Consider the following 256,926-nt stretch of genomic DNA (forward strand, 5'->3'; position numbering starts at 1 on the left):
CTCAGTTTGTCATTAGTTATCGTAAAGAGCTGCAGAGGAAGTGGAGTAATGGGGGAATTCTATGTTTCTGCTACTTTTTGCAAATAATCGTGGTAACTGACCCTCAAAATGCGGATGTTCTGAGCTGTTTTATTGTTTGTTTAAATTTTGCGCAAAGCTACTCGAGGGCTATTTGCACTAGCCGTCCCTAATTTAACACTGTAAGACTAGAGGGAAGGCAGCTAGTCATCACCACCCACCGCCAACTCTTGGGCTACTCTTTTACCAACGGATTGAACGTCACTTATAACGCCCCCACGGCTGAAGGGGCGAGCATGTTTGGTGCGACCGGGATTCGAACCTGTGACCTCAGATTACGAGCCGAACGCCTTAACCCACCTGGCTACGCCGGGCTTGAGCAGTTTTATAAAGAACAAGCCTGAAATGATGTAACCTCAATTAACATTTCCGTTTGTTTTTTATGTAGAACACAAACAAAATAAGCCAATTAATAATTAACAGTAACTTATATTTTTGAATGGTTTGACAAGAACTCAGAATTTTAAAATAGTTTTCATCCTAGCTAAAATTTATAGAGGAGCCACCCCCAATAACACAGCCGTATTTCTGTGGACTTATAACGCCAGAAACCATTCTCAATTACCTCTGAAGAAGAAAGGTCTACCTTTAAAAAGCGCTCTGATTATAGTGTTTTCATTAATTTCTATCAAGACTTCTTGAACCTACGTGTTGTTCTGACATTATGAAGAAACTGGGTTTCAATACCAATGATGGGCAGAGTGCAAATAGCCTTTCGTGTAGCTTTGTGCTTCACCACAAACAAAACAAAAACTAATATATATATATACAATTAATTAGTCCGAGCTTTCCTTAAATCCTCGTTTTACCATGAACATAAAAATACGTACTTATGCTCTTATGCTAATAGGTCAAGTACTTAAATACACTATTTAACTATTATGAATTCACTGAAAGTAAATCTTTACTGAATGACTAACATTATACCAACTGAAATGAAAGCGAAACTGAATCAATGCCTCATGGTTTTATATTTACAATTAATCTACTCTTGTCTCTCGATTCTTCCTGAATTTACTTGATTCTTGACGTCAAATTTAGAACATATTAGTTTTACTTTGATAAAATTTTCAATCTTAACATAATGCAACCTCTAGATAATATTTATTTAAATATAAAAAAAAAAATCTTACACTACTAATGTTATTTCTAATGCTACCAGTGTACCTAAGAATACCACAAGAATTGTTGCTAACATCTTCTCTTGTACAAAAGAAAAGAAAAAGAAATAATTAAAAGTCTAGCCATATCATATATGGTATGAGCTTTTATTTTTACTTTTCTCTTCAAAGATGATGTAGATTTTAAGAAATGCATCTTCCCATCAGTGAGGCTCTTAGGTTCCGATACAAATATGACATTTTGCCTACCTTCAGTCTCCTAGTGATAAACCGGTAAGTCTATAGACTTGCACCGTTAGAAACCAGATTTCGATACCCGTAGTGAAAAGAGCACAGATAGTCTTGCTAGTAGCTTTGTGATTAACAACGACTTACCTTCAATTGGCATATTAAAATTATTTTGTTACGATAAGAACATAACATAACCTAATATTCCCTTATATAACATTTTTTGTTGTAGATCACTGGATTCTTTGTTTATTATTAAAAGTTTATAGATTTTTAATTCTTTGATAGCTATTGGGCTATGCCCATGAGGATAAGTCACTAAAAGTTAATGTTTTTCTGTCAGTAAAGCTTTAAAAAATATATACTTTTGCATCATAAGCTATGTTATTAGTAATTAAACTCAATTATATAATGTATCTTAAATGTTAATATTTTTTTAAATATCGCTTAAGGTCTGCCATATTTATTATTATTAGACAATTAATATTTCTGTAAATTCACGATATTGTCGCTTACGAAATATGTTTTACTCTTACACAGTTGAGTCGTAATTAAATGGTGGTTTCAACGTCTAGTGGCACTGTCAGTGTGTTATTCAGTTAAATCTGTTGTTTTTGCTGTATAAGTCTTGCAAAATCACAAATAATTAAAAGGTTAGTGTGGAGATTTGTCTAAATTGTATATATATATATAGTGTAATATTTAGGTATTAACACTTAATTATAAGTTAATGTTATCGGTCCATTGTACAGTGGTAGTGTTATAGTTTTATAGACTAAAGTATAGTGATTAATAATAATTAGTACTAGCAATAACGTTACAGATATAACATTAAATTAAGTAATGATTAACAAGTTATACTTATGGTACAATGTATAGACCCAATAATCTGGGGATGTTTCAGTGACTGATAGTAATTACTGGTTTTGGGACAGTGATACTTTAGTACTTGTACAACTACTACTTCTAGTAATCGTATCGTAGTGATGTGTTGAAACGTTCAAAGTGAAGTTTGTTGTACTTAAAGAGTTAAACAGAAGTCGTAACTGAGGTCGATCTTGAATCTTGAGATATAAATAAATCTCACACTTTCACTCATAAATTCTTATTAATAACTCGTAAGTATTAGCCATATAAGTCATAATTTTTAAAATTCATTTTAAGTAATTTACAGGTTACAAAGTATAACGTAATGTTTCTTTTACGAAATATGATGTTTTGTCTAGGCGTAATTGTGGTTAGTAATGTTAAGCCTAACTTGTAAAAAAAAAACATGAGAATAAGATTTGTATTTCCAGAATAATGGAAATGAAAAACATAAGACCGATTATTTATGAATGTAGTTCTAGTGTTACTATGACTCCTAATAATATTATCATGAATGTTGATTGTAATTCGTACAGTGCCAAAACACTTTATTAAGCTTATTATGAGCTACATTTTATAAGTGTTGCCAACTTTTATTAAGTTCAGAAATCTGAAGATTCGAAAATTTTATTATGCAAAAAAAGTACTCTCCCATAATAGTTCTTGTTTAGGGAAGCAAAATGATGCATTCTCTTATGTGCCCTGGATCATTTTGGTGTACAATTTGACCTGGATTCAGTTAGGTAACAGTTACATTATACAAAGCTGCTAATGGAGTGTACATATAGTCTACATATCTTCAATAATTTCTGCCATAACTAGGACAAAAGCAGAAAAACTGTATGTTTGTAAGTGATAAAACATTAATGCTGTAGTTAGATTTAGTTTTCAAATCAGTCATTTGAAGGATTTCTTTTTTGCACATTGTGTATACTTCCAAGATGTACTTTTAATGTTTATTACCACTGACATATTGTGGAGAAAAAAACAAAACTTTCCAGTTTAGTGTCATTATCTCTATATACCATTTGTTTATCTATTTGTGGAACTTAAATATAACTGCAAATTTACAGCTGGTTTTGTAATTATTAAGAGTAAAATCTTTGATAGAATTGTGTAGGAAAGCTTTATGTGCATGACTGTCTAGTCAAGTAAACATTGTGTACTTCCTTACTGCATAGTATTTTGGTGTGTATTGGTATTTATTCTTCAGTTTAAAGGGCCCGCTCACTGCATGGTTGTATTCATTATAAATAGCTCAGACATTAAAGTTGCTAATGCTTTAATAATAATTAAAAACACATTTACATAAATAATTGTAATTTAGTAATTATGTTTTGTAATGTTGTATTGGATTTATTTTTTTCTTGTATACTGTGATCATATTGAAATATAATGGTAGTGAATACAAGTTAGTTAACTTGGATTATCTTTTCCAAAATATGCTCTTCTTCCCCCCCCTCCTTATAAAAAAGTGGGTGCCCCACAATAGTACATGCTACTGTTAGGCCTGGATAGCTTAGATATTTTATACAAGTTTGTAACAAGTATTAAAAGACTGAGATTGTATATTAAATTTGCACAAAATTACCCCAAGTATATTGCACTACAAAGTATCTACATGTACATTACATATAAAGATCTTGATATAAAGCCATTGGGATTGATTCAATATTTGTTTGTATGGAAAGAAAATATACATTTGACCTTTATTTCCCAGTGAAATATATCACAAAGCTTAGTTATCAACCTCTATCCAAACATCTTAAATATGTTACATTGCTTTGTGTTCTCAAATATTGTTTGATATGAATTCCTCAAACACTTGCAATCTGATATTATAGGCCTATTAAAGTAAGAAAATTATTCCTTGATATGCATGTCATGTTATTATTATACACATTTTTTAAGAGCTTGAAAAGAATGAGTGTGATTTATTCTTCTAATGTTTGAAAAGTATATTAAGTTGTTAATATGAGCAAATCTCTTAAAAAATCCAGAGAGATGTTTGTATAAAGAGGTAAAATGCAGTTTTGTTTTTATTATCTTCTTGCAGGCTATTTATACCTGTACTATAATTTGTTTTTAGTTTTTGTACTTCCATCTTTTTTTTTAAAAAAAAAAAGATGAGTGATATTTTTCATATTTATTAAAAATAAGTAAAATATAACCATCAACATGTAGTTTGCATAAATCATGAACATGATAAATATATAAGATAACAGATATTGGCTTTATTTAATCCATATAAATCCCACTTTGAAATCTTATGCAGTATACAAGTTTATTTATTGTGTGTTATACTGATTTTTGCAAACATTAGACTTCATTATTAACCCTTTTACAATGGTCTCAGTTTTAGATAAGTGAGTTTGTATATACATTTGCACGTTAAGTATTTATACTGTAATGTTTAATACTGTAAGTGTATCTTCACAAAATTTTATAGACTTTTGTGCATAAAAATTCAGATTTTTTAAACAAGTATTTATACTAAAGACTTGTTTGTAGAAATATTACGTCTGTTTTATTTTCATGTCATGATTTAAAAACATATTTTTCTTCCCCAAAATCCAAAATATTATTTGTGTAATCTCTGAAATCTTCTAAAATATATTTCTAATGTTTGTTTTCAGTAAAACTTTGTAATTTGTCTGTTATTTTTTTAACCTAACCATACAGGGTCTATCAGTTTGACTGACCTCATAACCACCATCAAAATTAGGAAATAAATAGTTTTTGTTTGTTTTTTTATTCTCGAATGATTACAAATTATAACATGAAAACACAAATTCTCAGTATAAAATGCTTAAATCTCATAATATTATATGTTTATATATGTTTGTTATTTTTATTATATTGACCTTCTAGTTGTGCCTGGCTAACATTACATAAGTTACAATGAAGCAGTGCACATGTATTTGTTACTATATCCAACAATATAAAGCTGCCCTTTAGTCTTTACAAAGTGACCTGTCTAAGCTGTGCTTTAGTGGACTACTATTTTGTAAAATAAGAGTCACATTTCAATTATACATAATGTATGTATATAGATTATTACTATTTACAAACAAATTCTTAAACTCATTTTTCTTAAAGCATAGAACACTAAACGAAGAAGTAAAGAAAACAATTATCTTTCTCTTTTTAGCACTTTTGTACTCAGTTGCTGCTGCTTGTAACTTGCTAAGCCTTAAGAAATCTCATATGTGGAGGATGTGAAACAAAAGAATTTTTTGTATTATATTCACAGTTGAATAAGCAAATAGTCATAAATTACTATATCAATACCATAGAAATACATTATACTTTATGAAGTTTAGTAACTTAGCTGTATTTGGGTCTAAAAAATATGGAATCTCAAGCACAGTAAAGAAAATCTACCTCCTTGAAACCTTGTTTCAAAAGAACAAGATGGTTTCCTAATACATGAAAATGGCTGAAAAAGCCACAATGAAGACATTTTAAGTTGACGATTGGTTATTCATGTCATATAGATGAGTAAGTGTATATAAGGAACCATTTCCAAAAGTGATAGAGATGAGCAGGGCCACTGTGTTTGGTTCAGTATATGAATGATATCTCAGCAAGTAGAAAAGACAGGAGGTTCTTATCTTATATTCTAGCATGAGGTCCTAATTTGTATGAAACCATAGAGTTTGTATTTTGACATCATAAATATCTAATGTGAATCAGTGCTACATTACACATACTATGTGACACAAAAATTAACATGCGTTTTCTAATTTATTTTTAAATTAAGAAATTGAATAATGTATGATACTAAAATTTGAATTATAATATAGTTTCGTTCCAATGTTATTGACATAAATTCATAAAATAGTAATTCAATAAAATTTAGGTTTGATACTGTAAGTTGTCACTAGAGGGACTGAATTCTGTATTGTTTTCCTAAATCTATGTTGTGATTTTTTTAATCTTTAGTAAATTGTAATTTATATAGTAATATGCATATGTCATTGTTATGTTTGTAAGTTCTTTCATTTGAAAATTGATCAATATATAGCTTCATTATTTTTATTTATAAAGGTCATTGAGAAACAGGCTTATGTCTTCCTGAACACCATGCCACAACAAGTGAATGACAGTTACCTTTCGCAGCTTCTTAAAAAGGTAGTGAAGCTGGTATCAGTTGATTACTATCTAAATCTGTATGAGATGAAAAACAAATTTTGCCCATAAAATAGAACTTGTAATTCATAGTGCTGTAAAATGCCTGATGAATATGAACTTTCAAATAAATAAATTACATTTAGTATTTAAACTTTAACAAAAAGAAACTAACTTGCTATTTGTGAATTCAAAAAATTAACATCTTTTTATGTTTTCAGCAGGCTGAAATATATTTTATTAACCACTTTGAATAATTTTGTAAAGTAATTAAAGAGAAACTGATTTATATAGTTTTAAATTTACAAACAAAAAATCTGGTGTGGTTTACTAGTAATGTTTTAAGCAACTGAAAAAGCTTTTTGTAGTTGTTTAAGAAATAAAGAAAATTGCTCAGTAACAGTATTTAGAAATCTTTAAAAATTTATAGTAACTAAAATGTAAAGTATTGTATTAATCAATGTAAAGAACATTTCAATTTTGTCAAATGTGAAGTTAATTTTAAGGCCCAATTTTTTAAGTGCTGAAGTATGCTATGTGCATGCCATATCTTCTCATCAGATACGACATTAAATTAAATGGTGTGGTTTCTTTCGTTCACTGTCACTTAATACAAGGATGATTTTTTGTTTTGCTGTAACTAGGTAGCTTGCTCTAATTGGAAGTTAATATCAATGAATATCATATCAAAAGAACTGGATTAATTTGTCTCCTTTATTATATCTGAAATGAGTATGCAGTTTATACTGTTGTGAACTAACACGAGTTACTTGTTTAGATTGCTATGGGAGTATACGTTTAAAGTACTCATGTTCAACCTTAGAACAGTAATATGATCATTGAATCATGTTATTGATTACCAGTTTAGTATTGTGCAAATATATGGATAGCTACAGGTTATAAATTAGTATTTTCAGTACACTTGGTTCTGCTACTAACATGTGGTAAGTCAACTTTTGTTTTGTTTTCATTCTAGAAACCTAAATCCTGTCTCTTTCGCTCTCTGTGTGTGTGTGTATCTATATGTATACACACTCACACTCACCCACACATACATACTTACATACATATGAGAATAATCATATTTCCATCAAAAGTTCCTTCTGACACACTTGCTTCATAGACCTCAATTAAGTCATATTACTCACATTAACATAATTCAGGTAATGAATTTATAAAGTAATTAGTTTTGTTGAGATTAAATGATGTATTTGGTGAATTTAAGAGTATTGTTACATCATTCAACTTTGTCAGGTATATACATCTTGTGAATTGACTTTAACTTAAAATTTGATGCATTTCAAAGAGAAAGGAAATCTACTTGCTTGGAATTTCAGGTTGAGTGAACTCAGTGTAATAAAATAGAAGAGGCTTAACTACTTCTATCCTCTTTTTCTGATTTCTCTACTATATTAATAGAGTTAGTGTTTGTAAGCTTCATTATTGCTTTATTTTCTTTTGTTTTCTTAACATATACAGTTTCTTATTAGCTGTTGGAAAAGAATGTCAAACATACAATTTTATAATTATTTTAAAATATCATTTGATGGTATATATAATTTATTTAAAATAATGCTTCTAGCTGTCCATACATGAACATATCTTGAGTTGTGAATGCAGTCTTAGCCTTATAATTAGCCTCAATTTTACAATATCTATATGCTTTCTATCTGGTTAGGCAGTGCATGTGTTTTGATTTGTTTTCCCTACTTGTTGGACTCATTTGTACAGATAAATCTAACCTATTTGCATGGATTTTTCCTTACTAAAATAATATTCTATTTCTGAATTTTATAGAAATTATTTGAAAAGAAAGCAAAGCCTTTTGTTTGGCATATTCATTTATTGAGCTTATGTAACTACATTTTTAAGCTTCATATAGTTGTAAACTTATAATTTTACAGAATGTTCATTGAGGTTCCTTAGAGCTTCAGTAATTGTTTTGATTTTGAAATATGATAAATTTTATTTAGATTTATGTTATCTACATGTAATATTTTTGTCATTAAAATATTGAGTACAGCAGGTGTTTTAATTTTTGTGTCAGTAGTGACTAACACAATGAACATCTGGTTTTGTTATAATTGTATTTATTGCTGTTTGTCCTATCACCCCATTGCTAGTTATACATGATTGACTGACTCCTGATCATCTGTTAGTATAAATGTAAACTGACTAGTGGAAGTGAATGTGGTTTTATATGTTGCTTTATTTGGAGTTTTCACCAGTTTTGTGAAGATATTTCAATTGAATTGAATATGTGTTCCTTTTAATACTTTTTTTGAAATACACAAGTTTCTTGACATATCTTTGGAACATTGTTTTTTCTTGTTTTAGGAATTCTTAGTTACTTCTTTCTTGTGTTAAAGGAGCATATTTTTGCAGTTGTTCCTTATTTATTCATGAGGTCTTACAGTTTCAGCTGTATATTTTACCATATTCTGCAGATACTAATAAATTTTCTATTTTTTTTTTTATCCCTAAGTCCTATGGTGATATTTTTTAGATCATTACTTATTAGGTTGATGACTTTTACTATGTCAGTAATCTATTTGACTTTAAACCTCATATTCTGGAATAGGATTCAGTGTACCTGTTGTTGGATTCATTATTTTTGGAGCTAGCCATTTTCAAGGTTTAGCTCATGTTCAAAGATTATACTTGAATGTATAGGACACTGACAACCTGCTCATGAATAATTCATTCTTATATGCTAATGCTTTTCTCCAGTTCAAAGTGTTTTGTAACATATCCATTTCCAGTTCTTTGTGATCAGGTTTCTTGTAACTGTCATTTCAAGTTAGAATTTTTTGAATAAATAGTTATCATAATTTGGGCACTATTGACTTTGGATATATGCACAGTAGTGTTTTCATTCACACACCATTCAAACTTGTGTGAAGTGACAGCTGAGTTTTACATCTCATTACTCATAAAATAATTTTAGACTAGGTCACTGTTAATGTGCTTCCAGGTTTATTAGCTAACTGTTAACTGGCATTTGTTGCAGAATGCTTTAGTCCCATGATTTGATGCTTCTCTATGACAGTATTTGCTATTTTGGGAAAAGAACATGAAAGGTTTCTTTTGGATTCAATTTAATAAGATAATACTTTTCATTTTTCTGTATCACATTCTATTCATTGAATCTAGATAGGCTTGTAACTAATTCTAGACCTTTATGATACACTGCCCAAACCATATTGTTTCATGATATACATCAGTGTTTCTTCATACTACAAGACAATTACCCTGTCACCTGCCTCTTATGGATTATTTGCAGATTCCTTTTATTTATTGAGGGGGGTTTAAGTTATGATATTTTTTGTTGATCTCTTTTATATGGAAAATGTATTTTGGTATTTAAGGTTTTTTGTGATTTGCAGTTTGTAATGTATGGAGATATGTAAAGTAAAAAATATAAGGAAATAAATATGAGTTGTGTTTTTTCATTCTAGAATGACTACAGATTATAACACAAAAATACAAATGTTTAGTCTAAATAACTTGAATTTCATAACATTACATTTATATATATGTTACATTGACCTTTCAGCAGTACCTGGCTCACATTATAGAATGACACGTGCTCATGGATTCATGTTACATCAACCTCAAATTATAAAACTGGCATTTACGAAGTGACCTATCTGCTTTGTTTAATGGTTTAGAATTTTGTAAAGTACATTCATGTTTCAGTTCTAATATATGTGTACACACACACTATAACTGTTTAAAATAATTCTTCAGTTTAGTTGTTTTTCTTTTCAGTTATAAAATAATAAATAAAAAACTATAGAAAATAATTATATTTTCTAGTTACAGACTTTGAACTCGTATGCTTTTTAGGCTTTATATGTACATTTTGAAATAACCAACAGTTATAAATTAATATGTCAATATTATAAAATTTGGCAATAATTCATCAAGCTTAGTAAATATGCTCTATTTGGGTCTAAAAATATGAAATTTCTAGCTTACTAAAAATTTACCTTTATCTTTTGAAATCCATCATGAAAAGGATGAGTTTGCCATATAAATATTTTGCAAAAACTCTGAGAACCATGTGGGGGCTATCTGAGCTTTATTTTGGTTATTCATGCATCATAGACCGAATTAGGTGTACATAGGCAAGTGTCTTCAAATAATGGAAAGAAGTTAGTTTCTAATTCATAAGACACTGTAGACTTTGTACTTGGACATTATAAACATCTAATTTGAACCAATGCTGCATTCAACATACATGTAACACACAAAAAATCAATATTTTGGACTTCTTTTTTTAAATATTTACTTTTAAATTAAGAAATTAACTAATAAATCATACTAAAATTTGTATTATCTACAATTTAATACTAAATTTCTAAAAATAATATATTTTGAATGCAAGTCAACAAATGCAATACAACATGACTTTTGACTCATGTTGATAGGGTTAAGTTATTATACAAGTAGCTAAGGAAGGTGTTATGGTTATGTAAAATATGTTTTAAACTAGTCTACATATAATCATTATTCTCTGTTACACTATGGGGTATCCAAAGGAACTTAATGTTTCCAACTAGAGCTTTGTGATTAGAGGAGTTTGCTGACCAGTTATTGTCAAATAAAAGAGGTGCTGTGATCAGTATTGGCACAATTTCTGTCCTCTGTATTATGATTATTTGACCACAGTATGTTAGATTGTACAGACTACTGAAATAATGTTTTGGAAAACATTAATTGAAATTAATCACAAAATGAAAGGAAAGAAAATCTTGACACAAATATTAAGAATAGTATTTCTGATTTTCACTGTTTCCTATCGTATAATTGTTGTCATGAGGTATTGTTGCCAGGTGTTTAATTTGTAGCAAATTACTCTAATGTTTAGTTAAACTAGAACAATTTCTCAAAGGAAGTTTGTTGATTTTTTCCATTTGACACATCTTAGTAACAATTTCATTCCATACGTTAATGCATGTACATTTTTTGAGCAAGTGTACTTTTGAACATTTTTTGTTTACAGAGAAATGTTGTAGAGTTCATAAAATATTGTTAGGAAATGATGTAAGGGAAGTGGAAGGACAACTTAGAAAGTATTATTTAACCATAGGTTTTAATTTATGAAATGTGGACATTAGTTTTGTTCCAAACCATGATATTTAATTTCTCACTTACCAGTATAAATGAAACACATTTTTTTTGGTTTTACATTTTCAAGAAAGAGTAAACTTACAAGAACATTTATTTTGTTGCTCATTTTTTATGGTCATAATTTAATTTTCTTAAGTTTTGTGTTTTTGAAATGATATATGTATAGCTTTCATTTGTGTAAACTCGAACTGGATCATTAACTTGAGAAAATGAAATAATAAATTACTTGTAAACATTAACTATATTGAATAATGTCAGGTAAAATGCTCAATTAATCAAAAGTCTGATTTATTAAATCTGTTAATGTCATGGAGATAATCAAATATTTTTAATTATTCTAGCTATGCTGTAAATTAAAGTATTTAAATAGATTAATGTAATTAAAATAATAAATTAAAATTAATGTTTATGATAATTATTCTTAAGATTATTACAATCATTCAGTAATCAAAATTACAATTATTGAATTAATTAATGTCAAAGAAGTCATGAAAATTAATATTTTCAATTATTAATCTTCTCAATTATTCCAACCATCCAAGTAAATGAAATATTGTCATTATGTTTGGTTGTCATTAAGCACAAAGCTACACCATAGGCTGCCTGTTCTCTGCCCAGAACTTGATTTATAACATTATAAGTTTTATTTTTTGGTCATTTCATGTGAGAATAATCTGTTCTTTTTAGTAGACATCTAATGGGAACAATAAATTATTTTGATGTAATTGGTTGGTTAGCCCATTGATTAATGGCTTAGGAAATTTCAGTAATTACCTAGCTCTTGTGTAATGTAAGAGAAACTGTTTAGAAATTAGAAATTTATGATTTGCTTCAATTTAAGAAATGTACTTTTGTGATTTATACAAAATTCATTTGTTTCTGAAATTTTCCATTTTTTTTAATAGTATCATCATCAAGATTCAACAAAAAGAGATATTCAGAATGCTATACATCATTATAAAAATTTGATACCGAAGTTAGACAGATTTGGTAAGTACTACATATAATACAATATAATAATAAAAAAAGACATTGTTTGTACTTGCTTATTCTTTTTACCAGTCAGTGAAAGTAATTAACACAATAGATAAGTTATAAAAGTAACTGAATGAGTGTATCGTGGATATGAGAATGGTACAGAATTCCCTGCTATGTTATTCTCTGTACTGATGAAACATATTTTAGTAATTGATATGCATACATAAATATTTTTGAAGTCTGTTTATCTTGTGCATTAATGAACATTTTGAAGCAATCAATTTCATCAAATTTATTTTCAGGTATATGTACATTTCTCAGGTATGAAGGGTATATATAAAACTATAGCAGACAAATGATTCATTTGAAATGAATGCATTATTTGAGCACAGGTGTACTTTCTAAAAAGTAGCACTGACTAGGAGAAGTCTTCCAAGTTATTTCAGTGGTTAGATTTTAACATAACATTTAGGGACAACAAAGGATCTGTTTGTGCATCTTAGTTATCACATCTTCTAAGCCAAACTAAAGCTATTATAAAAATTTAAAGCCAGCCCTAATCATTCATATATAAGTCAAGTGTTCTTTTAAACTTGCTTAAATTTACTGCCTCCACAACATCTAAAGACAACCCATTTCATAGGCCGGTCACTCTATTTGAAAATAAAATACTTAGCTGAAGATGGCTTCTACCTTGCCTAAATCTACACTTGTCTTGTAGTTCTATAATTCTCATTGTTAAGTATGAAAAATAATGATGCATCAACATTTTAAATTCATCTTACAATTTTAAACTCTTCTTCTTTTAAGAGAAAACAATTTCAGAGATTTTAACTTCTCCATTCTAATAGCTTTCCTCTAAACCTTCTCCAACAGTTCAATGTCTTTCCAAAGGTAAGGAGCCGAAAATGGGACACAGTACTCCATATGTGGCCTAATTGATAAAATTATAACCTCTTTAGACTTGTATTCAGTATATACAACCCAAACTCTTATTTGCCATACCACTAGCAACAGTACACTGCTTGGATGGCTTAAAAGACTAATCAGTCATTACACCAGGATCCTTTTCTTTCATTACACTGTTAAGGTTAGTACCATCCAAATTATACTTGTAATTTACGTTATGATAACTTACATGCAATATCTTACATTTGCCATAATTAAAACATAGCTGCCATTTATTTGCCCAACTCACTAAGTGTTCTAAATCCCTTTCTAAAGTATAAATACTTGTCAAGGATATGCATCATATAAAACAGATCTATGTGACAATTGTGCATGTGTTAAAACAGCCTGTGGTTGGCTTCTGTTTCAAATTTAAAATGAATTAATTTCAATTACATAAGCTCAAATATTTTTTACTGCAGTGTGGAAAAAGATGTAATTGTTTTAAAACAAAAACTTAACTTTCTGTTGAATCAGCTCTGATACTTCTACATTCTAACATTTCTGTTGACTGTATGTTATGCTTTTCTTTGTCAACTGGTTCACTTTGAATAAAACTTTTACTTCTGCCCTGTGTATCAACTTATCATTATGACAGATTGGTAGCAAAGTGAATTACTGACACTTTTTTTCTGCCTTTTTGGAACACTATGGAGAAGGGTCTAATTAATTGAGCTTCAGATATATTTTAATCAGGTTATTAAATTTCTGTCTGCTACTTATCTCTACTTGCAGTGCTCTAAACACTTGTAGTTCAGTTAACAGGTTGTTCTGAACCAGCAGAATTTCATTTCTTTCTTTAAGTTTCTTTTTACATACTTTTTTGGGTACAGTGTTGTGTTTTACCTGTTTCAGTTCAGGGTTTTGATATGCCTTTGTAATATAATTAGAATATTTCATTTGATACATGTTATGGAAACTATGTCATGGCTTCAAGTAAGTCTTTCAGGAGGTTTTGGACTATTGACATCACACAGATTTTTCTGTGTAGGTTACTCAACAATATGAAAATATTTTGAGGTTTTGCTTTAAACATCAAACCTCTCTAGTTTGGTATGTCTGTATAGTTGTAACTGACAATTTTTATAGTATTCCTCACTTGAAACAATCTCTGAAGCTATCTTGATTTTTTTATTGCCTCTTAGATAATAGTTTCTGCTTAATAATTTGTTTTGAACTTCTGCTTATTTAGCCTGGAATTGTCATCTAACCTATGGACTTCCTGCTCAATTTTATGCTTGAACTTTTTATTTATTTATAATTTAACTAATTCTCAGTTCCTAGTATGTACTGGTGAAGAAATACATCATGCCTTTTAAGGATCTCATGCCATGGAATATTAAAGGAGGACATGTTAACTTCTTAGTCTCAAGGTCATGACGTTGCATCCCTACAGTTGAATTACCACTTGATGGTGAGAAATACACTTGAAATAATAATGTACCTCAGAACGGTTGGTATGGGTATTAACACTTCTATTGATAAGGAGAGAACAACGTTTTGACCTTTCTAAGTCATCCTCAGGTTAAGATGAATTAGGAAGGTTGAAACGTTGTTCTTTCCTTATCAATAAATGTGTTAATATCCATACCAGCCATTATGAGATGCAGTTGAACTACTTTGCAGGCTTTGAATTTATCATTGACACCCACCAGTCCAATTTGAAGAGAGAGTATTAATTTAAAGATTTGGTTAATTATATATAGTATTGATTACTGAAACATTGTGTAATAATTTTTGTTCTAATATGGTACTTACCCCTGCTCTTAATATCAACTATTCTCATTTAGTGCTGTCTTTTTTTGTGTAAACTTTTTTCTTTACAACGTCACAAGTCTTGTACCCTGCTGTCATGAGTCATCCTTTAACCATTAATAGCATAGCATACTCTTGTGGCATGTGGGTCTTCCTTTTCACACTTCTACTGAACCTTAACTTCTCATTTGGCAGTTTTTGTGTTTGGAAGTGCTTTTGTATATATTTATTCCTGTGTACTAGACTATGTTCTACTCAAAAGTGGTACATTTTAAACTTCCTTTGATTTGTTCAAACAAATTTTTTCATATTTATCTGTTCATTTGTGTCAGTTTGTTTCTGTGCTTGAGTTTTCAGACACTTTTCTATGCAATGCATCATGAAGTTCACTTGCCACTGTGGAGAGTACAACAGCCACTAGAGTTTTTAGCTTGCCTCGGGTGTGGGTGACCCGAAGATGGATTTATCTGCTATTGTGCATCAGGAGATTGAATGTTACAGTTTAACATTTCTCCCCAGCCTTTGCTGGCTGCTGATAATTTTTCTTTTTGTATTTCTCCACTTCTTGAGTTTGCCAATAATAACTTGTCATGTCTCCTGAGGACCTCTGATCAGTTTGCCCTTTCTTACTATTGGGCTAACTATAGGATTCCCACAGATATTTGTGCCATCACCCTTTGCTTTCTCTTTTCCACTTTAGCCTGTACTTCATCCACCAATCTGACATTACATAAATGGTTTATTCCTTTGTTCAATGGCAATCTACCCTCATAAGCCACATATTCCAACTCTTCCCCATTTCTTCAATTTCAGGTACATCTCTTATTGATTTCCTTGATGAAATACCTTCCATTACCAATCATCACTGGTACTGGTTGCTACCCTGATGGTTCAGGTCCTGTGGGAGCTTGACTGTTTGTTTCTTCCTCGCTGGCTTTCCTTCATCATTGATCGAAAGGTGTTAGCAGTTCTTTTGGTAGGGTTAATTCTCTGGTTACTTACCCTTTCTGTCTATCATTCCCCATTTCCTTCTCATTGAGATTCCCTGACATGCCTGCATCTGTCATAGGCAACTCAGGAATTGCTTTACATTGAGCTATTCTCAACAGCTTACCATCCATCCAAGGGTTTTTGCTTCATGCTTTTTTGTTGTCCACAAAACAACTGGGGATTGACAGCCAGTCATTGATTTCTCACCTCATCAGCTTCATCACACTCTCAAAGTTCACCATGGAGTCTTTTTTTTTTTCACCCTAAGAGGGGGACTTTCACCTGGTAATGTGTACCAATAATGGATGTTTCCATTGACTACCTCCACATCAGGTTAAAGCTTCAGTTTCAACCTTCTTTTCATTTTGTCCATTTCTGGGTTGTTTACCTATTTTAGGCATTTTCTTTGGACTTGCCTATACTCCATAGGTATTTTGTTGCATTGTATGAGCTGTTTCTCATAATTTTTAGGCACTGTGATTGTGATTCCATTATTACATGGATGTGTGGCTCATTTTAGCTCATTCTGAATAGGAGTCAACCATTCACATTCACTTCCTTTCTGTATTGGCTCTGAGGACTGGTTGTTTTCAGTAGAGAGGTCCTTACTTCAACCTACCCAATGTTTGTGCACATGGGAGTCTTTTTTTTTTTTTTTGTCACCAATATCAGTCACACTCTACCTTTTCCTTTATATCTACTTTCCATGGATCTTTTTGGTCACTTACTGCTTACATTGGAATTTTATACAGGTTCCTCTTTCACCACGATTTACCTTCCTCCTTCCCTTAGAGATGATCTGCAGTGGTGGTTGGACTAGTAAGTCTACAAGTTGGCTAGTTTACCATATCGTCTTGTCCCCCGTATCTGGTTACACATCTGCTGATGGACACTTCCCTCTTCGGGTTGGAGGGCTCAAATCAATCACCATGAAGCTTCAGGCTTTTTGTCTGCAGGCAAGACTCATTTATCTGTTGATTTTATTGACTTTCTTGCAGTTCATTGGATATTACCTTATTTTCTTTCTCTTGCCCATCAACATCTAGTGGCAGGTTTTTCCAACAGGTCTATGGAGGTGATTTTGATCAACCACAAGGGAAGGCACCTGGCTCAGAGTTCTCTATTTTTGGAACTTGGATCTTCTGTACTGGGTCCAGGCACATCATATTCATCATATCATGTGCTGGGTGCTTTCAATCCAATATCAGTTTTTTTTTTGAGCCTGGGTGAAATCTCTCCCACAGAGTAGTAATTTAATCCACTCATGGCTTCATTGGGTAATTTCTCTAGTACTACCCACTCCTTGTCAGAACCTTCAGATTGCACTCTATTGGCCAATACAACTTTGGTTTCCAAGGCTTCAGTGTCTGCTCCTCTTACCACCTGTCCCTTGATCTCTATTTGCTTCCCTTCTGCATAAACCTTGATTCCCCGATGTACATCTCAATCTTCCTGTTCTGCATCTTCATGCCTGTTTTTTTTGTCTGGTCCTTGACAAGATCTGGCTTCACATGTGGAGTTACCTCCTTCCCTTTGTCCATCTTACATGGTAGAGTACCAGTACAGGTGAAAAGTCTTTTACCGTTGGTCAGGTGGCAGGGGATTTACTCCCAACTAACCTTCTGTGGCTCGGGTGGCAAAAATTTCTCAGCTGGATCTTTAGTCTCCTTTCTTTATGGTTTACAGGCATTTCTCTCATATACCTTCTTTTTCTCTACTCCCCTTAATCCTATTCTGCTCATATATTCCCTCCAGTTTCAGAGACCTTATAAATATCCTTGTTTTCAAATTGGGTCATTACTGTGATTCTCTGTGCAATGACTTTGCCTCCATTTAAACCTCTTTCCTCATGCTCCTTGTTTCATTTCTCCCTTAAGAAATATTTTCCTTCTTCATTTACAGATGTTGCCAGTATGATTTGTTTACTGTTGACATTTTATATGATTTGTTTACTGTTGACATTTCACCTACTCATTATCACCCTACCTATTTTATCCTTTCTCCTCAGTGAATCAGAAGAGTTCTTCCTCCTTATCTCCTATTTTCTTCCTCCTTATCTCCCATATTTACCCTTGTTTAGACCCTGATAGACTTTGTGTTGTCAGGGGTTTCAGTTGTGATATTTCACGTACTGCTACCCTCTGGAGTACATACAACCATCTTCTTATTCCCTCCTTTCTGTGTAATATTTCCCCTTCTCCCTTAAAATTGCATCCTCTTTATGATCCGTTTGTCCTACTTCACTCTTCTTTCTTCATCTTGTGCCTTATTCCAGGTTTACTCCCATCTTTCATTTCCTCTCAGTGGGCTTAGCAGATGTGGCTTTACTATAAGAAAATGCACACATACTCCCATCTACCCCGTTTTCTCACATTTTACCTTACTTCTCATCTTCATTGTCCAGTGGTGGAGATTCTCCATGCTAACATGTGGACTACACCCATTATTTTCGTCTCCCATTATCTTTATCTTATTGAGCTTTTGCAACTAGGCAGGACTTTTACTGGTAAATTTTTTCCTTTCCTCTCTGTTGGGGCCTTTCTTTCTTCCTTTTTAGCTGTGTGGCAAGTGGTGCCTGACCAGGTATTCTTTAACTTTACCTACTGTAAGCCACGCAAGCTTGCACTTTACCATCCATGGCTCTGCACGCTCAACATAGAGATGAGATATTCCACAAGATTGCTATAAAGTTATCTACTTCACAATAATTGCTTCATAAACATGTCTGTTCTGGACCATACCACCCATTAATACCATTGGTAAAGCAGAAGGATACAGCTATACATCCCTGCCATGCCTTGAGTGAATAACTCAGTATGGTCTACTTTTCAAAATAGGGTTTCGTGGTCACCCTTTGTACTGTCTCCAGTGGTGACGTTCCTCAGGACTGTTCAATACATTCTCACCCTCCTTCTTCAAGAAGAATATGAGAGCTCTTACCACCTCCTTGTTGCAATCACTGGGGTGATTCACCATGGATGCACCTTCCTGAATAGATTCTACAACAAAGTTGGCTATAATCATTCAATTGAGAGTAAGGCAGTGGTATTTTGCTGGTGTATATGCAGTGTGGCCTCCACAAGAGTTGATCCATCCCATATCTGGTGGACATGACCTCCTGAAGCTATTTGCATAGTCACAGGAGTTGATCTGTCACTTTATACTATTTACATATGCAATAATATCCACAACCACTGGAGTTGATACATCACCTTACTTGTTGATGTGACCCCCTGTTACACATTTCCTACCAACTAGAGCTGATCTGTTGCAAATGCAGTTCACCCCTTATGATTGGAAGGCTTTATCCAATCTTCCAGTGAATGCGGGTTTCCAGCATTGAGGTGTAGGATACAAGTGAGCCAATCAACACAATTCTTCTCATCAGTTAAATTCATCCTCTTGATGGCAGATGGCCAGCCCCAGATTGCTGTAGGGTGTTGATCCTTGTTTAGTATTCAATACTTGGAGCAGGTCTTTTCAATTACTGGGTCAGAAGTAAACATAATATGATCATCATCCTACTTTTTTGGGATATTCTGGTATCCCATTGAGGAGGTTTTGGGTGTAATTGACTTGCTGAGTACAGTTTGACAGACCCTAGCAACTCTACACCTTATGATTCCTGCCCTTGTGTTTTACAAATTATGCACAGGGGCTAAGAGTATACCTGACTTGGAAGTAGTGCAGTTCCCCTTCTCTAATCTCTGAATCTCTTTCTCATAATTACGAGTATCCTTCAGATGCTTTCAGAGCTGCTTCTATTACTCTATTGCACCAGCCCTCCTCCTCCTCAATGTGAGATTCTAGGTAATCTTGTGAGAGGAGGTAAGTAATGCACTGGCAGTTGTAATTTTCTTATACTGAAAATGTATTTGTGATAGGTACTTACCCACTATTCCAGTGCTTACACTTTTGCCAAACTTTGAAGTGAAGTGTTGGTAGAGAAGTGCAGAGGGAATCATGTTTCAAGTAAGCATTCTATGCTACTATTAGTTAAAGGTTGACACACAATAATTTGCATGACAGACATAAGAGAGTATACAAATTTCAACAAGGAGGAATGCAAGGCTTGTAGCATGTCTGAAAGAAACATTTGCATATAGAGGGCAGCATTGAACAAGAGTAGCTAATCTTGTGAGGGTAGGTAAATACCTACTGGAAATATGTATTCAGTATAGGAAAATTATAACTTTCACTATTTTAATTTAATAGTTAAAAACTGTGTGAAATTTAATATAAAATTTGAACAAAAGAGTTTGAAGGTTTAATGAAATTGTACTGCATCTTTTATATGAGTTTTAATTTGCATAAAGGAAATATTGATTTTACATCAAAACGTAATTGTTGAATTATTAATGAATTGTTAATTTAATTTCCAGTGTTTAATGATGGAACAGCTAAAGACTTGATGTGTTTGGCAGGAACAATACCTGTGCCATTCAAAGGTGAGTTGTGTTCATTGTAAGACTTTTTACAAATATAACAGAAGTTTTCTATAATATTGGTAAAATACTGGTATAATACTAGGTATTTTAATATTCTTTTTTTGTTTTTTTACATAGTATTGGTGGTGGTGTTAATTAGTAGTAACTTAGAAATGTCAATCTATTATTTAGGAACAATTCTGGTAATTGCTTAACCCTGTCACAATGAGTAATGGATCAAAGGCCATGTCATCTTGTTTGTTGATTTTAATTCAAACTTTTATTGAACTACTATTTTATGAATTTATATTATGATTTTGTAGATTATAATTGAAATTTTAGTCTTCTATGTTAGTTAAATTCTTAATTTAAAAATAAACGAAAAAAACACGCACCTAAATATCAATTTTTGTGAGTCATATTTTCCTGTGTTAGGATGGCATCTTGTTCTTTTGAAACAAGATTTCAAATAGGTGGTTTGTGTCTTTAATCTGCCCAGAAGTTTACATTTTTTTATTTTTTAGACCCAAATACAGCTTAATTACCAAACTTGATAAATTATAGTAGAATTCTGTGGTGCCAATATGGTAGTTTTGAGTTTTTGGTTATTCAACTGCGTGTGTGTTGTGTCTATGTCTGTGTGTGTGTAACCTTAAAAATAATTTATTTAATCTTATAATTTGTAGTCATTCTAGAACTAAAAAAGCATAATTTATATTTATTTCCTTCCCCCCTTTTTTATGGTAGTCATGAAGTTTGTCAATATGACAGACTTCATATAGTTAGGGTAGAGAAAATAACATACAAAATATACAATCTTAAACATCTAAGATATATTTTTGGATGTTCTAAAGATTACACAAATGAAATTTGAGATTTTGGGATGATGAATATATTTTTAATTATAACGTAAAAATCACTTTGCACTTAGACTAGTAACAAAACAGACTCTGTTTTCACAAATAAAGCTTTAGTAAAAATACTTCATTAAAAATTTACTAAATTTTTTGAAGATACACATACTGCATCAAAAGATATAGTATAAATACTTAACATGTGCAGATGTGTATATGAATACATGTATGTTATACCAAGCCGCTGCAAAAGGGTAAACAGATAGCACAGGAGAAAAATTTATGACTTTGCCCCTGTTCACACCTGGAGCTCCTTAAAATTTGACTCTTTAGACAGTTGTTTGTGTACTTCACTAGGAGTTAAATTGTCTGTAAATTAAGTATTTTTGATTTATCAGAAAATATTGTAATAAATATAATTAATATTAAAAGTTTGTTGTAAAATTCTTGAAAGATAGATGAGAATTATTAAAGTAATTCCCGGTATACTTTGTTCACATTAACAGAAAAGACCTATGTCAAATATAGGTGTGTGTGTGTGTACCCACACATATAGGGTATATAAGCAACTACCTTAATTTCTTTCCAGCTTAAAACTTTGTTTTAACTGATTTAAAGTGCATAATAATTTCAATTATTTTTATTCTCACCACAAAAAACAACAGACAATTTAACGTAGAAATGTAATTTATAATTCAGATCTATATCTTTATCTAGTATTAAGTCTAAAACAAGAATACTTGTAGATTTCAGTGTCTGTTATTAAAATTCTTTTGTAATGTTTTAGAAATCCTGTATTTAACTTCTTTAAAAGAAGTAATATTATGATAAAGATGCTAATTTGACTGCAAATATTTTGTGAGTCTTTCAAGTACATTTCTATTTAATTGAAACTTTGTTTATCATCTTAATGTATTTTTGTTTTTTGTTTTTTCTAGGAAACACGTATAATATACCTATAAAGATTTGGTTACTTGACACTCACCCTGTTAATTCACCCATGTGCTATGTTACACCCACTTCGGATATGAAGATTAAGGTGTCAAGGAATGTTGACCAAAATGGCCGTGTATACCTGCCTTACTTGCATGAGTGGAATCCAGTGAGTTTTTATTTTCCTTTTTTATTTAAAACATTTAATGATTAACCCTTTCCAAATTAGCGAGAACCTCTTGGGAATCAAACACGTGCTTCTACATAATTTCAAAAATTTTAATAAAAGTAATAATTCTGACTTATTTCAACAATTTTTTTTTAGTCAGAACTATTTTATAATTAATATTTTGATAATTTGTAACATATCGTGTAGAGAAAAGTGAAAAATATTCAAACTTACTTTCCTGCAAAGCTTCTGGAAGTCTCACTTGTAAACAACGAAGTTTTATTTTTTCAAATTGTTGTGACCATCCAAAAGCATAATTTTATAATTGGTAAGAAATTATCATACATTGAAAATAGAATTATGCATATTTTGTTTCGTGTATTGCGTAACTTTTCTTTCTGTTCTTTTAGGGCACAGATAGCCTAGTTGCTTTGTGCCATAAAATGCCAAATCAACCAATCAGCTGTTCTTTTAGTACTACATGTTGGCCCAGCATGGTCAGGTAAATACGGCATTCGACTCGTAATCTGAGGATCACAGGTTCAAATCCCCATTGCATCAAACTTGCTTGCCCTTTCAGCCATTTGGGGGAGGGGGGATAACATGATAGTCAATCCCCCTATTCATCAATAAAAGAGTAGCCTAAAAGTTGATAGTGAGTGGTGATGATTAGCTAGCCGCCTTTCATCTAGTCTTGCACTGCTAAATTAAGGATGGTTAGTGCAGATAGCACTCGAGTAGCTTTGCACGAAACTAAAAACAAATAAACAAATGTTTCCATTTACATCTGTTTAGCCCCCCGCTAGTACAGCGGTAAGTCTACGTATTTACAACGCTAAAATCAGGGGTTCGATTCCCCTCGGTGGGCTCAGCAGATAGCCTGTTGTGGCTTTGCTAAAATAAAAAAACATCTGTTTATGATCTCGTAACATATTATATGAATAATAAAGTTCACCTTTGAGAATAGCCGTGGGCAAAGGTTAAATAATATTACATAAAGTAGATTATGAACAATTCAATTGACATCAGTAAAAAATAAATATACAGGGTGTTCAGAAAGTCACTGTGCACTTATATATTTGTGAACAGACAAAACTGCACAGTGACTTTCCGAACACCCTGTAGTAGTGTGAGGTGATATTTACAGTTTTGTGAGAAAGTGATAACTAGTAGCTTCTGAAAAGAACAATGAAATCTAATGGGAATTTTAGAAAACTTGAGAACAAACCACAAACCTGGGAATGTTTCTGTAGTCTCTTTAGGTCTTAATTTACATTCTTAAAATATGTTTGACAGCTGTGAAAAAATACTTGGTAAAATCAGGTAAAGATTATTAAGTTTTAAGAATACAGTAGTTGATGGCAAACTATTTACAGTGAGTTAAATTCTTATTAATTGAATATTATTGTTAAGTTTATAATAATCAAACAATAAATATCAGTGAAATAATTTATTGAAAATAAAGTAATATTGTTAGCAAAGATTTTTTTTTTTGAGATATTGGCCCAGAACTGTGACTACCAATATGAAAATAAATATGTAAATGAAACAGGAAAAAAAGAATTCTGAGATACATTAAGTCTACAGAAAACAAAATCAAGTTGTGTGTTTGTTTAATTTTTAGCGAAAACTAGATACTATTCAGTACATTTACTCTGGGAAGGAAAAACAAGTTATGATATATCAATGATGCATTTCCAGTCTAGAAGGGGTTACTGATATAAAGAGAGTTTTTTTAAAAGGTTGCATGATTTTGTCTTGGTCTTGCAGAAGTTATTTATACCTGACATATAACATTACAGATAATCTTGTTATTAATGCCTATAATTAGTTAATCTGTATGTACATTGTCTTAACAGGCATTTTAACTGAAGTAATATAAATTCTGACCTGTTTTTCTTTTTTATTGACTTTCTACACATTCCACTGTAACCAAACTGTATTTACCCAAAAACTTTTTAAATGGTTTGAATACCCATGAATTTTAGACCTCAGTTTGACTACAGACCAGTTTAAGCTGATGTTAATGCATTTCTCTCTGTAAACTCAACTTCTTGTTTGAAGCATAAAAATATAATTACTGTAGATATGTATTGAAGACTTTTTTTTATTTTTTTGCTCATGTTTGTAAATAACTTGTCCTGATATTAACATTATTACAGATATCCACTTATCAATTACTGACTGCCCCTTCATATCCACAAGGTTGTGGTCCATTTCTTTTTGTTGTTAGTTGTATGTAAAATGGACCTTGTGTTTCCATTTCAAAGACTTGTGTTGTATACATTGTTTTGATTGATATCCAAAAGGAATATATATACTTTTTAAATGTTAAATCCAGGGCTGAAATCGTTATGGAAAAATTCTGAATGGTTTTAAAAAAGCTGAAATTTATACAATGAGCTGATTCAAAAATTTAGTGCATTACTACAATTAGTATAAAAGTTAAAAAGTAATATTAACTGTCATTGACATTTTGTTAATTTTATATTGGTATTTTAACATTATATTCTATATGTAAATTATTATAAGTATTAAGTAATGCTGTTAATTTTTAAAATTTGATTGAATTTATTACATAATATTTATCACAAGATTTATACTGATATTTTTGTGTTGTTTATTCTTTAGATATTATTAACATGTCTTTGTAATTTTCCATTACTATTTTTATATGTGAAGTTTATTTCAGCATAATTCCTTGCTACAAACAAATATATATAGGCCTAACATGAACAAAATTTTTATAGTGAAACTACCTACAGATTATAGTCTGCAGCACTGTATATTCTATACATTGTTAGGCCTTGCATTGTTTTAGAAATATTTTGTCCATTGCAGATCTTAATACAGCAATATAGACACAGTTAAGTGGATGAATATAGTTATTAGTTATCAACACAAATAGTGTTGATATTTCAGTCATTCTATATGTCATAAAAATATTTATTATACTGTGTTTTTAGCTTTCTTCTTTGTGTAATAGTTGGTTTTATTGTGAAATATATGTCATTTTTGTTCTATTGTTTTGATTCTGTTAGAACTCTTCAGATTTGATTGGTTTAATCCAAGTAATGATCATTGTCTTTGGAGAAACACCTCCAGTCTATTCTAAACCCAAAGTTCCAGAAACTTCAACAGGCTATCCACCGTATCCTCTTGCTTCTTCAGGTTAGATAGAAATTAGAAAAGTTGAAAAAGGTTGATGACTAAAGAATGTCACAGATATTTTGATATAGAGTTACGTGCTTGAAAAACCTTTAATGCATGGTGTCAAAGAAGAAAAAACCTGTTTAACCATTACTAGTCTTAGTTAACATAGTATGAGACCATTTTTCAGAGCACTTAATTTTTAAAAGTAATTGTGAGTGTAAATTTACCTGTAATCAAATTAAAAGTAAATATTTAATGACAGTTTTAATATTTGTTTATAAATACTTAAATATAGAAATTAGCATAAAATATTATTTTTAATAATTGTAATAGTAATACTTTATCTACTTTTTTTTTTTTTTACAAATATCATATGTACTTGGTATATTGTTAAACAAACAAGCACATCAATAAATGAACAGTTGTTATTGTACTTTAATTGTATAGATAAACATCTATACAATATATTTAAAACCCTTTAAAATATCATGAAACTCTTTTTTTTTTTTGTGTGCTTGGAACAGTTGCTTGCAATCACCGTTAAGCATGATTCTTTGGTTAAACCTTTTTTTTTTTTTTGTATAACATTTCCCAAGTTTATTTGATCTAATTACAGATTGAATAGGAAATGAAGATATCCATAAACTGGTTTAAAACAATAAATTTAAACATTATTATTTAAAATTAATCTTTGTTTCACCAATTAAAGATATCATTAGGAATTAAATATCATAGTCAGGCAATATTATAACTATAACACCACCATATAGTAAGTACCATGTTTCTCCGAAAATAAGACAGGGCTTATATTAATTTTCACTCCAAAATATGACACTAGGGCTTATTTTCGGGGGATGTCTTATTTTGATATATTAAAAAAATGAAGTTACAAAGTAAAACTGTTAAACTAACCATTTAAAATAAACTATTATTAAACTATGAAACTAACTGATTAATACTTAAACAAACTAATTAACTAACTATTAAACTAATTAATAAATTAATTTTTTTTATTTCTTTCCTCTTCCTGCCACTCTTAACTAGGGCTTATTTTAAGGGTAGGGCTTATATTAAAACTATTCCCAAAAATCACACTAGGTCTTATTTTATGGGTAGGTCTTATTATCGGAGAAACACGGTAGTAACTGTTTATGTAGGTCTCCTGTAAAAATAAAAACTTAATGATTTGATTTTAACCCATAACTGTGTACTGGTCAATTAGTTGGTTAGTTTTAGATGAATCAGTTTTTTTACATCGTTAGGTTATTAAATAAAGAATCTTGCAACACTTGAATTATAAAAATAATGTAAGGCTTAAATTACCATCAGTTTTTTTGGGAACTCTTTAATTACTTTTTTTACTGCAGAAAAGATAAGGGTGTAAGTAAAGTTCAACAGTCCAAACTGTATTACAGTAGAAGCAGTAGTTTTATTCATATATTCATTGGTTCAAGCTGGTTAAGCTTAATATCATAGAGCTTTCATAAATATTCCAGGTTAGTCCTGTTTTCATCACACAGATGGTCATGCATAATTAAGTTTGTGTAATTGCTGTTAACATCTTAGTGTTCATTTTTCTTGCTAATTTAAAAGCCATCCCTATCAGAATACTGCATAAAGTGATAACAAACATATTACAGATTTTATGAAACTTTTAATTTTGGGGAAGATGTCATCATGACTTCTGAATGACCAGTGTATTTTGTTATGAATAATGAATGCAGATAAACAAGAAGTAAGGTTATCAAAAGTACATTTATAATTGGCTACACTGGGAATATTTTGTAATTTTAAAGGGATTATTTTTAAAAGTTTTCTCTAACTGCAATAAGTAATATTTACATTCCATAATAAATAATTTTGCATTATTCCTCCAGTATTTCAGCACTTGTAGGCCCATAAGGTTCAAAGTATAATAGAAGTTGTTTGGACACTGTGTATTTGATCCAGTGGAATTAGTTTGCAAAATTTAAGCTAATGTGAGGTTTGTTATGTTAATTATGATATTTTAAACTGAACAAAGGAAAAATTTATATATGCCATTGGAGAGTTCCTACACTTTGTTTTAATTGCAAGATTTTTATATGTCACCTAACAGCTAATGAACTAGGGGCATTAAAGTCAGTAATAGAAAGTGGCTTCATAATCATATGTCGATCAGGAATTAATTTACTGATAGTCATTTGTGGTTATATAGACCCTATCTCATTAGTTAGTGAACAACCTTATTTTATAGCATGTTGATATTCAGAATACAGTGATAGTTCTAATAGATTTCATAATTAGTAAACACTTTTTAAAGTGTGACTAAAGTCTGAAGTAAATGGCCACAGAAAAGTTAAAGGTTGATCTCTCTTGTTTTACAATCTTACGTGCCATATTTGGAATCAATAGCTGTGACTCAGGTGTGTGCCACATTTCATGGAAATCCTTGTAAGTGGTCATTTTGAAACCTCTGCTTCTATATTGTGACTGTTTCTTGGCTTTCTTCGTCTTTGTTTTGTAATTCTCAGGTTTCTTTAGCATGATTAAATGTTATAATTGTTAAAGGCATGATATTCATAGTATTATATTTTTGAATAATACATGCTACTTGTCTGGAAATGTTTTAAAGAAAGAATTTTTTAATTCCTGACAAAATTGACGAGATACATAAAACTCTAACAGTCATGCAGTATTTTTAAGTAAAATAAAAAGTTTCAGTTTTATTGATTTTTATCTCGTATAATGTTTTCTGTACTTTATTTTTGGTCTTGAAGTTTTTTCTGTAGTAATTGTTACATTAAAGTAGAATTTCATTAAATAAGATAAGGTGTTGTTTATTCTTATAATGTAGGTAAATGTAGATATTGAATTATGCACAGACTTTTCTCTGTTATTATACTTTTATTTGTGAAATTTCAGTTCTTATCAGAGTCTTCATCAGGCAACAATGTACTAGCCAATAAAAATTCATTAAACTGTGGAAGACTGCAATAAAATTGGTATCTAAACAACATTCATGATGATAACTGACATCTACAGGGTGTTTTGGAAAGTCACTGTGCAGTTTTGTAATCATATGTCTATTCAATCTATTTCAAGCCAGCAACTGGACAGCAGTGTTTAGAAACAAAATAGGAAGGATTCAAGCCTGTATTGATGCCAACAGGGATCACATTCAACATTGTTTATAATTGTCATTCATATTTACCTCCTGTATTCTATATTGAAACATGTTTGTTAATAAATACATAAGTGTACAGTGACTTTCCAAACACTCTGTAGTATTAAAGTTATTAAACATATAAAATTATGGTGAATTTAGAATATAAATAAGTTGTTTTGATATAATAAATTTGAGGAAAATACAATTACAGGTATTATCCAGAGAAATAAACTTAAAGGTTAGCAACATTTCTGACCAAATAATAGTCAGACAATCTTAACTAAATTTTACTGTTTTAATTTTACAATGTGTTATTTGAAGTTGAAAAATTCCTTTTTTTATTTCTCTATGTAATATCTTTAGTTGTATTTTCCTCATATATTTATATCAAAGCAATTGATTCATATTCTATATTCATTATAATGCTATATGTTTAATAACTTTAGTATTAAATGTCAGTTATTGTCATGACTATTACATTATTGCCTGAAAAAAGTTTAGGCAAGAGGGCTGAATGATTTCATATGAAAATATTTTAAAAAATAGAAGAGAGAACAGATGCCTAAAGAAAACCATGTGAAGTATAATGAAGTGTCTTAAATAAAAGGCAGAGTTAGGAGCAAGAATAGAGTTGTGGGCTTTTTTACAACACATTAGATACTTTTAATGCTCATTTCATTATAATTGTCTTTCATAATTTTAAAAATTGAGAATAATATATTTTTTCAATTTATAGCCTGATGGTAGTTTAAAATTTCAAGACAATAACTCACCTCTGCATACAGTTCATCTGTTTTCACTGTGCATCTACTTACGAGATTTATATGTTAACCTTGAGACAACTACCACCTTATTTTACACGTGTTAATGTGAACTGCAACTGTGCGAGTTGATGTGTGACAAAAGTCCCAGAAGTAGGATGGCACCACAACCTCCATGCACAGTAACTTCCCTTATACACATGCAATTATGATAACTTTTCTTCTCTTTGGCATTTCATTGACCAGTTGTATTTAAATTTCTCATCTGAGTTTAATCTATTGATATTTGCATTAAAATTTTATTTTAATTTCCTTTGGCTTTAATTTCGAACACTTCAACTTTTATCGTGAATTCTCAAATAACTGACTTATTTGTAGTCCTGTATGGGTGATATTGTTCATACACAGGCTTTATTTCTACTGTAGATTGCTTCTGGAATCATTACAGCCATTGTTTAACATATTGTGGATTATCATATAGTTACTGGGTCTCCTGACCTTATCCCATTAACCAATTTTCTTTCTCCTTAATGGGAAACAATCTTTTATTTTAGCTGTGCCTTACCATTTGAGAGGTGACCATGACCTTTCAGTACTTTTTTGGGTTTCATTCTTTGGTATGTTCTTTTTTTTTATCTTTTGCTTGTTCTCTTTATTATTTCTCATTTTTATCCCCATGATTATTGGGGGTTCACCTCGTTTTGTCTTCTTATTTGTAGTTAGATTATATGCTGCTTCCTTTCTCTAATAACTCCTCTCACACACTTGAATGTATTGTTCCCCTCATGTTTTTGACTTTGTCCAAACTTGCAGACTTTCTTCCTTTGTTTTTTTTCATTTCCTTGTATTTGATATCTATTTGGCCAGCTTGGGGGATCAAGACCCTTATCTTCTATTCCACTTTCTGGTTCCTTATTTTTCTCTGTTGTTCTCTATTCTTGCTCCTAACTCTGCCTTTTATTTAAGACACTTCATTATACTTCACATGGTTTTCTCTAGGCATCTGTTCTCTCTTCTTTTCTGTCTTATCCTGTTCCACTTCTTGTTGGGTCAAGTTATGTTCCTCTTTGCTGTAACTTCTGACACCATGAAAATTCTTCAAGGAGAGGTTCCATTCAATTAGTTCCATAGTATTTTCTTCTACTAATCATATGAGAGACACCCATTCTAAGTTGATTTTTCTCAACCAGGCCTTTTCTAATCTCCTTCTATATGCATGTTTCTTTATTTGCCTTCTCCCTTGGGTCATCAACTGTACATACACTCTTTGTTGGGTCATATTTTGTTACTTCTTTGACTAGTCATCCTTGGTCCACTTGACATTTAGACCCCCTTCTCTTCCCAATATGGGCCCGGCATGGTCAAGTGTGTTAAGGCGTGCGACTCGTAATCTGAGGGTCGCGGGTTAGCATCCCCATCGCACCAAACATGCTTGCCCTTTCAGCCGTAGGGGCATTATAATGTGACTGTCAATCCCATTATTCATTGGTAAAAGAGTAGTCCAAGAGTTGACGGTGGGTGGTGATGACTAGCTGCCTTCCCTCTAGTCTTACACTACAAAATTAGGGACAGCTAGCACAGATAGCCCTCGAGTAGCTTTGTGCAAAATTCAAAAACAAACAAACAATCTTCCCAATATATTCCCTCTCTTTTGTCACCCTCATATGTTACCTCCTTCCTCATGTGTGTTATTTGTCTTACCTATCCTCAGTTGGGCAAGATCTTCTACTTGTGAGGCATTCTTCATTTTGTGCTGTTTATCAATGACTGTGGTTGCTTTTTTGTCATTGGTCTTTCTACTTGTTATTCATACTGTGAATTACATTTCTACCTGGTTATTTATGCATGGTTTGTTGGTCTCTATCCTAATTAGTTATTCAGAGGTTCTTTTCCATGACATTTCACATTACCTGGTACTATAATGTACTTCATCCCCTTCTATTTCCACTTTATTTCATTGCTACCGATTGAACTGCTTCTAGTAAGAGATCTTCCTGGCTGGAGGTCTGATGGGGATCTAGGTATCCCCAGTGTGGACCTTTGTTTAGTGAAACATAGGAGATCCTTGCCACTCACCAGTTCGTAGCTACTGGTGTGGTGGTCCAAAGAGAATCTTTACTGGATAGGCATAGCATAGTGCAATGAGAAATGGGGCAGTGGTGATGCTGTCAGGGTGGTGCAAGACACTTCTATAAGTCATAATATTTGTGCTTTCCTCCTTTAACTAGTGTCTTTACAGTGGTGTAAATTTGAGGACATGTTATACAGCATCATACTGCAGAGCTAAAGTGCCTTTCTCATACAGATAAGAGTCTCTTCTGAAGAGTTAATATAAGCACACAAGTTATTATTTGAACATGTCCCAATTGGATAGTCATGTTTTCATTCCATCCATCTGTGTGACACATAGGGCTCTTTTGCATTTTCCCTCTTTACATTCCATGTGAAAAACATACCCAAGTCAGTGCTTTCTGAAAGGATTTCCTCTTGGATATATTTTCTACTAATCTTTCTCTTCACCAATTCAATGCAGAATTATAGCCGAACTGTGTGGAAAGGTGAGCTATTGTCTTGCAAATTAACATTTTCCTATTCCAAAAATTTATTTCCAATAGATACTTACCTCCTCACATATTTCCACTGGTTCTCTCCACTTCTGTTTCATCTCATTTTATCATAACAAGAAAGTACTGTAAGTGCAAATGCATAGGGACAATTACTGTGTATGAAGGTTGTGTAACCCTCCTATTGGTCCACCTCAGTTCATGTTAAAACATGTGAAATTAGGTGAGAGTTGCCTCAAGCTAATGGAATGTTATACCTTAAGGAGACACATGAGGAAAATAACTGAACTGTGTGGGGAGTTAAATACCAATCAGAATTACACTTTCAGATAAAAAAAATGTTAAGAGCTGTATATTCCAGTGATCTACAATGTTTAATATTGCCTGTATGTAAAAAAATATATCTAGGAATACTGCTTTCTTATTTGAAAATGTGTATTTTAATGTTTTTAACTATTTTAAATTGCTGAATGATTATTGTATAGTAGCTTTCTGCATTTCACTTTTCTACTATTTAGTCAGTATGTTTTAATTTCTTGAATTTTAGAAGTCTGGTTTTATGTAGTTTCTGATGGGAGTTTTATTTTTATAAGTATATAATTGTCTAATGTGAAAAGAGATTGTGTTTTACCTAATATTTGCCAATAAGATGGCCAGTTTGGTTACTTACCTTCTTTGAAATATTTCTTTTAAAAGAAGTATGATACATTTACGATATTTCTTGGTGTATTTTTGCAACAAAACAAAGCTGTGATAGGACAGAGCAATTTTATATGTTCATCATTAAAGTATGTTTACCTCAGGCTTCAAAGTGTTTATGCCACAATTTTTATTATGGTCATAATTATGTTAATACTTTTTATAATAATTGTGCTGTTGTTTTTATAATTAGATAGTTTTAAATTTAGAGTGTTTGAACAGGGGATATTTAATTGGTTATTGTACTCATTACTTCAGGTGTTAGATCCAAGCTAATCTAAAAATGTTGTAGTGATACTTAAAGAGTAGTTAATGTAGTAGATGAAAATAAGACAGTTGAAAATCAATAGATTTGTTAATATGTATATAACAGTGTATTTCTTTTATACATTATTCTTATACATACATTTTTGTATGTATAAGCTTTATGACATTTTCTGGTCAAGATGAATGTCAGTTAACATTGATGTAATTACTTATGTTCTTGTTTTCTTAAGAACTTGAAACATAAAAATGTCAACAGTTTTGTTATTGTTCATTAAACTGGTCAGTTCAGCTTTATTTAATGATCTGCATGTGTGTTTAGATTTACATAGATTAATTAGTACATTTAGACTGTGTTGTAAACTAAAGAAACTTTGCAAAGCATGTCAACTGAGTGGAGTCTTATTATGCAGGTTACATGCCTATGCCAGGTGTTGTGAGCAACCCATCTTATCCTCCTTATCCAACTGCAGCCAATGCAGGTCCTCAGCCATCATTTCCTATGCCTCTTACTTCTGAACCGTCACAATACAGACCACAGGCTACTGGTTACCCATCTTATCCAGGTAGAACTGATTTATTTTTCAGGGTAGAAGTTTTAGATCTCTAACAAAGTTATAGCAGGATTTGTGAATAGGTTAATAAAGATTAGATTCATTTTCAGCCAGTTCTGACTGGCAATTAGCAATGATGAAAATTGTTTCAATGTTAATTTTAATTGTATATTGTGATTTAAATCTCATGCAAGAAGAAATGGAAGATTTGGTAACCTTATTATCTGTGTGCTTTTAAATATTTATAATAATTCTAAACTTTTGAGAGGTTAAAGCATTTTTAAGTTTATTTCATGTTTTTATTGTAAACAGTCATGACGGGAAAACAAACAGCATACCATTTAATGTACAGTAACAACTGACTTGACACTATTATTTAAAACTGTGTATCTGTGTTAGAAAAGTTTCATTGCATTAAAGGGCTGACAAATGTAGTTTCTTAGTTTTCCCCCTAATATTATTTCAAGACATGCCAGTTTTTTGGGTGTGTTTTTTTCATCTAATTCTTCCATTATGTCAGCTTGATTCACATTAAATGTACGTTTTAGTTATTGAAATTAAATGGCAAATTAAAACTCTAATTGTTCACATTTTTATTCATAATTAGTTTTGGTCTTTAAGGTCAACATTTGTCTAAAACTTGCTTTTAACACTGTATATGTACTTTCTAACATTTTTTTAGCCTACCCACCAGCAAGTAATTATCCTGTGTATTCTACACCTTCAACAGTAGGATATTCTTCTTATCCTCCAGTAGGTAGTCAATCCTCAATGGGTTATCCTTCATATCCCCCATCTACTGTTTCAGCAGTAACTCAGCAGAATGCACCAGGTCAGGCTAATACTGGGACAATTTCAGAAGAACACATCCGTGCATCTCTTCTCTCAGCTGTTGAAGACAAACTAAAGAAAAGGTTGAGAGAAGTGATAGCTCAGATGCAGGTATTAAATTAAGTTTGAGGTATTTAGAAACATTATCCCATTACTTAAGAGAATATAACTAAGAATGTAACAAAAATAAATTTTAAATTTCTTTTATGTTTGTATGTTACAAAGGTATTAAAGTGTATCATAAATAGCAATAGTTAAGTGACTAAACTGTGTGCTAAACTTTTCAGGCTGAAATTCAGGTCCTTAAGAAAACTCAAGATGATCTAAATATTGGAAAAAGTAAATTGGATGACATTATAAGCAAGTTAGAACAGGAAAAGGTGTGTTATTTCTTTCTGCAAATTATATGAAGATAAGCCTAACATACTTTCCAATTAAACTGGAATACTTTGTTTATGATTTTCTCAAGTAGAACATGAAATCTCAAAATTTTGGCTCTTTGTAACTTGTTAGCTTGGACTTGAGCTAATATTTTATATTGTGTTACATGATGAAATTCAACTTTGATACTTGATTTAATAGATGTGTGGTAGAGATAATTTTCAGATATTTGGTTATTATTATTACATCATTGATTGAAAGTACTATTTTTATATTTATTTATTTATGTTGTTTGATGAGTTGAACTTTAACCTGATATTGGTGTGTTATGTAAGCACATTAATTGATAATAATAAATTTAAATTCAGCCTAATATTTGTTTATTAGTTATTACATGGTAAGTTTGACATCATTTTATATTTCTATTAATTGATACATGATAGTTTTTAACACCAGTCTAACATCTGTGCATTGTATTATTATATAGTTGATTAAATTTCAACCTGTTATTATTAGGAAGAATAGTAACTTAAGATATTTGTGCTTGTTATTGTTTGTTGGTTGAATTATTGTTGGTTGATTTATTGTTAATTGCATAATTGCTATGTTTAACAGTTATTTACAGTTTGTATACAAATTGCATCTTTCTAGATCATAATTACTTCATACCTTGCTCTACCAATCTTTACAACAAGTACCTACATGTTGAGCTATTAGTTTTGGAATATGGATAACTTCCCTTAAAATGTTTCACATCCATCTCTTTAAAAAACAAAAATCCTAATTTTTATATGTAAATTAGATTTAAATCATGTACTACCTGATGGAGATGCCAACCATTACGATTTGAGTGTAATCGTTACGATTTTGGTGTATACATTACGACTATACACTCATACAGACAAATATTATGACTTGTTGCAACTCCCAAATTATTATGTATTATATACGCCTATACAATAAAGTGATAAATTGTGCCCCAGGGCTTGAAAGGGGTGAAAAGAAAATTTGTAGTGAGATACAAATAAATTTTGATAATAAATAAAAGACATAGTCCAAATGGCTACTTGTGATAATCATGTTTGTGCTTGAAATAGTAAAAAAAATATTTGTATCTCCAACGTCTACCAATAGTTTGAGTGCAGTGCTTCTCCACACTGCGTATGTGGTGGAATCCATAGTTACGTCACCAGTGCTTGTCAACCAATCGGTGCTTGCGTAGATGGGTATTTCTCGTTTTCCAAGCGGCATAAAAACACCAATGCGATCGTTCACAAGATGGAAAAAAAGAGGCCTTGTTCACCAGATTGTCTTGTTTCTAGCAAATCTAAAAAGATTAAAACTGTGAATCAAAAATTTTAGGAAAGAGTATAGTGCAAAATATCTGGTCATTGCATCAAAAGTCAGTGACAGTCATGCATTTTGTACAGTTTGTCACATCGATTTTTCTGTGGCGCATCGCGGGATAATTGATTGTTCCAGACATACAAAATCGGCATCTCGCCAACAAAAGGCTGAGGCAAAGACAAAAAACGATGCAGATAATGACATTTATGAGTAAGAATTCAGAAAATGAAACCATAAATGCAGAAGTGATGTTCATGCAGTTTGTCATTGCTCATAATTTACCCCTAGCTGTAGCTGATCATGCAGGACATCTATTCATAAAAATGTTCTCTGACTCTGATATAGTGAAAAAATATGGCTGTGCTAGAACCAAAACTACAGCCATTGTACAAATGTTGGGTTGTGAAGATGACAAAATGATTTCAAGCATACTTTCTAACAGTGTTTACAGTTTAGCCACAGATGTATCCACAGACATGGATGACACAGAACTGTATCCAGTGTTTATACGATATCTGTACGGGCTCTGTCTACAATCATTACACTCAGTCATTTGAAATAGTTGGTATCTCTACCTGATGAGACCAGTGAAGAAGGAATATTTTAAATATTACTTATGATATGAATAATATATAATGTAATTGAAAATACAGGGTGATTATAAAATTTGCAGTTAAGTGTGCTATATCTCATGAATGGTATGGTATAGAAAAGTGCAATTTGCATAATTGTTGATAAGGGTATTCAGAAGATCCAAATGCAACAAGTATCTTATGTTCCATTGGGGACATCACTATGATTTCTGTCATCTATTTATCATGAGTTTAAATGGGTTTGTTGATCAGATTGCAGCAAATTCAGTTAATGTGAAACATAAGTGGGCCCCTTGGTGTGGATTTCTTTATGTAGTGAATGGACTTCCAAGGGAATGTTCTGTTCTTTTAGTTTACCTCCTCTGGGATCTAAACATTCTCCCACATATTGCTGTGCTTAGTGACTCATGAAGAGAAGGAGAGGATCCTGGTGGTTGGGGGTCTAACTCTTACACACCACTTTGGCTAGGATCAACCAAGTACTAGTGTTGGATGTTCTCAACAGGTGTTGTGGACATTGTATCTGATGCTGATGGTTTGGTATAGTGCTTATGAAACTCTGGTGTTGCTGCATGTCCTTGTTTGGCATTGTAGTACGTTCACTCATAGGACTCTGTGGTGGGTGGAGTCAGTGGGCACTGGAATGTAGCTTCTTTATTATGGATACCCCTCTTTCTAACAAAATAAATAAAAATGAAAAAATTGAAAAAAGATCAGTGGAAACAGAACACACATGGACAACTCTGTTTTACAGTCAATATTACAGCCAGATTTTACACCTTAACTTCTGATTATCCATTTCTTATCTGAATAATCCTTGGGGCAGATGTCTCCATTTTCATTCAGAAAGTCAGTAAAGAAGTTTTGCTATGGAGACATTTTGGTGGAAACATCTTCACCATAACATACCAAACTCCTCGTGATATCAAAAGCCATTGCAGATATATCCATTGAGGTTAGTCCTCATGCAACATTGAATTCTTCCAGAGGAGTTTATAGTTGAGAGGGATTTAAAGAACATTCCCAAGTCTGAAATTCTCACTGGTTTCTCCAGCCAAGGCATTCCTGCAGTGTGCTAAATCCTCATTTGTAAAGATGGAATTATGGACCCTACCAATGTCCTGATATTGACATTTACATTACCATGTCCTCCTACCACAGTCAAAGCAGGTTATCTGAACTGCAAGGTACAGCCTTACATTCCTAACCTCATTGTGCTCATTGTGGTTGTAAAGGCCACGATGTTTATGAGTGCAACCTGGAACCACACTCTGTTAACTGTAGTGACCCACACCCCTCTTACTCTATTTCTTGCCCTAAATGGATAGAAGAGAAAGAGGTGCAATGCTTAAAGACTGTTAATAATATCACCTACCCAGAGACATATGCTGCTGTACTCCATTCCATTACCACAGTGGGAGCTTAGACAGATCTTTCCATACCTCCAACTGAGTCGTTTGCAAAGCATCTTAATCTTGCACTCTCCACAGTTAAAAACATTAACGCATCTATGTCGACTTCAATCTCTGTCCCTACCACTCCTTCCAGTGACTGCCCAGTTTCACTCCCTTCAGGTTCGAGTGTTTTCTTGGGTCCATCCTCTTCTGTAGCTCCGAGAAGTAAATTGACCATTCGTTCAGACCCTCAGTCATTGGAATCTTTGTCCACAAACACAGACCTGCCAATATGACCTAGGGCAGGATCCATGGAGATTGATAGATCTTTGTCCAATAAAGGAAAAAAAACATGGTTGCAAACAGAAGATCTACCTGCCACATTCTCCTCCACAAAAATAACAATGGCCACTCTGATCCAGTGGAACTATCAAAGCTTTTGATAAAATTTAGATGATATTAAGGATTTGATTGATTCTTAGTATCCGTTGAGCCTATCCTTACAGAAAACATTTCTGAAACCTGCCGATACAGTCACCCTTCAGCAATTTTCCTTCTATATAAATGATAGGTCATGATGGATGAGTGCATGGTGGGGTGGCATTGCTGGCTGATCAGCATGTGCCCACCCTGTTCTTGTCACTTGATACACCCTTGGAGGCTGTAGCCATCTGTATTTCCTTGGGTTGTACCATCACTATTTGTTCTTTCTACCTGCCTCCTGAAGAAATTTATAATTAGTCAGATCTTGAAGCCCTCATTGAGCAGATACCATCCCCATTTTTTACTATTGGGAGATTTTAATGGACATAATCCCCTCTGAGTGGTGCTAGTATTGATGGGGGGGGTTGTGCTATAGAGCATATGCTCTTGGACCACAACTTGTCTCTCTTAAATACTGGTTCTTATGCTTATTTTCATTCATCTAGTCAGTTCTTTACATGTTATAGATCATTCTATCTGCTCCCCTTTACTTTGCACTTAGTTTTCTTGGAGAGTCAACAGTAATCCATGGGGCAATGATCATTCTCCTATCATTTTGAGAGAGATTGGCCGTGGTTGATGCCCTCCAACCCCGCATTCTTCGATGGAATTTGGACCAGGCTAATTGGCCTTATTTCATCAATCTCTCAGAACTTGATTCTGCCATTGTATGTAAGCCATCAATAGATGACTGCATAGCAGCAGTAACTGACTGTATTGTTCAATCATCTGCTCGGTGGATTCCTGAAACCTCAACACGTTTCCCACAGTATCCTCATCCTTGGTGGAATCCTGCCTGTCACATGACAAGAAAAGCTCAAGAAAGGGCTTGGGATACCTTTTGTAGGTATCCCACATTTTTAAACCGTCTTGCATTTCAGCAGGCTCATACACATGCTCAGCAGGTCAGATGTCAAAGTCATAGTGAATCTTGGATAAAATACACTTCTAGCATTTCTTTTACCACCAGTTCCAAAGTCATGTGGGACAAAATTTGAAAGGTTAGTGGTCAGTATACTTCTGCTCCCTTTTAATCCTGTTATCTGATGGCCAGGAAATTGCTGATACCTAGAACATCAAACTTTTGGCAAAAGCTTTTCTCATGCATCTTGTACTTCTGCTTCATCCCCCACCTTTTTAGCCATCAAGACATGGGCAGAGTGATCACCTCTTTCCTTTTGGACTGATCGTCTCTATGACTTTATATAATCACCCCCTTACACAAGTGGAACTTGAACTTGCTCTTCATCGGTCTGGCAGTATATCAGTCGACTCTGATGATATTCATTACAAGATGTTGCACCATCTCTCTCCTGCCTCTCTTGCTATTCTTCTGATTGTTTTTAACTGGATCTAGCAGGAGAATGTTTTACCCTGATGCTTGGCACCATGCTATTGTATTCTTTTCTTAAACCTGGGAAGGATCCAAAGATTCCTTTGAACTACCATACAATTGCTTTGACGAGATCTCTGTAAGGTCTCATAGAGAATAGTTAATGCTTGTCTTGTTTGCTTCCTCAAATCAAACAACCTCCTCTCACCCACTCAGTGTAGGTTCTGAAGACAGCACTACACCATGGACCACTTGATTTGACTTGAAACACCAATCAGGAAAGCCTTCCTCAAGTGACAACATACTTTCTCTGTATTTTTTTACCTTGAGAAAGCTTATGATACAACATGGAGGTATGGCGTCTTGTGAAACCTCCACTCTTATGGGTTGCAAGACAATTTACCAATTTCTATTAAACATTTTTTAATGAATCAGTAATTCCAGGTCCACGTGAATTCAACACTTTCCCATTCTTTCTCACAGGAACTTGGAGTTCCTCAGGGCTGTGTTTTGAGTGTCACATTTTTCATTATAAAGATTAATGGCATCAGTAGACAACTACCCTCTACAGTTACAAATGGTCTCTTTGTCGATAACTTCCACATCTGGTGTCAGTTGTCAGATATGAGGTATACTGAGCGACAGCTACAGACTGCCCTCAGTCATTTACTAAAGTGGACCACAGCAAACAATTTCAATCTTTCTCTCTCCAAAACTGATTGCATGCACTTTTATTATCAACAGGGTATTCACCCTGAACCTGAACTCTGCATTGGTGAAGTTGTGCTTCCTGTGATTCCTGAGGCAAAGTTCTTGGGGCTTATGTTTGACTGCAAGCTGACATTTATTTCACACATCAAGAAGCTATGTGTCAAGTGTATTGAACATCCTCTATGTCCTCTCTTCCACCTCTTGGGGGACAGATTGATGTTCCATGCTAAAAATCTATCATTCCCGTGTTTGATCAAAACTAGACTATGGGTCTCTGGTCTGTGGCTTTGCCAGGATTTTAGATTTGAAAATGTTGTACCCTGTTCACCTTTACGGGCCTTCCACACTTGTCCAGTTCAGAGTTTGTACACAGTCCCATGAACCCCCTCTATACCTTCGTAGTTTGCAACTGTCTTTTTAATGTATGCTTCAAAATTTCTTCCTCAGTAGGCCACACTTTTTCATAATAGGTGGTCTGCCATTGTTCCTATTAGCCTTCATTTCCAGGTTGCAGTTGGATGAATTAGGTCTATCATTGGATTACATAGTGGTATCCACAGATCAGCCCATCCCACCATTGCCAATTACCATCCCAAAATGTAACCTTTCTTTCATCTGAAGAAGGAAGATACTCCTGATTGGAAGTATCAGCTTCTATTTGCTGTACATCTTTCAAATCATTCTTCCATTCCCATTTATACAGATTGTTCGAAATCAGATGACTGTGTGGGCTCTGCCATTGTTTGCCATGATTCATTTGTTGCACACAGAATCCTCTCTATAATTTCTGTGTTCACTGCCAAATTGTATGCAGTATCTCTTGCCCTGGATCACATAGAAACTATGCAGTACATGAACTGTACTATTTATACCAATTCACTTAGCGCTCTGTTAGACCTGGAATTGCTTCACATCAGTACTCTATTCTCACTGATATTCAAAACCAATGGCCCATTTTTTTTAATATCTACTCCTATCCAGTTCTTCTGGATACCAGGCCATGTTGGTATTTGCAGAAATGAGCTCACTGACACTGCAACTAAGTCTGTCTGCCCTGGTGCTATCACTGTTGTGCCTGTTTCATACATTGACTATGGCCCTGTATTCAAGGCTCGGCTCCGTGCTAGTTGGCAATCAACTTGGAGTGAGCAACGTGAAAACAAGCTTTTCTAAATAAAACCCTCTATTGGACTTTGGCCATCTTGTTTCAGTAAGAATCAGAAAGAGGAAATTGTCGTAACTAGACTAAGTATTGGTCATAGTTTTTTAACTCATCATTTTCTTTTATCTGGGACTGATGCACCAATGTGTTGTCTGTGTGACACTCAGATCACAATAAGCCATGTTTTACTGTCTTGCCATTGTTATGACTCTCAGCACTGACACCATTTTAGACATGTTTTGTCCCAAGGTTTACACATAATGTTGGACAGTGTCACTATCATGATAACACTGTCCACCTTACATATGTTTATAGTTTTTTAAAGGCCTTTGACCTTTTTAACACTAAGTTTTTAATTCATAAATAAGACCTTTTTTTTTATTCCTTTTTGAAGTACAACTAGTTTGATATGAAATTATAAAATGGCTGTAATGTCAAATAACTCAAAACCATGAGTGGAAAGGCCAACTTCAGGTGACTAATGCTGATGTTTGAACTTACCTGTTAGTCATCCTGGCAAGTTATGATTATTAAAATTATGCTACAGAAAGTCCTTTAAAACTAGTATTACTGTAATTTTTCTCTTATTGCTGTACACTAGATATAAAAATTGGATTTCACAATGTTTAAGTTTTTAATTCAAAAAGTAAACTTTGTTTTGTTTTCTCTTTATGTATTTTAATACTTTTACTTTACTTTTAACTTTTTAACGGATGTTTGGTGCAGATAGCATAGTTGCTTTCTGCCATAAGACACCGAATCAACCAACCACTGACAAGTGTGCTGAGAGGTAAACAAGTGAAAGAAAACCTAAAGTATCCAATGTTGAGATAACCTTCAGGTAATACCATATAGTACATGACATCTGAAGAAGACCTTGTTCCAGTGTTCCTGTACAAAAGTATTAAAAAAACAAAATTGAGCAGACAAGTTGTACTTGTGATATGTCATAAACAGGCAGACCAATATCACCTACTAAAGCTGTTGCTGAGGTTTGCTATACTGTGGCAGGACAACTCTCCCTAATATTCTTTGATCAAATTTATGAATGTTTACTTAATGTTGATTTTGCTTTGCAGTTTTTTTGAGACTGAAATTGAAAACATTGGTCTATCAATATGTTATGGACAAATAAAGAACACTGTACCCTTTCTGGAAGTGTCAACATGTGCAATTGCATTATCTGGTCAAATACTAATGCACATTTAATGTTCACTTTGCTATTGGGCCATATTTTTTGAATATCCCTCAACATGGAGCATGAACCTGCACAATTAGTGCTACACAGTATAAGGGAATGCTTACAACCAAAGTTGTCATATAGGCTGGTGTCCCTCTGAATATTGTAACCAGGTGCAACCCATCTTGTGGAAGCATTTCCAGAATGGAACCATTTTACATCGCTTGTGATTGCACACCTTCTTTACCAAACCTGACACCAACTGATCTGTGGATCATGTTGACCTGATGTCAGTTGTGTACCACAGGAAGTGTCACACAACTACAGATATCCAGAATGCAATTGTCAGTATACCACATGAAATGAGTTTTATTATTGTAGTGTCCACTGTTAGATGCAGTGCATTATGGATGCTGGTGGAGACGTGAGAAACATAAGGTCTTGATGCAGCTCCTAGTGACAACTGTGGCATTTGTGTTAACATGATATTCTTACCATCCCTGTGTAATTTAACCTTTGTATGCCATACCATTTGTGAGATATGATATGCTGAATTACCAAACTTTTTTTATGATCATCCTATAAAATTTCTGAAATCCATTCCACACACAGAAGCAAAATAGTTTTTATATTTTTGGTCATTTGGAGTGATAACAATAATTAAAAACAAAACACTTGAAAGAATACTTAGAACTGAGGAGTATGCTAGAAGCACTTGCTTACCCTTGCATCAGTGATGTTTTAATAACCCACATGTACTTGACTATTAAATTTTTTTTTGGTTTTGGATGAATACCCATCACTTGGCTGTTTTGTAGGTAAGAATAGACTAATGAGTGACTGTTTTTATTTTTAAAAAACCTGTTTTTCCTTCATGATTTCTGTACTGCTAGGCTGAACTTGAGTCTAATGTTTGCACACTGAGAGAGAAAAATAATGAGATGAAAGAAATTATTTCAAAAATGGAAGACCAAGATGGTGTAGACATTGATGATGCTGTAGTTACTACAGCTCCTCTCTATAAACAGTAAGTTGAATTTATGCCTTAAGGTATCTTTAAGCACTGTTTCATCAGGTTTAAAATGGAACTTTAAAAATTAGTTAAGTTTATGGGTTATTGCACATGTGTTTTACAAGCTGAATTGTTTAATTATAAATATTTTGTGCATATTTTAGTTTAATTACATTTTTACATCATCATTATTCCATTCTGGACCAGTTAGGTGTCATAATATTTTTGTTTAAAAGTTAAGATAAGATGTGTATCTACACATCTTAAAACAAAAGTTCATTTACCAATTTGTTCAAACTTACTGTCCTATACATTACTCCTATTCTCTGAGTGTCTTTCTGAGATGTTATGTCAGACTGTTGCCCTGGCTTATTGTTAGTTGTTTCGGTGCGATATTATCTTCATTTTTTATGTATAATGTTTTTACTGGAGTTCAGGACTGTTGCTTTGTGGCATCATGCTTTGATTGTTTCTTGCAAACTTCACATGCATCAATTCTTGATATAATGCTTATAGTAGGGATATCATTCTTTTTTCTTCTGCTTTTGTCTTCTTGTTTTAAGAATCTTCATTCTTTACCACTTCAGTTGTTTTCCAAAAGTCATAAAGGCAATCTTGCATCCCACAAGGGATCCATTGAAAGGCATCCAGGATATAGTACTGGAGGAGGTGGCAGTTAGCCTGGTATACCATACTTTGATGAAAGGTGGTATTTGATATATTAACTTTAGATGTATCTACCAAAATTTGTCATTTTTCTTGAAGCTTTCTACCCGTCTTTGTCCTTCGGTACTCCTGTATAAGACCCTCTTTCATCCCAATCTCCATTATCAAGAGGTAGTCTCTTGTACTTAAGGACACAATTACTGCATTTATTAATCCCATTTAGGGCTTATATTTTTGTATCTTCATTATTTCAAAATATTTAAAGGATTGACAAGTTTAGAACAATTAGTTTCTCCCAAGACTTTGTTTTAAGATGTAAAACTTTTCCATGTACATCCTCCCTACTCACCTAAGGAAGTACTGGTGGATGATGAAAGTAAATATTGAACATACTTGCTTTCATATTCTCATTTATCTGCTTGCATGTTACTTTTGTTCTATCTATGTATCTGTTTTGGGCTGTTTTCTTTAGCCTGGTGTTGGTTTTATTTTGTTTACATCAAAGCATTCTCAGCCATGACTTCTTATATTCATCAGCATGGCTGACTTTTCACACACTCAATTCAACAAAATAGCAAATACACAACATGTTTAAGAGCTCATAGCAAGTATCAGTTCATGATGAGAGTTTTCAAGTCTCACCTTCACTTAACTATGTTTTTGATCCATCTGTCAGTTCACATCAAGATGTAATAATACAGTTTCGACCTTACAGTTGCTGGATTTAGAGTATATGCTTTTGGAAACTTTACTTCATATATTTTTTCATACTTAAATTCTTGGTTGCTGTTGCTGCTTTGATTGTGTTTGGTATTAGTTCACCTGTGACATCTGTAATTGTATTTGCAGTGAATGATATCAGAAGGCTGTCTCTCAGAGATGTTATTTTTAATGGAGAATTGGAAGGCTTTCAGGTGGTGGTGCTTGGATAGAAGTTGTATTAAATATTCCTCTGGAACTTTCCATACAAGATCTTCATCTTGGAAATTGTTTTGGAAAATTGAGGTCTTTGTAGTATGAGGTCTAAAAAAAAGTAGGAGTTTTATCAGTATTTTGTTGCAGTATGGAAGGATGGCATGAGCTTTCTGTATTATCAAGGATAAAAATACAGTTGCTGCTTTCATAAAAAAAAAGTGCACAGAACTATGCTTTTACATTTTATGTATCAAGACTGGGCAGTCTACACCTGGTCATCTCACAAGCTTATCTTCCAGGAGTGAATCTCCTGGCAGATCCAACTGTTCAAACAAAGAAAGACCTTGAAGATAGAATAGAAAATTTATTCCTTGTTTTTCCAACATCTTTGCTATCTTGGTTGTCCTGAGATAGCTGCATGTGCATTTTTGTGTAACCACAAGTTAATTTTTTTTTTAGTCCTGATTTTTCAACCCAAATTATGCACCTTTGGCCTTTGTTACACAAGATTACTGTGTAAGGTTCTCTTGTGACTGCACAATTTTCATCTATAGTATCTTCTGCAAATATTACAGATGTGACAAACAACCTTTGTATCTTCTCCCACCGTGGAAACATTAAGATCTAGATGTATTAATTCAGACATTTTTTGGTTAAGTCTTCTTTTGATTTTCTCACCTGTCTTTTCATCAAAATTACCATGTGAATAGTATTTTAATTTTGAGACATTGTTAATTTTTTGCCACCATATGCTCTTGCTAACTTCAGTAAATTTGACAGTTGTTATTTACTATGTAAATCTGTTCCAGTGTTGTATCTTTCAGTTTTCAAACTGTATTACAAAGTTTGAAGTATACTTTCAGTAAAGCTTTACAGGTAAAAAGTTGATATTAAAATATATTTTCCTGGAGCTAATCATGTTATTTTACACAAACGTTTTCTGTTCTTTAGTGCTTTTTACATTGTACTACAATTGTTTTTAATTAAATACTGTCACAGTATATAAAGCATAATGGTAAAACACAACATTGAAGTTAGTCTACATATAATTATTTAGTAAATTAAGAATGTTTGAAATGTTACAAAATAAAATATAAACTTCTTAACCAAACACACTTTATTTTGTATCTTACACCTTATTTGGAAATATTTCCTTTCAGGTTACTTAATGCTTTTGCAGAAGAAAATGCAACTGAAGATGCAATCTATTTTCTTGGAGAAGCTTTACGAAAAAATGTGATAGTCCTGGATGTGTTTCTTAAGGTAATCTGAATGATATGATAAATAATGTGATACGTTATCACATTTTAATCAGTACTGTTAACTTTACTGACACTGCCTGGGTCCATTAGACCAAACTCTTAATCATTTGTACTCATTGCAGATTATGCGCTAGTAACTTCTAATGTATTAAAGTGTATCTTCACAAAAGTTGGTAGACTTTAAGTAAACATTACACGAAAAGTTAAATTTTTTTGATGAAGTATATTTTATTAATATTTGTTTGTGAAATTGTCGATTATTTTAAAGTAGTACAAGAACAAAATGACTTTCATTCTGAGATTAAAAATAATTAACTTAAATAACTCATGAGAACTAGTAGTTTGTTTCATGCACTCTCTCATCTCAGTTTCTGATATTTGATGGGCATGACATCATTATACACATATCAAACAACTTTTTTACTAGTAATTGACTCATACAGGTTAATTTTGACATTGTAGAAAAATTTCTGTAATGTGTTACTGTTTAACTATAGATTTTAGTAGTAGGACCAGACTCTCATATTATTTAGCTAAAAAACTGAAAGAACATAGATTTGTTTGCATTAGTTTCACCATGGCTTTTATAAAGGATAGCATTTAATCATGTTTATGCAGTCTTGGCCATTTTGACCAATATTATAATTACCAAGTAACCATACATATATAGTAAATGTATCATTACAAAATTTGTCAGGCTTTTAGTGAACATTGGAGAATGTTTTGTACACAAAAAATCTAGGTTATTAATTATTTTTACCAAAGATGTATCTGTGAATTTATGGAGTCAAAACGCAACTCAGGTTCTGACTAGTATTGAGTGCAAGGTGATGTTAAAATTTTTTTTTCTTTCATCTTCCAGCTTTCAAATTCCATTTGCTTAACCTCTGGTACCTCCTAAATGAATATCAAAAACATTTTTGTGTGGTAAAACTGTATACAGGCTTAGTTCATTTGACAAACTTGGTAACCACCACAAATGTTATCAAATAAATCTACATTACCCCTTTTTTCTTTCTAGAATGTCTATAGCTTGTAATAGGAAATTACATTTATGTTCTTACATAACCTTAGGTTCATGGCAGTTTACATGTTTTTATTTAACTTAATCCTGTTTATTGCTCTTTGAATTATGTCTAACATCCACAGAAAGCTAAAAAATCACCCAGCAAACACACAGTTCAAACTATATTGCATTACATAACACACAAGTTTCTTGTGGACAAATTAATTTATTACTTTCTATTTAGTTTTTTTTTTGTTTAAGTTATTTTATTTGATCTAACAAGTTCCTAATTTTTACATTTTAGTTACTTTAATAATAATAAAGAAAAATATGTGCATAAAACAAGAAATTAATGCTTATATGTGTTGGGTCATGTACTTTTTTGTAGTCAGTGTTGAAAAAAATTAGCCCAAATTTTTAATTATTTAAAATATTTAGTTTGAGATTGAAAATAACATGCACAAAGCATACAATGTCCTATAACTATTGTGATTTAACTAGTTTGTTAACTATTACAGTTAAGAGTGGATTAAAATAATTCCCTAAGCTGGTTAAACTAAACTAAGTGATGGCAACTTTGATTTATTCAGCACACAGATTCAAAAGTATTGAGAATGAGATACCATTATACTAACTGTGTGTGTGTTTTTCTCATAACAAAGCCACATTAGTGCATCTGCTGAGTCCACCGAGGGGAATCAAACCCCTGATTTTAGTGTCATACATCCATAGACATACCACTGTACTATTGGGGGTCCATTATATTAACCCAGTAAATTAAACTCCATTTATTATAAGTAATGTAGCAAATGTTAAAGAGAATTATTGATATTTTTTGAAATACAGAATGTTATATAAGGTATGGCATTTAGATTGGACTTACCTATTTATATCTTAAGTAACAGAAGATGATTGAAGATATAAAGTTAGATTATGTTTTAGTAGCATTTATAAGTTTGTAATTTACATAAGTCTCAAAAGCTACAATAGGGGTAGAAAGATTTTCTATATTGCAATTTAGAATTTATTGAAATATCTTCTAAAATTAAAAAAAACCTAAATATTTTAAAATTTGATTTATTGATAATATTATGATGCCAGGTTTATTAGTATATATTGATAAGAAAGTAGTTTAATTAAATCTTGAATTACTTCTGTAAAAAGTTGAAAAGCACATTTTTACTTAACTGTATCTAGAGAATCAGTAGTGTATCAGTGGAAAATAGTTTGGACTTTGTAACTCATTGTAATTCTGGTTCATTAGTAGCTAATGATTAGCAGGAATTCAGCAGTCGGTTGATAAATAATTCTCCATTTTAATGTAATGAGACAATTATATGGAAGTCAAGTACACAGATGTCTGTCTAGATATAGCTCGAATTTTTAGTCTTAAACTACATATAAGTAATGTTTCAGTTATTTTCATATTTCAAGCAAGTTTTTGTATGTAGTAATTTTATGATAGTTTCTGTGTTACTTTACAAAAGAAAAATGCTGATTTATAACTTTGAAAAGTTGTGGCTCATTTCATATCTTTTAAACTTGTGTATTAGAAAAAAAAAATTCATGTATCCAGTTAAATGTTATTGCTTTATATTTTTAACAACTGTAGTGAAGTCTTTAGTAACTGTAAGAATTCATTTTTATTTTATTGGAACAGTTGTTTCTTTTTTAGCATGTTCGAGAATTGTCCCGTAAACAGTTTATGTTGCGAGCACTGATGCAGAAGTGCAGGCAGAAAGCTGGACTTCCTTTCTGAGGTTTGATAAACCACTACACATTTAATAATTGATTATGATAACAAAGCAACTTGTCTTTACAATGTTTAGGCAGATGTATGACATGTTATTAATGAATTTGACAAGATTTGTTAAACTTAACTGTTTCACATGAAATATTAATTTTCTTACCTTCACCTATGTACAAAGTTCTAGAACTGTAATAAAAGTGAAATAGAAAGTACCAAGAAACAAAGTAAATTAAGGATCTCCATTCACATAATGAAATTTTAAGGTAATTTTTAAACACTATAGTATGCATTAAAGTTTATGTAGCAGAGTTTTCAATTTAAATACCCTTAATCTCCATGCTTGGCTGTCAGGCACTTATTTCACAAGTTAGTGAGAAAGGATCATTATAGATTTTCAGACTTAATTTCATAACTTCCTTCATGGTGAAGAACTTTAATTTTAATCAAATTGCAAGTACAAGTCATTCTCTTTTGTTTTTCCATTTAGGTAATAGTTTTAATTGATGTTTGTAGGTCCATGATATTTTCAGCTGCTTCAAACTGTACGTAGAGCAAGATGTGGAACTCGGGTGGAAGTGAGACAAGCTTCCATGATTGTCATGAATACAGTACATAACTGTAACCCCAAGTATTAGTTTAAGTAGATCTTGGACATTAAATATTTTTTTTTAAAGTGATTCTCTCACTAATATAACCAATACAGTTACTTTTAATTGACCATGTATAGATTGGTGTAAACAAGGTTAAAAGCTATATAAAATGTTATTAATGTATGATATGAATAAATGGTTATATTATAAACTATTAGTGTGTGGTACTTATAACTGTGAGGCTTCAGTATTATTTTAAATAAGTACCAACTGAAACTAGTGCAATTTAACATGCTACAGAAAGCATAGTTACTTGTGCAGTAAGTTACATTTCTCTTCTACTTTACACTTAAGAACTGTAACAAAAATCAAAAGATTATTGGAGATAGTCTATATCGAATTGTATACATGTTCACACCAATTCTAGTAAGATTCTATTTAGTTTTATTTAGTGAGGAGATACTAATAATAATAAAAAAGCACAAAGTTTGAGTTAAGTGGGTTCTGGGTCTAAAGTAGTAGGAAAGTGCATCAGGTTTAAAGGATAACCTGTACATAAACTTAGTTAAGATGCCACAACAGCACTTAATTTCACTTTCAGAGACTACTACTAATTTAATATGTTACCCCAGCTTGAAAGTTTTGTTTTATTTTACTAAATCCATGTTTAAAATAGTTGGTTTGTCTTCTCCCTAACACTCTTTTTAAATTATGTTCATCTTAGTTTACCAAGCTCAGTATTGAGGTTTTCACTTCAGTTGGAATGTACACAAGCCAGAATCCACACAATTCATTTTATGTTTGAAGTTACTGCTCCAAATACCATATCTATTTTTAAGTTGTCTCCAACACCAAATGATTATCAGTTTCTAAGATAATCATAAGTCTTCTCCAGTTTTTCATCTTTGTGTAAACTGTGGGGATGAGAACAAGTATACTCATCCCCACACTTTTAGAAAACAAATGCTAACATATCAAGTCCAAAACTAATGATCAATAAAAGCTATTCTGCTTAAATACAGTTAATAACATTTTAGCCATCTACACTTCATAAAACATGTCAAACAGCAAGTTTTATATCACTTTTTATTTTCTTGCACTTCCAGTAAATTACACCAATTTCCACATCAGCATGTGACATAAAACATGCCTTAAAATTATTTTCACCATATTACATTTCACAACAAACTGTGAACTGCTTTTTTCTTTTTCTTTTAGTTTTAATACTGTCATTATGACAAATTCATTGAAAGCAAAATATTTAAGAACATTTGATACTTTTATAGAACAGTATGTATGTGTGCATGCACATTTGTGTGACATTTAAAATTTCTTTAGCAAAATTAACTGTTTCAAAATCTGTCATTAAAGTTGTATTTGCTTTAAAAAAAAAAATTTCACCATTATACTAGAAGTTATGGAAACACCCAAAAATGTCGAGAATATAACTTCAAAATGTTTTTAAGTATACAATGAAGTTATCATTCTTCTCAATACAACAAATATGCATTTTATGTTTACCTAACAATATGAAACAAGTTGAAAATTTAAACGGTATACAAATTGGACAAGATATTTGTGTGTTAATCTGTACTTTTAATCTTGATGTCTTTATTACATGTATTTATAGTGCCCAAAGAATAGTTAGTATACTATTATTATTTTCATGCTTGTTTAAGATAAAATTGTTAAGAGAAGACTACTTGATTGGAGACTTCTTTTGATTATGTCTACCTTAGAAATTCATGTACGATGTTCTGAGCTGTTAGTTTATGTGCACTAGCTGCTTGAGACATCATTAGAAAGCCCACACACACCACAGAAGTATCTAATTTAGTATTTTAATGCATGTCTTCAGTTTAAAAACATTATTTTGATCTCACATATCCAAATACGTTTCACTAAGTATATATATATATTAACTCTTAATTATTAAGAGTCAAAAAGGAATTTGTCAACTAGTTATAGCACTGAAAACCCACCTCCAACACAACATTTAATACCACCCTCTACATCGAAATCTTCCCAGGAAAATATTCTAAGAATGTGTAATTGTCTGCTAATGATAAAACTGGTGATGCAAGAACTGATAATAGATGAAAGTTCACTATCCCTGGAACTGCACAAGGGCAGTTTCATGTGACCTCTGCTATATTTCTCTGGTAAAAATTAAGTCAAAATTTTGTGAAAACACTGAACATCCTATATAAATTTACAAAGATAAAACACTACCTGAGAAGCTATGGACATCAACTGTATGATCACCATAATCCCAAGATATATATAGATACTTTAAATATCCATGATCTTTCACAGAAGAGAAAAAAAAATTCAGACATTTCAGTATATTCATATTTCATAAATAAGTTTATACACTTCAACAAATTATAAATCAAGCCTCTTTTTCACTTGTTTCATTCACAGGACAACTAATTTTTATAGTAATATTAAAAATGTTTCCTGCAAAAATATTTTTCATTAAAAAATGAAAATACCCAAAAAAAAGCAACCATAAAAAATAAAAGCCTGTCTAATACTAAATAATCATAATCTCCAACAAAAACTAATGTAGAAAAAGAAAAAAATTGTTAAATGGTCACAAAGAATTACTGCCCTTACTCCTGCTCACCAACTAACTTTCAAAAGGAGGCAAGTCTGAAGTTTAAGGTGCTGCTTACACACCAAATTCTTTGGCATCATCTTCTGTGAAGTCACCATAGCACCACAAGTTCAACTAAAATCAAATCAAAGAATATATTCTTAGTTAAAACAAAATGTTGTATTCTAAAGACAGCTGGTATGGGTATTAAAACTTTAATTAAAATAAAGTACAGAACAATGTTTCGACCTTCTTAGGTCATCTTCAGGTTAACAAAGAGATTTTGCAACTGACCATTGCCAGACACGTCTTAAACAGAGTATAAATGGGTACAGGATTATAGGGGACGCTGCAATTAGATGTTAGGTTATTAATTAGTATAGCTCTTAAAGTGTTCCTTTATATTGGTTTTAGTTGTTGTATAAGTAGAGCTTCTTTGAATTTGCATTTGTTTGTGGTTGTTTCCCTACTTAGTATCTAGGTGTTTTCTACAGTTATGTTTATTTGACTTGCAGTGTTCAAAAATGTATGATGGTGTTTTCTTGTGTTCTTTAAATCTGGTTTCCATTTTTCTGTTCATTTCTCCATTATAGAAATCATGGCAGTTGTTGCATCCCATTTTATAAATAATGTTGGTGTTGTGTTTGTCAGTGTATTTTTTATATAGTATGGACTTTAGTTTTGTACCTGGTTTTTAAATACATTTGGTGTTTACTGGAATGTTGTGTTTTGTTATAAGTTCATTTTCCAAATGTTGGTTGTTGTTTCTTTTTCTGATGTCATAAATACATGGTATGTATGTAATTTCTTGTATCTTGGAATTTATTATTGTTTGTTTGTTCTTGATCTAAGAACGTGCATATAATTTTTTTCAACAGTTTTTGGAGGAAATCTGTTGATGATGAAGCATATTATTTTGTTGATTTCATCTTTAATGTTATCAGTTAAGCATAGTTTTGTGACTATGTTTATTTGGTTTCTTAATAATGTTGAGTTCTGTTTCATATGCTGAGTCTCAGGGAATGTATAGTCCCAGCATGGGTGATTTTTCTGTGGATTTCTGTTTTGAACTGTTTATTGGTTCTTGTGATCTTGCAGTTGAGAAAAGCAATTTGGTTCATTTTTTATTTTATTCCTGTTCATAGGTGAACTTAATGTTGGGGTGTATAGAGTTAACATAGTTGAAAAGAAACTATGTTGTGTTTTGTAGATGTGAATCCAGCAACTGCATTGTCGACATATCTGTACCAGTATACTGGTGGGTGTAAGGATAAAATGATCATTTGAAATTCAAATTCTCAAGTTCACAACTACCTTGGAGCAAGAACATTTTTAAGATTGATTCACTGACTGCTGTTAGTGGTGCTGTTAAGTAGAGACAATAATATAAATTTACATACAAATGAGGAAAATATACATTTTTTATGTTCTATTACTATTGCTAATCTGCATAATTATACAAAACAGAATTATTAGAATGGATAACTCTGCACCCAAACAATGTTCATGTGTGAAGAACTGAGCATTTTCAGCAAAAGTTATTCAGCAAGACATTAAATTAACAGAAATCAGAGACTTTTAAAGAGAAGAACGTGTGATCTAATAATCTAGAAATTGTGGCATTCAAAATAAGATATGTTCTTTACATATACTACAGCACTGAAATGCAATTAGGGATATATTAGAAGGTAGCCTAAATATTATCTAGTTCTTTATAAAAACAAAATAATTGTTATAAGGGCTCCCACCTTCAAAAATATCAGATACTTATTATATAATTACATTATCATTATTCATGCTAGATTCAAATATCTCTTGCAAACTCCAACTACTTGTACATTAAATTTAACTGCTTTTAAAAGGCCACATGGACATATTTTTACAATTTCTAAGTCAGATTGTAAGGTCATCACTCATTTCTACCTAATGATTTTAGTTTACAGTTTATATTTTACTTTTCGTGTGTAAAACTTGTAATAATCAACACAGTGCTCAAAATAACAGGACTTATGTTGTCTTTAGCATGCTTATTTTTATCCAATCTACTTTTGAGAGATGAGTAAAAGGTATTTGGCTGTTACAATTGTGAGGTTAAGATGGACTGGAGACCAAACTTTTGGCAATGTTCAAGATTAATATATATTTAAAAATAAATAAATGAAAATGTAAACACAAGTCAGGATATTATAATTGCCCTATGAAAAGTTCAAATTCAGTCCCACTTACTCTTTGTCGCCGTGCTGCTTCTTCAGAATTTTTGTACTCTGTGATAATTTTCTGTAACCTCTTCTCCTTTCTGCTTTCAACCATCAACAATCCTTCAGAAATGAGGTTTTTCAGAATGTCTTGTTTATCTTCTGATGTGTACAGAGTTACATACTCAATACCTCCAGCTCTGTATTCTGAATTTAGCAACAGGACCCGGTTATCTGTGTCTTGAATCAGGGCATTTCGTGTCTCATCTAAAAGTTCAGACTGTTGAGAGTGAAATATATTTAAAGAGTTAAAAAAGAAACTGACACAGTTTTTCTTACAGTTATATAAAATGTATATTTTAGCAAGTTATATTTCTTACCATTGTAAAGGGTAAATATACAACAATTTTACTGGTTCCTTGGGCTGCTTGAAGTACTTTTTACTATGGCATTTGCTTTTCACTTTAAAAAATTCTTTCCAGTAATTGATAACTTTCAAATGTTACTCTGGACTTCATCTTAGTACAAGTTTAGTGTTGGGGTGGGGCTTTTTGAAACAGCTGTACACAGTTGCAAGAGAAGTGTAGAGGTATCTTATAAGCATGCACTATTTATATCAGCTTTAATGATACACAAGATACTTTACTGTAATATTTTAACATAACAGTACTGATATAGTGATGTTACTGATGATTTTTATTCCACTATAAATTTACAAAAAAGAAATATTCTTTTTTAGTTCAAAATATTCTATAGGTATCTTGCTAATGTTTAAAGTTCCAAACACAGTATAGTGACAAATAAAATGATGAAAAATTGGACATCACTAATTTATACTATTCATACCAAAAATTGTTATCAAATGACTTTCTAATATAAAGAACATTTTAACCACTACTGTGTTTTATCCATGCTAGCATAAAGAGCCCTTGTATTGAATGGAAAACCTCACTGGCACTGTGGTTGATGAACATACTTCCCTAAACTGTTATTTATTTTAATACAGAAGTTTTTTATTCATTTTTTTTATGAAATGGAGTACAGAAGTGACCAGCATAATGTCATCAAGTTGGTGGAAAATTAACATAAAAGAATGTTTAGGCTTCTAAAAAAACTCAGAGCAAACTATAAAATCAACAAGCATCATTCCATTAATGGAGATAAATTTATCAATGCACCATAAGCTTCTCTTTATTATGAGGAAAAAATTGTAGCACTTCCTTTAATATGAGGAGATGTGGACATAAATACATCCTACTTTAATAATAAATTTATCATTTTTGTATAAACATAGGAATATATTTGTTACTTATTAATACAGAAGATTAAAGCTGGTACTTGTAAATCAAGTATTCCTAAGCACTAAAAATCATAGGAACCAATAAACAAGTTTAACTCAAAGAATCCACCATGACTACATCTGGTTTAAGTGTATCCAGAGACTAAAATATACTTTAGTTGTTTTACAATACTACATATACTTTATAAACTGTTTTCAAACACTAAGTATAGTTTATTAGTTGTTTTCCAAGGCTACATCTAGTTTATAAGTTGTTTTCACATACTTACATCTTCTGGCATAGTGATACAGGCTAGTCCATACTCATGTGCTGCTGGAGGAACACCTTGATATGCTGAGGGAAGCATAGCCAGTCTTGTAGGGTCTGTCACTTCTCTCTGAAGTTTTAATATTTGTATTATATGAGTTAACTATACATAATTGAATAAAATAAAAGGAAAATAATGTATAATAAATAAACACATCGGGTTAACATGGAAATTTCTGGTTTCATTAGCCAATGAAAATAATTGTTTTCTATTATGGCTCTTTGTAACACAAAATTCTTTACTTAATGTCTCCTGTACATCTTTTGCATTTTTCATATAACATTAATTATGAGACATTTAATATATGACCCATTCTGACTTCTACATTTAGCTTTCTATCCCATGTTTTGTTTTGATCAGCTACGATGTTGCTGAAAGACAACTAATACCCGTGTATCATAAGCTATTTACTTATATGTTTTTAAAAAATCACTTCTTAGCATTACTATTTCTTATCATACGTTAATTCATAGTCTTTTCAATCTTTTGTGTGTAAATTCTTATTAAATCAATAAGAGATAAATTTATCATTGAATGAAAAAAAAAAACACTTACATTTCCAAAGTCTACATAAAAGACATTAACAATATTTCCAGCCACTTTCTCTACACGAGCTCTATACCATTCATCATCCACAAACTTGGAAGCACACAGTACACCTTTCTTGGGTGTAAAAGAACCAGGAAGGGGAGGGTTTGAAGCCAGCTCTTCTCTCAGCTTCGCCATCATTTCATCAAGTCGTGGACCTACAATATCCAATGTCTTGTACACAAGGCTTCAATCTAGGAAGCACTTAAGTAAACATTATAGTTATCTGTACGTATGAAACCTCAGAACCAATTAAAACATGACTAAAGTAGTATTAAAAATTACCACTAATACACATGGTGCTAACTAACATTATATAGAATTCTATACTATTACAGAACAAGTATTCCTATGCAAAACATTACAAACATTTTGAAGTATATTTAATGTTAATTTAGTGCCTTCAAAATACACTAAGTTGATAATGTAAATCACTCTAATTGTTTTCAGCATTCACATCATCTGCATTACTTTGCCTAACTTCAAAATTTCACTAGCATGAACAAGTCGACAACAAATATGAACTTGTAAGAAAGAGAAACTTGCCTTCATCCACATGTTGTGCATAGAAAGTCAGATTTGGTCGAACTTCAGTGATGATGATAGATTTATAGCTAATCTTCCTCTCAACATCATCTTCCTTTTTCTCTTCCTCCTCTTTTGTTTCTTCAAATCCTGTCCAAATCTTATGGAAAAAAACAAACAAGTTTCTATCCAAATTCCTTAACACTTGCTTTAATCATACCAAATAATTGAACTTTAAATGGCATAAAAATACATAAAAATCTAACAATGACTTTACAAGTAATTTAGAAAAAAAGAATTTAAGGTATAGCATTATTCATCTTAGAGGTGAAAAGTTTATTTTTAGACTAAAATACAATAAACTATCCCATTTTCGTATAACTATACACCACAAATTGCAGACCATAATACTCAACAAGTGTGAAAGAACCCAACAAGACTCTTTTCCACCTACTAATAGGAGACTATATTAAAAGTCTAAACTAGATGTTCTCAAACTCTGTCAATTGGTGAACCCCCTTCGACTTCTTCACTGTAATGGCAAACCACCTGTTAAAAACAGTTTGTATCACGTGTAACTAGTGTATCATGTACATATTTTACTACCTTTACACTTTGATTATAGTTTTAATTAAAAAACATTAAAGAGTTTTAAATATAGACAATTTTAAAAATTCTAACAAAACTTTAATGTGAAGGATGATATTGCTTGACTTAAACAATCTGTGAATTTCTGGGTCAACATCTGACAATTTCATATGAACATATGACTCCATACTTATCTTATTTCTATACTTTAATTTTATATGCATCAATTAAACTGTAAATCAACCAACTTGTTTTTATGAAATTGGCAGTTAACAGTGCAAGGTGCTCAACAAATTTAATTACAGTTACTAATTTGGGATTATGTGTTTTACTATAGTTTTATAAAGTCTTAGCAATTTATTTTATTCATTATTCTTTTAGTAGTTGGTAATTTCATAAATTTGAAGTATTACTGGAGATCTCTAGGAGGCCACAGACCCCAGTTTATGGGCCTATGGTCTAAACTATTAGAGCAAAGAAGTGATACACCCATTGTGGTTTCCGATAGGTATTATCAAGTATCTGCATTACACTCAGAAATTTACAAAATATTGAGAGAATAAAATTAACCCAAACATCAAAGTAAAAACAAGTACACAGATATAAACATTATCATCTCAATTCATACAAACTGCAGAATATAGTTAAAATTACATTGAAGCCACATTTTAAATCTGAAAAGGCTAGTGCAGTATCTCACAAACCTAGACTACCTGATTCAGTTATTGTTTCCATTATAGAGATTGCTGCAGTAAGTTACAGTGAACAAGTCAATCTTTTACAGAACTACATTCAAAAATGTAAACTACTTTATTATCAATATATATTAATATACTTGGCATTAAAACATGATCACAATCTAATATCAATTCCTTAAGTCTAAAATGAAATATTGAAATATCTACTTGATTTCCTTGTGATAGAATAATCAGTGATGTCGAGAAACCCACTTGTTGAAAATTTATATGCAAAAACGGCTCGTTTGGGTTGAGAAAATATTTTACATAGAAGAGCAAACAACGTTTCGACCTTCTTCGGTCATCGTCAGGTTCATATGTGGTCAGCTTCCGGTCAGTTACCTCTTTCTTTGTGACGATGACCGAAGAAGGTCGAAACGTTGTTCGCTCTTCTATGTAAAATATTTTCTCAACCCAAACGAGCCATTTTTGCATATAAATTTGTGATAGAATAGTTATTTGTTCATATCTTGCCCATTCTCCATTTCTTTACAACCCTTCTTAGATGTCCTCAGTTTAATATAAATTGCTTATTAGTATATGCATTACCAAAGCAAAGTCTTTTTTTTTTTTTTATAACTGCCAACCTTTTTTGTTTACAAGGGCAAACAACAAAGTCAGACCCACTTACTGTACCCCCACCTGTCACGACCTCTTTCACAAACTTTCAATAATTCTCTCTGCTATTTTCTGTTACATCATTTATAATCAAGAGAGAGTGTTTTAATTAACCAAATGACATATAATGTTAAGTTATTCTCAGTAAAGTCTTAACTGTTTTGCATATAGATATAAGAATTATTGTACAGCCTTTATGCCTTAGTTAAGAAGCCAGTTAAATTATAATAGTTACAGGACATTACTTTCTCTGTGCACATTATTATTCTATGTCCTTATGTGCATTCAAATAAATGAAAATTATTTAATGTACATCATTACGAAAAACGGAAGCAGACCAAACAAAAGTACTAAATTTTTTATATATATAGTTTTTTCCTTACTATCTTGCTATAAGCACACTGATTTAACTCAGTTTGTGAACCCAAATTCACCACCATGGTATTTATATAATTTTAAATTCCTAACTATGGATTTGATCAAATGATAAGAGTTCATGACTTTTATAGTTTCCATACTATATCTCATATATTGTGTACATTTTCAGCAAATTTCAAAAGCTTTCAGTAATCAAGTCATTTGTTGACAATAAAATATGAATTTTTAATGAAGTATTTTCTCCAAATGTGTCTCAATGTATACATGGAAACAAAGTGTAGACTACTCCCAATGAAAAGTGAATTTCATATTAAGATTAAAAATACTTTTCTTCATCTGAAAATTCTCAAATTTCCTTTTTGTAAAACTTTAAATTTTAATCTGTTACACTATAAATCACATGGGGAGCATGCAACTCATGTTGTCCTATTGACTTACACAATGCACGGACTAATCTTACCTAACCAGTTCAAACTATTTGCACAAGAAGTAAAATATACAATTCTTTGTACAGAAAATAGCATAGTATAATATGTCTGTTGACAGGTTAAAACCATGGCATTTTATTGCTCATTAATAATATAGTATTAAACATTGGAGAGAACTGAAAGAGAGAATGTAACAGTTGGGGATGACAAGAAGGGTCTGATTTTCTGAATTATTGCTCTGTAACTAAACAAAATTAAAGGTTATGAAAACTATGCTTTGCCTCAGCAAAGAAAACATTACCATGAGTAACTCGTGTTAAATTTAATACTTCTTGGAGAAGCTATAAATAAATCAGAAAAAAAGGAAATGCCTAGAGAATAAAAATACATTTCTCAATGTGAATTTTTTTAAATTTTGCCTTAAAAAATTAAAAGATAAGAAATTAGTTTAACTTTTGAATGTAACTCACTGAATCCTCATGATGCGTGCATAAACAGATGGCAGTAGTGAAAACATCAACATGTTTTGTGTATCTTCACAAAATTTTGCAAGCTTTCAGTAAACATTTCCAGTTTTATGTAAACAAAAATTAGAATTTTTAATGAAGAATTTTTACTACAAATTTCTTTGTGAATATTGAGTCAATGTGTTGACTTTCTCTGAGTGCAAAGTGATTTTAATTTTAAGATTAAAAATGCTTTTACTTCTTCTGAAAATTGTTAAATTTATTTGTGTAATCTCTAAAACATCCTTAATAAATATCTTTTTTTTTCTCAGTAAAATGTATACTTTATCTACCCTAAATTTATATGCTTTTGGTCAGTTTGACCAACCTCATAATCACCACAAAGAAAAACACAAAATACATCTACATCACCCTATTTTTTCTTTCTAGAATGATTGCAAAGTTAACAGAAAACAATCTTTAAAAATTCGACTAAGCTCATTGATTTAACTCCCATGACAATAAATATGAAACTGAATAACAAAACAGACAATGACCAGTACATTAAACATAATACACCCTTTGACAGATTAAAACTTTGTATTTCTATTAGTTATAAGTAATGTAGTATAAAACATCAAGGAGCTATTAGCAATTTCTGAAAGATGGGAATGGCAAGTGGGTCAGATTTTCTATTTTATGACTATATAGACAGATAAGATTAAAGGCTATAAAAACTATGCTTTAGCTGAGTAACATCATAATTAGCAATTTATTTAAGTTACACACATCTCAGAGGGTTAGTAAACAAGTCAGAGAAGATAGAAGACCCAGAAAATAAGTGTCAGAATTCTCACACTGTGGAAGAATGAGACTTTAAGCATTTCCTTATTCAATTAATAACACATACATTTTAAAATTTGGTTTATTAACTATATGTTCATGCAAACTTTATTTACATACAATGATAATAAAATAATAAAATAAAATTTTAATGCAACTAAATACTTCTTATATGTGCACTTTGATCAGTCCATGATAAATTTTGTTATAAAAGTAGAAAAATTACAAATTTAAGTTATATAATGTAAGAATAAGTAAAACAGAAATGAGAAAAAAAGGAAGATTTCTCCACAAAGTATACTTGTGAGTAGGTGGTGTCATTCAACATTCTGTACCATTCATAGAAATTAGTACTCACTCCAAGTATGATCATTACTGAACAACCCTTGTGATTTAAAATCTTTATCTGAGCTAGTGAATTAGCAGAAGTTTAAGATCTTCCTTTTGTAAGTTTTAAACCAGGTGTCACTAACTAATTACATGCAAAATATCTGAAAACAAGAGAAAAATTTACCAAAATGTTCTAAATACATTTTTTCAGTTATAGAAATATGTAATAAACAGTTATTTCTTCCATTTCATCCATGTTACTTAAGGATTTCCCTTCAACTCACCAGTTAATGAAATGAACCACCTGTAAACAAACACATACTCTCAACTGTTTAACCAACTACACGAGTTCCTTTTCATACAGTATTCTTCAAACAATGTTAAATGTATAGAAACAACTATGTTTAAACATTTACAAACGTTTTTTGAGAATCTGCTTCTGGGTTGTTTTATTTATCCTAATTCTCAGAAACATCCAGGAACAGTGATATTTACCTTATCTCCTCTTGCTTTGGCAGCATCTTCAGCTATCTTAAGTGCATTGTAATGCTGACTACGCTCAGCAGTAAAGTGAACAGAGGCTAGTCCTTCTTGAACTAATGCCACAGACAGGTTTGTATTATCAATCCACAACCACCCAATAAAGTTTCCAGCTTTGTCCATTGTTTCAACTTCAATCTCAACCTGAAACACAGAGGACAAAATGATTTCTGTGTTAGCATGTACCTTTACCAAATAAACCAATAAGATTATTAAACATCTTATTAACTATTCTCTATCTATAACAGTTCTCATTTTGTGAACATAAAGACTGTAATGTCTCAACTGCTTCTTCATTTTTAAAAGGTTCCAAAGATTGTGTTACATTTGTGTAATAAATCATGTATGCATGAATATTGTTTTACTGTAAAAGAAGTATTTAACTGCAAATATAAAGTTTAAATACACACACAAAAAGGGTTAAATAATCACACACAAAAACTACACATCGTTATATATAATTTAATGAAAGTTACTGCATAATAGTGTTACAATGAAATTAAAATTACCTCACTTCTAAATTAGTCCAATTCATCAACATAATTCTGTGCATTTTGTTATTTTTAAATTAAGAATTTTACAGAAATTAAGCAAAAAAAGAAAAAAAAAGTCTACAGCAAAGCTCACGTGAGAAAGTTTACGACACAAGAATAATAAGGAGCCAGTGCAGTGGACTTAAAATATGCACGTCTGGTCAGAGAAACCTTGAATCTACTATGTATGAACATTATTCTTACTTACTTCTCTTTGATGACACAATTCCTTTGTAAATCTGTGAGCTTCTTCTCCCCATGGTTCCCCCTCTAGCATGACTCCCCCTGGTCCAGGTCTAGGACCACGTGGACAGTTGATTCCTACATATCAGAGCTTTTTAATACCTCAGATCACTGATGCTCACACAATTTTTGCTTTATATTACCTTGCTTTTCTTTTAATGTTCTGACAAATTAGTTGTAACTGAATGTTACAAATCAAACTAACTTGTTTAAGTAGTAACAAGTCACAATGGATATTACAATTCTACTTTACCTCCTAATAAGAATGTAATGAGACAATTTTCTCTTGAAACAAAGATCCGTAATCTTGAACCACTTGCCACAAACTCAACCATTCCTTCCATCCTTCCAGCCCGTTGCAAAAATGGGAAAAATTGTTTAGATTTTGATAAATCCTAAAAGAAAAGAAAAAATACATTTGTATAATAAATAAAATATAAGTACAGAGATGCCAACCATTATGACTATACACTCATACAGACAAATATTACAACATGTTGCAACTACCAAATTATTTTATATTATATAGGCCTAAACAATAGTGATAAATTGTTCCCTCAGGGCTTGAAAGGGGTGAAAAGAAAATTTCTAGTGAGATACAAATAAATTTTGATAATAAATAAAAGAACAAATGGCTACTTGTGATAATCATGTTTGTGCTTGAAATAATAAAAAATATTTGTATTTCCAACGTCTACCAACAGTTTGAGTGCGGTGCTTCTCCATACCGGGTACGTAAGGGAATCCATAGTTACGTCACCAGTGCTTGTCAATCAATCAGCGTTCACATAGATGGGTATTTCTTGTTTCCCAAGCAGCACAGAAACACCAATGGGATCGTTCACAAGATGGAAAAAAAAAAGAGGTCTCGTTCACCAGATTGTCTTGTTTCTGGCAAATCTAAAAGGACTAAAACTGTGAAGGGGCTCTGGCTACAATCATTATGCCCAATCAGTTGAAATAGTTGGCATCTCTGTAAGTATTACACTTTAAAAGTAAACATTTTAGAAAATTTCACCAGAAAGATGTATTTTTATAATTTTAAAGATTTTAATAAAAAACAGCTAGATACAAAACTCAATTGTAATCAGTAAAGATTAGAAAGTAAATTAATAATATTGTAAATGGCAGTGACAAAAAAAGGGGGGGATTTATATGTTACTACATAAAAAAATTTGACAAAAATATCAAAGCATCTGTAATACCTGAGTGGTGAAGAAACAAAACTAATTAAAACAACCTGGAGATAAAAGTTAATTTAAAGTATTGAATCGTGAAAGTTTGAGTATTTTCTAACTCTGAATAGAAAGAGTTGAGTAACACTTGTACAAATATCATGATCTTTACTGTAATGCTAACATAATCTTCAGTACAATGAACCTTAAAGCACAACAACTGAAGTGATGTATTACGACTATTTAAGATTGCCCTGGAATTGATAAGAAATATTTGCTACCCAGACTTACCCCAGACAAGTCTACTACACGATGAACTGGAGTTTCCTTTTTGCTATGAAGTCCTTTTCCTGATTTCTGGGCCTTCATCTCTGCAGCTAGAAGTTCATCGTAGTGTGTTGATCTCTGATCATCATCTTGTCGATACCGAATCACTGTGGCTAAGCCTTTGCTGATCAGAGCCTCAGCCACATTTCTAAAACACACAGTGTTACAATTTAAGCAGAACAAAAAGTTGTTTTTCAAAAATGATCAAGGCATATCAGCTATAAAAGGACCTAAATATACATACTGCAATAAAAGGTTTTACATAGTGTAACAAAACTGATAAAAACATATTATCCATACAGTTAACTGTACAATGAATTTGGAAAATGTTTTAAGTAAAATAAACAGAAGAAAAATTAATCAAGAATTCAGTATAACATTATCACAAACAGAAAATTCAAAAAATTACTTACTGTCCTCCAACAGTGACAGTGCAGCAAATTTTTTCTGGAAAAGAATTTGATGCTGGTTGAATGTAATCCTTACACACATTCACTTTCTTTCCAATCAGTTTTTTCCTGAGAAACTCTCGAGCCTCATACATGTAAGGAATATCATACAAGGGCCTAAATGTTCGGCCTTTGTTGTCCTTCTGAATTTCATTTTGTTTCTCCTCGGAAAGTCTTAAAGAAACAAAAATAATTACTATAAAAAGCTTTGCAACCTAATGAAATTATCAAATATGTTCACCACTTGTGAATATTACATAGTTTTGTTACCTACAATGTGTAACTGTCTCACTTCCACTTTAAACATACTACACGCAGGCATTACTCACGTAGTAAAAAATACCATTATTATTAAGTTCTCCTATGATCAACAATGCCAAAATAAATTTGAGATAATACAAGGTACTGATTGTTTTAAAAACATATAAATAGAATCTTGAACTAAATAAATGCATAATAATATGACATGAGATAGGGTACAAGGGTAAAACACACACTGATTACAATTTCTTGACAACTAAATTTTTTTTCAAAAGTACAATATGAATTTTGCACCAAAAGCTTTACATAATTTTAAAAAAATTATTTAGTTTTATCATAAGGTAAAAATGGCAATTCAGAACATCATCAACACACTAAATTACTATTAATTTTATATTTATACCACCTACATTTTACCATTTTCATATTACTTTAACTACACTTGTAATTTATTCCTTTCTCACAAATATTTCAAATTTACAGGAATAGTCATCCTATACAATAATATTGAACTACTTTTCAAACTGACAAAATTATGTTAACATTAAAGTTTACTATTATGATGTACATGTATTACTTAGATTAGAGTTTCTCAACATTTTTGATACCAAAGACTGATTTGCTGCCTTCAAGACTGTTGTGGAGTACTAAAATTCTTGTAGAACAATATAGTATTACAAGTTACATATGATTATTCTTTTCATTTTTGTTTCCATGAAATCCCACACACTGACAAAGTTGGTTGAGACAGATCAGTGCTGGTCTACAGACTGAGGTTGAGGAACCCTGATTGAGATGATGAATGTCTACTACTTTAAAAGTTCCACAAAAATATAGAAACCTACCGTGGTGGCCTTATACTAGAAAGAAAAACCTTCATCACTGATCCATTGCTGAGTTTTATTACAAGAGAATCAGCATTCACAACCTCTACAACTTTGCCAGAGAACTCTTTGTCCTTGGAGTCAATAGTTGGTCCACTAGGGGTGTAGTCTCTCCATATTCTCAGCCTGGATTCCTTAGCTGACCTGAAATATTCAAATCAAGGGATGTTTATGAATCTTGTTTAAGAGAAGAATGAAGATAGACAAAAGTAGTTAAAAATAAACCTGGGTGATTAATGGATTACATTCAACTAACTGATTAACTCCCATCAGATTTTGACTGTTAAAATAATTGAAAACACTAATATTCTGACAATTTTGACTGATTATGCTGACATACTTGATTCACATAGGTGATTGGCTATATTAGTTAATTAACTGTTCAGCTCTATTTTAAAACACCGTCCAATACTTGAGGCATACGCAATACACGGAAGTCTCCAAACAAGAATAATGACAGGTTATAAAACTCCAAAATGAAATACCCAAATATTCTCTTTCAATTCTGACATTTTCAACACATAAATTGTATAAAAACAACTTACTAGAATTAAGATGTGTGAAGTCTAGTCATGAATTCTTACAGGTTTGATGGAATAATAATATATTTCACACATATTCCAACTTGTTCCATTAACATAACCACACAGAGGGAAGAAACCTCCACCAATTACAGAAAGATGGTTCCCAAAATTTTCAATAATTCTTTTCCAGTGTTCATACTCAATAAAAAAAAAAAAGTTTAATTTCTGTAATTAAAAGAACAATGTGTGTCAGTGAGTCCACAAACTTATGTGTTTGCTCATTTGGAAACCCAAGTTTCCTTATTGCCTAATTGTACAGTGGTATTTTTACATTTATATGAGTGCAAGAGAGTACAATTATTGCAGTGCATTCTTCTGTATCAGTACAAAATTAGTGTATAACATTTACTTTAAATACAATTACTTCAGAAACAAAGAAACATGCAAGAAAATACATTTAGGTAATTATTTCCTTGTCGTGTCTTATAAATAATAACAGAACAATACAGCTCAATATAAATTAAAACAAGTGACTAAAAATTGACAATCAGGCTTAAAGTTTAAATAAAATTCAGTATATAATCTACAGCATTTAGCCTTAACAGTCACTACCGCACCCTCACACATTTATGATAATCTACAGATAAATCGCATTAAAAAAATAATTACAGGTTTCAAATGATATACAAATGGAGCACAAATTTACCTACTAAGGGAACAAAATAAAACCATTTCTATTATTGATAATAGAGAACCTGACACTACTATGGTAACACTTTTGGGAAGAGTGTTTGATACAGTTATGGATGGAAAAAAAAAAAGTGAAATAGTGAAAAATGAACACTTTTTACACTTCTTGATATAATCATCTTAAAAATTCAATTGTTTTGTACAGATTTATTTAATGTTTCTGTATTTTATTTTATACACAATTCTATATTCTGTTTACTACATTTTGTTTCATTCACATCTAAATACATAACACAACAGTGCCATTTAAAACATATATCCTTCTCATGTACATGTACAAGATTCCAATTAACTCTTTCAACACTGGCTCAGTCACATTGATCTACCATGCGACTACTTTGTACTTACCCAAAGTTGTTATAACTTTGATGCTATTAACTTTTAATACCGTACATCTTAACAAAATTTAGCAGAAATTCAGTAAACATTATTTCTTGTTGAAGTATTTTTAATAAACTAAAAACAGATTTCTTCATGAATAAATCAATTCTTTTTCATTAGCTCAAGTGAAAATTGATTTTTATGTTAAGATTAAAAATACTTTTATCTCAAACATCTCAAATTTCATTCAGATAGTCTCAAAAACCTCTCAAGTACACTTCAAATATTTGTTTTTAGTAAAACTACATTTTGTGATTTTATGTAACCTATCCCTTTTATAGGGTTTGGTCAATTTGACAGACCTTGTAACCACCAAATCAAAGCAAAATAAATCTAAACTGCCTTTTTTTTGCTTTCTAGAATGTCTTTGAATTGTAACATGAAACTACATTTGTTTACACCAAGTAGCTTTAAACTCATAACAGTAAACATCCATTTATACTTACATTTTATTATCCTTTGAACCATGTCTAACTACCTATTTACACCACCATATGTTGTAGTTTAATTAAATTTTGAATGTAAGTCAATAAAAACCTTGTGACATATTAGAGTCAATAATACAGCATATACAAGAATCTTTGGGCTTTGGTTCATACAGCACAGTACACACTTCACATGTAAGTCGAAGATTCAATTCCATCTATATCTATTTTATTTCATTTTTTTTTTCCAAACAATGTTTCAGTAATCAAATAATTTTAGTACACGTATTATACTAAAAGAAATTGTTTCAGTAAATAAAAAAATACAGGTGTTAAGATAATGTTAAAAATTGTCTTGTTAACAGATACATTATTTACAGAATCTATAAACAAGTTTAAATCATACAATTTTTGAATAACAAGATAGAAAGTAATGACTTTAACAATTGTTTCACAATTAGTAAAATCATAATCTTGAAAAAATTGTGTAGATTTTAATTGAGAACTTTTAAATGTGAAGTTTACAACTCAACCTTTCTGCTGCTCGTAATTTATCAGGTCCTCCTGTCACAACTGTTATACTCCAGTCAACACAGCGAGCAAACCCTTCTTTGAGCAATAATTCTGCAATATTCCCATTCTGTAGAAGAGAGAGAGAAAAAATCAATAAAAACCCAAATAACTTATTTTTTTGTAAACTTTGATACCTCAACACTGATAGGTATAATTCAAATGATATATTTTATTAGATCTTAAAAGCATCAGCTTTAAAGTACCAACAAAATTTAGTTCTAACCTAACTTATACAATGAAACTAGCTTATATGGTATGCAACAATTTGCAGTTGAATGGGTGAACACTAAAGACAGTTACATACTCAAACATTACCAGAATCAAATTACATTGTTCTACAAAACAAAGATTTACAGCTAAAGTATTCGATAAAAAACAGGGCTGACCAAGGTTGAGGGCAGAAAAGTGCTATAAATTCCACACAGCATAAATAACAGTAATAAATCTGTTAATGTAATTTATGAAGACTTAACCAGCAAAATATTTAGCTCAGGGATGAAGCAACATGTATCAAAAACACTTACTATTGCATTATAGTACTTTTAATGCTAAATATATTCACTACTTATCTGAATTAGTTATCCTATTTATTTATAAAGCACATCAGCCTGTAATCAAAATTTTTGGCTGCAAGATTTGCAAAAATAAATGTAAAACACTGAAATTACTTACACGAGAAGCCAAGAATTGAAGCATGGTAATTCATTTGTCTATATATCGGTGAGTAGGAAATCCCATTACCCAAAACTCATTAGTGCAATAAATAATTGGACTTTCAATAACTTGTTTGTTTACTGGTAAATTAATACTACACCCTTGTGTAAATTAACTGAAACAAGACAGAAAATTACAATTTTTTCAATTTTTTGCATTCTATTTCTATTACTCACAAATTAATACATGATATGACTGCCTTTATTTTTCAGAAGATCATTAATCTGCTTTGGCATTGAGTCTACAAGTTGACTGCAATCTTTACTAATTTTTGGATCTCAGTACCACACCTCAATTATGGCCTCAATTAGCTCATCTTTCGTAGTACAGTCTTTTCCCCAAAGTCCTTCTTTACAAATTGCCCAAAGATTTTCTATAGGATTTAAGTCTGGAGAGTTTCCAGGCCAGTCCAGCACCTTTATTCGCATTGTAGTCATAAAATTCTTCACAAGTTTCGATGTGTGGTACAGAGCCAGATCTTGCTGAAAAATACCAGATGCATCTGGAAATCTCTTTTTCAATTCTGGAATGACTCTTCTCTGTAAAACTTCAATGTACATAGTAGCTAAAAAAGCCCCAAAATGTCTTCTTCAAGGGATGTTTTACGAACTGATTGGTGTGAGATTCTTGAAGTTTCTCACCTGGAGATCTGCGAACATGCAGACTTCTTTGACCATGTACGAAGAAATGAGTCTCGTCACTGAATAACACCTTCCTCCATTGTTCTTGCATCCAGTTCTTGTATTTCAGACCCCATTGATACCATTTTTCTTCACTGAGTTGATAAGTTGTTTTTCGATTGGTCTCCTTGCCCTTCTAATGCAATTTCGAATGACATAATATTCCTCAAAATTGCATCATATATCCCAAAAATAGATCAGCTGTACTGCAAAACAGCTAATGACATCGTCTGTGGGAAAAAATGACTATTAAAGGAAATCAGCGGGTCCAGCGAGCCTACACTGGCCGCCATGCTGAAAATATTGTAAAATGACCATTTGTTTCAATTAATTTGCACAAAAACTTTTATGAACTTCCGCAAACAAAATGTGCTAAAACTGACATGTGCTTATCTTTAAAAGTACCATGACAAAGTTTAGCTAGAACCCACAAAACACTTTACTTCAACTATTATATTGTTGCATTTCAATTTTTAAAATTAACAATGCTTCTTTTCACGAGATTCAGTAAACCCTTTATTTCTTCACATACTTTTTCTTGCTTTCAACATTTTCAAATTTACACTTCTCTTTCAAGTTATCCAACTTTTTAAACTGAATTAAGCAGAAATTATTAGAATTGTTTGAGTGGTCCACTATTTTGTGAACTCCTAATAAAGTTACAGCAACCATGAATACTACCTGGTTAAAACACTGCTCTGCAATATTCCCCTACCAATGAAAATGTTTCTACATGATGTGGTGATGCCTTCTAGAAATTCAGCCACTACAACAAGTAAATTCATCAAAACACTAACATGGAAACATAAAAGCGAATAAAAATGTGCAAGGTATCTTGAAATAGATGAGGATTCATGAACACAAAGGCCACAGACAAAAACTATATATGTGTTCCAGTATGCAACATAAGATGGATCTCCACCTGTAAACCAGGTCAATAGGTTGTAGGATTCACAAAAGCTGCCAGTCTCCTGTACAACTGTCAAATACTTGAAGCAGCTAGAGTGTGAAATGAGATCTTATATTACTTCACATGAAGTTAAACCAATCAAGTTGCCAGGTACAGCATTTAAGGATTTTGTGTGATAATGTTGAAATGTATACCAAGGAACTATCATTTCCATATACTAACTGGTTAATGGAAAGCTTACAAGAAGGAATGACATGTTTTAGGCATGAATACTTTATAACAAAGCCTCATTACACAAACTCTGCAGTATGACTATTATCAAGATAAATTGTTTTTTAAGAGCATGACCTGACATTGCAACATTGAATGTAATGATAAGGTGAGGCTTCCAAATGATTTTAATAACAGGTATTCAAGCTCTGTACTATCAAAAAAAAAGAAAGAAAGGGGTCAGGGGGCATAATTATTTAACACACCCTTTCTGATTAATTGCATAAATTTTCTGCACTAAAAAATCCCACACTTTTTGTTTATTAAAATGAAAAATTTTAAACATTTATATTACCCTATCACGCTATGTATCTATTATATTAGATAGCGAACATGCTATATCCAGATTTTCAGTTTTACAATAATTCTCTACATGGTAAAATATATTTTGCCATTAGACAAGTCACCTAATTATACAAAAAAAAACATTTAAAGAAATCTATTCTTTTCTAACTTACTGGGTGTAAAATACTTCCTAAAAAGTTCTGATTGGAAACAGATTCCAATATCACTTCCACCTCTCGTTGAAGAAGACGACACTCAGTAAAAAACTTAGCTTCATCAGCAAAAGGTTCTGCTACTTGTGACTGTCCATCTTCTCCCATTTTGAAAGTAGGACACTACAAAAAGGAAATAATACCAAAAAAAAACACTATTTTTTTGTAAATATTACCAGATGTTCTACACTTTCATTTTCATGTTTAGGATACAAACAATTTCATCAGAAATTTAGAAATATGCACCTATAAAATCATGAATCCACAGAAATAATATTCTCTGTATGCAACTAATCAAAAGATTCCCAGACAAAAAACAAAACTTTTTAACTAATCAGCTAATGGATTTTCCTGCTGTTAATGTTGAAGATATTTATTTCATACAGAAATCAAACTGTGAAATTGACAAAGTTGTGCACGATACATTTGGCTGACAGCATGATAAAGAAACATGTTGTTGAATCTTGAAAAAATGGTTAACAGTACATTAATAAACTATTCATTGTTTCTTCATACAGATTTGTTTTTTGTGATTGGTTTATTAATACCTTGCATAAATACATCTTTTTATGTACCAAAAAGTTTGACCAATATACCATTTCATTAACATTAGTTACAATTGTAATTATTGGTAAAGTAAATATGGCTGATATTCTTTATACATTTCAATTTCAAACAATAGCAAAAAAAGTTCTTATTTGTGCACAAATCAGGACTCTTGAAAGACCAAGCTGAATTGAAACTTGGCTACTTTCCTAGGCCAAAAGTTTGGTGGTATCATAGTAAATTAATTAATATTGGACCTTCTATGATACTTTCACTGCCAGAATTCAAAATGAATCAAAGGTTAAGCTACAACACTCTTAAAACTATGATTCTTTAACAACTATAGTGTATTGTAATTTTGATCTAATCAAAAACATGAGACCAGTAAATCATTTTGTAATTTTCAAAAATATACACAATCGTGTACATTTCTCATTATTTCATTACAGCCGTTCATAAAATGCCTTGTACAAAGACTCTCAAGTAAGTTAAGAAACTGTATAATATTATATCAGCTTTCAGTTATTGCAAATTATTAGTAGATGTATCAGCAAAACTAATACTGGACTATCCCTAAATATTTCAAAGTAATAGAAAACTTACAACTGTGGTGAAGCAAAATTAGTTTTCCTGTTAGGTAAAATATATATACACACATACATTAATGTTTAAAGTGAAGTAAAACACGTTAGATTTAGTATTAAATTTGTTTCAAAAATGAAAGAATGTTTACAAAACCTGTAGCAATAAACCAAATCCTGCATTGATTATTATAAATAATGAGTAACCTAATCAGGTACGACTTTATAGAATATCTGTATTGACAAATATTTCACGAATATCATTTTAGATTATGGTGTTCATTCTATTATACTGTTGGCATCTGGACTTATCTGTCTCTCTCTTTCTCTCTCTTACATTAACAAATTTTAAACAACAGCAGATAACATTTAAGTCGAAACACTTAATTATTTCTGAGCCATTCAAACTGAAGACAGAATTCTAAAATGTTCAAATTATTTATCTTATGTACATATTTATAACTTATATTTTCATCATATTACATTTAAGCTAAATTTACACTCAAAATATCATTCTAACAACAGTTATGAAACATTATTCACTTGCATATGGAAATACATAGTTCAAAGCTTATTTCCAATCAGTGTAGTCATATGAGGAAAAAAATTTATCAATTTGGGGGTTTCTTTTTCTAGAAATTATTTTTTTGTGTGAAACTGAAATAAACACAGTGGTATAGCTTGAAATCAATAAAAATAGGAACAGGGTATCTGGAAACAATGGGTAAGGACTTTCAAAGGCTTTTCCAGTTTTCCAGGACTCCCCAACATAAACCATAGATTTTCCAGACACGTACCAGTTATTTAAATGTGATAACATTTAATGTACCCTTTCACTTCAATACCAATAACCAGTTAACTTAAAAATTTAAATTTAAAAAATTTAGAAGCATAAAGAAAAAAGATATGTTATACAATTATTTGATAATAAAGGAACAATACTGCTTTGCTACACTCTGAAGTACTTTCATCTCAGTTTGTTTACATAATATACTACTATGAAGCAATTCAATTTTTTAGTTAATATTTTTTAATATTAGAGTTTTATACATCTAATGAACTTGCACAACTTGGAAATACTTTAGAATTAAATTATTTTAAAATAGTACTATTTAAAGCTAAGGAGTTCTGATTTTATGTATTATTTAATAAAATAATTCAATATTTTTCTTATACAGAAGAGTAAAAATAATAAAAAAAATATAAATAATGCACCAGAAAACTTATAGAATTATTCAATTATGGATTTAATATCAAAATAAAAACTTACAGCATTCTACAATTCAAAATTTATAATGAAAGCCAAACTTTCTAACAAACAAACATATTCCAGAAATAATAACAACAATGACTCACTCTAATTCCAGATATCATAACAGTCAGTTGATAGTAGTCTGGGAGTAGAAGAACTCGAAGAGTACTTCCATCTCGAACGTGTTCAATGATAGCATTCACAGGCTTCTGATGAAGGGAATCGATAAAGTTCCGAGGGTTCTCCACAGTGTACTTTATGTCTCTCACATGATTGTGAGATGGATCACTACTCCATCTTCCTTTTCCTGCAGTCTTTGCTGCATCTTCAAGCTCACAGAGTTTCTGTTGAATACTAAAATAATGAAAAACAATTTCTCAGTTACCTTAGAAAGTTAGAGTAAATAAAGAAGTGTTTGTTTGTTCTTAAGCACAAAATAAACCCAATGGGCTATTGGTGCTGTGCATCATAAGCCTATAAGCTAAGGAGAAGGATGAAAAGTAAAGTTACAAAATGTCATATTCTTTATCTATGTGATAGTAAAACTTAAAGTGTCAGTTAGAAAATATTTCAATGAAGTTTCATAATCAATACTTTGGATACTTCTTAAGTTTCAAGGTATAATCAATCACTCTTAGGTAACTTACTCAGAAGGTTTTACACCTGTTCTCCTCACTTCTGCAAGTCCCTCAGCAACTACAGATTCAACTACATTCTCACCAGAAGTATCTGAAAATGAAAGCAATCAGAAAATTTTAACAAATTAACTGAATTATTATTCAATTTTTCTACATTCAGAAACTGCACTACTAAAATAAATGACAGACAAATATGAACTAGTTTGCTAAACTAGCATGATGTATAATACCTAACAAAACCATAAAAAACAAAAAATTGTATCCTTGAACAAAAACATTGCATGCAATTATTTCAAACTACATGGCAAGGTACTCACATATATATTGAGATGCTCTATATTTTTGATGAAAACATATATGGTTCAGTTAGCTTCTTACATATTTTTCTGAACTATAACTACAATAAGTTGATTGAGTCCATGACTTTGTTGATAACAAGGCCCACGGCAACAAGTGACAAAAAGTCGACAATACAAACAAAATTCCAATCATTCGCACTAATTACTAATGGGGCTTCCCATACATTTTACATAGAAAATTATTTATTGATAGCTCTTTAGACTGAGAGTTATAAGATACATGATGCAACACACAGAACCAACACAAGCAGAGTTTAAAAAGTTAATATGTGCATTAAACAACTTCTATAATTACAAATAAATAAATCATAATAGAAAAACAAAACAGTCCATAACTGAAAAGGGAAAACAGTTTTAACTGTTACCTACATATTAATATAAGTTTTTGTAGCAAGAAAAATCATAAAATCCTTTCTAAATTACCTTTTCCAACAAAAACTAAACCATATTCTCTTGTAGAGTTGGGAACTTTGTACTCAATAGTAAAACAAACTTCCTTTCCAATGAGTTTTTTTCTCAGAAATTCTCTTGCTTCCCATGCATAAGGCTACAAAGAGAAAATAACTACTATGGATTTCTAAAAAAACCTTATGCAGTAATACATCAAGCTACACAAGGTAGTCTACAATTAACTTTTTATTTTAAAAAATTAATTAACTAAGGAAATACAACTATGAAGTTTTAGATGACTTGTAATCCAGCTAAAATATTTGTTGCTGATATGACAGTAGACTTGTATGTGTGCACCATTATTGGCTCTCAGTATGTCTAACCAATATTTCAGTTTATATTCACCAGAACATGTCCACAATTGTAGTGGTAACAGCTTCTGCTGTCTTGGTCTTTAACTCTGTGATGTTTGCTATAGACTTGTGACAGACGATATCTTTAATATATCCCACACTTCATTCCTGCACTGGCCTTTCCTTGAATAGTTGTCAGTTTACAAAGTAAAACTATTTTCTGGAGTGGAAAACAGCAAGACAAAAACTGTTTGGCTTGGAATAAAATATGTTGAAAACTTCACGACTGTATTTTCTTAATTATTTATTTATTAAACTTTAAAAGATGAAAAATAATTTTGGACCACCCTGTATTTCTTTACAGCATTGTACATGGACAGTACCACTTTATAATGGAATTTTTTAATTGATTATTTTTACAATTATATGTCAACATTTCTACCTGAAGGTAATATTGGTTTATATATATATACATACATACAGTTAATACTTGTTAAACATCATGCTCCAAATTTAACATAAAAATACTTTTGCCTAATTATTTGTAATTTATGACTTTTTTTCCCATTTTCTTCCAAAATATTTTAAACTTAAAAATATTTGGATTTGTATATTCACTCTTTCTTGTGACTATAATGAGGTTTTATGTACATCTTCATGAAAACTGAATTGAAATCTTAAATTCAAAGATAATGATGGGGTAATAAGCAGAAATTAATTCAGGTGTGATGGTAAAGATAATTAATGCAGTTTTTGTTAACATCTAAAAGTCAAGTATATGGCATTAGGGTACTGTCTAAAACAACATTTTAATAAATGCAGAAGTTGGCTAAGTTGTAAAGATATGGACGTAATGACGCTAAGCATAAGTAAAACTAAAGTGACAGTATTAAAATGCTAAGTACAAAACTAGAGATACATTAAAAATGAAGATATTTCATTTGCTATAAAATTTCTAACACAAATAAATTCCTAAGTTTGCAGATCTACAGCATTACCTCATCCTTAGTCTCCTGAGATGATTCCACATTAGGATTAGCTCGACGAGCTAGCTTGGGTGCATTGATGTAGGACAAATTTAGCTGTTTCTCTGGTGGCGGTCCTCCTCTTGGTTGACCCCGAATTATAATAGCATCTCCAGAGAGCACCTAAACAATGTAAAAATTAAGTAATGATTTTTAACAACAGCAATTTCTTCAACTACTTGATCAGAATAATAAGATATGCATTATGTGTGTAATAAAGATGAACTGTTGTTTCTAATTTGAACAACAAAATCTAAGTAACTAAACAAAATAAGATTCACACAATCATCCACAGATATAAAACTGCAAGCAAGTTGCAAATAATATTTTCAAAACTGATTTTAAGACATTAGCTTTTACTAAATTGTAATATGTATAGAATATAGTTTAAAAATGAAAACACTTCACACACACATATATATACTTGCACAGCAAAACTACAATAAAAATGATTTAACACTGTCTTCAGTAATGCTGAGGCTTTATGGTTTGTTAAAACTTTGGCTCACAATTCAAACATCATACAACAACTGAAGGAGCAAAATTCTAATCATCAAAATGAGCAAACAAACCTCTGGATTTCAAAGTTCCTTAATATGAGAATGTATTCATTATTACATTTTACAGTAAAGAAGCAAACCACAGCAGAACAAAACGTCTGAATCTTTAGTCCATACCTGGTCAAACAACTTAATGGTTACTGACCGATTTAATAAACCATGACATACTCTGTCAGAGAAAAAATGAGAAATGAGAGAGGGAAAAAAAAAACTAGTATTTTCAAGCTATCCAATGGAAAAATTCTAAATATCAACAATAGAAGCTCCAAGGAAACAAACATCCCAAAGGTGCACAAAAACCTTATTTCACATGCCCAAAAACTTCATTAAAAGAAATTTCATGTACAAATGTAAGTTGGACAAGAAAAGATGGACTTTTTCAAAATATAACAGGTCTCAACAGTAACCTGAAAACAACAAACAGTATCAAAAGCATGAACAACAACAACAAAAAAAGTTCATGGTTCATTAACTGGAAGCCAAAACATGCATACAGAGCTACACGCGGAACTCTAGCAACAGTGGAACAGCAACAAGAACAGATTCTAAAAAAAGAAAAGATATATAACTTTATGAGAAAAACCCACAAAAGCAACATTCTCCAACAACACATCCTGTTTAGAAGTGTTTAGTCTGGCATCCCTAATTAACATCTCCTAGGATTAAGAATTTTTGGAAAAAAGTCCTTTTCCAGTAATCAAAATCCTAGTAAATTCTACGTATCCCTACCTGTCTCACAAAAAGTAAATAATATCAATCTAACTATTTAAATATCTGTTTTACTAACTAACTATACTCTGTACTGATATTTATAACCTGACCAAGGCCTATAACTTTTTAAACACACTGAGGTATTATGATGCAATAATACTCAATCAAAATAATGTGAAAAAATAAGGTCCAAGTATCCTGACATAATAATACAAGCACCAATTCACAACAGTTGAACCACACAACAAATGAATTCATACACAGTTATGTGAAAACAAAAAATCTGTAATAATCTGTTGATCCAAAAATAATTTAACACATAAAGACACTGTGCTTAAATCATCTAAATCATAACACTAAACCATCATCTATATCTTACAAAGATAATAAGGAGAAGGAGAATCTAAGGGAAATGGCAACAGGATTTCAAAAAGTGGAGCTTTTACAAGCAAGGAATACAACAGCTTTTAGAAAACTTATGACAGTAATGAGCCAGTAAACAATAAACCTATAGCTTAATGAGATTAAGAACAATGGTAACAAATACAGGGACAGGAATGAAAAACATAAGGTTAGAGTTATAAGTGACAGTGAAACAGTATTAATATCAAAAGTGAAGCACCTTAAGGCTTAGTGCCAGGATCTTTGCTCCTTTTGGTTAACATCAGTGACAAATGAAGGAATGGTAAAGAAATTTCTTAAATCTGTTAGTGATGTTAAGACTTTCAGTGTTTCTGCATGTAATTTTTCTTTACATAAAAATCTGGATTATTTACTAGTTGGGCAAATGAAGAACAGATAGTTTTTAGTTGCAATAAATGCAAGATAATGCACGTGAAATATCAAAACCTGAATTATAATTTTCATGTGAATACCCTTAACAGTGTTATGGAAGATAAGGTTCTTGGTGTTTGGATTGATTAATCTCCTGAACCATTCAAGCAGTGTGTTGTTGCTAACAGTAATGTAAATATGATTTTATGTTGTATCTACAGAAATACTAAATACAGTTCTTACCTGGGATGAAAACATTGTTACGTAAAGACAAGTTACAATACGAGTTGTATTTCCTTGAAAAAAAAGATACGAGCTAACCTGACTGAGGTGTTCACAATTGCTAAGGGAATTAATGATGTTGATGTTTCATCTTTCTTTTTTGTACTTTGTGGTGGAAATGGTAGGTCTAGGAGACAAATATAAGTTTTGACAGGGTATGAGTCATCCTCGGTATTCTACCTTAATAAATTTGATCATATGTACGTTTCATCATTTAAAATCAAATCAACAATGATAAAATAACGAGTCAATGATCTGATACTAATTAATTCTGCTAGGCACTATCCTCATGACTCAAGGAAATTGCAACATAGCAAAATGACTGTTTAAGATATGAATTAAAACATACTACCAGAATTAGGCACCCAAATTAAGAACTTTGATATCGCATTTTTATTACTTAAAAAAATATCACCTAAATTCCCCATGAGCAAGAGGTAGAAAATTCATACTATAATACCAGCTGAGTGAACTAGATCAAATGAGCTATTATAGATTACAATTGCAAACCAATAATTCATTTTCTGAAATTATTTTTCAGTTTAAACTTTGACTTAAGAGAACAATATCTAATGAGTCAAACTTTAACAAAAATTAATCATTTCTTTAAAAAAGCAACCTTGATGGTACTTTTTTTCAAACTAGGACCTTTACTATCCAACTATGAACCCTACAACTGAGACTTGTGACTTCTAAGACCTTGTAGTTTAAGAAGTTACAGTGAGTCTAACCAGGGTGTTACACTGCAAGTTTGAATATTGTTTAATAAATTTTTGTATTTTAGAAACTTCTTAAATTAAAATAATACAGTTATTATATTAAAACTTTAATTTGAATATACTTAGACAGTGAAATCACAGTTTTTATCACCACCTTTAAAGTTATTTTTCTAAAAAGTGAAAACATGGTCCTTATCAGAATACACATTACTGAAACTTGCCAACAAAAAATGTACAAAAAGATAATAAATTTTACTGCTGGCAAATTATTTTATTCAAACTAGTTTACACTAAAAGGATATAACAGTATCATGGGTTATTATCAGACATGCATACCTTATACAGCTGTTGAAGCATTCTGGAAGACTTAACCTTTTTCCATCAATATTGCTTAAGAATATTAAAATTACCAGACATGGTTTCTCTGTTATAGATTTGTAATACAGAAAGTCCTACTAATGCCCTTTAAGAATGTGATAAAGTTTCTGTTTTTCATCACATAAACAACTGCAGCTGAAATTACAATATATTCAGTTAATTACATCACTGAACTACTGAAGTAATAAATTCAAACCTAAATGAAAGCTATATAAAAAACTGCTTTACCTCATAGCAACTGTATTAAAAAACACAATGTATAAGACTGTGGATTATATTTCTTTATATTCACTTTAATTAATTTCAGTGAATGATGCTACAACTTCAATTTATCATCAATCTGTAAGTTGTGACTGAAAAAAAAAAGGTTTTTACAAAAAAAAAATAAACTAGATCCAGTTACCAGAGCAACACTTGTCCTTGAGATTACTTTTCAGTAATAACATGAATCTCAGAAGACCATGACCTTGAATGGTTACTTATGTAATGAACATGGACCATCAAGTTTTAATTGATTCACTTCTGAAATATATAAATTAGTTTTACTCTAGCTCTATAACACTGAAAAAGATTAAAAACATGTTTTAATTTATCCTTAAACAATATATTTCCTCGCTTTTAATCTTGCCATAGTCCTTCATAAAAAATTTAAGATAGTTTTAGCTACCATTATCTTCAAAATAGTCTAAATAGATAAATGGAAGTATGTTTTTTGCAATAAAAATACATTATAAAATGTTAATATTTAAAAAAATAATCTCAAAACATCACCATTAATTTCTTTCCAAAGCAAGATACTTATGCAGCACTAAATTACTTCAATTAATAAAGCTAAATTAACATGCTTTCCTATCTTAACATAAAGAAAGTCAAAATAAAAATATAATACTTAGAATGATTTATCAGTTGCATAGAATCATCATTAGTGTTTTTCTGATCACATGTGAAAGGTATGTTTCTTTATAATATTTCCATAAAGTTACACAAGGGCTATCTATATTAACCATCTCTAATTTTGGAGCAACAGACTAAATATAAGACAGTAGCACCAATTCTTTTGCTAATCTAAATCAGTAATGACAATGGACCATCACTTACAATACATCCACGGCCTCAAAGTACAAAATACAATTGTGAGACATAACCCACGAATCCTCAGGTTCACATTATCATGCACTCAATAAGCCATATCTGATGTATTACTTCACATTTGTTTGTAAAAACACTTATGTTTTTAAGATTTATATGCATTTACAGTTTAAAGATTTTTTTACACACTTCTGCCCTGAAATCTTTATCAGCCTAATTTGGAGGAAATATAACAAACATTTACATACGAATGTGATATCTAATGTTTTAGGTTTCAAAAAGACTCAAAGCTTTATAGCATAGGCATTTTACACTGATACAAAAACTTACTGCTTTTCTTAGATCTACCAATAACTTTCTTTACTTCTATTACCAGCATATTTTATTGCCTTTACAAACTTTGAGATTAACTTTAGAACTGGACAGTTAGAGGAATTTGCTAATCAATTAATCATTGGGCTCATTAATAATTACATTCAACTACTTCACTATTTTTATCAGATGGCTAAAAAAAATTCATATTTCTCACAAGATAGTTAAAAAAAAACACATGATGCTAAGAATGTGATTTTAATACACACAGTATGCACCACACAGATAGCTGATTGTGAAGCTTTATGTCTATCAACAAATATAATGACAATATTTATATTGCTTGGACAGTTGAAATAAATGAAAATATGAATAAACAGAAACTCTACATTTGATATGCTTATATTTGTGAGTTTCATGATACTAATTGATCAAACCGAACAAATTTAATCAAAAACAATAACAAAAAAGGATAATGCCAATATTTCAATTATTAAATAGTTGGAATAAATTAATACACCAATATTCAAAAACACGAACTTCAATTTATATTTTATAACTACAGATTTAATTATAAATTTAATTAATCTTACATGACACTGACGTTCTCAATGTTCATATACCTACATTATCAGGTATAATTCTTAATTGTGGAGCTCCTTATCATCATTTTTCAAAAATTTACCATATTCTTTCACGTTTGCATTACATTGTTAAATTAAAAACACACGAGTGCTAATTTGGTTTGTAACTTAAGAATAGCACACTCAATAACAAACTTTAAGTGAAAGCTATCAGCTTTTAATTAAAATGACAAGATGCCTTTCTAAGCACTGTGTGTGTGTGTGTGTGTGTGTGTGTATGTATATATATGTGTATATATATGTGAGTGTGTGTGTGTTTCTCTAACAATATAACTTAAATTTTTTTCATACTCCTGTTTGAGTAAAATTGTTATGGTTTGGAATTTCCTATCAGCTGCAAGTTTGAATGGAGGAATAAAAAGGCTGGAATGAGACAACTTTGTTTAAAACTTAGAAGGAGATACAAAATTAGAAATTTCCACAAGATAAAATACAAACTGATAAAGTTTGAGGTATAAAAAAAATTATGATTGCTATGGACACAGAGTACTACAAGCTACAAGTCAAAAGTTTTTACCTATAAATTATTTTCAAAGTTTGAAAGACTAATCACCTCAAAGGTGTTAAACGCAAATTATACCATTTCCTATTAATGCTGTAATATTAACGTTAGGTTTAAGTCTAATTCAATGTTTTGTGAACAAACCTTCTACTACTAGAATTACGTCATATAGCATATGTTAGGATTTACTTCCAGGCTTTTGATCCTGTCACGTGTACACTTTATAATGGCTCGTGACACGCATACTGTAGTACGATTAATTACTAACAATACAATGACTGCATTTTCAAATAACCTATATACATAATAGAGCAAATTCAGTACTTGTTTCACAATTCCACGCTGAGCTGCTGGAGGTTGCGTCTGTTGCTGTTGAGACATATTAAAACATGTAACAAACTATTAACCAAACAATGTTTCAATCAACGAAGAACTCTCGTGGCACGTCTGTGAACTGCAGTTCTGAAATAATACAAGTCCACGTGAACCGGCTCCTTAGTTCAACTTTAATGTATATCTGAAAAAAATAATAATAAAAGAAAAACCTCTAACTTAAAAACAAACTAGGTAAATATTAATTTTTGAAATGACATATTCCGTAATTACATTTGAAAAGAAATACTGCCAATAGTAATACCAAAAGACAAATAAAATATATACACTCACAATTAGATCCCTACGCCAGAGTGGGAAAAGAAGCTGATGTGGCCAAAACTCTTGCACTCAGCGTTCATCAAAGACACAACACTGTCGCAAATAAAAACAAAAGAGAAGCAGGAAAGAGACTAAACATATTTTCTGCTATATTAGTGTCATATCAAATTTTATCTATAATATTAATACGTATATAGTTTATAAGTTTTATTATATTTCGATAAATTGTTAACTGTTAATAATCTATCGTATTTAAAAATAGATGTTTTTGTTTTGGGGGGATGACACGATTGTTTGGAAAGATAAATTATGTTATTAATCTTTGATAAAATTGCCACTTTACTATTATTAGGACAGCCTCGTGGACCAGCGGGAAGTTTATTAACTTACAACGCTAATATCCAATGTTTATACCTCTCGTTGGGCATATACAGATAAATTATAATGTATCTTTGTGCTTAAACAAACAAAAATGTAATATCACCAGAATTTTTCTAAAATTGTGTTAACACCGATCTGTTTAAATTTTCCTAATCAAAATTCCTTCCTCTCCCATTCGTGGCTCAGTGATTAATATGTGAGCTAACATCGCTTAAACATCTCATTTTGATACCCACTGTGAATTGAACACAGATATATTATTATGTACCTTTGTGCTTATAAAAAAACAAAATCAAATCAAAGTATTAAAAAGCCAACTATTGAAGTAAATTAAAATGTATGATGAAAATGGAAGTCTAAAAATTACATAATATTATAATTGTTTGGTATATAAGCATACTACGCATTTCATACTTTTTTATTTTGATATAGTTTTTCTTCAGAAGTTGTTAATTGTTTTTATTTATGCACATTTTACGGATAACATGTTTTCAGGAAGGTAATTAAGTTACTTTCGTTCTAGCTGCCTTTGTTCTTTGTCATTATGACGAACTAACACATAGTCTTTCCGTAACTGTTGTGGTTGTAAAGCATTTATGACTAGTCTCGTTATTTCATTCTCATGGACTCGGCTAATCGTGGAACTCAGAACTATTTTACAATAAATTTCTTTATTAATCTTCTGTTTTCCTGAGGACCTATCTTGACTCTATAAGGGAAATGAGCTCAACCTGAAAATACAATACAATGGATAAGAAGTAGAAAATTTAGATGCAGTGAAAATAGAATATTGTAGCAGCTTTTATGTTTTCTGTACTTGCACGTGCAATGCCATTGAATTTTGCTCTTGTGTTATCTGAATTAGAAAGGCTTCATTATAAAAGAAGTGGTACTTCCATAATTATAAAAACTTATAACCAATAGGAAGGATAGGTAATGAAGAGAGATAGTTATTCGAAAGCTTTTAGACCTAAGAAGTCCTTTTATGGACATCAATCAATCTTTTCCTGATGCAACTAAGGACCTTTACTTCCATCTTATTACAGCCAATGACTCAGGAAGAAAAGCTGCAATGCTAGTTCATCCAAAAATCATAACAATAATTATTTCTCTTCTTACGAGAATTTACTTAAGTGCAGAGAAACCGCTAATGACTGGCGGGTTGTGGCAGTGGTATAGCATCTGATGACGCTGAGAATGATTAGAGGAGGCTTAATGGGATTCTTATACCTTTGACAACCAGAATAACTCCGACCATAGTTATGGTCAAAGCCATCTTAGAATGATTAAAAACACTGGGTGTAACATTAGTGGAAGATAGTTGGGATTAAATTGTGAAGATGGTGAACCAAGAAGTAATGATAAGCCTCTTCAAACAGAAAGTATATTGAAGAAAATAATTACAGATCATATAGGAGAAAGTGGTGGTGAAAAGTCAATTGAACTCATTGCTCTGCCATTCTAGATTATGCACATGAGAGATAGAGTACCAGAAAGCATCTAAAGCACCATATCAATGATATAGATGACACCTCAATCAGGTACCAACCATAAGTTCCAAAGGTTATGTCTATAAGCAGTGGTGAACTTAAGGTTGTGTGGGCGAAAGGATTAACAATTAACAATAAAATTATCAATGGACCCCCATTAAAACTATGGGCATTTGGGTCGAGCCCCTTCTAGCTTCTTCCTTAAATATGCCACTGTTTATAAATTCCATGAGTAAAGCAAAACAGATTTCGGATACAACGTTCAAGGGTGCAGTATAGGAAGATTTGATTTTTTTATGGAAGCAATTAAGGTAAGTAACTACTTGAAAAGCTGGTATCCAAAGCAAGTTGTACAGTACTTGATTTTGAGTCCAGACAGTTTAGCTTTAAACCCTATTTAACACTTCAGTGAAGCACAGCTTTGGAACTGTGAGACAGTAATTGCCCAGCTATGCTGAAGGTTTAACCCATTAAAAATGAAGCAACCCACTGGAAATAAACAAGACGTGGATGGGAAAGTGAATATCTGACAACATCTAGAAGACATTACTCACGTAATGAAAGTAATCATCACAGATCTCATATCCAGCATCAATATCCTCGGAACTGATACACTGTGGAGCTTATAGTCCAGTTTGCCTGTGTAACTGATGATCTAATGGTCTATGGGAGTTATATGATGCCCATGAACAGTTTATTGCATATGTATATAAGGAAAAAAGTTACAATAGCCCCATTTAAACAACTCAAGAATTCTATGAATTACACTTGGTTATAGCTGCTTGGACAGTTATTTGGTTAAAAAACATTAAAGACTGAAATAAAGAGGTGGCCCTTGCTTTCCAAACTATCAAGTGATGCTCACTTTACAATGTGTGCCATATATTTTGTCATTCCCTTTTTATTATCACAGAGCCAGAACCACTAGTGCCAACAGATGCAATACTTTGTCCATCAACAGTTTGCACAGCTGAAAATGATAGCGTGGTGTTTAAAAATTTAGTAGGAAAAGTGTTGTAGCCCTTGCTCTCTGTGCTATCGTGAGGTATTGTAAGGTATATTATATGTATTGCACTGTATGATGAGCACTCCATTGCCTAGATTTAGACCAGTTTGTTGATTATAGGATCAGCTGTAACAAAAAAGGCTTCTAAGCTTTTACTTTCTTTGTTGTATGATACATTGTTAGTATATTGGATAAAAACTGTTTGATTTTTATAGTTTCAGTTGTTAGTTTTTGTTGAGGTAATACCTATATCATAAAAACGTTTAAATTATTGTAGATGACGATTAGTAGTTTCAAAAACTAGTTGTAATTGTTTTGAAGCCTTTGCTTTCCAAGCTATTAATCAATATATCAGATATCTTTTTATGTGAAAGTTTTGCATAGCTCACAACATGGTCCTTGCTGAATTCTCAGTGATGACGAGAAAACCCACTTGTAGAGAAAAATATATATGTAAAAACGACATGTGTAGAAAAGGCAGGGACAAAAAGATCTGCCACAACAAAAAACTAAGATGCAAACAACAGAAAAAACACCAACACGACAAACCGTTGACTAACCTCATAATTAACAGATCCGACCGACAATTAAACACAGATGAGATACATCTACTTAACAAAGGACTCAACTTCGCAATAGCACCAAGGTACATTCCAACCTTAGAAATCAAAACATGCTTAAAAGACCTAGCCAGGAGTCTTGTGATATTTTCCACAGAAAACAAAAACAAGAAGACAACCGAGAAAAACCAACAGAAAGAAGACAACTTCGACAATTTTATTGACATCCAAGAGCTAAACTTCCCAGAAAAATTAAAAATTAATATTTTCCAGAAACACCTAAAAGAAACATTTTAAACGATTTTTCAAAGAATTTTCTCACAAAACCGTCAACATAATTTCACAAAACAGAAAGCTAAAAAACAATTTTAATTCCATTAAAAACCTAAAACAAAATGAAAACGTAAAGATTCTAAAAGCAGATAAAGGAAACGCTATAATCATAATGAACACGAATGAATACATCCAAGAAATGAAGAACATCCTATCAGACACAAACAAATTTAAACCAATACACACAAACCCAGCAACGACACACGAAACGCAACTAAACAAAATACCACCAAAAATGAAAAAAGCCAACACAATTTCAAAAACACTTTATTCCTACCTACGCAAGATCGACTCACGCTCACCACAAACATACGGTATCCCCAAACCTCATAAACCAGATTGTCCATTACGACCAATAATGTTCACATATGAATCGTTTAATTACAATCTTGGTAAATAGATAGCATGGACATTCTCTAACTATGTAACATCAGCCAGCTCATTCATCAAAGACTCTTTTAATTTCAAGTCTAATCTAAATCAACTTAATCATAAAGCCTTAATGGCCAGTTTCGATGTTATATCTCTCTTTACAGAAGTCCCAACCGCTGAAGCCTGCAAGATACCCTTAGAACTCTACATCTGATACCCTAACCCATCAACAGACATTCCCAGCAACCAATTTGCAACCCTCATAGAATTCATCACGATGAAGACAAACTTCATGTTCAACAACCACAACTATATACAAACAAATGGCCTAAACATGGGCAACCCAGTATCACCAGTTCTAGCCAATATTTTTTATGACACGAGTTGAAACACAAGCAATTAACACAGCATTACATCCACCACTATACTGGTACAGATATGTAGACGACACGATTGTGGGATTCACATCTACAGAACACACACTTAATTTTTTCAATCACATTAACTCTATACATCCCAACATCAACTTTACATGTGAACAGGAAGAAAGCAATCAAATATGATTTCTTAACCTCAAAATTACAAGAACCGACACACAATTCAAAACAGAAATCCACAGAAAAATCACCCATACTGGACTATACATTCCTTGGGACTCAGCACATGAAACAAAACAGAAACTAAACATACCAAGAAACCAAATAAACAACTATGCTTACCAGATAAAATTAACGATGAATTAGACAAAATAAAACAATACTTCATCAACATCAATAAGTTTTCTCCATAAACCGTAGAAAACATTGTACGCACACACCTAGACAAAAAGCAAAATCAACTAACAAAAGTAAATATATCGCACGAATCAAAAAATCACGAAACCATATACTGTTGGGTACCATATATTCCCGACATCAGCAGAAAAATAACTAACATTTGGCAAAATCTGGTAACAAAATATGATATTTAAGTTAATACCAAATTCATTCAAAAACCAGGCACAAAACTAAAATCTATACTGACTAACTACACTGACAAACACCACACCAACATTATTTATAAAATACAATGTGATAACTGCTACGACTTCTATATTGGAGAAACAAGTAGAAAACTGGAAACCAGATTCAAAGAACACAAAACGTCACCTTCACACGTTTTCGAAAACTGTAAATCAAATAAATACAACACCCAAATACTAAATAAAGAAACAAACATAAACAAACGCAAAATTAAAGAAGCCTTACGTATACAACAACTCAAGCCCAAAATAAACCAATACAAAGGAACACCTTTATACCTATATTAATAAATATAATCAAACATCTAAGCACGTTCTCTACATTCCTACACTCAGTTACACACACCCCCTTCAAAAATGTGGTCACTATCGGTCAGTTACCTCTTTCTTTCTTTGTGAACCTGACAATGACCTAAGAAGGTCGAAACGTTGTTCGCTCCTCTGCATAAAATTTTTTCTCAACCCAAACCAATCATTTTTACACATATATCTTGCTGAATTCTCTTCCACACATTTGGATAATTTTCCACATACAACTAGAGAGTTATATTTCCTAAAAGCGTATACTTATATATATATACTGTAGCAGTAACACGAATATTAATCTTTATTTAGAATAACTTTAACTGAAAAGTTTTAGTTTTATTATTATTATTATTTTAGTATTTTTATGGCTCATAGATGGCAGCATATTAAGAGATCATTGCTGCTGAATTCCAGAAAGTTTACCAAAGTAATTTGCATGGATGCCCAAAGCATTATGCTTTACCTACTAGTTCTGATGGTCACAGATAATACTGATGTATGTATATGAAAATATAAATGTATGAAGAAATACATGCATATGTTGTTCCACATGTTTATGAACATTACTTAAAATCGTTCATAACTGCAGAGATCTCAACCATTACGATTTTGGTGTATACATTACGACCATACGTTCATACAGACAAATATTACGACTTGTTGCAACTCCCAAACTATTATATATTATATAAGCCTGTACAATGAAGTGATAAATTGTTCCCCCAGGGCTTGAAAGGGGTGAAAAGAAAATTTCTAGTGAGATACAAATAAATTTTGATAATAAATAAAAGACATATTCCAAATGGCTACTTGTGATAATCATGTTTGTGCTTGAAATAATAAAAAATATCTCCGACGTTTACCAATAGTTTGAGTGCAGTGCTTCTCCATACTGGGTACGTGGGGGAATCCATAGTTACGTCATCAGTGATTGTCAGCCAATCAGCGCTCGCGTAGATGGGTGTTTCTCGTTTTCTGAGCGGCATGACAAAGCACATTAAGGCGTTCGACTTGTAATCCGAGGGTCGCGGGTTCGAATCCCGGTCGCACCAAACATGCTCGCCCTTACAGCCGTGGGGGCGTTATAATGATACGGTCAATCCCACTATTCGTTGGTAAAAGAGTAGCCCAACAGTTGGCGGTTGGTGGTGATGACTAGCTGCCTTCCCTCTAGTTTTACACTGCTAAATTAGGGACGGCTAGCGCAGATAGTCCTCGAGTAGCTTTGCGCGAAATTCAAAACAAACAATCTAAGCGGCATAGAAACACCAATGCGATCGTTCACAAGATGGAAAAAAAGAGGCCTCGTTCACCAGATTGTCTTGTTTCTGGCAAATCTGCAAGGACTAAAACTATGAATCAAAAATTTTAGGAAAATAGTGCAAAATATCCGGTCGTTGCATCAAAAGTCACTGACAGTCATGCGTTTTGTATAGTTTGTCACATCGATTTTCCTGTAGCGCATGGCAGGATAAACGATTGTTCCAGACATACAAAATCGACATCTCACAAACAAAAGGCTGAGGCGAAGACAAAAAAGATGCAGATAACGACATTTATGAGTAAGAATTCAGAATATGAAACCATAAATGCAGAAGTGATGTTCACGCAATTCGTCATTGCTCATAATTTACCTCTAGCTGTAGCTGATCATGCAGGACATATATTCAGAAAAGTGTTCCCAGACTCTGATATAGTGAAAAAATATGGCTGTGCTAGAACCAAACCTACAGCCATTGTACAGATGTTGGGTTGTGAAAATGACAAAATTATTTCAAGCATACTTACTAACAATGTTTACAGTTTAAATACACAAAACACAGTCATAAATGAGCAATCTATAGCAGTAACAAATAATAATAGTTATTATAATAATATAATAATAAACAGCTTAGAGACATTGGTCAGGCCTAGTAGCCGCAAATGATAAAGGGTTCTGTCTACAATCATTACCCTCAGTCGTTTGAAATAGTTGGCATCTCTGTAACTGTTGCAAAACACAATGGATAAGTTATTTAAAGATCAGAACTATTAAACAGTTTTTGAATGGAAACAACAGATTTAATCAAGATATTAAGAGCTTGTGATATGAGGTTAACAGTGAATTCCGATATATGAGATATTATTTGAAAATACATTGCACCTGTTTTATTATGATTTGTATCTCAGTTTTCTGGATATCTAGTCATGCTGGTATTCTAGGGAATAAATTTGCTGGTACTACAGCTAAATTTGTCTGCTTTGGTGCTGTTACAGCTGTGCTTATTCTATATATGGACTATAGACCTGTGTTCAAGGCCCACCTGTTGTTGTTGCTTGGCCAATTAGTTTCTATGAGAATCGACAGGAGAAAGTTGTCTTCGCTAGACTATACACTGGTCAAAGTTTTTAACACTCAATTCACAATTTACCACATTCTAATTTTGTCCCATTGTTACTAATGTGAATGGTGGCACCATTTTAGACATGTATTTTCTAAAGGTTTACCTCTGATATTGAACAGTGTCATTGTCGATGGTGACACTATCCAGCTTGATTGTGTTTTTAGATTTTCGCGGGCCATAGGCTATTTTTGAAGCTTTGTTCAGTTTGTAGTTGATTTATTTTTAAATTTATACTATTTTTTGAAAATTTTAAATTTCACTAATATTAAAATCAAAAGCTGTCTTCACTTCATGTTCAAGTGTTAAAAAAAACATTTTAGAGCTTATGTACTGTATTACATCACTCGATACCTCAGAAAGCAAAGGTTGCAATATTCTTTCAACTAAGATTTGAAACTCCTAGCTTTCACGTGCACTTGTACAAGCAAGTAATACACTAGGCATTAGAACTAGTAGTTCCTGATTTCTTAAAATTGTGATAACAAAATGAAAGTAATCTCATTTAGTACATGTATTATTGTATGGTGAACATTCCTTGATAACTTGGAAAAGTGGCCCGGCATAGCCAGGTGGATCAAGGCGTTCGACTTGTAATCTGAGGGTCGCGGGTTCGAATCCCCGTTGCACTTTGGTGCTCGCCCTTCCAGCGGTGGGGGCGTTATAATGTGACGGTCAATCCCACTATTCGTTGGTAAAAGAGTAGCCCAACAGTTGGCGGTGGGTAGTGATGACTAGCTGCCTTCCCTCTAGTCTTACACTGCTAAATTAGAGAAGGCTAGCACAGATAGCCCTCGAGTAGCTTTTGCGAAATTCAAAAAAACAAAACAAACAAATTTAGACTGATATATGAATACTTGGGTTATAGAGAAGACCTCTTCCTGATATCAGACTTCTGTTAACACTGTCAAGGTCCTTGATTGCAATCTTGTTGTTAGTTCACACTTAGAAATTAGAACTGCCACATACTGGACCATACAACTGCTTCTCAAGTTTTACCTCTGAGGACCAATCTTAGTGTACAAAACTGAGAAACCTAACCAAATGGAGCTGTCTCTATAAAGCTATGAGAATGTTTGCTGTTCAGAATAGCCCAATCCTGACTCTGATCAATATCACCCAAAACCATCAGGAAGAGAGACTGGAGGTGCCGCTAGTAAAGGACTTCTGGCAGCTCGAGCGGATTAGAAACCAGGTACAAATAATTAATTATTCTCGTTAATAATTTATTATTAACTTTTGTAATTTCCAGGTAATTATAATAATAGAATAACCATATTAAACACCTTTATATTTAACACTTCTTTTGGCTGCTAAAAACTAGTCCAAAGTCACACTGAATAACATTTTATATAAATAATTCACTAGTGACTACAGTGGTTCATCAAATAATTAAATGAAATATGCTATACCATCACACTTACTGATGGAATCAAAAACTCAAATGGCTTTACACACTTCTGCGTTGTTGTTTTTATTACTGATTTTAAATTTTTTTTTTTTTTGGTTTTTGAATTTCGCGTAAAGCTACACGAGAGCTATCTGCGCTAGCCGTCACTAATTTTGCAGTGTAAGACTAGAGTGGAAGGCAGTTAGTCATCACCACCCGCCGCGAACTCTTGGGATACTCTTTTACCAACGAATAGTTGGATTGACCATCACATATAACACCCATACGGCTGAAAGGCGAGCATGTTTGGTGTGATGGGGATTCGATCCCGCGACCTTCATAATTGGAGTGGAGTGCCTTAACCACCTGGCCGTGTCGGGCCGATTTTTAAATACACGAATACACCACATGTTTCTGTCTTCTGGATGTGTTGTAATGTTTATTGGTATATGAATGTACATGTTTCTATCTCCTTGTAGCGTTAAAATATTTATTGATATATGAGTGTACCACATGTTTCTATCATCTGGTAGTGTCAAAATATTTATTGGTATATGAATTTACCATATGTTTATGTCTTCCTCTAGTGTTATAATACTTACTGGTATGTGAATGTACCACGTTTCTATCTTCTTGTAATGTAGGGGCGTTTTTAATGTCAGTGCAACTGGGTACAATTCATCGAGGGCCCACTAATAATAAAACAAATAACAGACTGTAAGGTGTTTCAAAATTGTTTTTTTAAATATATTTGCATATGTATTGTACATATTAAAACTATTTATTTCTTCTATTTCTGTCCCCACTGGGGCAGTGGTAAGTTTTCGGATTTACAACTCTAAAATCAAGGGTTCAATTTCTCTTGGTGGACACAGCAGATAGCCAGATGTGGATATGCTATAAGAAAAACACACACACACTGTTGTGTTTTAATTTCTTACCCTAGGGTGTAAAATAATAGAAGCATGTGTAAACACAAATATGGAGATGGAAAACGAAGCGTTGCCAAGGAAAAACAACAAGAACTAACTTGCAAAATATATGGAAACTTTTAGGAATTTTACAGCTTGGTTCACCCTTTTAATAGTAAAAAACAAAATTTAGTAGAACATAACTTGCATAAGACAGAGATAGTATGAGAGCCAGAGACTGTCTTGCAGTTACATATAGAATCAAATGTTGGTCCATCATCTGAAAATGCTGTTGGAGTTAAAGTTCTAGAGCATGAAAACAGCATCTACAATCAACTAGATTCTGAAGTAGCTGTTAACAAAAATGAAATAGTGTCAGATATTGGACTATAGAAAAGCATTAAACTTACAGAAAACTGTTGGAAAAACCTGGAAAAAGCAGGTGCTTGTCTGCCAAGTGAAAAAAAAAATCAAAGAATGCAAATCACAGTTTCTCCGAGAAATATTATGAAAATTGTAATAATTCGGATGAAAGGATAAATCATTGGTTGCTTTCACACTCTGTAATTTTTGGATACAGCACTCATTGCTACCTCTTTCGAAATGGAGATGTGGTATTGTGGAGAGGTTGAATTTAGTTATCAACTCAGATTCAAGAACACGTAAAAAATAAATGTAATTTTCAAGCAGTTGTTGGTATTAAAACACATTTGGCAGGCAAGTCTATTGATGTAACTCTCAAAAAGCAGTTAGATGAAGAACAGAGGAGATGGAAAAAAGTTCTAACTGTTTAGCTTGATCTCATTAGAACTATTACTGGATTAAATTTACCAATAATGGGCAAATCTTCAAATATTGCACATTCAGACTGCTGTGTGTATCTCTCATTTTTGAAGCTACTCTCAAAATATCATCCTCAGCTGCAGCTTTTGCAGTCCAGTATCTCAGCAATACAATAACGGAAGAATAAGTTAAGTCTTGCCACTCGTGTCAAAAATGAAATTGTAGAATATATCAGGAAATCTCTTTTATGGATTATTATTCCTAATAGCACAACTAATATCTTTAAAACTAATCAAGTTGCTTAAATAATTTGCTATGTTCATATCAATAACACAGAATATAAAGTTAAAATTAAAAAAGTTTTATTTTGTAATATATAAACAGATCATGATCCATGTGGATTTGTTTCTGCATTGATGAAATCTTTCAAACATTTTAGTTTGGACACAAAAGACTTAGTTTGACAAAGTTATGATGAAGTTAGTGTGATGAACGGTAAAGATAGTGATGTTCACACTTTGCTGTGTGAAGAAATCAGCAGTGATAATCACAATACACATTCTCCACATGTTCATTATTGATTCTTCACTAAGTTGCTCATCATATTTGAAGAAAATCTGTGTTTGTGAAAGTTTGAATTATAAACTTCTCAATGAAGAGTTTTCAAACAACAGTGATATCTCAAGTGGTGATGAAATTCAACTCAAATACTGCACTACAACACTGAAAGACCTGTCAACATCTAAAGTTAAAGCAACAAGTGCAATTCTTGTGAATTTTAAGAATGTAATCTGTTGTTTAGATTATTTGTTTGACTTGGGACATGATAGTTTGGAAGTCTCATCAGCTATATCACTTCTTCATAACTTAAATTTTGAATTTTGGGTTTCACTGGTATTTTGGAATAAAGTGTTACAAATCACTGATGTCACCTCAAAATGTTTTCAGAAAATGAAGAAAATAATCTTTTCAAGTGGTTTCATTCAAGGAATTGGTTAGTCACAAATTGCAAGTACTGAGAATCACTAACTCATTTGAAAATATAAAAAGATCCGTGGCTGCTGGGTGGTTGCAATCAGATATGGCATCCAGTAAAATGCTTCTTTCTAAACAAAGGATGAGAAGAATGTCTTGTGAGATGATTGAAGATAAGCTCATTAAAGACCCTGATACTCATTTCAACTGAAAGAATACTTGGATTAAAAGAAGTTACTGAATGTTTTGGTTTTCTTGGTCCATGTCAGAATGTAAAATAAAGGGGTTAATTGGTTTTCTTGGTCCATGTCACTACAGAATGTAAAATAATGGGGTCAAACAAGTTTCTTAAAATCTTTGTGATAACTTCTACTTCTTATCTTTGGCTCCGAGCAATGAATTAGCACATTTCCAAGACATTTACTTTATCCATTGTGATGTCTGCCTTGATTGTGGAGTTTTGGGTTCCTTGGAATATTTAATAGATAAAAAGATTTCAGGATATCTTTCAAAACAGTGAAGTGCTCTTCAGAATTTTTGTTTCTTTGCCTATTGGAATATCAAGCTGTGAACATTCTTTTAGTGTGTTGTGTTGATTGAAGACTCACCTACAAAACACATTGTCAACTGAAAGAACTACTGACTTGGCTGTAATAATTTTATATCAAAATTGTTGTCTCATTGCCATAGATCTGTGCTCATTGCTACATATTTACTAATGCTAATTAGAGTATCTGCATTTCACATTCAAACACTAAAAAAGTATGCATGTGAGCAGTGGTTAACTTGGGATACTGAAGGAGTAGTAACTCCCTTTAGTGATTCACTTTGACATTCCTGTCAGAAGAACAATAGCACTAGTGGCTTGAATCCTCATTAGTCAGAGTGTTAGGAAAACTATAATGTATTGTAGCTTCAATTTTGAGACATTACTGTGATACAAAAGAGGATATCTCTATCAACAAAATTAACTTGAGTACATTCCTGAGGCCCAGCATAACCAGGTGGTTAGGGTGCTCGACTCGTAATCTGAGGGTTGTGGTTTTTAAATCTCCCTCACATAAACATGTTCACCCTTTCAGCCATGGAGATATTATTGTGTGATGGTCAATCCTACTATTTGTTAGTAAAATAGTAGCTCAAGAGTTGGTGGTGGGTGTAATGACTAGCTGCCTTCCCTCTAGTCTTACACTGCTAAATTAGGGACAGCTAGTGTAGATAACCCTTGTATAGCTTTGGACAAAATTTAAAAAAACAAAAACAAAGCACATTCCTGATCATACTGTACATAAACATATAAAACAGCTTGCCACATTAGTGTTATATTTATTCACTTAAAAGAACAATTCTATATATTTATGTCCATATACATTTTCTAAAATGCATGGAGATATTCCTATTGTTAGAATAAATGCAATACAAAAACAATTTACCTATATCACACTTACACGTTTTTGTTGTAGATTTTTACTGAGAATTATACTCATTTTTCTGAGAAGAAAAGCTGCAGTTGTTTTGTATTTCAGCTTAATACCACTGCAATGTGTTAAAAACATTGTTCTACAACTAGATAGAAAACTATATACACTCTGAACTTTTGAAAGAAAAAGAGAAAGAAATGCTAGCATGAAGGAATTCTACACCTAAAGAAATAATCTCTATTATGAACCTATCTGGACTGATGAAGGCTGAAACATTAAGTAAGCTGATCCAATATAAACAAATATGTGTGATATAATGAAGAAAATTTGAGATAAAAATCTATGAAACCTATATAATCTCAAAAATTCTTTATGATTAATTTGTCTATAAAACTGGATGGAGGCATAGTGCCAAAGTCACGTTTTCATTTTTTAATATGAAAAAGTAAGAAGGTATTGAGTGAAAACATCAACCATGACTACATATTTATTTTTCTTTTTAAACAGCCCACATTGTTGCTTACACGTTTATATTTTATTTGTTGTAATAAAATGAACCTTCTTTACAAATATCAAAAAGTATACACAACACATTCACAAGTCAGATCACCAGACTGTAAATTATTCTACTAAATTTACTGTTCTTCACATATCCTTTATTCATATCAAAGTAAAACCTTTGCATAAATTAGATGTGGACATTAAAAAAACTTGTTGACCGTTTGCTTTCATATCATATTTAATACATTCAAAGTTACGTAATAATTTGTTGAAAATCTAATTTCCTAGCAATTAAGCATTATATGCATAATACAAGTTGGATTTAAATTTTAAATATCACACTAAATGTAAATAAGTAACACTAGAGAAATAAAATTTTGTAATTAAGTACAAATATTGAGATTTTTTTAAAATAAAATTTCCATTTTTTATATTCTCAGTAGTCATTTATTAAGTATATCATCCCAGGCCAGTTTTAAAATCTGTACTTGAAATCTAAAATAAACAATTATTTTTATTGAGTGGATTGAAGAAACTAGTATCTTCCCTATATTACACTTAAGTAAATCTTGAATGTTTTTTTTTAGATGTACTTTTTCATTACGGTTGTTCATTTTTTTCAGTAATTCATTTTACTATCAATGTAATGTGTATTTTATTTTAATAGGATGAGGTTTTAATTTACTGCATCTGGAGCTCTGCCATTCCATGAAGAAGAGCAGCATTTTCCTCTTGAAGCTTTCGGTTCTTGTTCTCAGCAGCTGCCAGATCCTGAAATGTGTCAAGAAAAACAATAAAGTGAGTAAAGTAACAAGCAGTAAGACATGCTTGTGTGTGCATCTAAAGTCTGCATGTCTGTTAAAATACTAAGATCTAACTGCACTTGATAATAATGATATTCCAGGTCTTGTGTTCTGTGGTAATGTGAGGATTCACTTTGTCCAGGGGCAATGCTCTTTTCTTTTTTTTAGCATCTCTAATCCTTAAAAAATTTTTGATCAGCCACCCTCTTGTGCATGGACCCCAGGAGAAGTCGCCCAATCCCTCTTTATGCTGCTTATTGTTGATTATGCTTAGTCTTATGGCTATGATTATGTCCTACTGATTAACAGTATACTTGTACTTCTGGAAAGTAGGGTGAGGTTCAACTTCACATCTTGAAAATCTTTCAAAAGCCCTTACAAGGATGTTGGCTTCCAAAATCAGATTTAAGCTGGCCAAAAACATGAAAAGTCACTGAAGCTATATACAGTTACAACAGAAAGTGTTCGTACCCCTGCGTCATGAGTAGCTTTTTCCTCATAACTTAAAAGGTATCACGATTAGGATAATGAAAGTATGGTATATTATAAGTATTATAGTAACACACATCTACATAAATTTTTATGTGAATTGAAAGAAAAATATACTGTTTATAAACAAATAACCAAACATAGAAGGGGCAGAAAGTGTTCACGTGTCTACTTTAATGGTCAGTTGTGTAGCCTTTCAGGTGAATTACTTGGCGCAATCTCTCCTTATAGCCCTCCATGATCATTTGACAGTACTCGACTGGTATTTTCTCCCATTCTTTTTCACAGAAGGCCTCCAACTCTTGCAAGTTTTTCGGATGACGCTGATAAACACTTGTCTTCGACTCATGCCAAATGTTTTCAATTGGGTTGCGATCAGGTGACTGTGATGGCCACTCCAGAACGCTTATATGGTTCCTCTGCAACCAGGATTGCACATATTTCGATGTGTGCTTTGGGTCATTGTCGTGCTGAAAAAGTCCGAGCATCATCCTTGATATAAGTGCCTCATATATCAATGTTCCTCTTCTTTTTTTCATGATTCCGTTGACGTGGTGAAGACTGCCTACCCCAGAATAGCTGAAGAAACCCCATAGCATGATTGAGCCACCTCCGTGTTTAACTGTAGGGGCGGTGTTCTTTGGAAAATTTCGTTCCCTCTTCTTATGGAAAATTTCGTTCCCTCTTCTTATGGAAAATATAGCGAACATCATTGTGGCCAAAAAGCTCAATTTTAGTCTCGTCTGACCAAAGAATACTCTTCAAATAGGTAAAGAATTTATCTACATGCTTTCTTGCATACCTCAATTGTGCTTCTAAATGAACAGGCTTTAATTATGGAGTTCTACGAGGATGGCATGCTTTGAACCCAGAAGAGCATAACATGTTCGAACTGCAGAGGTGCTTACTTCAACCCCAGTTTCCCTTACCAGTTTCTGTATGTTATTACATGTTAAACGAGGGTTCCTACTAACTTCTCTGAGAACCTTCCTCTTGGTTCTCTCTGGAATTTTGGTGGGGCATCCGAAACGAGGAAGGTTAGCAGTTAATCCTGTAAGCTTAAACTTGGCATTTATGCTTTGAACAATAGATTTCGGCACATTAAGTTGTGTAGCAATACCGGAAAGAGACACACAAGACTTGTATTTTACAATAATTCGTTTATTTTAAATCACTGGACAGTTGTTTCCTATTCGCCATGATGACCAAGCAGATAATGACAAAGACAGCACTAAATTGCCAGAAGTATATTTCTGCCAGTCTGTCATTGCTTGGGGAGATTATTACACAATTTTATATGTTGTTTGAGGATGCCAACAGCAGTATCCTTCAACAGTTGTTCAGGTGAGGTGATACTGTGAACATACAGCCCCATCTGTTTGAGATGAAGTAACAAGTAATATTGTAATGCAAATGACCAATCACATGGGTAGCACATGTCATACTGGATAATGTAAGGCTTCTTTGAAACTAAGGGACTATGAATTTGCAGTTTGGTATGAAATTTGAACCAAGGAAAGAAAGAGGATATGGAAGAGTAAACAGCTGAAACAACCCAGTGAAAGAACCAGTCAAAATATTTAAAACATCATACTTGGTGTACATGTTGTGTTTGTGTTTCATTACACAATAAATATTGTTCATTTCTTGTTTTACCTTGTGTTCATTCTCTTTATTTCATTTAATATCAATTCAGCCAGGAAGATTTTTAATATTATTCCATAATCAATATCTTGACTAAATCTAAAAGTAAACCTATCCAGTGTTTTCTAGATTTACACTTCTACCTAAATATACCATGTGGTGTCAAAGTACATTACTTTTCTAAATACTCTGAAGGTTACCCTTCATCCACATCCACATTGTACATCATTTAACAATTTTGTTACATGAATATCTTATCTCTCCTCAAAAGGACTGTGACATTTTATTTCAACCATAAACATCTGTGGTGCATTACAATGTTGAATGGCAAGGAATATGGCATATCAAGGCTACCTGTAGCACCGTAACTAACATATGTAGCAACACACCATGGCAAACCATTCTTATAAAGTGAAATTAGCCTTCTGTAACTGTCCATGGATTGTGTAAGTCAGCAAACAGTTTAATATTTGTAGTAAAATATTTTACTCAATTGAACTATGAATACTAAAAATACATATATTTTTTCCACATTAACTTTTTGACAAGAACTTTACGTCTAAATATTTGCACTGTTCCTTTCTATAATCTTATAAGATTATGTTTCTTAAAATGTTGGTGACCTCTGTGTGCTGAATGCACCCTATTACTGAATATGTATATGAACTTGCACTACTCTGAGGTCTTAAATGTTTCCTTTTAATAGAATGAAATACTTTACATCATGTGGAAGGTGTTGCAGAAAAACTAGTATAAAAGATAATGTAGAAATGTTAACAAATCTTTAAGACTTATTGCTATTTATACAAAACAATTATTTTAATGAATATGTCCACCTAATTCTTTATGATTGGAATCTACAGTTTCCAATTAAGGTGAAAAACTGGACAATATCCAATATGTACATTAAATGGTAAATTATGTTAAGTAACACTTAAAATCTTTATTTAATATTAAGAAAAAATCAAATAATTTTTTCAATCAGAGATCTGAAAATAGCATACCTAAAATATACTTTTCTTACCAAAATACATATTATATTAATAACATTTACTGAATGAGAAAGATAATGATCTAACCCATTCATTCTCCAGTCTTGTACCCATGAGCTCAATACATACAAATAGACAATCATGAAGATTACCAGATGTCCAATGAAAACAGTAATAATGTTAGGCTAGAATGAATGGTAACTTCAAATACCTAAAGTTTAGATACAGAGCATACCTGATTTAGATGTAAAATTTGTTCCTTCAACATAAAAATCTTATCTTCTTTTGTCTTTACATGTTCTTCCAGTATTTGGTTTTGTTCTTGATAATGTCGAAGCAACTGAAAATAAAACCTGTCATAAATATTCATAAAGAATAACTTGCTTAATACTTAATATTGGTATTTTCTATTAATTTCATACTTCACATACTATATACATAAATATGTAAAATTAATATAACGTATTTGACCTTATAGGTAAATCCTGTAAAAACATAAGAGGTCCAGTTATCTCAATGGAGTAGGTACATAAGAACATTACAGTAACATCTTATGGGTTGTGGTTGCAAAAGGATAACAAATCATTAAACTTAAGGTATATTTTGGTACTGAGAAATCAAATTTTTGTTTTCTTACAGCAAAAATAGAATACAGAAAAAGAATGATCTAAAATGTTAAATGATACTGTTTGTAACCTGTTAGACTGTTGGGTGGGTTCACTTATATTATATGATAAAAATAATTTCAAGTTCAGTCCATACAGCAATAAGAAATTATTTCTTCAATAACGTTTTCTGACACTACAGGTTACATTTATTTGAAAGCCTAACTTCACAAACAACAATTCAACAGTAATTTTATGACTAATGGTGCATATACTTAAGTTGAAGAATTTTCTCACCAATTAATCATGCTGATAAATTCTCACTGTTTAACTCACACTGAACTGAATATCTCATTAATTTAGTGCTTCCTCTCTCTTGCATTTACATCACTATTGTTTTCTAATTAAAATACAAAGTTACAGTTATGGTACACAGGTGAGATAACCTCTCATCCATTATTGTGACTTGCTGCCCATCATTGGAGGAGTTCTTTCTATGTAGTATGTTTCTTCAGCAGGTTGGCTTTCTACTGACAAATTCTATCCTGAAGTACCAACTAACCATTCTTTCACTGAATTACTTCCAAAGTTTATTGAGGATGACTTTTGGCTTAGACCATCTGTTATTTTGAATTCTGTAAACTACATCTTGGTTCTTACCTTTAGAGTCCATCCTCCTTTGCAATGGGAGACTTTATAACCATACTCAGTCACCTCAGTGAATTCCAATCTTATCAGCATTAATATCATAGTGACTTTTTATTTTATTTCTAGCTGTTTAAGTCTTTCCAGGGTAAAATCATATGTGACACCAACGGTGTTCCATATTTTCTTTACATATTCTGTACAGGACTCAGTTTTCCTCATATTTTTTATTCTAAGGATCTGACACATTTCCATAAATACAGGTGATACATAGTTCTCTGCATTCTATTTAATTACAGCATATGCTCTTAACTGTTTGGTAAAATAATGCGTCACAACCTTGATGTATTTATTCCCACAGTTACTCTGTGGCAAAGGACCAGAGACATTAAAAGCAACTTGCTCCAGTGGTGCTCCAACATACTTCTGCTGTAGTTGCCTATGTTGTTACTTTCATGGATATTTTTGCTCATAGTACAGTTCACATACCACTGATCCCCATCACCTGACACAATAGAAGTATCCCCTTACTCTCTCCAGTTACTCCTAACAATAGATGACATATTGTTTCATGGAGTTTGTGAAAGTACCAGTTGTACTGATTGTTCTGTCCACTGGTATCTTTTCATTTCCAACTTAAGAAGCTTTCTGGTAGGCATAACTAATCTCACAGTATCAAGCACATCTTTGTCTTTTGGCTGTATGGAATGACTGTTTGCCACAAGGTTTTGTCTGCATGATTCTTCACCCACTTAATAATTGTTTTTAACCTTGTATTTTTTGTCCAAAGATCTTACTGATGAGTGTTGGACCATATTAATTTTCCATTCTTAATGTGGATGTCCCATCTTGGACTATATTGTTATACTTAAGGTTGGTTGACTGTATTATCTTATGGCTTCATCTTTTCAGTTTCTTCATTCTTCATTAATATGTGGTCTTCAGGATAATGCCTCAGTATTTCCATGGTTCCTTCCCAGATGCTGCATAATGTTTCTGGAGCTATTTTGATATTTGGTTTTCTGAATAGCAAAAATTTTTCAGCTACTTCATTGCATGATGTTTGCAGTATAAACTTTTGTCCATATGGATAATGATAGGAATGACTTATGGCCCAAATAATGTTTAGCAGCTCTTTCCAGGTTGTGCAATTCCACGTTTTTGCAACATTCATTGTCATGCTGCATTAGACAAATGTATATTCTTTTCCATGTTGTACTTGTGACTACACCATTCCTACTGTAAAATCACTATAATTTGCATCTAAAATGAGTTGATGTTCAAGAGTTTGGTATGGTAATACAAGATTAGTGGTTATTCATGCTTCAATTTGTTCAATGACTGTTTACAATCAGCAGTAAAAGAATTTTTTTTTTCAAGTAAGCTGTGTATAGGACATTCTATGTCAAAGAATGTTTGATTTTTACAAAATGATTATAGTGAAAACACAATTCCAGAAATCCTATTACTTCATGATAATCTATGATTTTGACCAATTCCAAACATATTGAACCATAGATGGGTCTTAGACACTCTCTTTCTGCTAAGAATAAGTCTCAGAAAACTCACCAGTTGACAGAAAAATTCACACTTTTTATGATTCAGTTAATCTATCATGGGCTTTACTTAGCCAATTATAAGAATTACCACACGTCTTCTCATGAATGATTATGTCATCCAAGTGGATAAGTATGGCATTTCAGTGTAGTTCACAGAAAGTACACTCCACTACTTTTTGTGTAGTTAATGTTATGTAGTGTACAAGGTTTTTCTGGTCACAGACTATAAAGTTGAAGCGAAATTAAAGGTGTCCTTCTCTGTGATTTCATTTACTTTTAAGCAATCCATGCAGAACCTTATGAATCCATCATTCTTCTTCACAAGTACAATAAATGATCCCATGGACCGTTACTTGATTCTGTTACTCCTTAACTGTTCCTTCATAACTTTTATTTACTTAAAAGCCTCAGCTAGTTTTGCAATTTATTTGTTTGGTGAATGTCATGAGATTTACTGGATAAGGTATCTTAATATCCTGTGAGTAATTCATGTAATCTAAGGCATTGATTAGCTGTAGGTTTTCATAGCTCTAGTCATACATCTTTTGTGAGATGGTACACTGTTCTTATATGAGGATTTGACATTAAATTTTCTGCACTTTCTTGAAAGGTGACTATTTATGATATTCTTTGATTAACTCAAATTTTACGGTTCGTTTTATATTTGGCTGTAATGGAAACATACATATTCTTTGGCCTGGAATGGTCAGTGGCTAAAGCTATCTAACTACAATCTACAAATAGCGAGATCAAATCCTCTGACCAAATATGTTAACTGTTTTATCTTTGTGGATGTTATAGTGTGATCGTCAATCCCATTATTTGTTAATAAACAGTAGTCTACGAATTTGCAGTGAGTGATACTGGTGATCTGCCTTCCCTTCAGTCTATCACTTCAAAATTAGGGATGGCAGTTCAACTGTTGGTGTAGTTAATGTTATGTAGTGTACAGGGTTTTTCTGGTCACAGACTACAAAGTTGAAGCTAGCCTAACCTCACATTCGTGTCTTCACATGAAGGAAATTCCTAACATACTTTCTTTTTGATGTCAGTTACCTACACATCATGAGGTATAATATATCTTCCCATAGTAAGAGTAGCCTTCATCTTTCCTCTTGCTGGAACTTTATGTCCACTTGCTGTGTGCTGTACATAAGTTGACTTTCTTTTAGTTACAACTGGAGTCAATTTCTAACATTTCATTACCAAATTGGATTGAACTTTTCTTCTTGTTGAATCAATTATGATCAACATACTGCAAGACTTTCCATTAATAAACCAAAATAATACCCCAATTCTGACACATGTGTAATAGTACAGTTATTTTGTTAGCAAGTTCTTTTAAATTAAGTGATTAAAATGATTCAACGTATGGTCCATGTAACAATCATAAGTTAATTTAGTTACTCGTTTAATGTTTCTAAACACCTGAACACTGCCATATATTTCTGTAGGCCTATCTTAAAAATGACGTTAACTACCGTAAAACAAATCTACTTACTCATATAAACTAAATGCAGTAACTAGTACACTAACTGGTTCATTCTCTACATTGAAATATCTCTTCACACTTCACAAATACCTCTTTTTATAATGTAGATTAAATATGCTAAAACACTTTAATTCACAACCTTAAAATTTTGCTATCTTATAAAACTTCTTCATCTAATGGTATCATTAAGACGCGCAGCTCTATATAAGACACATTGCAAGAATACAAATGTATATACAGTAGTATAGATCTTTACTTTTAAACCTAGTTTTACTTCTTTTTTTTTTTATTTCGTGCAAAGCTACACGAGGGCTATCTGCGCTAGCCTTCCCTACTTCAGCAGTCTAAGACTAGGGGGAAGACAGCAAGTCATCGTCACCCACCGCCTACTCTTGGGCTACTCTTTTACCAACGAATAGTGGGACTGACCGTTACGTTATAACGCCCCCACGGCTGCAAGGGCGAGCATGTTTGGTGCGACGAGAATTCGAATCCGTGACCCTCAGATTACGAGTCGAAAGTCTTAACCCACCTGGCTATGCCGGGCCTATTTAAACCAACTAAAGTATACAACTATAATACAGATTTCACACAATACTTCATGTGATAATTAAACGTAATTACTTTTTCATTTGTTTGTTTTTTTACATAACAAAATAAGTAAAATGTTACGAATTATTCATAAGTCTTCGACACAACAATATTAAATAATATATATATATAATTCTATGGTATTAAAGATTTTTTAAATTAAAAGTGTGTGTGTGTGTCTTCTCACAGCAAAGTCACATCGAGCTATCTGCTGTGTTCACCGAGGGGAACCGCACCCTTTATTTTAGCGTTGTATATCCGTAGACTTACCGCTGTATCAGCGGGCAACTTTTAATTACGGTAAAGTTACAGAAAGTAGAACGTACCGTATCTACATATTTATACTCACTTGAAATAAAAGAAATTTTTGTTTATGAAATATCTTGAGAATGTAGCCATATTGTTTAAGTTTATTACGTGATTTTTATTTGTTTTCTATTCAAAAAACGTGTACTGAAAAACTTAAAAAAAAAAACACTTCCTGACTTCCTCGAAAGAATCGGTGCCTGGTGTTGACTCCGACCATGCTATTTTCTGATAGCCCTTCTCCGACAGTGATAATCCATTTTCTTTATCAAGTTCAAACTTTGGAGAACTGAATGGAAAAAAAAATACATAGAAAGTAATACAAATATGTATTTAATACCACAGTGATTGTTATATAGACTATAAGATGCGAATAACAGTTTAAGTGTAATGAACTCAAACTCATTAGAGTACACGTGAAACATACACGTCGAGTCTAGATTTCATAATAATAAACTCTGCAAAATGTTCAACACACTCAACAATCCAGAATAGTAGTGCATTCGCACATGTATGTGTGTGTATGCCAATATAAATACTCGCCAGAGTCAAATATGAAATATTATTTGCTATATTGTCTAAACAAATTATTTATATAAAAAAGGCATTAGCAAAGAACTATTAATAACACTGCACAACAATATTTTTGAAAAGTTTTGCTTCCTGAAAAGTGTTTGCTGATTGTGACAGGTACCTGGTGGGTTTGCACAAATACAGTTTTGGTTTTGCTTCATCACGTAGGAATTCTGAAAAATAGACAGTTAACTGTTAACAGGCAATAACGTATTAAATTGCGTTTGTTTCTAATACGCTATTAAGTTCAACATAATTAAAAATGTTTTGCTCCTGATTTTCGTTTGTATTCGATGTCCGGTGCATCACGTTGCAGAGTCAACAGTAGTCAGCAAGCATTGAAGGATACCAGTTGCCCTGATATAGTTTTTCCATTGTAGCAATGTTCTGGTAAAACTGAAGATTTCGATGAAACGGTACATAATGGGCGAATTTGGATGTGATTTTCGTGATCAGCAGCTAAAAATCTATAAGGAACGCCTAACAGTGTCAAGAAGCAAAAACTTTGTTGTGCAGTGTAATTTAAAGAAACATTTATATATACATATATATTGTTATCGTGTGGGCCCGTTTTGAGAGCATGAAGCTTATTAACCTCAATATATCAAACCTATCAGATTTTGATGTTGATGTTAAAAGTCGTTCACTTTGCAAAGTTTATGCCAATACATTGTTTTGTCCCATTTAAAACCTTGGTTTGCGTAGGTTTAAAGGTATACGGGTTGTCCCAGAAACAACTGCATATTATTTCCTCAATTTATTTCATGAACTACTTTTCTTATTAATAGTGCATATTCAAATAACAAAGTAATTTAATATTATCAAAGTTTGAATTACAACTTATGTTTAGAAAAAAAAAACATACCATTTCATACCTGTTTCGTTAAATACTGAAAAAAATGTTGTTTAAAATATGAATTTTAGAAATCTGATTCAGTGCTATTTGTTTGTTAAGATACATGGCAGTTTTTCAAGTTTATTTTTGTTGAATTTCTCGCGAAGCTACTCAAGGGCTAAATATCTGTGTTAACACTCCTAATTTAGAAGTGATACACTCAAGGGTAGGCAGCTAGTCAACACTACACACCTCCAACTCTTTGTCTACTCTTTTACCTAGAAAAGTTGAATTAATCATCCATTATAACGCCCTCACGGTTAAAAATATGTTAGTTGGAGCCTGTTTACAAACGTTACTTTATTAGACCTATAAAATATGGTCGGAAAAATTTTTGAATGATATATTAGGAATATTCCGGAATTATTTTTGAAAAGAAGATTGCGGTCTCGCAAAATCTAACTTCAAGAAAAATGGAACTTCTGTAAATGCTTTCAAATTGAATAAAAGAAAGAATAAACGATACTTGGTTGGTTAACATTCGTTTAACAATATAAATTCTCTCAGTTAATACTTACGTTTTACAATGAGTTTCTGTACGAAATGCTGCACGGTCGTTCTTTGGAAATAAAAAAATATATATATACTTTTAATAGTAATATGTTTATATCACATAAAATATATTTAAAACTTTTTTGTTCTCTAACAAATAGTTCCTCCATGTTACAACATAATACGTAGAGTGATAGGCAATCACTCACGTTATACTATGATATTGTAATTTATTCTGCAACAACACTGATTTACGAATATTTTGTTCGATATCAATGTGACTTTTATTTCTTGAACCTGACTCTACCGGATCTCTAGATCTATATCTGATAACAGAGAAGCGTCGCATGTAAGTCAGTATAACATGTCTAATCACCTGCCCCGATTAAGATAAGCAGAAAATACTGTTATACAACGTATCAAGGTTAAATAAATTAAACTGGAAAATTTTAAAGTTTATTAAATTGATAATAACCTACAATTACTTAATGACTGCAAACATTCTGTGGCACACAGTTATAGAGCAATACTATCGATATGCCTGAAACAAATAGTATTTAAGAACCCAAATCAATGAAGATACAAGCATTAACGTCAGTTTGCTATAGAGGTATACAAGAGGATTGTGTTGATTAAATACACATATACTATGTATTATGATTCATCGCTGCGATGTGCACAATTTTTAAAGTAAGTTGCACAAAATATTATAATTAAATAACATACGAATTGTTAATTACTGTGAATAAATAAACTGATAATCATAAGAAAATTATAAATATTATTTACTAATTTGTTTTTTGTAAATTTGAAAAAGACACCTGTTTTCATTATGCTTGATTAAAAATGAAAATATTTGTTCCAAAGTTTCTTTTGCCACTTAATAAGAAACGAGTTGTAAGGCTTAATTTAGACTGTTGGTATTATTTCAAACCCTGAATGGATCAATTAGAGTTTCACTGTAATGCACAATGATTAAACTTACTAATAATCTGATTGTTCATAATAATTTCTGTGACGCTAAAAAAAATAAAAGGACAGAAAAGTTCCTTGACTGTTAGTCAAGGTTTTTTTGGACCTTAGGCATTACTGCAATTGGTAAATAATAATAACAAAATGATTCATTAGTAAAAAAATTCTAGTTAATAATCTAAAGAGTATAAAATATAGAAGAAAAAGTAACAATTTGACCGTCAGTAAAAGTGTGTAAAAATATATCTATCAATTAAATCTCATTTACAATGAAGTCAGAGAATTATTTATCACGTAAATTTAAAACTAACCTTGACGTTCTGACAGCTGATGGCCTTTTCTATTGGACTTTCATTGTAATCTGTGTTCTGTTTGGTCTCTGCAGCCACTAAGAGCCCATCATCATCTTCTTCTCCAGTACTTCCTCCTGTACTCTGTGTAGAATTTTTAATGATGATCACATATCGTTTATGTCATTTTGTCTCTGGATTTCTAGGTCTCATAACATAAAACTTGTTATTTGATGTTGTTTTGTTTTTCTGACAAGCCTGTTTTCTGTTCGATAAAATTCTTTGGATGAGGTCATGTTTGATAATATGTGAGAATTCTTTCTAGCACGATAAAATGTCATGAATCCCGTCCTAGATACACGTAATTTAAATATAAACAGATTCCTTTCCAAATGACAATGCAATTAAATACAATACGTCAACAAGTAATTGTTCTACACATGAAAAAAAAACTCATTTCATCGCGTTCGCTATAGTTTTCAGACACAATTCAATCTATACCTGTATTGAAGCGTGTGTGCATACACATACACGTTGTCTCTTTATGAAAACAGTATAGTTTCAGACCTATTTGGTTTTTCAAAACAATAAAGATATACATATGCGCAGTGAAAGATGTTTCAAAACAGTTGAAGATAGCTTTTTTTTTTAAGTAATACGAATGCTTGCTAATTATCCAGAATGTTCTATGAACTTTGAATAAAATTTTCATTTCACAATGGCTGTTCAGAAGATTTTCGTTGGTTTTATATCAGAATTGTTCATGGATGAAACCCGTTTATTTATTTATTTTCTGAAGAAGTAAAAACAAATTACTGCGTACCAAGCTACTGATTATCAAATATGTCTCAAATGTTGTGAAATCTTGGTAGGTGGTTTTTCTTGGTAGGTTTTGTAATAACATCGTCTTGAAAAAATGATGTTAGGCTTAGCTTCCACATTTAGTTACTTGAGAAAAAAAAAAAGAGTGGTCTTAGAATAATTTGTATCAAGTTTAATCAGTCTCGAACTAATAGGAAAAATAACTTGATTGAAAAGAAATTCTGAAACTTTTTCAGCTGCATGCATTTTAGAACTTATTTAGTATCGAATATTTACTCAATGCTTTATTAAAGATTCTGTTTGTTTTTATCTGAATTGTAATACTGAAGACTAATGTTCTCACTTTAACTTTAAACTGAAACGTTCATAATATGCTACGCATTTCATTCATATAAAAATGTTCGCAAATTAGTACCGTGGCCAGGCGTGACTATCATGCTGGATTGCGGATCGAAGGGTCCGGGATTCGAGACGTGATGTAACTGAATATGGGACTCTCTTTCAACTGTGGGCATGTTATGAAATGAGCAAATAAATCCCATTATTTGGTTTAATGAAGCGAACAAATTTTTGTGACGGTGAATGTTGCGGGCTGGTTTTTACTCTGATCAGTAATTCAAGATTAAGGACGATTATTCTTAAATCTTACGGGTTTGTGACTTTGATGTTTAGTCCATGTGTACATAAGGTGTTATTTAAGTTGAGAATTCCAGTTTCAAAAGTGACTGTTAATTATTATAGTTAAATCACAAACACACGTTTACTGGGTGTACGAGTATTAATTTTTCACATATTTAAATTAATTATTTATCATTTGATGTAAAGAGTTACAGGGTTAAATAGAGAAGTCCATACAAGCTAAACATTTAAAACTAAAAATCGTATTTACTAGTTATAAACGTAATGTAGAGGTAGATAATTGTTGGTGTTTTTCTTTTGTTTTTTGAATTTCGAACCCACGACCCACATATTACAAGTCGAACGCCTTAACCCACCTGGCCATGCCGAACCTAAAGTCTCCGACCATATTACGTTGTCACCTGTTTGTATCGATTTGCATATGTTCGATATTCGTCCTAGCGACAGAAGCGTTTGCCTGCATAATATAAGATTGATAATATACGACAACACAATGTTTTAACTTTTCGATTTGGTTTACATGTTTATGCAACAACACTCCACGTCTGTCAAGCAGCAAAGATAAAGAAATTTATGGCAGAAAGAGTGCAAAATAATAATAGCTACTTGTGTGTATGCATACTTACGAAGTTTTCGTGTTTTTCACTAGATGTTTATTTATTTATCTAGCTATTTACTTATTTCCTTTCAAAAGCAAGTGTTACAGTTATTTTGTCACAAATAATTGTCAACAGAGGCCATAATCATTGTTAAATACGTTACCACTATACAAAACAGATGTGTTGATTTCCATTGTATCACATCCACATACACGATATAAATATATCGAAAATCTCTGTTTCTAATAGAGTTGATTAATTTGAGTATTTAGTCTTGGGAAACGGAAATATTTGTTACATCTCTAAAACGTCTACTAAACATCTTCTTCATATGTTATAAAAACGGTTACGTTACTATGATGCAGTGTATTCTACTCCAAGCAACAGAAATTAACAACCTATACAGTGCTTAGTAATTTAAGTTTTGAGCTCACACTGCCATGTTTATTAAAAAATTCATATGAAATCAGCCCCGCTAAATAAACATGTGCGTTTTAGCTTTCAAGTCTTAACAACAAGATAGTTATTAAACTCGTTAGTCTTTTTTTTTTAATCTATTTTGCCTTCCTTACAAATGTTCTTGACACTTACTACCGATGATTTATCAGAAATGGCCTATAGTTTCACGCGATGGTTAAGCCTTAAGCTGTCAGGATATTAACACTGTATCGTGTTGACTTATCTCATTCGTCAGCAAGTTTCTGTCCGCGACAGCCAGACGACTAACAACACTGATATAATATGTTATATAAATATTTCATAGCTTTGTACAGTTACTTTGGCGACAAAGTGACAAGGTTAAATCAAGAAATATTGTGACAAACACACGTTCATGGTGAAGTTTGGAAAAAACTAAGCATGTTCCCACATTGACTTTCCTTTTTCTCTCCTGTTACTAACAGAGATTAAATTTTATTTCTTTAATGACAAGTGCATTACTTTTGTACATAACTACTTCTATGTCTAATATCCCCTCCCTCCAAAACAAAACAAAAAACTCATACGTCCACCATTTCCTGTTCGTGATGAGGAAGGTGGTCAAACAAACATCGACTAAATTAGGACTAAATTTTTACTGAAATCCACAAGTTTACAAAGAAGATTGAAAGATGAAAATAGGATGTCTAAAATAGTTCAAAGTGAAAATTTCCCCAACAATTTCTTTTTAATTATAGAATATACTCACAAAATTGCTTCTCTTTGTTACAATGCATCTAATTAGAGTGAAGGACTAATATATTTCAAATAACTCGAACATTACTCTTTCAGCACTTAAAAGCAAAGATTTGACAGTTGTAACTGCGAGTGCACCCAAGGGAGAATAGAATTTTTCAAGTGAAAGTATTTAGCATTATTAAACTTAAGCCATTTAGGGAATTTTTACTCGATATGAAAAAAATTTTGCTTATTATTTTCACCACGTATTGTGTTTTATTGTCCCTTTGATGAGCAACATAGAATATTTCTGTCTTTTGAATTCTCTCTGATATTAACTCATGTTTAATTATATTTCACTTTGTTCAGATAATTTTAAATTGTATATTCATATTCATTTAGACAATGAACACTTTCTAGAAGTTTTTGTAACCTTATTTTCACAACAATAACACGCAGTCTCTGTACTTCCATTTTATTGTGCTGAAGTAAAGTTTAGTGTGTCATCTTATTATGCATTTTATTAATGAATTAAAAAGATAATGTTTTATGAAAAATTATTGTTTGTATTTTTTATTTATAGCAAAGCCACATCGAGCTTATCTGCTAGGGCCCGGCATAGCCAGGTGGTTAAAGCGTTCGACTCGTAATCTGAGAGTCGTGGGTTCAAATCCCCGTCGCACCGAACGTGCTCGCCCTTTCAGCTGTGGGGTGTTATAATGTGACGGTCAATCCCACTATTCGTGGGTAAAAGAGTATCCCAAGAGTTGGCGGTGGGTGGTGATGACTAGCTGCCTTCCCTCTAGTCTTACACTGATAAATTAGGGACGGCTAGTGCAGATAGCCCTCGTGTAGCTTTGCGCGAAATTTAAAAAAAAACAACAAACTTATGTACTATGTCCACCAAGGGAAACCGAACTACTGATTTTAGCGTTGTAAATTCGTAGACTACCGTTGTATCATTTATTCGGTCATGTTTTTATGGTTCTTTTAGTAAATAATTTCAGTCAACAAGATAATGTCTAGAACGATCAGGTAACTGTTGAGTCTTGTACAATTATAGGACGTTACCTTCTATGTACATCAACCTTACAGAACAATATTATCTGTGCTTAAAGTGCATAATAGGACGTTATCCCCCATAGTTAAAAACTTTAAAACCGTTATCAAGTTTTGAGTTTTATGCAGGCAAATACCTTTCTGGAATTGCATTTGTTTTACTTTAAAAATAATTTTAATCACTGCTGTTTTACATAGTATATTGTTTCTTTATTATATATCACTATTAATTGAAAATATAGTGTTTTTAACCATGGGAACAATGTCTTATTATGCAAATTAGAACATACGAATATTGTCCTAAAGGGCTATTGTCCATGGTAATAATAGTCCATGTGATGGCTTATGTAGATAATGATCTGTGGGAATAATGGCCAATGAGGGTAATGAATTATGGGAGAATGGCTTGTGAAGATAATGGTCTGAAATGTAATGTCTCTATACCATATTGTATATTTATGTTATTAAATAATAAAATTATTCTATGATGTATTTACAGCTATACTAATACAGTTGAAGTAGCTTTTCACAGAATACATTTAAAGCCATCTAAAAATACTTGTAAAAGTAAATGATACAAAGTGACGAAGAAATCGTGTTCATGAAAAAAGAACAACGTATCATTAGACTACAGATTACTGTAAACATTGCTACCAAGGTGGATTTAAGCCTAAATGCCTGTTCAGCTAAAAAAAAAAAAAAAAAAAAGGAGGCCCGGCGGACTATGTTCATACCAATATTACACATCAAGCGAAAGTAACTAGGGACTTGGCCTAAAGAGGAGCTCGGTCAGCTTTAACTGACCATTAAGTCCGCCTCTGATTGCTTCTGAAGATAGGGCCTGGGCTCGAAGAAAGTTGTCATGAGGTTTAGTAGTTTTTGTTATTTTATCTTAGTCTTTAGGCTCGATCATAATAGGCCCGGTGGAACTTTCAGCTGCAGGCCGACTGGCCCCTAATCCACCTCTGATGAAGGAATAAACAAATGGTTCTACTCTCTGCTAAGACACGGTATGGCCAGGTGGTTGATGCATTCGACTCGTAATCTGAGGGTCGCGGGTTCGAATCCACGTCGCTCTAAACATGCTTGCCTTTTCAGCCGTGGGGGCGTTATAATGTTACGGTCAATCCCACTATTCGTTGGTAAAAGGGTAGCCCAAGAGTTAGCGGTGGGTATTGATTAGCTGCCTTCTATCTAGTCTTACACTGCTAAATTAGGGATGGCTAGCGCAGATAGTAGGTTTTTCGTCATCAAAGATATTCATCTTAATTGGAGATAACATGTATTTTATAACATAGTTCAGAGTAAGACGACCTCTCCACAATAATGCCCGCGCTCTTTTGCATCGTTGTCCTAGATAATGCACAGTTTCTTCATAGTGCAAAACTTTTTATATTCCTGTCGGAAACATTTAAATAATTAAGTTACTAATTGGAGTATTTACTTTAAAATGTTGATTTTATGAGTTAGATGGGGACCATTTTACTTCATTTTGTGGGTTTATTTTACAAATCTTACAGGTAAAACGGCCCCCAAACACTAAAAAGTACATTTTTTCGATATTTAAAAAGGTATATGTCTAATATTTATCATGATATTCATCTCAAAGATCTCATAACGACTGGTATGGGTACGAACACTTATCAGTAAAAGTGTTAATACCCATACCAGTCATTCTGAGATACATTTTTATTTCAAGTGGGTTTTTCGTCATCAAGGATATTTATCTTAATTGGAGAAAAATACGTTCAAAGTTAAGGTTGCCGTCTTACCACACCTTGTCCTATAAGTATTCGTACTATTTCCAATATTAGTAATGTCGGTCCAGTCATGGCTTCTAGCACTGAAATACTCTAAGAATAGTATGTAGGAATTACAGTTTTGGCGTGTCGAATTTACTCTATGTGAAAAATTACAGCAAGATCCTATGTTTCATATAGAGCTTTATGCAAGATTATACAGAGAGTACGCATAACTGCACTGTCGATGACAGAAGTGGTCGAGAGATAAAACCTAAATTCTCCAAAAAGTGATCGTAATTATCTCAGTTTGTTTGTTGTTTGGAATTTCGCACAAAGCTACTCGAGGGCTATCTGTGCTAGCCGTCCCTAATTTAGCAGTGTAAGACTAGAGGGAAGGCAGCTAGTCATCACCACCCACCGCCAACTCTTGGGCTACTCTTTTACCAACGAATAGTGGGATTGACCGTCACATTATACACCCCCACGGCTGGGAGGGCGAGCATGTTTAGCGCGACGCGGGCGCGAACCCGCGACCCTCGGACTACGAGTCGCACGCCTTACGCGCTCGGCCATGCCAGGCCAATTATCTCAGAGTATGTTCACTACGAAATAGATGACGGTCAAGTATGGAACTTGTAAACGACCTCGTTGTAAATTCAGGGGTAGATGTTACCTCAGGTACAGTAAGATACACACTAGCACCAAGTACTTCCAGTGGATGCGCAGTTACTCAAATGTGAGAAGTAACCAAACCAAAAGGCTTAAATGGTCATCGGACCACAACATTGGAATGAGGCAAGACCGAAGAAATGTAGTTTTTGTACAGATTAATCCAGTTACAAAACTATCAACGACAGTTCGTTCAACTGCAAAAAAAAAGAGACATTTCGTAGATACAGTAAAGCGTGGTGAGGGATAAGTTTGAGGTTGCATATCAGGCAACGGTGTCGGTGATGTATACAAAGCTGACGGTACCCTGACTGCTGGAAAGTAAATGCGAATTCTGATCAACCGTGTTCATCCCTTCGGAACACTCGCAACCATGACTTGGTCTGTATAAAGTCTGAATATAAACATCCTTCAGACTGTATGTGCTGATATAAAAACTGAAGACCTGACCGAACAAAAAAGAGTGCTAAAGGATATGGAAGCTTGAAACAAAATTCCACAACTTAACATTACACTTACGAACCAGTGGCGTAGCTATGGAGGGGGGGGTACATCTGTCCCCGTACGCAGCATCGGAGGGACGCCAAAATTTTGTCACGAGGGGGCGCGAAAACTGACTTTGTCCCCGGGCGCTGTAAACCCTAGCTACGCCACTGTTACGAACCATACAGTAGGATGAAAATATGTGATGTTTTGTGTCAAACAAAGGGTTCATAAACAAAATACTAACGCATTTTTATGTGATAAAATTTTGTACACTTAATAAACTCAGTGTTTAATTCATCAACGCTCGCTGTCTGTAACGCCTGTATGTATATCACCTATGTGTTTCTATAGCCATTTCAATCACTTTATACCTACATTTCTGACCCTAGTGCGTGGGACAGTTTTTGCTTGAGCATTACTTCAGCGAACTCTGGCAGACCGGATGATTACATTGGTATCGTAATATCTGTATTGTATATTCATCTTGGAATCAAATCTTCACCCCTTTGTTTAAATCCATCTTCTTGTGTTTGTGACATTAAAATGAGAAATTCACCTTTTTCACTCAACACTAGTCTGCTTATCATTAGCGATTTTTTCAAGAATAACATAACAAATAAGAAAAGTAAAATATATTAGTGAATCAAATGATATATTTATCTGTTAAATAGAAAATAGTTCAGTGTATTGAACAAAACGTACTGTGGTTCATAATAGCCCAAAAACAAAACTGAACGTGCTATTTGTTCCATGACGTTATGTTTTCGTTTTGATTTGATAAATATGCACACGACGCTACTATATTAATCAATATAGTGTTAGTGGTGTTCATAAAGATATTTTACTTTCTAAAGCTCGACCAAAAGAACCACTGTACCCTAACTTAGAAAGATAATTAACATAAAGGAGAAGATCTGTTGCGTCACCACTTTTCACGTTTAGAGGGCGTTTGACATCGAAGTAGAGGGAGCATGTGAATAAATACATGCCTTCGGAAAATTGGCACAGGAGAGGGAGCTGTGAAATCCTGACTGTATATATTACAGTAAATAAGTAATCTCGTTCCGGAATTGATTTTAAAAAATTATTCAATAAAAATATGGACAATGAAACAGCACTATATTATAAATGTTTGTTTTACAATAACTCCATGGACAAAATATATATACATTTGTGCAAACTACTACTGGCTTGCGAAGTTAACAGGAGAAAACAAATTTAGAACGGTCAAACTAACGATCTGTGTTTATTCGTTCAGTAACGGTGGGGCCTCAAATTGAAGTTTTTGTCTTCCATTCATTGTGAAAAACTGATTTAAAAAAAGGTGGCGGGGATTAAATCACATTTTATGTGTAAAATACATAAAGAAAGGAAACCCAAATAAATGTGTTCATAAATAGTATGGACGAATGTAAAAAGAAACGATAAAGCCCAAAGGCCCGACATGTCCAGGTGGTTAAGGCACTTGACTCCTAATCTGAGGGTCGCGGGTTCGAATCCCCGTTGCCCCAAAGATGCTCGCCCTTTCAGCCGTGGGGGCTTTATAATGTGACGGTCAATCCCACTATTCGTTGGTAAAAGAGTAGCCCAAGAGTTGGCGGTGGGTGGTGATGACTAGCTGCCTTCCCTCTTGTCTTACACTGCTAAATTAGGTACGGCTAGCGCAGATAGCCCTCGAGTAGCTTTGCGCAAAATTCGAAACAAGCAAACAAACCATTGACCAAATCGGAAGTTAATACTTGTTTTTTGGATTCCGCTCGAGGTCAAGCGAGGGGAATTTGCGCCAGTCAGCCTGATTTAGAAGAAAGACACCAGAGGGAAGGCTTCTAATCAACGCCATCTACCATCAGTTCTTTGGCTGTTTTTGTTAGACTGAATAGTGGAATTTGACCGTCGCTCTTATAACGTACCAACACCTTGCAGTGTAGACGCGAACCACAAAACCTAAGCTTCACAGTCTGGCGCCTGACCACTAAGGTTGATAATCTTTTTATGGTTGTATCAGTACTTAAACGTATAAGGAATCTTAACTTTACGAGTAATGAAGCAGTCAGTTTGAAGTGTATGTATAATATTGAATGCTATTTTCTACTACTTTTTTATATTCTGTGGTTTTCTCTAGAGTTACACGAACGAGTTTTAACATTTTTCAAATAATTCATAACGTAAATCAAAATGAATTAAAAAGAAGATATATGTTAGTGGCTTCTTTTTTAACATTTTTGTTGCTTTCTCTAAAATTGGAAAACATCAACAGCTCACTGGTGATAAAAGTTTTCATTGCACCTTTATGGTTTGTTACAAAACGGAACTAAATGCCACCTGCAAACTAGTTATAATACATTTAAAGAAATGTGCAAGTTCATTTCAACTTTGCGACACACAGACGTGTTCGTATGAACATAACTATGTATAAGTTTATATGCCAAGTAAAAAGAGTAGCAGCAACCAGTAATATTGCCCATGTAGGCCCCGCAATTGGAGGAGAAAAGAGCTGGAATCAGCCAGAATCATAATTAAACACAGAGAACCCGGTTACTCTTGTAGTTACGTTACTGGCAGTAACTGCATTACTTCAATGTATTGAACTTGGTACTTCAAGTTTCGCGTAATCTGTACACTAACACGTATATCTGTAAAATAGTCTACAAAGGTGGACAGACTAAGTACATACGAACCTTGTTTTACGAGATAAAAAATTGACTTCGTAACTTTATATATCCTACAATAAATACACTTCCTCTGTGGCTTTTTGACTCATATTCAACAGTGATTCTCTCCCAGGATTTAAACTCCAACTTTTCAATAACTTGCCCAAAATGTTTACTTGTTTACTTCATTATAGAATGTAAGGTGTTTTGTAGTTAAACAATTTACAGCCGCGCCATATTGGCTCATAGAAAGGCTCTGATTTGTTTTTTTCAAGTGCAAATGTTTGGCTCGTAGCGCCATTTATTGGCCAATTTGAGTTCTAATTACAACCGCAAACATTGGGTATTTCCTCTCGTTTACAGTTATAACAGTCGCCATGCCTCTCATCTTAGTGAACTAACTATACAGAGTAACATAAAAGTAACTTAAACATGAGACATTTACTTAATGTCATAAATCTATATGCCATAAAATAAAACCAACGTCTTCATTAAATGGCTTCAACTGAATCTTTAGTTAGGTTCTGTTGCTGTTAACGGTTGATTCGGCCATAATTCCAATAATATACAAAGAGGTTCGGCCAGTTTACCAAACCTAAGCTAATCCAATACGTCTGCACACTAAATGAGCAATATAGAATATTAACTTTATCCAATTTACTTATAATTCGAAAAATTAGTTTAAACTTTAAAACAAGTGAAGACAAATTTATTAGGTAATCTGGGGGATTATAGTTTGGTTAAATATCCATTTTTAGGATGTTAATAAGAAACGATAAATGTTTTGAAGAACACTTAAATTTTATTTAAAACTAAATTTTTCATGAAAAATGCAATCTTTTTAGTCTAATTTAACATGTCTTGTAAAAATACTCTCCAGTAATAATTGTAGGAAAACAGTTGTTTTATACACTGTACTGTTATGTAATTTAACACATGTCCTTTATTCTTAAATGGAACTGTTCCTTAAAAAAAAGTGCTAATGTTACGAAAGAGAAGAAAGCTGTAAGTTCCATGAGAAGGAAAAAAATGGATACAAAAGCAGACGGCAGTGTGGCCCCAAACTAATGATTATTTCATTAATGCTCATGAAGGTTTTATATGCCATGTACATATATGTATGTATAGCCAAATACAATATTATACTATCCAGTGTGTATCAGACTATTGAAACAAGTAACAATAAACAACCATTTCTTCTTTACTGTTCACGATAGCCCCCGCTAGTAGACGGTAAGTCTACGGGTTTACAACGCTAAAATCAGGGGTTCGATTCTCCTCGGTGGGCTCAGCAGATAGCCCGACGTGGCTTTGCTATAAGAAAACACACACTGTTCACAATAACTTTTTCACTTTCTGTGTCTAACGAATAAAGGGACCAATCCTAATGTTTGAACACACAATGAAATTCTTTTAAAAACTGGAATTTGTATGTAAGTTTTGTTGTGCGTGAGTAAATTTCATGGAAACAAAAATAGCTTATGAATCAAAAATAGGTATGTTTCAATGAGATCAACTGGTTGGTCGTTGTTAAGAAAAAACACATACAATGAATTGTTATCTGTGCTGTATCTAGCCAGGTGGGTTAAGGCGTTCTACTCGTAATCCGAAGGTCGCGGGTTCGAATCCCAATCGCACCAAACATGCTCGCCCTTTCAGCCGTGGGGGGCGTTATTATGTAACAGTCAATCCTACTATTCGTTGATAAAAGAGTGACCCAAGAGTTGGCGGTGGGTGGTGATGACTAGATGCCTTCCCTCTAGTCTTACACTGCTAAAATAGGGACGGCTAGCGCAGATAACCTTCGTGTAGCTTTGCACGAAATTCAAAACAAACCAAACCACGAGTATGGAAACCAGTTTCTTACATCGTAACCCTGTAGGCTTACCGCTGAACCACTGGGGAAAGAAATTCACTACAGAAATTTTAATTTCTTATTATGCAAAGGAAAGCCCTGTAACTTCCACTACAATAATTAAAAACCCGTTTACTGCATTAGAAACCGTTTTGTTGTTGTTGTTTTGAAGTAAGTACAAAGCTACATAATAGGCTATCTGTGCTCTGCCCACCACGGGTATAGAAACCCGGTTTTGAGCGTTGTAAATCCGCAGACATACCGCTGAGCCACTGGGGGGGGGGAGCAAACCGTTTTACTGAAAATACTGCGAACAACAAAGCTACACTAAAAGTAACACTACATCAAAAATCCTCTTTAACCGAAATTAATAGTTCAAATTTTCCAGTGAAACTCAAGCTTTCATTAGGTTTAGAGAGCATAGTTTACACACTTATTTACATGTTGCATGAGATTATGTTTACATATTAATTTTACAAAGTAGTGAATGGTGTAAATAGTGTATGTTTATAACAAAAATACCGTCATTTATAACACGTCTGGGTTTTATAAAGTAGGTAGAAAACTGGCAACTTTAAATGTACGAGAAAGTTTGTTCTGATCATGCTTTACTGTTTCAAACTTCACTGAGTCTAAGAGAAAGTCTGTTCTGATCATGCTTTACTGTTTCAAACTTCACTGAGTCCAAGAGAAAGTCTGTTCTGATCATGCTTTACTGTTTCAAACTTCACTGAGTCCAAGATAAAGTTTGTTCTGATCATGCTTTACTGTTTCAAACTTCACTGAGTCCAAGAGAAAGTTTGTTCTGATCATGCTTTACTGTTTCAAATTTCACTGAGTCCAAGAGAAAGTCTGTTCTGATCATGCTTTACTGTTTCAAACTTCACTGAGTCCAAGATAAAGTTTGTTCTGATCATGCTTTACTGTTTCAAACTTCACTGAGTCCAAGAGAAAGTCTGTTCTGATTATGCTTTACTGTTTCAAACTTCACTGAGCCCAAGAGAAAGTTTGTTCTGATCATGCTTTACTGTTTCAAACTTCACTGAGTCCAAGAGAAAGTCTGTTCTGATCATGCTTTACTGTTTCAAACTTCACTGAGTCCAAGAGAAAGTCTGTTCTGATCATGCTTTACTGTTTCAAACTTCACTGAGCCCAAGAGAAAGTCTGTTCAAATCACTCTTGAGTGTTTAAGCTTCAGATAATGTACGAAAAAGTCTGTTTCAATCACATTTCATTATTTCAAATTTTATTGAAACTTCAACCAAAAACTTTAATATACAAATATGTATTTATTGTTTCTCGTGTGACGTAGTTCAATGTATGCATTTAGGTATCTTATGAAAGTTACTGTAGATATAAAAATTATTTTTATACAAAATACAATAAATTAAGTTTTTATCCTGTGTTTATTCCATATTTCAAGCTAGCTTTCTCTCTATTTCGCAACTACACTCGATAAAGAAATTTAAAAAAAGAGAAAAAATATTGAGTGTATAACAGGATTACGTTTACTGACACTTCGACAATACTGTTGACACGATGCGCTTGTAACATTGGTTTCCTGGGGAATTGAGAATAAAAGTCCTGAAGGCAGCTTGAGGACATACAAATATGTCAAAACTAGGTTCTCTGATTTCAAGTTTTTTGATAGTCTGTTCCATTTACTACGGGTTTTTCACAAGATTTTTAACTGCTATACACGTTACTGTGTTGTGCTGGTATTAACATGAGTTATTTGGGTGCTTTTTGTTTGTTTGTTTTTGTTCTTCAGTTTTGTTTATTCTCATAGGCGGCAGCCCGCATTTTCTTACAGTTATGCACTCACAGTGGCGTGGTCCCGCGGGGTCGCGAGGAGGCGCCAAATCTTCATTTTTATACGCAGGGGGAGAGTTGCTCCCATACTAAACATGTAAGTTACGGTATTTTCTGTGTTGCCTTGTTATATACTCAAACGTGGATTTTTAATTAATTAATAAAAACAATACACATTTCGTGTAAAATAATTTAGTAAAGTAATTATTATCGTGAATGACTTGACGAATGAAACAAGTGATTCCTTATATTTTTTACGAAAAACAAAACAATAACGAAACCGAGCAGTCAACAAAGAACATTAAATCTTACCATAATACATATTATGAGTACAGTAGTAAAATCTTGCTTCTGTACAAGACACACATTGATAGTGTCTCTCTTTCTTAGTTTTTGTGGTGTTACAATAAACTGATAATTTTATATACATGAGTGTAACCGTAGGAGACGACTGAGAGAGGGTGGGTAGAGCCCAAGCCCTTCCATCCTTGTAAGTGTAGAACAGTAATACATATATTTTTTTTAATTTCTAACATACATTACAGCAACCGTACAATTTATCTAGTCGAAAAACGATATGTACTACAGTAAACAGTGGCTCTTGAACTTTTGTAAAAGGTTCATCCCCCAATGTAAGTTGAAATATCATTTGCCCTCCCTGACTGTAACACATACATATATATTGAAACCTCAATTACTCACCTCTAGACACACTACTCCAGTACTCCGTCGCTTTTCTCGAAGTTTCCGTTTTTCTCGTTGGGCTTTACCTTTATTTACATAATTTGGTTTTGGAGTTTTTTTGTCTTTCACTTTGGGCGTTGTCGGGTTTTGTGAAGGTACATTCGATGGGTCAGTTGTGGACAGTAAGCAGTCTGAATCTACAACATTGGTTACGAAGTGTCCACCGCTCATAAGCTCGTGACCAGGTCCAGTTGTGTCCAGCCCGTTACCTTTCGTGTCGCTAGCTGTCTCGTCCGTGACCATTGTTTCACAGTTCACACACAGTGACATAGAGTTTGTTCGAGCAGGACAAATGAATGATGACTGACAGTTTTCTACACTGCTATGCTCGTCAAGGGTCAAACTTTCTGACCTCGATACCATGATCTTCGCAGCGCTTTTGTTTATGGTAAATGGTTAACTGTGCCTAGTTGTTGCTATTCAACACACGAAACCCGCGTGTCAGGCAAGTTGTAACACCTCCACGAGAAAAACTCACGCACTTGCATGTGGCTCGCTTCAACCTTCAACTTACTACCTTATTGGGTAATGACACGATCAGCTCGATTATTTATATATTGACTTAAAACATTTTGGAACTGGTCTTTTATTAATTAATGCCTAAGAAAGTTGGGTAGCGTTGTGAGAACTGTAAGTTATGTCAAGACAAGTTCCTTCCAGAGGGAAAAAAAAACTATAAACACACACACATATATATATATATGGAAACCAAATCTTCTCTGTACGTGCGTTGATTACATAGAGGTTAGACACCAGCTTACCAAGGCTGTTAACTTTCCGGTTCTGTGCAAGCAAATAATATAATAGAGTTTTGTATCACAAAAAAATATGAGATTAAACATAGTTTGTCAACTGTTTGGACAACGTACTGACTGTTTTCCCAAGTCTTCTCGACTCTTCTGCTTCTTAGGAGAAAAAAGAAGCAACAAAAATAAAAAGAGGTCTTGTTAAGGTCACGTGTTTAAAACATCACATCAAGAAAGCGTACATAGATGTTGCATGTGCCCTTAAGAGGAGTTATATTTTATTATTTCTCGCTTATTTTAATGAAGCGATCAAGGATGTTACCTTTTACATTCTGTTTGTTTTGGTACCTCGTTCTACGTACGCTATGCCTGTGGAAAAAAATTTCTCCATTTGTCTTTAGTGATTGAAAAGTTAACTTAGTTTATATTAGACTTTTTCTAATTAAAAAAAAAACACAAACAAGGGAGGTGTAGGGATAAAACAAGTTGATTTAACTTATAAAGTTCACAGCCTAAAAATAGAACATCACTAATAGTTAACAAGAAGTTAACAATCGAAAGACAAAAAAAAAAAGACATTAAAGTATTTTTATCTTCGTAAATAAAACGGTCTAAATGATGTTTGTATGCTGTAAATGTAAAGAGTTTTATAAGGTTGAATTAATACCTCTACAGAGTTGTAACTAGAAAAATATTCCGGGTTCTGATAAAACATAACTTGATATAAAAATTACATATTTAAATTTTTCAAAGAATTATAGAATTAACTTACTGCTACCGAATAAGTAAAGCTTTTAGTTTATAACTTTTTCTATTTAAGGTCACTAATTATAATCTATGGAACCTTCATGTTTCCCAACCTGTGACTACCTTTTTCTTTGTTGAAGAGTTAAACTACGAATACATGATATAAGTATATGACTAATGTTAGGAGCAAACAGTCTGTAGTAATAATGGAACCGGCCCGGCATGGCCAGGTGGTTAGGGCGTTAGGCTCGTAATTTGAGGGTCGCGGATTCGACCCCCCGTCATACCAAACATGTTTGCCCTTTCAGACGTTGGGGCGTTATGATGTGAGAATTAATCTCACTATTCGTTGATAGAAGAGTAATCCAGAAGTTGGCGGTTGGTGGTGATGACTAGTTGTCTTCCCTCTAGCCTTACAGTGTTAAATTAGAAAGCGTTAGCTTAGATAGCCCTAGTGTAACTTTGCGCGAAATTCAAACAATATAGAACCATTTTTTTTTCTTTTTCAGGACGATAAATCGTGTGAAGGAAATTAGTTTTGTCAGAAGCTGTTTATATAAATATAAATATATATATGTATATTGCGTTAACTTCCTTAGTTTCACTAACGAGCCAGGTGATTCCTTTTGAATAGCGTATCGAAGAGTAAGTGATTCTAAACTTGAACTCTCTTTCCACTTTGAGGTTTGGAATTATAAAAGTTTCAGTTAAGGTGTTAGAAAAAATTGTTGTGACGGAAATACCACTAACTGGTTGCCCTCCCTAAGGTCAGAAGTTCGAAATAAGATGCGGCTATACAAGAACCTTAAAGATCTTTGACCTAGCTTTATACGCGGGTAAGATGTCATTCAAATTGAAAATTCAAAATATTTTTGATGTATAAGATTTTGATATCTTGCTCAAAACTGAGAAATTGCGTCTCTTAGCTCCAAATAAAAGTTTTTTTTTTTCATTTCACGCAAAGCTATTCGAGGGCTATCTGCGCCCCTAATTTAGCAGCATAAGATTAACTCTTGGGCTACTCCTTTTAACCACGAATAGTAAGATTGACTGTCACATTATAATGTCTCCACGGCTGAAAGGGCGAGTATGGTTTGTGTGATGGGGATTGGAACCCACGACCATCATATTGCCTGGCCCTTAAATAAAAAGGTATTAATCTGTTTGCTGATTTAAATGAATTTCTTTAGCCCGCTATATTCACCATGCAGGTATTCTGTTACACTTATCATGTTAATAAAACCTGAATACCTTTAATCTGTCATCAAGAAGTCTCACTAGTTCTGTAATGAATGAAAGATGTATTTCAATTGACTTAAACAGGGCTTAACGACCGATTTGTTTTAAAGGACCATTGTTTGTCAAATGTTTTTAAATACTGTGCAGCGATTTTGCGGTTTATTCCTGTCATTGAATGAATGACCATGAATACTCCATTTTGAGAAATGAATGGTAAGATGTGAGAATCTCGGTGTTGAACCTAACACAGAGACATTCGATTTCCGCAAAAGCTAAAAGTGCGTGGCTATGCTATGTGGAATGAAAAAGGCGAAACTAAATCTGAAGTTTAAGAATAAAATAGACGCTTTATTAACTAATTATTACAGGTTGATCATCAAAGTGGAGTACTGCATTGTCATAAGTTAGATAAGAAACGTTTAATAAATAGTATTTAGTGGTTAAGGAAAAACAACTCACATAACTGGCAGAAATAACAAATAAATGGTTATATGTGAAAAGAGAGCTACATTTTGACAACTCCAGCACAGGAATTAAGCCTGTTACATCTAAGGACAGAAAGGAGTCTCCCTGAAAACGCCCAAACTACTGTCCTCTCTGTAACTGTTCTGTTTAGAAAGACGGATCACAAAATTTCTGAAGTATCTCTTCTCCACTTGATGGTCGTAAAGCAATCCTTAAAGTAAAGTAAAACACAATGCAGCTATTACATAACAGAAACCTGCTACAGAAAGCAATGGCTGACGGTAAATTTATCGCATGAGCTAAACTGAATTTAGTATGCTCTAAATTGGTTCTTATAAAAATTCCAATATATTAAAATTATGAAATATAAGCTGTAGAAAAGTAGAGTATGATTTCAGTCATAAGACTTAATCTTGACTTCTACAACTATTAATGACTGTCAAATATAGAAGGAATTTTCACGAAAGACGTGTTCTCATTTTTTTTTTTCACGTATAGAATACCATTTTGGATAGAATAACCCTATGCATACCTCAATTGCAGCAAGGTAACTTATCATTAACTCTTTTGTCCGGCATGACCAGGTGGTTAAGGCACTCGCCTCCTAATCTGAGGGTCGCGGGTTCCAATCCCCATCACACCAAGTATGCTCGTCCTTTCAGCCGAAGGGGCGTTATAATGTGAGAGCCAATCCCACTATTCGTTGGTAAAAGAGTAGCCCAAGAATTGGCAGTGGTTGGTGATGATTAGCTACCTTCCCTCTAGTCTTACACTGCTAAATTAGGGACAGCTAGCGCAGATAGCCCTTGTGTAACTTTGCGCAAAATTCAAAAAACAAATAAATATTAAATGTTTCTCTGTTTTTATTTGTTTCTAAGCGTACAAACCAAACATCAACTAAGCACCCACGTTTCTCGATTTTTACGCATATGACATTTTTACATAATGCCTAATTATTTTTTGACAGAACAATTGCGCTTTAAGAATGGAAAGAATATTTAAGCTCACACTGACCTCAATTTGAGCACACAGAAACTATCGATGCCAGTTTATCTAGCGTTAACCAATCAAATAACGGAATCGCTTATAGTGTTCTAAAACGTCGAAGGGTAAATGGATTATCTAAGCTGAATCAACTTTTCTAGCGAGTTTTTAGTGTTACTCATATTAAAGTGTTCCTCCATAATGGCCCGGCATGGTCAGGTGGTTAAGGCACTCGAATCGTAATCTGAGGGTCGCGGGTTCGAATCCCTGTCACACCAAACATGCTCGCCCTTTCAGCCGTGGGGGCGTTATTATGTGACCGTCAATGTCACAATTCGTTGGTAAAAGAGTAGACCAAGAGTTGGCGGTGGGTGGTGATGACTAGTTGCCTTCCCTCCAGTCTTACACTGCTAAATTAGGGACGGCTAGCGCAGATAGCTCTCGTGTAGCTTTGCGCGAAATTTAAAACAAACCAATAACCGAGTCCTGAATTACGGCTTCGAGTCGGGTGCCTTAACCACCTGGCCATGACAGGCCCTTGGTTAGTGCATAAATATAACGCAGATAGTTTTTTTGACAATTTAAATTTAGTTAAACAACATCAAAGAATAATTTCAAAATAATCAACAGCCAAATTACTCTTTTATTCAGAGGAATCCTTGATCATAACGGGGTACCTTTAATTCAGATTAAATGTTATATTTTATTTATTTATATCTTAAATAAAACCTGATATTTTTTCAAATCAGATGTTTTTTGAAATATTTCCACTTAACGTTTGGTTTCTCTAATAACATCGAAAGATATAAAGTCAACTTATAACTGTGTTATTTTCATCAAATACCGATCAAAGTTTTAGTAAGCTGCCATCTACTGAGAACATTATAAATCAAGTTGACATAACTTTCTTGTCAGTTTCATTAACAGTTTGTTTGTTTATTTTTGAATTTCGCGCAAAGCAACACGAGAGCTATCTGCTCTAACTATCTCTAATTTAGCAGTGTAAGACTACAGGAAAGGCAGCTGGTCATCACCACCCACCGCCAACTGTTAGGCTATTATTTTACCAACATTCGTTGGTATGATTGACCGTCACATTACAAGCTCCCACGGCTGAAAGGATGATCATGTTTGGTGTGACGGGGATTCGAACCTGCCATCCTTAGATTGTGAGTCAAGCGCTTTAACCACCTGGCCAAGCCGGGCCTTCATTAACAGTATTTAATCTTAGGTATCAGCATGACAATATATGGATTAAACACAAACCTTACTTTCAAAATTTCAACACTAAATTTTTATGAATTTACAATATCGATTTAAAACAAAACGAACATGATCTATACCAAGGCTGTCATCAGCACTCCTGCATCTCTGTGGCTACAAGGGACCCAAGGCTCTGATAATTGCGAGGTAGACGGGATTTAATGGAAATATTGGTCATAATAAATGTTTTAAGTTTTATGCTTAAAATAGTCTTAATTTATATAATTATTACGTTTATGTTATTGTACCGATTATTATAGCGAGAAGCAATTATCAACACATTTTTGTTCAGTTGTCAGAGAACATTTCATTAAAGATTTACTAATTTTAAAGCCCACATTTAAAGTATAAGATGTATAGTAGTTATATTGCTTTGTTTAATACGTTTTAATAAGCTCCTGAGAGCATGCACTGTTCGTATCACATATCCGTAACCTTTATAGCAGACACAAGACAACTGCATCATATAGACCAGGTATGGCCAGGTGGCTGGGGCGCTCGACTCCCTAATCAGAGGGTTGTGGATTCGAATCTCCGCCATACCAAACGTGCTCGCACTTTGAGCCATAGGAGCGTTATAACGTGACAGTAACATAATAGTTCATGAGTTGACGGTAGGTGGTGGTAACTAGGCGCTGCCCTTCTAGTCCTACGTTGCTAATTTAGGGATGGCTATCGCAGATAGTCCCCATGTAGCTTTACGCGAAATTCGATAAGTAAACAAACAATCACATCACACATTTACAAGATGTAAAACGTCTGAAAACTACATCGAGCGCTTTGTTTGTCTCTTTTTATTTTATTTTAAAATTGTTTCGCAAATTTACGCGAAAGACTATCTGCACATAATTGTCACAAATTTAAACTGACAAACTAGTGGGAAGGCATCTAGTCAACAGCACTTACCGCCAACTCTTCAGCTACTCTTGCCTGGCCAAATAATAGGAATTAACCTTCACATTCTAGTGCACCAGGCTTTTCTGGGGAGCAAAGGGGCTCTAACTATGGAATTTTGGATTCACAGTCCGACATGCTAATCATAACCACCAAACCAATTACAAAATAATGCTCTCTTTGAGCGTATATACTAACCAAATGGAATTGATATGACCTAATGTTTTCAATCCAAACTTTTATTATTTAAGATCAACTCACTGTTTTTGTTCAAGCTGTCGTGTAAGGAAGTAGCCAGGACATTGATCTCTAATCTGTTTGGCAAGGATTGGGTTTAACTAGTGACTGAAAAGCTCCTAAAGTTGGCCTGATGTTTAACCCATTAGAGGTTCTAAATGATTCACAGCCGACATGTTAGACATAAGATATTTGGTCAGATTGATCGATGGCCTGGCTTTGAAGGATCTCAAGATTTAGCAGCTCTAATTAGTTTCAAATCTATCAGCAAAACCAAATCTCTGATGAGCAAAGTGACCACATGCACTGGAGAAAATGCTACGTCCCACCATCTCTGTCATAGTTGAATAATAAATAGCGTATATACGTTAACTGGAAAAAAGAGTTGAGCACGTGCTTTTATGACCTATGTGTTAAATTTTTATGGAAATTAATTTGATCTGAATCCACCAAAACTGGATGTACGATACACATTCTGTAACTTACTAATTATTTATAATACATATCTCTTTGTATATGACCTGTAAATAAAATAGCCACCAGTAATGGAAACATTCTTCCTCATCGTGAGAAGGTATTCCACAAACATGAGATCAAGAGGTTCACAACCCCATGAAACAGTTGTACGTTTTTTGACTAGTCATCTACAAAAAATTAACAACTTGTATCAATATATTGCACACAATTTCAATCACATTTAACATATTTCATAATATGAAAGTAGAGAAATTCAAAATATTTGTAGGTATGTAACATATGTTATAAGGAGAAGAAAATGTGGATTATTGGCGTACTACATCCATCATTTCGGTGAAGATGGTGGCACGTATTTTATCTTGGTATCTGAAATGTCCATTTTAAACTGTTCAAAACCATGACGTTGCTTTGTGAAGTTTCTCTTCGTTGTCTGGATATTACATATTTATTTCCGCAAATGAAACCTGGTTCAGCTGTATTGTCCTGATACAGTTTTCAGTAAAAGCTGCTATATATCAATTATTATCTGATTATACTGATATTTTTGTGTCTATATTTTTAGAACACTAGAATTCTTTTATTGTATATGACTTAGTGGACACTGGAGAAATGTTTGTTTGTTTGTTTTTGAATTTCGCACAAAGTTACTTGAAGGCTATCTGTGCTAGCCATCCCTAATTTAGCAGGGTAAGATTAGAGGGAAGGTAGCTCGTCATCACCACCCACCGCCAACTCTTGGGCTACTCTTTTACCAACGAATAGTGGGATTGACCATCACATTATAACGCCCCCACGGCTGAAAGGGTGAGCATGTTTGACGCGACGGGGATGCAAACCCTCGACCCTCAGATTACGAGTCGCACGCCTTAACACGCTTGGTCATGCCGGGCTCTGAAGAAATGTTACTAATATGAAATAATAACTTTAATAACTAGCTGATATGCATCTTTATTAAGACTTTTATCCTCACGATCCACATGTGTGATAGTTTGGTTAGTTAGTTTCACTTTGTAACGGGAGGATCGAGCAGGAAATTTATGAAGTATTTTGAATTTGACTAAAGCCTGAATGTTAAACTGTGTGACAAATAATTATAATGAACAGAAAGTGTGAAGTAAAAATAATCTTTATTTGTAACAAAACAAAAATGTGTTTATACTTGTGTAGAGAAGGGAACAATGCCTCTGCTGTATCATTAAATAAATTAGGAGCTTTCTTTTTCTTAGGTCGAATCTCTGTCAAATTAAATATTTTAAAAACCAGGCAGAACAGCTGAAAACTGTTCTCAGTGGTACAACAGTGTGTCTGCAGACTGATAACGATAGAAACCAAGATTCGATACTCGTGGTGGGCATAACACAGGTAGTTCATTGTGTAGCTTTGTGCTTAACTACAAACAAACAAACTGTTGGGAGTTAAGGCTTCAAAATAAGCAAGTAATACCATTTTTATTGAGTGTGATGAGAGTCACATACAATGTGCTGTTTTCTCCAATATTTATGGGCTGTAATATACAACCACAATCTACACAGCCAGCAAAGAACATTACTGAATTTACTTCATTAACCCTTTGTACAACTTCATAAACATTAGTTTATGAAAATAACTGCTACTAACGTCATATGGCTGAAACTGTAATATATTTCTAATATTCTGGGAAATAAATTTATTATTCTGCACGTTTTTATTCCGAAATAACAGCAATATTTCGACAAACTAGTACCATGTTGTGAATTCAAGGAATTTTGATTTGTGTCCTATTGCTACAAATAATTATTGTACACTTTAGGGCTGTGTGTGAGCTAAGAAAATTGTGATCCAATAATATTCTTCGGTCAGAGAAGATTTGGTAGAGGGTGCTGTAAACTTTAGTCTGTCAATTAAAAAGTAGGGGTAGCTGAGTGAAGATTTACCGTTGTTGTTTCGTTGTTTTTGAATTACGCGCAAAGCTACACTAAGGCTATCTGCGCTAGCCGTCCCTAATTTAACAGTGTGAGACTAGTAGGAAGGCAGGTAATTATCATCACCAACTGCCAACTCTGGGGCTACTCTTTTACCAACAGATAGTGGGAATTACCGTCACTTTTTAAAGTCCCCATGGCTGAAAGGGCGAACATACTTGGTGTGACGGGGATTTAGAGTAGTTTAGTCAATATGATATAGCTAGCCTTTCTTCAGCATATATAAAATTATTTCGACAAACTGGTACCATGTTGTGAATTCAGAGAATTATGATTTGTGTCCTATTGCTACAAAAAATTATTGTACACTTTAGGGCCGTGTGTAAGCTACGAAAATAGTAATCCAATGATATTCTTCGGTCAGAGAAGAGTTGGTAGAGGATACTGTTAACTTTAGTCTGTCGATTAAAAAATAGGGGCAGCTGAGTGAAAATAGCCGAAGTGTAGCTTTGCACAAAAACTGAAATCAAACAAATGAACGATAATATTTGTTTATACTTTATCATGCATCATAACAAAGTTCTGACCGACTGCGCCTACTTATAGCAACAGTAATGATTATAAGACTGCCCTCCTATGTCATATAATATTTACAATCACGTGTCATAACATATATATTATCATTATGATCACTTCTTTTGACCATGCACAGACTGATGTGCCATTAATACCATATGCACATTTTTCCTCTATGCACTCGTTGCTCTAAGTGAACTGTAGTAAGTAAAACATTATTTTACACTTTCTTGGCATCTTTCTTGTTTCATGCTAATTTAGGTTCAGAGTAATTCAGTTTAACTCTGTAGTATATTTCGGTCAAACCTTAAATTAAGTGCAAAATATAACTGATCCTGAAAAGGGAAATTGGGATATCTATGAATACCACACAAGTGCATCGTCAGAAGCAACAGTTGAGAAAAGTTGAAAAATAATAATGACCAGTATACAATAAAGAATATCGACGTAGCAGAAGAGGCTTTCCTGCACTTGGAAGACACTGTGTTTTGTTTTAATTTCGCACAAAGCTACTCGAGAGCTATCTGCGTTAGACGTCCCTAATTTAGCAGTGTAAGACTAGAGGGAGGGCAGCTAGTCATCACCACCCACCGCCAACTCTTGGACTACTCTTTTACCAACGAATAGTGGGGTTGACCGTTACATTATAACGCCCCAACGGCTGAAAGAGCGAACATATTTGGTGTGACAGGGATTCGAATCTGCGACCCTCGAATTACAAGTTGAGTACCTTAATCACCTGGCCATATCGCGCCAATACTCATACTCTTGTCAGAAGTGGAAGACACAGTGAAGACATCGGAACTTTGACTATTAGTTCATGGTCACGAGATATAAATGATAGATAAGAGCTACGCGAAAATAAAACAAAACAGAGACTTCTGCAAGTTAAAATCATTATTGTTATGCACAATGAAACAAATTTTAGAGATAGTTGTTATGGTAAAACGAAAAAGTATGAAACAAGTGTACATTATTTAACTTAAACCCTGAGGCAATATTCTGTTTTATCCGTAAGGTGTTTGACAACAAAAATGAAGTTAACTCATGTAGTTTTTTTTTAAACTTTGATAACGTATTCAAAAATATACACAAATTTGAAATAAACAAAGCAGATGATACATAGAATATTTTATGAAATGGACGGAATTTGAACTTTGGATAATACATATTCTGTAATAAATAGTATAGCTTAAACGTTAATCAGAATTGAATAGCAGTAATTAATAAATATACTTAATAAACTGAAATGAAGTTACAGAATTCTGTAGTCTATTTTAAAACTAGATCATCAGCAAATGAGTTGTTATTGTGCAAATTTCTAATTTATTTTGGAATTGAGTATGATGTTCTAATACAAGTATATCTAGTTATAAAACAAATACAGAGTTTAATTATGAGAACTTATATTACTCGTTGTTGTTTTGTTGTTTTTGAATTTCGCGCGAAGCTATGCTAAGGCTCTCTGCGCTAGCCATCCCTAATTTAACAGCGTAAGATCAGAGGGAAGGCAGGTAGTTCTCATCACTTTCTGCCAACTCTGGAGCTACTCTTTTACCAACAAATAGTAGGATTTACCGCAACTTTATAAAGTCCCCATGGCTGAAAGGGCGAACATGCTTGGTGTGACGGGGATTCAGAGTAGTTTAGTCAATCGGATATAACTAGCCTTTCTTCAGTATAAATACAATGATTTCGAAGGTGCTTTTTCAAGAACTAAAGAATTAGTACACAATGCATTTGCTCTAGAATTGATTGAAACTTATGTCAGGTGAAAGAATCACCTTGCTAATTACGATTGTGAGGATGTCAACCATTACTGCACAAAATTTTTTTTTTTTTTTTTTAGTTATTTACAGCAAAATTTAATTTCGCTCTCTCTTATTGAGTATTTTCTAGTCTGGTTGCTGAACACTCAAATTATTATAGACCAAGTAAAAATAGTTTTAGTCTAGTTTAAATTAATTTTAATTGTCTCACAGAAAATAACCTGTATTTATTTGCAGAATTAATTCTGACTGAGGGGGGAGTTTAGTGATTTCTCTACTGTTGTCGTCCACGTAAGATTTTTCAGAAAACTTAAGGAACCTGTAGCAACCACTGAAATTTTAACACGCATTTGATTGAGTTGTTGCTGCCCTCTATACGTAACTGCTTGTACAATAAGATGGCGTCGACAGGTTTGGTGAGTGTATTTAACGTAGAAGCAGATATTTGTATATTACAATACAAACAAACTTGATATGTATGAAATATATACGATGAGTACATTAAATTTCAAGCTTATTCGCTATCAATGATAGTAAGATTGTTCCTAGTGCATAATATCATTTCAGTTATCTTAAACTTATTCGCTTCGTTTTAACAGATATCGTACAGCATCTCTATCAGCTACATATACTCTCAAGATCCACTAACTGAAATCGGGAACGCGATAAATTATAGATTGCATATATATATATATATATAATTAACTAGTTATGTTTTAAATTTTGGTATTTATCAAGTATTTTACTCGCATTGATGCTATTACAGTAACAGTAGTATTAGTGCTAGTAACTACTTTTATTACATTACGTAAATCACCGGCTTACATGTTACAAAATTTAATAAAGAAGTATATGTTGATCGAATGATGTAGGATTTTCTGTCATTAACAATTGTAATTAGATGTAAATAAGTACTAAAAGGAAAAGTACTAAAAATAAAATATAAATTTGTAGCAATATGCTGCATTAACAGTAATAAGTCAATTGTGATTGTTTTCTTTTGAACTCTTTAAGTCTAATTGTTATTGTTAAAGAGTAATAAATTAATTCTAGAATTTAAGGAACAAAATATATCTTCATAAAATGTTTATTTCCCTAAGCTATGTATAGGCTAATTTTTCCTTTTTAAACATTTTATTAGTTATAAATAGAATTCAAAGTAATTTTTTTTCACACATAATATGCAAATTACTGTGAATGTGTTTGCACTTCTAAGAATATGAAGCTAAGACCTGTAACAAATTAGTTAAAAATAAGTAAAGGCAGAAGTTTATTCACATTAATTTTTCTATATACTAAACTGTTTGAAATTGCTTTACAAAACTATATCAAGGAATAAAGAAGATAGATTTATTCAGTCACTTAAATAAGATTGTTCCTAGTGCATAATGTCATTTCAGTTATTTTAATACATAACTTAGCATATGTTTGATATACTTCATTTTTAACAAAAAAAGATGGTTTAATATTATGGGTTGAAACATTGTAAGTATTTAAATCAGAACTTGTCTACTATAAAAGCTGCTGTTATTGTACTCTTGGTGTGATTATCCAGTTTTGTAGATTTCTCACTAAACATTTTCTTTTTCATTCATTAAGTTACACAAGTGTATGGTAACTAATGGCGTGAATTGCGTGTGAACAGTTTAAAACTTGTGCTTCCACCTCAAAATTACTCTGTTCTTCGTGATCTCAAAGATTAACGTGAAGATGACCTAGGAAGGTCGAAACATTGTTTTCTGTTTAATAACAAAAGTGTTGATACCTGTACCAGCCGTTCTGACATACATTTTTATTTCATGTAGGTTTCTTGTCATCAAAAAACAGTAGATTAGTTATAGAGAAAGAGAACATGTAAAATATTATAGCAAAAGAAATAAAAACTGGGAACCAAAGTGAAAATGTTTAAATAAAAGAAAGCAAATACTTATTTCAAGAGAGTATAGAAAGATCTGTTGTTTTAATACATAGTGAATAAAACATATTGTACAGTTACAACTGACATCAACACTTCTATTAGTGGATATCCTAGTTGTGCTGTCACAACCAGACTTTTGTCTTGAATGTGTGAAAATCCCAGGAACATTCATGCTTTTGTCTAATAAGACCATAGTCTTAAAAAATTTGTTTTGGGTTTCTCACTTGCTGTGTTTTATCACTCCAGTCAAAAAATACTTGTCAGTGTTTGTTAAAATAAAATATTGACATGTGTTTAAAAGTGTAACTTGTCTCTGAATCCTTGTAGCTAATTTGCAGTATGCATAAAACATATATTGTAACCTTTTCTAGTCAGTCTCTATCATTGGTAAGCTAGATATCCTGTATACTCATTTGGTTGTTCTAACTTCTCAGAATATTTGGGATACAACTGTACTGTTACTAATGTTTCTTAGGTGCATACTGAGCAACTTTGCATGTAGACACTTGCAGATAAACAACACAAGCAGGAGATGTACAATCGAGGTCATCTGGCTTGGAATATACAATGTGATCAAATTGCACAGTTACGACATATAACATACAGTTCCATGTTTTGAGGCCCAGCATGGCCAGGTGTGTTAAGGCGCTCAACTCGTGATATGAGGGTCGAAGGTTTGAATTCCAGTCACTCCAAACATGCTTGCCCTTTCAGCTGTGGGGGCATTATAATGTGATGGTCAATCCCACTATTTGTTGGTAAAAGAGTATTTGGTGGTAGGTGGTGATGACTAGCTGACTTCCCTCTAGTCTTACACTGCTCCCTTTAGTGTGGATTCCTGTATGTGGTGAGGGGACCTCCCAGGGAAGATTCTGTTTTTTCAGTTTACCTCCTCAGGGATCTAAACATCCACCCACATGTTTGCCGTGTGTGGCAACCCGTGAAGGGGAGGAGAGGATCCTGGTGGTTCAGAAGTCCAACCCTAACACGACACTTTAGCCTTGAATTCCTGTAGACGAGGTGTTGTGGACAATATATCTGATGCTGGTGTTTAGGTATAGTGCTTATGAAACCCTGGCATTGCTGCAGTGTCCTTGTTTGACATTGTAGTGCATCCCCTTGTAGAGCTACATGATGGGTGGGGTTTTATTATGTATACCCCAATTAAAAATCTTAATAAAATAGTGAAAAAACAGTATAGGTAAACAATCATGTCTTGAAGATTCTGAGCAGCAATCCTCACCATCCGTACCACCTGTTGTACCTCATTTTTTATATTGTACTCACTTTCAGACAAACCTTTAGGGCAAACGTCTCCCTTTTTCATTCAGAAGGGACTAGAGGGACTTGCTGGGTCTCCAAAGTCAGTAAAAAAGCTTTGATCTGGTGATATATTGGTGGAAATATCCACATTTTAACACAGTGAACTCCTGTTGCATTCAAAGTCAATTGGGGATATACCTATGGAGGATACACCTCATGCTACTTTGAATTCATCACAAGGAGTTATTGTTGAGAGGGATTTGAAGAATATCCCAGAGTCGGAGATTCTCGCTGGTTTCTCCCCCCAAAGAGTTTCTGCAGTGAGGTGCATCTCCACTCACAAAGATGGAATTATGGTGCTGGCCAATGTCCTCATTCTCACATTTACATCACCACGTCCACCTGCCACCATCAAGGTGCGTTATCTTAATTGCAGAGTACAGCCATGATTCCAAATCCTCTCTGATGTTTCCAGTGTCAACGGTTCGTTCACTCAAAGACGTCATGTTATGGTTCCTTGACATGTGCTCGTTACAGTGGCAAGGACCATGATGCCTATGAGTGTGAAACGGACCTTCACTGCATCAATTACAATGGCTCTCACCCATTCTACTTTTGTTCTTGCCCTAAATGGTTGGAAGGAAAAGAGTTTCAGCATTTGAAAACGATTCATGACATTCCCTATTCTGAGGCTCGAAAATTGCTGACAGATCTCTCTGTGCCTCCTAAAGAATCATTCTCCAAACAAATGAAAGTCTTTTTATCCTCCATGGTTAAAAAAGTTGATGAATCAACTTCAACACCTATCTCTGTCTCATATATATACATACCAACAAACCCCAAGATCCACATCCTTTGGTTCGAGGTACAAGCATTTCCTTGGATCCATCTTCTTCTCCCACCCCAAGGTGCAAAACAATCATTTGTTCATGTCCTCAGTCTCTGGAATCCCCTTCCAATAGCAAAGATCTGCCCAGTTGACCCAGGGCAGGATCTATGGAGGTTGATAGACTTCCCTCAAATAAGGAAAGTAAGGAAAAAAGACATAATTGTAAACAGAAGGGTTCTCCACCCAATTTGCCTACACATAAATAAAAATGGTCACCCTGATACAGTGGAACTGTCGAGGTGTATGTTCTAATCTGGATACATCAAAACACTGATTGCTTCCTACCATCCTGTATGTCTTTCCTTACAGGAAACATTTCTGAAACCTGCCGATACAGTCACCTTTCGGCAGTATTCTTTATACAGAAATGACAAGCTGTGTGATGAATGAGTGGATGGAGAAGTGACACTGTTGGTTGATCAGCATGTGCCCACTCTGTCTTTGCCACTCGACACACCCTTGAAGGCCATTGCCATCCGTGTTTCCTTGAGTTGTACTATCACTGTTTGTTCTCTCTACCTGTTGCTTGGAGAGACATATGATCAATCAGACCTTCATGCTCTCATTAAACAGTTGCCATCTCCCTTTTTCATTCTGGGGGACTTTAATGGACATCATCCCCTCTGGGGAAGTGCTGATACTGATGGGAGGGGTCGCTCTATAGAGCGTATGCTCTCTGATCACATCCTTTCTCTTTTCAATACTGGTTCTTCTACTTATTTTCATGTACCTAGTCAGTCCTTTACTGCTATTGATTTCTCAATTTGCTCCCCTTTATTATTTTCCCATTTTTCATGCAGGGTTGACACTGATCCACTAGGCAGTGATCATTTTCCTATAATCTTGAGAGAGACTGGCCGTGGTCGATGCTACCCGACCTGCTTGCTCCGGTGGAAGCTGGATCAGGCAAACTGGTCCTCTTTCACTGCTCTCATGGAACTTGACCCTGCCATTGTCTGTAAGCCATTAATAGATGACTGTGTGGCAGCAGTAACTGACTGGATTATACAGGCAGCTGCCCAATGTATTCCTAAAACCTTGACACGTTTTTCACTATATCCTTGTCCTTGGTGGATTTCTGCCTACTACATGGCACGGAAGGCTCAAAAACGAGCCTGGGATATTTTCCATAGATATCCCACAGTCTTGAACTGCATCGCTTTCCAACAGGCCCGTGCACATGCTCGATGGGTAAGACGTCAAAGCCAGAAGGAATCTTGGATTAAGTTCACAACCAGCATATCTTCTACCACCAGTTCCAATGTCATATGGGTCAAGATTCATAAGGTCAATGGGCAATATAATTCTGTTTCCCTCACGATCTTGCTCCCTGATGGCCAGGAAGTGGCTGATACTCTAGGTGAAAGCTTTTACCAGCTATGTAGCACTTCTGCTTCCTCTTCCACCTTCTTAGCCATCAAGACTTGGGCAGAGCAATCACCTCTTTCCTTCCTAGAATCCCCTCTACAGCTTCTGTGTTCACTGCTGAACTGTATGCCATTTCTCTTGCCCTGGATCATATAGAAGCTAAGCATTACTCGAACTGCACGATGTATACTGACTCGCTTAGTTCTCCACTTGTCCTGGAATTGCTTGACGTTGGTTCACACCCTGTTATCGCTGATATTTAAAACCAACTGGCCCATTTCTCTTTAACATCTACTTCTATCCAGTTTTTCTGGATAACGGACCACATTGGTATTCGTGGGAACGAGCTCACTGACACTACAGCTAAGTCTATCTGCTCTTGCACAATCACTGCTGTGTCTGTTCCATACATGGACTATGGTCCTGCATTCAAGGCTTGGCTCCGTGCCATCTGGCAGTCGACTTGGAGTGAGCAATGCAAAAACAAGCTTTTCCAAATAAAACCCTGTATTGGACTATGGCCATCTTGTTTCTGTAAGGATCGGAAAGAGGAAGTTGTTTTAACTAGGCTACACATTGGTCACAATTTTTTAACTCGTTTTCTTTTATCTGGAACTGATGCACCAGTGTGTAGTTTGTGTAACACTCATCACAATGTGTTATTAGTGATGGTGACACTGTCCACCTTGGTAATGTTTTTAGTTTTTTAAAGGCCATTAATCTTTTTAATGCCATTTAGGTTTTTTAATTTATACATTACACCTTTTTAATGTGACTCCCTTTTAAATATCACAGTTCATCTACTTTGATTTAAAATTACAAACTGGCCGTAACATGAAATAACTCAAAACCTGGACTGGAAAGGCCAACTTCAGGTGACTGACAGCTCTTGTACTTACCTGTTAGTCTTCCTGGCAGGTTATGATTATTACAGTTATGCTACAGAAAGTCCTTTACAACTTATATTACTGTAGTTTTTCTCTTGATGTTGCAGACTAGATGTAAATGTTGGTTTTATGCTATTTATGTTTTTTTTAAACTCTGTTTTGTTTTACCTTAATTTCCTTTTATGAATTTTACTGAATTTACTTTTAACTTTTTACCAGAAGTTTGGCACTGATAGCCTAGCTGCTTTGTGCTGTTAAACACTAAATCAGCCAATTGACCAACTTACACTGCTAAATCAGGGATGACTGGTGCAGATAGCCCTAGTGTAGCTTTGCACGAAATTAAAAAAACAACAAAAAACCATGTTTTGAGACTCACAAATATTTTAAACAGTTTTTCAGAATTGATGAACTGAAATTCTTTTCTAAAGTTTGTGGAAAGTCTGTGATATAGGCATTGATATTACTGAAGAGCCCCAGAAGTACTTGTTAATTGTGATGACCACCAAAATATTCACATAGCAAATAAATAGAACTTGCTTTTCCCTCTGTTTCTAGGTGTTTTATTTATTGTTTTTAGTATACGTTACTTGTTTAATTTTAATAGATAAACCTTTCACATTTCTCTCCTCTCATTCACATCATATTTATTCATAAAACATAATAATCTTTACATCTACCCCAATATAATGATGAGATATTTCTAACTACAAATAAATAACATGCACATTTAGCATGTGAATTTTAATAATATGAATGTTTGGCTATAATTTGAAGCATCTAAATTTATTTGTAGTTGAAAATATCTTATGATGTTGACATTTGATTTACAACATTAACGCTTTCAAGATGGGCTGAGTATAATATACATGAATTTGTCCACATGTTTGCACTATAACTTTTGATACAGCATGTGTATCTTTGGTAGACTTTAAGTGAAGATTAAACAGACTCAATATTTTCACAAACAATTTTTTGTAAAAATATTTCATTAAAAATCTGATTTTTTGTGTACAAAATACTTGTCATTTTGTTTGTTCACCACCAGCTTTGATTGTTTCACTTATTCTCACATGGTATAGCTGCATGGCAGTGTGTAACAATTCTTCATCAGTGAAAGCACACAAACATCTCTAGTGTAGCTGACTCCCTCTATACTGTAGAATACTCTTTTTCACTTCAAATATGCAGTCATGCTTGATTTCTGCTCAGTATTTCATGTTATTGTGTATAATTTCAGTAAATACTGCTGATCAATTTCTTTAGCTTTGGGTTTCACACATTTAGTGGTGCATTAGAAGTTAGAGCTATGTCTCTGGAACTCTGTTGAGATCTTCGTACTCTTGGAGAATCGTTTCCTGAAGAGGAATATTTTGACAGCCTTTTTCCATCTTTTCTCTTTGTTGTGCCTTCCCATTCTAACTCATCCTTTGCATTTTTTGACATAATTTCTCGGGTATGTTGCCTCTTGTCTCTCTCTCCTGTATTTTGTGGTATTTGTTTCTGATGTTGGATTAATAATCCAATAGTCTTTCTCCTTTACTTGATTTTCAAGTTCATGCTGAACAATTTCTTACTCAACTATGTTTCAATGCCACTGTAGATATTCTTATTTAGGCATGGAGCTCTAACTTTGCTACTACACTACGAATTTTCCTGGTCCAGTTCTCATTTCTCTATTTCACTTTCATACTCCATTCATCTCTTTTCTAAGGCTTTCCACCATTCCCCTGAGGAGTTTCTGGCAGATGCACATATCTTTCTTTTGTCTGTATTGGCATGCTTATCTTTCTTAGCTTTATCTCTTCATCCATGGCTTCTTTGTTGCTGCTATCTCCTTGGCAGGGATGACCTTTTGTCAAAAGTGTCTGTTTCCTATTTACATGATCTCTGTCTGGCTCCTTTTTCGCACTAGTTTTTAGATTCTCCCCTCTACTGGTGTCACCTTCCTAGGTTTCTGTAGAGAGTTGCCAAATTGTCCATTGTCATATTTTGTTGTGTCAGGTTCAGCTGTGTGTCTCCTATGAGTTCCAGCACTGGAAGGGCAAGGCAATCCAGGTTTATGTCCTTTTGCTGTAGTCACATGGATTTTTCAGGTTCTAACAGAAGGACTTTTTCAATTTTATGCTTTTCCTACTTTATCCACACACTGTTTTCTTTTTTCTTTCTCATGATCCACTTTAATTTTAGCATCTCTTCAAGGTTGTTTGAAATCTCTTGAACAAGAACAAATATTTCACCTTTCTCTGTGTTTTTATTTCTAGCTATTTGTCAATCTCAGGAAGACTGGGGATTTGCATCTTGTTATTAATCTCTTGAAATTCAACTTCATTAACTCCCTGGTTCATCATGAAGTTTTTCTTCTCACCCTGTTGGTTGTTCACTCTAGGTCTATAGGTTGATGTGTGATATGCTTACCTACATACCACAATTTCTTCAGCATCCAGACGTTACATTTGGTTTATTCACAGGACTTGAATGTTTCAGTTCCATGGCCTGGCTTTGGCACAGTAAATATATTTCATGGTCAAAGCTTTTGCCCACCACATTCATACATCAGGTTTGTGGTTTCAGCATTATGTGTATGACTGGTTCCTTTTCAACAAGCTTATCATTTCCTTCTACATGAGGTGGCTCATGTGGGATGGTTTGTCAAACTGGAGAAGTTATATCTTGCACAATATGTTATTCACCTGGGGGATATTTTTCAGCACCTACCTCAACAAGGCCCAACCTTCTTTTTGTTTGAAGGCAGTGGAGTTCCTGGTATCCAAAGCCAAGTCTTCCTTTCTTCTTCCTGTGCATGAGATTCTTATGGAATCTCTTGTCCTTTGGAGTAATGCATGTATGTTGCATTCAGTGGGTGCTTCATGATTAATAAGATCTCATTCAGAATACCTTGGGTTCTGCCACCTTCCTTTCTCCTTCCCTATAAGTTGACTTTGCCTGGTGATTCGATTGGGACAGTATTTTGGTGGGCATTCTTCTACTTCCTCCCCATCCCAACTTTAATCTCATTACAGGTTCTTCTTTTATAGGATGCAGAGCCTATTTGAGTGATGGTTAAGACTTCCCTACATATTAACCTTTTGTAACTTTTAGCTGTTCATTGGGCTTTGGACCACTTTCTGCTAATGGTACAGACCATCTGGTCTTGATCCATTCTGTCAATCCAACTGTTCTCTTACATCAGTCACCCTGATCCCATTTGCATTGTTTTTGAATGTTGGATAATTATTTCTGGGCCCAATCTCAGGAGCTCGATTTTCTTGCTTGTAACATCCAGAATGCTTTGAATCTTATGGCAGATTGACTATCTCATATTAACAAAATTCTACCATTGGAGTGATTTCTTATGCCTTAAGTGTTCCAGTGGTTATGCTCCCAGCTGAGTATCTCTTCCTTCTGGATGCTTTTGCTACCAAGCTCAATACAAAATGTCCCCTCTTTTAGACTCTGGTTCTGCATCCTTTAGCTTTAACTGCAGATGTCTTCAGACAGGATTGAACTAATCTTTATCTGTATTTTATCCTTCTGTCTCTTTTCTTTCCAATGTGCTCTCTTTTATACCAACCACTCTGTTGAGTCTCATCATCCCATTCTGGCTCACACATCCATGTTTTCCACTTTTAAAACTTTCTTGATCATATCCTCCCATACCTCTTCCAATTTCTCAGCTCCTTCTCTGGCAACCTCAGTCTTCTGTCTTCTATCCTGTCGTAGCTACGCTGTGTCTTCATGTGTAAATATTGTCCAATTCTTTACAAAATAGTTTGGACTCTTTACATGGGTAGTTTTCTCTCCTTTTCCACATGGTATGCTCTTCTTTTTTGATGGTTTACCAGCCAAAATGGCACATTTTCAACCATTGGTATTTGTGACATAACCTCTTACCTTTCTAATCAAATGCTTTCTGCATCCATTTTTGTATGTAGTTTACCTTTTTTGTACTGTTGAAGGTTATAGATCAACCTTTATCAATACATTTCATTTTTCCTGCTTCTGTAGTATTTTCTTTCCTGTCCTTTCCCACCTGTTTTGCCCCTTTTACTTGATTACTCCATGGCATTCACTTTCTATACTAGATTGGAATCTCAATGTTGTTCTTCATGCTCTTATCCTTCCTCTCTTTGAACCTTTGGCCCCTTGGTCTTTGTATCACCTCTCCTTCAAGATATATTTCTCACTCCTCTTCTTATGTGGATGTCACATCCATATTTTGATGCTTTCTATATTCTTTATCACTATACCCACATCCTCCTCTATTGGGGTCATTGTTTTTTCCCCAAATCTTTAGTGGTGCATGAAGGGAACATCACCTTCCCTCTTATTTCTCTCCCTTCCATTTTTCATTTGGATTTCAGATCTGATCTGGATCATATCCTTTATATGGTACAGACTCTGCATTTTTATGTCACCCACACAACTTCTTTCTGTGGCTCTTGTTTTTATCTTTTTATACACTGGAGTTTTTCCTTCTGTTCTTTCACTTGTCACTCTTACTGGATGGATTGAGAAGTTTATTCATCTCACTCAAATGTCCTTATCTAAGGATTTTCATATTTTCCATATTTGCTTCCACCAAATCCAGCATCTTACCCCTACCTTGGCTGCCTACTTATGCCACTCATTGGAAGACATTGTGCAGACTGGCAGGTAAACTAAGAGGCTGTAATTTCATTGTACAGGTTACTAGTTAGGCTACAGTTGGAATGTTGTGCTCAGTATTGGGTTCCTTACCTCAGGAAATACATTGAATTGTTGCAAAAGGTTCAGAGAAGTGTTACATTACTAGAATGGTGCCTGGGATGGAGGGGTTGTCATTGTAGGAGAGGATAAAATATCTCAAATTATTTTCTCTTGAAAAGTGAAGAGTTAGGGGGAGATCTGATTCAGGTGTTTAAGATTTTAAAGGGAATTTATAGTATTGATGCATCATCTTTTTTCATATTCAACATTGAGAATAGTAGGTAAGGGTGAGGGTGTAGATTTGGTGTATCTGGATTTTTAGAAAGCATTTGGCAAAGCTTGTAAAATAGGAGCCATCTTCAGCTAAGACAGTTTAATTTTTCTAACAGGATGGTTTGCCTTTGAAATGGGTTGTCATCAAGTGTTGCAGAGACTGTATATTTAAATGAGTTTAAGAAAAACTTGATATGTATATGAAAGATAAAGACTTCCTTTAGGTTGTTGTTGTTTTATTTTAAGTTAGTATAGGGTGTGAAACAATTAAGATGGACTGATAGATCTCATGTTGCTCCAAAACGTGTTAAGTAGAGCAGTGTTGAAACCACTGCCCATTCTTCTGGTCCTAGTTGAATAACCCAGGACTAGCTTATTTTCAAAATAAGGTTATTGTGGTCACCCATTGCATTGTGTCATGGTGCAACATTTCTCCAAACTTTTCACTACAATGTTATCCTCCCATTCCCAGTAGAGTGTAGGAGCGCTTCTGGGGTGGTAGACCTTTGACGCTTTCTCCTGCACGTAACCAATTCCACTCAGTCAAGATGGTATTCTGTAGGTATAGATAGTGAGTACTTTCTTCTTTCCGTAAACTGAAAGAAAAATTCTCGTTTGGTGCTTGGTTTTAGACTGGATGAATCCACCACCTGCAGGTCATCCCTTTAGCTGGCTTTGTCCCATTCCACAGCTGCGTGGATGTCAGTTCACAAGTGGTTTGGTGTTGGATCAGTGGTTGATAGGGGCCCTTCTCCTACAGTGGGCTAGGTGAAAAATCCTGAAACTGCTTGGTTTGGGACTGGAGTTAATCCACCAAATTTGCACTCCACCTTCCTACTGATACCTAGATGTCAGTCTCCTGGATGACCTGGTATTGGTTGTGTACTGTATCTGCACACATGTACCTTGGCTGTTTCTTGGAATAGAAGTTTTTTACCTTCTGCTTCCTCATTTGGAGGTGAAGACAGTTGGGACCTTCTTCTGACTGAAGGCTGAAAGACAAATACCTAATAACATCTGGTTTTGTATTGGAGTTGATCCACTGAATAAGGTTTGATAAGCCCTAGCCACTCTACACCAGTTGACACATTGCAAGTTAAACCTGATTTAACAAACATATTTTGATAAAGAATGTACATGGTACAGATAGGGTGTGATTTTCCACAAGTGTTATCCTATACATTACGGTGTCACACAACGTGGGTTCTCTTTGGCTGCCTTATAAAGAGTGCATATCTGGGTGACTTTTGCACCAGTCTTTTTAGCTGTTATTCAAAATATATTTTTCTACATTGAAAATGTATTTCTGATAGATACATACCTCTGCTTACACTTCCCACTCATTCTCTCCACTTCTGGTGTCTTTTTCTTGCCTAATTTCCAAATGATGAAAGTACTCTACAGTATAGATGGAATGAGCTGTGTTGTGAGGATGTGTCACATTTCTTTTGGAAGAAGGTTGTTGTATGCTACAGTGCAGCTAAACCATGTGAAATCATGTCAGGGTAGGTGGGAACATGAAGGCTAATGGTGAGCTATATTTGTGAAAATAGAGAGCAGTATAAGTTGAATAAAGCTATAATGTGTGAAGAGATAAGTGCCAATTGGAAATACATTTTCAGTGTGGGAAAATTTTAACATTTCATGCTCCTCTTGATGGATGGATATAATCCAATGATGATTACATCATAGACTAGTACAGTTCACCTTATTATGTATAGGGGTGAGAGTTCTTAATAGTGACTTGGCATGTGTGTAAAATTTTTTGGCAGTAGTGCAGAGGCACTAACCATTTGTTCTGTGGACAGGTGATTATCTAACTGAAATGTGAACTAAACTTGCAAAGGGAAATGTTAACATCTGAAATTTTATTTTTGAAGGGGAACAGAGATTTTGTGTTGCCAGTGTACTCTATCTGAAACATTTGTTAATGTAGCTCATATATTGTGATAAAATAGTAGATTACATTTAATGCTTATGAAACTCTTGAAAAATAGCAACTTTAAAATTACTGTGTTCAAGTTATTTATGTATTTTATTAAAATTCAGAGGGATAGTATTGACATGAAAACACTCCTTTCATTATAATAAACTGAAATAACATAACACAGTGGATGGATAAAATCATGTAATGTGCATGTTTTAGTCTTATCATTGCAATATTATTTACAGATTAGGATAAGTTATGTCTCCCACTTCACTCTTCTTTAAAACTAAATGAGTAACGGTGTGTACACGTACTAAAAATGCACACAGAATAACAGTGTTATACTTAGTTATGAAAAGAAACCCATGACAATTTTAAAAAAATTTCTCATACAGTTAGAAAAATATCTTGGAAAAGGTGTCTTAAGTGGCATTCTTACCAGGGAGTATATGCAAAATAAGGTTGATAATTATTTTAAAGAATACAAGTGTCTGGTTATTAATTGTAATAAACAAAATTTAAGTTATCTTCTATTATTTTGTAATATTTTTTTTTTGTTTTTATATATATAATTTTTATTTTTTTATTTTTCAGTTGGGAATTGAGCAGATGAGCAGGTATATTAGCCCTGTCAATCCAGTAATCTACCCTCATTTGACTCTTGTTCTCTTGGGGATTGGCATCTTTTTTATGGCATGGTTTTTTGTGTATCCTTTATTGACTTACAGAGCTGTTGCTATGAGCAATTTTAAGGAAGTACTTTCTAATAAAAAAATGGTTACAGTTTACACAGGTTTTACAGTAATATAGCATATGGATGATGAGGGACCTTTTGATGCTATTACTGCATGTCCACCCTTTAGAAAAAAATTCAAACCTTAATCTACAGTATTTCAATAAATTGTTGATTTATATTTTAAAGTTCTGTACCTTAAAATGCCAACCTTTATTACTGCTTATTTTGCAAGCCAATTACTATGTTAAAAAATTTAAACTGCCTAGAATCTTGCATGCCTTTTACAAGTTCAAATCTTGTTTTCTCTTGTTCTATTATATTCAGAATATGGCATGAGGAAATTCTTACAAACTCTTATAAGATACAAATTACTTTTCTCAAGGTAACAAAAGAGACCTTAACTTATCCATGTAAGATAATCCTGTCCCTAAAATCACTCTAGTAACCTGCTCTGAATTCTTTCCTGCATGTCCATATTCTTCCTAGATAAAAGATAATTTTGGAACATTGAACTTCTTAAAACTGGGGAAGTCATGTGTAATCCTGTTATTTTATTTCTGCATCTTTTTTTTATTACCAAGAGATTAGTATCTACATGGTTCAGATCAATTTTACTATTTGCCACAGAATGTTCAGTGTTAGGAATATTATAGAAATAGAAAAAAAAGAAAACATTTAAGAGCTGAATCACACTTTTCCTTCAAGAAAAACTTTGTTATCAGTATCCTTTAAGGGCTAAATCCCACCTTAATTAAAAAATAATTTTATAACATCCCTGTTTTTACTTTAACATAAACAGCCAGTTTTCTCATGAACCGTTTTGGATTTCATAATTTATTTTTTAACAAAATATCTAGTTTTCCTATAGTTCTCCAAATCTTCCATCTTATCTGCCAATTTGAATCTTTTAAACTGATGGTATTTATCCTTTACTTTCTCCTTTAGGGCTTTAGTAATTCATTTAAGTTTTGATTCTTCCTGTTATCTTTCTATTTAAGAATAATCCAATCTTTAATTAAAAGCAATTTGTTTTAAAAATTCAATAGAACTGTTCCACCTCACCTTTTAACCAAACATTCCAGTTCATTAATTATAATTCTTGTCTCATGGCCTAAAAATTTTGTTTTTTAAATTAAGTGCTAAAATGTTATTTCTTTTATCTCAGCATGTAGGAAACATCAAACACAATTATGCAGTGATTTCACTTACTCAAATATTCCAACATTTCAACTCATACAACCATATTTGTATTATTTGTTAACAGTAAGTCTTAAAAATGGCCTGGTATGACATTGTGGTTAAGACACCAACTTGCAAGTTGTGGGTGTTGGATCAAAAACTGTTACCATATATGCTTGCCCTTTCAGTTTTGATGGTGTTATAATGTGACAGTAAGTTCCACTGTTCATTGGTAAAGAGTATCTAAAACACTGGCATCAGACAATGTTGACTAGCTCCCATCCTCCTAGTCTATTACCTGAAAGTTATGGACAGGTAGTACATATTGTCCTTGAATAGCTTTGAGCAAAATTCAAGAAAAACAAGTTTAAAATTTGCATCATTATTGCTTGGCTCTCTCTCATAAATTGGTTATAGAAAATTGTGTCACTTTAAGAAACATCTCTCCCTCACTACTTGACAATTCCAATCATTGTGACTAAAAATAAGCTCTCATAGGTACTGTATCAGTATATGTGTTAATAAGTCATGGTCTCATCATATGTCTGATTAGGTGGCCTGTAATAATTGTCAATTAATAACACTACCCTTGAAATCCCTGAATCTTTTCTATATAAATTCAACCTCTTGAATACCATTTTTATGTTTTCAATACTAATAGTTCTTCCCTTATAAAAGAGTTATCCTACCTTCTCTCTTAAAAAACTATCACTAGCAAATATCTATTATCAGTATTCTCAAAACCAACCAACTTTCAATAATTCCCAGTTGATATATAATAGTCTTGAACTTGGGCCCTGAACTCATTCATTTTGTTATTGATACCACTCTATCTGACATAATAATAAGAAATAATAAACTTATCTTTAAATCTGAAAATCTTGTGTTTAAACTGTAATTTAATTTGTGTTCTAAAAGTGTTTTCCGTGTTTTCATTGCTCTAACTATTGTATCAATTTGTTTATTTTAAGCTCTCTCACCTCTATGCAAGTTTAAACTGTTTTTAGAGCTTCCTTGGACGTCTTTCTACACAGCCTGCCTAAGTGGAGTCAATCTTTTGCATATCATTCACCCTTACTCTGTAAACTTCCATGGGTCTAACCAACTCACGTGTTAGTCTGAGCATAATTTTCCACTTGATCCTTGCACCTTGTTAAGTAGTTCCTTCCCTCGTTAGCCTTGTTAAGTACTGTTGAAAAGGACACATGACTATTTGTATATCTAAACCTTTGAGGAAGTTCTTTATACCTTTTAAGCAACTCTTCTTGTTTACAAATTCCAGTATCATTGTCTCCAACATGCACTACAGAGGATGAATGTTTATGGTACCAACAACTGAACTATCAGCTTACACTATAGAATCTTTTATTGTAGCTCCTGGCAAACAGGTTCTGTTCCTAGTCTTTTTGTGCTGTTAATTTAAGTAGCTTTTATTAGAGATTATCTTTCTCTTTGCAAGCAACTAAAGGTTCAAATCTCTTAGAGACTGGTATCTCAGAGCAAAGTGAACCTGCTTTTATAAATCAACCCTGAGTTTTTTACTATGCATTGTTAATTTTGTTAGAAATAAACTCTATGTTTCTGTTGGAAAAGAATGTATACAAAAGTAAATTTATTTCATAATTTTATCATTAAAACCTTTTTGAGAGCTAACATTTGAACCCTGTTGTCTCTATAAATTATTCTTTTCTAAAATATTTTATGCTTGCATTTTCCCTTTGAGCAATGAAAATTAAATGTATATTGTGAAGTATTTTCTGAGAAATGGTTTACTTTTATGTAGGTTATTTTTTATCTTAAAATGTTGACTGCATTAAAGAATAATGTTGTATTCTCATTCATTTTCTTCTTACATAAGCTGCATAGAATTACAAATATTAGGATCTTTTGCTTTCATATGGTTTGTTATGAGTGATACAGAGTTGATGTTTGGCCCTTCATTTCTTATTTTTTGTTTTCTTATGTTTGTTTTTATGTAACCAACAATTTGTTTGATTTGTTATTTACCATGAATTCTGAGGTTAATGGGACCAGTTTGTGTCTTTCACCTACTACAAGCACTTTTCAATTGCTATGAGTGGGAGCAATCTGTCAGTGGATTTATTTGTGAGTATTTGTCTAGAGACTGATTGTTAAATGGTTCAACTACTTTCTCCTGAAGTCACCCTACAACTTCACAAATAATTTTAACTTGTTTGTTCTGATGAAGATTTTTATTGCCTTCTTCCACCACCAGATTTTGCTATGTCTTCCTATGCCCCACTTGTGGAATCAGCTTGTTCTAATACAGCATTTTTAAATATGATTTCTCAGGTATGTGATGTTTTATATCTTTCCTCAATTTCCTTTGACCTTAGTTCTATTTTGTTGCATAATAGTTCATTTTCTCCTTATTTAGTTTTCCATCACCATCTATCATTATTAGAGTTTTGGTTGAGCATTTTGCTTCCTAATTGGTTGAAAGTGCTAGAATACCCCACTCCCATTGATTATGGATTAGTTTGCTTTGGCAGACCATCAAGTAGACCAGACTGTTTATTTTCAGACTTTCATTTGTTGGGGTGTATTTTCCTGGTTTGGGGAGCACTATCTGAGTTTCCAGTGTATTTAATCAGTGGCCAATTTTCACACCTTCTTCTTACTCTTACATCTTTTCTATGGTTTTTATCTACCATACGTCTCTTTACAGACATTCTTTATCAAAATTCTGAGGATTTTTGAAGGGAAAACCATCTTCCGTATTACTTTCAAGTTGACTCGTTTTCATTCTCAACTCTTGCCTTAAATGTGTGGTTTTACTGTTGGGATCTACTGGCTCGAGATGCAGCCTTGTCAAAGGTTTGTTTGCTGACTACTTATCTTGGGGAATTATACGTAGCTCCATTTCTTTGGTGGTGGTATGTTTTTTACCATGTCTCAGACACTTTGGAAGCATGTGTGGAATCTCTGTGTCAACACACTATTCCTTCTTCTTTAGTAGCTTATTTGTTGCATTCAGAATCAACACAAACCTCTATTCATGTTTTCTTCTGGTCCTTCTCAGTTTTTACCTGTTTCTTTTTTCAGGGGTTCCATATCTTTTTATTTTCTTTGACATAAATGAGTATGATACCAACAATAGCAGTGGTTACTTGGTGGATGTCAAGTTGAGCTTGATTGTGTGACTTTGTTCCCTTTGGTGACATTTTGTCATTGATTATTGAGTTATTTGGACTTTCTGATAGGGACTTGTTCTGCAATTCCTGTCCCCTCCTCCTTTATCACAGATGCCCATTTTACTATATTTGCCTTCAGATCCCATTACCAGCCTGCATCAGTCAGAGGCAGTTCAAGACCTTCTACCTCAGCAGGCCATTGAACCTGTGAATAATCTTTCTCCTTGTTTTTATTGCAGGTTGTTTGTTGTTCCCAAGAAAACCAGAGACTGCTAGGCTGTCATAAACTTGTCCTACCTCAGTCAATTCCTAAACTTCCTTGTTTTATCATTAAATCATTTTTCACCCTCAGATGGGATTTTTCTCTGGGTTTATGGATGACCAAGATGAATGTTGCAAATGCTTACTTATGTATGCCAACTGCTCTGGTAGTCATGACCCTGTATTCAGTTTGTCCATCATGGGCTTTCTTTGGCCCCATATGTTTTGTTTTTTTTTCAGATAGTTTGAGATTTTGCTTTTCCTCTTCATTTTCTCAGGATGTGTTTTCATTATTATGTGGGTCACTGGCTACTCTTAGTTCATTTTGAACAGGAGTCATACTCTTCAGCTTCTCCAGGAGGTAACTTGAATGAGCTATTTAATCAAATTGGGAAAAGTGTCCTTCAACTTATCCAATATCTGATCCATTTGGGTGTTTTTTAACCAATTTTAGTTATTCCCAACCTTTTCTTGAACTTCATTTCATGGAGCTTTCAGTTCACCATGCTTTTACTACTCCATCTCTTACAGCTCATGAGGATTTATTACTTTTGGTGTTGTGGTATTTCGTGACTGCACTTATCCTCATAGGCAGTACTCATATATGAACTCTTCAGTGGGCTCCTCATAACCAGTAAAATATCTTGCACAGGATCATTTGAAGGCTCTTAATATCCTTCCTTCTTTCATAGTTGATCAGCTGCATTGGTGGTATGACAGAATCCACTCATCAGTGGATGTTTTGTTTCCTCCTCCTTGTCCATATTTATCTATTTTCATGGATTATTCCCTCCAGGAATGGGTGGCATGGGTCAATCAAAAGGAGACTTCAGGGTGCTGGTTGGCAGCCAAGAAGTCTTATCTTATCAACATTCTAGAGCTTTTCACTGTCCATCAGTCCTTGGATCATTTCCTCTGTCTTGCAAGACATCATCTGGTAATGATTCATTTCAAAATTTCCACAGTAGTTGCTTACTTCAATCACCCAAGTGGCACCCATTCTCAATCCCTATATTTTCATACATTGGATCTTCTTTCTTGGCTCACCTGTAGGAAATCAATATCATCATGTGTCATATTCCAAGTGCTTTCAGTCTCATTGTAGATTTTCTTTACCATCCAAACAGAATGTATCCGACAAATTGGTCTCTTGATATTATGATTTTTTGATGGCTTTGCCTTCAGTGGGGTATTCCCTCTGAAACCACTGAAGGATGCATTTGCCACATCCCTCAACCACAAACTCCTTTTCATTTGGTCTCTAGTACCTCATCTTCTAGCCCTGAATATTGATGCTTGCAGTTAAGGTTGGACCAACAGATACGTTTATGTTTATCCCCCCCTTTCATCTCCTTCCCCATGTGATTTCATTGATCTATACCACTCTGTGTCAGGTTTTTCTGGCTAGTCCTATACTGGCCAGCTCAGCAATGGTTTCCTCAACTAATCAAGCTCCAACTTACCATTCTGCTACCTCTTTCTCTGTTTCTCTCTATTTTTTGGCAACCTTGGTCATTAGTGCTCATCTTGTGTTTCCTGTCCTCCATCTTTATTCTTGGTTTTTATCTGGTCCTTGGCAAGGAGATTGGGGTTATCCTGACACATAGCTTTGTCTTTGGCTGGTTCTATCCACCTTTCCTAGGACCATGGAAATTTATCAATGTAAATAGAACAATTTTTACTTTTGGTCTCTGGGCCAGGGATTTTCTGCTGATTGGTGCATTGTTCCTTGTATTGTAGAATTTCTTACTTGATTTATTGATTGCAGATCCTTTGTCTTCTTGATTTCTAGTTATGGAGCAGCTTTATCTCTCATCTTTCATTTTTCCAGATACTGGAGCATTTTTATCTCTCCTATGCTGTCCCTGTTATTTCCTTTTCCTATTAGCCTGTAAATGTCAGTGGTCTGATTTATTTGCCATTGATGTTCACATACCCTTTATCATCCTACATATCTTATCCTTTTTTCAGATCTTTCTTTCTTCCCTAAGACCATGGCTGCTAGTTCCTTTTCTTCCATTTCTGACCTTTATCCTTATCCTGATCAAGATAGACTTCTATGTCTTGTATGTGCTCTTCATTGTTACATTGTTTGCACAGCTTCTATCCATGGTTCTTGTTGGTTTATTTGTTTACAGCTTTTTTGACAATATGATCTTACTACTTCCAGCATTATCAATTGAGTTCAGCTTTTGATTGGATTGATATTTTTTTTTGTCATCCTCCCATACTTTGTTTCAGAGATCTCATCAAATTAAACATGCTACCTTTTTCTCTGGTTTCTCATTTTCTTTGTCCATTGGAGGAAATTCTTTAGTTGGACTTTGGAGTACACCTAATACATTTTTATCCCTGAAATGGCTTCATAAATATGCTCATCCTTGACAGTATCATCCATGGGTAGCTGGCCATCCCTGCCATGTCTTGTATTGAATACATTAGTATGTATGTTTTTTAAAAATAGGGTTTTTGAATCACCCATTGCACTGTCTCAAGTGTTGAGATTCCTCCTGATTCTCCACTGTGTTCAACCCATCCTTTCTTCATGTGGAGTTTAGGACTCTACCACTTTCTAGTTCCAAGTTACTGGAGTGGTGGGCCATGAAAGCATCATCTTGAGTGGTTTGATGACATAAAATATCAATACAAAAGTACCATTCATTGCAGTGTAGGGGCAGCGGTGTTCTGTTGGTGTACGTGACATAATATCCTCCCCTATAATATATATGTGTGTGTGTGTGTGTGTGTGTGTGTGTGTGTAAACCAAAGAAATTACATGTCAAAGTGCATTTCTCTCCTTTGATTGAGATCCCTCATCCTGCTACCATGTGGAAGTTGGTTCCCACTTGCTAGGTTTTGGATTCAGAGTAAAACTAATAAAACACAAGTTCTCACACCTGTATTATGGATTTCTTATATTCCTCTCTCAATCATACTCCATCTGTGTTGTGGGTTGTGGTCAGGGTACTTGTAATTATTTTGGTTCTTTCTGTTCTGCTCTTCCTCAGTGTATTTTATTTTGCAGATGTTTTTCACCTGGGTTGGTTCCAGTTATTTTCAATGATGAAGGTGTTGATTTCTCTCTGGTAGACATCTCTTTCATTCCAAATGTCAAGTTCCTGAGAGTTTATATCATTTTCTGTTCATAACATGTATGCTGTTCTGGAATTAAAATGGCTTCAGATTCTCTCTGGTCTCATGCTTGTGTGAAGACAGTATGATCTTCATCCTGCTCTATCATGGATGTCAGCTCCCAGTGGCATGGGTTTTAGATGTAATTGACTTGCCAAGTATAGTGTGTTGCACCCTAGACACTCTACACCTGGGGCCACTCTCACTGTTATTTTTCCCATGCCAATTCAGTGTGCTTTTCTGTTTTTACACTCATGTATGTGAGACTTTTCTCAGATGAGTAACAAGTATACTTGGTTCAAAAGTACTAAGATCTCCCACATTATATCTTCAAATCTGACTCTCTTATCCCAAGACCCTTTAGACACTTCTAAAGGATGCTTCTTTTTTTCCTTGTACTGGTCTCTCCACCTATTCAATGTGGGATTCTAGCTATTAAGTAAGTGGGGGTAATATACCATATCAGAAGTTAATTTTCCTATACTGAAAATGTATTTCTGATAGGTACTTTTGCTCACACTTCCCACCCCTTCTCCCCACTGAAAACCAATGCTCCATTTTAATTTTTTGCCAAAACTCGGAAGTGAAAGTTTTCATTGTCTGTATGACACTCTCATGATGACTTGCATGAGAGACACATTGGAATGAATCATTTCCAATGGAGTGGAGTCAGAAGGCTTGTGGCATGCATAAAGATTTTTTTGCACATAAATGGCTGCATTGAACAAGAATAGCTCATTTTATGAGTGGAAGTAAGTACCTATCAGAAATACAATTCAAATACAGAAAAATTGTAATTTTCATTTGCCATCCAATATTGTGACACAGAACAGTATCTGTAATCACCCTCAGATGTGGCATGATGTGTAAGTTAACAATGTCAGTCAAATCAAGCTATTCTGTTCATAGTGTCTTATTCCACAGAAGCTTGATTTTATTTATATAATTACCAGGATATAGATATGTTTCAATCTTTCTTGTGATATACTGAAGTGATGTGAATCCTGTCATACAATTATTCTAAGACATTTGCTAAAATCTGTAGGATTGATAGATTGATTGTCAAATGTGGCAAATATTCTTCATCTTGTACTTCTATTAATTCCATCAATTTCTTTTCTATTTTATTTTGAACTGATCATTGTGGATTTCATTGTCTTTTTGTGAAACATTGAAATAATGTTTGTTCTGGTCCAAGAATGTGGTATGCAGGATGTAATCCACTGGACAGTGTTTGTCTCCAAAAAATTTTCATCTTTCATGATTGTCTCTTATGGTGGTTCTTAAGTTGAAGTCATCATTGCTCTGACAGATTAGCTCTTACAGAAAAGTTTTAAATTTCTTTTTTTTCTTGAGTTGAGGAATAATCATGTGAAATTGACTGCTGCAGTGTTCATTTAAAACGTTACATATGAACTGCATGTAGAAATGATAGACATTTCCTTCCATTTGGTATTGCTTATAAGTAATGGTTGTTTAAAGTTTTGGGGTCAATGTTCAGTTAATTTGGTCTTTTTTATCATTAAATTGACATAATATTGCTCTTTGCTTGACCACTTAGCGATTCCAGCATGAAATTATGTTAACAATGAAAAACATAGTTCTATATTTTTCTTTTCAGTTTTAATGCATGAGGTAAGCACTCAGCTAAAGCACATTGAATACTTAAAACATATTTTTCATTAGAATTAAGTGTTCATTTACATTAATGTATCTGATATAAAAGTGAAATAGGTGTTGGACAATTTGACCATAGCCTGTGAATAAAGAAGATGGGATGCAGTTTTTATTTAGCATTGTAATAAACCTTTTTAAAAATTTTTTTTATCTAAACATATCTGTGAATATATATTTAATATGTTTAAAACTTCTAGCTTAAATTTCAATAATATTTTAACTTCTTGACACATCCCACTTTAAAAACAATATTTTGAGAGCGTGATCTTTTCACATCATAAAAAGCATTACTACAGTATTTGTCTACAGAATAAAGTTCTTGTAAATTAAAAAGTGAAAAGCAAACATTTTGATCTTGTTATAAAATGTATTTAAATATGTATTAGGTATAACATGTTTATATTATAAAGACCACTAGAAAAGTGGGTATTCATGCTTCTTTTAATAATGATTCAGTACAACTAAATAAGTTAACCTTGACCATATACCACCAGTTATGAAGTAACTTCTACAAAATTCACTCGTGATTTATTCAAAGAACTTCTCATATCATTGGTAGCAGCTGTCTTTTTGGGATTTGGAATTCTGTTTCTTTTGTTGTGGGTTGGAATCTATGTATGAAACCCAGAAAAGTAAGTAAATTTTTGTTTCTTCAAAAATACTTTTCACATATTTTTAAAAGGACATTTTATGTGTTCATAAACTAAACATTCTAAAACATTAATTGTACTTGAATGTTTCTAACTAGCTTCTTGTGGCTTTTATGATCTCTTATTGAAAAGAAATTTGGTAGTTTTGTATAATTAGTTGTGTTATTCTTTTCTTAAATTTCAGTATCTTCCCCTGGAATTGCTTAACGTTAAATAAAGCATTTTTAATCAATAGAACATGCACATATATTAAACTAGAAATGTATTACTTTTAGACTTCTTTTCTAAATGTTATTTAGTAATGTGGTACTGTATCATTTTAACATTAAGATGTTTGGGCTTTTTATGCCAAATGTTAAATAATGATCTGGCACATTATTATTACAGTAAGATAGTATATGTCTGGAATTGTTGTTCCAAGTGTTGACTAAGAATGTGGAACATTATAATTTTTACATTGAGGGAACATATGTCTTGTGATTCTTATGTCAAATGTTAACTAATTAAATAATAACATTATCATTTTTCCATTAAAATAATGTGTTTAGGATCCTTGTTCTAAATGTTAAATAAGGATATGGTACATTATTATTTTTGTGTTAAAGAAGCACATCTTGGATTTGTATCTGAATTGTTATGTAATAATGTAGTACATTATTATTTTTACCTTAACCCTTTCTCAATGGACTCTGTATGATATACGAGTTGATCATCTACTCATGTGCACGTTAACTATTTGCACTATAACTTTTGATATAGCATGTGTATCTTCACAATGTTAGGTAGAGTTTTAGAAAATATTACAATTTTTTTGCACACAAAAAATCAGATTTTTAAATGAAATATTTTAGTAAAGATTTGTTTGTATAAATATCGAGTCTGTTTTGTTACTAGTCTGAGTGCAAAGTGATTTCATGTTGTGATAAAAAAAACTTTTTGTCTCAAAAATCTCTAATATTATTTGGGTAGTGTTTAAAATACATCTCAAATGTTTGTTTTCAGTAAGATTTTATATTTTATGCTATTTTTATATACCCTTAACTACGTGGGGTATAAATTGACTGACCTCTTAACCATCATAAAAAAAAATAATAAGGAAATATAAAGTCATGCTTTTTCTTGTGCCAGAATAACTACATATTACAACATGAAAATACAAATGTCTAGTCTAAGTTTCTCAAGTCTCATAACCTTATATATTTCATTTTATTTATTATTTTTATTATACTGAATGTGAATTCAGTTGCTGTTGCATGTAGGTTGCTAAGCCTTTTAAAATTTCACATGTGGAGGATATCAAACAAAATGTTTTTAAGGATTCATGTATCCAGTTTAATAACAAAAAATTGTAAATAACTGTACTGATATCATAAACTTTCACTATAATTTTTTTAAGCTTAGAAACTAAGCTGTATTTAAGTTTTAAAATATAACTATGAGCAGACTAAAGACACAACCTACCTACCTTTGTGAAGCCTTGGTTCAAAAGAATGTGGTAGCTTTTTCACAGATTGAAATGGTTGATAAAAATTGATAAAACTGGTATGGGGACATTCTAAGCTGTTGATTGATTATTGACATATCATATATTGAAGTAAGTGTAAATAAGGGACTATTTTCAAGTGGGGCCACTGTGTTTTATTCAGTACATAAGCCATACCTCAGCAAAATAGGAAGAGGTTCTTATTTTATATTTTAGCTTGTCAGTATTGATTATTTGAGTTCCTAATTGGTAGGAAATTATAGCCTTAGTATACATACCACATGACTCACAAAAAATCTATATTTAGGTGTGATATTTTACTATTTACTTTTAAATTAAGAAATTAACTCATATATAATATTAGAGTTTGAATTATAATCTCAGTTTGATTCCAGATTTATTGATACAAGTTCATAAAATAGTAGTTCAATAAAAGTTTGAATGCAAATCAACAAATGAAATGGCATGACATTTGACTCATGACCCAATGTGAAAAGGTTAAAGTAACATCCCCAATCCAACATTTACCTCCACTTACAATATTTAATATTCTCATTTATTGCTGCCCTCTATATGTGAACTTTTTCTTTACACATGCCACAAGCCTTACACTCCCCCATTTGAAATTACTGTATTCCAACATATCTCTCATACAAATTATTGTATATCATCTCTTTACCACTAGTAGCATGACATGCTCTACCAAATCTTCACTTCTTGTTTGGCAACAGTGGGGTTCAAACATTTTCTTTCATGTGCTTAATGCTTCCAATGTGATTAACTTTTTTTTCATCATGAAGTGGTTCATTTTTTAGTTTGTTTTAAATACCAGTATATGCATGCCACTTTTTTGCACTCAACAATTTGTGATCATTTTGAGTTATGTATTCCTAAGTTCACTTTACCATTTCTGGGGTCATACCAATGACCTTTTCTTTTCTTCTCAGGCCTCATGTGTGAGTGATCTGACAATGGATTTCTCTGTTTTATGTGTTATGAGACTAAATGCTACATGAGTCAATCTTTGTCCTCAGACATCACCCACACTCCTTCAAAGTAGGTTGAAATTGTTCAGAATGATGAGGATTATTATCATTTTTTTCCCACCTACAGAACTTGCCATTCCTTCCTAACTGCAGCTTGAGGAATCATCTAGGCCTGTTTTGGTCTTCATGGATCTTGCATCTTGGGTTTATGTTTTATCCCTTTTCCCTATCATTTATTCACCTCATCCTTCCTTGTTATATGAGTCATCTTCTCAACAATTTTTGGCATTTTCTCACTCATCCAATATTCAGGTATATGCAGATTAATTTGTCTCACAATTGAGGGGATCAACATTCTGCATATCCTGAGGACTTCTGATAAGGTTTCATTTTTGGATCAGCAGTTGTTGGGTTCATTGTTACCTCTTTGGTGGGCAGATCCTGAACTTAATGTTAGTCTAACAGATACCAAATATTCTTGACTTCATCTTACTCTAACTACCCTCCTGCAGTATATTTCTTCCATACATCTCCTATTGGAGGCTTTCCACAGAAAGTCTGAGGAGTTTTCTGCAGCTATCTTTCACCTTCTGTCCTCCATATTAGTCTGCATTTCATCTCAACCTTATCTTCAGGTTTTTATCTCTGGGTGGTTTACTGGTTTGTGGCCTTCTTCACTGGACTCGCCTTGGCTGCTTATGTGATTTGTCCAGCCTTTTGCTTATCATATTCCTGTTCTGGGGATGCTGTTTCATTACTGAATGGATGACTGACTCTTTTTGGCTTATTCCAAGCAGGAAATGGCCACTCATACTCATCATCTCCTTTCTGTGGTGGCTCTGGTGGACTGGTTGACCAAATTGGAGAAGTCATTCCTTTGACCCACTCAATATTTCATCCATTTGGAAGTCATTTTTTGACACTAACATCAGTTGTGCTCTGATTTCTCCTACATATATTTGTTTCATAGAATTTTAATTTATTATGCCCTCGTGGTCCAGTCACTTATAGCTTGCAAGGTTTTATCACGTGGGGATGTGGTCCTCAAGGACATCACTGATTCTTCTTGGCCATGCCCACATGAGATCCCTGCAGTGGTGGCTGTGTAAGACATATACATCACTGAGTGTGATACTTCCTTCCCCTGAGCCCAGATCTCCAAATTTTCATGAACTTTTTCTTTCAACAATGGAGGGTATGAGTCAGTCACCAGGAAGCTTTGGGTCATTGGTCTGTTGATGAAACTGTCTTGCATATCAATGTTCTTGAACTTCAAGCAGTACATTGGGCATAATACAACTTCCCTTTTCTCACTAGCTATTATCTAGTAATGGTTCATTCTGACAACTTTATAGTGGTGGCACATATCAACCATAAAGGGAACACCCAGTTCAGAGATTTGTTTTTGAACGTTGGATTTCCTGTACTAGGCAAATGCACTTTTGCTGTTGGTATGCTAATAGGGGATTTCTTTCTGATGCAGTTTGTGTGGCAGAATTTCTCAACTGACTCTTCAACTGTGAGTCTTTGATCTTCTCACTTTCCTGATATGACTACTGGCCTTATCCTATAACTTCCATTTCACTTGATACTGTAGTGTTTTCACTTTCCTTGTTCATGCTCATACATTTCTTCTGGATTTGGATGTCTCCAGATTGTGACATACTCTCACCTTTCTTTTGTTTGAACCACTTGTGCTTCTTGTTTCATCTATCCCTTAAAATATATTTCCTTCTTATATTGACCCATGGGCATCAATGGTTTGATTTGTTTGCTATTGACTTTTCAAATACCCTTTATTTCACATATCTTCTCCTTTGTTCTGATTGTTCTTTTCTCACCAAGACCTCAGCAACATGAAATATTAGTTCATCCTTTACTTCTCTTTTGCTTTTTTATTATATCATTACCTTAGACTGCATTCAGGTAGGCTTCCATGTCCAGTCAGGGCCCTTTATTGTTACTTGCATTTACTTCTATTTTTTCAGGGTACATGCAACCAACATTTTACTCTCTGAAAATTCTCCTCGTTTTATGATCTTTTACCTTCTACTCTTATGAAATGGGTCCACCTTTTGGTTCATTTGGCCTACTTTTCCCTGCCTTCTTCTTTTACCTTGTTCTCTTTCCTGAGATCTGACACCTCACCTTTATCTTTGCTTCTTGTCCAATGGAGGACTTGCACTCTCTCACCCATGGCTTCACTTGCTCACTATAGAGATGAGGTGTTCTACAAAACAGCTTGATGGTTGATCACCTTATGATAATTTGCTTCATAAACTTGCCCATTCCAGACTGTACCACCCATGGACTACATAAGTAAAGCAGAAGGGATTGCTGCCTATCTCTGCCATGCCTTGAGTGAATAACTTGGTATGGTTGCTTTTGGCCTGATGTGACGAGGTGGTTAGGGTGCTCGACTTGCGATCTGATGGTTGCAGGTTTGAATCTTCATCATACCAAGTATGCTTGCCATTTCATCCATGGAGGCATTATAATGTTAGTCAATCCCACTATCTGTTGGTAATAAAAGAGTAGCCCAAGAGTTGGCAGAAAGTGATGATGATGACTAGCTGCTTACACTGCTAAATTAGGGACAGTTACCCCAGATAACCTTTGTGTAGCTTTACATAAATTCAAAACAACAAACAAACAAACAGTGGTTACTTTTCAAAATAAGATTTTGTGGCCACCTATTGCATTGTCTTTGATGTCATTCCTTTAGGTTGGCCACAGCATTGCTGCCCTATTTTTCTCAAGTGGATATGAAAGTTTTAACTACTTTCAGTTCCAACTGCTCCTGTATGCATTCCACTAAGATAAAGTTGAAGCCATTCAGTTGAGTGTAAGATGATGGTGCAGTGTGGCCTCCATGGGAACTGAGCTATCACCTTATGTTTTACATGGCTTTCTGATGCCATTTACACAACCATGCAGTTGAGCTTTTGTTTTTATAGATGGCATGGCCTCCTGCTAACATGCACACAACTGTGGGAACTGAGCTGCCACTTTACTGGGTGATGTAGACCTTCTGCTTCTTTTATGCAAACACCAAAGTTAAGCCCTCACCTTAAGGGTTGATGTAGCCATCTGATACACTTCACATAAACACTGGAATGAGCTTTACAGTTACAGTTCACCCCTTCAGTTGGGAGTCCTCATCTCACCTTCACATGAAAGTCAGTTTCCTGCATAGATGTTTCAGATTAGAGTAAACCAATCAGTGCAAATCCTAACTAAGTTTGATTTGTCTGTCTTCCTTCCCCAATTGGTCCATCTGTGTCCTTGGTCATGGTATTAGTATGTGGAGTTGTTACAGTGCTATCTTTGACTATCGCTTATTCTCTTCATATGGAGATGTTATTACTTTTGGATGGTACTGGTCTGTGCCATTGTTGGAAGAGTTGATTTCATATGATAGACTTCCTTTTGATACTGGATGTCAATTTTCAGACTGATAGATCAGTAATGATCATCATGGCCCATTCAGAAATCAGTGTGGATCTTAATCCTTAATCCATTGAGTTTGAGGTGAAGATGGCATGATCCTCATCCTACTCTTGTGTGGATTATAGTACACTTTGAGAAGGTTTTAGATGTAGTTGAGCTACCGAGTATCATCTGCTGAGCCCCAGCCGCTTGACACTTCACAATTTCTGCCCTTGTGTGTTACACAGTCTACACATGAGTGAGGAGTAAGCTGACTCAGAAGTAGTGTGGTTCCTCTTTTCTGATCTATATCTCTTATTGTTAGGGGTATCCTATGGATGCTTTTGGAGGTACTTCTTTCATTTCCTTGCACCAGTCTCTCCTCTTCCTCAAGATGCAATTCAAGCTAATCTTGTGAGAAGAATCAAGTACTATATTGGAAGTTATAATTTTCCTATAATGAATGGATTTCTTGTAAGTATTTACCACCCCTCACACTTCCATCCATTATCACCACTTCTCCAGTCCTCACACCTTCTGCCAAACTTCAAAGTGAAGGTTCAGTAGAAGTCACATGCATTACTTGAACATGTAATGCTACTGTTGGTTAAGAGGTGATGCATGATTTGTTTGCATGAAAGATGTGTTGGAATAGAGTAATTCCAACAGGGGGGGACCATAACGCTTGTAGCATGTATAGAGAAAAAGCTCGCACATAGAGGGCAACACTGAATGAGAATTAATTTTGTGAGAGAATATAAGTATTTATCAGAAATGCATTTTTGATGTAAGAAAATTATAATGTCTAAGATACATGCTCCAAATGTTAAACAGTGACATGGTATGTTATTATGTTAAGGTAGCATGCATCTGGGATCCTTGTAGTAGTAGTTGTTAACTAATGATACGGTATGTTGTTGTTATGTTGAAGTTAAAAGTGTGAATTAGTTTACCAGTTACTCTCTATTACTTTTTTAGTGGCTTGAAGTTTAATTTTGTGTTTGAGTTAAAATAAATTCCATCGATAGTATTTGTATTTTAATCAGTATGCTATTTATATAATAAGCTGCAGAAGTTGGAAGGTCTACAAGATAAAGAGAAAAAGGATATCAGTTATTAATGTCCTTATTGTAGTAAGCAGTTCAAACATCAGGTTATATTAAACAGTTGTTCTTTAATGTAAAGATCATGTTACATAGTCCTAAAGTTTGAAGCTGTCAAACTTTAGTTTGTAATTTATGCTGATATTAAATTTTGAGTTGTCAATGTCACCAACTTTACTATTTGATTCACTCAAATATGTAACTATTTTTATAGGTGCTTTTAGATTTTGTTAGAGTTAAAATTTCAATAAATATTTATTCAAACAACATTTTATAAAAATCTTCTACAAATGAATATTACAATGTGAAGAGCATTACAGTTACAAAAGATGTCATGTTTTATAACAAAATTTGCTTCACAGAAAAGTTATTTTACAAAGTCAGGTAAAAATATGGTTTTGAGATTAATTCTATAAGAAATAAACTCATTCATGTCCAGGCATCAGAACCAGTTGTTTCTTTCTTGCTAGCTAAAGTGTATTAAAAATGTGTTAAGTAGTTAAGAATAATACAGGTCTTTATCTACTAAGTATTACATTTTCTGGCTTAAACCTTTCTTCTGGAGTTTTAATATGAAAAATATTTTAAATTGTGACAAAGTGGTGTGAGGTGTAGCCATCTGATGTTTTATTTAAATATATATATAATTTTTCTCATCATTGTTTTAACCTTTTTTTTGTTATATTCATTATCATTGTTGTTAGTTTCCCTACAGTAACTGCAATAATTGTTTCTTTAACTACAGTTGTGAGAAGTAAGCTTATTTATATCAACTTTTTATCTCCAATTTCATTAGATTGAGAAGACATACCTAAAAATAATGGATTCCAAAAAAAAAGCAAAAGGATAAATAGAAACATTGAAAAGGGTGGACCAACATATGAGTATTGGATTATTCATACAGTGTTATGTTGTAGATTACTTTGATTATATAGCTGAATTACAAACCTCTGTACACATTATTTCTGAAAATATAATTAAACCCTGCTGTTTTAAACATATTGAGTTTGTTTATTATTTACAATACTTGTCTGTCAAGTAACAAAGCAGACAAATAATTGGTTGTATGTGTGACTTTTATCAGCAATATTTTTATACCTTAAAACTATAATTTAATTACTGTTGAATAGTGGTTAAACTACAGAATTGTGGTGAGTAAATGTTGAATCATTAAGGATGACTTGTCACAAATAAATAGTATCACAAGATACTGAGTGATTTGCTTAATTTAATTCTAGATAGGTAATCTGAAACAGTGCTAATGCTGTACATGTATCATAAAGTTTGTGCTAAAACTGAGTGTTATTTTTAAAGTTTACATTTAAAACTTTGTACAAAAATACAGATTACTTTTATATTAAAATTATAAAGATTTAATTAAAGTAGTTCAACAAACAGTTTCTGGAACTTTGTAATTATTACAGTTGTAGTTTTTCTTAGTTGTTAGCCAAAATAAACATTTTCTAAAAACTGACAAAGAAAAAGACATACAGCAATGAAAGTTAGGCTAAGTTAGTGTTAATCACACTTATGGTAATAAACATGCAAATTTTCTTCAGATGTTGTAGAATCATGATACAGCTGAGGAGCATGGTTAGTTGACCGAGGTTGGAATCTTTATATCAGGCTATTAGTTTGTTTAGGGTGGGAATCTATATTTTTAATACAAACTAATAGTATTTATTATTTTATAAAGAAACAAATACCAGTATTGTAACACCTTTTGGGACATAACAATGAATAAAAAAAATTGTTTTTATTGAGGAAAGTTCAGCAAAGTGGCACAGTAGAGAAATTCTGGGGTTTATTTTCTTTGTAAAGAATCTATATAATGTAATATTTACATTTTAGATAAGAATCTAAAATATTGTTTTTAAATTGATGCTGTGTCCTTTACTACACATTAAATGCTAAACTTCTGCTGTCACAAAATGTAAGAACATTCTTTGTCACATTGATTAGTATTTTTTGTGACATTACAATCCAGAGTGGATACCATTTTTACTGTAATGACCAAATATAGTCCCAACTGTGTGTGTATAAGAGAAATCCTTGAATATTAGTTATTTAAACTTCCTTGGTAAATTCTAGCATGCACACACACAAAAGAACAACAGACATTTTAAACATAATACCAGAAATAACATTTTAAATCTTAGGGGTGCATATCACATCATAATATTTAATACAATACATATCTAGATGCAGAACCAGTGATTTGTTACAAAGTTTGACAGTCTTTAATTTATAATCTATATTATTAACATTGTCTTATTTAAATACAAATTTATAGTCTTTGTCAAATTCTCAGACCTGATCAATTAAATTGCAGCTGGCAAGAGAAGTAATATAAAAAGAAATTAATATCTATGTATTTATTTTGTTATTGTTAATTTATATTACTTTGCACGTAATGTTTTTGATAAAAGAAATGAAGACAATATAGTACTCAAGATTTATTTTTCTTTTTTTTTAATCATTAATATTTACCAAAAAGTACTTTATTAGAAATTCAGATTTTTCTGTACAAAAGACTTGTAATGTTTACTGAAAGTGGTAAATTTCATGGAGATACATAAATTGTATCATATCAGACACTGTATCAATACATCCTTATTGCATCTTCACGATGCAATATCAGTATTGTATTGCTGTATTATCATAATACATAATATCATAATAATACCTTTACTCATAATCCAGTTTAAATGTGTTTAATTTTAAACATTAATTTAATTTAATTGGTGGTCTTTTTAATTTTATATATTATTTGAATTATAGTTTAGAACCTGTATTAAACCTTGGGATTATTTTATTACATGACAATAAATTTCAGAATGGAAACAGTATAATTTATTAAAATTTCTAGATGTATATCATATAAATTAATTTATTTTTGAGGATAACATTTTTAGTATTAAATTGCTTTTATCTTTTAACACTAACTTGGATTTTGAAGTAGTGGTTTGTGATAGATTTGTGAATTGTGCTCTATTAAAATAAATATGAAAATTTACATTATAAACAGTAGTAAAACTGTATTAAAAAATGTCACATGTTGGGACTTTGGGAGGTTGTAAATTTTATTTCAGACTGATTACATGATTTATTAAAATGAAAAAAAAGCACTTTATAACTTTACACCATATAAAAATAGTTATTGGAAAACTTACCACTAGTGCACTCAACCAGTAATTATGAAGTATCATCAGATAAAGATTAATGATTTAAAATTATGTTGAATACAAACTGAAAATATTTTTATGATAATCTTATGAACAAAATCACTATTTAAATAAACATATATTTAATATAAAAATATTGTATGCTTACATTGAAGAATAGTTGTAAGTGAATAAGTATCAAAAAGTTAACCCCCTCCTCAAACATTTAATCTACTAATGTGTAATTGTATACTACTGTTTGCTTACAGGGTTTGATAAGGTTTAATGTTTGTAAAACACATAGGATTAATTACAATGAAAAAAGCTCGGTAATGTGAACATTTGAAGCATGTGTCTTATCAGTGTAATAAACTTGAAATTTTCTATCTCTTGTTGAGTTTATTATTCAAATTGAAGTTCTAATTATTTACCAAACTGAGATTGCTGTTACCATTTATTTTTTTAAGTTTTAATTTGTATGTTTGTTACTTCCCAAGAACAGATTTGACTGTTTCATATTATTTTCTGCTGTCTGTTTATGTCTTGTTTGAGGTATGGATTTCATTTTTTGCATCAACATTTCTTATAACATCTACACTCATGATGTCTCATTGCTGTAGAATATTTTTTTTTTTTTTTCATATTTATGAATACCTATCTAAATGTTTGTTGAAATTTGTTGATTTGTTATTTTTATGATTACTTATAAAGCTTGGTAGATAAAATTTATTTTCTAAATAGAACTTTGTGAGGAAATTCTGCTTGGCATATAGGTTAAGTGTTTTGATTGAATCTTTATTTTACTTGGCTTGGCAGCTCCACTGATTACATACCTGTAATTTTATTGATATTTAGATTTAATATATTGATTAATGCCATTTTCAGCATTTATTCTGTATATTTTTGTTGCATTGTGGCAACTTTCTTCCATTGCTAAAATATATAATATTAAACCTCTTTTTTGTTATGTGTCCATTTTTTTCAGTTTCTTTAAAAAAAAACTATTTAATTTCTTTTATGGTTAATTAAGTAGATGCTGGTTGATATTTGCTGTGTTATGAAATAATTGAAGGAGTTGTATCTGTGTGTGTCTGTGGTTATTATGTTCTATGATAAGCATTTTAATTTGTTAAAAATTCATGAAAACAACCATTACCTTAATTCTTTCCCAGAGTTACTATTTTCAGAAGTTAGATAAAGTCTTTATATCCATAATAAAATTTAGTATGTTTCTTCAGAAACTTTCTTTGTATATTTCTTAAAATACAAACATAGAAAAACAGCTTTTGCTTTAATTTTCTTACTCTGTAACTGGAGGTAAGAATGAATACAGTAGGAAAAAAAAATCAAATTATTCTAGACAGCTAAGTGTTTCATTATTCAAAGTAATTCAAGAGGTTTTTAAAATTTCCAAGCCATGGTGATGACTTCCATTTGTTGATGAAATAATTTATATTTCAACAAACTGAGCATGAGATCTGACTTTTAATACAAAAAAAAAACCATTTCTCTCATCATGGTAATATGAACCAATGATTCTCTGGGATAAAAATCATAAACATTTATTTTTCTTCTTCATTATGATTACTAGACTTATCACTATTAATTTAGACATGTTTTCTATTGTGTTCAATATGAGTTATTTTATTTTTGAATATCACAGCTTGTAGGTTAAGCACTGTATAAATTTTCAAAAATGAAGTTTGCATGTAAATCATAAATATACATTTTATTTATTTCTGCTTCTTACATGACATAACATTGTGCAAAATAGTTTGGCAAATATGTATTTTTTTATGTTGGAATGACTTTCTATCATTTTTATAAGATATGTTTTAAAAACCATTTTAATACCACTATTTATAATTGTAAAATAAGGTTAGGATCAACTATTACCTTAGATTATATTACACAGTATTTTGTACTTTTCAAATGTTAGAACCCATTATGTGGTTACTGATAAATATATCAGTAATTCCAAGTACATTAAAAACCACTTCGGTAACATTCCTACATATTTTTCAGTCATGAGAGTAGTAAAAATTATAAAAGTTGATGTAATTCAATGGCTGAACAAAGATATTCATTTTAGACATAAAACAAATAACATACATGGTGTTATGACAAAACATTCAAGCTGAAAGACAAGGTTTCACAAACATTTTTTTCATGAAAAACATAATCAGTTCAGCATATATGTGTGTGTGTGTGTGTGTGTATGTATTATAGTAACAATTATAATGTTAGTTATGTAAGCACTTTGACCACATTGATAATGATATTGTATTGATAAACCTAGTTTAATGGTCTATCTTATAATGAAAATTTAGATGCTTCTTACAACATTCATTAGCTGTCTCATTTTCAGCTTAAATACTATTTTTTCTTTAGGTTTTTTTTAATGCACTGTAAAGAGAAAGGTACATATACCCTCTTAGTTATTTCATTTTCAAGTTTAAAGCAACAAATAACATCATACATGTGGCTATAAATCTTTGTGACCTGTAACCTAGCATGCAATTACTAGTCCATGCCTAAGGTAGTAATTTTAAAGTTATTAATATATATAACCTACTCACACTGTAAGGAAGTGTAACACACACTTGCATAATCAGTGGAGTTGTTTAACTGTAAATTTCAAGCATTTTACCATGGGTCTATTTGTTAAAACTCCCAGTTAATTTTAAATTACCAGTTCTTTTTTGACCTTCTAGTTACATGCAACTAAACAAAAGAAATTTCAATGATCCAAAATGTACAATATTATAATAAATCTTGCACAACTTCCACCAAAACAATAATCCTTCAGACTAGAAAAGCAGAAATTAGGTACCAAACTGATAGATGACTGCATTAGTACTTCTGGATGGATAGTGTATCTGAAAAGAACTAAATGTGGAGATTGTTACAACACCTTTACAGCAGCTATAATATCATCCACGTTTCTTTCCTGAGAGAACATCTGTTTAGAAGAGGACACCATAAGTAAACAGGAAAAGCTACAATAAAACATCTTTTGATTTATCAAAAAAAAAAAATTCTTGAGTTCCATCTCAAAATTAAGCAAAGATGAAATGTGTGATGCTGCAGTATGTTTCAAGTAAGGAAAGGGAGTTTGTAATAAACACGAAGTTCATATGCACAAGATTGATGCCTTTTCATTAATCAAGTCAGAGTAAATTTGAAACACTTAAAAGTACATAAATGTACATCTACAGCAACTGCCTGATAATTAGCATGTAGGAGTTCAAATGTATCAGAAATGGATGATCTTGTATGAAAACAGATGAGAAAATTTGAGTAATTATTTCTTTATATAAACTAAAATAACCTGACATGTTAACATACAACAAACAATACTAGCAAACGATTGTAAAATTTACTATAATAATTAATGATGTAACTATTTTTGCAGTGGGAGTTTTCTTCAACCATTGTAACCTTTGGTAGACAATGGATTAAGGGTTTGTACAGTGTTATAGTTTTTACAGATATGTTAGCAGCTCAATTACAATTGAAAGCATTCTTTTGTACACAATGGAAACCATTCTCGCATACTTTGAGAGAGACAAAAATCAACAGTTAATAGTAAATTCATTTTAATTCTGTAACTGCATATGACACTAGTAAAGGATAAGGCGTCTTTTGTTTCACGTTAATATGTTTTGTTTATGGCTTGAAAATTTATAGTTTTAAGATATGTATGTATATACACACACACACTAATGATACGCCTAAAGGGTCGCTACAATTTTAGGTATTATAACTCTCAAATTTCTAAAAAAGCAACCTTTTCGTCTACCGCCCAGTTGGTCACGTCAGCGGACCTAGCTATCACACAGCTCGAACTAGCGGTACATGATTTCACCAGTGTACTTGACTGATCCGAAGGTATTCACTTTTGATAGTGTGATAAACATATACGGATTTATATATATATAAACGGTAAATATATCATGCACGTATTTAAATATATTTCATACCCAAGAGATGGCGGTTCCTAACGATGGATACACATGACAATTTCGAAAAGTAAAGTATATACTTTATACAAGTATAACATAAAAAATTAAACAAACAAGAGTATTAAAAATTATAAATCTAAAATTGAAGTCGGAACCCTGCTACAAAAGTAATAGAACAAACATTAAAATCACAATTGCAAATTTACAAAAAAGAATCCCTACTTTAGCAGCTTTATACACTTATCTGTAGGCAAAAGTAAGGATTAATTTTTATACATTTGTGAGTGTGCTTTTAATTCTTATGAATGTTATAGCTACTGGGGATATGGCTATTATGAAAATTTATAGACGTTGTGTTCATTCGATGGGCATATAAAAGTTAAAGGAAAATAGGAATCGTTTGTTATTTGTAAAATTGTTATAAAAAGTATCCAAAATCAAATAATGCCACAATAAAATATACAAACAAGTGATAATATCTTATTAGAATCACTTTACTTGTTTGTGTAATTTTTATTCCAACAAATGTTAAATAAGTATCGAAAATAAAACAATTCTGCGAATAACCAACGATCCCAACTTTCCATTAAAACTTTTTGTTCCAACTTATATTATTAGGACAGTCCAATTATCCAGAAAAGTGTAATCAGACTAATTACAGCACTCCAAGCGTCAACTTTGATAGATCGTTTGTCTGTATTTAAGCATAAAGCTACACTGTATACTATATGTACTCTGCCCACGACAGGTATCTAAACCTTTTCTAGCATTGTAAATCAGCAGACATACTGCTGTACCGCTGGAGGACAGGACAGATTTGATAGAAAGCATGTAAACGTGTAATGTAGGGATATACCATAAGTAATGTCTTTTTGTAATATTAATATTTATTCTAAGTTTATTTTTGTTGTGTATATATACAATTTTTTACACAACACGTGGTCAAGAAAACCGTTAAGTTTATCTTGTTTCAAGTTGCCTTTGTTATTTCAAAAATATTTAATACCTGTTATCGCGAGTGGATAACATAACATACAGCGGTCATGCTTCAGGAAGTCAATTGCAATATCCCTCAATAGTTTTATTGGTAATATTTAAAGGTTACGGCTCAACATACCTGAAATGAAAAAAGAATAGTCATGTGGTGTTGTTAGGTAAATGAGAAGTTTACTTCAAGGTAAAAAAACTTCCTTTTTTGGTTGTTATTTTACCATATCTGATCCCAGCCTGATCTTGATTTTAACCTAGTAGAAGTAATATAGAAGCATCCATCTGTAGTTAAGCAAGTATGTTTTTAAATGTATAATAATAATTGTTTTCACTGTGTTTTACACTTTGTGTTCACGTTACTTATTCTTCAGCATTAATTAAGCCATTGTGAGTCCAGCATTGTTTCACAGTTCCATATCTTCTGTTTGAGGGGCTTATCTGATATATTAGCTTCAAATTAGTTTTAAAAGCTAGCATTTAGTTTACACGTTTAAAAAACATAACAATTATCGATTGCAGTAATTTCTCCGTTTTATATCATGAGTATTACTTTGTTTCTTTTCATTATTTGTTATATTTCGCAAATTTCCTCACGCACTATAATTTCCCAGCAGTTCACCACGTTAACGAAAGCTGTTTATCAAAAGACAAAAGCGTGTTACTACACACAATAATTATTAATTTTGTATCATATTAAATGCTTTATTGTGCAGCTAATTCTGTGTATTATTTATTTTTCTAATGGATCACGTGACTGCATTAATAGATTTTTCATTTTATATATATATTTTATGACTGGCAAATGTGCTGATTGTGTATGCCTATTTTTATAAACTTCAACAAAAATTATTCAGTATAACATGGAATAATACTTGATGAATTTGTTCTTGTGTCTGTTGCAAACAGTTTCAAGTGCCTGAGTAAATCATCTTTTCCCGTATCATGTTTGAATATGATATCACAGGAATTATAGTATGACTCATACGTGTTAAGCCTGAAATCGTGAGTCAATCATATAGAAATTACTGTCTGTTTTAGCCATAACAATATTCGAAAAACGATAAAAAGCACATAAATTCCCTTAAGAATAATTTAGCTTTAAAACTTTCGAACAGACTTTGACAATTGTGCTTATCGGTTCATCTCTTGAAGATAAATCTTTATTTCTGGCCAAATTTTGACGCATGTCTATTGTCCTTTGTAAGACTACCTATAGGTGATCTATTTTCGGTGCTAAACTAGACAATATACACTAGAAGAATGACCAAAAATCATGTTTACCCCAGTCTCAGTTGCAAATGCAAGGTTGAAAGGTGTGATGTTTGCAAACTTTGTGGATGCTTCTGTTGAGGCAATCAGAAAGAGAAGTTGTTCAAAAACGTTTGAATCTAATCATAAAAGACCAAACACCTGTGAAGTTAAAAAACAAAACCAGTAAGAAGTAACTGAAGAATATTGGTTGTTGTTTCTACTAAGCACACATTGTGTCCTAGATATTATATACATGTTGAACATTATTCTTACAGTGCAAATCAAGGTCAAAAAGGGATGGACATGAAGACGGGTAGCCTTGCTTTGGGAAGACTTTTCATCAACGCCAAAACATTATTTTGAGAGTTTCGTTGCATATCTCGAAATAATCGATTGAACCATATATTTTCACAAATTTGTATACGAGAAATTGGTCTGGAAAATTTCCTCTTGCTTAAAGCTGCCACCAAAATTAATTGATTTATGATCAACTTATTATTTTAAGATTAAAACATTTAATATTTAGTGTGAATGGCCACTGAATCGTAAAAAACTATAAACTTCTGAACATGTTACGAAATGCATGGTTAAAATAGATGGCTTGGAAATGCTATCAAACCAGCTGCTAGGTGGCGAGATTAAAAGTTCATCGTACTCGTAGTCGTAGACATAGGGAATAAGCTTAGTGATATATAGTCTTTGACGTATTTACAGGCGCTATCTATTAGGCCAAAATATAATTATTTCCAGGTTCAATGCGCCTAAATACTGTTTAATCAGCTCCTTAAAAACAGCTCTTCTGAAATATCTTAATCGTCAGTGGTACTATGTTAATTAAAGTCCAGAATTTTAGCTATTACCACACCAAGATAATAATCCAATATAAATTAACTAGAAGAGAACAACAACATTCTTTATATCTCCGTGGGACAAATTGAACAATTAATAACTACGAGACACTAAAAACACATTAAAATATATCTCTTGATGAAATACTAATATTTTGGCTATAATATAATGATGGATAGCAATTCTACTTTCTATTGACAAGAAATTTTTGTTGTCATGAGATGAAAGTGTTTCAACTCAAATGTTTTCTAATAAATACAGATGCTGGACTTAACAACAGGCGTATACGTTAAAAAACGACGAAACAAAAAATAAACATTTCACAGTGCTACTACAAAGGACATTTGACGTAGTTTCAAACAAAAGATGATCACTAATACAGGTCATGCCACATTGCTATGGATTTTCTAGGGTTCTGCAACATAACCTCCCAATGAGATGTTCCTTTATCACTTTCATTTTCACCCAAACTACAGGCACCCAAATGGAGAGAATTACCATGGTGACACTTAACAACATTTACCACAAGGTTACAATGTTTCAAGTCTTCTTCCGATACATCAAAACTTAATGCTTCGTTCCACACTGGATTTTTAGATCCTTTTTTGGTTGTCTTCTTCTTTTTCATCCTTTTATCTCGGTATGTAAGACAAACTTTCACATAAGAATCTTGAAAAAGGAAAGACATCAGTTACTTACAGTCATATGCGATTTTCCATTACACGTATAACTAAGTTTATGAGGAATCAACCACCAGGTTTGTTTTCGAATTTCGCGCAAAGCTACACGAGGGCTATCTGCGCTAGCCTTCCCTAATTTAGCAGTGTAAGACAGGAGGAAAGGCAACTAGTCATCACCACCCACTGTCAACTCTTGGGCTGCTCTTTTACCAACGAATAGTGGGATTGACCGTAATATTATAACGTCCTCACGGCTGAAAGGACGAGCATATTTGACGTAACTGAGATTCAAGCCCGCGACCCTCCAATTACGAGTCAAGTGTCTTAACCACCTAGCCATGCCGGGCGCAACTATCAGGTCATTCAACATACAAATTTTACTCCTTTTGTTTTACGTCGTCGCGATGACGTAATTTTACGTCTCTTTGATTACAAAACTGTTGCATTAACCGATAGTTTTTTGTTTTCTAACAATTCTGTATTTAATTTTACTGAATAAGTTAAGAAAAATGAAAAATTTATATATCAAAAATTTAAGAAAATGTCAAATTTCGAGGGTTCTCTGTGTTAGCCGTCTGTAACTTTGAAGTGATAGAATAGAGGGAAGGCAGGTAGTCAACACCATCCACTACCAACGCTTGAGATACTCTGTATCAAAGACTAGTAGAATTCACTGTCATTCTATTTTATGCCTCCATGGTTGAAAAGGCGAGCATATGCAATAACAGGATTTGAAAAACGTAACATTAAAAACGCTCAAGACATTGATTTAGAATCGTTATGTATTGTGTACTTGCACATCTTAATAACTACTGAATAAAAAATATATATTATTTTCATAACGATACTTATCAGAATTTACAAGTGTACAAGTGAGAACATTTATAACATTTATACTCAACACTAGTCTTCCTTAATAACACTTTTGAAACAGTTATAATAAACATAGAAACCGGAACTCGAGGAATATTATGATGTGATAATGTGTTGTTAAGTCTATGTAAATATTTTCAAATAAATCAACTTTAATAAAGTTTAGAATTTTTAAGTTGAAATATAAAAGTATGACAGTGTTACAAAACTGTAAAATAAACTCCAAAGCTAAATTTTAGCTTTTTATAATCTGTGTGCTTAATTTTACGATCACAATAACAAAATTCATTCAAAATTAAATTATGATAAAAACAATGGCTTCTACAAGTTTACAGAAGGGTATGTTCATAAAACTATTACAAGGAAGAGTGTAACGGCCTTTAGCCCTTTTTCCAACTACTGATTATGTTCTACATCAGTGTTTCCCAAAGTAAAACTTTTTCTGAAAAGTCACGAAAAATGGGCCGCAAAGAAACACGTTGAATTAATTTTAATTCTAAATAAATAATAAGCCGATAAAAATTATGTTTAATTAAATAATACAGTATGTCGAAAGAAGATGTTATTGTTTTTGTACGCACTTGTATTTCAATCACCATGCTAAAGTTATAGGTTGGGGAGTGGGGCTCAAACTTTTTTTTATTCACATCAAGGGAGCCACAGCCTAAAATATTTTGGGTACCATAGTTTTATATAATTACACTTGTTATGGGTTATTTATTTGCTGCGCAATTTTTACTGCAGGAGACTTTTGAACAACTCACTAAGATCGCTGTTTTTGTTTTCATGTTTTCCAGAACTATAGTATTTAGAGTTCATCTTGGCATTTTTCTAAACTTATAACTTACAACCATTATACGCCCCTTAGAAAAGCTTTCTAAACATACTTTCAACCATTTTTCAAATGTTTTATCATTAGTAGAGCGATAATAATGTGCTTGAACTATTACAGACGTATATTTAACGTAGCACCATTTTCCTGGTTTTCATTTGTGATATACCACGCATGTAGCTTTCGACAGTTCATCTTCACTTGGGCTACATTCTTTAAGATAAGCACATATAGATGATTCTTGTTTTGTGTTCATAGACGTGAACCGGTGCTTATGTAAAGTTTTAGTGGAGGTTACTACTTAAACTTCAAGGGATTGCTCTGTTATCCAGTTATTTCCAGTTACAATATATATATTATTATTAACTTACTTCCAGTAAGCGACTAGTAGTCAGTTGTGGAATAGCCCGATTTCCGTGATGAAATTACGTCTTCCCTTACTATATCAAAACGGTTCAATAGTATGTATATAAATATAACAGTCTTGTGACATAACCTTCCAAGAACTTTAAATTTTAAAGATCTGTAAATCACAACACTTTAAAAAAATCAAGGTTTACCATCTCTATACACTCAAATTACGGAGATGGCCAAGAGCAAGGTGATTGGATATGCTAATTGTTACCATAGTTTGTGAACAATCCTGCCCACCTAAAACATAATAAAATAGTCTATGGTTATTTTATGCGTTAACAAAACTACACAAAATCTACTCTCAGTCAGTTAAATACAAGAGCAAGTAAAATATTTATACTGAATATGAGGCCATATTTCGTAGCTATACTAGGAATCAAAGAACACAAGCCACTTTCAAATTATTACTGAGGAGGAAAAACGTTACACTTAATTACCTTTGAACTTTTACTTATCTACAAAGCAATACATGCAACTTATTTTTAATTTATTTGGATTTATGAAAAAAAAATAATACCGTAAATTTTAGAACGATAGTAGCAAAAACTAACAAACAAAAATCATATATGAAGTCCAGATTGGACGACTGCCAGATCACCATAGCTATAGGTTTGATTACCAGTTGGTCCTGATTTTAACATATCATAAACCGCCTTTTTAATGCCCTTTACACGAAAGGAAGCTTTCAACAGGTAATTACAGCCTGTAAGTCATTTTGTGAGGTAAGAAAAACTCAATGCACTGCATTATTTTGCCAACAGATGAACACATTTTCTGAGTCTTTAATTAGGTTTGATTTTGAAAGAGCATTTTTTTTAATTATTTAAAGCATGGGAATTTAAGGCAAAATCTAAAATCCGTAATGAATAACTCTGTATCGCAAACAACTGTTGAAGAATTAAAACTACAAACAAACACAATTATTAAATAACACAATTTGGTTAATCGATGCTTGGCCTCAGATTTTATTAATTTAATTTAATATCAATGCACTTACAAAACATGATAGCCAGTAACTGTTAACAATAGCTTGTTCTTAAACAACCTGAGAATTATTAGCTTTCTAAGCAGTAGGCTTTCTGTTACGCAGTTCTTCTAGTGAAAAGTAAAGTATTCATGAAATGAAGGATATTTGCAGTAGATACATCATACATGAGATTGAAAGAGGATGAAGTGATCTTATGAAGAAAAATATTTTTAAAGGAATTCTACCACATCTTTACAAGAGTCCAGATAAACTTCATATTCAGAAATTTGAAGCTACTATCTCATCTCTCTCTACTTCAACCCTGAATTTAAAAAATACCATATTGAAAGTTTTATGTTCTTTCTAGAAGATATTCAACTGTTTAACTAAGGAAATAATTTTTTCAAAATGTAACGATTTTTTTAGATGTAACTGAAAAATGATGTATCGATAACGATCTTATGTGCCCTTGATCTTTCAAAGATTTGGGAAATAAAGCATTAAAAGCTGGTAAGTTGTATCAGCTTACTAAAATTAAAGTGAAATTGAATTTATTTTACAGTTATTTTAATTTTGTTTTTCTGTAAAAAAGAATAACAAAAATTATCGCTAAAAAATTCCACAAACAATGGATACGAGATATAACGCGTAATATTTGTGAAATGAGATAAAACAATAGCCACTTTAAAAACAGTTAAGATCAAAATTTTTAAGTTTAACTGCTAAACCCGATACAGACAACGTTTCACCGAGTTAAGGACATTTCTAGCTTTGAGTGTTGGAAATAGTTTTTATTTTCATACGCATTGATATGCCATTTTGAAACAAAACGTTAAGGCTGTCGTGCTTTTAACCTACATATTTCTACAGTTTTAATTTTGAAATACAACACTGACAACTAACATATATCAAATGTGATATCAGCTTTTACATTTAACTATAAATAATAAATCGACTAAATTGTGCATTATAATATTATATGGCACGCAATTGGAGCGTAACATTTTGGTGTCGAATGTATCGTAGTCGAAGATATATAATCTAAATCTATCTCATGAACATTCTTAAAAATCAAATTCAGCTCTGCAATTTAATAGCAGTTTTTATACACCATAATTTTACTCCTATTAGAATAAGCTACCAGGTTTATTACAAATATACGATTACGACGAAAATACTGTTGATAACTTACCATGTACTTTATATTCTGACGGCATCAAATTCGAAGCTTTTAGTATAACGACAGTCAATCGTCCAGCAGAAGGTAAGTAATTGAGAGACAGCAAAAGTTCAGGCCTATTTTTAGACACCTGGCAAGATAGAACAACGTCGTGAAATAAAATATTAAAAGATGTAACTAAAAATCAATATTTTATACAAGTACAATGTTTATTTTCTGTTTCAGAAATTTCTCCAATAATGTTTTCATTATCGATTGTTTTAAGTGTTATGCAAATAAACAAACAAATATAATATTTTCCTGGTGTTTACCTATCATTCAGATTAATGCTGGAAATAAACGATCTTATAACACCAAAATGTTACTTTTACTTAAATATACACTCAACGTTTCGTTTTATAATTTCTTCAGGAGCGTCCAGTTTTGGTCTGTGTTTTAGTGTAAACTATGCACGTAATCCTCATTTTGTCTATCAATGTTTCAGTTTGATAGCATAATTTTCAAATTCACCTGTTCCATTTTGGTGATGTCACTCCACACTTCAACATCCGTAGTGACGTCAAAATTACACATCTGTACTTTCACTTCTCCCGTGATGCCGTTTCGTGAGAATCTATCGTAATCAAATATCTGTAACAAAAGCACTTTTTCAGGTAACTCTTCGAAAGAAACTGGAATCTTGAAGATTTCATCAAACACGGGATCTATGGAGTTTCTGCAAATATTTGTCTGTCTTTGTTTGCTGTCAACCTCTGGTAACAAAGTTACTTTGACATAAGGATCGTTGAAACCATTTTCTGATACAGTTCCCAAATCCTGAGCTGATAAAGAAAAAGACCGTTTAATTTCTTTTTGCTCATGAGGAGGTTTACAGGTTCTGTTTTAAAAAATAAAATATAAGTGAAGTTACTCCCTACGTAAAATATGTGTTATCTACTTTTGGTTAGAAAAAGGAATTAAATCGTTATTTGGAACGATAGTTGAGTGTTCGTGGTAACATGAATAGTTTTAAGCTGAAAACATTTGTTTATTTATTAATTTATATAAATAATGACATTGAAGTTATCTCTGATATTTTGTTTTTGCACTCGGGAAAAAAATCTAAAATATTCATGGTGAGAACTCTCCAATTTAGAATATTAACAACAGTCGATAGTTTTTCTAGAACGAAGCTAGTTTAATGCTCTAATTTCAGCTTCTTATTCTCATAAAAAGAAGAATTTGAACTCTGTGTTTTTATGATAAATGAAATATGTCTCCGAGTTTCGACCTTCAGGTCAACCTGAAGATGACCTGAGAAGGTCGAAACGTTGTTCTCTGCTTTATCAGTAAAAGTTTTTAATACCCATACCAGCCGTCCTGAAACACATTTTTACTTCACGTGGGTTTCTCGTTATCACGAATAAGTGTATTTCTATTATTGTTTATGTTATTGTGTTTTATCTTTTACAGTTTTCCAAGTAACCAAAAAATATTTGATTAATAATTTGAAGGAATAGTTTAGTTTCATGTAGCACGTCTGAGCTATTATATTTTACAGGAATAATTATTAAATGGGTCTAATACTTATTTATAAACTGCATCACTAACAATCAGAAAGCTATTTCAGTACTAAGAATATTAAATAACAATAAACGAAGTTTGACTCAAAAGTTTATCAAAAAGTAGTCCTTATGCTAACACTAATGTCCAAATCATTGTGAACCCCCTACCTGGTCGACAAAACGTTAAGTTTCAATACCGGCGATAAAATGAGCCAGATAGCCCATTGTGTAACTTTGTGTTTTAACGACAAACAACCAACCTCTAAATGATAAATGAAAAAAAAAGAAACAAGCCGACACTGAAGTTTTGCTGTCATTTTGCGTACTGTTTTGTAATTATTAAAATAATACCTTTTACGCAATTACTATAAAACCACACAGTATAAATAAAGCATCACAAATAGTTAGGAAAACAGTGAATATCATGCAACTGTTCCCACAATATAATATGTAAATAGCTTGCACTAAAATATATTACGCGTGGTTAGATAGTTTACTTTGTGATTGGTTGCTATTCAACCAATCAGACTATGCCATTTCCGCATAATACATGTAAAAGTACAAACAGTGAAATATTTGAAATAGTAGCATGATGAGTGCACGTGAAATTCCACGTGAAAACTGCGTAAAAATAAAAATATTGACTGATGGAAGAAATAGATTCAAACAAAACTTTATGTTTTAGTACGAAATATATGGAAACTGTGAAAATAATGTGTGAATATAGTATTGTTCATTATAAAAGCGGTCGAAATAGAAACCATAAAATTGTCAAAAGTGACGTTAAATAATTTTTGGGTATAATCTTTATTTCAAGTAGTATACAACTGTATAGTAGAGATTTTACCAGTGATATGGCTGTTGGTATAAATGTGGATGTTACCTCCAGAACTAAGACACACATTAGCACAAAGTGATCTTAATAGATGTGAAACTGCTCAACAATCACTGCTTTAGAAAAGTAATCAAACCTAAAGTCTTAAATAGACCTCAGACTTCAAAAATTGGGATAAACAAAGCTGGAGAAAAACGAGACAACATTCAAGTTGTTTGACAACAATAAATGGTACATTTTTTTGATGGCAAAACGATATCACAGTCAACGTACGACATCTATGGTGAAGCATGCTAATGATCAATACAATCATAAGCTGCATCTAAGCCAATGGTATTGAAAATCTTCATGAAATTCATGGTATTCTGACTACCGAAAGGTACATACACGTTCTTATCCACCATGTCATTCCATAAGAAACAATTCCTGTTAAGAAACAAATCATAAGCATCCATGTAGTGAAACGATGTCTGTGTGTTTCAATAATTGTATTCAATGACGTATGTGTCAGTGAAAAACCTAATTTATATTCATTTAATAGTTTAACTTGCTTTCACTAACTTTAAAAAGTATAAATATCCAATTACAATCAATCAGAAAATCAGCAAAAATATCCGGTTAATATGACTCTAATTTATTGGGTTATTACAGTTAAGTAAGGAATATAAATTCGTTTTTGGAAATTGAATTCCCCGTCGTTAACAGTTTTACAAGAATAATTTTTAAAAGTCTTTCTCAGGCTCTTTCATGTTCTCAATAGTATTAAATTGCTACTTTTTAAATCAAATCATACTACGTCGTGGACTATTTTCAATCTTGAAGTTTTAAAGTAACTTTAATATAAGCTAATAATTGGTTCTCATGATCACCTTCAATCACGTGGACTACAAGATCCGATCGATTAAAATCATACTTCAATCGAAAATGCAGTCGGCCATGTTTGGTCGCTTCCTCGTTGTCGCTTGAGTGGAAAAATACCATGTCCTTTTTTGTGTACAGATCCGGTTGTATGACTCCTGGAAATAAACAAGAAAATTCAATAATAAGAAAAACAACGATAGTTTTCTTTCCAGGAAAATACTGTATTTGTTTGTTTATTTAGAATTACGCACAAAGCTAGAGAATGAGCTATCTGTGCTCTACACACCACGGGTATCGAAACTCGGTTTTAGTGGTGTGAGTGCGCAGATATACGGCTGTATCACTGAAGGGGGGTAGATGAGTTGTAATAAAAATGTAGTTTTCAACACCCAAAATATTATTGAATATTCTGTTGTTGATACTTTTCAAACGCTATCACTACTTTAGTCAACGGATAGAAGTAACAAGTATGTTTTACGTTAATTGTTTGAATTATTGGTGAATAAGACATATTTGTTTTAAATGAACTAAATCAGATTTGTAGAGAAAAAAGAACGAAAAAATGAATTTCACTCCGTGAACAGTTGTATAATTAACTGACGAGTTCAAGTTACATTTAAGCACTAATTAAACGACATATATTAAAACCTGCGATTTTCTAAGCGCTTTGCTAAACTTTTGAAACTTTATGTGATTCCAATGAATTATTCGATTAGGTTTATTCAGAAAGTATTGACTTAAAATGTTTATTATTATTTCTTCACTCTTTTTATAAAATTGAATAAAATGATATACATTTTGTAGCAACAATATATTATGTTCCAATATTGACAAATTCGCTTGTCATTAACAGAAACTGATTTTTAATTTTTTTAAAATGTAATTCACATCAAATTGTCAGTAGTATGACATTCCTAAAGGAAAATCTATAGTAAAATCGATGTATGTTTGCCGTCTTCTTCACCTTAAAATGTTCATTATGCAATTTGAAGAAAGTGGTTGAAAGATTTAATTTTCAGCTGAAGCAGCTTTAGTGAGATTGAAATCAAATTCAATGATAATGTTAACATAACAACATGGTGTGAACAGCACTTTATATTATAAGTAGTTAGCCCTACCCCACTTCAGATGCGGATGTTGTACGTCACCAGAGGGTGCTACATGCGTGTCGATCTTTGAATTTCGGGCAAACCTACACGAGGGCCATCTGCGCTAGCCGTTCCTAATTTAGCAGTGTAAAACTAGAGGGAAAACATATAGTCATCACCACCCACAGACAACTCTGGAGCTACTCTTTTACCAACGAATAGTGGGATTGATCGTCACTTTATAACGTCCCCATGGCTGAAAGAGCAAGTATATGTGGTGTGACGGGGATTCAAACTGAACTATAATAGAGAATTTATAAAGGTTTGTAATGGGGTGAATAAATTATAATTTACGGACATCCTGTAGAATATTCATGAATTCCCCGATATTTTCTTATATCGCATTAAACAACTCCAATGATATCCAAGATTTGATGAGAAATGGAATTATTAGATACAAATCTCTAATGATAGATGCTAATGTGAATATAATTAAATCAAATTGTTTAGTAATAAATTAAAACCATAAAGTTTTGTTTTGGTTTTGAATTTCGCACAAAGCTACTCGAGGGCTCTCTGTGCTAGCCGTCCCTAATTTAGCAGTGTAAGACGAGAGGGAAGGCAGCTAATCATCACCACCCACCGCCAACTCTTGGGCTACTCTTTTACCGACGAATAGTGGGATTAACTGTCACATTATAACGATCCCACGGCTGAAAGGGCGAGCATGTTTGGCGCGAAGGGGACGCGAACCCGCGACCCTCAGATTACGACGTGCACGTCTTAATACGCTTGGCCATGCCAAGCCCTTGAAACCATAAAGTGCTTATTAATACTACCAAATATCATTTATAACTATTGAATGGGTCTTATCATTTAACTTTTCTGTTATTGTTTTTCTAACTTTTAATTTACGACATAGCCTTCATAAGCCGCGGAACATGCTTTAGAATCTCATCTGTGTTAGCTAACCCTAATGTTTGATTAAAAGCAGTAACATAACAGGTGTTCGGTGCTGCTGACCTCTGGTCAACAATTATACTTCGAGGCTCTTTCTTATTTAGCCGTTTATACTCCATAAGATATCGTTCTGGTTTTAAAAACCCAATAAAATATTTTGTTTGTCCTCTACTCTTTGTACAGATAACACATAAGAACTGTTTCATATTATTCGTTGTCGCTCTCTAGACCAGATGACAATGAAAAATTTCAGTAATGTCAATAGAACATAAAGCTATAAGACATCATTCTCCTGTAAACGTTAATATGATAACATAGAAACTTCCATAAATAATAAACCAATAAAGAGACTGACAACAGAGTCGCAGCTCTGAACACAATGGAAACTGATACCACTTTATGTGTCAAAACTACAGTGATTTGTCGTAACTGATATTACAGTAGTGTTTAATGTGTCATCCTGTATAAGTTGTGGAACTTATCGTGGGAGTATATTCATACAAATACAGATAACTCAGTGTTAAAGGATAATTGGATATCGAGTTAAAAAGACATTTCTTGCTGCGTCTATCAAAATAGGCTTTGTTTGTTTATTAAATTTCGTGAGAAGTTGCTCGAAAGTTATTTCCGTTAACCATCCCTCCTGATTACGAAGTGATAGACTAGAAAGATGGTAGCTAATCAACACCACCCACAACACTCTTTTATCAGTGAAAAGTTGAATTAACCATTACATTACAACGATCCTATTGCTGAAAGAGCGAGTATGTTCGGTGATGAGATTCAACTTCGAGAGAGCTGTAAATAGTTAGTCAAGCGCCTTAACCACCAAACAGGCCACCTTAATTAAAATAGGAAACATTCCATATGTTTTAATTAGTTTTTAGTGTTATGATGCTTAATTAAAATTGAATATTGAACCCATTTAACAAATAATATAAGCGTTAAATATAAATCGATACCCAGGGTCCTGTCATAAGGCTAGAGATACGGAAATCCTCATACCCTATTTATATGGTCTAACAGATTTACTGTTTACATTTATTTCAGTATTTGTCTTTGTTTCAGTTTAATATATATTTAGAAGTGCATGCAACGTATATTGTTAAATGTGTATTGCGAAAGTCCCGCTTATTCTCTAAATTTATAGAATATTCTCGAGCGTAAGAATCAACAATATACGTATGAAAAATACCAGTGATTCCCAATATTATTGCCAGGTGAATTTTCGAGAATCTCGCCTAACGAGTATAAAAGATAGCTATCTCAAGACGCTAGAAGACAGTTTAATAATTGTTGGTCTGCTACAGTCACTATACTATAAACTTCGGAAGCTATAATTGTGATTAACACTTATTAATCGGAAAAATGCAGATATCTGACTAGGAACGTTTACGGATTTCGAACTTTACGAACTGTTTAATTTCAGTGAATTAACTTCGGACGTTAGTATTTCTACGAAGATAGCATAACTTCAGCGGTGAAATCTTACGTGTGCCTGTGAAGCAGCTAGCGAGCTTCATCGTCAAGTGTATCAACATAGGATTAATTCGCTCTTCGTGAAGTTTCGATGAAAGATTTATTTCTGAACCACATAGAGGACAGAGTATTATTTGTAAGTTTGTAAAATGCTTGTATATGAACTGTTATTTGCAATACATTTTATCATAAATTGCATTGTTGTTTGTATATTCAAATATATTTGTGTTAAGAAAGAAATTGTATGTATCAATCGTATTGGTAAATATCATAATTTTGATGTATATCGACATTCAATTAACTTCTAAGTTAAAATTAAAATATCCGGCTTTTTAAAATCATGATACGCAATAAATCGGAGGCTTGTTTGTTTGTTTGTTTTGAATTTCGCGCAAAGCTACTCGAGGGCTATCTGCGCTAACCGTCCTAATTTAGCAGTGTAAGGCTAGAGGGAAGGCAGCTACTCATCACCACCCACCGCCAACTCTTGAGCTACTCTTTTACCAACGAATAGTGGGACTGACCGTCACATTATAACGCCGCCCCACAGCTGAAAGGGCGAGCATATTTGGTGTGACGAGGATTCAAACCCGCGACCCTCAGATTACGACGTGCACGTCTTAATACGCTTGGCCATGCCGGGCCCCAAATTGGAGGCTTGTCCGAGATAAATTATGAAACGTAACAATAGCTACATTTATATCTGCGAAGTGGCTTCTCTCCCCACAGTTATAAATATTCTATGCATTGAAACAAGAAACATTAGATTTTAAATTCACAGCTCGCTGAATCAAACAATAACTTACAACCTAGTTAAAGATAAACATAAAAGTTATTATTCAATATTTTAGATGCTGCTGAGCAACCCCCGCTAGTACAGCAGTAAAGCTACGGATTTACAACGCTAAGATCAGCGGGTCGATTCCTCTTGGTGGGCTCAGCAGATAGCCCAATGTGTCTTTGCTATAAGAAAACACACACACACGTGCCCCTGAATTAAATATATAAACGTATATTTATAAATAAATGCATGGAATATTAACTACATGCTTACTTCCTTAATATTTATTTATTATATACTTAATTTAACTTCAAGGAAAGCGTTAATATAATATACCCTTAATTTAACAATATTACTACATATGCTTAATTTAACCGAGGAAACCGTTATTATTACGTGCCTGTAATTCAATCTCAAAAAAGTGTTAATCTCACATACCTTCATTTTAGCCTCAAGGAAACTGTTAACATCGCTTATTTTAAGCTTAAACCTGAAAAAACATAAATATCACATTCTCCAGAGTTAACCACGAGGAGAGTTTAATCTCAAACATCCTTAATTAATTTGTTTGTTTGTTTTTTGCGCCAAAGTGTACATACTACATATATTGCAATAATGGCTTAATAACCACTGAATTTTGTACTAAATGTCCAATTGCTAATTTTTGAATAGGTTGTGTTTGTTGACGGTAACTGTAACAGTCTTTGAAAAAATTGCTTCTTTTTTCACAGAAGTTTATAGCTCTGTTGGGTGCATCTATTAATTCTCTCAACACACTCAACAGAACTACAGTTCCTGTGGCAAAGGCTTAAAGTTTTCAACAGGTTGTTTTGAGCTAAACCATAAAGATTATATCTGCTGAAAAAGTCACATTATGAGCTGTTTTTTTTTTCAATTTGCACGATCGTGATAGATTTAATGTTATATATTTATTTTAATATCGACGTTTGTGTAACTTAAATTATATAATTAAAATGCATGTAACATATATTACTGTGTGTATTGCAAAATTCTCGCCTATCCACTAAAATTGTAGGAGATCCTCGAGAGTAAGAATCAACAATATATATGTATGGCTGGTATGGGTTGAGAAAATTTTTTTATGTAGAGGAGCGAACAACGTTTCGACCTTTTTCGGTCATCATCAGGTTCACAAAGAAAGAAAGAAAGAACTGACCGATAGCTGACCACATATTTGAAGGGGGTTGTGTAACTGAGTGTGGGAATGTAGAGGGCGTGCTTAGATGTTTTGATTATATTTATTAATATAGGTATAAAAGTGTTCCTTTGTATTAGTTTATTTTGGGTTTGAGTTGTTGTATAAGTAAGGCTTCTTTAATTTTGCGTTTGTTTATGTTTATTTCTTTATTTAAATACTAAATAAATCCATAAAATGTTTTTCAACTCAAACCAGACGTTTTTACATATATAATTTTCTCTACAAGTAGGTTTTCTTGTCATCACTGAAGAATCCACAATATTCGGGTTTTTCAAAAGCACTATTTATAGTACTGTTGTGCAAGCTTGACTTTCTAGAAATTTGCCTCATGTTTGTAAAACGTAACCAAAGCAACTCACCAAGAAAAAGTATATAAATATTATTGGTTTGATACAGTTGGTATACCATATACCTAGGAAGTTATATCTGTGATTAACGCTTATTAATCGGGAACTTAAAATATTGACCAGAAATGTGTATAGATTTCGAACATTACAAACCGTTTAACTTCAGTGGATTAACATCGAGAATCAGTGTTTTTTTTTACGAAAACATTACATACTTTTATCAGTGAAAAATTCGACTTGTAATCGGCGTGTGATCAGCAGAAAACTAGCTAGCTCCTTATTAAGTGAACTGTACCGATATCAACTCGAAAGTAATTCACTTATCGTAAACCCTGGATAAGATATCAAAGAAATTCTAGAACAGATAGAAGACTCAATACTGTTTCTAAGTTTGTAAAACTTTTGTATATAAATCATTATTTGTAATAACCGTTATTATAAATTGTATTATTGGTTGAATATTATAATATTATTTTAAGAAAGAAAACTGTGCGTGTGAATCTTGTTGGCAAATGTCATAAGTTTGATACATATCAACATTTAATTAATTTCTAAACTTAAATTATTATTTAACTCAGTTTCACGCTATTTCAAGCTGTAATACGTAACACAAATATATACATTGCAGAGTTTCATAGAGCGAGCCATCCACCTCATCCAATCTCATCATGGGTGATAGTAGACGCTCAAATTTGATTTATTATGACCGAGTTTAGTAAAAGCAACGATGATAATGTGATGATATATGTAGTGATATAAAAGACTGTTTAGTGTAGATACTATTAATTAGTTTATTTTGTGAATGAATAATTAATGATTGTTTAGCTGTTTCTTCTTATTATAAGAGAGTTAAAAGCAGACGATTATTGGAAGTTGTGTTTGTAACTGATTGATATCAAGAATATTACGAACAGATGATTAAGTAATAAGCACATGAATTGTGTGAGATGAGCGGAAAAGACACACAGAAGAGACTAAGTCAGGGCCAAAGAAAGGTTCGACGTGAGGTTAACTACAGTAGAAGTGATAGGCCTAATGTTTAATATGTTAGAGGAAAACTAAGAGTTTTAAAAGATACAAGAAGTATAATTTATTCTATCAAAGCGAGTTCTAAAGTAATTGAACTAGCCTAAGTATAGTTTGACTGATGAATGCTGGAATAGCAGCATACTACTATGGTAACTCAGTGACAATGTAAGGGAATTGCACACTTATAACTAGTGCGTTAGGAATAGAGAAAAGTAGTTCGGCTTGTCAATTAAAATTTTAAAGCAATTGAAGAGACCTAAGTGGACTTTCGACAAGAAGAGAACGCTATAAAGTTTTTATAGTGTAAATACTTTGACGTACATACGTTTAAATAGTTTGAATATATATATGTATCTGATTTTGAAAACATGGAGAGCGTGCTGATTGTTTATCTCTGAATTTATGGTCAACAAGTCAAAAAGACCTACTATGGAAGAATCATAAGCCCAACAACAACAGAGTACATATTTATACTAAAAGCCTTTAACTGACTATATATATATACAGGGGCGTAGATCCTGGGGGATGGGGCTACATCCCCCTTCATTTTAGGTGGGGTTATGGTGCATACAATCATCTCCCTACAGTTTGGTCTGTTGAATTGTTTTATTGCATCACAGGCCTATAAATTGTGTGTTTGTTCTTGTGATTCTCGTGTTCTTACCAATCGAATTACATAAATAGGCCTAGATGTAGGCTTTTACAGTAGCCGAAATGTACATCTTTAATATAGGCGTGCTTCTAAGCTTTTCGATCTAAGCGATAGTTCGTAAGTATCAGTCAGTAGGTCTAAGTATACATGCAAGGCTTGCAAGCACTATCACAGAATCTACCTACGTCTTGTACGTAATGTAAGATTAAGTAAAATTTTAATCACAACAGATTGAACAGAGCATGAAATTCGAAAATATTACTCCCAAGCGTAAACTCCTGTGATCTAGATCTGGCAGGCCATTTGTAGCTTGTAGCTGCATCAATCTTATGTGTATATTGTGCGGGTTTCCTATGCCATTTGTTCTTATGCATGTCTAGCCGGTTTTATTGTCGAACTCCTTACCCTCCTTAGCTGCCAAAGCCGCTGACCATAGTGTACGTTTAGTATACAGTTAACGACAGGTTCGAGCCGCTCGAATCCAGACGCACCCTACATCACCCCCTCCGCTCCCTTTAGTCTGAGCCTCGATTTTACAACAGGGCTCATTGGACATGTGTTTGTGGCCCTCATTAATCCATGAAATTTCAGATTATCACCGCTCTCTAATAAAGTGCTGGTGCTTCATGGTAAAAAAACAATATATTCTCTTATCATAGATAGCAAAAATATTGTATTTTCTTGTATAATTAGAACACAAAAGGAGCAATTTCAACGGCCTGAGGCCTCTACTCGAATTTTATTGCTAGTTTTTGTTTAGGTGGTTTTATTTAATAGACGTGCTTTTCGACATTATATCACAACGTGTTTGCCTTTTGGTGAGTTTTAACAGAAGTATAATATATTTATGATTGTTTAAGTATTTTTCGAAAAATTTGCAGTTACTTGTGTTGTAATTAGCACACATTATTGTCTCAGCGATGCCCAGGTGGTCAGTCGGCTTGGTAGTCACTGTGAGGTTCGCGTGTTTGACTTAAATACATTGTACAGTTCAGTCCTACTTCCATTCTGTTCTATCTTCGTTCGTTGTACGTTAGAGTTTTTCAGTAAAGACTGTATTTTAGCCTGTTGAGTCTTCTGGGAAACAGATTCCAATTATGATAAGCAAGCGTCTGAAACTTTCCAACATCAGACAGTTCTGCAAGCCAGTTACTAATACTACAAGTGACAATGCAGATGCAGATAATCCAACAACCTCAAGCAAAGGAATAGAAACTTGCCATACAGAGGAAATACCATGTTCATCAGAGGACGAGTCTAAAAATGCTTGTGCAACTATTGCACATCATGAACCACAAGATAGTTGTGGTTTCCACAGATACAGTGTGGAAAGCCATATCATCCAGATGCACAACTAATACCACGGCAGAAAGCAAAATCTCAAAATATCAACTTCCAGGGCAAGTGGTTTGATGAGTTCCCATGGCTGCACTTCGACAATCTGACTCAAAAAGTCATATATTTTCATTGTGCCAAGGCGGAAAATAGAGGCCTTTTTACAGGGAAATTGGAGAGGCCAGTGGAGTATACCTTCATATCCACCGGTTTTTGCAAGTGGAAAAAGGCAAAACAGAAATTCAACGAACACCAATCCTCCTCTCAGCACAGATTCGCTATATCTCCAGAAGGTTCAATTGATGTAACTCCAGTGACTGTCCAGCTACATGATGGAAAATAGAAGTAGCAGGAAGAATGCAAAAGAAGTCAAGCCAAAATATTCAGAAGTTTACGTTTCTTACTGCGTCAAGGTTTAGCATTACGTGGACATACTGATACGGAGGGGGAACTTCCTGCAGTTAATGAAGCTCCTGGAAGAGGAAGATCCTGAGTTGACGGCCTACTTGTCAAAGAAAACCACATTCACATCACCCCAGGCTCAGAATGAAATAATGGAAATGTTCAGCCATCAAATACTGAGGAACATAGCACATGAAGTGCAGCAAAGTAAAATCTTTGCATTAATGGTTGATGGCACTCAAGATGTTACAGGTGCCGAACAGGAAGCAATATGTGTACGATACGTAGATGAAAACCTTGACGTCCATGAGACATTTCTTGGTTTGTACAGTGTTTCCAATACAACTGGTGAAACAATATCCTCGACTATACTTGATGTACTGACTAGATTCAATTTACCACTGTCAGGATTAAGAGCACAAACTTATGATGGAGCTGCTAACATGAGTGGTGCGTACAGTGGATGTCAGGCAAAAATAAAAGAGAAGCAATCGTTAGCTTTGTTTTTTCACTGCAAAGCACACAAAACTAATTTAATAATGCAACATGAAGTTGAAGCTTGTGAATGTGTTCGAGATTCTATCCAGTGGGTACATGAACTTAATGTCTTGCTTCAGAGGTCAGGCAAATACAAGACAATCTTTGAAAATATTGTATCGTCAGAAAGCCACAATGGTCCAGTTAAATACATCCACCCACTGTGTCCAACACTGGTTGTGTTGCCTATCTGCAATTACATGTGCTAATGATCACTACAGTGACATTGTTGATTCTTTGTCTGAATGAGCAAATGAAAAATCATATGTAGCAGTGAAAGCACGAGGTCTGCGGGACAGATTTGACAAAGGAAAGACAGTTTCAGGATTATTGATGGCTCAGCATCCATTAGCTGCATTAGAGGAACTAAACCGTGCATTCCAAGCAAAATCAACGACAGTATCTGGCATGATTGAAGCATTTGCAATGACTGTTGAGCAATTGCGGTTATTGAGAACAGAGGAAAATTATGACAAGATATTTGATGAAGCTGAGAAAAAGGTAACCTCCCTAGATCTGGTGCCTATTGAACTACCATGCATTCACAGACCCCCAGAAGGATCACAGGTGATGGCTCAGCACACCATTCTGCAACAACTAGAGATTACAAGCCAATATTTTGAATTTGTGGACACAGTCATAGAAAATCTGACCACTAGATTCAATGCAGACAACAATGACTTGAGGCAATATCTGGCACTTGAGAACATGATCACATCTGGCAAGATTGACGACTCGGTTATAAACTTCTATCCAGAAATCTCTGAACAACGGCTCGAGTTTCAGTTACCCATGTTCAAAGGAACAACAAAAGCAGTATATCTGAAAGGTGGCGGATGCTTACTATAAAATGCATGAAACAAGCCAGCAGATGTTTAGTGAAGTGTTTCTTCTCATGAAAATTTTGCTTGTATGTCCAGTATCCAGCTGCGAATGTGAACGCAGCTTTTCTGCATTAAGACGGTTGAAGACGTGGTTAAGGTCAACTATGTCTCAGTGCCCCCTCAATCATGTGGCAGTTTGTCACACTCACAAAGATGAGGTCGATAAGATAAATATAGAAGAGCTTATGAAAAAATTCATAAATAGATCATCACAAAGGAGGTCTACGTTTGGGAACATGTAGACTAGAGGACTAAATGAATCTTACTTCAATGAAAAGTATGAATAATTATGTGCTACATTGTATTGATGTGTAATTTTCAAGAGTTCGCAAAGACATTTTAATTATATTTATCAAACAACATGAACAGTTTTTCAGTAGATATAAACTTATCAAGGGTAATTACTAATTTTATTAATATTTGAAAACGTAATTCATGCAATGAAAGTTATTAGTAACCTTGTCAAGTATAATGGCCATCTTTTATACTGTGCAGTGTGCAGGAATAAATTCATGTGGCAGTTAATTTGTGACACATTTGTCTTTACTCTATTAACATTTTGAAAACTATTCAGAACACCTCACTTATACAAATCTACATGGAAACCTTGAAGTATCGTGGGAACAAGATTACTCTGTGACTGCATGTTTACAGCTTTCAGGTTCACATAATCAGAGATTACCAATTTGCAAATTGAACAGTCCACATAAGTGGTTACAAAAATTATCCCCCCCCCCATCGGGTGTAAAAAATCCACGCCCCTGTATATATATATATATATATACACTCAGTGTCTTGTGGGCGATTCTGTAGATATATTTTATACATTATTAAAAGGAATATTAAGCGTGTAAAAGTTTATTTAAAAAAAAAAGAGTGCCTACCTATAGGACTTACAGTTCCAGGACTTGCACTGAAATCTGAAGTCGGTAAATAAGACGGAGACAACAGTGGTGACGCTGGAGAGCGCGGTCTTGACCCCGCAGGAGTGGGATGTAAAGTAAGGTCTGGCACAGGAAACAGAGTGGAAGTGTCAGGGGACGGAGTTCGATGATGTGAGGTCGCTGGACTTCGAGGATCACTGGTTGTAGTTGACTGCTGGTTATCAGAACGACTCGACAATGACTTTACAGAAGCTGGTGGAAAGTGTCGAATATCAACTGAACGAACTTTGTTCACTATCGGAGGACGACGCATCATCATCGGTAGAGAATAAGAAGATTGCGAAAGGGTCACTTTTTCGTCCGGCACGTGAACGTCAGGCAAAGACAGCCGCACCTGTAGCTCGTTCACGTGCGTTTTTACGGTCGACGTTGAAACCGCGCTAGAGACCGAGGAGGCGGAACCACTGGAATGCGTTGAGGTCACTGTGGAAGCAACAACTCCGAATATCGGAGCATGCGAATCGGCCTGTTTTGGTTGTTCTCGAAATATGTTGAAGTTCTGTGAGAAGAAGGTATATATCCTTATGAATTTGTATTTGATAAAGTCTTTCAAGTAATTTAACCAAAGCAAGCAACGATTTTGATGGTGTGCATAGTATCATTTGTTCTGGTCTGTACAGATTGTTTTTTGTTTCTGTACTTTTAAATGTTAAACGATGTCCGGTTATATTAAGTATTTTGTTTGACCAAAAAAATCACTATAATAACCTAGTTTTCATTTGCTGAGATTTTCCGTAGGATCTGGGGTAAGTTTATGTTATGGACAATGATAAAACGTGGTGTCTGATTCACTTCTGTATACAAAGCGCGGTTAGTTTCTTGAGTGGTTTTTCGTGTAAAGAAAACAAACATTTGTTGAATCTGCTAATATCAAGTGAGGTATTATGCCTTAATTTTAAGTTTGTCCTTATCCACCTTTAGATAAGAAAGGGTGGCGTTATTTGAGACAAACCTAATTCAGTGGCCAGTGGAAAATCCACAAACGGAGTAAGTTTCGAGTTTACCATCAACCGGAATTACTGATACACTATACACAATTATTATGTACGCCATACACCTATTATTATGCATATCGAATACAACCAGGAAACATGATATGTTATTAAAAACATTTGATGATTCTATTCTGGCAACCAAAAGAATTATTGCATACATTCAACACGAATAGTTAAGTTTTCATAAATTTTTTTCTTTAGAAAGTATCCCTACCCTGCTATTTAATATTACATTAATATATCAATTAAACAATACCTGTTAATGTATTCAATTATTGCTTAGCAGATAAAGCTGTTGTTTCTTGTGATCCTATATATTTAGTGAAAGACTGTGTAACACTTAACATCGGTGAATTGCACTATTTGTTTAATGTTTGTGTTATAAAATATTGCTATGGGAGCAGTCTTAGATTATTGAAGAGCGATATATATATGTGGATATGGAGAGGTAAGAAAATAATCAAATAATTACATTTTGTTTTTTGGCTAGTCCTGACTAACGTCAGAAAATACGTAGCTTTCTCGCCAGTGAATGAAACAGAAACTAATAACCAGTAACAATGAATTACATCTAATTAATGCATTTAGAAAGTTTTGTTTTCTGTTTCATCAAAGTCCAATTCTAAATAACTCAATCGTATTTATTATATATGTAAAAACGGCTCGTTTGGGTTGAGAAAATTTTTTACGTAGAGCAGTGAACAACGTTTCAACCTTCTTCGGTCATAGTCAGGTTCACAAAAAAAAGAATTGATTGTAAAAAAGGGGTTGTTTGTTTGTTTGTAATTAAGCACAAGAATACACAATTGGCTATCTATACTCTGCCCACCACTGGCATCGAAACCCTGTTTCTAACGTTATAAGTCCGCAGACATTCCGCTGTGCCACTGGGGGAGGCTGTTATAAAAGAACGCCCACACAAGTACTTATATAAGCTTGTCATTTTCGTAATAGTATACATTTATCAAAAAAATAAAATATGTTACTTCAGTAAACATGCACATTCAAGTAACCAGTTAGGTCTACATTATCATTTTTCCATATAACATTATTTACAAAGGGTATGTGTATCTTTGAAATTCTAAATCTCCGATCTGATCACATCTTTACGATGTCAATGTACGAATATTTTGTGGCGGAAAGACCTGTCATAAACTTTGCTTAAAAGCAGTAAATCTTCGATGGCATCACGATACCTAAGACCTGTCAAACACTGTCAAAAACGTAGTTCTGATTCATTCCGTTCCTCTGCAACTTTATATGGGTTGTAGTTTAGTTGCCACGTAACTTTAAGACTTTCGACATTAAGTGTTACTTATCAGTAAGGATGGGTCAGATTAAAAATAGCAGCTTGCCATTGTCATAGCGCGTATGACAGAACAACGGAAAACCCCAGCCAAAGGTATACAGACGAAATCCTTCAGTAATCAAGTACAGAATTGTTTCTAAAGTCCAGCTAACCTTTCTTGACGTTTATAAAATGGACCACAAAAACGTGGAGTTTCTTCTTCTTTTATCTTCTCCATCAGTTGTAACTAATGTGTGCGACTCAAACACTTGACTACTTCAAAGGATGTGCTTTTTCATACCTGGAGCAGTAAGTGATCTACGACAGTTAGTTAAAGTTCGAGTTCTAATCACGATCTATGATCAGTAAGCCATTAAGTGCATGATCTACCATATACATAATCCTTACCGCGCCGCGCAGCATACTGGCTATGGCTTATCTTGCTTCAAGAAGTAATGTCTATAGAAAAGAATGCCTTGCAAAAGTATTAATTCCCTACCAATAAAGAAACATTTTGATGAAATACAAATAATGTAAACAACTGTTTTTATTAGAAACTATAACGATCAAACGTAGCACTATAATGTGTGAAGGAGGTTGGATTTCAGAAAAACCTGCAAAGATAAATTGAAATTCGTTGATTGCATACGTATGTATCTTCGTAACTCAGTACTTGGTAATAGTATGTTTGGCAACTTTACTGCCATTAAGTTTTCTGTATAGGTCTACCCTAGCTTTACACAATGGGTTGATGTGATATTTGTTTATTCTTTCTGGCAAAATTGCTCCACTTCTGACAAGTTCGTCCGAGTACATTGATAGATCGCAATCTTCAAGTATCGGCATAAATTTTCCATTGGATTTAAGTCAGGACTTTGACTAGGCTACTTCAGGACATTATCTTTATTCTTTTGAAACCATTTCAGTGTGGCCTGAAACCATTGTCCTGCTGAAATGTAAATTTTCGACCCAGTTTTAAATTCTTGGTTGACTAAAGTAGGTTTTCCTCTCGGATTTGCGTGTACTTCGAACTATTCATCTACTCTTTAATTCCAACAAGTTTTTCCAGATCCAGCTGATGAGAAGCATCCCCACAACATGATGCTACCATCATTAGGACTAACTGTTGGAATTATGTTGACTAGGTGATGTGCTGTCTTAGGCTTGTGCCAGACGTAACACTCTGAATTTAGACCCAATAGCTCAATTTCTTTCTCATATGACCACAAAACTTTCTGCCACATGTCTGCAGCATCATTTACATGTTTTTTTCGCAAACTCCATGCAAAATGTAGGATAATTCTTTTTCAGTAATGGCTTTTTTCAGGCTTGTGTAGGGATCAGTATATTGTTCATGTATGAACATTGATTCCCATCCCAGACAGAGCTTTGCAAATCTTTTAAAGTTACTTTTGACATTACAGTGACATCTTCTAACCAGCTTGTTGTTTAATTTGGAAGGCAGCATGATCGAGATGGTGGTATGAAGCACATTCCACTTCTTAATGATGGACATCGAAGATATAATAAGTGACTTTAAATTTATTAACCTTCATGTGTTCTCTGCTTCTCTATCACTTTATTCTTGATTTATTGGAAAAGTTTCTCGTTATTCACGGTTGATTTATCTTATCACTATGTGAGTTGTGACTTGAATAAATGCATTTACTCTGAAGTCTTGTTAAACTACTTTGATTACACACAAACACAGACCATTACGGTAATTTTGTGACTTTTCAAACTAATATTTTGCTTCTGAACTGAGCTAAAGTTGTCATAGCAAAGGAATATCTGCGCTATCCGTCCCTAATTTAGCAGTGTAAGACTAGAGGGAAGGCAGCTAGTCATCACCACCAACTCTTGGGCTACTCTTTTACTAACAAATAGCGGGATTGACCGTCACATTATAACGCCCCCACGGCTAAAAGGTCGAGCATGTTTGGTGTGACGGGAATTTGAACCCGCGACTCTTAGTTTACGAGTCGAACGTCTTAACCCACCTGGCCATGTCAGGCCTAAAAGGGTTAAATACTTATGCAACTGAGAATATTCCAATTTGCTTTGAAAATCAAGCTTACTTATATAATATCAGCGTTTTTTTTAGCTTTCTGAGTTTAGAATAGATTATATAAATTATAAAGTCCTATTTGATAGTTTCCTGATTGTACTCTTAGAGATCTCAAAACGTGGATACTTTGCACGGGGATGAGGGTTGAAGACTTTTGCAAGGTATTGTATATTATGGCTCCCTATAGAATAGAACTGAATAAGTTAGTGAAATTGTCTTACACCCAAACGGCCCCCCCCGCTAGTACAGCAGTAAGTCTACGGATTTACGACGTTAAAATCAGGAGCTCGATTCCTACTAGTGGGCTCAGCAGATAGCCCAATGTGGCTTTGTTATAAGAAATCACACACACTTCACGCAAACGTTACAGCCCCACTGGAAACCAAGACTTCGTCTCGTAAAAAGTGCAAAAACTGGTAACAAAATTGTATTCTAAAAATTATGAGATGTATGAGTGAAAAAAAGATGAGAAACTTGAGGGCATTTGGGATGAGAGTTATATACGTTAGGTGGTGAAATGTAGTTTTTCCTCCCATCCCAAACGCTTTCTAGTTTCTGAGTTGTTGTCTTTTTCCAATTCTACATCCCAACAGTTTTCGACTATAATTTTTGTTACCAGTGTAAATAATTAAAATACTTCATTACAAAAATGAGTGAATTAGAAACCTAATCTGGTCTTTAGAATCGGTTTAATATTTCTCTGAACATATAATTCACATTAAGTCTTCGAAGTTCTAAATATCTTCAACATATGTGTGTTCACATATGTTTGTTATGTTCAGTAATTATACGTTCTTATAACCTGTTTAGTAATTCCTAAATGTATCATATGCTACAAATACAAAGAAGGTTATTACATTTAATGAAGCGGCAATGCTTTGTTTACACAAATATAATATACTACCTTGTATTACTACACTATCCAACAGTTTTCAATAAACGTTTTCTTTTAATACATTTTCGAAGTTCATCTTCCATTTTGTTTTACTTCCCAGTACTTTTATTCATTTGTTTTTAATAATGAAAAAAGAGAAAATTGAAAACACACATCCATACAACATGCTAAACAGTTGACAGGTAAAAGTCTGTCATTAATTATCAGTATGTTTCAGGTAGCAATGGTGAAATACGTACAAGCATCAGATGCAGTTAACCCTATTCATAATTTTTGTATATACGAATAGCTATCTCCGCTTCAAGACATACAATGTTGTAAACAAATTCAACTTTCATATAGGAATTCAAACTTCGTTTTAACTGCTCAGTTAACCTGTGTTTTTTGCATGTGCTATTGCCCATATACGGTCAACAAAATCTACTTTAATTTCAGTTAATTAATTATTTTAGTTAAAAATTCACTTTGTTGGTCTTTTCTCTGAGAAGCTAATCTTAGCATCGTTGTTTTTTTCTTACTAGAAAGTTACACAATGAGCTATCTGTGTTTTGTCCACCGCAAGGAATCGAATGTGAGGTTTTAGCGTTGTAAGTCAGTGTACCGCTGACCATTCGAGGTATTAATTATAATGTTAAACTCTTCACGATATAAGCTAAACGATTTTGTAATCTTCTCAAGTCTGTCAGACTCTTTTGGATTATCTTTAGCTTGTTAAACGATTATTTTCCTGCTTGCAATGAAGACTGGAATTGTGTCCTTTAACAAGAGTGCTTGAATGTGATTGCATTTATTATTTTTTAAATGTTTATATGTACGATAAGGAATGATTAGACTTTTTTTGCATTCTCCAGGTGTTTTTGTTTTTTTGATCAGTGGAAATTTTCCCGTCTTCCCGCCCTCTCGGTCAGAGGGTCCGGGACTGAACTGTATCAAAATAAACTCGAGGCAACTCAGGTGTTGAACGTATCGCGCTGCCTTAATTTAAACTGTATATAAATGATTTATTCCTAGGAGTGGAGCGTATCAAGAGAAGAGAACGAGAAAAAGTGTATACTGTTATTCGAAGTGACTGGTTTTATACAGATTTGATTTTTATGGATTGTTCTTAACAAGATCTATTAAGGTTGCAAAATATTCTGCTCGAAACACTTTTCACTAACTCTTAAAGAAAATCCAAAATCTGCGTTATTCATAATACTGGAACATGCAATGTGTAGATCCATGGAAGTTATTTTTTTCTCTAGAATTTTCTTGCAAAGTTACTGAGAGGCCTGTCCACACTGATCGTCTTTAACTATGACCTGAAGTCTAATGGGAAGGTAGTTAGTCCACAGCACCCACTGGTGCAAAATCCTGTCTGGCAGTGGCCGAGTAGTAGACCTGACAGTTATCGTTAGAGTGCACCACGTTTCGCTAAAGGGCAGGGTGCGTTATTGCGGCGATAGAACGTGAACCAAGAACCATGGAATACACAGTTTGAGCGCGTTAATGACCAGGCCACACGTGGACTGTTTATGAAAGTAGTGGCTTATAGCTAGATTGTTACATTGAAAAATAGATACATAATTAACGCAATTTTAATTTCGGTGGATACGCAGTTATCTCTAATCAAGGACCATCAGTGTAAACTCTGTTCTCACACTTTACAAGTTCACTGTTTAACTGTGTGAAGATTTAACACAATCAGACTTAAACTTTACAACTCCAACACTGAAACAACGATCTGTCTTTTCGTATTTTGCCTACCTCTACATATTGTACCAATTGGACTTATTTTGTTTACGCATGCACTTCTCAAGATTGCACTCCTCTTGGCACGTACTAAACTAATTTATTCAATCACAGAAATATGAAAGCTAGCTTCACGGTGAGATTGGTGACTGTCTCTGAAAAAGCTGTGGGGGAAGTCGTTGAAGAATAATCCTAATCAACCTATCAAATTGTCCGCTGTTGTCTCCTATCTAAGGTGGAATATTTTGCGTTATATTTAGTGTCAGGTTTGACTTCGATCGATCATTCTACAGGAAGATGTACGGTGGCTGGATAGAGTAATTAATTGTGTCCATATGTCACGTTCAGTAATCTACGTGCCTCATAAATAAATTTTTAGCATCACTATCCGGAAACGCCGTGCAAGGCCCAGAGGTTAGGTATTCAGGACTACGAATCCGAGGGTCAGTGAATCATGTTCTTCTGCTAAAAAAATGTATTTATTTCCTACTCTGGAGCCATGGGTGCGTTATAAGAGTGTCAGTCAGTTTCTGCTATTCAGCTGGAATAGCCAAAGAGTTATAGTAGGTTCCCTTGACCAGCTACCTTCCTTTTTGTTAGTTAGTTAGTAAGAAAGTAAGAATTGGTTGCGCATATAATTTGTGTAATTGGTCAACTTTTTAAAGTAGCCCACCAATTGACCACTAACAGAAAAAAAGTTATGAAATGTACGATTTGTGCTTAACTGCACAGATTTGTTGAAAGGGAAGTAAGTCGCACATGTCGGGTGTAATTTGTAAATTTATGCCCCGTTTACTTCATTCATTCATTGAAAATATTATGTAAACCACATCAGCATTAGAAACGAAAACTAATTTGCTCGTAATTAGGTATTACTCCTAATTAGTTTGTGTAATTCGCCATATGTGTTTCAAACAAAGCATGGTACTTCCTGTCTGTCTCACAAGACTAATTACTGAATTACATCAACACAGGCGATTGCAAAAGATGTTGAAATATGACGTCTTTGATCAGGTTCATAAAAAAATAACATTTTTAAACAGTTCATTCAACAAGAGCTATTCAGCGTGTTTTAGCTGACCTTTGAGCTTCATTATGACTCCCCCATATAAAGTTGAGTCTCACAAACCCAGAGGGAGGGAGAGAAGGAAGACAGGCCCTACCTTACAGTGTTATGTAAGTCTAATTTTATTCGATTGTAGTATTGTTTTCGAAGAACATTGTATTGGTCGACAAACGGTTCAAAGACACAAGCAAAAGAGTGCAGAAGTCAAATTTCACACAAAAAATACTTCAGTGTATTGAGACCAGGTGATTGTGATGTACAAGAAAGATGGCTAAGGTCACTGCCATGCTTTTTCAAATCAATGTCGAACTGTACCATTGTCCATTAGGTTAGAACTGCGACATTGTGGGAGTGGAAATCATTACCAACACTGTTTCTACAGTTAAGATGTTGCTGTAAATTTTAAATAATTAAATTATTTTACCCCTACTGAGAATTAGTTCTTCACATAATTTCACTAACTAGAACGGCTTGTAATAAAAACAAAGTCATGTTTTTGCGATTTTTTTTTCTCCGTATTTTTGTACTTGCGAGTCACCTGTGTCAAATGTTCCAGAGTCATTTCTAAATAATACGTATAAGCGTTTTGTAATGGGATCTCTATTATACAGGGTGTTTGGAAAGTCACTGTGCACTTTTGTAATCATATTTTATTCAGTCTATTTCAAGCCAGCAACTGATAGCAGTGTTTAGAAACAAAATAAGAAGGATCCAGGCCTGTATTGATGCCAACAGGGTCACTTTCAACATTGTTTATAATTGTCATTCATATTTACCTCCTGTATTCTATATTGAAACATGTCTGTTATTAAATATATAAGTGCACAGTGACTTTCCGAACACCCTGTAAATATAACATACGTTTACTAGCCGAAAAATCATTCAAATAATTCAAAAACTGATTTAATCAAATAACTTAACGAGGATGAAAACACCAAATATTCAGTTAACCAATAATTAAAATTAAGTAACAAATATGTCAATATTTGTTTACAAAATTAATGGAGAGCTAAGAAAATGAAAGTCTGGCACAGCGAAAAGAAAGAAAATAATTGGAAGAAGTCCCAAAATGACGAAAAAGCCAATTTTATAAGTTTTTATTCTTAATTTATTGACAGAAGAAACATTTGATAAAGAACTGAAGGAGAATAATGGCCATTAGAGAACAAAATACGTCAAAGTATCAGAAAAGAATTTCAGCATTTTGAAGAAAATTAATAATGATAATTTAAGATATTGGTTAATGGCCACAAAATAGAGATGCTCGAATAAAAGTTATATTAATAAAACATGGATGTATGCCCTATTCATATTAAGACATTATTTTTCTACCTTACGATAAATAGATAATTATTTATGGAGTAGGAAAAATGCAGATAAAGTGTCACGTCCATTGTTAGTGTATTGTTGAAAACTAGAGTGTGTTCTGTTTTTACTGTGCATCGCTTGGAGACAAGAATAAAACAGCTAACTAATGGTAACTTTTGTTGATGACAATATGTCAAAAAAGCTATAGTATGTCACGAGAACCTTACGGATTCTGGGATATTTTGAGGTCCTTTGTCAATCTCAATCTCAAAATTCTTTCTACTGTAAGATGAGAGTGTAATTCTGAAAGTGTACAATTGGTAAGATAAGAAATGAAATGTGTATTAGCAACATTAAGATAATTAATTCTTATTTTAGCATAAAATTACATAACTTGCTATCTTCATTCTGTTTACCATAGTAAATCGAGGCATGGATTTTAGCGTTGTAAGTCAATGAACATACCGTTAACCAAATTACCAGAGACTTGTGTCAGACGAAAATAACAATTTGTTTTAGTACAAAACTAATGATAAGCTAGTCATTGCTACACACACACACAAATCAACTTGTATATACATTGTAATGGAATGTACTTTTATGAAATTTGAAGAAAGATTTGAACTGCTCCATGATAAAATGATAATTTTTGGATTTGCAAACAATTTTCTCAATACAATCAACATTCACAGCGTTAGAAAAACACGTATGGTCAAAAGGTCTCGATAGAAATGAAATAAAAACCCTATAACCCGAGCACTTTCGAAAGGTCCACCTTTTCAAACCGCTCCAGTTATAAGGTTTTTATGTCATCACTGTTGACACTTATCCAGTAATGAAAGTATGTGAATGTAACTTTATAGCGTGATGTTTAAAGACAACCAGGCGGTTAAGGTACTCGACTAGCAATCTGAGGGTCGCGGGTTCGAATCCCTGTTATGCCAAACATGCTAGCCCTTTCAGCCGTGGGGCGTTATAATGTAACGATCAATTCCACTCTTCGTTGGTAAAATAGTAGCCCAAGAGTTGGCGGTGGGTGGTGATGACTAGCTGCCTTTTCTCTAGTCTTACACTGCTAAATTAGGGATGGCTATCTACCTAGTCATCGTGTAGCTTTGCGCGAAATTCAAGGCAAACCAAATAAATCCATTACTACGAACATAAAAAGTGCACGAAACCACTGTAAAAATTTGCTATTTTTCTCATTTGTTGGGTTGAACGACGCAAAAAAGTTTTCAAAACCTCTGATAAAGTTTCTGCTACTTTAGATGAAAATGATTCATAATGGTAGATTTGGACACCTCATCCTCCAGTACAATAACAAGTTATAACATGGGATATGGTCACCGCATCAAGATTCATTAAAATAACGAGCTATAACATGGAAGTTGAATGCCTGATGTGGTACACCATTAAAATAGCAAAATATAACATAAGATTTTGACACGCTGTCATGCTTCATTAAGACAACAATCCGAAAGGACAATCTTGGACACTACATTAGAATTAATTTAAATACCGAATTACTGTGGTATGCGGGTTACCTTTATTTATGTTATGTGTGATCTTCGTATTACATAGTGATATTTATATTCTTTGTCAAGCCTCGTAGATAATATCTTATCTGCTCATGCGTGGTTTGGTTTTAATGCAAGATTGTTGAAAGTAGTGTCCTTCAAGTGATGTATCGAGACAACAACCTCCCTCATGTTTGAATTGGAATTACCCATTGTATGGGTAGCGCTAGTTGCTTTGAGATAAGATGAACATTATCGATTCAGCTGAGTAAGATAAGGTTTAATCAGTCTGGAAGATCATTTTTGGTGAGTCTGTCGGCTTTGAAATACGTCTATAGAGAATAGGATTAGTGTAGTCAAATCACAACTCTAATTAAAGTGACAGTACATCGTTCATAGGTACTGTGTACTCGTTGTTAGTTTGTGTATGGTAAAATAAATATTGTTTTCATTGTGCATCACACTTTTTGTCCAGTCAAGTTATTTTTTAGCACAGACTCTGTTAGCTTTAACTGAATTTTAGTATCATTCCGCAACATATCTTGCCGAACCTCTCGATATTTAGTGAGCTTTCCAAAGTTATATTTTTGGAAAATCAATTTGCTTGAAAATGCCACACTACATAACACCAAATATATTACGTCATTTTAGGCTTAATTAAAATAGCAAGCTATATCATAATATTTAGGTACTTTAATTAAAAGCACAAAGGCGCCAAGATGACGAAGGGCTCTCAATGTTCTGTCCACCACGGGTATCGAAACCCGGTTTTAACATTATAAGGCTACAAACATGCTGCTATGCCACTGGATAGGAGGAAGGAACTGTAAAGAAATCTACAGTTCGAGTAACACTGTTATTAAACTTTTTATATTTTTCTTTTTGAAAAAGTGAATGTCATCCTTAACAATTTCTATGGCTTCTGAAAAGTACAGAACCTTGCATAAATATGATTCTCTGTTATCATGAAGTTTCACATTCAGTACTTGCTTACGTATTAGCAGATAATTCAAATACGTTCAAACAAGCTGCGAAACTTATTCCTGTGTGGGAAGAAGAGAGTTCATACGAGCAAGAGCATGGATAACTGATTTACTTCTTGCTGAGTTTTGCAAAATTTGAAGCATTTTCGCTAAATCGTTTCTTGTTTGTCTTAGAACAAAGCCATATTAGGTTATCTGCTGTATCTACCGCGAAATCGAACCCGGGATTTTAACGTTTTAAATCTATACATTTCTCTCTGTCCTACCGAGGGTCATATTCTCTAATCATACAACAAGATATTACGAACAGTAACAACATGGGAATTGGCCACCAGCCGTGCTAGACAACTAAAGATATAACGAGTTAACTTGGCCTCAGAACTTTTTACCCATCATATCTGTGTTATTAAAATCTTTGTTCAAGTGAAAAAGTTACTTCTGCTTCTCTAATAAATGATTTGGAAGAGTAATATTTATTGAAATTTTCAAAAATGTTTTGCTATTCGTAGCTTGGACGCAGTTAACAGAGCACTCTAACGTAATCATACAGATTCGAATGTATGCCTTCTGAATGCATTAGCAATTTTAAATCCCAGCCTACAGGAGGACTAATTTATAGGGAAGATCTTCTGCTCTCCCCAGATTAATGATTATAGTGAAACACAAATTAAGATTTTTAAATTAAACGATTTCAGGAAGCTCACTATTTAATCCACACATATAATTTAAATCCACATGCTTACATACACTGTATACAGTGGAATAGGTGGCTAGACCAACTTGAATGGTTTCCTAGACTAATGCCTAGTACATCCACTAGGTATTCAATCATATGGCTGGGACCCTGCCAATTACAATCACAAAACTGAAGGTGTTACACTTGAAATCTGAATAATTCTCGGTGATTATATTGCTTTAATTCATATTTATCGAGAGATAATTTGAGCAAAATGGGCATCCAGTGTTTCTAAAAACACATCTTTAGTACATATTGTCCGCGTGTCTTTAGTGAGTTACTGATATTATAAGATTAAGAAGGACACATTAACTGCGTGCCAAGTTAAAAAAAAAGGAAGAAAGTTGCTCGTTCAAGCGTTAACAACAGTTTGTGAATCCCAACTTTATTCTTTTTTTCCACAAACTAAGGGTAACAATTAACTCCTGTTGTCACATGTAATAACTAAGACAAGATATTTATCGCTCGCAGTTGAGAATTTAAGCCTAAACAACAACAACAACGACATAAAAAACCTATCTACTCACGTACAACTATTTTTATGTCTTATAAAGTCCTTTTGATTCTCTATCTGTATTAACTAAGTTAGCAACGTTATCGGTATAAGTTTGTCTCATTTGAATTTATTTTTATTCATATGTTTCTTATAATTAGAGAAATAAAACTTTTTTATATACGATTTACAGAAAACAAAGCTTGAAATAATGGCACAAGTGATAAAATGTAATTGGCTTTTTTGTTGATTGATTTGTAACCATATTTAGTGAAGGTTAATAATATGATTATCTATTGAGATTCAATTTACAAAAGGCTTAGAAATATAAATACGTTTCATATTTTTGGAGTTCTTCCTCATTAATTCCACGGTTTCAGTCAAATAAAATTCGTGTAAGAGGATTTCGTCAGAACTCATTATTATTATTATTTTTTAAATAACGATGGCTAAGCTTAATGCTGAACGTTTAAAAAGAAAGCCTGCAACTAAGATTTAGTTCGTGGAAGGTAATTATTGATCAGTATATATGACTCCAAAGCACACAAACACAGTAGCAAGACTACATATTTGTGGAGTTGCTTCGAATGTGTTTTCGAATCTAATTTGCTAAACTTCCATGTTTAATCTGGTACGACTACAGAACTACACCTGCTGCTATGTTTCACGATTTAGCGAGAAATCAAATTAATATGCTCTGGTAACCATAACTTTTCTGTTGTACTGTTCAGACTTGTAAAAGTTCTTGAAAAGATATCTATATATCAGTCTATCAATTCATCCATATACAGTGGTGTAAAAACTATTACATCAAAAATTCATTTTTACACTTTTCTTGATTCCTATAAATTTTACGACTTTACATTGTGAACTAATGTAAAACGGATGTGGATATTGTGTAGTGTAAGCTGACTATTATTTTGGTTAACAAAACACATGCGTGTTCAATAACAAACCAACCGTGACTAATGCATTCAGATTATTAATAAATACTTGGCAAACATAAAAAAAAAAATTTCTGAACATGAAATTCTAGATTTAAAAAAAACGCCGTTGATGTAATTGACAAAAAATTGTAACAAATTATTTTTCTTATTCTAACATTTGGTTTCACCCCCTCTGACCTTGATAACTGTTCGACACTGCTGTGGCATAGAGCGCACAAGGAACAGTGTGTAGCTAGTTGTGGATTAGGACTTCTTGTAATTTGAAGATGCTTCTCGGTCTTCTTTCTTGCACCCTGTTACCCATTACTTTCCAGCAATTTTCGATAAAGTTGAAATCTGGGCTGCTATCTGATTAGCTCAACGTTTTGATTTGCTCTGTTGAATATAGTTCTTCATTTGAAGCAATGAAATAAAACCTAAGATGTATTTACTTCATGTCTACTGTATAGAGTTCGTGAATATTACCAATTGTTTCAGTCCTGTTGGATGGAGCAGAGTCATTCTTGAATATGAACTGGTTAGCTCCTCTGAAGTGATCTTGAAATGTTGGCTTTAACCGGGACTCGAGAATCCCAATTTACTTGTCGGCATTGACAGTACCTTTCAATAAATGCAGGCACCCCACATCCTTGCTAGATATGCATCCCTATATCATCTGATCCTGTGGATGATTTACAGTTGCAATGAAACACGTTGGATGAAACTCTTCTCCATATCAAAGTTGTACGAGAGGCTTACAGTAGACTGATTAAATTTAATTCTTCTAGCAGTACGTCTTCACGAAAGTCCCTCGTTGCTGAAAGAAACAATGACTGCTTTTTCAATGGACTTAGCTAACAACCTTTGGCCATGGTAACATCACATACATTGTGGCAGATAGGATGCTGATGCAGTACCCAGACATCCTATAAAGTTCCTGATGTAATACCTAAATAGTATTACATCATCCAAGAACCACATTTTCATCTACGTGCATTAGGGCCTAAAAAACAACAGATGATTCTGAACAAAAGTGTGAAAAAATTGGATTATTTAACAATTTTTACACTAGGTCAAAGTACCAGCAGCGCTGGTCATATATATTAAACGCCATGTGCACTATGCATTGATGAAGGCGCCGTGATGAGAGTTCCACAGTTTGAAGGAGGTTATTCTGTGCTTTAGCTGGTGCGAAACTCCTCCAGTATTTAAATAAACAAAAGACATTGTACTTCAGACATTTTCTTTTCTTCAAAAAAACCTATGAATAAGGTAGAGGTATGGTTTATCGTTTGATCTGCTATTCCCTCAGCAGTAAACTTACAGTTTCGTTTACTCAAGGTTCAAAAAGCAGATATGGTTTCTGAGCCTTTCATGGATCATTTATTCTTTTAATTTGCTCCCCGGTAGAACTGTGGTATGTCTGCAAACTTACAACGCTAGAATCCGGGTTTCAATACCCGTGGTGGGCAGAGCACAGATAGCTCATTCTGTTGCTTTGTGCTTAACCTCAAATAAACCCTCTTCTTTTCACATAAATTATATGTTTTTATTAAGACGTAGACCATTTAGAAATTAATTGTCAACTAGTTCATTGGATTAACTGTGAGACCACCTATTATTTAAACTCCTAAAGTATTCTGGGTTATCAGTAGTTAGTAAAGGACTTTGCACAAACCTGTAAAGAGAATTATAGGTGTTTTTACAAGTTACTACTTTAGACATTAACAATTACTCCTTGGACTTTCTTGGAAAAAAAGAAAAAAGGACTCAGAAGCCTTCTACAGACGTAACACAGGTTATTGTAGCACAAAAATGATTTTCAATAGTGTTTAAATTGTCTAGTGTTCGACATGCCTTTATTTTTCTAAGCAACGAATGAGTTTTAATCAACCCATCCAAACTGAAAGCAAAATCAAATTCACTTGGATTTTCTTCTTTAAGATTCAACGGAAATAAGGGAAGTTGAATAATATTATGTCCAATTTTATGGGAGTTGTATTTTCTGATCCACTTGGAATTATTACGTGTAGGTCTCTCATGTACTTTAACACCTCTCCAAATAATTTTATTTGTATAACACAAGAAATAATCTTCATATTAAATCGAAGTTTGATGTAAAATATGACTTACTTTTGAAATAAGTCTCATCAGAAGGGTTTGTCTTCTTCGTTAGATATAGCATCTCAAATATGTATTACCCAAACCACACGTACTGGATAATTATAGAGAGAGAGCATTGATGGACTGTATCTAAAAATAGCATCTCGTCGTGATTCATAAAAATTTGAGGTCAGATATACATGCTCCAAATTTACAGTAGGTGATATAAGTTTGGAGAATTTTTTTAAGCTTTGTTCTTTCCTTTCACACAAAAGTGAACTTTATGAACGACTTACGCCACTAGATCCGAAGGGAGTTGATATTAACTATTTTCGTAAGCGTTGCAACATTAATAACTAAATTAAATGACTCTTTGACCAATTTACTTCAGGTAAGGTGGTTAGGTCGCTCGAATCACAATCTGAAGGTTGCGGGTTCTAATCTCGCCCCACCAGAGATGCTCGCCCTTTTAGCCGTAGGTCGTTATGAGGTTAAGTCAATCCCACTATTCTTTGGTAAATTAGTGGGCGGTGCGTGGTAATGACTGGCTACCTATCATCTAGTCTTTCACCGCTATCTCAGATAGCCCTCCTATAGATTTGCGCGAAATTCAGAAACAGACAAAAGAAGCCAATTTACTCAATTACCTACCGTTAGACGACTGGGAATTTTACAAAAATCATATTAAGAAAGCCCAAAGAACATTAAACTTTTATAACACAGTCATATTGTGAATAATAAGAGCAATTTCAAATAAAACGTTTTATTTTGTTAATCAAAATAAAATTATTTTGATTCGTTTCATATCTCGAGATTAATGTACCCTATAATCCGACTGTATGTCACAGTTTATCCTTTAGTGATAACTTTGTGCGTTTTTCACGTATATGTGAACCAAAACTGAGCAAGAAATAATTTCAGATCAAAACGATGTATCTTTTCATTGTAAGTGGGGAATATCATTACACATATCAATTCCTAAATAACAGCTCATTTATAAAGTAGGTAAAGGATGTTTGTTTGTGTTTATTTTTGAATTTCGCGCAAAGCTACACAAGGGCTATATGCACTAGCCGTCTCTAATTTAGCAATGTAAGACTAGAGGGAAGGCAGATAGTCATCACCACCCACCGCTAACTCTAGGGCTACTCTTTTACCAACGAATAGTGGGACTGACCGTCACATTATAACGCCCACACGGCTGAACGAGCGAACATGTTTGGTGTGACGGGAATTCGAACCCGCGACCCTCAGGTTAGGAGTTGAGCGCCTTAATCACCTGGCCACGCCGGGCCAACTCAGACTTGGGTAGATAATCATTTCATAAGACGAATCTCTTTGACTTAATGAAAACCTTGAATACATTAGAAAAAGAAATGGAAAGATACACTGATCGACTTAGGTCACACAGTTACGCAAATATTTTTGTACAGTATATTGTTATGAAAATAAAAGTGGCTTCACAGCTAACCGTTTGTGTTGTGTGTTTATCAATCAATTAAATAATACAATGTAAACTGTGTATACTACAAAAAAGTAAATAACTTCTACTAGGACGAGTTACTTACCCGAAACTGTATTACATTTTATTCTTGGGCAACACTGACTGACGCCCTTACAATTATACAAATAATTGATTTATAAATATCCTAAGTTTCATGCCAAACTAATTTGGTTAAGTAGTCGAACTATATAGTGATGGCTGTGACACAAAGCTTTTTAGCTTCTCTTTCAGCCTTAACGACTTTATTTATTAATAGACTGAGAGAAGCATGTGTTTATAACACTAATGGATATTATTATCGTTAACCCTAACAATTTGTTGCAACGTGAATTGAGTTTTTAATTATTTTGACGCATTAGCCACACAACATGGCGGGAACAGACCACAGTTTTCCAGACCTGATTGGCTAATCTGTTATTTTTCTTCTTATATCTCCAACTTCGAGCCAACCATTGTGCCAGGATTTAGTCCTTGACATCTTGTATATTCACCATAGCTTTATTATTATTGTTTCGTAAAATTATTAACCTGTATAATAGAATATTCATGAAGACTATACTAAACAGGTAGTGTGTCATAACAAAGTACTATTAATGGCCCGTGCATGTCTTATTGAGATTGTGCTATAAAAAAAGTGTTATTCATGGCACGTGAACGTTTTACCGATGTTACGACAGTACAAATTACAATGCTAAGGGTCCTTTATGTGATGTTATTTGAGTATCTGCTGACTGACTGAAAGACAGCATACTATTATGCAGTGATGTGAGTGGTTAAAGCAGGTGACTCTTCCAGGAGATCTCTGACCGTCTTTTGGGAAAATGATTGAACATTTTAAATGTATTCCACTAATGCTTATTACATATGCATAAATAATATTCGTTTATGTAGCATAACGTAATAAACAGTTTATATTATTAAATAATTTAATTGTACTCGAGTAACGCTTATTACTTTATAGATAATCGTTATTAATATAGCATAACTCAATAAGTCTATGTTAGTACAAAAACTTAACAGTCCACACATACGTATTATTATTATGACACTGCAAACTAAATCAGTGAAAAAAATCTTTTTTCTGTTGATAACGAAGGATTCTTTGCTAAAAGTTAAACCAATAAAAACTTGTGAATTTCTTAAATCATCTTTTAAAATAAAGAACATAATAAAACTATCTAAACTATAATTATGTTTAATGGAAACTATCATCGATAGATAGACAGATAAAAATAAATTTTCATAATGTAAAAATAAAATAAAAAATTTGCAAATCTTTATTGACAGTGTTGATAAGAACGTTTAGATAACGAATATAATTCTCATTCATAAATATTAATTGGCACCTAATGGCTTATCCGTTCAAATTTATACATTTATTTAACGATGAACCAAACTAATTGTAGTAAGTTTTTATTTATTCAAATGTAATATATGGTTTCAGAAATTGCAATACGAATATTTTTAGTTTATTACAGTGTTGTTTGTTACAAAGGTAAGACACGATCTTATTTAGTATGAAAAGTTATTAGTTTCCACAGTTACGACAGAAAGTGTTCGTACCCCTGCGTCGTGAGTAGTTTTTCCTTATATCTTAAAAAGTATCACGATTAGGATAATGAAAGTGTGGTACATTATAAATATTATACTAACACACATTACATACATTTTTATGTAAATTTAGCAGCAAATAAACTGTTTACAAACAAATAACCAAACATATGAGGGGCAGAAAGTGTTCGTGCGTCCACTTTAATGGTCAGTTGTGTAGTCTTTCAGGTGAATTACTTGGTGCAATCTCTCTTCATAGCCCTCCATGATCATTTGACAGTACTCGACTGGTATTTTCTTCCATTCTTCTTCACAGTAGGCCTCCAACTCTTGCAAGTGTTTTGGATGATGCTGATGAATCCTGGTCTTCAACTCATGCCAAACGTTTTAAATTGGGTTGATATCGGGTGACTGCAATGGCCACTCCAGAACGCTTATATGGTTCCTCTGCAACCAGGATTGCACATATTTCAACGTGTGCTTATAGTCATTGTCGTGCTGAAAGATCCAACGACGCCCAAGCCGCAAGTTCCGAGCATCATTCTTGATATAAGTGCCTAATATATCAACGTACTCTTCTTTTTTCATGATTCCGTTGACGCGGTGAAGGCTGCCTGCATCAAAAGAGCTGGAGGAACCCCACAGCATGATCGAGCCACCTCCGTGTTTAACTGTAAGGACGGTGTTCTTTGGAAGATTTCGTTCCCCTTCTTACGGAAAATATTGCGAACATCATTGTGGCTGAAAAACTCGATTTTAGTCTCGTCTGACCAAAGAATACTTTTTCAATAGGTAAAGGGTTTATCTACATGTTTTCTTGCGTACCTCAATCGTGCTTCTAAATGAACAGGCTTTAAATATGGAGTTCTACGAGGACGGCATGCTTTGAACCCAGAAGAGTGTAACATGTTCGTAACTGTAGAGGTGCTTACTTCAACCCCAGTTTCTCTTAACAATTTTTGTATGTCATTACGTGTTAAACAAGGGTTCCTACTAACTTCTCTGAGAACCTTCCTCTTGGTTCTCTCTGGAATTTTGGTGGGGCGTCCGGAACAAGGAAGTTAGCAGTTGATCCTGTAAGCTTAAACTTGGCAATTATGCTTTTAACAGAAGATTTCGGCACATTAAGTTGTGTAGCAATACTGGGAAGAGACACACGAGATTTGTATTTTACTATTGTAAAATACGTTTTTTTAAATCACTGGACAGTTGTTTCCTGTTCGCCATGATGACCAAGCAGATAATGACGGAGACGGCGCTAAATTGCCGGAAGTAACTTTTTTGCTGGCTAAATTCCAATAGTTATGAACCAAGTGTCTAGTTCTGGAATGGTATAATGTAGTTTATTCGCCAAACTAAACAAAATTTTTACAGAAATATCAGTTTTTTCACACGTTCTGAAATGTATGAACACTTTCTGCTCCTCCTATTTTTGGTTATTTGCTTATAAACAGTTTATTTGTCGTTTAATTTACATAAAAATTTATGTAGATGTGTGTTAGTATAATAGTTATAATATATTGTACTTCTATTAGCCTAATCGTGATACTTTTTAAGTTGTGAACAAAAAACTACTCGGGACGCATGGGTACGAACACTTTCTGTCGTCACTATATGTATCGTTAGTTTTATAAATTGTTTTGTTTCTTTATTATTATTAAATAAAATTTCACATTGGATATCTGTGGTCTACCAAGTGCGCGTATCAAGACCTGAAGTTTAGCGTTGTCAGCCGCGAAATTTACTGCTGGGTAAACGGCTCGCAGGGTGTGTGTGTTTCACTTCATGTATGGGCTTATAAAACTATAACGTTCGCTAGTATAACCCACTTTATATTCACATAAAGTTTTGTTTCAAATGTGTTCTTATTTGTTCACCAAAAGTAGTACAATTATTTCCTCGTATACTGCTTGCAAATGGTTATGGAACTACGCTTAAAACCAGCCGGTAACAGCTTTAATTTAACTGTATACAAACTCTAAGATCTAGATTCATAAACACCCACCATTTTACTGTATTTGAACAATGATATATCTTACCTGTTGTGGATGGAGGGAGTTTATTACACCTTGTTTAGTCAAGACAAGGACTTTTGATCGAGATTCATTACCCTCACTGCACAAAGAAGGATCTGCAAGCTGGTTGGAAGACTCGGGCGCTTGGCTACTCTTGTGACAGCGATAAAGGGCAAAAATGAAACCCATAAGGACTGTTAGTCCGACTCCAATAGTAATACCTAATAACATAGGTGATACCGACATTGTTTCCTGTAAAAGAAAAAATATGAAAATATATTAAGAGTATGTTTTACATTTTAAACTTAGGAACTACTAGCAAAAATATTAAACGTTGGAAACAGTAGTTAGAAATTCCTACAAAACTTCCTCGGTTTTTTTAGATATTTTAACCAACATAATTTATCACAACAGTTTATTATTTTTATATTCTATGAAATATTTCAGAAAACATCTGAACCAAAACATGATTCCCTAAAATATTCTTTAATATGGTTTGCTGAAGTTTCATCACTTTTAATAATAAGCCACTTATACCAAATTTAGTGTTTCGAAAGGCTTACTTGGGCCTAATGCAAAGGAAGATTATACAAACATTTAAATCAGTTAATAGTACAATTTGCAATGTTTGTTTTAATACTCTAATACATAAACATAAGACAACGTCGTGATGACCCAGAGAGTCCAAGTTGAGAATACCGAAAGGGCCTGTCTGATTCTAGCGCAAAAATAAATTACACACATTTAGTATAGGTAACATAATTTATAATACATTTCCTAATATTCTAAGATGGGCTTTCAGTCTCTGTTACAGATATCATATCTCACTCTGTAGAGGGATTATTTATTATTATTATTATTATGTTAGCACAAAATAATACTGACAATAATACAATGAGAATGAAACTTCATCTCCTTGTAGCAGTAGCACGTTTTTTTATTTTATGAGAAATTTGAAGTCTTTCACTACAAGCCCTCTATTCATGTTTGAACAAACGTATTTGCATCTTGCACACACACACGTTCATCCACTGACGTGGTCAGTTGTGTGTCTACGTAGATACAATAATGAATGCAAAAGTTTCAACCTCAAAGTTTTAATTTTTAAAATATTTTAGAAGATTTTTCTGCTAGCCCTAGTTTCGAAGTCGTAAATAGAAATAAATCAGCTAGTTAACGCCACTCTCAGCCAACTTTTAGGCAACTCTACTCTAATCGAGAAGATGGATTTGAACGTCATCCTTATAACGCACCTACGACCATAAAAGGCATCAAATTTTGTGGCCACAGCACTTGAACCATGAATCCCCCATCCTCATTCTGTGGTACGCTAATTGTTAGGTTACGTGTTGGAGTTTCAAATGTTAATTAGAAAATTCTGAGTGAAAGTAAGCTTTCTTAGTTGAAAAGTTAATGAAATATAACAACAACAATAAATTAAACATCTGAGGATATAAAATAGAGCGATGAATTTAATATAAAATAAACTGATATTATATTTACCTTTAGCTAAAGAAAAAACATTTTTTTTTGCTGTTGGGTTTAACAACACAATATTTTTTGACATTACTTTAGTTTTTGATAAATTTAATTACCTTCACCCATCAAAAGCAGTTAAAGGTATGTCAATATCATCACGTTTAAGAAGTAGCAAATTTTGAAATAAAATTGTAAATCTTATATTTTCCGGGGCCTTTCATGGCACGTGATTAAGGCACTCGACTCGTAATCCGAGAGTTGTTTGAGGGCGTTATAAGTGACGGTCAATCCCACAATTCGTTGATAAAAGAGCAGCCGAAGAGTTTCCAGCTGCAACTATTATATTATCGTGCTGTATGTAACAAAAAAGCGAGCACGTGAGCCAGGAGTCGCTTAACAACCAACAGTTTTTTTTTAGTGGTTTGTTTGTTCGTTTTTGAATTTTGCGCAAAGCTACGCGAGGACTATCTGAGTTAGCCGTCCCTAATTTAGCAGTGTAAGACTACAGGGAAGGCAGCTAGTCATCACCACCCAACGCCAACTCTTGAGCTAGTCTTTTATCAACGAATAATGGGACTGACCGTCACAATATAACGCCCCACGGCTGAAAGGGCGAGCATGTTTGGTGCGACGGGGATTCTAGTGTTTTCCGTTGGTGCATAGTATACGTTTTATCCCAATTATTGAGCAGCGTCACACAAATCATGTTAAAATAACATGAAAAGCAATTTTAATGTGCACTAATTTAACTTAATCATGTTTCCACTAGTGGTATTGTTAATTGTGTTTGACGTTTATGATTTAAAAAGATTATCTCACTGTATTGTTTCCATGTAATTTGTAGTGTACCACACCAAACACTACAGAAGGTAAATTGTCTCGTGCTGTGTTTACTATTTTTGGTCTCAACGAAAGCTTCAGGGCTATATTAGTTATATTGCTAGCAACCTGATAATTGCTTTGTTTATCATAACTCTTGCTTTTGTGTAAGAGTTTTATAATTTTATTTAGTTCTTTATTAAACCTATATTGATGTAATTACCTTGTTAGTGGATAGCTGAATAAAATAATAATTAGAGAGATAGTTTTCATTCGCATTTATTCTACAGTGGATACTCTGAAGAAAATAATGAACTAAATTACGATAAATAGAATCCTCAATGTTACCACTCATCAGAACACCGTACTTTTCAACTATGTCAAGTAATCTGTGTTATTATCCTACGTCACGAGAACTTTGATTGTAGGCCAGGTGGTTAAGACACTCTGAGTGTCGTGGGTTCGAATCTCTGTCTCACCACATATGCTCGCCCTTTCAACCTTGAGGACGTTATAATGTAACAGTCAATACCACTATTCGTTGGTGAAAGAGTAGCCCAAGAATTGGCGGTGGGCACGGATGACTAGCTGCTTTCCCTCTAGTTTTACACTGTTAAATTAAGGACGGCTAGCCCTAGTGTAGCATTGAAATTCAAAAATAAAACAAAAACATTGATTATAATTCTTAACAAATCATATGTTACATACTCTAAACCGTTAATTATTCAATAAGAATAATACACTAGTGTTTTAAATGTACACTACATTTTTTGCACATTGCTGTTGGCAGGGGAGATATTGTTGGTCCAGCCGACCAAATGAACTCTGGTTTTTGTCGAACGGCCTCGTCAGCTATGACGTGAGTCAAAGCAAGTGTACAGTTTAAATAATATTATTGAAAAACCAATAGCCATAGCAAATAAAGTTTAAAAATAATATTATCAATCGTTCTGTGATGTAATATGACACAAATTACTAACAGTCAGTACTCTCATTGTTACTGACTTACCAATCTACGTATGATTTGAACTGTCACAGAAAAACTTACTATGACTCTCATCTGTTATGGCATCTATGAATTGGTTTTCGTGCTAACAAACCGATCATTTCACATGGATCATCTGGTTAAGGTAACTAGATAATCCTTTTCATATCTTCCAAGAGTTCAGCTAAGGTCTCTTCTTTTTTCCATAATTTCCCCCTGAATTTCATTTTGAAAACTTCCTTCTGATGTGTCACTCCGAACCTGTTCGATGCTTGGTAGTACAGTAGTTTCAAATCTTGACTGACAGGTTACTTAACGTTGTTACACCTTAGCCTTTTAAATGGGTGGCAAGAAGAATAACTTGTTGTTGACTAGTAAACTCGTTTTAAATGAGTAGTAATTATTTCGAAATGAATATAATATGTGTATCTTTGTGTTTTCTTATGGCAAAGCCACATCGGGCTATCTGCTGAGCCCACCGAGGGAAATCGAACCCCTGATTTTAGTGTTATAAATCTGATATGTCTACCACAGCACCTTTCCATCCAAGTGCGTTGATTCCAATTAAGTTTGAGAATTGAATTAGGTACTGGGGTAGTCTAAGTAAGTCCTGAAGTCGCAAAACTTGTAGCAGTTTAGAAGAATTTGTTTTCATATTTTACATTGTATAGTAAATGATGTTTTCGGTTGAAATTTTTTGAATACGTGCAGAAAAAAAATGGTGTGATGATTAGATCTTTCCATTAAACAACATATTTTCTAAACGTTTTATTCTGTTCTTTTCAACCTGACTGATTTTGTTATTTGTTCTTTTTACTTCTAAAGTTTCGTCTTGCAGCATGTCTGTACTTTTTGTTTTTAATGTTTTCCTGTACTCTCTGATTTTTATTGCCGTAACTTTTATTGTATATCAACAATAGCTTCTTTCATCACGTATTCAATCATATTTATATTTGTTCTAAGTTCTTTAAGTATCACATCTCTTTCTTTCCTTTAACTCTCCTCTCAAGATTCCATCTGTTATCTTTTATTTTTCTTTAATTTTCTACACATTGTATTATGATTGTATTTTACTCTTCTTCAAATTTCATCTTACCCTTCTTCTATTCTCATCTTTATTTCTTCTTCATCATCTTTTGTCTTCCTACTCTTTCATATTTGTATTTCAATGTTAAATAAAATTATTGTTTGCCTTCTTTCAATTTTCTGCGTCTTTCTTCTTTGTGTTCGTTTAATATTTCTGTCTCTGTGTGCTGTTTCATAGTCTCTAGACAGGTTCAAGTGGTTAGTGCACTCGACTTGTAATCTGAGGGTCGCGGGTTCGAATCCCCGTCGCACTTTGGTGCTCGCCCTTTTAGCCGTGAGGGCGTTATAATGTGACGGTCAGTCCCACTATTCGTTGGTAAAAGAGTAACCCAAGAGTTGACGGTTGGTGGTGATGACTAGATACCTTCCTTTTAGTCTTACACTGCTAAATTACGGACGGCTAGCGCCAATAGCCCTTGAGTAGCTTCAAAAACAAACACTGTCTCTAGGAAATGTTCGATTATGCTTTGTGCTCATTTATTATTTTCAAATTTAGTCAAAATTCTATTTTTTTTCATCAAAATAATTCAACTTTTGACATCGGTGTTATAACTTTATAACTGTTCTATTCGATGATCGAGTTCTTTCGGATTATTCGGTAAAATAATTCGAAGTCCAATTTACTTATTGGTAATGATTTATTTATTCAGTAACGTTTTTATACAGGCTACGCTCACTGATAGGCCTAACTTCACAAATAACTTTTTAGTAGAAATTATTACACTATATCACGCCTAACTCACAATTAAATCTCATCTTTCCTACATGCAAAATATCCTCTTTAATATATCGATAACGAACATACTGGGTGATTCACTGACTAACTTAATTATTAATGAACAGTCACTAACTTTCACTGTTTAACTCACTGTAACTCTTTAACTTACACTAAACTGACTGATTCATTCTAACTCAGTCATTACAGTGTTTTAAAATTGTACTCTATTTCACTAATGTACGATATTTCAGAAATTTCTAGGCTGATAGTTTCATGAAACTATCGTAATTTTTTTTTCGTAAACCCCCAAACTACCTATGTTTTTTGTTCCTAGAAAACAATATTTCGTGTACATAAAAAGAAGTATTTCGAAATTACATAATTTAATTCGTGGAAATTTATTGTGACAACAATGACTTTTTCATTCTGTAGATCATATTTTTTTCAAATACTTTAATGAAGTGTCGGACATGACTCTGAGCCCCCAGTTTGAGAAACGCTGATTTAGTGAACAAAACATTAGAATGTTATAAATAAATAAATATATATATATACACACAACATATATATACAACACACACACACATATATATATATACAACAATACATTTTTTACTAGCAGTGTAGGCATCTAAAATTACTCCTAGAAATTAATACCAACCCTAAGCCTTACGTATAATACATTGTATTATTAATATCTGTCGGTGGCTCAGTGGCATGTCTGGAGAATTAAAGAGCTCAGTGGAAAATTTGTCAACCTTATGATCGTTAAATAATAATAACACATCATAAGGATCACCATAAGTTTCGATGCCTTATCTAAGGTGTAAACAAAAATCGTAACTTTTATTGTTCATTGTTTTTCATGTTCAGATTATTTGAACTCCGAACAAAACACTGAATGTTTACAGCACATTTTCAGAACATATGTCATATACGTTGGTTTGTGTCAGTGTAAAGAAATACACCACAAAAATATAATTTCCCTTACACAATTTATTAAGTTTTAATTTTTAAAATAAATTATAACTATTCATGTGAATAATAATTTTTAGCAAAGTGAAAGGTTTTTAAAACAAAAAATAAATTAAATAGATATATTGTTTTTGTTTCGTCATAGATAAAGTTATCTGTGGTGTGCCCACCACGGGTCTCCAAACTCCAATATTTAACGTTATAAATCCGCAGACTTATTGTTGAACCAGTTGTAGACTAGTGCTGCTGTACTTATGTTTGCATATATATATATATGTGTGTATATATGTTTGCACTATGTGACATATCATTTACAAAATTTCTTAGAATAAAAAATGCTTTTCATATGGAACACTTCGAAATGGCATTTTTATGTTGATCATTCAGTACCAACAATTTTGATATAATAACATTAAGTGTTTTCGTTTTTAACTTTTGAAGTAAAACTGGAAGGAAACATTTCTGTCAGAATGTTCTCTTTATAGTCGAGTTCATTCAGTGTGGTTTTATGTTAGTTTTTACTCTCCTGAGCGACTTCGCTGGTAAACAAACAGGAATGACGTCACATTGACGTCATCACTGGCGCTAAACAGCAAACCAAAGTGTTGGCACAAGGATTAAACGTGTCACGTGAACCTCTGTTCACATTTCCTTGCGGCTCTGCGGTGGACGGGTCATTCTTTACAGCAATAAAAGTAGCTTATGGTGATGTCGTAAACACAGGGGGAAAAAAACAATATGATAAACCCACTATTCCACACTCCAGGTATTTCAAATCAAGTTAAAATAGTAGTAATATTATTATAATATAAAGCATATAAATTTGAAAATAATCAGATATATCTACTAATCTTGGTATAATCGTCCAAAACAACTTTATTTTGGTGTTTCTCCAGAAACATCTTACACACCAACGAAGACACTTTTTCTAATGCGACGTACAAACGCAAAATTCTCTTTTGAGATTAAAGAATTGGCCTAAGGGCTCTAGTAACAACAAAAAAACAACAACATTAGGTAGTATCTATCAAGAGTATGGACTTTATATTATACCCAGCAAGCCAGTATTTTATTTGTAATTATCCATAAAATTATACAATGGAATATCTCTGCTCTGCCTATCAAGGGTATTGAAACCCGGTTTCTAGTGATATAAATCCGCCGACATACCACTGTGGCATTGTGGGGCTCGTGCAGAGACTCAACTCTTTCTGCAGTAACACAGATTACCATTGTTACATCATCAAAAAGTCAGACGAATAACAAACTTAGGCGGTCATGAAGACTTTATAAACGAATCATCTGAAATCGACCTTTAAAGAAAATAAATCGTCAGTTCTGCTACTTTTCAAAGTTTGTATTTACTGTTTTTTGATCACGATATTGTTGTGTTTATTGAACTTTTAGTACTTCTGGTTTATTATAAACATTTTTACCCGTTAATTTATTTGATTTAAAAAAAATGTTTTGACTTTTACTAATTCTCAAAATTCTTCTATATAGCAACCATGGGTTAGAAATTATTACTGACTTCTCATTACGTTTCCCATCGAGATATTATTACTTCACAGTTCGGGGATTGATCCCTGTAGCAATCACAGCGAAGATAACTCATGGCGCCACCTGATGCTGAGACTAAAACTTCAATCTGCGTATTAATTTTATGGAATGTAAAACATGTTTCATCTGATTATGATTAACACATTGAATGTATGACACTGATGAACCAAGTTGTATAAAAACTGTCATATAACTATGGTGTAGTTAAAAGTACTTACAACAAAATAAGTGTTGTTTCACAAGAAGCGAGAAGTACATTTTTATAAATGATAACAAAGAATAAATTGACACATTTAAAGTATAACTTTTTCCAGTTTATTTTGTGCAACATTTCGAGCAGACGCTCCTCATCAGACCAGTAAAGATGGCGTTACAATTGAATTAAGCTCAAAAAATAAACTAGAAAAGATTTACCTTTAGATGTATTAGTTTATTCTTTATTGTTATTTAACAATATATGTGATGAGTGTTATGTTTTACTGACAGTTAATCTTTCTGTACCCTACACGACAGGATTACTACTAACAGGAACTGACAGCTAATATTCCTGTGCCCTTTACAACAGGATTACCACTAACACGAATTGACAGCTAATCTTCCTGTATTTTTACAACAGGATTAGCACTGATAGAATATATTCCTCAGGATTGATTCAGTTCATAGAAGGGAGAACAGATAAGTTGAGAAATTCATAATAATTTTTTTCTCATAACTTACAGCTCCCCAGTGGCACGGCAGAATGTTTGCGGACTTACAATGCTAGAAACTGGGTTTCAATACCACGTAGGTTAGAGCACAGAGAGCCCTTTGTGTAGTTTTGTGCTTAACTACAAACAAACTCATCACTTACTGACGAAGTTAATTTCTAATTACTATTAAAACTATTAAACTTGCCGTAATCTTGCTTTATGTGAGGGATTATAGTTCTGGTCTTGATAACAAAATATATGTTTATAATTAACACACGTTATAAAATTAAATAACCAGTGCTTTAACTTTTTCTTTTTTTTTGCAAAGTATCACTTTTATCTATTACTAAATAGAGTCGGACACAACCGGACTAGGAACCTCATAATTCGTGTTTTTTATCCCGTCACCTCAAAAACACACTTTCCACTTTAACCTGTTGACTGCCAAGTATTTCAGCTGCTACAATACAACTCTAATGCTTCTTCATTTTGTAACTTTTTTCGTGACGCCATTTTGGATCGAAAGTGAACAATTTATAAGTAGGTTAAATGCATGTATGGTGCTGACGTCTAGCGTTGAAGTTAGGTATTATTGAGAACGAATTAACTCGTCCGTGGCACTGTGTTACTGATCGGCTTGGACGAGTTATCTCGTCTACGGCACTGAACAGCTTAAAGACTATGTCTTTGAGTGAAGTTCAAATCGGATAATTCAACCTAATAATGGTAGTCTAAGAGCTGGCGATGAATGCTGTTGGCTAAATGCTTTCCTCCAATAAACCATTTCAATCTTAAAGACGTGTACTGTAAGAGCCTTCGTGTAGTTTTACGTATGTGTTTCCTTTCATCAAGTCCACCGAGGGTAATCAAACTCCTAATTTTAGCATTGTAACTCGTAAGACTTTCTGCTGTCCCAACGGGAAACGTAGCTTTGTAAAAATATTCTAAATAAACGAACAATGTAAGCACTTACAATTCAGTACACTTTGATACATATATTATACCCACTCTTTTTTTTTTTCAAAAGTAATTATTCGACTTAATGCTTAGTTTATTACGACAGTAAAATAACTAAGTTCGTATTCTCTAAGCTCATGGAGATTAGGACTGAGGAATTTATTACTGTATTTAATAACGATCTCTATGATCAAAGAGATAGTTACGTTTCGGTTCAAAAACTAGCTTCTTTCTTGGTTAATCGTGTGATTTTATAAAAAAACTTAGCTAAATGAAATATCATTTTTAGTGTGTGTTTTTTTTTTCAAATCGAGAACATTTAGATGATAATTGTACTGTCTTTAAAGATGATGAACGTACCATTCATTTTTTAATAAGTACAAAATATTGGCAGGTGTGAATGTGAAAGTTCTTTTATTTTAATATTTAGAAAACACTTAATTTAAAGGGACAATTAACAATTTGTTATATTACTTTTACTTTGTTTTTCTTGCTAATAAATAGCATTATAACAAAATTAATAATACATCAGTGTTAACAAATACACACTACTTCTAGGAATAGTGACAAAGACATATATCTATATTTCTCTTATCCATATCAAACACGGCAGATTCGTAAACAACGTTCGAAAGTATACACATAAAATTTATATTCGCGATTACCTTTAAATTTTATTTTCCCGTTATTGACACGGGTAGAAATATACACTCACACACATTCCTATTCCTAAGTGTATTTTGTACTTGTTACCATGGAACTATGATCATACTGAGAAAACTCAATCAAAAAATTTTCGAGCTCGGTTGAATGACTGTTGTTTCCACAGAACATTATTTCGTTATTTAAGATTATATAATAGAAACAATAATGTAACTCTTAAAAAAAAAAAAACTAGAAAAAGGCCTGGAATGGCCGAACGCGTAAGGCGTGCGACTCGTAATCTGAGGGTCGCGGGTTCGCGTCCGCGTCGCGCTAAACATGCTCGCCCTCCCAGCCGTGGGGGCGTTATAATGTTACGGTCAATCCCACTATTCGTTGGTAAAAGAGTAGCCCAATAGTTGGCGGTGGGTGGTGATGACTAGCTGCCTTACCTCTAGTCTTACACTGCTAAATTAGGGACGGCTAGCACAGATAGCCCTCGAGTAGCTTTGTGCGAAATTCGAAAAACAAACAAACAACTAGAAAAAATAATAACGGAGCTTCTGAGAAAATTAGAAAATAGGGAAGATAATGTAGCTCTTAAAGAGTTATAGAATATAAAAAATAATGTAGCTCTTAAAGAGTTATAGAATATAAAAAATAATGTAGCTCTTAAAGAGTTATAGATTATAAAAATAATGTAGCTCTTGAAAGATGTTGGGGTGTTTGGAATTAAGCACAAACCTTCCCAATCGATTATCTAGGCTCTTTCAATCACGGGTATCGAAACGCGGTTTCTACCGGTGTGAATCCGCAGATATACCGCTGTGCCACTGGTGACGCTCTTAAAAGACTTATAGAATAGAGAAAAAAATATATCGTAGCTGTTGAGAAAACTATAGGATAGGAAAAATAATGTAGTTCTTAAACAGTTATAGAATATGAAAATAATGTAGCGTTTGAGAAAATTATAGAATATAAAAAATAATAACATCGGTTATGGAAGAATGTGTGGTCAAGATAACATAAAGTCAGTAAAGATGGGACCACTAGACACCCATTCAGTGAACATTCAACCTGTAAGCAGTGAATATAAAAATAATTAAAATCTGTCTTAAATCACGAATAATTTATGAAAACAAATACTTAATCTGAAGTTCCTTCAACATATACTGGGTTAATTTTTTAGATGTATAAAATACACACACATATATATACGACATTATGTATATGTACTTACTCATTATTAAAATTTAATTAAAAGGGTTGTTATTAACCACAAACTGTAAAATTAATTTATGATAACGACGTCTCTATTAAGCGTGATATTAGGAAGTGACATATAGCGATAACTTGAATTAACTTACCTATTAAAAGAGAACAAATACGACTCAAAACCATTCTTTAGCTTACGAACTTGGTGGATAATTATAAACCTGTTCTGATCTTTATCACGATGCTTGTCGTCTAGTAAAGCCCTAATGCTGGGCTGATACCGTGATTGTAAAAATAATTTCGAGAGAACCATTTCAAATAGAAAAAAGTTAACAAAGCCACTTCTTAAAAATCAACGTGAGTGGCTTTTACTGTGCCTTTAAAACGGTATCAAAAATTAGCTTCTTCATTTGTAAGCTATATTTTCAATGTTGTGATTTAGTTGTTTGACAGAGAGAACTGCTAATAACGATGATGTAATGATCGAGACACTTTGTGTAATATCTAGAAGTAACAATTGGTATAAATATGAACAAGGTTAGTTCAGTAATAGTGAAGTTCATGAATAATTACCTATGTTCTGTGAAGTATTTATTGAAAAGTGATCGAGTATTCAATGTGTATTTAGTAAGTGAGTTAATTATTGTTGTATGGTTATTGTTTATTATTAAGCATAAAGTTACAAAGAGGGGTAGCTGTGCTTTGCCCGATTTCTAGTAGCATAAGTCCACAGACATACCACTGTGCCACTGGGAGGCACATGAGTTATTTGAGAGTCATAAACATTTATCAGTCTTAGTTATTGTGGATACTTAATGTACTTGATTGATTAGTTGTGGACGTAGGAGTAAGTTTGTTCGTGCAGTAGTCGCAGTACCATCAGAGAGGTATTTTTGTTGTCTCATTCTTTGTAAACGTAGGCCTAAAATAACGTACAAAGGATTGTGGTTTGTAGAAAAATTATAGAAAAAACAAATTAATTCTTTATCGTTACGGGGATTGGACTCTGCATCACTTCCATTAAATAATTAAAAACAAAGCGTCAAATGAAAGAACGTCTGATAAACCTATAATATGAAGATTTATAATAGAACGTGAAAATTAAATTTATTTTTCGTAATTTATTAAATCAGAACAAGTTAACAGTATATTTGAACAACACATATCTGGTTATTTTTAATGCTAAAAATATTCAGTTAATTATTTAAATTTCGCTCCTAACATTTGATAAACTAGTAACTTAATATTTCAAAAAACATCTGTTATATTTGCAAAATTGCTTTCACTTTCATATATGACAAATGTTTTCAAACCTGAAAAATGGTAATTTTTTTAAAAGTTTAGATTGCTATATGAGTAATGTTTTCTTGGTTTTGTTTAACTTAATGTGATATACATAAGTGTATTTAACTGTGTAAAATTTGTACATTTGACTATTGATTCACATTTTAGGTTTATACAGCTTGATAAAGAATCATGAATATTAATGTCCAATTGGACTTAGCATTGATAATTATCATAGAAATTATCAAGTATTCTGGCTGATTATTAACTCTTTTGCTTGAAAGACAAGATTTTTTAAAACTTTAAAATACATCATCTACAAATTTTAATAATATTTCGTTTTGACGATCTGCAAATGCTCATGCAGTGACGCCATGGGTGTCATGTTTAATACTTACATATTTAACCTATGATGAATTCATATCTTTCAAAATACATGACTGTAGGACAAGCCTACTGAGAGATACTTTGCTGGCTGGTGATATCTAAATGTAACAGTTCCGTGTGTATTTTATGATCTCGTATACCAACTTAAAGTTATCAATTGAGTAAAAATACCAATGAATAATATTACTAAAACGAAAGTTACCGCACTAGGTGGACACTTTCACGAAATACACTATACTTAGTTAAGTTTGTAATAAATGATATTATATATCTATTTTTTACATGAAGTAGATGAGAGAAGGACAGTTCCAAAACCGTTCTGTTTAAGAGTCCCTTTATCTCGTGGAGTTATAAAACAAGTGCACCAGCTGCATCTTCTGCAGAAGAGACATGACAAACTTCTCGGAAAAAAATGCTATTACAGCTTAAAAATCCTTCCCCATTGTAACCCTAATAGACTTTCTTAAATCTGGTTTGTGTAGTATTGGAAGTCGGAGTCCAGATACATTGGAGAGTCAGTAAAAAGTTTATAAAAATGTGTGATTTATGATCAACTTTTCATCTTTCACAAAAGATCTTTACACTAAAAATTGTAGTGTCGGACAGTAATATGTGACCATGGCCATCAGAATGAGCACACAGAGAGAAACATTTCCATGGTCAGCATGAAACCAGAAACATCGTTCTTGTAAAGTGCAATTAACCTCAGTGCCGTGACGGTCTTATGTCGAGTTTTAATTTATATGTAGGAACAGATACCGAATTATACATGTGTGTAAACTCAGTTTTCAATAATAAGGAAATTGACAATGGTATAGCAAAACGTGTCTACAGTTGAGGTCACATAGGGGTTTGTAATATGCCCCTGTAAAAGGCGTTTCCTCCACGATAATTCACTGTTGTTATCGAACATCCACATCAAAGAGACGCTTATTTTTTAAGCAGTTTTGAGATTTGAGTTTTTCTTAAATTTAGTCAATGATTTTTCCTTTTAGATGGGAATATTCCATATCATCAGTGCGCATTTGAAAAGGTGTAAAGTCACATCTAACGTTCAAACGTGTTCTGCAGAAGAGGTTCCCGAATTTTTCATTGTTAGTCTTTAACACCAAGAACTTAGACACAGGTCAAGATAAATATAAAGTATAAACAACATGTGTAATATCAACTATTGTTGCTTTCATAGCCCAAACCTTCACAATTGACTATTTTCGTTATGTCTATTGCGGGGAATCGAACCCCGGATTACAGAGTTGTAAGTTCGTAAACTTACTAATAACTCATGGGGGAGCATTGTAACAAATAAAAGTGTTATTCAAAACGTTACCTACTTTACTGTTGGGGTAGTATTAAAGGGAACATATGTACAAATGTCGAAGCCTTTCTCATACCATTTCGTAGATCCTAATTTGGAAACAACTGTTCTGTATAATTTTGTCGGAATATTTACATTTTGTATAAATTATAGTAACAGCCTTAAACTTTGTATTTTGTAGTTTTATTCTAAACACTCTCATACATAATCTATATTATACTCAATGATTTGATATGTACATTGATGATTGAAAGGTCAGCCCCATAGGGCACAGCAGTATGTCTGCGGACTTATACTGCTACAAACGGGGTTTTGATACCAGTGGTGGGCAGAGAAGAGATAGCCCTTTGTGCAGTTTTGTGCTTAATAACAAACAACAGTATTAAGACACACATCTTATAAATATTTTATTTTTCCTTTCTTGTTCTTTTTGCTGGAATCAGTAGAAAGTGAAAACAATATTTGCATACATTTTTGTAAATTAATAAACCATGTGTTTCTTAGTTGTTTACAAAGCTTACGCTAATCTTGGGAAAATTCTAAAGACAAAAATAGCACAAATTAAATAGTGCTACTTATTGAAAAAGGAATTTAAATTATAGACTAGTCATAAACGTGTTGGTAAAGCGTAAGTTCAAGACGCTATCTCAGCTGTTGGTTTAGCAGCGTAACACACACATATGCGACATCTGAATGTATATATAACTGAGACTTACTTTGCCAGGAAACTGCTATCGAAGGGTTCTGTTTACGCTTATCCTGAACGCCAGACCTTGAGACGTTGCTGACGCTGACCTGTTGCGTTCTGAGAAAATCTGAGATACCTGGTAAAATTGGAAATACAGTTTTAAATAATTTCAATAATTATAAATGTCAAGCTAGAATTAACAGATTGATCGTATAGTTGTGGCTTTTATAATACAATACCAGGTGAAAGATAGACTTACACGATGTATTACGGTAGCAAGTCACAGACAAGTGTTCGACTGAAGATATAAGCCTGCTAGTGTAAAAACCCTCTAATATAAGTTCAGCTGACTAGCACGTGACCAAACTAGCAACCAGGAGATATCACCTTCTATCAGCGCTGTGACCAAGCCTGAGATGTTCTCTAACACCCAAGTCCAGTGCGCGTGCGTTTTTACCTTTCTGTTGCTAGGCTAGTGAACGGGTAAATTTAGTGTAACATTTTACTTGTAGCGTAAAGTAGTTGGGTACGATAAAAAATTGAGGTAAACAATCAAGCAGAGAGGCGGACAAACAACGTGTTATTAGACAAGAACTACTCAGAAACAAGTATAAACACAAACATATAGATAATTAAACAAAAGATAAGATTTTTTAAATAGGCATTTAAATAAGTGAGTAAACGTACCTACAAATAACGTTTATTATATTAAAACATGCAGATAAAGTTAAAAATTGGAGGATATACGTTGTGTCGTCAGTAAAACATCAGAAGAAACCAAACTTCTTAAAAGTTTGTTTCGTGTTGGCTTATATTATATTGTTTATGTTTATGTTTATGTTTATATTATATTGTTTATGTTTATATTATATTGTTTATGTTTATGTTTATATTATATTGTTTAGGTTTAGGTTTATATTATATTGTTTAGGTTTATCCTCTGCTACATTGGTTGGGGAAGTAAAAAATAAATAATATTGATTGATTTTATTTGTTGCTAAACCCAAAAAAAAGCCTAACAACGGACTACTGAGCTGTGCTCACCACAGGAATTGAACCCTGTAATTTAGCTATATAAGCCCTCCAGCTTACCACTGATTTATAAGGCATGCTTCATTGCAATTACTTCTATTATGTTATATTTCCTGCGGAATTTCAACTCGTGAAAACTCAGAAAAATCTACCCAGCGACGAGAGCAACAAAACACAAAAGTCTGGAAAACATGTTCAGCTTCAACATCTCGATCAAAACAACAACAAAAATTCTAAAACAACACTGCTTGCAACAACACTTCTAGATTTGCCCAAAGAACAGGACAATGAAGTTTTTCTAATAACTTTTCAGCTATTACGTACCAGCATATATACATGTCACGTACGTGCAACCAATCAATCATGTTTGTCTGAGGAACACTCGATTGTCGCTATATAATTAATTTGTGTTGCATAGCAAAGCCACATTGGGTTATCTGCTGTGCATTCCGCGGAAAATCGAACTAGAGATTTTAGCTTTCCAAATCCGTAGAGCTACTGCTGTCGAAGTTTAGTGACGAACACCAAAACGACAGCAGCAACAAGTGTGTGTACACTAGAAAATATTTTATTATTGAACGTTTGGTTTGTTTTGAATTTTGCGCAAAGTTACTCGAGGGTTAACTGCGCTAGCCGTCCCTAATTTAGCAGTGTAACACTAGAGGGAAGGCAGTTAGCCATCACTATCCGCCGCCGACTCTCGGGCTACTCCTTTACCAACGAATAGTGGGATTGACCGTCACGTTATAACGCCCCCACGGCTGAAAGGGCGAGCATGTTTGGTGTGACCGGGATTCGAACCGGCGACCCTCAGATTACGAGTCGAATACCTTAACCCACCTGGCCATGCCGGGCCGTGTATTCATAAAGAGCGAGAATGTTTGGTGCGATGGGGCTTCGAACCTGCGACCCTTCGATTTCGAGTTGAGTGTCTTAACCATCTAACCATGTCGGGCTCATTCTTGAATGTTTCGAGATATATATATACATATATTCCGTCTTCAACAAGCTATATTGAAGAGGATAATTACTGTGTACAAATATTTGTAAAGTTTAAATATTTTATAAAAAATACTTGAAATTCACAAAAAATGGATGAAATAAATTAAAAATAACCAAATAAACAAAGAATGTGGTAATGTAAAAATATTATACACGTATTCAGAGCAGAGTTATTTGTGGTGAACTTTGGTTAATATTTAAAGTTGGGAGTTCATTTATAACAGAGAAACTTTCTTTAATTAAAAGTTCGGTATTGGATGATCAAGATGACATGACTTTGAAATTCATAACCAAAACGGGGTGGTCGGTGTTTTCACTATGTGTGTGAATTATAGACTCTGGTGGATTTGATAGAGTTTTTTTTGTTTGTTTTTCATCAGTTCTGTTTGATACTTCCATATGCGCGTAAATGTAATTAGCGTATAGTTTTGCCAATGTAAGCGGCATTAGAGCCACCACATGTGTATTTATATAAAGTTCTGTAAGGTACTGGGATAGACAATAGGTCACATGTTGAAGACACATTCTTACTCTTTCAAAGTTCTGTTCACATGAAGTAATGTAAGCACCGGGCCCACTAGATGTAAGTAAGGCAACCTTACCTCTCATCACATAATGTAAGAGCCAGACCCACTAGATGTAAGTAAGACAACCTTACCTCTCATCAAATAATGTAAGAGCCAGACCCACTAGATGTAAGTAAGGCAACCTTACCTCTCATCAAATAATGTAAGCGCCAGACCCACTAGATGTAAGTAAGGCAACCTTACCTCTTATCAAATAATGTAAGCGCCAGACCCACTGGATGTAAGTAAGGCAACCTTACCTCTCATCAAATAATGTAAGCGTCAGGCCCACAAGAGGAAATAAGGCAACCTTACCTCTGACGTTGACATTCCAGCTTCCATTATAATAGTAAAGGCCGAAATTAAGAACTTAATTATTAGTATCTATATAAATATAATAACACTGTCTGTTGAATGTCCATGTAACTAGGTCGCAGGGTGTGCCTGAACTATCATCAAAAATTGATATGAAGATGCATTAGGTCCATTCAAGGGTAAACAGAAATTTGTGCTTTTGCGTTTTTTAGCATTACTTCGTTCCATCTTGATGGAACTTCATAAAATTTAGCACGAAGGTTTTTTGGGTTCATGCGGAAATACATGCAAGTTTTCGGTTTCACATTTCGTATTTTGCAGTTTTTGTGGGCCTTTTTCACAACTACGTATAAGGGAATCAACCTTTCATGTGGTAAGATAACCTCTCATTAATCATAAATTTATACGATTCCAAGGGAAGGGTACTACACCTGGTATATATTAAAAAATAATATTATCATAAAATAAAAATTTCGGTTTGAGAAGTAATTTATTCCATGAGATTAACATTAACATTGATATTTCGATAATAATACTTGCAGCGTGAAGAAAATATGCAGTAAGTACACTATAGTGACAGCTTATAAATAACCCTAAAATATTTGGATCGTACGTTGCTTAGTAGTTAGTGTACCCTGACTGTGAATCTGATGGTTTCTAGTTTCAACCTGTTGCTACAAAACGCATTCCTTACTTTAGGGCCATAGATGTATTATAAAAGTTATGGTCAAGTACTACATATCTGTTGAACGAGAGTAAACCAGTATTTAGTAGTAGGTGTTGTTGACTAGTTTTCTATTTTCTAAAATTAGGAATGGCTATGCCCAGATAACTTTAGCCTAATGCAATTTTGCACAAAATTCTAAAACTAACAAACATAAAAATTTTAAAAAGATGTAAAAAACAAAACAAAGAAAAGGTATTGTAACTTGTAGCAATAAAAGGTATCAACTGTTGTGCTAATTTTTGAGCAAAACCTCTGAATTTAAGAGTTTAAATGGAAACACAGTTTTTAAAATAAATCGAGGTTTTTGTTGTCACTAAAAATGTTATTTATAAATTGCTGTGCTCTATTTGTTGAGTCCCCCACTGGCACAGCAGTAAATTTACGGATTTATACCGCTAAAATCAGCAGTTCGATTCCCCTCGGTGGACTCAGCAGATAGCGCGATGTGGTTTTGCTGTAAGAAAACACTCTCTTTGTTGAAACACATGACAACGACGAATAGCTTTACAACTAGAACGAATTTACACAAATACCATCTAAAGTGCGTGAAACATAGTACTTTTAAATGGTCAAGCTACTTTGAAGAATGTATTCAAAGTGGTAAACGAGTTCAGATACCGTTATATTTTTTCTTTCCTATGTCATAAACAGGATAATCTGGGAGTAGGCATTTGTATTTTATTTTTTCTATGGCAAATCTGCTAAGGCTATTTTCCATCATTCTTGGCCCAGCATGGCCAGATAGGTTAAGGCGTTTGACTCATAATATGAGAGTCGCAGGTTCGAATCCCGGTCGCAACAAACATCCTCGCGCTTTCAGCCGTGGGTGTGTTATAATGAGACGGTAAATCCCACTATTCGTTGGTAAAAGAGTAGCCCAAGAGTTGGCGGTGGGTGTTGATGACTAGCTGTCTTCCCTCGTATAGCTTTGCGCGAAATTAAAAACAAACATACAAAAACAAACTACCATTCCTAATCCTGAATCCTGTAAGGAATGCGCCCTACCATCATGCTTCGGGATTCACTGCCATTCTTTTAATGATTCACCCACAGCTTAAAGTGTGAAGAATATTTCATGGCATCACAGAGATTCAAAACTGGCTCGCCCGCTCCAAAATCCATAGCTCCAACATAACATCTTCTGTTTGTTTGTGCTGTGTCTACTTCGCCATTTTTCATTGTTTTATTGTTTTTCGCTGTGTCGTTGAATGTTTTGCTAATTTGCAATTAATGATGCATTTTATACCTTGAAGTAGTTCGGAGTATTCCTAATTACATTAAATAATAAGGTGGGTAAAGGATATCAAAGCACTAGCAAAAAATAACTTACTTGATAGATTCGTTGAAATATTTTAAATTTCCCAGTCTTGTGGTGTACTTTTCATCCCAGGCTTATTGTGTGAATAATAACCTGGTCACGAATGTAGTAGATTGTTTTTCTTATTAACTAAAAGAAATCACGTATATGCTTGTATCAATCTTGCTAAACTTTGTGAAGCCAGAAGGCCTTTTTTTAGAGAATTGAGAAACATCTAACATAAAGAGAGTATGGACATGAGTTAAACACAAATAAACTAAAGTGTGCAACTTAAATTATTAAAAACCTAACATATTCTACAATGTAAAATGCACATCATATACTAAATGAGACATTAATTATCAGTTAACGATGTGACAAAAAAGTTTATTATTAATGATATACAAAAGTACATAGAGATTTTGTCAATCTTAAGATTTAGCTTTAAAATTTTTTGATATAGCTAAAATTAGGATGATTTATAACTATAAAAATATTTATCAATTTATGATGTGAATAGATTCAGAGGATGCAAAATCAGTAGTCACTGCACTGGATTTACTTGTTGGTTGGTTTCCAAAATATTACACTATAATATTGTATTAAATAGAGGTAGCAAAGGCAAGTATTATTTAGCAATAACCTTGCTGTATTTTTATACATGAAAGAAGAAAGTTGGTGATTTCAGCTTTTGTTGGTTTTAAGAGCAATCTATGAACTTACAATGCTAGAAACTGGGTTTCGATACCCGTGGTAAGTACCGTACAGATTGCCTCTTGTGTAGCATTATGCTTAATTACAATGGAACAAAAAGTAGGAAAAACCTGCACAATGAGCAATGCAGTGCAAACTTCAAGGATCAAATTCCTAATTTTCTTTTTAGTGAGCTCCCAAGCTCACCGCTAAGCTACGGGTTAGGGACGTTTCATTAGAGGTTATTAGTTGAAAACTAAACATATCACTACTTTAAATAAAACGTTTTAATCTTGATCAAACGGTAAATTGCATTCACAACTTAAGTTTGTTTGTTTTGAATTTCATGAAAAGCTACTCGAGGGCTATCTGTCCTAGCCGTCCCTAATTTAGCAGTGTAAGACTAGAGGGAAGGCAGCTAGTCATCACCACCCACCGCCAACTCTTGGGATACTCTTTTACCAACGAATAATAGGATTGATCGTCACTTTATAACGCCCCCGCGGCTGAAAGAGTGAGTATGTTTGATGTGACGGGGATTCGAACCCGCGACCTTCAGATTGCGAGTCGAGCGTTTCATCCACCTGGCCCTGCCGGGTCGTGTTAGTAGGAATCGTGTAAACAACAAAGTCCTGAACTGTCAACCAATCTGATGCATAAATAATTTAGAAAAATCTGTTTCCAAATTTTGATGGGGTCCAACCTCATCAGTAATTCCAAGATGAAACTGCAAATCTATTGTAGCACCGTACTGACATCATTAAACAACTTCATTTCACCCAAACATAGGTTTTTCAATACAATATAGAATGTACAATAATTTTATATGAATTTTTCCTACATTTTTTCTTGTTCTGAAAATGCCGTTTCAGACTGCTTCATGAAGAATTCAGTACATAGTTCAAAATATCGTCTTCAAAACTAGACAAAAGGCAAGAGCAATGCACATAAAACTATTCAACATGCCAACTGTGACGGATTCACAATTATGCATTTTTATTTTAATATCCATCTTTGTTTCAGTTAAATACATACTCATAAATAAAATGTAACTTATGCTGTTAAATGTGCACTATGAAATTTCCGCCTATTTACTAGTATTGTGGAAGTTTTTAGAGTGTAAGAATGAACAATATATGTTTTACGAAAGCAATAGCGTATCGTTACTATTGTTGGGCCAGCTAAAATTTCTAGTAATTCAGATAACGCTTGTAAAACGTAACCAACGCAAGGCACCAAGAGACAGTATATATTGTTGGTTTGATTACCGCTTATTAATCAAAAATCTACAGAATGTTTATCAGAAACGCTTGTAGATTTTAAACATTGCAAATCGTTTATATTCAGCGGATTAACATCGGGCGTTATCTACGTTTGTTTCAGTTTAATATATATTTAGAAGTGCATGTAACGTACATTGTTAAATGTGTATTGCGAAAGTCCCTTTTGTTCTCTAAATTTATAGAAGATTCAGAAGCGTCAGAATCAGCAATGTGCTTATGTGAAGTACCAGTGTTATTGTCCTCTGAATCTTCGAGAATCTCGCCTAACGAGTATAAAAGGTAGCTATTACAAGACGCTGGAAGACAGTTTAATATTGTTGGTCTGCTGCAGTCAGTATACTATAAACCTCGGAAACTATAATTGTGATTAACACTTATTAATCGGGAAACTACAGATATTTGACCAGCAACGTTTATAGATTTCGATCATTACAAACCGTTCAACTTCAGTAAATTAACTTCTGATGTTAGTATTTCAATGAGAACATTATATAACTTCGGTAGTGAAAAACTTATGTGTGCCTGTGAAGCAGCTAACTAGCTCCCCGTTAAGTGAAGTGTATGTTTGTTTGTTTGTTTTTTGAATTTCGCACAAAGCTACTCGAGGGCTATCTGTGCTAGCCGTCCCTAATTTAGCAGTGTAAGACTAGAGGGAAGGCAGCTAGTCATCACCACCCACCGCCAACTCTTGGGATACTCTTTTACCAACGAATAGTGGGTATGACCGTCACATTATAACGCCCCCACGGCTGAAAGGGCGAGCAGGTTTGGAGCGACGGGAATGCGAACCCGCGACTCTCAGATTACGAGTTGCACGCCTTAACACGCATGGCCATGCCGGGCCCAAGTGAAGTGTACCTAGATCAACTCGCTTATCGTAAACCGTCGATAAAATATTCAGTTCGGTTCCAGACAGAAGACTCAGTATTGCTTGTAAGTTTGTATATAAATCATTATTTGTAAGAGCCGTTATTATAAATTATATTATTGTTTGTATATTACAATATATTTGTGTTAATAAAGAAAACTGTATGAATCATAAATTTGATACATCACTACATTTGATTAACTTCTAAATTAAAATCACAATTTAACTCAGTTTCAGGCTATTTGAAATCGTAATACACAACATAATAAATTCGAGAATCATCTGAGATAATTATAGCATGTAACAAACATATTGCCTACATATTTCTTTGATAGAAGTTTTCCTGTAATTGTACAATCTCTCAAGCTAAAATCTGGAGTGTTCAGAGTGCATATAGGACTGTGTATCTCTGCGCTAAACTATACATATAAAGCATATGTATATACAAACTTTAAAATAATATTTCGTGAAATAAACCCTTAATAATTTTAGCTGAAAGAGTGGTTATTTTTGGCTGTATGTGAACTCCTCCTGGTTGATTAACGGTAAGTTTATGAGTTAAAACGTTAAAGTCTGGATTTTGATTTATCGCGGTGAGCAGATAGTCTATTACTTACCCTTTGCGTTATAAATATTGTGTGTTTAATTTGTTTGTTCATTTTGAATCTCAGGTCAAGCAACCCTGTTTATTCTTGAATTAGAATATTTATTATTATTATTAATTCACTCATGGTGCTTTTATCTTTCCCGAAAGTGTTTAATATATCTATTTACTATTTATTTGAAAATATGTTTGACAAATGGGGGTTAAAATATTTTTAATAAAAATGAAAATCCTTGCTATCATCTATAAGGTTTAGTCACAAGTAAGAGAAGGTACTGTGTACAAATGTTATATTTTGAGAATATAATATAGTTACCATGGTAACTGTGATCTCAAAAGCCCATTGCAGAGTCTAGAAGCCCATAACTTGCAGCGCCAAATCGGTTCATGAACCCATTACATGTCTTTACAACAATAACTGTTGTGCTTTGAAGATGAAATTAGCAGAAGAAGCTTGAGATCGCATACTGTACGAAACGAGTTACTTCCGTATCTCACAGACGAGTTCCAAGTCGTCCTGGCAAGAATGCCTACACGATTAGAAACCGTATATGTGCTTGTTGCTTGGTAAACATGTCTGAGGGGAAGAGGAAAACGGTGAAGTCAGAAAATTTACCGCCATATTTAAAAGTTATTCGAGCGAACTCATGAACTTGTTAGAAAAACGCTCAAGTAACTGTCGAATCAAATGGGTCAAGCTTAGGTTAAAGAAGAGAAGAGAGCATGAGATGGTCATTATTAGTTTATAAAAGCTTAATTTGTGGTCATTAACTGCATAGTTGGTGCTTTATTTGAAAACTTCACACTAAATCAGATTAACAGCGAAGCTTTAACGAACTTACGTGAATAATAACAACGGTTTAGTACATAATTTTAAAACACTCAGTTATGAATGTAAACATTTACGAATCGCCATGTTTAACATGCATTATCCTAAATACGTACTTGTTTACAGCAATAACAAATACAATGCATTACTTCGTCCTTACAGTTCAAGCCTGCAACGAAGGATTATCTGTTATAGTACAGCGTTTAACGTAAAAATAGTTCGAAATGTCTTATCACCGAGTGGCCCAAATGATAAAGTTTACATATTTTCACCGTGCGATTAATATTCACATGTTTAAGGTTAGATAGTGGGGTTGGGCTAATAGTGCAACGGTTAAAGTCAGTTTGTTTGTTTTTAATTTCGTGCAAAACTACAGGAGAGCTATCTGCATTAGCCATCCCTAATTTAGCAATGTAAGACTAGAGGAAAAGCAACTAGTCATCACCACCCACCGCCAACTCTTGGGTTACTCTTTTACCAACGAATAGTGGGATTGACCGTAACTTTATAACGCCCTCACGGCTGAAAGGGCGAGCATGTTTGGTGTTACGGGCATTCGAACTCGCGACATCCCTCAGATTACGAGTCGAGTGCCTTAACCAACTGGCCATGCTAGGCCTAATAAAGTCAGTGTAATATAAATTTGGTACAAATATAGTTTAGTATAAACACTCTTTCATTAAAGAATAGATGTCATTAAAGATTCTTACAATTGCAATCATAACCTTCTGTAGTAAGTTTTAGACAGAGAATGGAGACTAGAAAATAAGGGTAAAAATTTCATAAGCTTTATTTATTGATTTGTTTCTGTAAATATGACGTGAAAAGGTAAAGTATATCTGATCCCGGTGGAACGGAGGTAAATCTTAACTTTACACCGCTAAAAACTGGGTTTCCTTACCTGTGGTAGACAGAGACAGATGACAACTGTATAGCTTGGTGATGAATAACAACAGTCGAACTGACATTATCAAATAAGAAAATAGATAATTTGACATTATCTACCTAATTTGCATAATCATATAATGTTATATAAAAATACTGAGAAGCGTTAAATTAAGCCTGCTACAAGAGTTAATCAAGTGTGATGACAGAGAGTATTATAGTATGATGATAGAGAGTATTATAGACTTGATAGAGAGTATTATAGGATGATGACAGAGAGTATTATAGTATGATGATAGAGAGTATTATAGGATGATGACAGAGAGTATTATAGTATGATGATAGAGAGTATTATAGGATGATGACAGAGAGTATTATAGTATGATGATAGAGAGTATTATAGACTTGATAGAGAGTATTATAGGATGATGATAGAGAGTATTATAGACTTGATAGAGAGTATTATAGTATGATGGCCGAGAGTACTATAGACTTGATAGAGTATTATAGACATAATAGAGAAGCTAACATTTCATTTATCATTAAACATTTATCACACAAACATATACATCAAGTAAATTTGTCAGTTAAGAAAAAAAATATTTTTAATTAAAAATGTTTCATCAGAACCGGAATATTATTCGCTGTATTTGACCCCTCACTAAAAACCTAATGTACAGAAGTATGTTGGATTTAGTGTTCCTTGTCTCATATCACGCTGTGAAATATTATCCCGAACTTAACAAGCCATAAAAATAATGATTCTGTTTTCTAATGTCTTCAGGAGATATTTTAATTTTAAGTATTTTTTTATTATTATGTATTCCACTTGATGTCTTCAGAGATAAAAGGTTAAAATGTTTGATATTCTATTACCTGTGGTTACAGATAACACTCTCTGAATGTTCTGTGTGGAAAAGAATAATGTGTGTCTAAACCGCAACTTGTTAACTACAAGCAAACAGACAGATACTTATGAAAGTTACTGCCGTGAAACAAAAAGAAATTCTTCAATCTGTTGCATGAAAAAAGTTATAAACAAGCAACCAAAAATAAATATTAAACCCAAAATCTTATAAACGTATCTGTAAAAACAGATAAAAGTTCATAGTACAAACTGAAATCTTAACCTAGTAGACTTTACTCAACATATAAAAACATCTAACTCAATGAGTCATTTGTTTTTGTATTGTTTGTTTGTTTTGAATTTCGCGCAAAGCTACTCAAGGGCTATCTGCACTAGCTGTCCCTAATTTAGCAGTTTAAGACTAGAGAGAAGGTAGCTAGTCATCACCACCCACCGCCAACTCTTTGGATACTCTTTTATCAACGAATAGTGGGATTTACCGTCACATTATAATGCTCCCACGGCTGAAAGGGCGAGCATGTTCGGTGCGACGAGGATTCGAACCCACGACCCTCAGATTACAAGTCGCACGCCTTAACCCACCTGGCCATGCCGGGCCTTGTTTTTGTATAACGAGTACTCTGCCATTTTGAATACATTAAATATGAAACTTCATCTAATGCACGCATTTACTTACATTGAGTGTGTGTATGTTCTGTGAACAGACGGTTCTCTTTTAAAAATAAGTTAGTCTGAAAATAAATGGTTCACTTAAATGATTCAGGAGTAAACTCGATAAAGTTATCACAGATTTAAATAATAGTAAATTTTTAAGTAAAGTTTAGAATAAATTAAATCCAATGACTTCGTATAAGTATTTAAATACTTCGATGTTCCTTCTGTAATGTACTGAAGTTAATCAATCACTATGCCCCCCAGTGGCTCAGCGGTATGTCTGCGGACTTACACGCTAAAATCCGGGTTTCGATACCCGTGGTGGGCAGAGCACAGATAGCCCATTGTGTAGCTTTGTGCTTAATTCAAAATAACAAATAAATCAATCACTACAGCAAACATTCAATAAATATGAACTTATTATATTGGCCCCAGTTGCTTCTAAGGTTCGTTTTAACTTTTACGGGACATTAACGTTTCTGAAATAATATTACCAGCATATAGCTTGGCCACATTTTTGCTTATAGGAACATATTTCGTTTTCTTAAAACACGTTAATATTTGGTAATAGATTCATAACCACAATTTTTGATTTTTGTTTATGGAATTAGTTAGTGTACAGGAGAGGAATGCCCTTACTTTCTTGTTGAAATAGTAAACACACGTTGGTTGCGAAGCAGTTGCAGACTGGACACTTGGTCCAGATGATTTTAGTTGGTACTTTCTTGTTTTCGTTATTTTTTTCTTACCGCCTGCTGAAAGCTGTATAATGTTTTATGAGCAATACCATCTAACTAGTTCATCTAGATTTTGTTAAGCTGACTAATGCATACACGTTTGAATTAGAAAATTAAAATGCATTAATTACTGTGTTATATAGATATACATTTACTTGTGTATAGCTCATCCAACATGAAGGGACAAGCAGTATCACCCCCTAACCTCACATTTCATAGCGAAAAGAAATAAATACATTTTGCGAAATCAAGCTTGACAAACAAAGAGGAAGAAAAGTGCAGTCAAGGCCGTCAAACATCGGTAAATTCCTTTGTGAGCCAATCAAAATCAAGATCATTGATGAAATAAATTCGTGGCGTATTCATAGGGTATTTATTGGTTGAAATCAGTTATATTAACACTTCTTATATATGGAAAAGCCAGTGCATTTTGATAACATTTAGTTCCAATAATGGCTTTTATGTCGTGCTGTTTACCAATAAATTATAACTTAATACAATGTTAATCTATGTACTGAAAGTATATAATGAAATATGTAGACAACAAAACTGGAAAAATATTTATTGATTTATTAATTTAGAGTCTCCATTGATTAAATAGTTTTATATTTAAAAATATTGGTGATATAATAGAAAATAGCTTAATACGAAAATGATTTACGTTTAAAATCGAATCTGCATTTTTACTTTCATGATATATTTGCTGGAGTTAAACGGTTTGTAATGTTCGAAATCTGTAAACGTTCCTGGTCAAATATCTAAAATTCCCGATTAATGAGTTAATCACAGTTATAGCTTCCAAGGTTTATAGTATATCAACTGTAGCAAACCAGTTATATATGTACTGTATCTTGGTGCGTCGTATTGGTTAGATTTATAAGTGTGAGGCAAATTTCTTGAAATTACAGCTCGCACAACAATACTGACGGTACACTAGTATTTACATATAGCCCATTGCTGATTCTTACACTCGATAATATTCTACAACTTTAGTGAACAGAAGGTAATTTCGCAGTGCAGATTTAATAGTATAAGTTACGTATATTTATAAATACAAATTTAATTTCATCAAACGTCTATATTAAAATGCATATATAATAGTAAATCTGTCACAATCTCGAAACCAATAATCTAGCATACAAAAAATCTCAGTAAATGGGTATTGGTACAAATCTCTATGCACTTAAATTCTCAATTCTACTATGCTGCAAATAAAGGAAAACATTTTATTACGTACAAAATTATCTTGCCCCAGGGACACGCATTACCCACATGGCTGAGGGCCACTCTCATGGTGCAAAGGTATCACAGACAGGAAACCTCACATTTCGCTTTTAGAACACTGGCCTTGGCAGCTCATGCACTTCTCAGAATGACCAAGATTGGAGAAATTTAGAAGTTCCCTTGACCAATGTTCTATGCTTAGAACATACTCTGAAACAGAGTGAAAATGCGAAGTATTATCTAATAGTCAAGGGACTACAAAACGCATGAAATACCCACATATCACAATAGCTTTACGGCCCGGCATAGCCAGGTGAGTTAAGGCGTTCGACGCGTAATTCGAGGGTTGCAGGTTCGAATCCCCATCACATCAAACATGCTCGCCCTTTCAGTCATGGGGGCGTTATAATGTGACGGCCAATCTCACTATTCGTTGGTAAAAAAGTAGCCCAAGAGTTGGTGGCGGATGGTAATGACTAGCTCCCTTCCCTCTAGTCTTACACTGCTAAATTAAGGACGGCTAGCGCAGATCGCCCTTGAGTAGCTTTGCGCTAAATTAAAAAAAACAAGCAAACACAATAACTTTAGATGTAGAAACTCGGTAGGATATTACTACGTGTACTAAAAAAATCAGTAAAAATTCAGTAGAATAACTCTTAGAAGTAAAAACTGAGTAAAATATGACATTAACTGTATAAAATCAGTTAAAGCCTAGCTGTATAAGTTGTTAAATATCTGTCATACCAGCCACCCTGTTAAAAAATTAAAATGTCTTGGCTAAGAATAATGTATCAGAACATTATCAGTTCTCTCAACACAATAATAAAACACCTCCATCATATCCATTTAAGCTATTAATTTTTAAACAGGAAACGGTTTCGGATATCTTAACTCTCATGATAAGCACATCTTCGGAAACTCGATAAGATACATTTTCCTATAGGATAAAAAACATTAAAATGGAAAGTACATCAACATGTTTACGTGACATTTGAAATTTTTAAGGTAAAGTAAAATATAGCAAATCGAGTAAAAGCTTGGCACTTTGAAATTCCCTGAGCTTCGGTACGTGTTCGTCTTTAATATTTGCTTCTCAGCGAACGTTCTATAAGATTCAACAGTTAAATATATATGCTTCTTATCTGGCTGTTTTTCCTACGCTGTAGTAAATAAGTGCAGTTTTACTGAGGCTTTGTTCTTAAACATAAAACTACGCCAAGGACTGTTTGTGCTCTTCCCACTCTGGTATCGAAATATGATTTTCAGCGTTAAAATCCTTAAATTTATCACTGAGCCACAAGGTAGCTTTTATTGGAAGCATTACGTAATGTATTTATCTTGATTTTTATTAAAGGGTGTTTTAGAATTCCAAAGAAAAAACTAATTAAAGTTTAAAATTTTGACATACAACGCTCAATTTAACATTATTGTACTCCAAGTAAAAATAGTACAAAATAAGATTAGTTATAAACAACAAGAACAAAAAACACGTTATAGACATGTGCATTCTAAAATATTTGAACAACCGTAAGGTTTAATAAAAACGGATATTTGTGTTATGAATTTTCACCTTTTTAGAGCCGTACTACGATTTTCCATCTGGTGCTCTATGAATTTAACATAGTGTCGTATACTTAAAACTAAAATAAGTTACTGTTTTCATCAACAACGTCATCCGAGCAAGTTGATGTTTCTACTTGTACGAAATAGGCTGAAACTAAATATTTTTGCTATGCCTCAATAGAGGTTTTTTTATTCGTAGTTAAGCGCAAAATTATACAATGGACTATCTGTGATGTGTTTACCTCCTGTATCAAAACCCGATTTTTAGCATTATAAGTCTTCAGACTTACTAATGAGTTCACTGAACAGAGGGAAAGAAATAGGAAATGTGTGAATACTAAACTTATTACTTTTACCAACGAATAGTGGGATTTGCCATCACTACATAACGTTCCCACGACTGAAAAGGCGAGCATGTTTGGTGCGATGGGAATTCGTACCCGTGACCCTCAGATTACGAGTCGAGCGCTAACCAGTTGAAATTGTAGTTTTCCTAACTTTTAAGCACAAAAAAAGAAAAAAAAGGAAGCTTTGTATGTTTTAGGCTAGAGGTTTCTGTGGACTTCTTGTTCAGGACATGTAAAGGGTTCCCTGCAAAGCATAACAAAAGTAACGAAGATCACAACTAAGTAAAGAAAAGCCGAGAAGGCAGACACAGCCTCTGCTTATCTTCCTGATTCCATCTTCATAAGGATGAATTTTAAAGTTTCATCTTTGTACTTAAATTTTTATGAAGTAATTTACTCTTCAGGAAGTAAGTAATTTTTGTTTTCGGCGTAAATAGTAGAGCATTACAGCTTATAAATCGTAGCCCGATTTTAGAAGCCTTTAAATCAATATTAACAAAGGGCAACACGATATTGACGTACTAGGTGACAACGTTACTGGTGAAATTAGGTAGCTAGTCAGAAAATATTCGAAAACATTTCAGAAGAAATAAAATATCATAAAGTTTTTACTATACTTATAGGTGTAATATTTTCGAAAATGTATTTGAACTTTGACCTATGCCAAAAGAAAAGAAAATATAGGAGAATATAGAAGTTAGTAAAGAAGATTAAAGCAAATCAGCTTCTACCACAACCAGAAAAATGCGCAGAAACTAATATATTTTAAGTGTCACTTCTTTTAGCTTCCCAGTACCATATTTACATTTTTTTTTCAAGTTTTAGCGTTAATTCAAATGATCCTAGAAAAAAGACAAAATTTATCTTCAGATTAACACGAAGTTTAAAACTTTGTGCTGATTTAATGTTTTGGTGTTCGATCAGGTTAATGGGTTTAAAACTGAACTTTATTTATATGCCTATTTTTCTGTAAGTTATATAAACCCTTATTATTATAAGTTTTCAACAGCTGTATTTTTGAAAACAAACTGTGGCAAACCCACATGACAATACGCGCGCGAACATCATGAAATTAAATATGATTATTGTTGTTTTTTTTCAACAACTGTAGACGAGAATTTTAAAACGGAGAACTTGTTAAGTTTTATGTTCATTAAGATCATATAATCATGCACAAAACTCAAGCAAGTACGATATATCTGACTCAATCCACTTTATTCGATAAGGTCCTCGGAATACAGCAGTTTACAAGTGAGAATGGTATTCAAGGCAGAGAAAGGCGGCTTTAACTACAACATATATATTTCGAAGGTACAGACACTTAACACAGTATCATATTGAGACGTCTCTGTATAGAGAAGTATCTTAACATCTGAAATAGCGACCTTGTAAAACGCGGTACAGTCAGTTTGGGCATAAATAGGGTTATATCACAAAAACCAGTTTTACAAGCAATATTTGGATAAATAAGACCCATTCTCGACACTTAATCTAGGGTGGCGGGTTCGAATCCCAGTCATACCAAACGTGATCTCTCTTTTTACCTTGGGGGAGTTATAATATGACACTCAATCCCACTATGCGTTGGTAAAAGGGTAATCAAGAGTTGGCGGTGGGTGTTGATGACTAGTCTTATACTGTTAAATTAGGGACGGCCAGCTCAGCTAGCTTTCGTGTAGGTTTGAGCGAAATTAAAAAACAAAGCAGAAATAATTAATAATACTTGTCATATGACATTGTGTTAGGCCTACTATGTTTTGAGCACTACATTTTTAATCTAGTCCTTAAGGGATTTTCAAGAATTAGAAGAGTGTATAATTATAGTATTTCAATGACTTTGCACTAGTCAGATCCATTGCCAGATCCAAATAACAGGGAAAACCTTTTTTTGTAATTTTGTTTTACTTTGAACCCTTCAAAATTAACAGAAAGGCATAAATTACAAATCCGTTAAGCTCAGTCTGTAGGGACGATGAAAAGGTATCTTTGTGCAAAGTCTTTTCTAGATTGGTCACAATATCAGGCGAAAGCCCTAACTACAAAACATATTAACCTTTCACTTGTGTAAAACTTCCAGAAAGGCAGAAATGTGTTTCGTTCTGTGAGGGCTTGTTGCAAAGTTTCTTTGTATTAAGCCTTGTTTGATTGGTGGAAATATAAGGAAAATGCAGTAGAAAATATACATTTTTGTAATATTTGAGCTTTGATCCATTGAAATCTGAAAGGAGGCTTAAACGACAGCCCCCAGTGGCACAGTGATATTTCTCTGGACATACAACTCTAGAATTTGTGTTTAATTACAAACAAACAAACGTAAATAATTTAAAAACTCAAAAATTGTTTGAGCATTTGGTATAAACTCTCCACACTATATAAATAGAGATACACAATTATAATTATCGAAAGAAGAAATAACCATAGTAATCTCTAGTGGAACAGCGGTACTGTCTATAGTTTTATACCACTAGAAACCGGGTTTCGATACCTGTGGTTGACAGAGCACAGATTGCCCTTTGTGTAGCTTCGTGCTTAAGAACTAACAACAACCCTATGATTGAGACATAACTACAAACATACTAGAACAAAGAGGCTTTTCTTTGTCATTAAATAAATTTGTGATTATTAACAGATACAGTCATGTGAAAAAGTTAGGACACCCTATGAAAGCCTGTGTATTTTTGTAACATTTTTGGATATATTGATATTTAATCTCAATTTTAACAATACTGAGAGATTATAGAAATATAACTAAACAATTAAAACTGAAGAAAATACTTTTCAAGATCTTTTGTAAATGTAATTCTACAAAAATGCATATTAGAACTGAGGAAAACGTTAGGACACCCTACCCCCTAATAGCTATGCTACCCCCTTTGGCTGAAATAACTGTAGTAAGACGCTTCTTGTAGCCATCTATCAGTCTCTGACATCGGTCTGAAGAAAGTTTGCCCCACTCCTCAATGCAGAATTCTTTCAGCTGTGATATGTTTGAGGGGTTTCTTGCATGTACAGCCCGTTTCAAGTCACCCCACAGCATCTCAATGGGATTAAGATCTGGGCTTTGACTCGGCCATTCCAGGACTCTCCATTTCTTAGTTTTCAGCCAGTCCTTGGTGGATTTATTGGTATATTTTGGGTCATTGTCGTGTTGCAGGGTCCAGTTCCGCTTCAGCTTTAATTTTCTTACAGATGGACTCAGATGTTCCTCAAGCACCCTCTGATACACAGTAGAATTCATGGTGGATTCTATGATTGTGAGCTGTCCAGGTCATGCTGCAGCAAAGCAGCCCCAAACCATGACACTTCCACCTTCATGCTTCACAGATGGTATGAAGTTCTTTTCCTGGAATGCTGTATTTGGTTTACGCCAAACATGTCCTCTGTTCTGGTGTCCAAATAATTCATATTTGGACTCATCTGTTCAAAGAACATTATTCCAGAAGTCCCTGGTTTTATCTACATTCTCTCTGGCAAACTTCAGTCTGATGTTTCTCTTAGAGAACAAAGGTTTCCTCCTTGCACACCTCCCATGCAAGTTAAACTTGTGCAGTCTCTTTCTGATTGTACAGGCATGCACTTTCACATCAACAGTAGCCAGAGCTTGCTGTAGGTCCGTGATGACATGTTATGGTGTTTGGAGACTTCTTTTAACATCTTGCGGTTTGCTCTCGGGGTGAACTTGCTTGAACGACCAGACCTGGACATGTTGGCAGTTGTTTTGAAAGCCCTCCACTTGTTGACTATTTTCCGGACAGTGGAATGGCTGATTTCAAAATCCTTTGGGATCTTTTTAAATCCCTTACCAGACTCATAAGCTGCTACAATTTTCTTTTTGAAGGCCTCAGACAGCTCTTTTGCTCTCACCATGGTGCTTACTCTCACTTCAACAGTCAGGACCATACCAAACTAAATGTCTGAGGTTTAAATAGGGCAAACCTCATTCAAAATGCTGAGTAACGATCTTCTAATCATGTGCATCTGGTGTGATACACCTGTGTGTGAGTTGAGCCATTTTAAGTGGGAATAAATGTGGGGTGTCCTAACGTTTTCTTCAGTTATAAAATGCACTTTTATAGAATTACATTTACAGATGATCTTGAAAAGTCTTTTCTTCAGTTTTAATTGTTTAGTTATATTACTATAATCTCTCAGTATTGTTAAAATTGAGATTAAATATCTATATATCAAAAAATGTTACAAAAATACACATGCTTTCATAGAGTGCCCTAACTTTTCACATGACTGTATTTAACAAACAGATGGTCGTTAATAAATGTTTTAAACTTGGCATAAATACGTTGATAAATTAATAGATCGTTACAACCTTACTATGTAGAAATCCCAAAATACCGGCCATTGGCATATGAAGACATATGTACTGATAACAGTTACAGAAAATGTTATATATTTATTAACAAAGGCAACAACATGCATCAACTGATATGGCGATAGATGTAATTTGTCATATATTTCGTTGTGGAAGTTCTTGCAAAAAATGGGCATACAAGATATCGCGTGTTATCACGTGCATCACCAGTAATCCATTTGGAATAAACCTTACCTTCAAAGCTCTGGTGAATATAAATTATCACATACTCATCAGTGTCACGTGTGTCACTTTCACAATCATAATCTCAGTCCTAACCAGCTCCCTCGGTGGACACAGCAGATAGCCCGATGTGGCTTTGCTATAAGAAAACACACACACACCAATACACACTTAACCAGCTACATCTAATATATATTGTTTATTTGGTGTCGTAAAAGATGTCACGATTATGTTGAAAGTCCAGGATTTGGTTTGTTTTGTTTTGTTTTGAATTTCACGCAAAGCTACACGAGGGCTATCTGCACTAGCCTTCCTTTATTTAGCAATGTAAGACTAGAGGAAAGACAGCTAGTCATTAAAACCCACCGCCAACTCTTGGGCTACTCTTTTACCAACGAATAGTGGGATTAACCGTCATATTATAGCATCTCCATAGCTGAAAGGGCGAGCATGTTTGGTGTGAGGGGAATTCGAACCCGCGACCCACAGATTATGAATCGAGTGCCTTAACCAACTGTCCATGCCGGGCCTGAAAGTCCAGGGACTATTAAACAAAACAACACAAACGCATCATCCAACTATCCTATATTTATCTGTAAATGCCATTTACATTTTGTATGATCAAAAGATGTTGTATCATCCACAAGAATTAGATCTTCGAAATTTGATTGAGAGACCAAGTTCTTCGTTAAGCAAATTTTAATCTTGCCAAAAAATATCTTTCAACATATGCATACCATTCTCTGATAGTATATCAGTTCTATATATATATAGAAAGAATCATTCTAAATCAGTTTTATACACTTGCTATGATAAAGCACAACTTTGGAACATATTATATAAACATGGCAGATTTATTTTCCCTATTGGTTATGACAAAACAAAATTAAGCGTGTTAAGGCGTTCGACTTGTAATCCGAGGGTCGCAGGTTCAAATCTCGGTGGCACCAAACATGCTCGCCCTCCCAGCCGTGGGAGCGTTATAATGTTACGGTCAATCCCACTATTCGTTGGTAAAAAGAGTAGCCAAAGAGTTGGCGGTGGGTGGCGATTACTAGCTGCCTTCCCTCTAGTCTTACTCTGCTAAATTATGGACGGCCCTCGAGTAGCTTTGCGCGAAATTCAAAAACAAACAAAACAAAATTTCAGTATTACCTACAGCCACTAAAATCCTACTTTAGCGCAATTCTTCTACGATTTTCCTGAGTATGTTGACGTAACTCATTTTAGGCCCGTCCGTTATCGGATGAAAAACTCTTTTCATCCCTTCATGAATTTTCGATGGATTCAACTCAAATCTACCTTCATGATTGAACTCTTTTATCATCCTATTTCGGTCTTCATTTGTTAAAGTTAAACAATGACCCATATGTGTTGTGTTTGTTATAAATATTGAAACCAGGTTTTTTAGTGTTATAAGACTTCAAACTTACCGCTAAATTACAGTTGGGATGATACTTCACTTAATTTATACGGTAAATATCCTACTGCTTATACTTACCAAAGATTCAGCGTATATATACAATATACATTTTAATAAGTCTTTCTCTTCAGATCCACAGAAGAAACGAAATGCAGTAATCTATACAAAATGTTAATCATACGTTTTTTGAAGGAAGTGTTTCTGTTATTACAGTGGAGTGTCACTGATATTAAAGCTGGCGCTACTTGATTCACAGCGAATTCACGACGACTGGATAACGTAGCAATTACTAATTCTAGTCGGGCCAGCATGGCCAAGCGTGTTAAGGCGTGCGACTCGTAATCTGAGGGTCGCGGGTTTGCATCCTCGTCGCGCCAAACATGCTCGCCCTTTCAGCCGTGAGGGCGTTATAATGTTGTGATCAATCCCACTATTCGTTGGTAAAAGAGTATCCCAAGAGTTGGCGGTGGGTGGTGATGACTAGCTGCCTTCCCTTAGTCTTACACTGCTAAATTAGGGACGGCTAGCGCAGATAGCCCTCGAGTAGCTAGGCGCGAAATTCAAAAACACACATAATTCTAACTATCAGAATGAGCGGTAGTTCTAGGTGCAACACTCGACTTTAAACGCTGTTCTTAAAAAAATGTGAATGATCTTGATACAACAACAGTCAAAAACAAAGCAAAACATATTGATTGAATAAATGCTCACAGAGAGTTCGCGATTCATTTTAGTTATTCGTCAAACGCTTTCACGGCTGAAAGGGTGAAGCATATTTAGTGTTACGAGGATTCGAACCCGCGCTCACCAGATTACGAGTCGAGCGTCCTGACCATGTCGGGCCTTTTTGTTTCGGAAATCCAGAAATTAATATCATAAAATACAGAGCAAATGTTTCATGTAGTTTAACTTGGAAAGCAGAACCAGCAAATCAATACAAGTTTTAATTTTAACAATGTTATGATATTACAAAGACTTAAAATTCGAGTTTGTTACTTTCATCTTTCTGACTTAATCTTTTCTGTTAATTTTTTCATTGTTATTGCAATATTTTTCCGGTTGTATTTAAAAAGGTGATTTATTGCCGCCAGTTGATTTTATTTTTATTTATATCTATTGCTGTTTATATTAAACTTTAGTTCTCTTGGGTTCGTCTATTTATGTCTAAAACTTTACTATAAACAAAATGAAAACAAACAAATAAACAATTTTTCTTCATTGTAGTTGATTGAAAAGTGTTATTGAATTCTTCTACCACAATGCCTCTAGTGGCACAGCGGCATATCTGCGGACTTACAACGTTCGATAGCCCTGGTGGACAACAGATCAGTGTTAGTATATTATTTGTCTGACTCTGTGTGCAAAAGAACGCCAAACATTTAGAGCACATTCGATTGTAACGGTTCGTGAACAAATCATTGTTATACCAGGCTTAAAATTTATTTATAGTCAATCGTAAATCGGATTATTTCGTTAAAAATGTTTTCATTATCGATTTCAATGTTTGATAAGATTCAAAATGACCCAAAATTATCAAAAAACTTCATTATACAACCTAGCTTTCAAACCAAACAATGTAGTGACTAATCGTATTTTGGAATAATTCATATAATAACATTGTGTTTGAAGAATAACTCCACTTAAAAAATGCAAGTAAAGAATTATTATACAACAGTTTCTTAAATATTTTAGTCTAATGTTATATGTATAAAAATTAAAGATTGAAACGAAAATTCATTATTTGTCGCTTAGAAAATTTCAGCTTATAGGCCTAGGTTTACTTTTGAAAGAAAATCCCAATGGCTACCCGAGGCCACATTTTATTTAAAACTTTGTTTAATGTTTATTACCTTACTGAAATAAAACAACTTTCGGACTGTTAGTACAGTTTCACAAAACTTGACTTTAGTTTACAGTCAATTTTGAATAAAAATTTGCTTAAGATATTTTGCAAATGAAAATGTCTTGTTACTTATATACAAGCCAAAATAAATAAAACAATAACAGTTATAAATTACAATAGTTACTTATTTTAAATATCTTGCTCATTTATGAATTACATACTTATAATGTATGAGCAATTTGTAATTAGTAATCTATATTTCCCCTTGAGATTGCATACATCCGGTAAATATTTACCTGTGTTGTGAATTTCTAAGTTCGTTAATAACCCATAATTTTAGTGATTACACTTAATTCATTTTACACCATCCTCGACATACTCGTTGTTGTAATGCCTAATGGTAGATGTGCATGATGTTATTAAAATAGTTAGGGCTATTTATTTAAATATGTTAAAAGTATGGACAATATTTAAGGTTGTTTGGAGGACTATAGAATGTTTTACTTTACATTTGAAACCAAAACAAGTAAATAATGAGTGTCCTAAATCATACGGTGAAATATTATACATTAATATACCCTAAAATTGCTGATGACGACAATTGTTTCAGCATTTAGCAAGAAAGCAAAGTCCTGGTTCTGAGTTAACAAAATTACAGACAAATTAAGTATGTTGAATACAAGTAAGCTACAATGGCCTC

General features: G+C 33.4%; 5 protein-coding genes across 8 annotated transcripts; 2 read left to right on the top strand and 3 right to left on the bottom strand.

The window, feature by feature from the left end:
* Window positions 1-1,510: 1,510 nt before the first annotated feature.
* On the top strand, window positions 1,511-50,585 carry TSG101 (tumor susceptibility gene 101). 3 transcript variants are annotated; one of them, XM_076478565.1, is made up of 13 exons: window positions 1,511-2,545; window positions 6,345-6,428; window positions 12,467-12,551; window positions 20,615-20,680; window positions 22,452-22,615; window positions 25,657-25,786; window positions 33,618-33,770; window positions 34,441-34,700; window positions 34,877-34,969; window positions 44,067-44,200; window positions 46,927-47,029; window positions 49,710-49,794; window positions 50,298-50,585. In XM_076478565.1, the coding sequence occupies exons 2-12, from the start codon at window positions 6,381-6,383 to the stop codon at window positions 49,791-49,793; spliced, it is 1,320 nt and encodes a 439-aa protein (XP_076334680.1). In that variant the 5' UTR covers window positions 1,511-2,545; window positions 6,345-6,380; the 3' UTR covers window position 49,794; window positions 50,298-50,585. The 3 variants fall into 3 exon arrangements, with proteins under 3 accessions (XP_076334680.1, XP_076334679.1, XP_076334681.1); XM_076478564.1 differs by having other exon boundaries at window positions 1,944-2,080; XM_076478566.1 differs by lacking the exon at window positions 6,345-6,428 and having other exon boundaries at window positions 1,962-2,080.
* Window positions 50,586-51,446: 861 nt separating this feature from the next.
* LOC143238400 (staphylococcal nuclease domain-containing protein 1-like) lies at window positions 51,447-84,299 on the bottom strand. Of its 2 annotated transcripts, XM_076478568.1 has the most exons (19): window positions 84,175-84,299; window positions 83,833-84,025; window positions 77,511-77,660; window positions 76,193-76,316; window positions 75,420-75,501; window positions 74,877-75,126; window positions 72,355-72,516; window positions 69,283-69,389; window positions 66,631-66,813; window positions 65,489-65,698; window positions 65,040-65,223; window positions 63,827-63,968; window positions 63,539-63,651; window positions 62,753-62,941; window positions 57,911-58,049; window positions 57,332-57,522; window positions 56,738-56,845; window positions 55,200-55,448; window positions 51,447-53,108 (listed from the first exon to the last, which is right to left on the bottom strand). In XM_076478568.1, exons 2-19 carry the CDS (start codon window positions 83,887-83,889, stop codon window positions 53,049-53,051), a joined length of 2,700 nt encoding a protein of 899 aa, XP_076334683.1. In that variant the 5' UTR covers window positions 83,890-84,025; window positions 84,175-84,299; the 3' UTR covers window positions 51,447-53,048. The 2 variants fall into 2 exon arrangements, with proteins under 2 accessions (XP_076334683.1, XP_076334684.1); XM_076478569.1 differs by lacking the exons at window positions 83,833-84,025; window positions 84,175-84,299 and adding an exon at window positions 80,920-81,051.
* Window positions 84,300-97,972: 13,673 nt separating this feature from the next.
* LOC143237298 (PRKC apoptosis WT1 regulator protein-like) lies at window positions 97,973-125,470 on the bottom strand. The gene is made up of 6 exons (XM_076476383.1): window positions 124,533-125,470; window positions 110,363-110,485; window positions 109,106-109,146; window positions 107,300-107,408; window positions 102,157-102,261; window positions 97,973-98,764 (listed from the first exon to the last, which is right to left on the bottom strand). Exons 1-6 carry the CDS (start codon window positions 124,935-124,937, stop codon window positions 98,675-98,677), a joined length of 873 nt encoding a protein of 290 aa, XP_076332498.1. The 5' UTR covers window positions 124,938-125,470; the 3' UTR covers window positions 97,973-98,674.
* Window positions 125,471-136,138: 10,668 nt separating this feature from the next.
* Window positions 136,139-167,878, top strand: kud (oligosaccharyltransferase subunit 5 kud). The gene is made up of 4 exons (XM_076476178.1): window positions 136,139-136,288; window positions 149,681-149,793; window positions 159,721-159,858; window positions 167,674-167,878. Exons 1-3 carry the CDS (start codon window positions 136,271-136,273, stop codon window positions 159,845-159,847), a joined length of 258 nt encoding a protein of 85 aa, XP_076332293.1. The 5' UTR covers window positions 136,139-136,270; the 3' UTR covers window positions 159,848-159,858; window positions 167,674-167,878.
* Window positions 167,879-171,753: 3,875 nt separating this feature from the next.
* On the bottom strand, window positions 171,754-233,304 carry LOC143237195 (synaptotagmin-1-like). The gene is made up of 8 exons (XM_076476177.1): window positions 233,177-233,304; window positions 232,946-233,053; window positions 218,143-218,370; window positions 196,880-197,438; window positions 185,291-185,437; window positions 182,553-182,863; window positions 182,055-182,172; window positions 171,754-177,765 (listed from the first exon to the last, which is right to left on the bottom strand). The coding sequence occupies exons 3-8, from the start codon at window positions 218,362-218,364 to the stop codon at window positions 177,470-177,472; spliced, it is 1,653 nt and encodes a 550-aa protein (XP_076332292.1). The 5' UTR covers window positions 218,365-218,370; window positions 232,946-233,053; window positions 233,177-233,304; the 3' UTR covers window positions 171,754-177,469.
* Between the last annotated feature and the right edge of the window lie 23,622 nt (window positions 233,305-256,926).

This window comes from Tachypleus tridentatus, chromosome 13 (genome assembly GCF_004210375.1).
Source record: "Tachypleus tridentatus isolate NWPU-2018 chromosome 13, ASM421037v1, whole genome shotgun sequence".
Classification (NCBI taxonomy): domain Eukaryota; kingdom Metazoa; phylum Arthropoda; class Merostomata; order Xiphosura; family Limulidae; genus Tachypleus; species Tachypleus tridentatus.

Coding starts and splice junctions, on each gene's coding strand:
- TSG101 (XM_076478565.1), top strand. CDS start 6,381: ATGCCACAACAAGTGAATGACAGTTACCTTTCGCAGCTTCTTAAAAAG. Junction 20,681..22,451: donor AATACCTGTGCCATTCAAAG/GTGAGTTGTGTT, acceptor TGTTTTTTCTAG/GAAACACGTATAATATACCT. Junction 22,616..25,656: donor ACTTGCATGAGTGGAATCCA/GTGAGTTTTTAT, acceptor TGATTCTGTTAG/AACTCTTCAGATTTGATTGG.
- LOC143238400 (XM_076478568.1), bottom strand. CDS start 83,889: ATGTCTCAACAGCAACAGACGCAACCTCCAGCAGCTCAGCGTGGAATT. Junction 65,699..66,630: donor TCTAGTATAAGGCCACCACG/GTAGGTTTCTAT, acceptor TGTTTCTTTAAG/ACTTTCCGAGGAGAAACAAA. Junction 56,846..57,331: donor TTTATGTAGACTTTGGAAAT/GTAAGTGTTTTT, acceptor TTAAAACTTCAG/AGAGAAGTGACAGACCCTAC.
- LOC143237298 (XM_076476383.1), bottom strand. CDS start 124,937: ATGGTATCGAGGTCAGAAAGTTTGACCCTTGACGAGCATAGCAGTGTA. Junction 102,262..107,299: donor GCACCGATTCTTTCGAGGAA/GTCAGGAAGTGT, acceptor TTTTATTTTCAG/TTGCTTCGACATTATCAAGA. Junction 98,765..102,156: donor AAATTTTACATCTAAATCAG/GTATGCTCTGTA, acceptor GACACATTTCAG/GATCTGGCAGCTGCTGAGAA.
- kud (XM_076476178.1), top strand. Junction 149,794..159,720: donor TTTATGGCATGGTTTTTTGT/GTATCCTTTATT, acceptor ATATACCACCAG/TTATGAAGTAACTTCTACAA.
- LOC143237195 (XM_076476177.1), bottom strand. CDS start 218,364: ATGTCGGTATCACCTATGTTATTAGGTATTACTATTGGAGTCGGACTA. Junction 182,864..185,290: donor TGTAGTCCACGTGATTGAAG/GTGATCATGAGA, acceptor TTTCTTTATCAG/CTCAGGATTTGGGAACTGTA. Junction 177,766..182,054: donor GTCAGAATATAAAGTACATG/GTAAGTTATCAA, acceptor TCCTTTTTCAAG/ATTCTTATGTGAAAGTTTGT.